The sequence below is a fragment of the Rhinolophus sinicus genome, chromosome 16 (assembly GCF_057876585.1).
Source record: "Rhinolophus sinicus isolate RSI-liver-muscle chromosome 16, RSI-T2T, whole genome shotgun sequence".
NCBI lineage: Eukaryota > Metazoa > Chordata > Mammalia > Chiroptera > Rhinolophidae > Rhinolophus > Rhinolophus sinicus.
Window position 1 is genome coordinate 4,611,235 of NC_142516.1, and position 270,899 is coordinate 4,882,133.

Genomic DNA, 270,899 nt, shown 5'->3' on the forward strand with positions numbered 1-270,899 from the left:
AGCATGACAGCTCAGGACACCTGGGACTGGTGGGGTCAGTTCACGCCCTGGCTGCCCTGGCTTTTGCCCACCCACAGCCTGGAGCCAGGGAGGCTGAGCGTGGCTCAGGGCAGGCTCCATACTGCCTGAGGCACTCGGTGTGGCGGGGACACTCTCTCTGGGCCTGCACCCCATTTGTTAAAAGAGGTTGCTGGGCTGGATGATTCTAGAACCCGCAGGTTTGATGGTTGGTTGCTGTTTGTACTGGGAGAGGGGCTGCGAGGTGATGGCTACAGCAGCGAGTGGGGTGGGACTGAGGGAGGCATTCGTGCTGGTTTCCCATCGTTGCTGTAACAAGTTGCCACAAGCTTCGTGGCTTAAAACACCACCAATGTATTATCTTACCCGATAGTCTACACCAGGGCCAGTTCCTTCTGGAGGCTCCCGGGGAGAATTCATCCCCTTGCCTTTCTCGGCTTCTCGAGGTGCCTGTTTCTTGGGTCGTGGCCCCTTCTTCCATCTTCAAAGCCAGCAGCGCAGACCGAGTCCTCCCATCGCAACACTCTCCCCGCTCTTCCTCCCCCTCTTCCACATTTGAGGACCCTTGTGATTACATTGGCCCACCTGGATAATCCAGGCTCTCCCTATTTTAAGGTCAGCTGATTAGCACCCTTAATCCCATCTGCTACCTTTATTCCGCGACACCACCTAATGTAACGGTCACAGGTTCTGGGGATTAGGAAACGGGCATCTCTGAGGGGCCGTTATTCTGTTTATCACAGCACTGTCATCTGTCATCATTTCCTCCCCTTGGGTGCTGGGAGCTGCCATCATCATCTGTGATTTACCTGCAGCTCTAGAAGCCTTACCCCCCCGCCCCCAACTCCCACGGGGTGCGGCAGAGGAGGGTTCAAGGCCACAGATGCCCAGGTAGGGGGCCTGGCTCACAGCCCCACCTGCACCGCCTGGGCTTCACGCCTGCCCTCCCTCCCCATCTCAGACTTCAGGCCTCACACGGGTTTGGCGCTTGGCCCTGGGGCTGTGCTAAAGACCACTCTTTGACCTTGAGACAGGCAGGCTAAGAGCATGAGTGAGACCCAAGGTTTCCAGGTAGGATTTGGCCTCAGTCCTTTCTGCCTCTCTCCTCCTTCCCTGGGGGTGAGACAGACCATGGAGGAGGTGGGACATGAGGGGCCCAGGAAACAGCAGCAGCTGGGAAAGGATCCCCCACCTAAATCCCCATGGTTGGGAGAGGAGGTGGGAAGTCAGCAGTAGTCCCCCCATGACACAGGTAGGTACCCAGCTCTGGGTGCCACTTCCCACTGATACCTACCCATCCAAGCCCTGAAGCATCCTGCCCAGTCCCCGGGTACCAAGGGGGGACGACTGGTTTTTTTCTGGGGTGAGGTGGGTCAGGAGTCGTCTGAGTAGCTCATTCTTTCTTTCGCAATCCTTCTGTGTGCCAGGCCCCCGGCTGGGGACATGTGACCCTGCTGGGGATGTGGACCTCACAGGGCAGCACCTTATCCTTAGCCCAAAGCTGGAGCCCAAGCCACCACGGATGAGAGATTCCCCAGGGCGGGGTGAGGGAGAAGGCAGACACCCACCCTCACCCCTTCTGCTAAGCATTTTGAAACCCAGTTTGGCATCTGCAATGCCCAGAAGCATCCGTGGGAATGTGCAGAATTTATTTTAAAGATACTGGAACCAGCCAACATTCAAAGTTGAAAGTTGGAGCTTTGAATCGTGGTTCTCACTCCTTCGGGCAAAGATAAGGTGCACACCTCCTGTACCCCAAGCCGAGCTGGGCATGCTGGAGGCTCAAGAGAGAAGCCAGGGGCCTTGGGTGGGTGGTTTAGGGACAGGGCACGGCTTGGGTCTTGTCTGCAGGGGCATTGGCCCTGGGGGGACCATGACCATGGAGAATGTGGGGTTTCTGCAGCCAGAGGGGAAGCTAGTCAGGCCTCAGGGCTTGGCCTGTGGGGGGCTCTGTGCCCGGGAGTCGCAACTGCCCTCCATCATCGGCAGTCAGGCCCCTCGGACGTGAGTGTCCCCATGGGGCCAGCTGGGAGAGGAAGCTGTTTTCCTCTCACAAAGGATCCTGTGTGTTGTGGGTTGAAACATGTCCCCCAAAAGATATGTTGAAATCTGAACTCCCAGTAGCTACGAAATGCGACCTTATTCGGAAATAGGGTCTTTACAGATGTGATTAAGACGTAAGCTAAGACGAGGACATACTGAAGTAGGGTGGGCCTCACACTGTAGGACTGCTGTCCTTGTAAGAAGAGGAGACAAACACAGACACGCGGAGAATGCCCTGTGATGATGGAGGCAGAGAGGGGAGCAATGCAGCCGAAGCCAAATAGTGCTAAGGATGGCGCCACCACAGCAGCTGCAAGAGTCAAGGAAGGATCCTACCCAGGGTCTCAGAGGCAGTGTCCTGCTGACACCTTGATTCTGCTCTCCAGGACTGTGAGAAAATACAGTTCTGTTGTTTTAAGCCACTGTGCTGTGGTTCCTCATTATGGCAGCCTGGGAAACGTACCCGCTGTGTGTCAGCAGCAACGTCCAGCTCATCCCTGCCTCCCTTGGATGGACCAAGCAGAGACTGGTGTGGGAAGCTGAGGTGGGGGAATATGGGCTGTGGGCTTTGACAGACAGACTGATTCTCACACCGCGGTGCTGCCTCCTGGCTGGGCAACCTGGCAAGTCACCTCTTCTCTCAGGGCCTCAGTTTTCTCATCTATACAATGGGCACATTGATCACCCCACCCCACACTCTGGGTGCAGCCACTCAGACTGCCCTGCTCATCTGTCATAGGTAAGGCCCCTTTTGCCTCCTGGCCCTCGCCCCTCTCTTCCCTCTGCCTAGAACTCTCTTCCCCTCCTTCCTGGCCCACTCACTAATCTCCTCCCTCTTCCCTTCCCCAAGACCCCTGGCCTGGCACCCCATCACTGGGTGAAGCTCCCTGTATGTCCCTCATTGAAGCTTTCCTCAGGTTTGAATGTCTGCCTGGCCACTTGTCAGTTTCCCAGGGGGCAGGGACCAAGTCAGGGGAGAGCAATGCAGAGTCTGGAGACTGGAGTGAGAGAGGTTCTTGGCCCCCAGGGGAGGTCTCTGTCAGCACCACAGTGGGAGCTGGGCAGAGCAGCCCGTGCAGGGCCTGGGGGATGGAGGATGCCCCCGACGGGGACCTTAGGGAGAAGGGACCAACCAGCCTGGAAAATCTAGGAACCCATTGCCCCCAGACTACCCGACACAATGGCCCATCTGGAGATGAAAAAATCGACCTGCCTTTCCCTCCATCCCCACCCCCATGTTAACAGAGACTCTCCTGCCTGAAAATTCTTGTATCACACAAGGAAAAAACCACACAGGAGAGGGTCCATTTGCATGTCACCTGTATTGTCACATGAAATGCACATCCATAACAGCTGACTTGGAAACGACCTATTAGGTCACACGGAGTCCGGCCCCTGGGGGCCAAAGCGGCACTGATGCCAATGGGCTGTGGGCTTTCCACAGGCGGTGGCACTGGTCAGCGCTGGGAGAGGCCAGCTCACGCCTCAGGCCCTTTGGCTCCTGGGCAGCAGCTCCCAAAACGAGCTTGAGGACACGACGGTTCCTTGGGGATTCATAGCTGTTCCACAAGAAAAGGGTTCTGTGCTCAAATAAGCTTAGGAAACATGGGGTTACACAAGGTTCGACAGGAAGCTTTTCTACAGGACTTGTCAGAGCCTTTACGACAATAACAACCCCTGTGAATGTCCAACATGGGGGCAGAGTATGCAGCATTTCCCAAATTTATTTGACCACAAAACCCTTTTTCTTCCCAAAGCGTCTTGCAAGCTGGTGTCCAGTGGAAAGCGCTGCCCTAAGCGCTCGATGGCCGTTAATGGCACCTGTGTTGGGTGGTAGGTTGGGGGTATTTTGCCAGGCATCATACTGTGGCATAGTGGGCACAACCAAGAACTCAACAGTCATGATGATGAAAGGATAAGACAATATTCAGTCCCTCTCCTGCCACCTTGGTTCTCACCTGCTACCTCCAGAGCAGAAGCTAAGCAGGACTGTCCCCACGCGGGGTCCTGGCCTGCCTGGAGAGAGACTCAGAGTCCAAGCAAAGGAGCAGGGGCCACCCGGCACCACCGCACACGCCGCACATTGGGTGGGCCCACCTGAGGTCACCCGCCTCCGGCCAAGATGGGGAAGAGGACTTGGGGCTGCCCAGGCCACCCCTCCCCCGCCGGCCCTGCCTCCTCCTGCCTCCTCTGTGGGGCCACCCCTGCCAGAGCCGTGGGCGGTGGTTCACCAGGCAGAGATGAGCATCTGGCAAGTGTTGGAGGACATCCAGACGAGCTCCACCAGGCGGAACTGGAAGTAGCCGATAATGAAGCCCGAGATGACGTCCGTGATGTGGTGACGTCCGATCATCACGCGTGACAGGCCCACGCAGAAGGCCCAGAGGACCAGCAGGACACGCAGGGGCACCGCCAGCACCAGGTGGCTGAGGAAGAACTTGGACACCATGGCCGCGCGGCTGGCATGCCCGGCGGGGAAGGCGTACACGTCCATGGTGAGGTAGTCCAGGAGGCTCGGGCTCGTCTCGAACGGGCCCCGCCGCTTGATGAGCTTCTGCACGCCGGCCACCGTCATGATGTCCAGGAGCAGGGCTGTGGCAGGAGAGAGACGCCCCCGGGGCGGTCAGTGCCTCCTCCCTCCCTCCTTCCTTCATCCCAGCCACACAGGCCCCCGCACGCTCCCACCTCAGGGCCTTTGCTTGTGCTGTTGCCTCTACCCAGAATGCCTTTCCCTGGGATAGTCACACACCTCATGCTCTCGCTTCTGGCAGCCGGGTGCCTTCCCAGACCACCTGTTTACAAAAGCCCCATCGCTCTCTATCCCCCTCACTGCTTTATTCTTTACGGCGTTTCTCACGGCCTGACACATCCCGCATGATCTGGTGCATTTCTCTCCTCACTCTTCCCCCCACACGGGGTGCTCCATAAAGGCCACGACACGATTTGCTCACGGCTGGGAGGTGTTTGTGACAGAGTGGGTGATCGGGGCTGTCACGGGCCACCGAGGGCACCTCAGAGGATATGAGTTCTGACAAGCGGGATCCCGCGCTAGTGATTTCCCTCAAAGGCCCTCACCGAAGCTCCAGCCAGCCCTAAGAACAGGGTGTTACCATCCTCATGTTTTCTAAGTTGAGGTGAGACTCGCGTGACGGGCAATGAACCGTTTGTAAGGGTACAGTCCTGTGGCATCCAGAGCCAGCACATTCACAGTGTACAACCACCACCTCTATCCAGCTCCAAAGCTTGTCATCACCCCGAAAGGAAGCCCTGCACCCGTCAGCACTCACGCCTCGTCCTTCCCCTCCCCCGGCCCTGGCAACCACCAATCTGCTTTCTGTCTCTGGATTTGCCTAGTCTGGACATTTCCTATAAAGAGAGTTGGTCCCCCGCCCCTGCCTGGCACCTGGGAGGGGCCAGCGAAGGGTGGAGGTTGACCATGAAATGACAGTTCTGGCCGTGGGTGCTTTCCTTGAAAATTCGCAGTGGACGTCAAAATTGTTGGCCTGCAACTGCTCTCTCTCAGAAAACAAAACAACAACTGTTGAAAAAAAATGGCAAGTAGATGTCCACTGTAGAAAACTTACAAAAGATTTTGAATCACCTGTAGCCCTGTCACCCAGAGGTAGCCACTGTTCCAGACCCTTCTAGCATCTACAGGGCAGATTTAACACAGGCTGCAACACGCTCCGCACTCCGCACACTGTCCTGTAACCTGCTGTGGAAAGTTGATGCGTCACACATGCTCGGAACCCCACAGCTGGAGTGGAGAAGGCACCGTGGCCTCCACACGGGTCACAATTGCTCCCAAATAACGCTGTCCTCCCTGGTTTGTGCAGCACTGTTCAGCCTTCCTCGTTTCCTGCCTGCCACAGAGCTCTGGGTTTGGGATTTGAACCCCTGGCCTCCCCTGGGCTTGCCCTGCTCATTAGCCACAAGGCTGGCTGATGTCCACCCCCCGGGACATGCCTCGCCAGCGAGGGAGGAGGGGCAGAAGCAGGAAGCAGTGGCGGGATAGGCTGCCTGGCCCAGAGAGGAGGAACCTAAAGGGTGCAGGGACTTGGTTCTACAAATGCCTACCACGAATTTCCATGGCAACTTGTTCCCACGAGCCCAGGCCTCCCAGGCAGTGGAGGCCTGGGAGGGAGCTGCGTGGCCAGCCAGCCTGCACGCTGCAGACTCAGGCGGAGGCCAGGCCCAGGCTGGGAGCCCCATGCAGCCCGTGCGACTTCACAGTTCCAGCAGACGAGAGGGACTATCAGGGCGGCTGCATCTGACCCCTGGGCCTCTGGGCCTAACAGAGCAGCAGAGGCAGGAGACCAGGCTGAGAAGAGTCAGCTGGCCTCCCTGGTCCAGTGAGGCCCTTCCCTCACCTGAGTAACAGGCTCTCTCCACCCGGCTCTCTTTGCCGTGTGCCCCTGGGGGACAATTGGGCAAGCCTGGCTGTGCAGCCGGCCCAATGCATGCTGTGCCTGGATCATTCACTCACTTGACCTTCAGTTGTTGGGCATTGCTCGTTTTTAGGTATGTCAGGCGTGGGCTAGGCCTGGGGTTAGTGAACTGGGCTGACAGGATGCTTTGCTTCTGAGGAAGAGATGGGCAGTGAGTGATGGTTACAGAGAGGCCCCTTGCAGGTGGGACGCGCGGTGGTGTTACCCCTCACCTCACTGCAGCCGTCTGTGTGCAGGCTCGGAAGGAGAAGGAGCAGCAGGCGAGTGCTCGGACCGCAGGCCTGCTCTCCAGCAGAGCCGATGGCCTCCCCCAGGCACCCCCCTTGCTGGCCCCTCCTCCAGCACCACAGCCAGCCCTCAGTGGGACTGGCATTCTGTCACCGTCAGCACATAATCTGGGGCCCAGAAATAGAAGCAAATGGCGCCATCACTCAAGGTTCTGTGATCCAGCTCACATGGCCCAGTCGAGTTCCCTGACCTACATCTCCCCCTCGCCCACCCTCCCCCCACCCAGAGGGAGGTCAGGGGGCCCCCATGGGGAAGGTCTGTCTGGCATGAAGCCCAGGGGCCAGCGTCAGGAGAGTGGCTGAGGCCAGCTGCCTCTGATTTGCCCTCTGACTGGGGCAGGTCACTTCACCTCCCCGGCCCTCTGCTCACAGCACGACTGCACTAGGGTGGTGCCTCTGTACCTGGGCTCCAGAATCAGGGCCAGCTTCAAGGTCATGTTTACAAATTGCATGACCTTGGCACATCCATCCCTCAGAGCACCCCTCCCCTCATGGGCAAAATGGGGATCATCCCAGAGGCTACTCTGAGGGCCCCTCGCAGCAGATACTCCATAAATGGGGTCAGAGCTTGGCTCCCCCATCTCTCCTGCCATTTCAACCTCACAGTCTCAGCCCCTCACTGAGATGGGGTCTGAGATGCCTGCACCCCCAACGCAGGAAGCACGACTATCCCCCAGGCCCTGCTGTCCCGACACCTGACACCTGTCTCTGGGGAGAGAGCAAAGATGGGGCTCCTTGTTGGCTGGTGAGAGGACATTTTGTGGGCAGGGTCTCACTGGCTGGGGCTGAAAAGAGGGGTCCTGGCTCTTGTGGCCTGGGGCTGACCCTGCTTCCAGTCCCCCATTCCGGCTTCTCCGGGAGGTAGAGACCAGCCAGTAGACTGGGTGTCAACTTTCTGAAGGGCCTTTGGCTTCAGACTCAGGGGTCTCAACAACACGTCTCCCTTGACTCAGCTCCTCCGTTTACAGGAATCTCCTCGGGAAATAATTATGGCTGTACACCATGATTCATGGTCAAGGATGCCCACTGCGGCATTCTTCATTAACACTGGAAGACGCGTACCAACCCAGCGCCCTTCAGTAGGAAACGGATGGGACAAACTGGGGCCAAGTCTAGACAATGGAACACGCGAGGCCACTGAGGGATGTAGTGGATGTGTATTTATAGCCACCGAGGCGAGCGAGTGGGAAAACGCCAATCGCCAGACGGGATTCACAACAGGGTGCCATTTCTGTAAAATAAGATGTAAATGTGTTCATACGCAGAGAAAAACGTCTGCAAGGCACCTCACTAAGTGTTACCTGTGCTTCTCGCTGGGTGGGAAGATGGAGGGTGATTTTTATTGTCTTTCTGTAATTCTGCATTTAAAATTTTTTCTTACCACGAATACACGACTTGTATGCATTTTAAAAGTTATACTTACAGAAGACAAACATTGCACGACTCCATTGATAGGAGGTGCCTAGAATAAGTGAATTAATAGAAACAGGAAGTAGATTAGAGGTTATGGCGGGGGGGCTGGGGAGGGGATGGGGAGATCATGTTTAATGGGGACAGAGTTTCAGTTTGGGAAGAGAAAGCTCTGGAGATGGATGGTGGGGATGCTTCATAACCACATGAATGTGCTTAATCCACTGAACTGTACACTTAAAGATGGTTAAGACGGCAAATTTCATGTTATGTGTATTTTAGCACACACATACAAACACAGCTCCTGGGAGGCCCCAGTGAGCAGGGAGGTCCTGAGTGGGGAGGCAGGGACATCTGCCTTTTGGCACAGGGACATCTGCTCCGTTGGTGTGAGCAGTGTGCGTGAGCACATGTGCACACGCCTGGCCTCTCTCCTGACCAGGGCAGCCCCGCCTTCAGCCAGAGCCGCTGCCCCTGGCCTTGGTGTCGACACAGGGTCCTGGTCTGTCTCTATCTCCCCTAGCCTGAGTGATTCTGAGTGAACCCCATAACTTGGCAAGTTTCCTTTTTTTCATCTCAAGAGTCCAAATACTAAAGCAGCTCTGTCTGTCTCTGAAGAGTATGTGGTGCAAGGACATCCAAAGCATGGGCGTGGCCCATCGGGAGACACCTGGATTAAGAAACCGTGGTACATTTACACAACGGAGTATTACGCAGCCGTAAAGAAAGAAATCTTACCATTTGCAACAACATGGATGGACCTAGAGAACATTATGTTAAGTGAAATAAGTCAGACAGAGAAAGACAAATGCCATATGATCTCACTTATATGTGGAATCTAAAGAAAAGAATAAGTGAATGAACTAATCGGAAACAGTTTTGGAGACATAGAGGAAAAACTGAGGGTTGCTAGAGGGGCGGGGGCGTGGGGATAAGGGGGAAGGTGAGGGGTTTAGAAAATAGTCGGTAACCATAAGATGGCCACGGGGTTTTGAAAATTAATTTGGGGAACGTAATCAATAATGTAAAGATTTTGTAGGGTATCCGATGGACACGTGTCCCATTTGGGAGACCACCTCAGGGATGATGTAGATGCCTGATCACTGCACTGTACGCCTGAAGCTGAACAATAATGAATGCCAACTACAATTTTATATATATGTATGTATATATATATTTACAAGAAGCGGAGTACAGCATTAGGAATAAAGACAGTGTGCGATGTCAGAGGGATAGTGGATGAGGGGGAGGGTGGTTCACACAGTGTGAGGGATATAAGTGATAAACGTCTAAGTATTACTTTGTCTTGTGCACTTGAAACTTAAAAAAAAAAAAGCATGGGCATGGAAGCCCAACAGCACGGTTTGCTCACCCAGCTGAGCGCCAGGCTCCGGAGCAGGGACAGTGCAGACCAGGAGCCTCCTGACTGCACACCTCCTGCTTTCACTTCTGCACGAGCTGCAGGGCAGCTACCAGGACGCTGCAGAAGGCCCCTGAGCGGTGAGGGGCCCACCACCAGCTCCCCTGCGGGTGGGAGCGACTGCTCGGCTCGCTGAGCCCCTGAGCTGATGAGAAGTGAAGCTGGGGGAAAGGGCGGCGGCACATTCTGCCTCTGCAGAGCTGGCAGGTGTCATCTCCAGCAGGCGTGCTCCTGACAGTGAAGCTGGGCTCAGACTAAATACCCATCAATTAGGGACAGGTCTCATGGAAGGTTGTCATCTAGGCTGTCCCCAGGAGCAGGGGCTGGTGGGAGAGCCCACAGAACAGATTATATGGAGCCTCTTCCAGCAGGAAGGCGGACTTGGGGGGAGGGGCAGGCTGCGCGACTGAAGAAGCCAGTTCTGGGTTCAGAACCCCTCAAGCAAGAAGGGACACGAGGAATCGAGACCGTGATTCCAAAAGGGAGGTACAGGGGCCAGCAGGTTGAGGTCAAGCTGGGCAAAACACTGCAGCAGGTCATTTGAGAAATAGGCGATGTGTTAGCATGTGAACAGAGAAAAATCCAGAGGCTCGTGATCCAAACTGTAATGGAGGTTATTTCCGGGAAGGGGTTTCGGGGGGCGCCACTTTTTTCATCACCTACTCTTGTAGTGCTTGCATTTTCCTTACTATAAGAGTGTGTAATGAAAAGTTTCTCAACGTCACTAACCATTAGGGGCGTGCGAATCAAAACCACGATCCCATGTTCCCACCCATTAGGATGGTATTATCCAAAAAACAGAAAACAGCAAGTGTAGGCGAGGATGTGGAGAAACTGCAACTCTTGTGCACGGGTGGTGGGAATGGAAAATGGTCCAGCTGCTGTAGAGAACAGTATGGGGGTTCCCCAGAAAATTAAACATAGAATTGTCATTCGATCCACCAATTCTAACTCTGCGTACAGGCCTAAAACAAGGGAAAGCAGGGTCTCCAGAAGCAGTCTGCACCCCCATGTCCACAGCAGTGTCATTCACAATGGCCAAAAGGCAGAAGCAACCCAAGCGTCCACTGACAGATGATGGATAAACAAAATGTGGTCCATCCACACCATGGAATGTTATTCAGCCCTAAAGAGGAAGCAAATCCTGACTCTTGCTATCTCATGGATGGACCTTGAGAACATTATGCTGAGTGAAATAAGCCAGACACAATAGGGCAAATACTGTGTAATCCCACTTATACGAGGTCCCTAGAGTAGACAAATCCATGGAGACAGAAAGTAGAACGGTGGGTGCCGGGGACTGGGGGAGGGGATGGGGAGTGGTTTGGTGGAGACCGAGTTTCAGTTTGGGAAGATGAAAAAGTCCTGGATGGACGGCGGTGGCTGCACAGCAGTGTGAACGTTCTTGGTGTCCCTGAGCTGTGCACCTAAAGATGGTTCAGATGGCAACTTGTATGCTATGTATAGTTTACCACAGTAAAAAATCTGAGAGAAAAAGAATGTATCGTTTTCATCATTAGGAAGATCTCAATAAAGATGATTTCCCAGATCACGGCAGTAAGACACAGAGGCCATTTTCCACCACGGACAGGCCCGTGAGGAAACCAGGATGGGCTTGGAGAACCAGGATGGGCCTGGGTCACCTGCCACCTGGCTACCTTTGGGGTAATCAAGCCAGGTGCTGCAGGACAGGGACAAAGGCGGCAGCAGGACAACTCACAGGTCTAGAGCTTGGAGGGGGCTTGGAGGGGGTCTGGACCTGGGGCTTCTTTGGATAATAGTTATGGTGATGATGATGGTGACAATCACGGCTACACAGCATTGAGTGGCATTCGCGTGTGCCAGGCATTTTATGTGTAAATCTTCAGGGAAGTGTCCTGGCAACCCATTTAACAGACGAAGAAAATGAGGCTCAGAGAGACAAAGTCACTTGCCCGAGTTCCCACAGCAGGGCTGGGACTGGCACCCAGGTCTGGCTGATTCTGGAGCCCAAGCTTTTGCCAGCTGCTAAGACCCCTTCTGGCTTTGAGGTTTCCAGAGTCTGGGCAGCATGCCCTAGGGGAGGTGATGCAGAGGGCAGTGCAGAGAACTTCCTGGCCCAGCCAGGGCTCTTTCCAGGCCACTAGGCTGGAGCTCCCATTTCCCAAGACTCTCAAGGGGAGCCCAGGTCTCACCTGTATAGGTTGAGACCTCCGCACCCAGTAGAGACTTCTCCCAGGAGTCTGCTGGGTGCCCAGGAGTTGGAGTGGGCAGGCAGGGAGGGATAGGGCTCCCTCACCCCTCTGGGCCCTGCCATCCACTGTGCCAAGTGCTTTACCAGCTCCCCTTGAATCCTTACCATGCCCTGAACTTGACCAAGTTCACAGAGAGAGTCAGGGTTGGGCAGGGCCCTGGACAGAGCCCAGTTTGCCCTCAGAGACTGTGCTCTGGGGTTGAAAGGCCCCGAGACCCCACGGAAGACTAAAGGATGACAGAACCCTGAAGCCTGTGCTCAGCAGAGGGTCTGCTTTCCCTTTCTAGGCAGAGGACAGTGTGGTAGCCCCTCTTGGTGGGCTGGACCGGAGACGAGCTGTGGGCTGAGGACTGGCCGTGATTATCTGCTGCAGTGTCCACCCACAAGCTGAGGGGCTGGGTCCACATCCCCACGCAGCAAACTAGGCCCACACACAAGCCTGCCCACTCTGAGCAGCCAGCCTTGAATGGCTGCTTTGCTCCAGGCCCTTATTTCCCCGTGGTCTCGGTAACTGGATACGCCTGCCAAGGTGCTGACAGATGGAAAACCTCCTCCCAGACCCTTTGTCCCCTCACTGCACACACTTCAGGAACAGATGGGGGGATGCCCAACCTGCTGGCCGACGGTGTGTGGGACAGTGAGGGCTTTGCAGTCTGGAGGACTTGGGTTTGAGTCCCCGACCTACCACTTCCAGTTGTGTGGGGTAGGCAAGTCCCTTGACCCCTCTGAGCCTCAGTTATCACATCTGTAAAGTGGGTGTGTTAATATTTACCTTATAAGGTCATGAAAAAGACTTTTAAATCATAAAATATGGGACATTCATAGCATAGTATTTGGTATGTAATGAAGCTCAATAAACGCTGTTTTGAAAAACTTAAAAACGACTGTCATTCATACTCAAGGCAGGCATCTCAAACCCTGCTCTTTGAAGCCAACACCTGTGTGCCCACAGCAGCTGGTTGCTGGAATGCGCCAGAACCTTCTCCTAACAAGCTAGAGTCGGTCCCAGTTCTAATCCTGGCCTGTCCTTCAGCCTCTGTCTCCTCATCTTTAAATGGGGAAGAATAACAGCTTCTCCCCTATGGCGTTGTGGTGAGGATAATACGTGATGGTGTGGCTTATGCAAAACCGGGCACGTAGCAAACACTGAACAGATTACAAATACTGCGTCAGCAGCCCCACCATCAGACGGGGTCCGCAGAGGGGGCTCAAGGACGCTTTCCACCCCAGTCCTCTGACAGCAGGCCACCTAACCCCCAACACGTTTCCTTGAGCCATGCGCCCTGTGAGGCGGCAGTGGGTGCTGGGGAAGCCTTGGTGATGAGAGCAGGGTTCTGCCCCCAGGAGCCCCCAGTGTGGCGCCTAGGCCACCTTACTTGTCCCCTTCCTCCCAAGCCCATGTCAAGGCACCTGGAAAGAGCACAGGTCTGGACATCAGGCAGACCTGGTGCAAATCTCCCGCTCTGAAGCCTTGGCCAGGGTGCTGTTTTTATAGGAGCCTCAGTTTCCTAATCTGTAAAATGGGAACGATAATAGCACTAGTCACGGGGGACTGTTTATTTGGGATAAATAACAAGTAATATGAATAATTTAGTACTGAGAACAAGAAATTGTTCATGGTGCCAGAACCGCCATGTCCTGCACAAAGCCTCTAACTGTTTCCTCCTCCTCACATCCCACCCACAGAGCATCCAGCCCTGGACTCTGAGATGCAACCAGAGGGATACACGTTTTCATCATAACTTCCTCTGGGAAGCAGTTCTCAGGGGTCCAACCCATCCCCCTTTTGAAACTGGGACCCCTCGTCAGTGTTTGCCTAGCCTGAGACCCCCGCCCACATGAACCACACATGGTGGCCATGATGGGAAGGGTGAGAGAATGGACATGGGCCCAGCAGGCAGGATGGGAGCAGAGATTCCCCAGGCACCTTGGGGAACGGGGATGCCTGGGGGGTGGCTGGCCAGGTGCTGGGCATCACCTGCTGGGTGGAGGGGAGGGCCCATCTTTCACATGGCTCCCACGTGGCACCTAACACACGGCAGTGATGAACTGAAAGGACTGGTGGCAAAGACTTTGGAAAAACAAACCAAAGACCAGCTCACCAGGCCCTCTCCTCCAGCGACTCACCTTAGGAAGCAGCAGGTATGAACTTCAGGAGGCCACAAGTGAGTGGGAGCCCCAGACTGGACCCCCTGGGCCCCCAGGCCCTGTGGGAGAATCCTAAGCAGCTTACAGGGTCCCTGAACCAAACAGAGGGGCATGGGGACAGATCACAAGTGCTGACTGCAAGCAACATAGAAACTCAAGGACCTCCGCCTGTGGATGGGAGTTACATCCCGCCAGGACCCCACCGGGACTCCCACCAGATCCCTGACCATCTCTCTTGAGGCCCAAGGCTCCTTCACCCCCCACCCCAAAGCTGCCTCTGGGGAGGTTCCCTTCCTTAGAGGTTCCTGTTGGGCCTCCACATTCTTGAGGATGCACTTTGCAGGGGGCCCTCTCTGCCCAGCCCTGGCTCTCTCTTTCCCAAGGTGGAAGCTTGCCTATTTCTGGGACACCCTTCCTGCCTAACCTCGTTAGATCATTCCAGTTGCTTTCCAAGGGCCCCGCCGGTCCTGGTGGGGTGGGTGGCAGACACCGGCACACTTACCCAGAAGTAGGTTCATGAGCACCTCCTGGCCGGCCAGCGTGCTGCTCTTCACCAGACAGAGGATGGTACCCCCGATCCAGGGGATGCCATGGCCTGTGATGCCAATGAGCTTGACCATGGAGCGGGCGCTGGCCCAAGACGCGGCCCGGCCTGCGCACACCCCCAGCCGCTTGGACATGCAGATGTCAATGGCCAGCAGGGAATTGAAGGCGATACCCTTGAAGGAAGGGTTCAGCTGCATGCAGTCCTCCTCGGGCAGCTGCTGAGACTGGCGCCGCTCGCGGGCCCCGTCGCCGGGGGCTGGGGGCTGCACCGAGGGGCCTGAGGCCTTCCTGCTGGAGCTGCGCGGCTCTGGGGCCCCCTTGGGGGGCTGGTTCAGGGACAGGAACTCGGCTCGGTTGAGGACGTTGTTGCGGTCCCGGGCACGGGCCCTGCTCTGGGAGGCTGGCATGGTGACGCGGACACGGTGCGGGCCGGTGCCAGCCCGGCTGCGGCTGCGAAGGCCTTCTCCCCAAGACAAGAGCTGTCCCCAGAGCTGCCACCGCTCTCTGCGTCCCTGCCTTCTCCGCAGCAGCTGTTAAATATAGAGTGGAGGATTGCACATGGCTGTTTACCTCCGGCTGCCACCGGGCTCCAAGAGACGTCAATGCAGGCGAGGCAGCCAATGGAGCCCACCACTGCGGGGCCAGCGCCAATGGAGCCACGGGGAAGGCGGTCGGGTCCACAGCTGCAGCCGCTGCCTCAAGCCTGGGCTATTTAAATCTTCCAATGGCTCGCTCTCCGTGGCAGTGGGGGATTCTGGGAAATGTAGTCCTCCCGCTGCTCTGGCCTCAGCTGTGCCCTAGGCCGGAGGCCCAAATGTGCGCTCTGGTCTATGCTCTTACCAGCTTCCCTCTGAGTAGTCCAGGCCCCTGTGGGCCAGGCCTGCCTGCCCCACAGGCCTGGGCAGCTTGGACTTGGTCCCGTGGACCGGACAGTGGAGCCCATGCGGAAGGCCTCTCCTGGCTCCAGGTGGAGTGAATGATGTCACTAAAAGCATCACCTTGGGTCGGCTGGGCTAGGCCCAGCCCCTCCTCTCTGTAACAGCATTTCATTAAGCTAGCAGTCTGGCTGGGTTTTTTGGGGTTTTTTTATCAGTCTTGAATTTGGCTTCAGTGCATCACAGTCCAATCAAACGGCAATCTGTAGGATTTGATTTCCATGAGAGGCAGGCACAATTCATTGGTTGGTAACGGATCGGCCCCTTGCAGGTTGCCTCCATTGACCTGAGTTTTGTGAAGGACAGGGGCACTGGAGCAGCTTCAGGCAACCCATAAATAGTTACTGAGCACCTGGCACCGTGCTAGGTGCCTGGCACACTGTAGCAAATGCCAGACTCCATCCTTGTTCCCGGGAAGCTCACAGATCAGTGAGGATTAAATGAATGACACATGTAAGTGATGGCAAGTGTGCAGACATGTTGCAGGAATAGAACCAGGGCTCCCGGGCTGGCGTGGGGTCATAGAGGGCTCCCCCAGGAAGGAAGAGCAGGTGGAGGCCCCGGGCAGGGGAGAGCCTATCCCATGTGAGGTCTGGGAAGCCCAGAGGTCTGGTGCATGGAGCAAAGTGGGCAAAAGAGGCTGCAAACCCAGAGACGGCAAACAGAGGGCCCAGCCAAAGGGGATTCTGGGTTTGAGTCAAGCCTTCCTGCACCCACCTGGGTGGCTGCGGGAACCCAAATTCTCCACAGCCCTTTTAGGGCTCACTGGTTTTGGGCGACCAGAAGAGTCAGGAGTGAATGCCCTGGTCTCACACCTCATGGCAGCCAAGGCCTGTCTGCCCAGCTGGGAAGGAGGCCGGAGGCCGTGACTTCCTTTCCAATCACTGAGCCTGCTTATGAAGCCCAGGCCGGCCCCACAGCCTCCTGGGGGCCAGGCACAGAGCATCCCAAGGACAGGAAGTGGCCTGGGGTGGGGGTGAGTGCTCTCTGGCCACAGGGAACCAGCCCATGGGTTCCAGAGTCAGGCAGATGAGGAATGACCTGGGGCTCTGGCCACCAGCTAGCTGTTGAGACCTTGAGCAAGTCATTTGGCCTCTCTTTGGCTTTTTCCACTTGTATTGTGGGGATAATAGTGTCCACCTTCCAAGGGCTGTTGTAAGGTCTCTGAGAGACGGGTGCCTGCCACACAGTGAGTCTTCAACACTGGGGGTTAGGAATGGATCCTGTTTAACAAATGAGGCACAGTCCTCTTTCCCTTTTGAGTGCCCCCTTTGGAAGGACCAACCCCCAAGGTCCAGACTCACCCCATTCCTGGCTGACATGAAGCCAGACTCCAGGAGCCTTCAGTCAGTGTTTCCTTGTAGACTCCTTGGCATTCCTTTTCCAGAGTGTTCCATTTAGACGCAGCCACGGAGGAGGATGTCCCAGACTACGTCACATCCTGCCCTGTTGGGTGTAGCATGATGACCCGTGCCTGTTTTATTCTGGACTTGGACACATGCACTTGAACATGTACACAGAACACACAGATGGCAGGCAGTACACAGAATACACTGAGCTCTCTATGTGCTTTCTGTTATTGACACCACACAACCAACCTTCCTGTGAAGTCATGATATCATCCCCATTTTACAGATGAGGAAGCTGAGGCTCAGAGGCTGAAGGCTTCCAGCCCCCAAGAGGAGAGGTCTGACACCCAAGAAGTCCCTGGGGTGGGACACGAGGGCCGCTGGACTCAAATCCCTCAGACCACAAGGACCTAGACGTGCTTTCTCAGCTGTCCACCAGGGCACTCACCCCACTCTTCCTGGATGGGGCCCATGACCTGGGCTGACCTCAGGAGGGGCAGAGGAGCCCAGCCAAGACAGGTGCTATTAATACCCACAGGCCTGTGTCAGCATCTTGGCCTCTCTCTGTAAGGTGAGGTGACCCTGTTCACATTCTCAGGCAGCTGAGAAGCAGGTGCCATCCCTTCATGAGCACCTACCACAGGCCATACAGTCCCACTTCTCAAGTCTTAGAATTCATTTGTTCATTGAATCTATACTTTCAATGATCTCTTCCTGCAGTCTAGCTGGGGAGACAGGATACACACTCATGAAATAACTAGCCATTTTACAAAACTGTAATTTTACCAATAGCCTTATTTTTTCTTATTATCAAAATGTTACATGCTTGCTGCAATAAATTCAATAAATACAGATGATATAGATGTAATCCTACTATCTGGAAACTACTTCTGTGAACACGATGTGATCAGATTATAAAGGAATTCTCACTTGTCTTATTTCAATTATTGAAATATTTTACAACAACCAAGTATTACTTTAATAACTATACATATATATATATATATATATATATATATATATATATATAAAACAAACTGTATCTATGTATATGATATACTCATGTGTATGCGTGGTGTATGTGTATACACATGCACACAAATATGCATTTAAAGTATATTATATGCCCTTTAAAAAAATAACCTACCCTTTCCACTTAACAAATATAAACCTGGCAATATTTCCGTGACAATCCATCATTTTGCAATGGCTGTTTGGCATTTTGTCACGTGGATAGGCCATAGTTTATGTACGTAATCCTGTTATTGGACATGTAGATTGTTTCCATTTCATGACTATTTAAAACTATTCTGACATGGCCATCCTCATACATACAGCCCTGTGCACTAAAGCAGACTATAAATAAGTGGTTCAAGGGGCAAGTGCCAAAAAACAGTGTGGTCAGAAGCATCCCCTGAGGTCCGATGGGCCAGCCAGAGCCACCTACCACAGTGCCCAGACCTGGGAGAACACAGCTGGACTGTAGACACTTCTAGCTGACAGGGCAAGTCCAACCACTCTTTTCCCATGTTAGAGACGAGTAACAGCAGGCTAGCGTGGTGACATCACCTGTGAGGCCACACAGCTGGCAAAGGCCAGAGCTGGGCCGTGCGCTGGCTGGTCCCTGTAACTCTGAGCCTGCGGCTGTCTTCCTGGCCATATGTCCCACAGCTTTTTCATTCCCTACCTATTTGTCAGTCATCTGTCACTCACCGACTCATGGAACACTTTTTGAGGCTTGCTGTGCGCCAGGCTCCATGCAGGGACCAGTGGGAAGTGCAAAGCTTACCCAGAGGTGGCGCTATGCCTGCAGACCACCTGTCCTCCCTGGAACCATTGCCCCACCTGGCCCCTGGTCCACATAACCATCCCTTGTAGCATAGTCTATTGCTAGAGAGGGCTGTGGATGGAGTGAAGTGACTTGGCAGGGCCCACAACTGGTAAAAAGCAGACCAGGAGTCAGACTCGGGTCTCGGCCCAAAGCCGTTGACCCTAACCACTTGGCTACACTGCCTCTCTCTTACTTGAGAGCAGAAGAGGTTTTCTGGCAGCTTCGTGGGACCTAGAGCAGTTTGTACATTATAGACACTTGTTAGTTATCACCTTTAAATATCTAAGATAGATTTTCTACTATTACTACTAAATACATCGATCATTCATTTGTACTTAGCAGTGCTCTGTGCCAGACTCAGAGCTAAGTGCATGTCCCTTAACTATCACAGCACTTCACAGACCAGTTTTAAGTCCCCATTGCACAGATGTGAACACTGAGGCTCAGGTGAAAGGATTCCAGAACAGATTCTATCCAGGCAATCCAGTAAGCCAGTGAAGCCCCCTGGGACTCAAATCCTGTCCCAATACCTCTTAGCCTCTTCTGCTCTTTCCATTGTGCTTGAGCTGTACCCTTTCTAACATGCTCTACACTCATTTATTCTGTTTTTATGGCCTGTGTCCTCCTAGCAGAGTGTCATTAGCCCATGGGCAGGGACTGCTCACTTATGTTCACTTATGGGCCCAGGGGCTCAGGCAGTGCCTGGCACACAGTAGGCACTCAATAAATATTTATTGAATGAATGTCTGGCTGATTCTGGACTCTGGGCTCTAATCTACTACAAACTTTGCCATCAAAGACTGATGGCCAAGAGGAGGCTGGTTATTTGGGACAATGACTCCAGAAGGGAAGGGGAAGGGAGTGGGTGAGAAGCTCCACTCTGAGCAGATGGCCTGGGGAGACACACAGCTGGAGGGGACAGGAGGGAGGGACAGCTGCGGGGTCCCCTGCCAGGATGGGGAGGGAGCCCCGTGGAAAGCATTTTCATCACCACCTCCCCACCCCTAGTGCTCCCTCCCCGGATCGCTTTCTCAGTTCGCATTTCTAAGGCCGCTCCTGGGTTATTTCGGTCGGGAAACCTGATCCTTCGCTGGGTTTATTTTAGCACCTTGGAGAACTCCCAGTGCCGCACCCGATCCTGGCCGCACCCAGCCTGTCCACCCGCCTCCGTCCTTCCCCGGTGGCGGGGCTTGTGGGGGCCGCAGAAGCCTCCTGGCGCAGCGACCTCGTCCTCCAACGTTGCCCGCATGCGGGGTCCTCACCCCCCACGATGCTGGGTGGGGTGGGAGCTCGGAGGGGCGGCCAGGTGAGCCGGCCCCATCCGTGCACACTCCAGCGACTGCTGCTTGAACTTGGGGCGCCGCTGGACCTCAGCTCCTCCTCCGGGGGGATGATTGTGCGATTGTGCATTCAAGAGGTTGTCCAGGAGGGGAAGGTGTGCTCAGAACTGCAGCTCTGGAGGCTGCGACCAGGAAGCAGGCCAGAGGGACAGAAAGTGTGCAGAGGGCTAGAGGCCTAGGTCCAAGGCAGGGATCTCCTGTGAGCCAGGCCAGGACAGCAACCCCTCACCCGCCCTACTGCCCTGAGTTGGCCGTGGGACTCTCCATCCCAGACTCCTAACAGACACCCTCCCTCAGTCAGCAAATAACACCGACACACCCATCCACATGCACAGACACAGACATGCAGACTCTCTCTCACACACACTCATGTATCACACCTACTCACACCACAAACGTGCTCACCTACAGTCACCATCACACACACATATCCACACATGCACATGGACACAAACTCACCCTGACCCACAGATACGTGCTCGTACACACCCTCACGGACACACCATGCACACTCACATACACCCACACGCTCATAGACATACCTTCACATAACCAGAACACTCCAACACACCCTATGCACCCACACACACTCCCCAACCCTCACACAACGCACACTGTCACACATAATGTACACACACTCACTCATCCACACCCACACCTCTTATGGTCACTTACCATTACACACCTCATACACACTCCCACATGGACACACATACATACGCCCTCACAGACACACACACACACACTCACGGGCTCTACACTTACTTGGACACACTCTACAGTTACACACAATTGTCACATATGCCCTCACACAGAGATACACAAACTCACACCATCACAATGCATTTACACACACACACATTTACTCACTCTAACCTCAAGTACACTCACTCACACACACCACCACCACCCCACACACATCTGGAACGTGCGTCCTTCCCCTGCGCCTCCTCCAGCTCAATACTGGACACGTGCACTTCAAAACAACTTAGATAGACGCGTCCTGGCTTGGAGCAATCGATACTCATATCCATTTTGAGTACGAATTTGTACCATTTATTATTTATGTTAATTAATACCTCTATTCATCATTCCTGAAGTTATCCCTTGACGTCTCTCTGGCCCACGGGGATGTGAGTGCCATGGGGATCTGTCGTCTGTCCTAGCTCTGGCTGGGTTCCCTACTGTCTTCTGAGCGCTCAGCACAGAACAGGTGTCCAGTCAACACTGGGGAAAAAATGCCGGGAGTTGAGTGACCTTGTCCTCCCACGGACAACACCGTGAGTCCCAAGTTGCCACAGCCAGGAGTTCGCCATCTCTGGGAAGGGCTGGGGCTGTGCATCCTGACCCCTCACCCCCTCTTTCCCATGCACTGGTGATGTCATGGCAGAGGAGTCTGGGGGAGGGGCTCAGGGAGCAGTGTGAGTGTCCCTGTGGTATTGGGCACGTCTCAAACAGATGCCCCTTCCTCTGTTCTGCAGATGCCAGCACTTCACACCCGTGTGGATGTATCCTGGGCCTTCCACAGATGCTGAGACAGCCGTGGGTCTGCCCAGCACCCACAGAGCTCCAGAAAATGCTGAGCAGGAAGAAGGGCTGTGTGGGGAGGCAGGAAGGCTGGGGGTGCCTGTGACCTGGGGAAACAGCCAGAACCTTGGAGGGCCCATCAGGAGCTGGGACAGGGGTGCACGTGTGAGCTTCCAGACCCTCTGTCTTTCAGGGCTGGCTCTGGGGAAGCCGGGCTGACGCTCAGGGTCAGGCAAACAGAACCACAGGTGCTGCCTGCGTCCTTTCCCTGCAGATCCTGCCCTCAAACTAGCCCAAGACAAAGTACCACACGGTGGATGAAGTGAAAGGAGAGGCAGCTCTGGGGCCACCTTAAGGGACAGGGGTCTTCTGTTTTGCAAGCGCCCTCATGGTCTTGCAGTGAGACTTACCAGAGACACGGCTTTCCAGGGTCAGTGCCATCCTGGCTCAGAGGGCTGTCCCAGCTGGCAGGGGTGGTGTGCCTGGAGGAGACGAGCGGCCTTTAGATTTGGCCAGATCTAGGTGGGGATGCAGACTCAGAAAAGCCACTGTCCCCTGACCCTGGGTCTCTCTGTACAACCCACCTCCTACGGTCAAGGTGAAGGATAAAGGAGACAATCCTTGCTCATGCAGCACCTAACACACAGTGGGTACTTTATCATTAACACAAACCCAGGCCAAGCCTAGGGCCATGGGAACTAACGACACTTCCAGCGGGCATCTAGGGGACCCATCCCCAGGAAATCACCTTCAGGTGGATGGCCACTTAGTGAGCAGGTTAGGGCTCTAGCCTTTGTCCTTTTCACGTGAAATGAGAAAGATGTGCAGCTCAGCACATGTTCACAGAGCACTCATGTCCTTGTCACCAGGACAGTGTCCCTGCCATCAAGGGGGCACCCTGGCCAATGAGGTCTGCTGTGTTCCAGGCACGGGGGGTGATGGTGTTGGGAGATGAGATGGCACCCCAAAAGTTAATATCTCACCTATATATAAACTCCATAGCCTAATAATTATCTGATGACAAAGGAGGTATGGATGGCCGTAGTGCATCCCAGGGGGCAGAATGTTTTGTGGAGACCAGGAACGCACGGCTGGGAGAGGCCCCTGTGGCTGAAGAGGCAAGGGAACGCTTCTTCCAGGAAATGGAAATTTGCACGGGGTCCTGCTGTCTGGAGTCCTACCGTCTGGCAGTAAGCAGGGCTACCTTGCCTTGGCCTCCGTTAGCAGGACTAGGAATAAGCTACCTACCAGCTGCCCTAGAAAGGGACAAGCCCTCACTAGGCTGGGTGAGAGCCCATGGCAGTGAATAGGGAGAAGGCAGGGGTGTGGCTGGGTAGGAGGTAGTGGCTACCTTAATCGGGCACTTCCTGTGGCCTGAGCTGGAGCCAGTTTCTGACGGATTACTCGGCCTGCCTGATCATTTCTCAAAAAAGAGAACTCAGCGTGGTCCGAGCCCCTGCTCTTCTGGTCCTTGCCCTCACTGGCATTCACTGGGAGTGGCTGGAACCACCTGCCCTGGGCCCTGCTGCGAGCACCTTTGGAAGTCAGTGATGGGGGAGGATACGGCTCTATGTGGCTGCAGGGTTTTCTGATGTCACAAACCATCTGGCCTTTCCCTGGGGGTGTTGCAAGGTGAGGGTGGGGCTAGTGGCTTGAGGGTGGTTAGAGAGGTTCACAGCTATCACTCCCCCATCCCCACTCCTGCTCCACCCCACTGTCCAGGTTCAAACCCCGTTTGAACCTCTGTACTCAGAACACCAGTCTCACGTGGGACATCTGCCAGGGTGGGGCCTTAGGCAACTCTCCCAGTCTCCCAGCTTTGAATTCCTGCTCTGTGAAACACACAAAATAGGCCTCCTACACAGGGGTGGCCGATGGTGGCTGAAATGAAACTGTACAGCACTTGTCATAATTGGGGCCCAACAGGCCTGACCACCTGTCAGGGTGCCAAGAAGCCCTGTATGGAGGGAGTAACACAGGGACCCTTTCCCCAAACTTCTCAGCCACCCCTGCCTTCCCAGCCCTGGATCCTCCCACAGCCACAGCCCGACCGCGGCCAGGAATATCAGGGCAGTGCGACCCTTCTCCGAGTGCCCTGAGCCCCAGAAAATATACGAGTTCAAAGGGCACAGGGAGTAGCCCACCTGGACCCGACAAGCCGAACTACACTACCCATAGTTCTCCGGGCTTGCCAAAAAGGAAATGTCGTTCATGCAAAGAGAGGCTCAGCTCTCCCAGCAGCTGCAGAGAGGGACAGGGGGGGAGGGGGAGAGGATTACTAGGGGGAGGGCGGGTGGTGTGCAGGGAGCGAGGGTGGAGAGCTGGGCGGGCGGTGAGGAGGAGGCGGCGCCCGCCTCCGCCGCCGCCTGCGGACCTGCATCCCCGCGGGGCCGGCGAACGTGCGGCGGTTCCTGCGTGCGCTGCGCTCCGGCCGGCTGCTGCGGGCGGACGCGGGGCCAGGCCGGCGCAGGGGCTGAGTTTCTGCAAAGTTTGACCTGGTTGCCTTTCCGATGCTGCAGCAGAGCGAGGCAGCGCGGGGCGCGCCAGGTGGCTGCGGCGCGGCGGCGGGGCTGAGCGGCGACAGCACGCTCACAATGATCATAAAATAAAGGAGGCGCGCGGGGTGGGGGCGAGAGAGCCCCGAGCCTCAGCCCTCCGCCCCCGGCCACCCCCAGCAGCCCCGAGCTAGGAGGACGTGGGGGCCGGGGGCGCCCACGCCGGCCCCAGACCCCAGTAGAGCCAAAGGACACTGCCCGGGGAAGGGACTGGGGGCGCCCCGAGGACGTGCCCGCGGAGGGGTCAGGGGCGGCCGGGGCACCCGGATTGGCCCGAGGGGCAGGTGAGTCGTTGGCGCCGCCCGGGTGGGGGCGTGCGCGGCAAAGTTCCCCGGCGGCGGCGAACGCGCCCGATGCGCGGGGACTCGGGGCCGTTCGGGGTTGGCAAGGGGTTGAGGGGGACAGAGGTGCCCGATGCGGTGGGGCTAGGGCACTGCGCCCTCCGAGGGTCAGGGGATCCCTGCCTGGGAAAGGGCACGCGCCCGATCGGACCAGCCTGCGGGGCTGACACTGCGCCCCCAGCGGGTCGGAGGGACCCGGCTGGGGAAGGGGCGCCGGCATCGAAGCGTGGGCGCAGTGCCAGGACCGGCAAGTCCACGAGGCCCACTGCAGTGACAGCCTGTCGCCGCCCCCCCCCCCGCCCCTGGGTCTGAGGGTGTCAGCGAAGATGTCACGGGCGGCGATTATTCGCTGGTGCGCGCGGTCGTTTGGCTGCCACTGACGGGGCGGTCGGGCGGGTGGAGGGGGGCGCCGCCTCCAGGGAGACCGCCCAGAGCTGTGCTATCAGCTCTGCAGCCCGCGCCCCGCGCACACTCGTCGCCGCCCGGCGCGCCCCCCGTGGCAAAGTTCGGCTCAACTTTGACGTGGGCCTTGACGCCCTGTCCCTTCCACCTCCCATCAGGTCCTTGGCGGCCGCGGCGAACTAGGCGGCGGCTCCAGCGCAGCCCCGGGGACCCGTACAGCGGCGGGCGGCGACAGTGACGAGGGGACGCGGCGCGCCCGCGTGGGGCGTCGGCCCGTGCCCGCCAGTGGGCGCCGACGGGGACCCGTGTTGCACCGTACTCCTCCGGGACCCCGCGGGCGGCCCGAGCCGGCTCTCGCCTCCAGGAAGCCGCGGGTCGGCGCTCGATCCGGAGGACGCCCACACGTCCGCCGACCGAACACAAACTGCCCTTCCATTGATTCGGCCCCGTAGGGCGAGCGGCCGGGTGCGTGTGTCCTGAGCGCGTGCGGAAGGCAGGAGGGCAGGAAGTCGGTCTTCTGCAGCAAGGGTGGCGGCGCCGCGTTGGGGACAGAGCCTTCCTTATTTATGTGTCTGCCGGCATTCACCTTCTTCAGCGGAAGACTTCAGGGAGCGTCTCTGATCTGCGTTCCCCGCGTGTGAGGCACGGAAGGGCTGGATGTCTGAACAACATGCTTATCCATTAACATTCAAACTTTTCTTTTTTTAACCCAAAGAATATCGGTGATTTTTGTCCACTGCCAGCAGAAGAGCATACCCAGGGCCCTTGAAATGCAGCAAAATCCTTATTTATAAACAGGCCCGAGGTAGTGACATGCAAAAGCCCCCCTACTCAGTGAATTTTCTATCCTATGGATATCGGTCTTGAGATTTGAGATTGAAGAGCAGCACTGTCTGCACTGGGTCCGGCAGCCTCCATCCCTTCAATGCCCAGTTTTCTCTGGGACTGCTGGCCTTCCCTGGAGATCAGAGAGGTACTGTGTGCCATGGGCTGTATTCAGAGCATCGGGGGCAAAACCAGAGTCTTCCGGGAAGGTATCACGGTGATTGATGTGAAAGCCTCTATCGACCCCATCCCCACCAGCATTGATGAGTCCTCCAGCGTGGTGCTCCGCTACCGGACACCCCACTTCCGTGCCTCCGCCCAGGTGGTCATGCCGCCCATCCCCAAGAAGGAGACCTGGATAATTGGCTGGATCCAGGCATGCAGCCACATGGAGTTCTACAACCAGTATGGGGAGCAGGGCATGTGAGTACTGCTTGGGGTGGGGAGCTTGGAGGGTTAGCGCGGGGCCTCTCCAGGGGCAGAGGGAAGCTTGAGGCACAAATGGAAGTAGCCTCTGAGTTCTCCTTGGCCACATGACCTCCTAGAGCGTTTGCCAATTGATTCAGATTGGGGTCATGGCTCTAGGATCTTGCCTCCTTCTGCCCCTGACCCCTGGCCCCTGGGCTTCCTTTGTCCTTCCCTGCAAGGTGCTGAGAAAGCAGAGGTATATTCCACCAGCTGCCTCTTTGGCAAAGCAAGCATGCTGTCTGGTCACCAGAGAGGCCAAGGCTTGGCCCCCCACGCTCCGGCTTCCTTGACCCCACGTGGCGGATACTTGGGGAAGTAACCTGGGCCTCTGAAGCCTCCGGAATTATTTGCACAGTGCTTTGTGGTTGGGTCTGAACTTGTCTCTCCGGTGTTTTCAGATGCACAGCAGAACCTGGGGAGGGCTTTACTATTCCAAATGGTGTTTTGTTTGAGAGGACAGCTTGTTTTAGAAACCTGGTTTGCTTTGTGGTGTAGTGTTTTTTTTCTCTCTCCGAGGAAAGTGGCTACTTTAATAGACATCAAGTGTCAGTGTCCAGAGGCTCTGGCAGGGCCCACTGACCCCTTCTCTCCAGCGTGGCCTCCAAAATGTTCCCGGGATAATGCAGATCTCGGGGCAGGACACTGGGGCTTCTTTTCTGACATGCTCCCTGATCCCGGAGATGGTCCTCCTGGGTGTGGAAAGAGCAGTGGTAGGCGGAAGGGCAAGTGACTTAACTGGAAGGGCCACCCTATGAGAGGGTGTTGAAGGTGGCCATTTCCCGGGCACAAGGACCTTGCTGAGAGAGCTAGGTAGGCCCTGACCTCCATGACTGGCTCTGGACACTGTCCTGTAGCCTCTCTCTCAACGTCCACTCTCACGGGTCTGCAAGTGAGAACAGAGAGGAGCACCTCCCCAGGAGCTGGAACTTTTCACGGATTTAGGAACATTCTGGGCCACCTGAAATCAGAGGGGGTAAGGAGGGGATGGAGGGTGGGGGACACACCAAATCTTATGGCTTTTCCACTTAATGACTGAAGTTATAGGGAAACAGGAAGGTCACAGTAAAATGTAAAATGGGGGTGTAACCATGATCTCCCCAAAGTGGTGTGTGGGGGGCCCGTCTAGACCCCTAGCTCCTCTGTCAACCTGATTTCCACGCCCAGGCCCCAGGCCTTTAATTCCCCAAAGTGGCTACTAATCCAGGCCAGGGGCTAACTTTCCATTCAAAAGGGAAACGTGAATGGGAGTGATTTGGTGTGGACCTTTCCTGAGAAACCTTAAGGTCGAAACCTTCTCAAACTTTGCAAGGCATCCAGGACAACTGGCAAGAAACTAAGGCTTTCCTAGGGTTTTTGGGTTAAGTCTGTGTTCTTTCCTAGAAGGGACAGGGTAGGCGGAGGGTCCTTTAGAACTTGGGAAAGTATGAGCACCAGGAGGAAAAAAACCATGGAGCATGAAGGGGACTGAATTCCGATGAGATGGACACGGTGGGCAGTGGGGCGGGGACAGGCCCGGCTGGGAGCCTCAGCCTCCCCATCTGTACACAGGGGTTTCAGCCTTCAGGTCCTGGTGCTGATTTAGTGGCTCTGAGTATGTCCAGGCACTACTGCTGGAGGCAGGCCCAAGGCAGGAGACCTGAGATGACCTTTCTGTTTATGTGCCAGTTCTTGGTTCCTGGTTAAAGGAACCCAGGGCACATCTAGACTGCAGTCAAGCAGACCTGGGAGGGAGTCCAGGCTCTGCCACTTTCCAGGGTGTGACCTGAGCTACTCTGATCCTTGGTTTCCTCATCTGCAAAGTGGGGCCAGTCGTAGTCTTTGTGCCATGCCTTATTGCGAGACTTATGGGAGACGACATTTGTCAAGCAGTCGGCACTGCGCCAGGCCCAGGGTACGTTACAATACTTAATGGAAGCAGCTTTCACCTTTAACGTTGTTATTACCGTGATTGTCATTCTCAGACGGGGAGTAAGCGATGGGACGAGTAATGAGTTGAGAATCGAGGCTGAAACTACAGAATTCGGACAGATGTAAATGACTCCTTGAATTGAATTTTCTCCCCAGCCCAGGTCTTCCTCTTTTACACAGGGCCACTCCCTGACTTTAACATTTTTTAAATAGTGCAAGTCATGAATGATTGGTGTTTTCAAGTGGCCGGAGGCCAGTTTCTCTGCTGTCTGTTTCCCTTTGCTCCCTCCCCTTCTTGGGACTCCCCTATGGGCACAGGACCCTCTGTGTCCAGCATCTCCTTCTCCTGGGTCTGTAATCCTAGTTGGGAGGGGACTGGCCCCACAAAAAGGGCAGAGTTTCAGGGTCCCTGTGAGGGGCAGTGTGGCGTGGTCCTTAATGGGTTCAGGCCCTGGGGCAGAATGACTGATCATTGCTGGCTCTGGGGCCTTGGAAAGTCACCCCTTGGGGGTGCGGTTTTGTTATCTGCCCCTGGGGATAAAGACAGAACTCCCCGTAGGCTGTGTGAGGAGTCGGTGACGGGACAGGTGGAGGTGACGATGACTGTGGCAGAAACGCTGAGTTGGAAGCTGCCTGACTTATTATTAATCAACCCAATCGTATTAAGAAGCTGAATTACCGCACAGCACAGTTCCTCGAGACACTTCCTTGAGACGTGTCCTCCAGTTCGTGGTTCCTCCAGTCCGTGGGCAGAGCGCTACATTCAACCAGTGGCCCCCCGGAAGTGAGAAGGGCTTGTTTAGAAAAAGCCTAGAACGTAAGAGAAGATGAACGTAAATGAATGTGATAGAAAAGGCCCTTGCCATCTTCCTCACCCCAAACTCCTTTTGTTCATATTTTTGACCCGTGACATGAAAGTGAGGAGTGACAAGCCAGCGGGACTGACCAGAGACCTGCAGCTGCCCAGGGCTGTCCCCCAGCTTTGCCCGGACCCGAGGCTGCCCCTGCGATTGTAGGCTGTTGAGTAGCATCTCTGGTCTCTACCCACTCGATACCAGGAGCCCCCCAACCTCCTGTTGGGACAACCACAAATGTCTCCAGACATTGCCAAGTGGTCCCTGCGAGGGGTGCCAAGCCACCCCTGGTTGAGAACAGCTGGACTAGCCCCAGACAATTTGAATTATTAAAATGAAACCCACACACTGGGCTTTATGGCTCGGGGAGGGGAAAGCCAGGTGGCAAAGGTAAGGGCTTCTGTTCTTCACAAATAGGTTTGCATTCAAAATATTAATTCCTAATACTAAACCGAAACCCATAATGCCCCAAACGTTATCCCTGCTTGAAATTAATATCTAATCCAGGAGAATTTATTAGAATGACATTCTGGGTTTGAAATATTTTAAGTGGAAAACAACAGCACCCAACTCTTACAGCTATAAAGTGGTGAGTTTCTCTGTGCCAGCTCCAGAGGATCCTATATGGTTTTGGGTCCAACTCACATTGCTTTAAAAGCCACACCCCCCAAACTGTTGGAGACACCTGTCTCCACAACCCCATCCCCCGCAATTCTACAACCACCACCTGTCAGCTGGCTCAGCCTTCTAAGTGACAAGTCACAATTTCTGGCCGGTGTGGGAGATGCTTCACGTCCCTAGTTTGCCCTGCTCTGGAACCCCCAGGGAATCTGGCCCACGGCCAACACCAAGGCCCGGGTCAATTTCTGGCTCAGGTTTCTGCCAAAGGGCAGACTTGGGGGTGAGGGGAGGAGAGCAGCTCGAGAGGAGAGGGTCTGTCTGGGTTGAGTGCCACCTCCCCTGCCCTTGTCCAGCAGGGTGTGGATACCAGCTCTGCCATACACTGGTGCTGTGACCTTGGGCCAGTCGCTTAACCTTCCTGAGCCTCACAGTTCCCATCTATGAAATGGGAGGACAGTCCTTTTCCGCCATAGGGTTGCTGTGAGGATTAAACGAGGTGAGGCAGGATGAGAACCTAGTATGTGCCCAGTGCACCCTAAGACTCAATACGTGGCAGCTATCAGTATCATAACCACTAATAATTCATTATTATACAATGCCCAGAAGAATCAGCATAAAGATTTGCCATATTACAGTTATCGCGGCTGCCGTCTCTTCTCCTGGGTTGGGTTTCACATACCCATGATCAGTGTGAGAGCCTTGGATGGTGAGATTTCAGGGGTCCTTCCAGCCAGAAGATGCGGTGACATCTGCTGTCACAGGATTATTATGAGGCTGGTGAGAAAGAGCTGGGCAGGGGTGGAGGGTCTGAGGCCTCAGGCTGGGGGGGCTGGAGCTGGGGTGATGTGCAGAGCTGCCCGGCTCCTTCTCCACTCTGTCAGTTCCCAAAGACTTCATCTGATGATGAGGAAACAGCCTCTGAGGCCAGAAGCCACTTGCCCAAGGAGGCGTGCTCTGCTCCAGTGGGTCAGGGGACAGGCTGAGAGGAATGGCCCTGGTGACCACGTGGCCTCTTCCTGCAGCCGGGGCCTGAGCCGTGGGCCCCACACAGAACAATTGAAGATGCTGCTTCCTTTCTTTAACCGGAAGGCGGCCTCCCCCATCTGCTGGGTCCTGGCAGAGGCGAGGGCGGCGTGGGTGGGAGGGGGAAGTCCTTGTTTCCAGGCTTTGGGGTGAGAGGAAGTGGTGGGGGACTGTCCGGCCCAAAGAGAACTCCCCCCTGGACCGGCCCTCGCCAAGTGATCGCCCCAACCCTCACCTTCCGCGTGCCAAAAACAAAAGCTGGCTGCTCCCGGAGTCGTGCAAGAAGGCACTGGCAGCCTTAGTGATCAGGGAAGTAAGAGATCCCTTTGTTTTTTGGATCGGATCTGGATAAAATGAAAAAGATCAGTAATGCCCAGCTGGCGTGGCACGGGGGCAGGGAAGGAAGACAGCCTCATAGGCTGTTTGTGGGGGTACAGTTTAGGCAGCTTCTGGAAGGGGAGTCTGGCTGTATCTATGACAGTTTCAAATACACACGCCCTTTGACTCCATCGTTCTACTCGAAACTTTGAGCGTCTGGCCAGGTGCCAGGCAGGTAGTGGGCAGACAGAACAGATGAACTGACGAATGTGTGAATGGACAACGGTCCAGACACCAGCATCGTGCCTAATTTCAGAAAGCCCGGGACCACTCAAGCGTCCAACAGTAGGGGGTGAAATTATGGTCTGTCTGCAGGGCAGAATATGACGAGGGTTCTAATGATTATGTGGGGCGATAGCTGCTTCCACGTGGGAAAATGATCAGATTATAGGTTGCATTAAAGGAAAAAAAGGTAAACTGTGCAGGGTAGAAACCCATTTTGGTTAAAAAGAAAACACCGAAAGTGGGCACATGTACTGTGTATGCGCAGAGGGAAAGGTCTGCAAGAATGTTTACCAGAGTATAGTGTGGTGGGTAACCTCAGGGAGGGCGGGGAGGGCAGGCGCTGACGAGACGGCTTTCGTTTCTCACTTCTTACACTTCTCTACTGCCTGCTTTAAAAACAAAACAAAAACAAAGAAAAAGCACAGTTTTTATAATGAAAAACTAAAATTAAACTGGCACCGTCGATCTTTTTTCCCCTTCACGTTAGGCCCCAGGGGCATGGGCTGTGGCCTGGGTGAAGAGGGGCGAGGTGTGCAGAAGAGGGGGTGAGACCTGGCAAGAGTGGAGTTTGCTATTTGGGGGAACCTAGGAGCAACCCGGGAGGGAGGGAGGGGACACCCTAGCCCCTTCCTGGAAGAGCAGGTGCCTGGTGACCTGTTAGGTGGGAAGGGGCCAGCTGGTGCTGGCGAGGGAGAAATCGGAAACCGAGATCCCAGTCTGGTTGGGAGGGGCCTCAATTTCTGGAAAATCGCAAAACTTTACAGAATTTGAACTTTCTGCACATTGTACAAAACTGTAAAGTGGAGGAGTGGGTGACATAATCCCTCAGTGCCCGTCTGGCGCGCACGAGGGCACACGAGCCCCGGGCGGCCCTGGTCCTCTGGCCTCCAGCCCTTAACCGCGAATGCGCTTCTCAGAGGGCCCCACGGCGCCACTGGAGGGATAGGAAATGAGGTGGACTCGTTTAAGCTTAAGTGTAATTTTAATTTAAAGCAACATATTTATTTCAGTGTATGTTAGAAAATATATACAGGGGGGGCCAAAAAAAGGTATACACATTTTAAGAAAGGAAAAAACCTGTATTAATTGTAATACTCAATATATGCCGATCACAAAAGATGAATACAAGTCACGTGTGACTTCTGCAATTACAAGAGGTGCTCAAAGTGGTTCCCATCAGCGTCCAGACACTTCTGATGACGGCGAACTGCTGCTTGAGCATAGATAACATCTCTTAACACGTGTATACATTTTTTTGGCATGCCCAGCATATATATCTAGTGTATTAACTTGTACTTTCAGAGATGTTTCTTAGGAAAAACTAAATTTAGTTGAGCTTTAAAAAAAGTGCTTAATTTTAAGGAAAAGAGAAAATACAGGACATGTAGATGGGACGAATGTGAAGAAAGAGACCGGAAGTTCCTAGGCCGGGTGGGCTGGGATGGATGGTCTGGTTTCTAGGTCCAGAACTCCAAAGGGCCCTGACTCCAGCACTCACCTGGAGGGGGAGCCCCCGGGGGTGCAAAGGGCCATCCATGCCCAGGAGAGAGCCCTGCCCCAGGCTTGCACCCCGCCGGGCACAGCCCAGGGGTCTGTGCAGCCAGGGAAGGTGTGCTCCCTTCCAGGCACACTGCTGGGCCTCGGGGCACCCCTGGCGTCCTTTGCCCTCCACATCGGGCCAGCTTGGACTATCGGCTGGGCCTGGAGCCACAGGTGACCATCCCCAGCACCCGTGGGTGGCCCCTAGCCTCCAGGAAAGGCTCTCTGTAAGGCCTTCAGACTCACAGTCAGTCAGGGGTGCTACTCAGAGCACGTGTGTGTGTGTTGGGCGTGGGTCTGTTGGAGGCTGATGGATGAGAGCGTGTGTGTGTATACATGTGAATATGTATGCGTATGCGTGTAAATGGGTGAGGGACCATTGGAGGCTGATGGGTAAGAGCGTGCGTGCGTGCGTGCGTGCGTGTGTGTGTGTGGGTCTGCTGGAGGACAGTCGGTCAGAGCTTGCTCAGACTGTGGGTCCTGGCTGGGCGGATTCCTGGTTGTGTGACCGAGGGCCAGGCCTCTACCATCTCCAAGTTCCCTCTGTGAACGTGCCCTCAGCCCTGCCCCAGGGCAGCTGGGAAGCCCTGGGTGGACATCCGTGCGAGGGGGCTCGGCATGGCTGATGTTCTCAGGGAACAAGAGCACACTGCTGCCGATAATGAGCCATGCTGGGAGGGGCAACTGCAGCGGCAGCAGCTCCAGGTGAGAAGGTGCAGAGGCAGCTTTGGGCGAGGGTCCCCTGACTGGACCTAAACTAGTTACTGAGACCCCGCTGTGGGCTGTGGGGCTCCGGCCCTGAAGGGGAAACTGGGCAGGCTGCCCAGCCACTGATCACTGTGCCCAATTCTAGGCCAGGCACCAGGGTAAGGCCTGGAGGTCTGGCCCCTGCCCTCTAGAGAGCGTCAACAAATGATCGTATGATTATTTAATCATCCCGTGCATGTGCCAGGAAACAGCAGGATGAGGACTGACTGGCATTAAGTTCGGCAGGCACCGGCCAGGGGTGGGCTTCCCTGGGGGGCTCAAGCTGAGCCATGAGCAGTACTGACTGGGCCAGGAGGAGGGGACGCTGCTGCTGGCAGGCAGCCCTGAGATGGGGTGGGGGTGGGGTCAGGGCCCGTTAGAGGAGCTGAGTGGCTGCAGCCTGGGGAGGGTGTGTGTCTGTGAGCGCATTCTGCATCCAGCTCTAAGGGCCATGGGAATCATGGCAGGTTTCACAGGGTTGGAGGGCGGAACAGCGCGATCAGATCTGTGGTTTTAAAAGATCACACAGGCTTCTGTGAGAACATGGCAGGAAGCAGAAGTGGAGGCTAGGAGATCAGGACGGGGTGAGGGGTCGTGGCTGGGGTGAAGTCAAGTAGAAGGGGGGATAGTCTCAAGGTGAGAATGAGTCAGGGACGGTGCCGGGTGCCGGGCCCTCTGCCCTAGCTGCTGACCAGGGAGGTGCCTCTGTGTCTCTTTCATGGTTCTGTGGCCAGTGTCAGTGACAGGTGCTCTGCAAACGCTTGTTTGGATGACGAAAGGGGACGGCAGCAGGAAGGGGCACTGAAGGAGGCTGAGGAGTCCCTTTCAGACAGGACGCAGGGGGCCCCGAAAGCATCCTGAGGCCCAGTTTCAAGCGTGGACTTGCCTGCTGCCCTTTGGGTGACCACACCTACGAGGATGTGGCCAGGAGTATGACAAGTGGCCAGTGGAAGAGCTCAGAAGGGCCCCCATGCAGTTCAATGCTCTGCTGCTGCCTCAGGGTTTCCCTCTGCACTGACTGTAGCAGGTCTCGCCCTGCAGACAGCGGAAGGAAGAGCAGACAGAGGGGGAGGACGCGAGGGAGACCAATGCTCTCTGCTTGCTTGTCCGAGGACGGACACGACACAGCCTGGGGGCCGGTGGGACCCTAGTCTGTGAACTCGGGGCGCAAGGACAGGCGTGTTTCCGCTTAGTCCCAAAGTCCCCCATCTCCAGGTGGATCCGACAGTTAAGCACCTGTGTGCAGGCAGTTGCTGGGCGTCTTGCTTACCCCTTTCGGTGGCATCTGTGAATCAGAGCCTGTATTGTCCCCTCCGTGCAAACGAGACAGCTCAGTGTGTGCAGGGCTGCTGGTCTGCCTTGATGTCCAAGGTCACTGCAGAACAAACAGGAAATATTAAAGGAAGAGTAACTGCATGGCAGGCAGTGCTTTCAGCGCACGTAGCGTCTGCAACTGTAAGTGAGGTGGAAAAGGCTTTAGGTCAAACCAGGGCTGGCAAATCCTAGCTGCTGACACCTCCCTCAGAGGGTTACAGAAGTTTCCGTGTATTGCTGTTTACTGTGTACCAGGTAGTATACGTTTTCAACACATTTCATCATCACAAAAACCTTGTAAGGTGGGTAGGGTTATCCGTAACTGATGAGACAATGCAGCTCAGATTTGTGACTTGATCAGAGTCAGTGGCCAGACTGAGACTGGAGCCAGGGCTGGTCGGTCCACAGAGGCAGTGCTCTAACCATGTTCCCTCCTCCCTCCTCAGTGGGGACATGGGGACCACGGGGACCAGAGCCAGACCATGCTGGCCTGTGATGATTTGAAAACAGACGCCCTTGCCCCTGCTTCTGACTAATACCTCACATGAGACACGGCTGTCTGCCAGCTCATGATGGTCACCTGTCTGTGACCAAGCCAGGGCCTGGGCATCTGGAGGCTGGGGGAGGAAAGGAGCCCGCAGCTTGGGGTCAGAGGTGGAGAGGGAGAGAGGGAGAGAGGGAGAGAGGGAGAGAGAGAGAGAGATACAGAGAGAGATCATTCTGGTACAAAGCCCCACTCCCCCAACAAGCCAGCTCTTAGGAAGTGAAAGGGGGCCAAGGAACAACAAAGTTGCTTTTGCAAGTTTGCTTTCTGCCTTTTAAAATAATTTTTGCAAGCAGTGTACCCACCTGAGAGGACAAAGTGAGCGCCTTCCGAAACAGGTGGCTGGCACATGCTTCTGAGGACCTCAGGGCAGGGACCTGGACCCTCTTCTTTGGTTCCTGGGGCCCAACCCCGGTGGGAGCTGACTCAGCAGGCTCCCCACTGCCCACTGCTGCTGTGGGAAGAGCCCTGGGATCTCAGGGGCTGGAGGGTACTTTAGAAACGTGAGGCCATTTGAGCTGCCGCCCAGATGAGCTCAAGGCCCTGGGCAGGAGATGGCCCGCGGGGCAGGAGATGGCCCGCGGGGCAGGAGATGGCCCGCGGGGCAGGACATGGCCCGCGGGGCAGGACATGGCCCGCGGGGCAGGAGATGGCCCACGGGGCAGGAGATGGCCTATGAGGCAGGCGCTACCCTAATTTGGGACCTTTTCAATGAAATAAACAGAAAACACAGGTGAAATAAACAAAAATTAGCGAAATCACGCTTCTAATCATTCCTCCTATAGTGTCCCCAATTTTGCTAACTGCTAACATTAAATGCTACGTTTCCGTGGAGGAACGCATTTCTTTTATTGTGATGAGAGATACATAAAACTTACCATTTTAACCATTTTTAAGTTTAGCAGCAGTAAGTCCATTCACACTGTTGTGTAACCATCCCCACCATCCGTCTCCAGAACATCCTCATCTTCCCCAAGTGAAAATGTCCCCATTAAACACTCACTCCCTGTTCCTCCCCTCCCCAGGCCCCAGCACCCACCCTTCTACTTCCTGTCTCTATGGATTTGTCTGCCCTAGGGACTGTAGATAAGTGGGATCATACCGTGTTTGTCCTTCTTTTCTGGCTTATTTCACTCAGCGTAATGTCCTCACGGTCCATCCATGTTGGAGCAGGGGTCAGGGTGTCCTTTTCAGTGCTGGGTAGTATTCCACCGTGTGGAGCAAGGGACCCACGCCGTTTATCCATTCATACGTCCATAGACATGGGTCATTTCCCCCTTGTGGGCGCTGTGCCTGCTGCTGCATGAACAGGGCCGCATTCTGTGAAATAGGAGACCCTGGACAGCTCCGCTGGTGTGTGCAGGTGTGCAGAGTGCTGAGTGCCAGGCGTCCTGAGCGCTGGCATGACAGGCGCCCAGGTGGAGCCGGCACTGGATGAAGTCAGGCCTGCGTCCCAGGCCCTCCTGCTTGGCCAAGTCACCTGGGGAAAAGGTGCTGATCCCAGCTCCACTTCCTTTACCTGTCCAGGCAGGTGGATGTGATTGCTGATGAGTCTTTAGGGGGTGGGCTCCCTAGACACAGCTGTGTCCCCAGCCACGTGGGAGCAGTGTCTTCAGAGTGACTCGGGACAGGCTGGTGCCCTCCTCTGAGTTATCAGTGTAGCGACAGTAGTGACGACAATGGGCTGCCAGCTCCCAACTACTGGCATGTGCTTTGTGCCCCACTGGGTGCTGACATGGTCACGTCCTCATCTTCCAGTGACCCCGGCAAGAGCGTGTGTGCCAAGTCTGGGGTCGTGGGAGGGCTGGAACCTGCCTGGGCCTCACACCAGTGAGGGGGCAGCTGAGATTCGCAGCAGGGCCGGGGCTCTGGAGTCGGAGCTCTGGACTGCCCAGCTGTCTGCTTCTGGCCCAGGAAGGCTGAGCCGCCTTGGCCGCCAGCCGCTGGAAGTGAAGTTCGCGTTCAGTGCTGCAGCAAAGCGCGGGAGGCATTGCAGAGGTGGCCCCGCAGCTGGGACTGAGTACAGTGCTGTGAGACCGGTGGTTACGTGTTCTTGGTTCTACTGCTCCGAAGACCGGCTAACCAGCGGGGGCAATTCTGGGTGCTTCCTCTTCTAGGCAGCATGAGCAGAAAGAAGGGCAGAGGGGGGGTGTCGGGGAAGAAGGGGCATCTTGGCTCCCCGGGAGCCCCAGGTGCTGGGTGCAGCCTGGCGGAGAGCAGGGAGCCCCGATCCCTGCATGGTAGAGGACACATGAAGCTGAGGGCCACAACCTACGTGGCAGGCTCCGGGGTGCTGGTTCCTACTCCCCAGGCCCCAGTGCGGGGAGAGGCCGGAAGCATCCCCTTTCACAGGTGAGGACACTGACACTCAGAGGAGGCAGGTATTTGCCCCAGGTCACACACTGGGCAACAGGGGGGCCAGGAGTCATTCCCAGATGTGCTGACCCTATGGCCACTGGGCTTGAAGCCTCCTGTCAGCTTCTAAATCGAGAGACAGACACTCATTGCCACCTGGGGGATGCGTGTGGGCCAGAGGGACCGGGCCTACCTGCATTGCCATCCAGGCTCATCCTGACATGCTGTGTGGCCCCAGGCTCTCGGAGCCCATGGCCCCTGCCCTAACCAAGGTCACAGGTGGTTGTCCTGCCAGCTGCTGGGCACAGGGCATGTCAGGCCTCTCCATGACTGTTCACCCCCATCGGGCCCCTCATGTGACATATCCCCTCAAGGGCAGGGGAAGCTAGGGCTTCTGGAAGCCCAGCTGGGATCCAGCCCCGTCTACTGTGGTTTGAGATGCTGCAAGAGAGTGGGATGGGTTTTGAGGGGGGCCTGTCTGGAGGAGCCCTCGTTCATCTGCCATGATGCTGGATGTCTGTTTACTGTCTGGCCCCTGGGAGGTAAGCCCGTGGACAGAGGGGACAAGGAAAAGCCTTGTGGGTGGCTGACGGAGTAAACTGGCCTTCCTGTCCTCAGGTCCAGCTGGGAGCTGCCGGACCTCCAGGAGGGCAAGATCGAGGCCATCAGCGACTCGGACGGAGTGAACTACCCCTGGTACGGCAACACCACGGAGACATGCACCATCGTGGGTCCCACCAAGAGAGACTCCAAGTTCATCATCAGTATGAATGACAACTTCTACCCTAGCGTCACGTGGGCCGTGCCCGTCAGCGAGAGCAATGTGGCCAAGCTGACCAGCATCTACCGGAACCAGAGCTTCACCACGTGGCTGGTGGCCACCAACACCTCCACCAACGACATGATCATTTTGCAGACGCTGCACTGGCGTATGCAGCTCGACATAGAGGTGAACCCAAGCCGGCCCCTGGGCCAGCGCGCACGGCTGCGGGAGCCCATCGCCCAGGACCAGCCCAAGATCCTGAGCAAGAACGAGCCGATCCCGCCCAACGCCCTGGTGAAGCCCAATGCCAACGACGCCCAGGTCCTCATGTGGCGGCCCAAGTACGGGCAGCCGCTGGTGGTGATTCCGCCCAAGCACCGGTAGCAGACAGGACGTCCGTGAGGCCAGACTCAGAAAACGATACCGCTCGAGCAAACCCCACGTGGTGGCCAGTCATTCAGCAAAATACAACCATTCTACCTTCTCCCACGGGCGGTCTCACTGTGCAAATGCCCCCAGGATGGCCGCCCCGGCCCTCTCGGAACCTGCTTCCTTGTAGCGAGGGGGGAGACCCAGCCGGACAGACCAACCCCACACGTGCCCTTCAGTGTCACCTTGGGTCTCCTTTCCTCTCCTTTTTCTCACAATTTCAGTCATTCACTTGCAACAGACTCCCTGACACAACTGCTTTTTTAGTCCCCCTTTTTTTTAAATGCCTCTTTATGAGGTTCAGGGGCGGGAGGAGGAGGAGCTGATATGAGACTGACCCGCGCTGAGGGCCGGGCCTCCCATGGCAGCTCCCCCTCATCCACCCGTCACGCGGCCTTATGTAGACTTGCTTTGCCAAACTTCTGCCTTAAGCTGAATTTAAAGGAAAAAAAAAACACCTGAAACAAAGAAAGCAGGATCTCTTTTCTACTGGACTTTTCATCTCCTGCCAGAGGTGAGGGAGGGGGCTGAGTGAGGGACAAAGAAAGACTAGCTGAGCCCCTCATCCGTCTTCCCTTCCGCCCTCCCTCCTTGGTGTCTTGGGAGAGGGGCAGGGGCACAGATTTAGATCTGAAACCAGCTGCTCCTTCTTTCGTTTTGGCAGAAACGAAACCACAGACAGATGCTGCATGAGGAGCCCATTCTCTCAGCCCCAGGTAGAATGCCCGACCCTCCCCCTACCTGCAAAGAAGGGCTGAGAGCTCTGGCTGGGGGTAGATCTGCCGGGGCTGCTTCTCGCCTCTTCCCAGCAGCCTTAACTTGCCGTGGTGGGTCTAGGAGAGAGGGAGGGTCCTGTGAGTTACAGGTGGAGCTGGGGAATTTAGGCATCAGTCAGCACCCATTCATTTGCCAGCATATCTAAGTGTATGGCTTTTCCATTTCCATCCACACTGGTCCTAAACGCTGGAGGGCCGGTCACCTTGACTCAGTTTTAGTTCAAAGGTAAGAAGAAAGGCACCCCCTTCCCTCCAGGCTCCTTCTCAGGGGACGCCCCTCCCAGGTGCTCTAGGGGCGGGCTGCAGACAGGCCCTGAGCACCAGTGCTGAAGGTCAGGGGAAGCTAGTTGGGGGCACCCAGGGATAGGTGGTCTTTATCTGGGGAGGCAGGTGCAGATACCCCCCTGCTGCCTGTCCTCGAGGAAGTAAACCAGGGCCCAGGACTGGGGGATGAAGTGGACCCCAGGGTTGGAGGCATCAGAGTCACTGGAGGCTGCTCTGGGACAGGGGGCTGTCCTTGCGGGCCACCCTCCCTCGGGTCCTGGGGCCTCTGGAGCCCTGGGACTGGGTTCTGAGAGATGCCAAGCTTTCTTACCAATGTCTGCCTTGAAGGCTGCTCACAGGAGCTGTGGGGACACCCCTCTGAAGCCCCCTTCCTCCTAGCTTGCCAAACCCACAGCTACGACACCTGGGCCCTGCATTCAAACCAATAGTAACCAAGCACAGAAAACAGGTAAGGAGAACAATCCATTTCTGCCGCACATGAGCCACTTGTAGGAGTCCCAGTGACAACATGGGAGGGCAGAGGTCACCTGATCCTTGCTCTGCTCCTTTTATGCACATGATACTGTATTTATTCAAGGGGTGCTTACTGCCCAGGCCATCTCCCAGGCCCTGCTCCTGATGGGAGGCGTGCAGCCATCCTGGAACAACTGGACTGTTAACAGCTTTGTGCCGCCGGCTGCCAGCGTGGTGCTTGGGGATCCCGTCAGGCCCGGGACCTTCCCCTGGGGACTGCGGGTTCCCCTCTGGTGTGTACGGAGGCCACAGCCCTGAGTGGGGGGGATGAAGGGTCCCAGCTCCACCTGTGGGGCAGGGCTGCGGAGGGAATGGGTGACACGTTGGAATGCCTGGACAGGACCTGGCCTCCAGCCTCCTGATGGAGTGGCCCTTCTCTGCACTCAGGTCTTTCTTGCACTAAAAAGGAGACAGGGCCCTGGGCAAGGGGTCAGGAGGCTGGAGTTCTGGTTCTGGGCTGGGCCATAGCTAAGGGACTCTTATTGGGGTAGAGGGTAGGAGCGGGAAAGAGCAGTAGGGGTGGTCCTGAGCGGTTTGGGGGCAGAGTTCCCCAAACTCGTACTTTCTGAGTATGAGCAAGCCCTCCTGGCGGGGGCCAGCACTGTGCCCCCTTTCCAGCTGCCTCCCCCTGGGCCTACAGCATGCCTGGCCCTCAGCTGCCCCTACCCTGGGCCCCTTTCTCTCTGCCCATCAAGCCTTTCTGAAGACCCTGGAGAGGCTGTGGGTCCATCCAAGGACACTGGACTTAGCTTGGGTCTGGTCCCTTGGCCGCCTCTCTCGTCAGGAGCACAGACCCACCCCAGGCTTCTCGCCTGGGTCCCCGATCCCTCTGGTGTCCCCCTCCCCCGGTGTGGACACACCCCTCCAGCAATAAGGACCGTCCGTGGTCATGGAGAGTACTGTGAAAACAAATCAGTGCACTTACCAGGAGGCATAAGACTCTTGAAGAAAATGTAAAATGAACCTTGAAAAACAAAACAAAAATATTCACACAGAGAAATAAATGTAATTTTAAAGTAGGTCTGGCTAGGACCTGGATGTTTCTGAACGGGTGGTTCATTTTGCGGTTGATGGCTCCATATTTCTGGCTGTGGGAGTGAATGTTTTTGGGAGCCAGGGGTTCTGGTGCTAAGGGCCCAGGAAGAACCTGGGAGGAGGCAGGCCGCTCTGCTGATACCTCCTCTGCCGTCCATAGCCCTGGGACCTCTGTCCCCACCCGAAGTGCTCCTGGGTGGTGCCCTGTGTGGAGGAGGGGTGGCAGGCTTGGGGGTGGAACTAAGATGGGGGAGGGGGGAGGGGGGGTTGGCAGCTTCGCTTTTTGGCAACCATATCAACAGGGGTTAGTGTTCAGTTGGGCCCTTACCCACGGACCTGCAAACCTGTATTTGTGAGGAAACAGCTGCTAGGACAATGTCAGTCTAGAAGACGGCTCTATGCCCTGTTCTCGGCCAGAGGCTGAAGAAAGGGGTCAGAGCACTGCTAGTTACTGCTGTCTTCTAATCAGGTGTTCTTATGAAAGGGTGGGAGGTGGGGGAGCCTGGAGGTCCTGGAGTGGGTGTGGGCTCTGAGCGCGGGCCATGGATTCAAGGCAATTTGTGTGAGTTTGGGTGAGACGCTGAGGCCCTCTTACCTTGTATGGAAAACGGGGTTCTCCGAGTAGATACCTCGTAGCTGATGTGGTGAGAACACACTGCTTTCCTTGGTTTCCAGGATTCACCCCCTGAATCCTCATAACAATCCGGCTGTTATCAGAATCCCCATTTCACAGATGAGGAAACTGAGGGAGAGCAGAAGTTGAGAAGCTGCCCAAGGCTGTGCATCTGAGAGGCAGACCCAGGATACGAACCCCGGCCCCAGAGCCCAAACTCTCAGTACTGTGTGCTCTCAACCTCAGCGTGTCCCTGTGGAGCATCCGTTTAATGCCCAGGAAGTATTGGGATTAGAAGGCCCCATGCCTCTGGCTCACTCCATCCTGGGCTCCCTGGGCAGGAAATGCCTTTCTCACCCACCCACACCACCCCCCGGGAGTTTGTAGTTTGTGTGCAGTTTTCCCATTGCCCATAGTGAGCCTGGCTTGTTCCCCCTGAGGAGGGGCTGCCCGGTCAGCTGCAGACCACAGGCTTGTCTGCCAGGGTGGGCGGTGGCTTCTCGGCATTGCCACAGAGCACAAGGGGCCCACATTCACTCTGGGCATCGGGGATTTGGTTTCTTCTCTGGGTTTTCCACATTTCAGTAACCCAACGGCACTCTGCATCCTGTCTCCGGGGTCGGAGACACCACAGAGGAAATTGCGTAATAGGCTCCGCCGGCTGCCTCCACCCAGATGGCTTCTGGGTGGTATGGTTCACTGTCGTGGTTTGGCTCCTGAGCTCTGCCCGTGAGACACCACGGGGTGTGTGTATGTGCACAAGTGTGTTCACAAGGGTGAGCAGAGAACGGGTGCAGGCCTCGCTAATGGCAGGAGGAAGCTGAACTGGATGCTATCGGGCTAAAGCCCAGGTCACCCAGGCATTCGAGGCTTCATGCAGACATGCCGCAGAGCGAGGACACTCAGATGGCAGCCTGCATTTGGGGGTACCATTTGGGAGGGACATGTGCAGGCAGGGTGCTTATGAGTAGAGTGGATTCCAAGTGGCATTTAGTCACAGTGGAAGCCCTCCAGCCTCTGAAGCTGATAGCAGGTTAAATTTAGAAGTCCCAAACTGTGATGAAACAGACAGCAGCCTCGAGCCAGCTGTCACGGGAGCCTGGACCCGGGAGAGCCGGCTGTCCGGCTGGGCCAGCCCACCTGCCTTAAGACGTCTGGGAGACGCAGGAGCACAACCATCCCAACCACAGCCTCTGAAGTTGCTCTGGGTAGAGCCCAACCTCTGCTCTGAACACTCACTGTAGGTTAGGATCTGAGGCAGAAGAAAACCCTATTTGGTCCGAGGAGACACCTTACTCGGACGGGCAGAGAAGCGATGGCTGGTGGCGCTCTCAGGCTTCTGGACATTTCTAACAGCCCAGGTGTTCTCTGTCACCTCTGGCTTGATCTGTCTTTGTCATCGTCTATCCTGCCTGGGTGGCCTCACAGAAACTATTTCCCACCTGGCTGGGGTCCGGGCATTTGATTAAGGCACATACCGTCGGGAGCGGCAAGCCACTGAGCACATGCAGTATTCAAAAATGATCCACCCAAATCGTTAGCACACAACTACTCCTACACAGACACACATCCCAACACTGAGCGCCCGGCACTGCCAAGCCCTTTTCTGTCACCATGGATCACATCGAGTGGTGTTTCCCCTTTTACAGGTGGGGAAACTGGCCCTCAGAAAGGGTGGAGGGACTTGCTAAATGAAAGGTCACTCAGCTGGGAAGCTGCAGAAAGGGGCTGGTTTCAAACAGCTATCTTTTGACCCCCCTCTGTCACTGCTTTTCGGCTACACCACCGGCCCTTCCACACCTCCATCCTCCCAGACTGCCCGTAACCATTGTTTCTTAAGGTGGCGCAGAAGGCCCATAGCAGAGGACGCGTCATCAGCAGCCCCGCTGGCACTGGACAACGGAAATTAAGAACTGTGAGAAAACACATCTGAGCGATCGAGCTCCATCCCAGTGCCTGTGGCCAGGGAGGCAAACCCACGCAGCTGCCATGGATCCTGGCAGCAGTTAGCTCAGCTCCCGGCTGGGCAGGGCCCGTCCCTCGTGTCCCTGCGGACTGAAACGCACAGACAGGATTAGTTCCTCCGTCGGCCTGAACCCAGTTTAAGTGCCACTGCTCTGGTTCATTTTTTTATGGTCCCTTTTTCAATCAGACGGGGAGGATGGTGTGCCGGGTGTTTAAAGCAAGTGAGACACAGTCGGAGGCCCTGTGCTATTCCTGGCTGCTACCTGCCTTGCTGAGTGAGGTCGGGCTCGCCGCCCGACCTCTCATGCTGTGGTTTTCCTAATCTGCAAGCCAGGACACACACACCTAGCCCATCCTCCAGTTGGAGCTGGCAAAGTGTAGCGCTTGTGCTCCGAGTTAAACACGCTTACGGGCTGCCTGAGAATGGCATTGGGCCGGCGTTTTTATTAGAGACCAAAGACTCGTCTCTCTTTAAATAAGGCTAAAAGTCACTGTGACATCCAGACGATAAGACTTGGTTATCTAGGATTCTCAGCATCAAAAAATACACAGAGCTCCAGCCAGCCAGCCAGCCAGCCAGACGAGTGTATTCAGTTTTGTCCACAGCTTTACTGAGATAATAGTTCACATACCCTACAATTCACCCATTTACGGTGTACAAGTCCATGGTTTTTAGCAAATTCACAAAGTTGTGCAGTCATCACCAGTCAATTTGGGGATATTTTCATCATCTCAAAAAAAGGGGAAAACCACCCTCTACCTGTTAGCTATCACCCCCCGCCCCCGCCCCAGCCCTATACAACCGCTAATCTGCCTTCTGTCTCTATAGAGATCCCTATTCTGGACAGTCTGTGAGTGGGATCATATAAGGTGTGGTCTGTATCTGGCTTCCTCCACCTGCAGTGTTTCCCGGGTGCATCCGTGTTGCAGCGAGCATCAGCACTTCCGTGTTGACAAACGGACTTTTAATCATCTGTGCATGACGTCCTCTGCTGGGTGCTGGAGCAGCAGCAGCTCAGAGCACAGTCCCGAGAAGACAAGTGACATGTTACACAGAACTAACATGATGACCTCTGCACAGGGCTGTGAACAGGAATACGATGGGCCCAGCCTGGGTTGGAGGGTCAGGAAGGCTTCCATGAGGAGGCCCTTTAGCGGAGACCTGGAGACTGGGCCGGAGTGTCTTAGTGCATGAGAAAGGGGAGAGGATGGGCGTTCCACAGAGGAAGCAGCACTGACAGGGATGGTCTTGGGTCGGAAAGCCCTGGGTGGCTGAGGAACCGACTGGGGAGACAGCACTTGGATGCAGAGACAAGCCTGGTTAAGGATTTCAAATGTTATTTTACAAGCAACGAGCGAAGGGGGTGCTGGGCTCCATGCCAGCTCTGGGGCTGAGGACAAAACGGAGACACAGCCGGTCCCTCCGTATGGGGCCCTTACCACCTTCTCTGGGAGAGAACACCTATGGATACCTCTCTCAGCCCAGGTTAGCTGTGCTCCAGTGGCAGCGGCTCTCTGGAAGCAGGCGCCCATCACTTGTGAATTACCAAGTGAAGATTCTGTGAAGGAGACAACCAGAGTCCACATGCGGAAGTTCATGCATGTCAGCTGTCCTCCAGGCTTCTCTAGATTGCACTTCCTGTTACTTCTGACCCAACTGGGTGGGGAGGCAGGAGAGGGTCATGGCAAGCTCACCTGGTTTGCATGCCTGCTGCACCCTCCCAGGCTGTGTGACTTGAGCAGGTAACCTTTGCTCTCAGGTCTTAGTGTCTTCAAACACAGAATGGGGATAAAAATGGGTGCTTACCTCTTAGGATTGGGGTGGGCGTTCAAAGGTCAACTGATACAGAACACCTGGAACAGTACCTGGTACATAGTAAGTGCTCAGGAAATCTGGAAATACTGCAAGCCCCTGAGCCTCCATCTCCTCATGTGAGAGGTGGGGCTTTGGTTCTGGTTTCACAGGGAAGGATTCAGTGGCTCAGCAACCCAGTCAGGCACCCAGTAGGTGTTAGCTGCTACTGACCTTGTAAGCAGATGTTAAATGGTTTTCTTTTCCGTCCCAATTTCGGCTGAAATGGGGAAGGTGAAAAACAATACATGTGGTGTCACTTCCTACTCCTGGGCCCCTCACAGGCTGACGGACCCAGGCGCTCTCTGGTCAGCATCTGTCCAATCCCTGCTCAGGGGTGTAAATGAGGCGAGGTGGATGAGGTGGGGAAAAAGGCCGCCTGAGAGAGAGGCGTTTGCAGCCTACGTGTTCCTTTCCCTCTCTCTATAAAAAAAGCCTGCTGGGATTTTCATTGGATTGCATTGACTCTGTACATCAATTTCGAGAGAAATGACACCTTAACAATATCGAGTCTCGACAGTCTCTGACTGATGAATATATATTCCTCCATTTACTTAGGCGTGCTTTAATTTTTAATTTCAATCAGCAACACTCTGTAGTTTTTAGGGTACAGGACTTGCACATCTTTTGTCAGGCTTACACCTAACTGATTTACATATTTGATGCTACTGTAAATGGTATTGTCTTTTAAAATTTCAATTTCTGATTATTCATTGCTAGTATGCAGAAATACATTTTTTTTTGTATATTAAGCATATATCCTGCAACCTTGCTGAAGTCACTTACTAGTTTTATTATTTTTTTTAAATAGACTTCATAGAACTTTCTATATAGATCATCATGTTATCTGTGAACAAAACGTCACTTCTTCCTTTCTAATCTGGGTGCCTTTCCTTTTCTTGCCTTAGTGCGTTGGCTAGATCTTCCTGTACGATGTTGGGCCGAAGTGGTGAGAATGGACATTCTTACCTTGTTCCTGATCTGAAGTGAAAACATTCTTTCAATTTTCTGGAAGAGTTTGTGTATAATTGGTATTATTTCTTCCTTAAATATTTGGTGGAACTCACCAGAGAAGCCATTTGGACCTGGAATTTTCTTTATGAGAAAGTTTTAGGTGATAAATTACTTCAATAGCTATAAGGCTACTGAGGTTATCTATTTCTTCATGAGTTTTGATAGTTTGACTTTTTCAAGGAATTTGTCTATTTCATCTCAGCTGTTGAATTTATTGGCATAAACATATTCATAATATGCCAATTGTCCTTTTAATATCTGAAGAATCTGCAGTGATGTCACCTTTCTCATTCCTGACATTGGTAATGTGTCTTCTTTTCTTCCCTGACCAGCCTGGCTAGAAGTTTATAAATTTAATTGATTTTCTCAAAGAACCAGTTTTTGGTTTATTGATTTCCTTTTTGCCTTGTTTTCTATTTTGTTAATTTCTGCTCGGATCTTTATTTCCTTTCTTCTGCCTATCTTGGGCTTCATTACGTTTCTTTTTCTAGTTTCTTAGACAGCTTTCTTCTTTTTCAAATATAGGCACTTTAGTGCTATACATTTCCCTCCAAGTACAGCTTTAGCACCACAAATCATGATGGGATGTTTTCATTTTTCAGTTAAAAATATTTTCCAATTTCTTTTAAAATATCTTCTTTGAATCATGGGTTACATAGAAATGTGTTATTTAGCTTCCAAATATTTGGGGATTTTCCAGATATCTGTTATTGATTTCTAATTTAATTCCATTGTGGTCAGGGAACATATTTTGTTTGAGACTTGACTCCTTTCAAATTTACTGAGACTTATTTTATGACCCAGAATATGGTCTATCTTGGTATCTGTGTACACTTGAAAAGAACATAATTCTACTCTGTTGGGTGGAGTGTTCTATAAACGTCAATTAGGTCCAAGTTGGTTGCTAGTGTTTTTTAAGTCTTCGATAGCCTTACTATTTTGTTACCACTTCCATTTAATGATTTTTATGGCATGGTTGAATATGTGGAGATAAAATATTTACCACAAGTTTGACTGGATATTTTTCTTCACCAGTAAACATTTATTGCACAAGCTGACACATCATGTATATCTTTTTACATATAATGCTCTGAGAAAGATTTTACCTCTGGGCAACAATCTCATTTGTTTTGGAATATAAATAGCTAACAGAGCAAGCGTCTCAGATCTTGCAACAGACTCATTTTAGCTGCTCAATTATAGCCATATACTAATAAGTGCTAGGGTCATTCTATTCAGTAAAAGAAAAATGGGTCAGGAATGAGGAACTTAACATTCTGCTCTCATTTTAACAAATGATGATGATAATACCAGCTTTATATGCAGCATCTGATTTAATCTTCAACGAATCTAGATGTATTACCATTCCCTCTTTTTATAGATGAAACCAGGGCTCAGAGAGGTTAAGTGACCTGCCTGAAATCACACAGCTAGGATAGGCTTCAAGCCCAGGCATACCCACAGTGGTAACCAATAAACAATGTGTGGGATTGAGTCACTTTCTTCCCCTTTTTGGGTCTCAATTCCCTTCTATATTCAAGGAGGGAATCGGGAAGGATAATCTCTAGTCCTAAAATGTGGGATTCCCGCATGGGCCAGCTGTGCTGTGTGCCAGGGTCACAGAAGGGAACACACATCCTATGGCCAATACGCTCGGTGAGACAAGGGCCAGGTGATAAGTGTGGGGCTGGAACAGCCAGACCCACCACCCATTAGCACAAAGCATGAGGTGCCTGCTATGCTGACGGAGTGGTGGGGGAGCCACATACAGGAAGTAGGACACGTCGATAAATGCTTTTGGATGCTGACACTGGTCCTGCCATCTGTGATGCTGACAACCACACAGCAGAGTCTGAACACCACTTGGCTTGAATGTCTCAATGATGATGTTTATTCGTTTCCAGAATGGCTCAAAATGAAAAAAGAAGACCATATAGAGTCAGGAGCCAGCCAGGTAAGATGGCTGAAGCCTGAGTGGGGAAGAGGATCCAGGCCTGAATGCAGCTCAGAGTAATTGCTAGCACTTGGTCATGGAGGAGCTCGGCTCCCCTGGGCCCCGGGCAAGAGGGTCTATGGGAGGAATTCAGGCTGCACTGTCAAATCACCGTATGCAGAACATGCTAACATAATTATAATAGTTTCATTTCCCTATACTGGGGCAAATCTTGTTCTTTAAAACACAGAGAATGAAACTGATTTAAAAACAAACATCCCAAGACTCGAGAATTCTAAATGCTTCTGAAAATGTTGGCTGAAAATGTTGGCTGGTGACAATCAGCTCGTACAGCCCTTCTGTCAGCTGCAGCCAGTGACTCAAAATTCGGCCTGCCAACCTTCCTGCGCCTCCCTCCCATGCTCTACCCCCCTGCCCCCGCCCCATACCCCCTTGGCCAGCTGGAGAGCTCAGGAATGGTAGGATCAGCAAGGGGGTGGGGCTCAGAGGGGCTCTGGTGGGGGGTGAGCCATGCATGAGACTGTTCTCACCTACAGGGAAAGAAACCTCCAGACTGGAGGATTCCAGGTGATCCTTTCCTTGGGGCTAGCCCTGCGCCCTCCTGGGCCAGGAGGAGTCTGAGGGGGAAACAAAGGCAAGGTATCTTTCAGCCTGAGGCCTTGTCCCTCTTTTGGGGGTCCTAGTCCTGAAGCGAGCGCCGCTGTTCAGCTCTGGGATCGGAAGAAAATACTGTGGGTGTGTACCCAGGGCAGGAGGGCACTGGAGCTCGTCTGCTTGGGCCAGTGGCTACACTTCTGGTTTCGCTGTAAAGCCACAGAAGCCACCTGCGGACGCCCGTGATTATGCCATACTTGCCCTGTGAGCTATGTGGCATCTGCCCCATTTCAGCTTGGGCCAGATGACACTTGCTCTAGTGGGGAAGCGTCAGAGGCTTGTACTCAGGTCTGTGTCCAGCTCGTGCTCCTCGTCTCTCACTGTGCCACTGACAGCTGCTCTGGCCCCAGGCTAGCACACCAACCTGGGCTGATGAGAAGCGGAGGGCCACTGCAATGATGGCTGGTGGGGGCTCTGGTCAGCTCAGGCACAGGGCACTAGAGCCAGTCCCCAGGCCTGGCTCTGACAGTGGCCTTGCTGTGGCCCTGGTGTGATCAGCTGGTTCCACACCCTTGAACTGTCGGTAATAGCCCTTCTCCCACATCTTGTCATCTGCTGCTGGGGTCTGGCTTTTGAGGAGTGCTACTTTCTTTCTGGGAAGTCATTCTGGGGTAGCATTTATCCCAGTTCCTTGCTGTCCTGGTGCTGTCAGGCTGAGGACAGACAAGGCTGACATGGTCCCTGCCCTGAAGGAGCTGACTGTTTAGGGGACGGGGGACAGACTAGATAAACCAACCAACCAACTAAATACATGAATAATTTATGCCTCAAACTAGCAGTGCAGTAGGCTAGGAGAACACAAACGTGGGAGCTGCTGGGTCTGAGCAGGACTGGCAGCCTGGGACGGCGTTGGTGGAAGTGGAATTATTGAAACTGAGACCTGTGGGGTGAGCAGCTCCGGCATGCAGCACTGCAGCCGAGGCCGAGGATGGCAGGGTCTGAGCTGGGTAGGAGAATGGGCCATCTGAGGCACAGAGCCGTGCAGCGGGGAGTGAGGCAAGAAGGACCAACGTGGGACCTGCAGGCCACAGTAAGGAGTCCCAGGTGGAAGGCCAAGCCTGGCGTGGCTTTGAAAACCAGCCTCGGGAGGGTGAGGAAGCAGCCTCCTAACCCTTCTGCTTCCTCACAGCCCACGACTCCTGCTACCCAGGGGAGGTCAGGCAGGAATGGTGCTGAAGGGATGCCATGAGAGGCGAGGTGAGCTCGACCACCCCCATATACTGCTATGCGCTCCCGTCTGCCGCCCCCTCCCACACACACTTTCCTCGCAGCTGGCGATCTAGGGCTGAAAACAATGCGGAGAATCTCCGGCCAGGGCTGTGGAATGGACAGGATGCTATTTATAAGCAGACGGGCTGAACAATGGAGCAACTGCCGCTTCAGTCACTGGGTCCGTGGTTGACCTGTGGGATTCTGGAAAACCTCAAAGCCAGACCCCAGAAGAGACAGCGCAGGAAGGAGAGGATTCGATAGCTGAGGGCGTGCAGCCAGCTGCTTCCTCCAGGACCTGATCACCTTCATCAGAAAGCAGAACAAGCCCCCATCTGTGCACGGTGCGTGCCAACGGGCTAGAGAGACTCAGCCTCTACCTCCTCCCTCCCTGGGGTCATGGTTTAGACAGACAATGACCACGTACCAGGGTGGAACCAGCGGATGGGGTCAAATAACTACACAATAGGCAGAACGTCTGCTGCGGTCGTTCTCATTTTCACAGGGCAGACAGGACAGGAGCGTGATAAGGGGTTCTGCAGTGTCGCTGGCACAAGTGGCAGGTATTTCTTTGAAAATGAATGACTACCTTGGGGAATGGTGGGCGGCCCGGGCCTAGCAGAGGGCAGGTGTGTAACACAGGAAGGGCAGAGGCACAGCCTGGGTTTCTGGTGGCTCCGCCGCCACCTGGCTTGAGACAGCTTCCTCTCTCGGCCTCACGTTCTCATCTGGAAGACGTGGCTTATAGTATCTAGCTCATAGGTTAAACGTGAAAATGTCCATGCAGCACTTAGGGCAGACAGCACCTGGCACAGTGGAAGCATGCACTGAATTATCACTACTATTATAATCCTATACACTTGACCCTTGACCAACATGCGGGGGGGGGGGGGTCGGGCGCAGACTACCCCTGTATAACTGAATACATGATTCCCAACTGAGGACCCAAAATACAGTGCACCCTTACACGGGTTTGACCTGTGGGCATGGGCTGACCACACGAGAGGACCACGTGTTAGAAGCAGCCTCCAGGAAGTAAGCTAAGCTCTCGTCCAGCAACACCAATGATGGGCAGTTCCCAGGATGAGTTCCAGGGAGACAGGTTCCAAGGTTAAGAAGACTTGGTAATAGCAGACCATGTCACTTTATTGATTTACAAACCAAATGTGAATATTAAAGGCTCAAGAGAGTCCTGTAATAAAAAGAGCTATTACATTTGTTCTGTCCATTCTTTTCCCCAACTTAGGTGACCGTGGGGCCCTTTTTGTTTTGGCTTAGTATGAACTTCTCACAGAAAACATTTTAGAGACAGGTGTTTGGAGGGTAAAATAATGTTGAAGTCCAATTGCCTTTGTCCACACGTGAGTGATGAACAGACAATCAGGGGGAAGAGAGCAGGAGGGACAGCCACGCTGCCCCTGCTTCCCACCAGCAAGCGACACCTAAAGGGATGGAGAGTGTAAGAGCCAGCAAATGCTTCGAAGCTGGTCAGGTGCTCATGAGACACTGCACGGGAACCCAGGAGTTGATGCAACTGGAGAGAAAAAGAAAAGACTGGAGCCAAGCTCAGGAGAGCCAAGTAAACCCCTACAGGAAACTGCTCCTCCTATAGCACTTTGACACAAAGTACTCGGTGACCGGAGGGCAGGAGTGAGCCTCACCGGAAGACAAGGTGAGGTCAAGGAAGTACTTCCTCCCACCTGTTAGGGTACTGGGGAGACTTCACAGAGGGGTGCAGAAGCTGACCGGGAAGGAGGTGACAGCCTATCTGTGCTTTCGTATATTTTTTTTGATCAGGTGCCCAAAGAGTAGCTGAAATTTAAACTCGGTGTCTGTCATTGACAATTTCAGAAAGATCCCTAACCTTGGATTAGTGGCAAAACAAACATGTCACGGGAGGAGACAGGCTCTCTTTCAGATGCTCGGGGGTGGGGTGGGGGTGGGGGTGGGGGGGGCGGGGGTAGGGCGAGACAGTTATAGTTATTGTGGGTAAATGGTTTCTCAAAATGTGGTCCACGGACCACCTGCAACGCGTGTCAAACACATGCGAGGGGCCCAAACGCGCTCTGCCGAGTCAGAATCTCACAACTGAGCACTGCTGCGTTCGAGCTCCGCTGAGTGAGGGCCGACTCACTGTGGCCCTGTGTTTGACAAGGGGCCGCACAGCCCTGTGGAAGGTGCCCCGAAGGACTGTCTAGCCCGGACGTAGGGCAAGGTCTGTAAGGTGAGAAGAGTCTCCGTTTACTGAGAACCTACTTTGTGCCCAATTTTCTACGTACATCAGTCACATCATTTAATTCTCACAACCAGCCGACATGATCGGCATTCAAATTTCCATTTGATCACTGAGTGAAAAGCCCTCCTGACATGAAGAGGCCACGTGCCTGGTTCCGGCCTCAGACCTGGTAAGGCTCAGGGTCACAGTCAGGGGCAGCCCACACAGTCCACACCCTTTCCGGAGTGCCTGACCTAAAAACTTCTCTGGAGGCTGCCAGAGGGCGGGACAGTGAGGGGATCCCTGCTCAGCTATGTCAGCCTGAAAGGGGACTTGTACACACGCCCGTTTTGTCACGTGGGTTCTTCCTTTCCCCGAGAAACGCAACTCATGGCCTCCATCCCATGCTGCCATAGGAAGCACCGATTATGAACACACAACATTTACATCTGGGAAAGCCAACCAAAACACGACTCATTAAACCACCTTCCCCCCTTTCCTTCCTGCCTTTCCTGAGTTACACAAGCAGAAATAAATGAAGCCGACTCTCTGAGAGCTGGGTGGGGCGGCCTCCTGGGCCCACTGAGCAGCTGTGGTCCCTTCCTCTCACTGGACACCATCGCCACTCTCCCCCAGCCCTCTGCCTGCCCCTACCAGGAAAGGCCCACGCCCAGCTATCTCCTCCTGGGGCAGGCTGGAGCCACCCTGCATTCCCCACCCGGCATCCTGGGAGCTTGGGTTTCAGGGGACGCACACTGGTGCACTCTGAGATGACCCCCACCACCTACCAGTGTAATCGACCCCAAAAAAGGAACTCAGAGGGGCTCAGGCATCAGCAGTGAATGGTTATCTGGCCGAGCACAGCTGATATGGCCTTATGCAGAGATGTCACATGCCACCTCCATGGAGGATTAACAGAGAATTTGAGGTCAAGGGTTTAGGCCAAACCAGCTTCTATTTATAAAAAAGCCGCCGGGGAAACAGACGGGCAGGAGACTGGCTCAGTCTGGGTGCTGGTCGACAGGATGACACGCCAAGGCAGAAGTCACCTCGTCACATTACTCTCTTTAAAGCGAGGCCTCTGTCATAAGCTTTTCCCCTCCAAATTTGAGTTCCTCTGTCTCAAGATGGCCCCGGTGTACAAACTAAGGAGCTCGCATGTGGGAGGAACGAGTCCCAGGCCTACCTGTGTGGGTGTCTTGGGAACTGTCCGTGCCCCACGGCTGAGGGGGCCTCATGTGAAAACAGGTGAGGACAGGCTTTTCAGTTCCACAAGGATCAAAACAGGCACACATTAAACCATCGAAGCCCAAGCTTTTGGAGAGGCAGATGCCCTACTGAATGGAAGTCTGGCAGAGCCCCCCCTCCTGTCTCACAAACCACAGAGTAGACAAGTTCCCAGGGAAGCGCACGCATCTAATTCTGGTTTGGGGCTCCCGACCCCAGCAGAGCTGCGTTACCAGCCTCCTCTCCTGATGAGTGCAAGAAGCCACTGAGCTCAGTGCCGCAGGGCACCCAGGCCGTTTCAGTCCAACCGAGTCAGAACCCACAAGACCGGGGCTTTGTGAGTGTAGGGCACCGGCAGAGCGGGGACCAGTGGACCCGGCTGTGACACAGGGGGACCGGGACGAGGTCCACCCTCCCCAACAAGCCAACAGAACCAGCAAGGCCACCTGGCTGTAACGTGACAAATTAAATCACCTGGGGAACTTTTATTAAAACATTTCAAAACACAACTTCCCAATATGTAAACCTCTAAACAACTGTCCCTTTGCGACCCTCCCTGCGCATGACCCAAGCTGAAGCACGGGCAGGGTCCGGGCAAGAAAGATGAACAAATTCTTACACCTACTTCGGATGTGAGGCAGCCCTTGTTCGCCAGCGACTGTCACGCCACAGGCCCAAGAAACAAAGCACGCCCAGACCCGAAACGCGGCACCACTGGCACGTCAGCAAGACTCACGTCCTGCTCTCCAGGCCGTCCCCACACACACACTCCGTCGTGGTACTGGCAGAAGCAACATCTTCTCAACTCCTGGGTCTCCCCAAGGGTTATCTGCACTGTGGTTAATGGACAGCGGGCCAGGCCTGGTTACCAATGTCACTGTCACCTACTGGAGAGAAAGGCTGTCTTGCCCATCAACTGCCCACGTCCTCTGCAGCGCAGGAGAAATTAGCTGTGGGACACACAGTGCCTGAGAGCCCAGTGAGAAGAGTTCACGGGTCTGTTCCAGAGGCAGCACACCTGTTACCACCCTCATGGTCTGTTTTCCAGGTTTACCTCACAGCTCCCTGCACCGTAAGGCGCCGCCTCTCCTGGACGCCACGGTGCCTGCGCGCCCAAGTGTCTTCCCTTCCCACCAGCACAAAAGCTGGCACTTCGAGGGTCCCGACAGCCAACAGCAAAAAGGACACGAAAAGGAGGCACCAAGTTACGGCCTCAAAAAGGTGACTGGCCAGCACTTACTCTCTTCCCTCTGTGGGGAGCCCTAGTCCAAGAAGACGGGGAGAAGCTCCCGCCCACTGCCCTGGTTCAGCGACACCTATGCTGCTTACTTTCGGGACAGCCAGTGGAAGGCTGTACACAGAATTGAGGAAACCGCTCTCCTTAGCTCAAAAAACCCACGTACATTTTGCATGGAAACAAACCAAACAGTTTAATAGCGGGGGTGGGGGATGGGGCAGGGACAACCAACATGAAGTTATAAAACAGAAAGCGTCTCTAGAGCTCTGGTTTCTGCTGTTTCTTTCTGGGGGTGTCTCAACGAGAACGACCACTTTAAAGGACCGCTTCAATGTTTCTCAGTGAAGAGGAGCTGAGAAGCCGGTTGGTCACAGGAACTGAAAGGGACACGGACACCCACTCAGCTTCTCCAGCCACCAAAGCCCTGGACAGACCTGCAAGGAAGTGCGGGGAGAGGGAGATCAGCTCCTGCTCTGACCGAGGAAGGGCTTCGGGGCTCACACAACTGCCTGTGTTCAAAGTCCACACTGTGTTTTTATTGTCATGCAATTCTACACAAAAGCATAGAGTGAGGGTCACAGAAGAAGACTGATTAATGGGCCCGGAACACAGGGCTTGGCATGAAGCTTCTGAGACACCAACAGGGACGGAGGCAAGGAGGGAGGGAGAGAGGGAAGGAGGGAGGAAGGGAGGGAGGGAGAGAAGGAAGGAAGGAAGGAAATAAGGGAGGGAGGGAGGAAAAGGAGAAAGGGAGGGAAGGAGGGAAATGAGGAAGGGAGGGAGGGAGGGAGGGAGGGAGGGAGGGAGGGAGGGAGGGAGGGAGGGAGGGAGGGAGGAAGAGCAGCTCTCATGTGATGCCTCCCGGTCTCTGCTCACCGGAAGGCCCACCCTCTCTCGTGCATGGCCCCAGAGAGAGTCAGGCCTGGCACCTCTGGCCACATTCCTGCCGAGGTCGGCAAGTCCACAAAACCCCAAACTGGCCGCCAACCCCCATGCTTCCAGCACAAGCTTTTTACAGGAAAATGTACAACTAAAGCAAGAATTAGTAGGCTGATATTTTCACATACCACACACTCTTCTATCCTTATTTAATGACTCAAAACTGGACACAGATACTTACGAGTTAGATGATCCAAAGCTGAATCCTGGAAAAGAGAAGGGTGGTGTTAAAACACACACCTGAAGGACACAGGTGGACGGGTTCCAGGCCCAGCCCTCCCTCCCTCCATCCCCACCGACGGTGCGGGCTGAGGGTCTCTGGCACAGGCCTTGTCACTTAGCTACATGGCGACACACAGATCCATTTCGCTAGGAAAATGTTTTTTCTAGTTTCCCACCCACTTGCTTCCTCTTGCTTGAGGCCAGAGAAGCAGCACCCTTGGGTCTCAGGCTGTGCTGCTCACCATTGGCCCTTTGGGCAAACTGGCCCCTTGGGGTGTCTGAATCTTCATTTGTGAAACAGTAACGATGCCTAACTTCTCTGCCTCACAAGTGTGTTGCAAAGATAAAAAGAGAACATCCACACTCCACTGTCTGAAGGAGAGTGTTAAACAAATGAAATGCATTTTCTGAAGTCTCTCCATCTTAGTTTTTGAGTCTGCTGGCTTGGATTTTTAAACCAAGATCTAGTAAGATGATTCTTGTTTGGGGTTCTCCAATCTTGAGAGAAAATCAAGTCAGTCATTTCTTTATCTGGTAACAAAAGCCAGAATGTCACAAGTCTAATTAAAACCTAAAAAGAACATTTTGTCTTTCAAGCACTTTCAGCCTCTAAAATACTAAAGTGAACAGCCAGGTAAACAGTACTCATTTCCTTGGTGTATGTGTGTGTGTGGGGGGGGGGCGGCAGGGGGAGGGAGAAGACGTTTGCGGAGGAAAAGGCAGGAGGGACCCCCGTCTGGCTGCCTACCTCCAGTGCCTGATCCAAAGCCAGAGAACCCTCCGCTCTGGGTCCCGAAACCGGAAGTCTGTTGGGACAGAGATCCAAATGTCGGAGCGTTCTGACCTGCGAGGGTGCCAAACGAGGTGGTACTGCTGCTGCTCCCAAACCTGAGTGCCAGTGAGAAACCGGGCGGTGGTTAGTGGGGCCGCGTGTCACCCTGTTGCCCAAAAGCCGCAGTCCAGCCTCCTCAGGCTTAGGAGGCACAACATACATGAATCGAGGTGATGTGCTTGGCTTAAACCAGCAGCCTCTCGGAAAGAAGAGGCCAGAGCCCAGAGCAAACCTTCATCTCTACTTTGGGAGGAACAACAGGACAACAGGAAACGCGGCTTGTCCTGTGTGTGACATTTTCTAGAAATTCCCACTGTCTAGAAATTCCAGGTCCCTGGGAAATTAAGTAGCGCTACATTTTTTGCTCATTCTGTCTCCCGTAATTCTTCCATTTTATTCCATCATTTCAGCATTTCTCATTATCGAAAACCCCTGCCCATGTATCTATCTGCAGCTCCTGTCTGGGTCTCGGTCCTGTCTACTCTGCACGCTGTGAGGCGTCTTCTACACGCACAGGCCAGCACGGGCCTGCTCTCACTGTCCTGTTTCTGGACTGGCCCTGACGCTCCTGCTCTAGTCCCACTCCCGCCTCGGGCCTCTCACAAACAACAGCGGGAACCCCTCAGATGTCTGCGGGGTCAGAGACGAGGGACCCGAACAAAGGGGACAGTGACAGGCTCCTTTGCAGATTTCCTGTTGGAGCCAGTCCTCGTCAGCCCTGCACACCAAACTGGGCCTACGCAGCCAGTGAGGAGACCTATGACAGAGCCCCTCCAACGCAGAACATGGTACTTGGCTGCTAGTAAAGAAAAGAGCTGGTGTCAAAGAAAGAAAAGAAATAAAACCTCAAGATTCCCAGGCACCCAAAACACCTCTCAGCGACCCTGTAGCACTCTGTGCTGGGTGGTCACTGGAGAGGTTGGTGTCCTTCGAAACCTGCCAAGGACACTGGTGTCAGTCAGTCCCAACTCTCCCTTAACTTTAACTCTTGGGGTGTCCTGGGGGAACTTAAAAGACCCAGTAGTCTACGGGAGATCCAAGAAGCAAGACACCAACTTGCTCACTTTCCTTGAAACTTGCCAACGTTCCCACACCAGGTTCTTTCCTGGTGGGAGTGGGTATGAATAAGAACGTAAGTATTTTCAAGATAGAGATGGTACATCACCTCATCGAGACTCATTCTAGTACCCTGACGATTCCCCAACACAAAGTCCCCAACACAAAGCCCCCTCCCCGCCCCGCCCCCCAACCCCAGATCTTTAGCTTTCCCGGTCCTGAGCCACGGCCGAGGGCGAGATCTATCAGATGTTCATTTCAGACCCCAATCCCTCCCTGGGACGAAGCACTTTGTATTCATGACCACATGGATTTTACTGGGACTTTGTGGTGTGGGGAAAGCTACTTTCTCCTTGGGGTTTTGGCTACCAGACTGATTCTGTGGGGCCCTCAGAAGCAAATGCCTAATAGGATATTTTCAAGTGAAGATGTACACAAGGCCATAGGAGCAGCTTCGAATGGCGCGTGACGCTCATAAAGACTTAAATGTGTAGGGGGCTCGTGAGTGCCCGGCACGGACGCCAGCCAGGGGGCTGCGGCTGAACACCCACTGTGGGGCTCTGGAGTGGAGCAGGCGACACGGGGGTTGTGTGCTCATGGATGATGGTTGAACGCACACCAATCCCAAAACGAAAGGATCTGGGGAGAACTATTCTATTCACTCCGAACTTCCTAACAGCGGTTATCACACTAGGGAGGATCACGGCTACAAAGCAGCCATGGCAGGACTACTTTTCTCCCTTTACCAATCAGTTAGCTCCACCAGAACAGGGGGCTGCCACCCAGTACTCTACAAGCAGGGGACGGCCACACAGCTGGTGTCCACTCATGTACACCGAGGAGTGTGGTTCGGAAGGAACGAGCTTTCCTTCCCCAGGGAGAAGAGGAATCCTCTGGAGCAGCTTGTTGGCTGAGTTCAATGGAGGGGCCTTCAGCTCAGTCAAGAGGACAGAAAATGCAAGCACTTCCTTTTCAAAACAAGAGCTGTGTGCCCCAGTGCTCCTGGCTGGCCTGAGCTTGTGGGTGCCCCAGGTCCCGTCCCCAGGGGGCTTACCCGAATCCTCCTGCGCTGGCAGCCGCAGTGCCCTCTCCGAACACTTTGCCTCCCGTCGAGCCCAGAGGGCTTGTAAAGGCTGGGGCTGAACCGAATGCTGGCACCCCTCCAAACCCAGGGGATCCCCCAAAAGTAGGAGGGCTGCCAAACACTGGAGCAGCACCGAAGCCACCTGAGCAAAACAGAGGCAAACAAACAAGGAGAAAGAAAGAAGGAGACAGGAAAAGAAGACAATGAGCAGTGAGAAACCAAATCAAAAGAGGGAGGGAAAAAGGGAAAATATGTTAGCAATCCAGATACAAAGAATTAAGGGCAACACTTGTTCTATCAGCAAGACAATAATTAAAACCAAACCAAAGTGACCCAAACCACCAAACCACCTCCCCCCACTACTAGCAAAGAGGTCTGGGGTCCCCTCAGGAGAGCGCCTTGGAAGTCTAAGAACCCAGCAGGCCCCATGTTTGCCTGAGAGATCCCCAGCGCCTCCCAGAGGTAAGATGGACTTGTTAGCTCCAAGTCTTATCAAATCAGATCGCCACCAAGAACCAACGTGGTGCATTTCAGGTCCCTTCTCAGCCCCTCTGCTCTGTTTTGAGATTTCTCATTGTAAAACATTCTCAAAAACTCCAATCCCAGCTGTCAAAGATGACAGACAGATTTGATTACTCATCACCACATGGGCAAGGCAGCTAGCTGCATGGAAACCCACATGACAACACCAGAAGCTCCAAGTCCCCTCGCAGGGAGAGTCTGACTGGGTTACAGCAGAGATGGAGCCGCACGGTGCTGGCGCTCAGCCACAGGCTTTTTATTTATTTAAAGCTAATGGCTCGCACATCTTTCACCAAGTCTTTCGTTCTCTCTCTTTGGCCAGAAGAATTTTTTAAAAAAATGCTTTCTCGGGGGGTGGGGCAGTGGCGGGAAAAACAAAAAAGCTTTCTGCAGTCAGGAACTACTACTCCTCAATTAAAAAAAGCACACCGAATTTCTTCCCTGGAAGAAGGCTGCTGTGTAAATGTGATAAAATAACCAATCAGCTGTGAGGAGAGCCATCAGAGTCCGAGACTCCCTCTGCAGGCTCCCTGCCCTGCTGCTCACGTGAACATGGGGCAGCCATCCTACAGAAAAGGGTCAGGTGTGCCCCAGGCAGCCTCCTCTGATTGGCTGAGACGCCCATCAGGCGGGAAGTCAAACCTCCTTCCCCGACTGTCCCGTCTGTTCCTGAGAAGGGTTCCCAAACCCTGAGATACTGTTTAAATCATTCTAGGCTATCAGCGGAGACCTTTAGTGTCTATTGAACGGAAAGGAACAAAACAGTACAAGAAATGTGCTCTAAGGGGGAGTATTTCTTAAAATGAGTATTGGCCTAGGAGCTACACTCTAAAGGGAACGAAGGTGGCCTGGCGCACGCAAGCAAGGAGGTGATCAGCCTCAAGGGGCAGGGACGTGCTTCTCGCCCCTTTCAGAAAGTGAATCTCGTGGAGAGGGATCAATCAGGCCTTCTCATTAGACGCATAATCCCACCTCAAGCTCCTGACACCTGAACCAGGAAAGAGCTGTCAGTTGAATTCTTTAGTGAACTATTATTTCATGATTCAATCATTTGCTTATTCACCATTCGTAGTGGTTGCACAATTGAGAAGATACTTTCTGCTGAGGCTCATGTTTGGGTTAACATTCTGTATTTTAAAACCTTGAGTGAAATTCCAAGCCATGATAATGGAGACTGTTGGGTTACAAATATAACAGACTGGAAAAAAAAGTGCTAAAAACCCTTGCAGATGAATTATTTAAGACTGATCACTGATCTAGTTACGCTTTCTTCCTAGACACACAGGGCTTTATTTAGTGCCTTGTACTCCATATTACTCAAGACTTCTTGGTGGAAAGTGAGTGAAAAACGAGAAGTCACAATGACACAGAAAGTAAACTGGACAGGGGAGGGGAGGAGATTACACACACACACACACACACACACACACACACACACCCAACAAACCTAAGTGAAAAAGACTGGTTGTTCTGGTCTTATTTTTGGAGACAGGCAACTCACACCTGATGTTAAGAGGGGTTTGATTTTGTTAGATGCCATATTTTCATGATTTTCTTCTCCAGAAGCAACAGAAATTTACTAATCATCAATGATAATAAAATCTCTGATTTACTGAGGGCCCTTCTATGCCAACTATGGTGCCATGTGCTGTCCAACAGCTTGCTTTAACCCCCAATAAACCTGGGGTTCCTACATCACAGGTGAGGAAACTGAGGCTTGGAGAAATGTCACTTGTCTACGTTTAGCTAACTGGTAAACGGCAGAGCTGGGATTGGAACAAGGTCTGAGTAACTCAAAAGACTACCTGTCACCTAACCATTATGTGTCACCCTCCCTTCCTCCACTGCCACTAAATCCAGCAACTCCAGCATCAGAGCCGTGGGGTGAACCCAGTGGACTGGGGACGGCAGCAAGGTCATTGTCAGCCTGTCCTCTCCTCAAATCACTTCTAGCAGGATCATTTTCTAATGCCACTGTGCCGACAGAGGATGCATACTTGGAATTTTTCAAAGACCCATCCAAGCCATCCATCTAAAGTCCCTCTGAGAGCAAAAAGCGGTAATCCTGACGCCTTGGGCTTTTGTGCTGCCTCGGCAGGAAGGCTGACTCCTTTATTTCAAGCAGCGTTTCCTTACGGTCTGAGGCACCACTTCCTATAGAAGGAGTTTTGAGAAGTTTGACTCAACTCTGCGGCAGAGAGAAGGTTCCGGAAGCACAGGGACAGGAGGTTTCCCCCTACCCTCACCTCCACCTTTTTGGTGGCTAGTTCATTCACCTTATGCATTTGCCAGGTAGCTTTCTCAGAGTCCTCAATTTAGATGGTTTCATGGGGCAAATAATCAAGTCAGAAAAATATTCTCCAAGGTGGGAAGATACACTTTTTCCCCCCCAACTATGCTGGCATCCTGGTACAGTTAACAACAGAGTTGGCATGAACCAGTCCCGGAATGCCAACCAGCTACCTGCTGCTGTTCTCCCAGCAGTGTAACACTTGCTTAGGTACAAGGTACACTTTCTCTAAGACTGAAAAAGTAAAAGCATCAGATTCTCAAATCCAATGGGATCTGATCCCAAGATAAGGAACAGCATAGGAGAAAAACACGAGTTGAAGAAAACATCAGTTTCCTTAAAAATATATATTAAGTCTTGATGATTAACGAACTAAGATCTTATAGTCTAATAATATTTACCTTGTTGACTAGGAACGAGAGCTTTGTAGCCCTTTCATTTTTAAATCATTCACTGTAGGGAAGGTTGGGGGCAAAATAAAGCGGCAGTGCTCATTTCCAGTCAATTTTAAATTCTAGGAAGAGTATCAAAAACTGGCACCCAAAGAATAACTCCCCCAAGTCCCAGGTCTGAGGGAAGGTGCACAGTGCATGTGGAGACCACGGCAGTTTGGGCGCTAAAAGGGGGAATTCCAGATACTAATTTGGGGCAGTCCTGAGCCAGAGCCACCTGTACGTCTGGTCCGCAGGCAGGATCCTTCCTTTGGCATTCTGGGAATTGCAGTTGCCAACACCAGGGGGAGAAGCCTACTCACACACTAGGAGTTGGCTTTAAAGAACTGCTTCCTCAGCAAACACCCCTGCCCTCTGCCACCATCTTTAAAAACAAATCCTTTCACACAATTTTCCATGCAATGGACAGGAAGGTGACCCTCTGTAGATCTCAGAGACAGAAATAGGATAGAGAGGCAGTGGGCAGAAAGGAAGTACGTTTTTGTGTCCAAACATACACTGTTCTTTAAAAAGTTTAATTATAAATGTAACACATGATTACAAAAAGTCACCCAATTATAAACATATACTTTAAAAGTAATGCTGGGATAAAAAGCAGTGCTGGTAATGGTCTTTGTTCTGGATTACATGGGTATATTCCAACTGTGAAAATTAAGCTGTATACTTATGCTATGTGAATATTCAGATACTGTATATGGACCTGTATATCTAATGTATTTATGTATATTATACTCAATTAAAAGAAAAAAAGTGATTTGGGAAAGAAGGCAACATGATATAGACATAAGCAATTAAGCAGTCTTGCCCACAACAGGTAATGGGCACCTAAGCAATGTTTGACTCAGGATGCTTTCTTATTTATATTAGTTATCACTTTCTCATATGTTCCCTTACTTTGGTTGTTCTGCACTTGACTGCTAAATATTTACAGTGTTTTTTTTCCCTAGGAAGACTCTAAGTTCTCCTAAGGGTTACATTTTACATTCATTCTGTGGTTTTAACACGTCTAGGAGACCTGGAAATGTCAGGAACATAGCAGATGTTCAATAAATACACAAATAAATCGAGGGGAAGTCATTTTATCCACACTCCAATCCTACTCCCTCAAGAACCCTAGAGAGATCTCCTGCCAGATATCTACGCACATGTGAACGCAATGTATAAAAATAAGCATGGCCAGTAAGTGCCTGAGTACCTGTCTTATTCGGAGCGGGAAACCCAAAGCCTTGGGATGCCACACTTCCTCCTCCAGAGCTGAAAGTGCCAGCAGGTTTCTGTTCTCCAAATGACGAGCTGGCAAATCCACCAAATGTCTTGGCCCCACTGTTTCCAAATAGGTTAGAGGTATCTGCAGAGATGAGAGACGGGTGAGGAAGGTCAGAGGCAGAGAAACGTTCATTATTTACTTCTTAGAACAGAGAAGGAAGAAACCTCAGCTGGGTGTTTTGGGAGAAGGGAGTGACAGGGGATTCTGGGATTCAAAGGAGCCGAGCTGAAGAGACACGGACACCTTCTCTAATTTGTGTGGGAGTCTTGACCAGTTTTTAATCATTTTGGTACCCAGGCTCAGGATGTCTTGGCATGACTGCCCCCAAATCAAGGGGCAGGCTGCAACGGAGAGGCTCCTTTGCAGAGATGCACGTGTGCTCCACAGGTATCAGGCCCCCGACCAACAGAGGGCCAACACAGCAGCTTCACATCAGACTGGTTTCTTGTGAGAAATAAGGCTTGTTTTCATCGATCTCTTCACATGATGACCAACTTCAAATTTTGTCAAACTAGAGAAAATGAAGTTAGAGCAAATCCCAACCAAGCACGACGGCTTCCAGCACTCTGCTGTGATGGTCACGTCCAGCCTTGGGTGCTGGTGCTTGGTCTTCTCAGAGAACGGCAGACGAAACAAGGAAGGCCGTGCTGCTCCTACTTCTGGTCTGATGGGATGTTCCAAGAACGTGAAAGAGGCCAGCAAGGCCTCAGGTCAATTTCCTCTAAGGCCCCCCAACCTTTTAGATGCATATCTAGTGGGTCATTCCTTCACATACACACTGAATCCGCTCTAAGAATTAAAAGAAAAAAGGAAACTACTAAACACCAAGATGGGTAAGAAGTATGTTTGCTGAGTTTGTCTCCACCATAAGGCTGGGAAACTATCTGCAAATGGCGCGGACACTCCAAGACAGAGGCAGAAACAGGCGGCTGAAACGATACGCTCTGCGGGGAAACGCAGAACCGACTGCTACCAGGTGAGAAGTGTGCACGTCTGCGAAGGCCAGTCTTCCCTGCGTCAGGGGCTCCCCGTGAAGGTGCTGGAAAGGGAGAGCAGGGGAGGGAGTAACTCCTTTCCGGGTCGAGCTGCCTGACGAGGTGGCCCACCACTAGGTCTGTCCAAGCCAAGGTCTCCCATCTTGCTCTGTGGCCAATCCCACCCCAGTGTGAGATGCAACTCGGAATACTTCCAGTTGCAATGCTTGACTTCCAACCTAGGAAGCGAGCAGCTTTATCCTAGGGACACGACCACCTGACATTTCTAGGTACCCATGACACAGAGCCTCGGACGACAGGGTCACCTGCTCTGTAAAACTGCTGCCGACAGTTTGGGAGCTTGGCTCTGAGTATGTCAGGCGCTGACAGCGGGTGGGAGTGGTTCCCAAGTTCCTTATCATCACGCTCATTTCGGGTACCACATGATGACTTCTCCCCTGGTGAAGGCCTCTTCAACAGTCTGATCTCTCCCTTGATGAGCTGGAGGTTTCACTTGATTTCTTCAATGGCAGTACATCTGACACTGGAGATGAAAACAGGCTCCACACTTATTCCTCTAACGGAAATTCAAGAATGGAGGACGGCAATTTTCTCACTGTGTCACTGCTAATGAAGCAAAACTTCAAACAGCAAACTAAAGGGCACGATTAGGGGCCAGATCCCCTCTTGGAGAATCAAAGCAGAGGTGAAATGATTTGACTGGGAGAGTATTGAGAGACGACTTCCTGAGAGGTCAGAGAACATTTAGAAGTCTCCGGGCTTCTTTACCCCTTTCTCTCTTTAAGAATCCCTTGCCTTGATGGCTGCTGGACTTCTCACAGTGATCACTTCTTTAGGTCTATAAACGTTGACTCACTACGGTGTACCCGAAACTAATGTAATATTGTATGTTCGCTATATTTGGATGAGAATCTTAAAAAAGAAAAAGAACCCCTTGTCTTTAAGGTGCTCACAGCATATTACAGTGGAACAAGCGTGAGTTCTGTGGTCAGACCCGGCTTAGAACACCTCGTAAGTAGAACACTGGGCAAGGCCTTGACCTTCTAAGTCCCAGTTTCCTCACCCATAACACGGGGCTGGCAGATGTGACCATGCAAAGTGCTGTGAAGATAAATGACGTAATACGTGTAGAGCACCTACGGTAGCTCCTCAGGAAACAGAACTTCCACTCTGTTTCTTTAACTCTCCTCCTGCCATATCCCAGTCACATTCCATATCATAAAACACAGAGGATGCAATCCTTTCATTTTGCAAAGATCACGAGAATTCAACAATTCAAGTTGTAACAGCTGTCATCTGCGGTCTCAGAAGGAGCCCAGCATACTGAAAATTGTTAGGATTTATTTAAGTGGCTCTGAAACAAAGTTGCATAAAACGATGTCTGCTTCTGTTTCTATGGCCAACAACGTGTTTCTCGGGTCTCTCCTAATGGCACCAAAATGACACGGTCTCTAGTTCTTGAAAATGTGGTAAATAAGAGAATATTTGGTTGCTGCAACAATATTTCGTTGTGGAGATTCTTCTTCGCTTGTGAATAGCTAGCCAGGAAGAAAACTTGTCTTTGCAGAGGCGTCCGCTGACCTCCACTTTGGGGGGTGACAAGTACAGTGAAACTGGCCTCTGCTGGGCTTCCACCCTGCTGGTTGGCACAGGGATCCTCTTTGGTCATTTATTTGGCAAAAACACTAGCAGCATGTAACACCAGGGTCTGACCAAATTTAAATTACACTTAATATGAATTTAATGTAGTAAATAAAATCACAGAGACCAGGTCCCATGTCATTCCGCAGGTCTGAGGTCCCTAAACAAGAATTCAACACACACTGACAAAGGGATTCTCAAGCAGCTCTGGTCCATCGTCCTTTCCAAGAGATTGTCTTAAAAACCAGTTGCAGAGGGAGCCTCAAGAGCCCAAAAGCCTCTCATCAAACAGTGCTGTCACCTTGCACGGAAAGAGTGTGCTCAGCATGGTTGTGACCAGTGACCAGTGTCCTTGGACAAGACGCCAGGAGGTAGCAGGTTCTTGCAGGCACCAACTCCCAGAGGTGCCAGATTTTAAACGACCCCAAGGCTTACCAGTGGAGCTTGGGTGGAATCTCTGGGGAAGGCAGGAGAAACTTTTATGAAGTGTGGGATACTGGTTACAGAGCGTGCCAACCCCAAGCAAGTATTCCCGGTCTGTCCTCGGTTATCACATAGTTCTGGTAACTTCTCAGCACTGAAGAGGGCTGCTTTGGGACCAGGCAGCCTGGGGCCTGCCACAAAGTAACTGCTACTTGCTCAGTTTGTGCTCGGTCGGATATCTATCTGCAAGAACGTGCGTGATGCCATAAGGACTGAGCACAGGGCTGTCAGATGGCACGCCTGGGAGGAGTTACGTCACACGGCATGGCGACGAAGGTCTCAGGAGGCGATGTGATGGACCACAGCTTGGGAAGCAGACCTGGATCAAACCGCGGCTGCGCCACGCAATGGCTGTTACCACCGAAAGTCCACATCCCTTCTCGGAACCTATGTCCTTATCGGTACAACGAGGACGGGCACATTGAAAAGTATTGTTGTAAGAAGTGATCAACCACATACACTGAGCATCCGGCACAGTAGGTGACCAATAAAGAATTCACTTCTGCTTGATGTCTCATAAAGGAACAGAATACAAGGGTGGCAGATTCTAGACTGGGAGAACTCACAGTGGGCACGTGGGACCTTTAGGTAAAGCTGCACAGAGGAAGAGACTTACATCCCCCCTTAAAGGAAGGGCAGGTTCAGATGGGTGGGGTGGAGGGAGCACTGAACCAGGGAGGGGTGGGGGGCGGTGTTCATGTGTGAAGGACAGACAGCAAGCAGACAGACTGGCCGAAGCAGAGGGAAGGTGTGGGGGGACCTGAGTCAAAGGCAGAAAAGCACTGGGGCCAGCTCACAGAGGGCCCTGAAATTTCCACCGAAGGAGATGGTTTGCACTTTATGCTACAGTCAGGGGGAGGCTACCAAAGGGTTTTGAGTAGGGACAGCGGCAAATTGAAGCCGTGTTTTCAGACGCTCGCTTTGGTATGGATTTCCAGAGGAGACTGGACGTGGAGAGAGGAGTTTGGAGACTACTGTGATGCCCCCGATGACGACGGGGAAACAAGAAGAGGCAGGGGAAAAAGTGCTGAAGGGACAGGAAGAGAAGCAGGAGAGTCAATCCACACGGCGCAGGAAGTGCTGCTGCAAAGCACCAGCGCTGCAATCGCCCGAGGAGCAAGAGGCTGCCCTGGGGACGTGCAGAAAGCTCTTCGTTCTGTGGCGAGGACAATGGCCGCCCCAGATGATGCTAGCTCCTTCCTCTTATCCTGTACTTGGTCGTTGGGGCTATAGGGGCTCCTATAGGGGCAAAACTATGGTTTGCTAGTGGTTTGCTTTCACTAGCAAACCATACACTTCATTTTTAAAAATAAATTAAAGGCTCAGTCTTTCCTGTACCCTTTCACATTCACCTCAACTTCCTTTAAGCATAAAAGGCACCGCTGGGTTACAACTGCCAGCGTGTAGGAGACGAGGACAAGCAGCTGTCTGGTATCAAGGTAGATGTGCTTGTTTTAAACCAGCATGAAAGAATGAGAAAGGATGGCGAGCCCGTAAACAGGCTGGGAGAGGGTGGGGGCTGACCGTAGTGCTGTCCACTTATGCCCATGGAGTCAATAAATACTCCCTGATGTCCCCAAACGGAGCTGGAGACAGGTGCGCCCAGCTGGCTCTCGGGGACCGGTGCAAGCCAGCTCCAAGCCACCAGTGAGAGAAGGCGATTCTTTGACAGGTAGGAGCTGTGGCATTTGAGATGATCAGCCGGGAGGAAGGGAGTTTTTTACAAGGATACAACAGCTGAGTTTTAACAATATGGGCTAGTAACACAGTCTTGCTGATGGTCACCTACCTACGAGATAAACCCACATTTCTAACTGGCACACGGTCCAGTGCCCATTGTGTCAGATGCTCTGCTTGGGACGTTATGTAAGACATAGCTGAATTCTAGGTCTGCCACTTTCTGGTTTTGAGACTTCAAAAACAAATCACCTGCCCACTGGGGCTAATTCCTTACTGGACAGTGCAGAGCGCTGTGCAGGAGCATGTTTTCAAAGGCCGTGTGTGGAGCCCTGCAGCTCTGTGCTGGCAGCTGGAAAAAAGACGGGGAAGCCACCCAAGCGTATCTGGTTCGGATCCCTGCTTCTGGGTACCCCGTTTTTATGTTTTGCCACTCAGGATCCTGCTTACGTGTTCATCTGCAGAAACAGTTTTTGAAAACTACTAGATTCGATTTCTAAGACTCCTTCATTCTAGGATCCTAAACTCCTCCGGGCAGACTGGAAGCTGAAGAACAAAAAGTTCTGATTATATAATTTCACAAGTTAAGCGGAATGCCTCTGGATTGTAATCTTTGTTTTTGTATCACCAGATGGACCGTGACATCAAAATACCAGATCTGTGAATCCAGGAGACTCAGGATAGAGTTTTGCTTTTAACTACATGAGCCTTGATGTTAAGGAAATACCTGTCCTGTCTGGGACATCAGCTCTCCATCTGTTAAGGTCTCGTACAGAATAACAGATGAGAGAAGCCTCTTGCAAAGCATATTCCATGAGAGAAGCTACGATGAAGATGACAGGTCCCAAACTTCCCATCTCAGCCTCCATCAGCACCAAGATACAGTTTTTAAAGAAATAAACAAATTTTCATTTCCAACCATGAAGAGACAAGTCAACAAAGAATTTAAAAAATTAGCTGGAGAAGAAAGTGCCATTAGAAAGACACAGCTTCAGTTGAAAATAAGACAAACAGGTAAGAGATGAGAACTAATGAAGGCTTCAACGTCTGGGTTACATTTCTCTATAGGAGCTGAATTTTAAAGCAAATTCAGAGAGTACTATGCAAACAAAAATGCAGATGCGTCTTCACCAAGCTTCCCCAGCTTGCTCTTCTGTCTCATTCTGCCTGTCTGCTTGCATTGTTTCAATCCTAATTCATTTCAACCCTCTCCCTGCAGCTCGGATGTCCTTTCATGACTCTATAGGACATCTCATTAAAGGAACAAAAATAAACAACAAAATCGAAACAGATCTCACACTGCTTTGGGGCAGTTTAAATGGGCCCTTTAGAACTTTCCTTTCCTTTCTGCACTTGTCACCAAAGCTTTGACAACAGCACGAGGATGACAGTGGTATGGGAGACATTTAAGGGGGCTGGGAAAGCTCGTTCTCGACTTACTTGGGGTGGTTGTAGATCCGAAGCCCCCGCTGGCTGAGCTGAATGGGTTTTTGTTGGCTGCATCCTGGCTGGGTTTCCCGCCAAGGCCACTGAAGAAACCTCCCCCTCTTCCAATGTTTCCAGACCCAAACACGCTACCACTGGAAGACGATGACTGCGAAAAAACAAAAGGGGCAGGAAGCGAGATAGGATGAGAGTTCACTGTAAAATGGCAGGCCACATCCGCGGAAATGCAGCGCTCACAGCTGGTACAAATGGGAAGCAAGCGACCTCTGACCAGTCCTGCGATGGAGGCTCTGACAAGCAAACAGGCTGGACTGGGGAAAGGCACTTCCTACACATCGGAAGTGCTCCAGTGATTCCACAAACAGGACTTCTGTCCGGCTGACACGAGGCCGGGGCAAGAAAACCAAGCCCACAAGAGTTCCCCCAAGTGAAAAAGTTTAAAAACATTTTGAGGTGGTGATGAGTACCACTATTTTGATTCCTCTGGCGTTTGGCTGAAGTCATCAGCAACTGACGACCGGTGATTTACACTGTCTTTTCTCCCAATTTGTGCACTTTTCGTTCATAATGACTTTCCCAGTAGTGCAGAAATAAGCTGAAATTAGCTCCATTGTTGAAATGATGACCACAGCTGAATTCCGTCCAAGTCTGCACATTTATTGCTCAGAATATGTTGCTAACTCAGGGCGCATGCTGACTCAAAGCTGTAGCAGGCACCACACACTATTTCTGTTTAGAAATTGGTTCTTGAAGGAAAACCAGTGCTAGATCTGAGGGACCATTAGTATTAGTTAAGTGTGAGATCTCCTTGGCTGACGACATAGAATAAGATGGGTTTTTAGAAATGGGTCGCTCTGTATAGCAACCTTTCCGGAGCCCCCTTCAAAGGGGGGCAGAGTGGTGCTGAAGTCCCTCTTCTGTAAAATGGGGATAATACACCACCCACCTCAAAACGATGAGTACACGCAATGAGCTGAGAAGCGCAGTGCACTTTCGATCAGTGCCTGAAATGACAGGCTCCCAAAATGGCTGCTGTAAGGTATTTTCGCAACCACCACAAAGGAACAATGACTGAGGACTTTCTGTGCGCTAGGCATGTTTCTAAGCACTTCAACAAGGAATCATTTAATCCCCACCGAGGCCAAACCTACAGCAGGCCACCTCTGAAATACCCGCCTCTGCAGCTGCACAGCCAGCCAGTCCCCTGGTGCCAGCCCCCAACCCTAACTTGCTGCCTGGACTCTACGATGTAACTGACGCTCTGCTTCCACGACCCTCTACCAACAGCGCTGGAATGACTTTAAAATGGCAGCGAGGTGACTTCACTCCTGTTTCAAAGTTCTATAAAAGACCCTACATGATTGGGCCGCTGTCCATCTCTTGACATTATCTTTCATCATGCCCCCCATCTGGTTTTGTCACACTGGTCTCTTGTATCCTGAACACAAGCTAATTTTCCCTGAGGGTGAGATGCTTAATGTGTGTGCGCTCTCACTTTTTCTTTTACCCCTTAAATTTAAAAACAACAACAACAACAGTAACAGTTTACTACAACCATTTAATATGAGTAGAGCTTTTTAAAACTTGGCATCTAATCCAATCATAAAAGCACAGGCTTTGATAACTAGTAACCTGACTCAGAAAGGAAAGAAGCCATGTCGACGAGTGCGTGTAGAAGACACCAGATTTTGTAGCTGACTTCTATGCATCACGCTGAAACACAGGAAGCTGCCAATCTATGGACACTGGTGCCCTACCAAAACACAGCAATTGCAGATGGTTCAATTGAATTTTGAAAAACATAATGTGAAAAAGAATGGCTATCCGTAGAAATGAAACAGAAGTTGGTAACACTTCACTGAAGTGAACTGACTTCTTACATCCTCTTACGTGGGTTAGAGAGAATCCCATTCATTTTAATTGTTATAACAACTGTTTGTAAAACTTTAAATTATGGAACATCTCAAGACATGTACAAAAAGTAGACGGAAGAGTAACACTGGACCCTCCGTATACTCATCACCAAGCTTCAACAACTAACTCGTAGGCAGCTGAGTTTTAGCTACACCCCCATTTTCTTCCCCTCATCCTTTATTGGTATGCAGAAGTCCGAGTCACCTTACCATTTCTTCCATTGATTTTCCAATATGAATCTCTACAACATAAACCATAACCACAGTATCATTATCACTGTCTAAAAAATTAAGAGGAATTCCTTAATATCATTAAGTAAGGAGTTAGTCCAGCCTTATAATATTGCCAAGAAACACCGAAACACAAATCAAACCTGGATCTCATCAAGCCCCCAGACCCACGCACTTCACAGGGAGTAGCAGCACAGAGGAGCAAGGTAATTCGGAAGCTATGCCATGGGGATGCAGTCAGCAACCAGACCATGCGGAACTCTCTAGAACAAATGATCTGCTCCATTCAACAACCGAATTATGAGGAAATACACAAGAGAGACAAGGAAGGGTAATCTTAATAAAGAGACTTAAGAGACCTATCAATCTATCTCAGTGTGAACCTAATTTGATCCTAATTCAAAGAAACAAATGTAGAGACATTTACGAGACTTCTTCAGAAAGGCATGTCCTATTTAACCTAAGTCATCTTCCCTGATTCATTATCCTGTTTTCTTCTTAGTATTTAAAATGATATGAAATGAAACTGTTTTTAAAGACTGACCCCCTCCATCAAATGGAAGCTCTATAAATGCAGACCCTTTGTCTTACTCATCACTGAATTCCTGCAGGAATGAATTAATCTGGACAGTCCTGGCTCTACAATTTACTAGCTAAGTATTGCCCTTTTAACAACTTTAAATCTTCTGACCCATGAGCACGGGATGTCCTTCCATTTATTTAAATCATCTTGAATTTCTTTAAACAATGTTTTTATGGTACTCAGAATACGAGTATGTTTTTGCACTTTTGTTAAATTTATTCCTAAGTATTTTATTGGTTTTGATGCTATTAAAAATGGAATCATTTTCTTAATTTCATTTTCAAATGGTTCACTGCAAATGCATGGAAATAGAATTGATTTTTATATATTGATCTTGTGTCCTACAAACTTGCTGAACCCATTTATTAGTTCTAATAGTTTTTTAGTGGATTCCTTCGGATTTTCATGATCACGTTATCTGCAGATAACAGTCTTACTTCTTCCTTTCCAATCTGGATGCCTTTTATTTCCTTTTCTTGCCTAAGTGACCTGACTGGAATCAAAATACGCTTTTGAGATCATGTTGTTGTACGCACCAGTCATTCTTCTTATTCTCGCTGAGCAGTTTTCCACTGTGTGAGTATGCCAGTGTTTACGATTCTGGGAATGAACATCTGGATAATTTCCAGGTTGGGCTATTATGAACAAAGCTGCTATGAACAGCCTTACAGAAATCTTCCTGTGGCATGTATTTTCATTTCTTTTGGGTAAATACCTAGGACTGGAATTGCTGAACCATAAAATCAGTGTACATTTGACTTATTAAAATATTGCCAAATGGTTTGCCATAGTGACTGAAACCATTTCCCACTCCCACCAGCAATGCATCAAGAGATTTAGTTGCTCGAGATCTTTCCAACATTTGGTTTTGTTAAGTTCTTAAATTTTAATAATTCTAGCGGGTATGAAGCTGTATCTCACTGTGGTTTTCATTTGCATTTCTCTGCTAACACTGCTGAGCAAGTTTTTGTACATCCTCTTTTGTAAGGTATCTGTCCAAGTATTTTGCTTATTTTTAAAACTGGGCTGTCTTTCTACTTCTGATTCGAAGTTCTTTATATATCCCAGAAGAAGCCCTTTGGTTTAATATATTATAAATATTTTCTCCCAGTCTATGCCCTGCCTTTTCATTTTTATAACAGGTCTCTTGATGAGCATTAGTTTGTAATTTTGATAAGGTCCAGTTTTCCAATTTTCTTCTTTCATAGTTAGTGCCTTTTATGTGCTAAGAAATCTTTGTCTACCTAATGGTTTCTAACAGTGGCATTACTGACATTTTGGTCTGGATAATTCTTTGTTTTGCAGGGTTGTAGGATGTTTTAGCAGGATTGCTGGCCTCTGCCAATTAGATGTTAGTTGTATTCCCCACTCACGAGAACCAAACATGTGTCCAGACACTGTGAATGTGAAATTTCCCTGGGGGCAAAATCGATACCCGTTGAGAATCACTGGTCTACTCCCAGATAGGAAAGATTTTTGCTATGGTTGTCATATATTTAATATCTCGTTATAACTACACAATACACTGTTTCCCTGTACGTTGTCTTTTTTCTTTAGTTGCTTAAAATTTTTCTTTTAACATCTGGATTTCAGAAGCTTAACTATGGCGTGTCTAGGTGTGGTTTTCTAGTCTTTATTCTGCTTGGGCTCTGCAGAGTTTCTTGGATTTGTAGATTCGTTTTTCAACAAATTTAGAAAAGATTGGCCACTGTTTATTCTAGTATGTTTTTTTCCCATCCCATTCTGTCTCTTCTCCTCTGGAACTCTGATTACAAATACACTGGACTGCCTGATATTGTTGCACAGGCCACTAATGTTCTAATTTTTTTTTTTTTTGTTCTGACCTTCATTATAGATAATTTCTATTGACATATCTTCAAGTTCACTGTTCTTCTGTAGTATTCACTCTGCTGTTAAACTTGTCTAATCATTTTTTATTTCAGATACTAGATTTAAACTTCAGCTACAGATCAAGGCTATGTGTTTTTGTAAAATATGATTGTGAGTTCCCCTTTTATTTTTGCTTCTTCGCATGTTATGTAATTGTTTTTTGGGAGGGGTATACCAAACTTTGTGTAAGATGAACGAACAGTTGTGTGGTGACTGAAGACCACTAACGTTTTTGTCTAGAGTGAGAGCCCTCTGTTTCACCTGCACCCTAAAGTGAGGAGGTCATTATTCCGATTTCACTACATGCTGAGTTGAATGGGAAGTGAGTCATAGACTTCATTCACCCCAGGTTAGGGCAACACTGTCTTTGCTTAGAGTTAGGTTGTTCGCCTTTTAAGTGTTTAAGCCTAGAGCCAGGAGGTAGTTGGGTTGCAGCATTACCTTTGGATTCAACAGTTCTAGGCAACAGGAGATTGCAAGCCTGTGCAAGTTCTTTCTGCTTTTCAGTCCTGCCTTTATTTCCTTTCTCTTAGCAAAAATTCCCGGGAGGTGGGGGGTGGTTTATACTGAACAAATTACTGTTGTACAATTCCTGTTGTACCTACAAGTCTTTCAGGTCCCGATTTGTTAAAAACAAAATTAAAAACCAAAAAGCACGCCAGCTTTATTGGGACATAATTCATATACCATATAACTCACTGATTTAAAGTATAAAATTCAATGGTTTTTGGTGTATTACATTAAGTTTAAAAAAACTGTGGTATAATGTACATGACATAAAACTTGCCATTTTAACCATTTTAAAGTATACAGTTCAGTGATATTAATATTCAGTGTTGTGCAACCATCACCACTGTCAATTTCCAAAGTTTTTTCATCACCTGAACCAGCCTTCTGTAACCACTCAGCTACAGCGCCCCCATTCCCTCCTGCCCCCCGCCCCTGGTAATCTCTAGTTTTTGGCTCTATGTGAGTTTACCTATTCTTTTTTTGTTTTTAAAATAGATTTTTAGCCTCCTTTATTTTTATTTTTTTATTGTGGTAAAACATACATAAAAATTGCCATTTTAAACTATTTTAAGAGTGCAATTCATTAGTGTTAAGTATATTCAGTGTGTACAACCATCACCACTATCCATTTCTAGAACTTTTCCATCATTCCGAACATTTTATACTCTTTACAATGACTCCATTCATGTAGTCATTTTTAAATGACTACTTTTGAATTAACCTATTCTAAATATTTCATGTAAGTGAAATTTATAATATGTGTCCTTTTATGTGTGGCTTATTTTAATTAGCACCATGTATTCAAGGTCCCCCTGTGTGTAGTATGAATGAGAACTTGCTTTTGAAGGCTGAATAAATACCTCCCCGTCATGTATACACCGTATTTTATCTATCCAGTCATCTGCTGATGGACACTTGGGCTGTTTCCACCTGTGGCTGCTGAATAATGCTGCAATGCATACTGGCAACAAGTGTCTGCTTGAGTCCCTGCTTTTAATTCTGGGTACACTTAGGAGTGGAGTTGCTGGGTCATATGACCATTCTACGGTTAGCTTTTTGAGGGTCCACCAAACTGTTTTCCACAGCAGCTGCATCATTTTACATTCTAACCAGAAATGCATGAGAGTTCCAATTTTTCCACATTCTTGTCAATACTTGTTCTTTGTTTTTTTTAAATGATAGCCATTGTAATAGGTGTGATGTGGTATCTCATTACAGTTTTGATTTTCATTTTCCTAATGTTTAATGCTATTGGTCTTTTCATGTGTTTACTGGTCATTTGTTTTGCTTACCCTCACTGTTTCCAATAGCTTCTAATAGCCAGTAAATGTCCTCAATCTTCAGCAGGACCTCTCTTCTGCCTTTCCAAACCCAGACCTGACATTTGCCCCCAGAAGCTGCTATACCATCGTGCTCACCTATGATGGGCTCCTCTCTCTGGAAAGCAATTCAACGAGGCTTTCTGTCACTCTGACAGTCCTACTGTGACAAATATTTTCCAAAGATGATCAAAGCAAATATAACTAAAACCATATGCTCTTCTACAGCAGGATGTGAAGACTAGCCCTCTCCCCTTGGACCTGGGCAGGTCTCAGTGACCGCCTTGAATAACAGGGTGCAGCATAAATGAGGCCCTGTGACTTGAGGTTAGGTCATAAAAGGTTCTGTGGCTTCTGCCTGGAGCCCTCTCTTGAATATTCCTCCTGGAATGCAGCCACCATGTTGTGAGCAAGCCCAGCCCACACAGAAAGTCACATGGAGATGTTCTAGCCAGAGCTCCAGTGAAGGTCTGAACCAACAGCCAAACCACCCATCAGAGGTAAACAAATATAAATAAGTAAACACTACTGGGTTTGGGGGTCGTTTGTTACACAGCATTAGGGAATTCCAATACCCATAGAATAAGTGTGATTTTCACACTATCTGGTTTTGTGTGTTATAACAAGAGTGACGATATTCTATATCCTAGCCAGAATCTGCCTTGCATCCTTAGATTTTTCTGAGGATACGCCTACTGCCTGAAAATTTATTCCTTTTTACAGCCTATCATGTGCTAGCCACAGTCCTAAGCAGTGGGGATAGAGCACTGAATGGAACAGATTAGGTCCCTGCCATCACAGAAAAATACTGGTTGGAATTTCTGGCCTTTCCAACTGCAAATGTAATTTCTGTGAAGGAAGGCTAATAGGAGACTAAGTAACGGATATGGAGTTTATCACCGTAAGTTTTCCATCTCTTGGCTCGACATTATGCCATTACGCCTGTGCGAGTCACCCGTTAGCTCTCATTTGTTCATTTCCATAGCTGGGTAACATTCTACTCCAGTAACACAAGTCCATTTACCCACTGGAAGGTTGATCAACTTTTGGGTTGTTCATAGTTTCCGGTTACTATGAACACGCTTGTATCCTGGCACACATGTGCATGCGTTTCTCTGAACACACCTAGGAGTGGAATGGCTGGTCTTTACTATTACAGGGTATGCCAAACTATTTTCCAGGATGGTTGTACCAACTCACACCCCCAACTAGGAGTCTATACGAGTTCTGCTGCTCTGCATAGTCACTGGCATCTGCTATTGTTGGGCTTTTAATTTTTGCTGTCTCACAAGTGTGCATCTCTTTGTGGTTTTAATTTGCATTGCTAATTAATCTGAGTATGTTTACAGGTCCTCTGGCCATCCTTTACATATTTTTTTGGTTTTCTTCTCCTTTTTGAAAAAATTGTGGTAAAGTATACATAAAACTTACCATTTTAAGCAGCTAAGTGTATAATTCAGTGGCATTAAGTACATTCAAAATGTTGTGCAACTAACATTATCCTTTTTTGATGAAGTCTTTCACCTGTTTTCCTTCTACTGTGTTTTTTTATTAAGTCCACAAATTTTACGTGTACAGAGCTCAATGAATTTTGACCTTTAGAATGTTCAATGTTCAAGATATCTAACATTGTTAGCACTTTAGAAGGCTCCTTCGTACCCCATTTTTAATGGCCTGAAAGTAACCACAATTCTGATTTCTATCCTAAGGGCTATGTTTTGCCTGTAACTGACTCTTGATGTAAATGCGACCCAACAGTATGTACTTGTGTCTGGCTTCTTTCACTTCACACTATGCCTGTGAGATCCATCCATTCGTATTGTACAGGAGCAGGACATTTCATTTCACTGCTCTGGAGTAATCCTACTATATAAATATACCACCATTACTTCATCCATCCTTCAGCTGATACGCATTTGGGCTGCTTCCTCTTCCCTGTTCTGAATATACTGCTAGGAATATTCTAATCCCTACCTTGTGGGGAACAAAGGCACTCGTTTCTGTTGGTCACACATCCAGAAGATCTGCTGGGCCAGGAGGGATTTTGTATATCCAGTCTTGTATCACCAGATAGTTTTCCAGAGCGGTTATGTGAATTCCCACTCCCTTAGTGTGGGAGCATTTCTATCGCTCTATTTCCTCACCAGCACTGGGTATTAGCGACCCTCTCAATTTTAGCCATTTTGCTGGGGGTGTAGTTGTCTTTTTTCGATTTGTATGGTTTATAGTCTCAATATAATTACACTTTTGGTTACACAGGCTACAATTTTCCTATTTCATGGCTTGTTTTACCCTAAAATTCAGAAAGCTGTAATTTTAGTGAAGTCAATTTTCCCTCCTGCCTGAGGAATATCCTTTAGAATGTCCTTCAGGTCTCCTAGGCATAAATTCTCTCAGGATCTATCTGAAAAAATGTCTTGACTTCACTCTTTAAAGACATTTTTTGCTGGGTTCAGAAATTCTAGGTAGGTAGACTGTCTCTGGCTTTCATCATCACTGCTAAGAAGTCAGCTGTCAGTCCAACTCTTGCTCCTTTGAAGGTAACCTGTCTTTTTATCTCTGAGTGCTTTTAATATTTTATCTTTGCATTTCTGCAGTTTCACTACGACAGGTCTTAGAATCAGTTTCTGCTTATGCATTCTGCTTGGTATCTGTTGGCCTTTTGCACCCATGGCTTACTGTTTCTACTGGTTTGGGAAATTTCTGTCCTTTTCTCTTCTAATATCGCCATGCATTCTTTCTCTTCTCCTTCTGATTAAACGTATGTTGGACTTTCGCTCTTTCTTTTGCATCTTCCATCTTTTTTGCTCTCCATGAGGCATCCCAGATGATTTAATCTGACCTACCTTCTAATTCAAGGGTCAGCCAACTATAGTCCATGGGTCAAATCCAGCCTGCTATCGGATTCTGTAAATAAAGCTTTATGGGAACACAACCACGCCCTCAAAGTCTAAAATATTTACTATCAGGCTCTTTACAGAAAAAGGTTGCTGATACCTGGTCTAGGTATATTACCGTTCTCATCACCTGGGACTAATCTGCTGATTTAAAATTTTAATTATTGTATTTCTCTAGGAGTTCTATTTAGTTCTTTTTCAAAGCTGCGGACACTTCTTTCCTGGTATTTTCAAGTTTGTTGCTATTTCTTTTAAACATGTAAAACCCTGTTTTACAGTCTAGGAAGTCTTTGTAAATATACATCCGATGTTTACCCTGGCTCTTGGTCATAATTCCTTGTTTCCTTTAGTGACTAATTTAGGTGTGAGAATCAATGTCCTTAAAAATTATTTGAGATGAAGGGGACTACAGTCAATAGCGTGGTAAGTCTGCACAGTGACAGGTGGTTTCTAGACTAGGTGTGGTGAGCACATTGTAAGACAAATGCTGAATCACTATGTTGTATACCTGAAACTAATATAATATTGCATGCCAACAATACTTTAATTAAAAAAAATTACTTGAGGCCGAGAGTACAGTGACTTTTCTTCAGAGTGTCTGCTTTTGCCAGACATCTGCAGACACCACCCTGCTAGGACCCTGTCAGGCCACACCCACACGGGGAGAGAGGTGAACCTGGAGCCCCAGCTTATTGTGGGTAGGATCTCTCACTTTGTGCATATCTTGATTAGTGATTTCTGCCCCTTTGCCCTTCGGAGTTATTAAAATAGGAAAGTCTGTGCTCCACTCACTTCTATAGGTTCCCATTTTCCTTTTAATTTGGCTTGACAAAAATACCTTGTTGGCTTAACAGTGCTTTTAAAATGATAGTTTTTATGTATTATCTAGCATTAGCTGTTTTCAGTGGGGAACTTGGCTTGTATCTAGCCCGCCGTCACCAGGACCTGGAAATCAGGTTTCCTTTGTCTCTGTGAAGGAGCACAGACTAGGGCAGAGGCATCTTCAAAGGATAAAGAGGATGAAGAGAATCTCCTACTGAAGATGTGGAAGAAACAAGTAATATGCCTATCGCTACCGCTTTATAAACTGCTGGACAAATGCCAGGTCCACCTGCAGAAAGTCACTTCCATTTCCGCTATGGCAGAGTCCCTTCCTTTGCAACGATTCCTCATGAGGTTACTAGGACCTGAAAGCAGTCCAATTGACCGCTCTGGGCCTTCAGTGTCCTCATCTGTCAAAGGAGGATTATAACAGCACCTACAGAAGTACTGATGATTAATGAGTCAATTTGCATAAAGCACTTACAACCACGCCCCGCACAGATAAGCACTAGCCATCCAAACTCAAATAGCTTAGATGACTAACAGGAGTCCCTGGAAACACACACAGTTACACAGGGCCATATGTGGTTTCTGTTGCAGTCTTCTTTTGGTTTAAATAACCATTTAAAAAAATAACAACCATTCTTAGCTCAAGGACCTTAAAAAAAAAAAAAGAAAGGCTAAGAAGCAGATTTGGCCCACCGGTCGGAGCTTGCCAACCCCTGGCCAAACAGAACAGGCAGAAGATTGATGGGAATCACGTAATTTGCTTTTAAAGTGCTTTCAAAGGATCAAAATTGTTGTGATTCTCTCCTATTAGCGGCCGAGAAGCCTGCATCCCCAGAGGAGCTAAAGAAGGCGGAGTTTGAGAATCACACAAGGCTGTTTGCGGGGGTTGCGTGTATGTACAACACGAACACAATATATGAAGAATGTGGATGGGTCTGATGTACGCGGACATGAAGAAAGGCAAACATATATATTTACCTGGCCAAAGACTGTTCCACCAGTACTGGCTGCTTGACCAAACAAAGAACCAGTATTACTAGACCCAAATCCTGTAAAATAAAAAGAAAACAAAAGTTTTAATTGGATGAGTCTTTTACAACATCACAGTGTTTTGTTTTGTTTTGTGTGTTTTTTTTAATGGCATTCAGCTGTGCTAAAATACCCCACAATAAATCATCCCATGAATAAAATCTGTCTTCCTATGTAGGAAATAGAGAAAATTATGAGTACATAAACATCTTTAATTCATTGCTAACATTTCAAAATAGTAGAAATTCCAAAGTCCCAAGGACTGAATTCTGTCTCCTACGAAACCCCAGGGGGGTGGGGACCAAAACAGATGGTATACTTTCAGAGTGGCTTTCCCCCAGACTTTTAGCTGCCAAGAAGTCTTTCTAATGACAGTAAATTTCATGACTATTTCTACTCCCTGGTTTCCTCTGATCTCAAACACCAGATTCTTTCAGGATAGTTTAACTTCCTTTGACGTGGCATAATGTGGTTGAGGTGCTGGGCTAACAGAGCCTGGGAAAAACCAGGCAGAACTGTGTGTTATATAACAAGAGCCCTGGACAAGGAGTTAGAAGGCAAGGGTCCCGTTTTCATTCCTGCCGTGATCTAGGTAAGGGGAACTCGGGCAAGTCGCGTTCCTCCGCCAGGGCTGGAGCAGACTGCTCAGGTACCTGCCCACAGTTACTGTACGAAAGGTTTCTTCAGGTTTGCAATTATGTTGAAATAATTCAATTATAGCTGCGTATGGGGACTCTCAGGCTTCGACTGCAGAACAAAGGATGCACTAGAGAGTTAAATATCCTACTCTCTTTTAAGACTCACAGGGCCTCTCCCTGCCCAGTCTCCAGACCAAGTTATCACATTTCCCACCACTCAATTGGCCAAACAGCCTCTTCACAGGGCACCAGGTACATCTCAAAACTGTCTTTCACCACCGTGTCCTTGTAGCCAAACTTACAAAAGTTTGTTGGGAGTTTAACAAACGTTTGTTGAAGGAAGGAAAAGATTTCCTTTCTAGTAAATTATGAACCATTTTCAAATAAAGTTGTCACCAAAGGAATGAATTAGCAGTTACTTAGAATTCTGCCCACCAAGAAATCAATAGTTTGTCCCCCCAGGGCCAAACTGCTGAAGAACTGCCTTTCGTAAGATAACCATCAGAAACGAGATTTAGAAAAGATTTTCAGATTGTTTTGTCTATAGCTAACTTACATATAAAAGGAGTTGCTAAAATTGGACATGCCAACAGGAAAATTATATTTTACTCTCAAAAATAGTACAATTTAAAGATTCGTGTTTTTGTGGGTTTTTTTTAATTACAACATAGAAAATAGAAAAACCCAAACTTTTCCAATGTTGGTGTCTGCCCTAGCAAGCAAGATGGTGTCAGAGGAAATGTAACGCACTGGCCAGGCAGTGAACTAGGACGAGGAGCTCTGGTTCTACTACATATTAGCACAAAATGGCATCAGCGCTGTCATCTCAAGGCCTGACGCTTTGGGACATAATGACCTCTGACGTCCCTTCCAAATTAAAAATTTCCTATGTATGAGTCATTCCTTCCTTGCCATGCCTTTCAACTTTGCGTCACCCGCCCATGAAACTGGCACTGTGGTGGCTTGTAGAGTGGACAGCTTGCTGGGAGCGACACGGGAGCTCAGTGACAAGCTGAAGAAACTGCCGGGACCACCAGAGCTTGAAGTTCCCTTCTCGGCTTCATGGAGCCTCATTTGTTTTCCCTTCCTTTCAATTACGAAGGAACACAGGTTTATTGCAAATGTTTCAAATAATACAGAGAACAAAGTAAAAATCTTCCAGAAATTCTTACCTGAAGCTTGACAAAAGCTAAACCCAGAGGATGACGCCGTGGTGGTGGTGGCCGAGTTGCCACCAAACACAGAGCTTCCCTGCCCAAAGCCGGGGCTCTGGCCAAAAGCAGGGGGGTTGCTTTGGCCGAACATGCCCCCGCCTGTGCTGGCAGAAGACTGTCCAAAGGAGAACGAGCAGGGGCTGCTGGTGCTGGAAGGGGCACCAAAGACATTTCCACTGGAAGATGGGGAAGAGGCCCCGGACTGACCAAAAGCAGGGCCGGAGCTGAACCCGGACTGACCGAAGGAAAAGCCGCTCGCAGCAGGGCTGCTTGTCGACTGCCCGAAGGCCGGGGCCTGCCCAAACGTCGTCTGTCCAAAGACCCCTGTGGCGGAGGTGCCAAAAGCTGGACTGCCGAACCCTGAGCTGCTGACCTGCGGCGTGGTGGCGGTGGCCGTGCTAGCTGTGCTGCCCGTCTGCTGCCCAAACAGGCTTGGTGCGGTGCTGGCTGCCACCTGCCCAAACGTGGGGGTGGCCGAAGGGGCAGTGCCCGTGCTGCTGCTGGTGAGCTGGCTGAAAGCTGAGCTAGAACTGGCGGCAGGTGACTGAGGGACGACAGACGAGCCTGAAGTGACAGTCCCAAACACTGCTGTCTCTGTAGCTGGGCTCGGGGCGGCACTGTGGACAGCACTGGAGGTTGTGGGGGGACTCGATGCTTCTGAGGTCACAGGGAATGCACTTGGGGTTGCTGCTGCTGTGCCAGCAGTCTGCCCAGCCACCGAAGGGGTGGGAGGAGGAGACGCCGGTTCTGTCTTGACATCAGGGGCCCCGGTGGCTGCTGGCATGGCCTCTCCAGAGGGTGCCAGGAGACTGGCGCTAGAAGCTGCAGCGCTGGGGCTGCCGCCTGCAGGCTGGACAGGAGCAGGTTCTTTCTTCATGGAGTCAGAAGTCTGCAGAGGAGCCTGGGGAAGCGGGGCCGTGGACACTGAGACCTCACTGTTGCCTGGCTTCTCGGGCAAAGATGACGACGCAGTCTCCTCTGTGCTTTTAGCAGAGGACGCAGGCAGGGTGGGAGCAGAGGTGGCACTCAGGAGGCTACTAAATGACAAGGTGGGGAACGATGTCGCAAGGGGAGTGGCAGTGGTGGCTGGTGGGGGGGCAGACAGGGGCCCTGTACTACCAGCCTGTTGGCTTCCAAATGAAAAGCTCGTCTTGCTACCACTTAGAGAGATGCCACCAAAACCGAGCGCCCCCGAGGAGCCCGCACTGGTGAGTGGCAGGCTGCCAAAGACACCAGTCGTGGAACTGCTGGTGCTGGTGGCTGCTGCTGGTGGTGCTACTGTGGTGGTGGCGGTCACAGAGGAGGTGCCAGGGGGCTCCGTGTGCTTCCCTAACACGGAAGGGCCAGTAAAATTAAACCCCGAGGGCACGAGTGACGTCTTGGTTGGCTGTGCACTAGTGAGGCTTGTGGACGAAGGCTTATTGGCTGGCTTTGTGGAATCATCGGCTTGGCCAACCCGCAGTCCTGAGAAACTTCCTAGAGTCTCGCCAGCCAAAGAATTTGGAAACAGCAGCTCTCCCAACTTGGACGGGGTTTCCAACTTGCTGGAAGGGGTGGAAAGAGCAATTCCAGAAGGTGCCACAGGCCTGCTGCTCGACGGAGCCGACTCTCCTGGAGAAGCAGTGGCAGCTCCACCGGCGTTTGACGGTGTCATTCGTGAGGGAGAGGAGCTTTCAGGAACGGTCTCGTATAAAGGTTTGCCTCCCCCCCCAAAGGAGAATGTGTCCAGCTGGTTTGACTCTTTAGCAGGGGGTGTGGCCCCTAGTAAGAAAAAGAAATGAGGAGATGGGTGGGATTTAGCAGAGTATGACCTATCGCTCCACCGACAATTTCTAAGCCAAAGTCTCTCCTCCCTCGATGCGGTCAGGGTTAGCTTGTTCTAACAGCGGTTTTCCTCAGGGAGGACAGAATGAATGCTTCTCCATAGAAATGTCAGCCCTGTCTGAGTCATCTCACTGAGGTGAAAAGGACAACTACTCTTTTTATGACCGTTAAGTCACAACAAAATACACCCTATCTAGAACACATGAAGTTAACATGCTATCCCAAAAGAGAAACAAAAAGCCCCCTTCCCTGATTTTCCTGCGTGTGCTTTCTTCACTGAGATTGTCGGCACAGTGCTAGCCTATCAACCTCCTGACAGATCAGGAATTGATCCCAAACTGCAAGTTTTCCCTTTAGTTTTTTAATGGGCAAATAGGGTGCCAATCCACAGACAGTCATTTTTACATACAATTAAGGGCTACTTCCTAGCGTCTCCTCAGTAAGTGGTTTTACAGAGGGAGTCTGGCCTCATGGTCAAGCACATGGCTCCAGAGCTGGATGCTCAGCCACTTGCTGGCTGTGTGACTTTGGAAGTTACTTTACCTCTCTGAGCTTCAAATTCCCCATTTGGAAAATAGAAATAACGACAGTACCTACTTAGCTCACTGAGTTTCAAAGATGAAATGAAATATAGGTAAAAGCACTCACAACAAGGCTTGTTCAAACAATGAGTGGTCAATAAATTAGAGTAATTAAAATTTGTTATTTTTAAACTAAAATTAGCCTATTACAAGTGTTTATTGATCTTCCTAATTCCATTGTGTTTTCAGAAGTCGGGCTATCACAAACTCCTGGAACACTGCAAAGCCCCTGCTATCTGTGTGTAATTTCCAGAAAGACCTCTTTGTATCACTGGTGTTGTGCGGAGCTGTTTATGGTTTTGGGCTGTTGTCTATTCTCATAGTAATGAAAATGTTTATAGAACTGCTGTTGTATTACTATTTTACTTTATTTATGATTTTTTGAATGCTTTTGATTGTTCTTCTCCAATCTTTTTATATCACTGAGTTGTTTTTTCTCTAGAAAGTGAGACTGGGGAGGAGGTGGGCTGCCGGGGTGTTCTGCCACATCTAAGGGGGCAGAGGTTAAAAAAAAAAGTTTAAGAAATACTGCTCCAAAGAGAAAGGAATGAAACTGACAACCCTTTAAGTGACACACAGATCAAGTTTAGAAGTCTGCTATGCTTTCAACTCCCTAATCTCCCTCTGGGAGGTTTTAGGAGATCGCTTTTCTACTAAAAAGCTTCTACCACTTGGGTTGGCACACAAAAAACGCTCAAAAAATATTTGTTGAGGGGCGGCTGGATGGTTCAGTTGGTTATAGCGTGAGCTCTCAACAACAAGGTTGCAGGTTTAATTCCCCAATGGGATGGTGGGCTGCGCCCCCTGCAACTAAAGACTGAAAACGGCGACTGGACTTGGAGCTGAGCTGTGCCCTCCACAACTAGATTGAAGGACAACTACTTAGAGCTGATGGGCCCTGGAGAAACACACTGTTCCCCAATATTGCCCAATAAAATTAAAAAAAAAAATTAGTAACTTAAAAAAAAAACGGGGGGGACCGACCCGGTGGCTCAGGTGGTTGGAGCGCCATGCTCCTAACGCCGAGGTCGCTGGTTCAATTCCCACATGGGCCAGTGAGCTGTGCCCTCTACAGCTAAGATTGTGAACAACGGCTCTCCCTGGAGCTGGGCTGCCGTGAACAGCCGAGGTGGTGTGAGCTGCCGTGGGCTACCGTGTGCCGCCATGAGTGGCTGGCAGCCACCGTACACTGCTGTGAGTGGCCAACCAATGACTAGCGACCGACTGCCTCAGCCAGCGGGAGCGCAAGGCTCATAAATACCAGCCTGGGCCAGGGAGCTGTGTCCTACACAACTAGACTGAGAAACAATGGCTTGAACTGGAGTGGCGGGGGGGGGGGGGAATTTGTTGAATGAACAGGTGAAAGATGGTCACTGTGTTATTCACTACAGGGAAAACTGGGAAATAACTTAAATGTCCAATAGGTGGTTAAATCAATTATGGCACATCCAGAAGAAATTATGTCGTTATTAAAAATGACTTTTATATAAGATTTCAATAATACTGGAAAATTCACAAGAGATTGTGCTAAATGAAAGAAAGTGGAGGACAAAACCTCCCAGAAGGAAATATAACAGAATTGCAATGGCAGCAACTGAAGGGTATGATGTGAGACCCTAGGACATATATCACTTCTTACAACAACAGCTTTCTTTCTTTTTAAAATAAAAGAAAAAAAAACTTAATTATTTAAACCGAAAACTAGAAGGCACTTAAAAGAAATCCCTTCCTTGTTCCTAATTATGAAGGTAGATAGAAGTCCTTCCCAACAGCTTCTTAAATCCAGCCTATTTCTAACGCATAATATCAATACTAAATTTACTGTAGGCAAAACAGTAAAACTTTCAGCAAAAAATACTTTCAGCAAAACGCAGTAGCAATAAAATGTCAACACGTCTATACAAAAAGAACCGCACGTGTTTAGGGAAACACAAAAGTAATGCTTTGCAAAGCAGAGACTGTACCTTGTGTGGCAGTGAAATTGGAAGACGGTGTTGGTGTGATTATCCCAAAATTAAAGCCAGTCCTAGGAAGTGGAAGAAGAGAAGTTAAAAAGAGCAAACCTAAGGCACAATTGCCCTTTTAATACCCCATTTTATAATTCACTCACAACTGCTCTTGAGGAACTTATAATCTAGAAGATAAACGCATCTATTTGCGAAGCAACAAAGCCACTCCAAGATTTCTAAGCAGGGAGAGGCCATTTGTGGGGAAGGTAAGAAGGGGGTAGCAGTTGAGGAGGCCTGGGAGGGATGGCTGGGTTTGGGTGGCAGAGGTTTGTGTGGGGACCCAAGGAAAGGGTCCAAGGAAGGCAATGGAAAAGTAGAACCGCACTAGGAATGTGCATGTGGGAATGGTGGCTAGAGCACACGGTCTGCCTAGTGAAGGAGACAAGACAGGCTGGGTTAGATAGCAGAGTATGTCAGGAGAGCACCAGGCTACTAGAGGAGATGATGGAGAGCGTGAAATAGAGGACACTGTCTCTGCAGTTTTGACACAACTTAATTCTGGGTTAGAAAAATGTCAAGAACTTTGCTGACTCCTTTTATCATTATCTCTCTCTTCTGCACATTCTCTTTACACTGTGAGTAAAGACACCATAGCCAAAGAAGAATATGCAGCACAAGTGTGAACCAGAATAGACTATGCACTGTGATAAAAGCTCAAATAGCTAATTTAAAATGATATAGTGTCAAAATATAAGAGACCAAGCATATCAAATGTAATAACTAACGTAAGCATTTAGGTGTTATTTTTTAACCCATCGTTGCCTTTGTTAAACGCACAAAGACCATCTAAAATGATGTTAAATATTTTGTCATATTAAAAAAACACCTTCTTTCTTTGCCTCAACCTTAAAGAAATTTTACCTAATGCAAGTAAGTTATTGACAGAATGACCCAAATCTTTTTAACTTATTTTAAAAATGGGAAGAAGAGTATCAGTTCACAGAAGTAAAGATTAATTATCAGTGTTTGTAAAAGATATGATAACTCCTGGCACTGATCTCCTCTTTAAAATGTGTTCCAAACTATCCTTGGGAAGTATAAACATACTGATTTACAGTATGAAGGAAATAATAATTATAATGTCCTTCCTCAAATTCTATTCCAACACCCTCTTTAACGTGATAGGCCCGAAGGATGCTCAAGAAACATACTAACACCAGAGAAAAGAGACTTTTCTCTTAATATGGAGAACATGGTTCCAGTTAAAAAGCACAAACTGAAAGAGCTCAAGAGGCTTTTCTAATGGACCTGAACACACAGCCCTTCAATGGCAAAACATCTTTGGGCAGGTTTTTATCTCAGCCACATAGTCTAACTCCACCTCTGAAGAAAGAGGACATCTGGGCAGCTTTCACAGGTTCCAACATGAGCAGACTTCCTCCAAGGTGAATTCAGCACCTGCTTTCAGAAGTTCAATATACTGACCTCTCAGTGCAGCAAAGCCCATCCCAATGTCACTGCTAGCCCTCAAATGGTGTCAGAATGAAAATATCTCAATATGAGACTTGATCAGACCACTACCCAAAGAAAATGAGGCTTATCCAACAAATAAATGAATACGTACTAACACATGTATAAACTTGCATTGAAAAGGAGAAATAGATTTAAATTAGGACATGAAGTTACTGCCGCTGTCATCAGATGTATTACTGCAGTGGTAAGGACTCTGGGCTCATGCACATTTAAGAAGCATATAAACACACCTCCTGACTGTAAGAGCTGGGAAGCTACCTATCAGTGGCTAGTGACCTGCCACAAAATTGGAGTTCATTACTGACCCTGATGGAGAAAATGAGAAAGGCTTGTTGAACTGCCCAACAGCAGATGGGGTAGAAGTCACAGCTGTTTCTATCTTGGTTGCCCCTGGCCCTGAAATTGTGGAAAAAAATAAGAACATTACAAAAAACCAGTTAGAAACACCATCCAGTATGTAACTCTTGGAGCATGCCTCCAGGTCTGAGGGCCTCACATGCATCCCAGGACTAGGCGGCAATCCAGGGGAGCGCACGGGCTGCCTCAGTCACGTTCACGGTCTCTGAACGCGCCCTTTGGTTATGTCAATGGTAATTCCAAATCAAGACACGCCACACGCTCCTTTTCAGAGAAGAGATCAAAATAATTCTAGGATAGTTAAAATTTAAAGCTGTAAAAGTAGCTTTATAATTACTGACAAGTAATATATGTTAAAGGAAAAAACTCCAAAGAGAAATAGGTTATATTAACTAAATATCTCTGAGTAGTGACTTCATGGCTATTTCTGTATTTTCTGTATTTCTGTATTTTCTGTAACTACATTTCTATATTTTCATATTTTTTTTTTTGTATTTAACAAATTATAGTCCCCCGCCTGCTTTTTTTAAATTACAGAGGTAATGCATGATTGCTAGAATATAGAGAAGCGTAGAAAGTTAAAAAGTGCAATCTATCACTGTCCCCACATTCAATTTCTCTGTAACTACTTACTAACAGTTTGGGGTATTATCTTCAATCTTTCCCCTATTACTCTACCTTTAAAGGGGGTAGGGGAATGAGAAAGCTACATTTAAAAAAGCCCAAACCAAACCCAACAATAAAAAAGTACCTTCTTTCTGAGTATGGGGTAAATATTAGTACAATTATTTTTTAAATTACTATAATACAATGTGGTGTGTACAAGGATATTCAATGCAGCGCTGCTTAGAATCTTGAAAAATCACAAACAATCTAAATTAGCAGAGTATTGGTAAAACTTAACAGTGTACAACTATACAATGAAGTCCGAGGCCGCCATTAAAATGAGGGAGGGAGAGCTGTTATCAGATCTAGAAAGATGAACAGGATATTTATTGTCAGGGGGGGAGGGAGAAAGAGAGATAGGTTATAAATCAACATATACAGGATATGCCTATTTTTGTTTAAAAAACAACACTGAAGTAACCTCAAGAGATACATATAAAGTTGTAAAGGGTTATCTCTGGAATATGGAATTTATTGAGCAGCTTCCACTTTCTACATTATCTGTCTCGACACCAGACTCTTTCGTGGACCTGTAATAGTTTCACAATCAGAGAAACAATGAAGGTACTCCATTATTAGTTAATAACAGCTACTCTATATAGGATTCAGATATACTTTTTTTTAAAAGAAACTTTTGGCAAATTCTTAAAATAGCATTTCTCAGGGAAATTTTCCTAACCCCAAAAAGGTTCTTTTCTTTTGATTATCCAGCAAGTGAATACAGAAGTAAACACCTAGCAATGAACGAGATATTTCACAATTACTAAAGGATGAACCTCAAAAACTAATTTATAAGTCATGTTAACAGCATAAGACATGCAGAAAATAAAGTCCCTTAGAATTCCTTGACTCTTCACTTTAGGAATGACAAAAATTCTCCAGTGAAGTCCTTGAAAGAAGTTAGGGGGTTGGCCTGGTGGCTCAGGTGGTTGGAGCGCTGTGCTCCTAATGCCGGTTTGATTCCCACATGGGCCAGTGAGCTGCGCCCTCTACAGCTAAGATTGTGAACAACGGCTCTCCCTGGAGCTGGGCTGCGTGAGCAGCTGGAGGTTGCCATAAGCAGCCAAACGTTGGCATGAGCTGCCGTGAGCTGCCGTGGGCTACGGTGTGCTGCCAGGAGCGGCTGGCAACCAGTGTGAGCGGCCGGCAGCCAGCGAGAGCTGCCGTGAGCGGCCGACCGACAACTGGCAACCGATTGCCTCAGCCAGGGGGAGCGCAAGGCTCATAATATCAGGCAGGGAGCTGTGTCCTACACAACTAGATTGAGAAACAACGGTTTGAACCGGAGTGGGGCGGGGGGGCGGAAGGGGAAAAAAAAAAATGGAGTTAGGATAGGGCTCTTTCAAAAAAATTTTTCTAATATTAACCAGAAATGGAAACAAATCTCTTAATCTGAATCCTAAATGACTGAAAAGTCTGACAATTCCACTAAGATCTCCCCTCTAACATACAGCTTTAGATGCTAGCCAAGAAGTGCTATCTACCTCCTTCTCATGTGAGGCTGCCATGGTAACACCTGTGCTTCTGCATTCATCCAAATTCTAGAATACAACTTTGGCTTACACAATAATGGTCTTTGTCTGAGTACAAGGAATATTTAGTGAAGATAAACCCAACAGTCAATCAGAAAGCTTTTGGTTACAGAGAAAGTTAGATGATTGTGTAACTGAGGAGAGATTATGGAAAGCAGGATGCTAATATGCAAAGTTCAGCGTCTCTAACAGAATTAGCTTAAAGACCCACGTGAAAACATCAATCAAAATAAAAGCCAGAGCCCAGAGTGTGGGGAAGACACAGGACTGCAGACAGACCATGATTCCTCTAGCCTAACGTAACACATGCCAAATAAAGTGGGCTATAAAAAAGGAGCCAACAAAAGGGGGTGCTGGGCAAGAGCCCACATTCAAGTGAGGTTACAAATAAAAGCACGCTTCTGCTTCAGGTTGGCCTGGTCAAAGCACTTACAGCGATGGTGAAAATTAATTTCAGTTAATAATTATTCTTGTTGGAAGTATGTGAAGCCATGAAATCTTCTAATATTGACATACCATCTACTCTGAAATCTTAGGTTGCAACAGATCATTTTACTTTTTGTATTTGACTGGTTTTTGAATTGTCATTGTAAATCAAGAGTTTTTCATTTTAGTGGAAGAAATAGAGAGTCCAATGTTCCCATCTACTCCTCTCTAAACAATTACCCAGTGATGCTGGTGAACACAATACCATTGCTTCTTTTTAGGAAAAACATCTAGAGGAAGGTTTTTGCCTATTGCTCTCAAATTTCAGAAGTCTACCGAGCTGCTGAAGGGCTCACTAATTTCCTGGAGATTCTTCATCAACTGAGGCCTTTTGAATGAATATCTCTTTACTTGATTTCCTATGTTGACTGTCTTTGTGATCTAGAACAACACACTATTGTGAAGCGTTTCTTTCACCTTTATTTTCACTAAAACAAAAATGCAAACTGACCCGAAGCTTTATCACTGGATGACAACTGACCGGAGGTTGGTGTGGGCCCAGGCATCTTCAGGGAATTTATTACCGATCCCTGCAACAGAACACAGGTAAAATGTTTATTCCAAAGGAACATGGAAAATGATAACACAGTTTATAATCAGCAAGCATAAACACTCTTATTTAATTTTTTTCAAGTTTCAATTTAAGTCAGTATTTTTAAATGCTTGCCATGTGTAAGATCATATTGGAAAACAGATATAGGAATAATATTCCGGAAGCACCAAGAAAGCAGGGTCATGTCTGTCTAGCTTGCGGCTATTTTTTCAGTACCTAGCACAGTGCTTGGCACATAAAAGGCACAGGACCATTTGGTAGACAAATGAATGAAGAAGTAAATGAATGAAATGGGTTCTGGCTCTCAATAAATTGACGATAAGGTGAAAAAGCAAAACTTCAACTTATCCACCCCGAGTCAATGTTCCTTTACTCTTGTTCATTACGATTTATGCCTCACCCTGTGTCCTCCAAGGTGAACATGGAAACTTCCAGAAGAATGACCAAATGCTAAATACTTAAATGTCGTTTTAAGTCACAGCAAAGTAAGGAATAGGGAGCCATGTTTGAGCATGCCAATAGGCACGTTCTGATGTTCAATCTCAAACATAACTTAATATTACTTTTCTCAGACACAGATGTAAAAGTAACAGAGAAACCAGGTTTTCTTGGGGAAAGCTCCAGATAGCTTGATCTACCTTTCAACCATCTTCTATTATTTTCTTTTAGACTGTTTAACTATTGGCAATATAACCTATTTTTGTAAGAGACAATGTTTATCAGGCAAAAGCCTGAAAGTACACATAACAAACATCACTGAATAGGCAAGCTCTGAGAAGCAAATTGCAGAAGAAAGTAAGAGAACCTATCCTCCAGACACTGATACTAAAGGTACAGCGGAAAAAGCGATGGGCAGGAAGACGTCAGAAGGCCCGGGCCCCAACTCTGGTTCTCCATTTCCTCACTGTGTTCGCTTTCATTAGCACATGAGCCTCGGCCTCTCCATTCGTGAAACATACCAAAACACTTGTTTTATCTATTTATTGCACATGGTTGCTGAATGCATTAACTAAGATAATGTTAAATGAAAGTAAACTGAAAATCCAAATACCCCATAAAAATATAAGGGATTAGAACTACGATCCAAGATTATTAGAAGCAGAATGCCAAATGGCCTATGAAGATAATATCAGGTCCTGATCTACTATTGTCAAGAAGGGCATGAATTGTGGGAAAGGGCTCACAGGTCTGTCAGACTTAGAGTTCATTTAAAAGCAAAGTGAGGACTTAAAACAGGATTGCCTTAGTTACAAAGACAGTCACTGTATGACTGTTAACAAAGCAAAAATCAGGAAGTTACCTGCTTCGCTTGGTTATTAGCAGCCACTGGGGCCAACACTGGATGAGGTGGTTTCGCTGCAGAGTATGACACCGAAGAACTGAAAAACAAAAAGCATTCACGGCATGATGGAGTGCAAATCACCTTCATCCCCGAGCCAACCTTCTAGCCAATAAATAATACCAATATGGGGCAGAATATAGATGTCTTGGGACCCTAACCAAAGTCATTTGACATTTTTCAGATTGAAGAATAAATTCTTTAAATGAAATTTAGGTAACCAACATAAAAGTCACAGCAGTAACCTTAATACAGTGCTACCTCGGTTTTCGAACATAATCCGTTCCGGAAGACCATCTGAGTTCTGAAACGTTTGAAAACCGAGGTATGGTTTCCCCATAGAAAGTAATGCAAAATGGATTAATCCGTTCTGAACCTTCAAATTCAACCCCTAAAACTGCAAATTTAGCATGAATTTTACTATCTAATGATACCATAGATCCATAAAATTTACGGCATTCGTAAACTGAAATGTTCATCAACGGAGGCATTCGAAAACCGAGGTACCACTGTACTTATTTTCTTCCTGCAGTCCTAAAAAAAAAAAGCTGTAACTAGTCAGAAGTAGGTCTTTCTCTTATCTGGAGAGTAAGCCCTCTCCACACACACCCCTGCATCCCACCGCCAGTTCCAGAGCACGTGGGGAATTCCCGATTCTCTTTCCCAGGCTGAGAATACGTTCCACAGGATCTATGGGACGTACAGGATCTGCCACCATGTATGGCTCGAAGGTGTCACTCAAAGAAGAGATCTCGGCTTCTCACAGAACCATCCCCCAAAGCCCAGTGCTCACCAGGCTGGCATACAAGAGACGGAAATGTACCACTGCTCCATTCCCAACCTGCACCTTGGCTCTAGTATGAAAAGTACACCCACTATTTGTAGAAGGAGTTCTCACTATCTTTTGTTAACCCTGAACACAGTATGCAGAAAACTGTCATTTCAATAATTACTTAAGTGTTAATATGTGAGAAAAAAATATCACCTATTTATTGCAATCACAGAAGAAAGCTCCATTCATGGCTCTTGGGAGCCATTTTTTCAATTGATCTGTCCTCAGTCCTGAGCTACTCTGATGGGCTATACAGCAGCAGTAGCTCTAGGATCTGGTTTTATTTTTTAGAACCCTCCCTAAAGTTAGGGGGCTTAATACTCCTCCATCAAAAAAATTAACTTGGAAGAGGAAAGACAAAAATAAGCCTATGCCTCACAGAAAAAAATTAACAACAATCTTACAAGCACCTCCAGATTCTCTGTGGGAATAACAGAGGAACTTTCCCAAACAAACTTTATTAGACTGAGACAAGAAAAAAATGGAGTTATTTTCAATGTAACAAAACCCCCTTTATTTTTCTACTGAAGAAAGAAGCAGTTGTAGATGTGCGTCTCCGAAGAAACACATCCCTGCTCCCCGGAGATGTCCTACCAAGCAGATACACAGGTACAGAGCTCCCCTGCACCTCTGCTGAATCTCCAACAGAGAAAAGGAATGTAAGAGTGAGATCACTGGGACTGAGAAATCCCTGGGCAGACATAGCAGACGTGGGTAGAGAAATGATTTGAGCTCATCAGAAACACAAGGGAAATGAAAATCTTCCACGCTTTCTCAAACAAAAGAAAAGAAAAAAAAAGCAAACTAGAAATAAAAACAAAAGCAGCAAGTTACCCAATTTTGGAACATTTTTTCCACCCAAAATTTAGTTAAGACATGATGGCAAATTAAATCATGAACGAAACAAACTGAGTACAATTATTGTTCTATTTACTTGTGATAATGCTATAAATCTCTTGGGTATCCTAAATTCCCAAACACACAAAATTAGGACTCACAGTACTTACACAGCCCTGCAGAGAAGGGCTGTTCAGTGCAATCAGCTAGCAAACCAACTGACTAAATAGGATCCACCATGATCCAAGAGCAAACAGAAAAGAACAGCATGCTACCAAATAAACATATTCAAAGATTTGTGCAGAATCATGAACCAAATCAAAGGAAATCAACAGCTAAAAATGTTCAGGATGGAAAAGCCAAATTTGGAATTATTGTATTTTGGATGACTGTATTCTCTACCCTCTAGCAATACAGACCTGAAAGAGACCAGAAATTCATTTGACATGCTCTGTTCTACAACTGAAAACAAAAACTCAAAGGACCACAAGAGGAAAACGACACTGTAACAGCGCGTCATGTTGACATATATTTACGGCAGGTGTCTACAAATGACATTTACATTACTGGCAACACTGGAGCAATGTTTTAGAAATGAGTAATGGAGTCATACAGGTCACTAAGAGTAGTAAAATTAGGTTTCCGGAGAAAAACAATTCCAACAGAATTTAAACAAAGAAAGCTGGACTGGCTACAACAATATAGGCGAAAGTAGATTTCAGAGCAATTCATCTTATCAGGGGTAGAGAGGGTCATTTTGTAATGATAACTGGGTCATCTCATCAATAGCATGAAACAATCCTAAACATTTATGCAACTAATTAACAGAACTTCAACATGAAGCAAAATCTGATAAAACTGCAAGGAAAATAAGCAAATCCACTGGAGTTGAAAAATCAACAGCACTCTCCAATAATTGATGGAATAAGGAGAGAGAAAAGCATTAAGAATGTAGAATACTGGAACAACACTATCAACGACCTTCACTCCAACCAACAACAGCACACATGTTCTTCTGAGGTGCACGCAGAGTATTTACTGAGATGATTGATATTCTAAGTCAGGAGGAGCAAACTACAGACCAAGGGCCAGCTGCTGGATTTTTTTGGTATTTTTTTGTAAATAAAGCTGTACTGTAACACAGTGATGCCTGTTCATTTACATGTTGTCTATGGCTGCTTTCAGGCTACAATGGCCGAGTCAGGTAGTTGCGACAGAGACCACATGGTCCATGAGCCTAAAATATTTACTACATTGCTCTTTGAGAAAAACTTTGCTGATCCCAGTTCTGGGCCATAAAACAAGTCTCAATAAATCTAAAGGATTCAAGTCACACAAAGCATGTTCTCTGACCACAGAATTAAAAGAAATAACAAAAAGATATCTAGAAAATGTCCAATTACTTAGAAGCTAAATAACACACTTAAATAACCCAGAGGTATATAAAAATAACCAAAGGATAAATTCGAAAGTATTTTGAACTGAATGAAAATGAAAACGTAATGTACACAAAATCTGTGGGATGTAGCCAAAGCAGTTCTTAGTGGGAAATTTATAGCACCAAATGCCTGGATTAGAAAAGAGTGGTCTCAAATCAATGACCTTAGCTTCCACCTTAAGAAACTAGAAGAGTAAATAAAATCCAAAGCAAACAGAAAAACGAAATAAAGATCAAGTAGAAAAATAAGAGGAAAAAAACCCCAATGAAACAAAAAGCTAGTTCTGAGATCAATAAGTTTGAATTCTACACACACTAAAAGGAAAATATTGGTGACTATTTTTTATGAAAAACTACATGTCAATAATTTCAACAATTCAAATGAAATGAACAAATTTCTTGAAAGACAAAAACTACCAAAGTTCACTCAAGCAGTAGATAAGCTGAAAAGTCCTAGATCTACTAAAGAAATTTAAAATTCCAAGCCCTGATGGCTTCACTGGTGAATTCTACCAAATATTTATGCATGAAATAATTTCAGGAAACTAAAGAGGAGAAACACTTCCCAACCCATTCTAGGAAGCCAGCATTATTCTGACACCAAAAGCGAACAAAGACATTACAAGAAAATCTATAGACCAATATCCCTCATTAAGACAGATGGGAAAATCCTTAACAAAATTTTAACAAATTGAATCCAACCATATATAAAAAGGGCAACATATCATTACCAAAGATGGATTTAAAATTCAAAAACTAAGCAGTGTGACAAAGGTACCAAAGACAACTTAATGGGGGAAAATGTGTTTTCAACAAATGGTGTTGGGACAACTGGATAGCCACAAGTGCAAGAATGAAGTTGGGACTATAGCGTCACGCTATTTACAAAAATTAACCCAAAATGGATCAACGACCTAAATGTAAGAACTAACACTATAAAACTTAGAAGGAAACATAGGTATAAATCTTTTAGGAGCCTTTATGATTAGGCAATGGTTTCTTAAATATGACACCTAAAACACAGGCAATAAAAGACAAAAATAAACTGAATTTCATCAAATTCAAAAACGTTTGTGTTTCAAAGGACACTATCAAGAAAGTAAGAGACCACCCAAAGAATTGGAGAACATATTTGCAAATCATATATCTGATAAGGGACTTGAATCTAGACTAGATAAAGAATCTTACACCTCAACAATTAAGATAAATAACCTAATTAAAAAATGGGCAAAGGATCTAAGTAGACATTTCTCCAAAGAAGATACAGATGGCCAACAAGCACATGAATAGATGTCCAGCATCACTAGCCATTAGGGAAACTCAAAATCAACACCACAACGAGAGACCATTTCACACCCACTAGGATGGCTGGAATCAAAAAGATGGACAATAACAAATGCTGGTGAGGATGTGGAGAAACTGGAACCAACAGGCACTGCTGCTGGGAAAGTAAAATGGCGCAGCCTCTTTGGAAAACAGTTTGAACTATTTTTGGCTCAAAAAGCTAAACAGAATTACCACTTAATCTAATAGCAACTCCACTCCTAAAACTACCCAAAATAATTAAAAGCAGGGACTCAAACAGATACTTATCACCAATGGTCACTGCAGCATTATTCACAATAGCCAAGAGGGGGGGACACCCAAGTGTCCATCGACAGATGACGGGATAAGCAAAGCGGAGTATACACATACAGTGGGACATTGTTCAGCCACAAGAGGAATGGAATTCTAACATGTGCCCCCACATGGATGAATCTTGAAAATTCCAATGAATTAAGCCAGACACCAAAGGACAAATGCTGCACGATTCCACTTATGTGAGGTCCCTCGAGCAGGAACGTTATTAGAGACAGAAAGCAGACTAGGGGCTGGAGCGAAGGCGAAGGGGGCAGTTATTTTTTAACGGATACAGCTGCTGTTTGGGATAATGAAGAATTCTGGAAATAAACAGTGGCAAGGGTTACACAACACTGTAAAAGTCCTTAATGTCACCGAATTGTACATTTAAAAATGGTTAAAATGGTAAATTTTGTCACATGTATATTTTACCACAATAAAAAAAAAAAAGAAAAAGCTTCCTAACTGTTCTCCCTGTTTCTACTAGTCCCCACTCCAGCCCTTTTGATCTATTCTCAACATAAGAACCAGAAGTTTCCTGCTAAAACCACAGGCTGTATATGATTATCTGCATTTATCAAACAAATCTCATCAAGAATTTTACACTAAAAAAGATCAATTTTACTGTATGTAAATTATGCCTCAATTTGAAAAAAATTTGCTGAAGTTAAAAAAAAACAAAACAAAACACAAACCAAATCAGAACCTTCAAATGCTCAGCAAACATCAATGGTCTGTCAGGTCCTGACCCAGGCTTACTAGCTGATACCTGACGTGAGCCCCCAGCCCGCCCTCACAGCATGACCTCATGTCCAGGGCTCGTCATCTGCTCCAGCCACCAGTGGCCACCTGGCTTTCCTGAACCTGCCAGACACGCACCCACTACTGGCCCTGTGCTTGGAGCTCTGTCCTTAAGATATTCCTGAGACCTGCTCTCTGGCCTTTTCGGCTTTATTCAAACGTCAAATGTCAAGAGCTACTGAAAGGCAGAATATTACATAAGACAGGAAAATTCAGTTTAATGGTGAAACAAATATGGTCTGGTTGTTCTGAGATATTTTAGTCATTAACCACGTATAAGAAGCACCTTCCTTGGTCAACCAATTTAAATCTGCAACCCCGGTCCCGACAACAGTCCCTAAACCCCTTCCCTACTTTAATTTTCTCCTCCATCCCTATACCATCTAAAACACTATATATTTTGCTAATTTATTTCACTTATCATTTGTCTCTCTGTGACTAGGGCAGGGTTTTTGTTTTCCGGTCTGTTCTGTAAACTGCTTTACACCCAGCACCTAGAACAGTGTGTGGCATACAGAAAGCGCTCATTAAGTATGTGTTGAAGAAAATGAGTAAATGAACGCCAGAATTCCATACAGGGATGATCTGTTTGGTGTGTTGTGGTAAAAACAAAGGAACCAAAAATCCTCCCTTTCTGCCCCACTCTCCACGCTCCACTTCCTGCGAGGTCTCTGGCCTCAAGGGCCTTCTTCCAACTTCGCCTCAAACAAGCTCTGCCCTTGCCCAGCTTGGGGCTTCTACACGCTCTGCACCCTCCACCCACAACACTCTTCTCTGCACTCTGCCTGGCAACTTCTCGCCCTTGTTCAACTTTCAGCTAAAACACCGTCTCCTCACCAACCCCAGGCTCAATCAGATCGCCTCATCATCTGCTTTCGCAGAACCTTCCTCGAACTTACTACATCGCAACTAAGTAACTGCTTGTGGAATTGGTAGTTTGGCTGGTGTCTTCCTGATAAAATGTATGTGTCATAAAAGCAGTACTTAGTGTGTATTATTTACTATTGTGTCCTTAAAACCTAGGGCAGTATCGAGCTCATAAGACTCTGATGAACCAAGTGACCGAGCACTGGATAGGTGTCTAAATAGCCATGGATTTGCTTCAAATAAACCTTCTTCCTTGAAACAGGATGCTTAGTCCACGAATATAATGGATGGAGCCAATGAACACAAAATATACCAATGGCAGGAATATTAAGCTCATCTTATAATAAATCTTCTGTAAGATGCTACTCAGAAAAAGTTAAATACAAAATTAAGTAACTTCAAATACACATAGAACACTACTGCTTAACAGAATCTGAAAGTGATTTTATAATGAATGTATTTCCCTCTGAAGCTTTCTTATTGGGGTAGGTAGTAAAAACCAATTTCCATTTATCAACATTCCAGGTACCATGCCGGGCATCCGAGTTAAGTAACTGTACCAGAGTCCAATTCTGTGAGGAAAGGAAGAGAACGTTTCCTTCAGATTCCTTTTAACTTTTGTGTCTATTTTTCTTAAGTCAGAGAAAAGGGCGAGCTCTGAATTGCTCCTCTACCAAAGCCCGTCGAAGATCAGCTCAAGGTGAACCGTTCGCGGGAAACAAAGCTTGAGAAAAGGTAGAGTGAACACCAAGAGATGCTTCTCAGACGTGGTTAGTGGCTAAAGTATCTCAGAAAAACCAGACCACATTTCTCTCCCCATTAAGCTGGATTTTCCCCTTAGGTAACGTTTCGCCTTTCAGTGGCTTTCCTTTGCCTTCCCTACACTCGGAATCTGGCTACAATTTCCAAACTCTAATGCATAATTCTTTCCCTTGAGAAGTTCGCAACAACCACAAATGCCATCTTGGTCTAAACAGCATACCAAAGTTTCAAGGTCACTGCAAGATATGAACGTGGGTAGGCTTGTTTATGGCTGTTAGTGAGGCCCTGAGATAACTAAGAAATTCCTGGAACAGGCAGTGCTGATCAATGGACCAACGTGGAAAAAAGAGGCCAGTGGACTAGCAGAGCAGGGCCACTTGATAAAACCCAAACGGGACAGGGCGTATGGGGGAGTGGTGGAGGTGGGGTGGAAGGAGAGCGGGGGAGATGTGGAAAAACACAGGGTCCGCGGCTGCTCTTCTGGCTGCTGGACTAATCACAGGCTCCCTGAATGACAATGGTCCTCACGATCCCTACCTTCAGCCTGGGGACGTGTCCCTTGGCCCTCCCCTGTGCCACAGGGGAGGCTGGCTGGACTAAAGAGATTACAGAGCGAGGGCAGGCGCATTCTATGAGCCGCGCTGCCCAGACCCCGGGGAGGGGCCAGTGCCCTGAATGCTAAGCAGAGATTCAGACTAAAGAAAGGAAGGTCCGGCAGCAATGACCCAGCCCTCAAACGTGGCACAGAAGAGAAGCTGCAAGTCTCCAAACAGCTGCTGCCTTTTGAAAGACTGGGTTTTTGGGTTTTTTTTCCCCCATACAAAAGGCAAAAGAAACTTGAAAGAACAGAAATGCCTGGAGAGAGGAAACTGTCAATCTCAGGACCACCATGAGTTTTCAAAATCAACTGTCTGCATTAGAACTGAAGCATCAACTCTGGAACCCCAAAAATATTAAAAAGAAAAACAAAACTCCAGCCCCACACCGGACTTAACCCTTCCATGTACCACATGTAGACTTACACATGGCAAACATCTTACTGAGTACGCATCAACAACACAGACTTTACAGGTTTACGAGGCAATGAAGGGGACAATCTCCTGGAAACCCAGCTGGGTGTTCAGATTAGCTGTCCAGCCCTCCTACAACCTGAGGCTCTGCTGGGAAGAGTCCCGCGGTAGCAGCGGCAGTGCTGCCCCCTGCAGGCGGTCCACCGCCATTACTGACTAATTCATTGGCTTAAACACAGGCAAAGGAGTAACCTACCCGATGGCTGCAGAGGCGGGTGAAGGGTTATTCAATTCCTGCACATTTACCACTTGAGGGACAGTCTTCAAAGTTGATTCTGTCAAAGTACTTACAGCTGTTTGAATAGAGAACAAAGAGGCATATTAATTTCAGGGAAGGACTGAAAAGTCTAGCCACGTATAAACGAATGACTAGGACACAAACTCAGGCAGAACGCAATCTCACAGGAGGGAACCTACTCTCGGCAGTTCTGCAGCCCTGTGCGCAGTGGAACACCACCCGGCCTCCTCCATTCAGAAAAGATTATGAGGCGAGGTTTCGTGCACTTTAATCAAATGTACAGTTTTGGTGAAAAGGCTTCCCTGGCCAGACGTCGCAGAGCAGAGCTGAGAGCTGCCACAGAGCTGGCGCATCCTGGCAAAGGGCAGAAGAGCTGGAGGATCGGCAGTGCTCAGACTAAGGATTCCTGCCGTCTCTCCACTCATCCACGGAACCATCCTTTCACATGGGCTTATTACTGCCAGACGCTGTGAGGTGCTGGGAACACACAAAAATGTCTAAGACTCTGTATCTTCTCTGAAGGAGCTCGTGGCTTAATGAGACAGGCACACTGAGTAAAATGTGGAAAACGGAGCTTGGCCAGACGGGGGAAGAGGCCGAGGGGCCTGAACTACGGATGGCAGCAGGAACTGATCTGACACCTACTTCCTTCTCCATTTCACATCTCTTCTGTGTGTCTTATGATTTAAAACTGCGCTCCAAGACTTCCTGGTATTTTATAATTAACCAGAAGAAGGCCTGCGCAAAGCTCTTGGGTCTCTTCTCACTACACGTTGGGCAGAACTGGAAGCCACAGCCTAGGGAGAACAGCGGGTCTGTGGCAGCCGTTTCACACCCTCCTTCAGAGAAGCACCCTGAACATCTTGCCTACGGCTGTACGAATTTCATCTTTTACATCCAGAAGTGCCCACACCTTAGAAATTTCTGCTTCCAAAATGGTAACAGAGGTCACACACCACCTGCTGAGAATGACTAATCCTAAATCCCGGCAGATTTCACCTTTGTAAATAATCAAATCCATCAGCTTGATTTGGGCTTGTTGGGCACAATGCTAAGATTCTGCTTGGTCCAAGTGATATTTGCAAAGGAGTCTACGCTTTCAGAAGGTTCAAAGGTACCTTGAAAAGTTACCTTGTTTATGCTCCACCATATCTATTTTAGATGCTTGATAAGGGTTTTAGCATCTGAACTTTTCTTAGAAATCTTTTATCACTGTATAGTGATAATTCTTGTTTGTCTAAATCAAACCATGTCTTTTTAGTCTTAAAAAAGCTGTCTAAGTGGGCATGTGTTCTAAGTAGTGATAAAACTAAAAAATAATTTTATTCAGCTAAAGAAAATATTTGATTTATAGCAGAGTTTGTTGATCTTGGCACTTCTGACACTATGGGGCTGGATAATCCTTTGTTGTGGGGGTTACCTGTGCATAAGATTTTTTTCTGCAGAAAAAAGAAAACGGCCAAGTCATGTTATACAGGTGTGTCAAAAAGTATCTTGGTCATTACGTATTGTGCAGTACATTATTTATTATTCTCCCTAGGAGAGATGAAATTTGAGAGGTGATCATGTCTTTTTAAGGAAACTTACATGATGCTGCTTCTTCTTTTTGTGTCACTGGTATTATAATTGAGAGCGATTTATAACTGAGTAGCACTAACGGAAGGAGGTGCTACGTAACGAAAGTATAAAGTTACACATTTAACTTTTTAATTTTAATTTTTTGCTGTGAAGGTCAAGGTGACATTTCCCATACATGTCATACTTGCTCATGTTCCCTTTTCTGATGGTATGGGGTTCCCACACGTGCGCATACACACAACTATACAGGGGCCATCTGCACGTTAGTGTGAAGGCCTCTGTCCCAAGGTGCAGCGATAATGAGGCAGCTGCTGAGTATGAAGGGTAATTAACCCTTTGATAATTAACCTACTGGGAGGGTTCTTGCCAGACAGAACTACAGTGTTATTGTCTTGTGGTCTTGTAATGCAAACAAAATAGAGATGAACAGAAGTGAGAAGCTAGAGAATCAGGTACCTTTTGTAAATTAAACGACTTTTGTTACTTCAGCCACAAAACTTAATCAGCATTACCTCAGCTCTAAAGTAGCCTTGCAGTTTATAGACTTTGTAAATGTATTGCTTTTCTTTGTTACGTCATTTTTTTCTTTGAAAATTGCTATCATGGAAGATAAAATGTAAATCATTGCTAACTGTAATGCTTTTAATAAGTGACCCATGATATGCAAAAGAAAGAAAAATAAAAACAAATTTTTTTGTAGCATTCCTGGCCTCTACCCACTAAATACCACCAACACTGCCAATTGTTGGGAGCGTGGGCGGGCGGGCAAAAATAGCCTCCTGTTGAGAACCACTGGCTTGTACAAATTGGTAACTCATGATAACGGAAGTTCTTGAGGCCAAATACCTAGAAACCCTACTGTAGAAACTTTTGAACAGTCACAAACCATTGCCACCCATGCACGTGCTCATCAGAGACCGCATTTTGCAGGCCTACGCAGCTGTACGGCAACAGAAAGGCACAGGGTTGGAGTCCGGGTTCTGCTCCTTACTGGTTGGGTCACCTTCACCTCTCTGAACCTGACGTTACTCAAAAACAAAGTGGTCACCCTACTACAGGGTGGCTGAGGAGACACCCTGAGTGTTATTAGGTGATCTAATTGCAAAGATTAATTTGGGACTTAAAGCAGACATCATTCAAAAGGAGGGATTCACAACTTCATTAGAAAGACCCCAGATTTCCTACTTATCAGAATGTGGCAGATCTAACACCTCCCCGAAAAAGACAAAAGTTGCAGACCTGGCCTCTGCTTTCTCAGAACTCTGCCCCAAAAGCAGACAGGGCTGTCACATCAGTCTTCTCTTCTGAAGGGCAGTAAAGAGCCAGGTGTTTCCTGGCACCTGCGATCCTGGCCTCTGACGCAGACAGCTCCTAATCAGCCTCTGCACAGGTGTGGGGCTACAGTTCTTACCTGGCACCTGACTGGCCATCTGTCGTCTCAGGGCTGCAGCAGCGGCCGCCTGGGGAGCTGAGATGGGGTGGGAGGGACCAGGTGCACCATGCTTCACGGTTTTTGTTGCGAACATTGTACTATCAGCCCCTTGAGGAATGATTTTGCTAGCAGACGTAGACACTGAGGGGAAAAAGAAAAATTCAGTGAGAGAGTAGGTCAGATAAGAAGAAAACATGGAAGTTACAATGGTCAATTCTGCATGTTAGGTTGCGGGGAAAACGCTAAGATTATAAATCCTTAAGCATTAACATAGAAGAGCACCTGTAAACTGATAGGCTGGCACCTACAACTTTCAAAGACGCCACGTGCAATTTGCCTGAAATACTTTACATGGTCATTTCCCCTGAATACTGATCAAGAGATGACTTTTATGCCAACATCGATCACTTCCCTGCTCTCCTCTCACAGTCTCTCCATCCCAGTACCTCATGAGCGTTGTTTGGTCTCTGTCAGAAGTCACTTCAATGCAGAGTCCTGGCACTCTGAAGTGAGGGTGTACAGTACAACACAGGTCATTTCAGTGAGCACTGCGGCTAGTGAGTTCTGAGGCAGAATATAGCTAAAGGTAACAAGCTGAAATGAGCTAGGATGTGAAAGGCACACGTGTGGACGATGCTTTGTACTGAGGCAAATGACCTCCTTTTACTCCTGAAAAGACCTGTTTATTGTTTAAAATGACACGAGCTGGACTCAACAGTAAAGTTGTCACAGTGTGAATCTTTAGAGTCTCTTCTTCCTCACGGCTTTCAAGGGGAACACGTCTCCTTTGAATCTGTCTTCTAACTTCTGGAATATTAGCAGCAATGGGCTGGAACCAACACCTTAATGCTGTGATAACATAAAACCTAATTGCTGTTCCTCCATGTGTTAGAAACCTCATAGGGGAAAAAAGAGTTTCCCGTCTCACTGTTTCCTTACCTGAAGTTCCCATCACACCCGGGGGACCAGGCATCAGGTGGGATTTAGCAAAAGGAGCCGCCGCCTGGGGCAGGAGACCGGGTTGGATGGAAGGAGTGCGGACCACGGGGGCGTGCCGAGCGACCTGGACCATCGCGTCGTCGTCTTTACAAGGCGCCCGTGCATCTTCACTCTCCAAGGACTGGGAGATGGATGACGTCGAGCTGACTTCATCCAAGTCTTCATAATATCTCTGAGACAGGAAGGCTGACCGAGACAGGCTGGCTACAAAGCCCACAACAAAACACAAGTCAGACAACTCGAAGCAAGTCCAAAACCTATGCAATTTTCACTGTTGACAGAGAAATAAATATCCAGTTTGTAATGACAATTTAATTATTACTTATTTTAAGTGGATGCAGCTGTTGTCAAATGTGAACAAGGTGGTTGGGGCGGGGGTGGGGGTCCTCTGCTCAAATGGGGCTTTGAAATACCGAGCTGTGCAGGGCAAGGACGTTCTGACGGTCAGACAAAAACAAGTGAAGTGAGAGACAGAACGAACGCTGGTACAAAAGCAGGAGACTGAGCCCTCACCAGTTCTCACAGGCAGAATAATAACATATCAGAACAGACAATCTCCCACAGTGCAATCAACAGTCAGACTGTTGCTGTCACTTCCCAACAATAAATTTCTAAGAACAGGCCTAATGCAAACTGGGAAAAAAGAAGGTCCCCAGTCCTATCTCAAACATTTCCAGAGAAATCTAATGATTCCTTTGCATCATTAGGTTAAAAAAAAAAAAAAAAAATCACTGAAACTAATGTGACCTCCCGTTTTTTCCTTCTATAAACAATGAAGTAATGTTTTATGCCATTTTACTTTCTACCACGAATTTTGGAATGCACATGACTGCCTGTGTATTGGGAAAAAAACCAAAACACAAAAATCCTAGGCCTTTCTCCTCCTCAACTTATTTGAAACAGCACTGCTACTATTTATGACTTGTTTGTCCTATAGACGTATCACTCTGTAAGATTTTGTTTGTCACAATTGTGACACGAGCAAATGCAACTGAAAACCAATGCTACATGCTAGCCTGTGCGGTTCAACTTGGTAACCATTAGCCATCTGCAGCTATTTAAGTTAAAAATAATTAAAAGTCAATAAATGAAAACTTCTAATCCTCAGTTGTATCAGACACGTCAAGGGCCCGACGCCACACATGGCTACTCTACTGAACAGCACAGACACAGAACAGTTCTATCGTCACAGAAAGTCCTACTGGACAGCACTGAGCCAGGGTACTTTGATGCAAGTACATATGCAGCAGGCGCCCTCAAAATTCTGTCCCTAACCACCAGCACCAGCAGTAAAATTGCAGTTGACGCTCCTAAGACCTGACTTGGTGCCAGGCGCTGCACAACGCATCTATCCACATTCTCTCACTTAATCTTCACAATTACCTACACATTAGAAATTGCTATTCTCTGACTTTATGCTCAATGCTTAGAAAGGTTAAGTAACTTGCCCAGGGTCATGAACTTGGTGAGTGGTAGAGCCAGAATTCAAACCTGGCTTGAAAGAGTATGTTCTTAATACTCTGAACCCCATGCCTGACAGAATTCTGCTGCCATGGCCTGTGCTCCCTGGGGCCACACCTAGGGTTACGCTGTTAGATGGTTCTATTAGATGGTAAAGGGATTCTGCAGACATAACTAAGGTTACTAATCCACTGACCTTCAAACAGAGGTTAGCTTGGGTTATCCGGGGGGCCCAGTGTAAAATCTCACGAGCCCTTAAAGGCAGAGAAATGAAGCCGAAGAGGAAGTCAGAGATGTGGCAGAAGGGGACGGCAGAGACTGAAGCCCAAGAACTCAGTGTGCTGTTGTCGGCACGCATACGGGGGGCTGGAGCACACCCCAGAAAAGAAGGCCCTCAGTCCCACAGCGGCGAGGAACTGTACTCTGCCGACACCTCTGCTGTGCTTACTAGTAGAAGTGGGAGCTTCCCCGGGGCCTTCGTGAGAGCTCAGTCAGCCAACACCGTGACTTCAGCCTGGGGGCCCTGAGCACTGGGCCCAGGGGAGCAGCCGTGCGCCTGGGCTTCTGACCCATTCGATTGTGTGATCCTAAGTAAGTGGCATTTGAAGCCACTAAGCTTGTGATCCCTTGTTATAGAATCCATAGAAAGCTAGTAGAAACCTCACAGCCTCTTAGGGCCGCAATGACCTCAACAGTTTCTCTAAAATCCTATTTCCTGAGTGCAACAAAAGATGACTCAGAGTCATCACCATTAAGAACTGAACAGAGAAAGAAACTGACATAACTATGTAACTTTCAAGGTCTGATAGAACCTGGGGGTTCTCTGTTTCCTTCCTTACCTTTCTGATGCCATTCACTGGCTTTGGGGGGAGGGAGATGCACCAATTGGAAGATGCAGTGGACATGCTCACTTGCAGAGGCCAGGGGCCTGGACCGGTTCCTCTCCCAACGGTGCTGCCCCCACAGCTGATAAATACCACCCCCACTGTGATCAAGGATGCAGCTACCTTCCTGACTTTAGAAACAGGGGCCACTGAAACCTAAAGGATCTTATTCTGTTTAAATACTACCGTTTCCCTGGAAATAAGGCCCAGCCGGACAGTCAGCAAAAATGCATCTTTTGGAGAAAACAGTAATATTAAGACCCAATATTCTATTATATTAAATAATATATTATATTATATTTTAATTATGTAGGACCTGGTCTTATTTTACTATAATATAAGACCAGGTCTTATATTAATTTTTGCTCCAAAAGACGCATTAGACATGATTGTCCAGCTAGGTCTTATTTTCGGGGAAATACAGTAGCTCAGGTTAGGAAAGGCAGAAAGCCACAGTAACAGGAAAAAAAAAAAGACAGAGGTTGTGATCATCTCCGTAGATCCAGTAGACCCCACACCTTATGGGGAACTACGGGAAGTGTTCCCTTGCAGATCAAGGCAAGGATGCCCACTCACTGGCCTCTGCTTTGGAGGTCCTACCAGTGAAATAAGGTAAGAAAAATAAAATGCTAAGACTGAAAAGGCAGAAACAAAAGTGTTAGTATCTCTGGAGGATATAACTCTTTCCGTAGAAAGTCGAAGAAATAACTAGACATATTATTTGAATAAATGAGTTTAACCAGGATGGGGATAGTCAACATACAAAGTATCTAATGTATCTCCATACACCACACCTAACATAACACATGCAATTTAAGGGGAAAACCCCCACCAGTGTAAGAGCATCAGAAAAATCGAACTCTTAGGAATAAATCTAACAAAAGGTATGTTTGTCCTCCATGCAGAAAACATTAAAAGAAAGTAAAGACCCAAATAAACATATACCATGTTTAGGAACTGAAAGATCAATATTGTACAAACGTCAATTCTCTCAAGTTGATCTAGAGATTCAATACAATCCCAATCAAAATTGCAACTATTCTCTGAAGGCTGAAGTTAGTAGAATTTAACAAGACAATTCTAATATGAATATGAAAATAGAAAGCACCAAGAAGAGCCAGAATATTCTAGATCATGAGTCGGCACAAACTACAACCATAGGGCAGCTGCCTGTTTTCACAAATAAAGTTTTACTGAAACCTAGAGGTGTCTACCTTTTTATATACTGTCTGTGGCTGTTTTCCCATTCAAAAGGCAGAGTTGAGTACCGTGTTTCCCCGAAAATAAGACCTAGCCAGACCATCAGCCCTAAGGCGCCTTTTGGAGCAAAAATTAATATAAGACCCAGTCTTATTTTAGTGTAATATAATAAAGGTCCATTCCAGACCTTTAAAATCAACCCCTAAAACTGCAAATTTATCATGAATTTCACTATCTAATAATACCACGGATCCATAAAATTTATGGTGTTCATAAACCGAAATGTTTGTCAACGAAAATGTTCAAAAACTGAGGTACCACTATTCTATAAGACCGGGTCTTATATTAATTTTTGCTCCAAAAGACGCATTAGACCTGATGGTCCAGCTCGGTCTTACATTCGAGGAAACACGGTATATGGATAACTGATTTACAACAAAGGAAAGGCATCTTTTCAATAAACAGTGTTAGACAATCAGATATCTAAATACAGCAAAATGACACGTGAGCCATTTATATCATATGCAACAATCAATTCTGGTAGGATAAACAAAGTATGGTACACCATACAATGGAATACTATTCAGCAACAAAAAGGAACGAGCCACTGATACATGTTACGTATGCATCGTGGGTGAGCCTCAAGAACATTACACTACGTGAAAGAAGCCAAACCAAAAGACTACATGATTCAATTCACACACAATTTCTTCAAAAGGCAGATCCACAGAGAAAGAAGACAGATCAATGGATGCTGAAGGCAGAATAGAAACTGACTACAAACAAGCATGAGAAAACTCTTTAAGTGATGAACATATTCTAAAACTGGAATGTGGTGATGGTTATAAAACTCCGTACATTTACCAAAAAACATCAAACTGTACACTTACAAAAGGGGAATTTGATGGTATGTAAATTATACCTCAATAAAGTTGTTAAAAAATAAATTGCAGCTAGATAGATCTCAATCTGAAAGGCAAAACATTAACATTTGTAGACAGTAATAAAAGTGCATACACTTTCTTACCTAGACATAGAGAAGGATTTCTTAGATAGTACAGCAAGTACGAAGTGTAAAAGAAAAGGCCGACAAATCTGGTTTAACATTAAGAACTTCTGTTCACTAAAAGTTATCATTAAGAGGATAAAAAGGCAGCAACAAAGTGACTATGTGCAACCCATCTAACCAAAGAGCTGGTAATCAAGAACTTATAAAAACGTCTACAAATCAGTATCAAATAGATAATGAGCAAAAGATTTAATCAGGCACGTCACAAAAGGTCTGGTTTGGTTACAAGGAAAAAAACGGACAGCAGCAAATTGGGCAAGGGTGTGGGGCAGCTGGAATATTCACAGCTTGATGGTTAAAGTGTAAATCAGTACAACCACTCAGGAAAACTGTAAGGCAGTATCTACTAAAGCTGAGTATATGGACAGAATACGAGCCAACAATTCCACTCAAGACATATAACCCGATAAAAGGGTCAATATGGCCCAAGAGACATGTACAAGAAAGCTCAGAACATTCCATTCTATTGCAGCTAAAAACATGGCCACCATGAGGGAATGGATCAACAAATGCCGTACATTCATATAACACAACACCACATGACAACAAGGCAGAAACTAACAGCTACACCAGTGACACGAATGACTCTTACAGACCTGATGTGAAACAAGGGAAATCGACACACAGGATGAACGAATGGGCTTACACCACATGCAAAGACCCCGGGCACACGCAAATCAAAATTACCATGTTTGGGGAGGCATACTTTAATAGCAAAACTGTCAAGAAAAGCAAAGATAAAGGAGACTAAACAGAATGACAACTTTAATGCAATGCACGATCCTGGATTGAATCCTAGATTTTTTTAAAAAGAGTGGCTGTGCAGGACATAAGGGGGGCAGTTGGTAAATTGTGAGTATAGATTGCATATTAGGTAACAGTATTCAATCAACGTTAAATTTACTAAATGTGAGCACTGTATTATGGTTGTGTAAGAGAACATCCTTGCTCTTAAAAGACACACGCCAAAATGTTTAGGAGTCAAGGGTCCTGTCTGCACCTTACCTTCAAACGGTTCAGCACAACGAATGACAGCAATGTGTGCACGTGTGGGAGTGAGGAGGAAAACAAAGCCGTCTGGCAAACATTACTGGGAAATAAGGGTGAAGGGTAAGTGGGCAATCACTATTATTCTTACAGCCAGGGGTTTGAAATTTTTCAAAATAATGAAAGTTGTAAATGTCAACAGGAAAAACAAACAAAAGCAAAAGCACTCTAGCACAGATGTCAGACAGTGGTGTCTTTGGGGGGCAGGCAGACTGGGGTTGCACAAGAGGAAGGCTGAGCAGGGTGGCAATGGCTAAGTTCTGTTTCTTAACCCCGGGAGAGGTGACACAGACAGGTCTTTTTGTTTTGTGCACTTTTCTGTGTATGTGTTCTACTTCACAATTTTAAAAGTTATAAATCTTTATATGCTATTATTATTCTTTACAGAATATATTCTAATGTTACATGAGTATAATGTGCAGTTATCTGTCAATGTCTGTATTTCCTTCATCAAAAGTTTTATGTGCTCAGAGACCATCTTTCTTTAATTTATCACCGTCTGGAACAAAGTAGGCAGTAATATTTGATGAATGAATGATTAAATTACATACATCTCATTCCTAAGGAATCTATGATAAAGATATATTCAGAGATGTGGTTAAAGATTTGGGAACAAGGGTTTCTGGGTAAAATCTTGGCAATAAAATTAACAGGGTTTGGATAAGCAAATTATGGCCTTTATACAAGAGAATAATGTATAGTCATTATAGGGCATATGTTCAAAGAATATTTAAAAACAGAAGGCATAGGGAGGCTCACAAAATTTTTAAAAATTTCCCCCCGTTTTTTGATTGCAGTAAAATACACATAATGTAAAATCTACTTCGTCTTAACAACTACGTGTGCTCTTCACTGGCATTAAGTACATCAAAAAGGCTATGCAGCCGTCGCCACTATCCACCTCCAGAATTCTTTCCATCTTGCAAAATTGAACCTCTGTACCATTTGACACTAACTCCCCATTTGCCTTCCCCCTCAGCTCCTGGCACCCACCATTCTACTTTCTGTCTCTATGAATCTGACTACTCTGAGGACCTCAGGTAAGTGGACTCACACAGTGCTCGTCCTTCTGTGACTGGCTTGCTTCCTTAGCATTCTGTCCTCCAGGTGTACGCATACTGCCGCGTGTATCAGGATTTCCTTCCCTTTTCAGGATTTCCCCCATTTTACTTATCTATTCATTTGTCGATGGATATTTGGCTTGCTTTTATCTTTCAGCTATTGTGAATAACCCTGCCGTGAACATGTGTACAAAATGTCTGAGCCCCTACTTTCAGTTCTTTGGGGTACATACCCACAGTGTATGCTGGATTATATGCTAATTCTATTTTTAATTTTTTGAGGAACCACCAAACTGTTTTCCCCAGTGCGGCACCAATTTAGATTCCTACTAATAGTGCACAAGAGTTCCAACTTGTTCACATCCCTGTCAACACTTGTTCTTTTCTGTTTTGTAGTAAGGGCTTGGAAGTTGACTCAGGTGGTTGGAGCGCCGTGCTGCTAATGCCGAGGTCGCCAGTTCAATGCCCACATGGGCCAGTGAGCTGCACCCTCTACAGCTAAGATTGTGAACAACGGCTCTCCCTGGAGCTGGGCTCCTGTGAGCAGCCGGAGGTTGGTGAGAGCAGCCGTGGGCTACTGTGTGCTGCCATGGGCTACCATGTGCTGCCATGAGCGGCTGGTGGCCAGCGTGAGCGGCCAGCAGTGGCGAGAGCAGCGGCCAACCAACGACTGGCAACCGACTGCCTCAGCTGGGGGAGAGCAAGGCTCGTAATACCAGCGTGGGCCAGGGAGCTGGGTCCTACACAACTAGACTGAGAAACAACGGCTTGAACCAAGGTGGTGGTGGTGGGGGAGGTGGGAGAAGGGGGGGAAAATCAGGACACAAAATTATAAATATAATTGTCCCAGCCTCATTTTCAAAAAAATCAAATTTACATATGCAAAGAAAAAAGTTAAAGAGCAAGCCGAAATGACATAATTGATGACGTATCTCAGTTGAGGGATAAGAGTAATTTTTATTCTTCTTTATACTTTTCCATATTTTTCCAATTATCTACCAAGAGAATTCTTTAGATAAAGAAAAAGATTACTATAAAATTCACTTGTCTGCAACTATTACTTACCTAATTTAGTTTTATATGATTACAGAAAAATTAATCAAACCATGATACAGTAAGATTAAGTTAAATTTCCTTCTGCAATTTTAATTACCAAAAAGGATCTGTTGTTGGGATAAAAGAAAAAAAAATTCAACTCAAAACAGGATTTTAAAGAAAAAAGGAGATATGGGCACTAAAACAAAGCCCAGTTATACCTGAAGTTGTATATAACATATATTTTAAAAAAGAAAGTTGAGGCAGTTATCTAGATAATAGCAAACACAATTTTTCCCCCCGTCAGTTCTATGGCTTCTTTCAGCAAGTGTTTTCAGCCATCATTCTCTCATCGGTGGGGTCTTCTCTTCCTTCTTAAGAAGCCTTTTTTCAAATACAATCTCACTCAAAACCCCACACAAATCGGTAAAAATAAAGCTTTGAAGCAGAGGTTCCAGTGCCTGGAGCCAGCTCAGCCTCCCCAGGCCCTTGGGAACAACTGCCACATAACCTGAGGTCTGCAGAAAACATTCAAAAGCCGAAACAACTACCTGAGCTGCTTGGTCGAGTGTGTACAAGCAGCTTCCTGCTCCAACGTTCACATGAACGACAGGTTCCAGGGACATTCTCTCTATGCCCCTATTAGGAACCTAAAGGAAAACAGAGCCACACCCCCCCCATTCTACTCCCACACCACATACTATATGGTTTGTGCTAAAAATGCAGGACCTGTTCCCTTTACCTGGCGCAGTGGATCTCACTGGTGGGGTCTTCCTCTTGGCCAAGAAGTTTCTCAGCTGGGCCTGTTTCACAGGGGACAGTTTAGCTGCAAGAAATTCATGAACTCATAAACGCTTAAGACTCGGTCAGCAAATGAAAGAAAACAGAGTTAGAGGACTGGGAAGAATGCATTTACCTGGTACTCTGGGCAAAGGTTTAGTGTGACAGTCTATGGTGGTTTTCAACAAAGCATCGCGCAGGCTTTCGAGGTCACTGTCAAGGCTGAATTAGGATAGTGTTACATACAAACCAACTACGACCGGAGAAATCTTAGGGGCGGGGGATACACTATCCTAAATATAAGTGCAAGAGATGAGAGCATTCTCAGTACAGAAACAGGAAATCTGACCAATTGGTACAATCAACCCAAAAGAGACCGTGATCTCAACATTATATACCACCCCCGCGGCAAACACAACACTGATAGGACTTCAACAGAAAGGGCAATTAAAAGCTACACATTCAGCCAAAAGGCAGAAACATAAAACCACCTTGGGAACTTCAGGGGTCAACTGTCTAACAGCGAGGGTCCGAAAGTTTCCACACTCAAGCAAAGTGACTTTGAGACAAGTCAGTCAACCTAATCCTATCGGTTAATTTTCAACAAAACAACAATCCTGTTACTGTATCTGCCATCACCTGAGCACCTGCTCGTCCCACTGGGCATACCTAGACTTCAGTGAGCTCTCCAACAATCCCATGGGGCAGGTACTGTTATCCCCAGTCTTCAGGGGAAGGAACGATGGACCAGAGAAGGTGAAGAACCTAACCAGGACATCTGAACCACGTTAAGACGACTCCACCTTGCTGTCAAACATTCATTCCCTCACTCATTCCTTCATTCAGCCATATTCATGGAGTTCGAGTGGCTTTGATAGGCTGGCTCTCCTGCACACCTGTAATTGCTGCTCTGGGACGGAACGGCCGAGGGAAGGCTCCATCGGGAAGTATGGTTATAGAGACGGAGCTGCTGGAGGCTGTCCACCAGGTGATTCAACCTCTTCCTCTGCTGGTTGATGATTTCCCGGTTGTTGGCTAGGGTGTTAAACAGCGTCTCTCGCTCTGGCACAAGCAGGCGCCTGTTAACAGCAATGAGAAAAGAATTAAATGTGAGTGGTTTGAGTTAAGGGACCTTCCACAGAAGGAAAAAAAAAAAGGACTACAAGAAATTACTAGAACATAAAAAGGGAACAAAAGCCTACTGAGAACAAAACGTAATGAGGAAAGAGCAATTTAGGATCCTGCGGGCCAGGCCTTAGGTATAATCAGGGAGAACCCCCCGACCTCCCCCCCACACCCCCACCCGTCTCCGGGGTAGGTCAGGGCCGATGGACTCCTAACAGAGGAAAAATTCACGCAGTTATACACTAAGGATATGTGTGCTGTCTGTACGTAAACTATACGGACGAAAAAGCAAAAGCCCAGGGCTTCGCTGAAAGTCCATGGGCATCTCTTCACAGTGCCGTCAGGAAACAATGGAACAGCACAGATTTCACGGCAGGAGGAACCCACCCAAAAGAACTAAAACAAGAAAGGGACGGTTCCCTTTCTTACTCGTGACAAGGTAGTTCAAGAGAAATGTTTAGAAATGCATTTCCATAGGATACAAGGTCATACTTAGAGAAAGACCTAAAGCACAGACGTGCTAGAGAATTGTTTAAAAACCTGAACTCAGCAGAAAGGGGACTTAAAAAAAGCCACTTGCCAAGCAGAGCAGAAAGTACAGGCTGTCAGGTCAAGCCATTGTCTCACATAATTCAGAACGAGGGGCGTGAGCTGTGAAATGTGTGATGGGGTCCAGCTGTCTAAGGGGACAGGTGCTGTAGGCCCCAAGCTGCAGAACCTCCCCAGCCAGGGTCTGAGGGGTCATGCTCACCTCTACCTTCCCCTGCCTACGCCCCAAGTGAGATTCCTCGGGTCGAGCACAAAGCCTTTCTCCACACAGTACAGTACAGTACAGTACAATATAGGGGATTAATTCCGCTCACTGAAGTTGAGGAACACTGTAGCCCCGGCCCTGACCACTCCACGCTGCTGCACTCAGAGGTTCTGAGATCCCACAGCACAGTAAACAAACAAACAGATCACCTCTTGGTTCGTCTCCTTACATGGCTCATCACATTAAGCAAATATAGGGGTTTCAGAAATTGAGCTTTTTGAGGGCTGATCCGTTTTTCACATTTCTTGTGGGCACTTTACTACTCTTACAATGTACTGCATTCTATTCCTTCTGGAAAATATACGGCATAAAACCAAATATCCAGGGATAGAAGACCACGGTAAAAGGTTTTCCTGTACCTTTGTCATCATTCCTCTCATCCTTTTAATTAGCCATACTAATTAGGAATGTTTTCTCAAAAAAAAAATTTGGAATATACAAAACGCAAAGGAAAAAATTCCTCTAAACCCATCTCACAACTCTATCTGACTATGTTGACAGATGGAGTTCCAGCCTCTTTTCTGTTTAAACCTCCACATGGAGATCACCCAGTGTGATTCCGTCTTACTTTTTCCATACTTTATAGATTGTATCTAATCATGATCATTATGTACCTTGTACATTCCACGTAACACAGGAAGTAGATTTAACATGATTTTTTTGAGAAATGCTGGTCAATAGCTACAGTCATCTATATTAACAAAAAGTGACCAGACTTTTTTTAGCCACTCCTCTCCTCTAACTTCTGGATAATCAGGGTCGATCCAATTTCTCACTATCATAAGTTGTGCTGCAACATAAATTCTTTTATGTAAACTGTTGTGAGCATGGTATTATCTCTACAGAACAAATTTCTAAAAGTACAATGACTGGGTCAACGAGAATCAACATCTGTAGCGTTTTTTTAATAAATGCCCCTAAATCATCTTTTAATAAGGCAGCAGCAGTATGTGCTGCACTCCCCCTGCAGTGGGGGAGACCTCGCTCACTTCTGTTTTCTCTTTTGTTCCAGGTGCCGATCCCATTCCAAGTCTAAAACATCATTCACGTCTTGGACAGCAAATTTCACATACTGATGAAGGCGCCGAATTTCCTACAAAAAAAAAAGAAAAGAAAAGGCACATAGCTCATTTCCCAATACCTTGGAAAAAGATGTATGCAGACAGTGAAAATGATTTTGAATTATTTTTCTATTGAGAACCATAATGCACAGACAACATAACAGGCTTTGAGATCATCATTAGTACATTGTAATTAAAATGCAAACCAGAAACCACCTTTTTGAGTGTGACGGAGAGGTGGTGTGAAGAAAATAGAAACAGAATGGGTGTGCCGGCCTGGGGCCTCTAGGGAACAAACGCTCTTGCTTAGTTCTCATTTTTCAGCTCCTCTGAAGTATCTCAACATGGCCTAGGAATTTTCCACTGTACTTCAGTATCCCGCCAGGACATCCATTTAGTTTTTGCTCTCCCAACCATAAAATTAACTGTACTACAGACAAAATTATCCTACAAAATAGGACTGAAAATAATTTTGAATGCATCTATTCATAAGATAGAACACATAAGTCATTTCACCAATTGAGAAAAACTCATTTCTTCTCAAAAATAAAGAATCGTTATCAGCACTAGAAATTGAATTTACCATGATTAAAATTCTCATCTATTAACTTATTTTAGGCCTGCAATAATTTTCTTTAAATTTTGGTCAAGTATTAACCTTCAAGGCTATACCACTTGGCTCTCAAAAATTAAAAATAAAGATGAAGCATTCCATCGAATATGTATACAAATGCAGATTATGTGCTATATACTGGGAAAAGCTCTTTGCATCTGTACAAAGATCTTATTGTGTTTCAATACATTTTCAAAATTATTTTTGGATAAGGGTATATGCCCCAACTGAAAAAGAAAATGTCATTTAAAGAGCGCCAGGCTGATTCCAGAAAGTGGCAATAACCTTAGCATCAAAAATAAACTTCACCTAACATCTAACTACAGCAAGGCCCTTTCTTGGAACACTCAAAATGCAATCATACCTCTAAACATTAGCTGACGCTGTTTCCTCTGAATGCTCTCCCAACTCTGTCAGAAAAAAACGTTTCTTTTACGGCCCATCACAAATACTTCCTTTCTGTGGCCTAGCTGCTTCCCACAGCAACCTATTCTACATTGTACTTTTCTGTCCATCTTTCCCTCTGCCACTTACCCAGCATGTAGGGACTACGCGCTGTAGCGCAGAGGGTAAGGGCACAGGCTCTGAGTCAGACTGCCTGAGCTCTAAGGTCCAGCATCTATTAGTGGTGAGACTTGCGTAGTCCTAGTATCTTTCCTTTGTACGTGGCATGCACTCAGTAAACGCTATTATCTACTTAGCACTGAAAAAGAAAACGATTCTCTTTGAATGGGGGAAAGTGTCTCCCAAAAGCTGTATGCTTTTCTTTTATAATAGTTTGGACACAGAGCAAGAGGTGAAAAGGCCTGCAGGAAGAGAGTGTAACTAGCTGCAGCATGGAGGCCTGTAATTTGATGAGTGGTGGGCAAGCAGCTGGCATCCTCTTGCTAAGGGAGTTAACATCCAATGGGAGGAAGCGGCTAGGAAGACAAGGGCTGCAGGCCACAGCAGGGGCTCCTGAGCTTTCGGGGAGGAAGAACTAGTTCTTTCGATTTTCTACTGCAGGCAGGCTTATCAGGCGTGGGATGGAAATGGTGGACTTTCTGGGCAGGAGACCAGGGTCATCATACTCATAGACCCTCATGTTCTGGGTGAGGAAGGCCAGTGCTGCCACCTGTGCCCCTTTCCTGCTGGGATTCTAGGCAAATGCAAGGAAGTGGGAGATGACCATCCCCTCCCTAAAGCTTGTGATACAACAGCTCCGAAAAAAATCAAAAGATGAAAACAAAAAGCAGATTTAACGAAGACAGAGAATAATGAACAATTAATGAGAAAAGTAACTTTGCTAAATTATGGCTTAGAGCAAAGAACCCAGGCAGGTGGGGGTTTCAATGCTGGTTCCACACCCACCAGCAACATTTCCTCAGGTAAGCGCTTTAGCCTATGAGCCTCAATTTCCTGATCTGTACAATGGGATCAATAACTTATCGTGCAGAACAGTTGGCTGAAGACTAGAAATAACGTGTAAAAAACACTGAGCAGAGTACCCGGTGCTCAGTGATAGTCGCTAGTTTAATAATTATTATTCATGATTTGATTTCTAAATATATCTTTTTCAACAGCATACTTTCCACCAAGCTTAAGGTCTAATTAAGAATTCTATTTTTGTTTAATCCAAAAACATTAAGGGAAAAACTGCCCTTTTCTTTGTCGCAGTGAAGGAAGTCTATGCGAAGTGCGTAAATTATTCACAGGAAATTAACTTCACAAAGGCGGTCACCCAAAGCTCAGACAGTCATCATCAGGAGGGAGGGCGACTGGAGGGTTTGCCGGACAGCACGCTCTGCTGGACTCTCCTACCTGGAGCTGGGCTTCGCTCTTGGGATCCAGCGGTCTCTTATAGAGCAAATGCAGATATCCAGAGTCACGATTTCGCTCATTTTGTTCTCTAGCTTCTTCAACACCAGCAAAGCCCTCAAGCAACGTTGTTTTCAGGGCACTTATATCTCCATGAAGAGACTAGAAAAGGTATGAGGATGTATTGATACAACATATGGTATTTCTAAGAAATAAACCTTTCTGTCTGCACTACGGAAGGTGGTGCTTCTCAAACAGTTAACACGAGGAACATGTGAGTACAGTGAGTAATCTCGCAAAGAAGCATCTCACTGCTTAGAAAGATACCAACGTTCCTTCTTAAAAATTATTTTTCTTCCTCATTGAAAAAACATACATTCTAGTGATCAGAAACTCGGACAACAGGGCAAGTGTTAATAGTCCCTATAATCCTACTACCTGAAGACAATCACTAACTCCCTGGAGAACTTTCCTCTTCCAAGCATGATATTTCAGACCACAGCTCTGGACTCAGACAGTCCGAACTGGGGTCCTGGCGCCAGCACGCAGTGACTGGGTGGCTTTGGGCTCGTTATTTCACCTCTCTAAGCCTCGGTTTCCTGACTTACAAAACAAAAAGAGTAACAGTACTTCCCACACAGGACGGTTGTGAGGATTCAATGAGATGCCACAGGCAAAGTTTTAGCACAGTGACCGGTACACAGTAAGTAGGAGTAACAGTAACACAATAAGTGATACTATTAACAGCTATTTGACATTTTTATACCATATATATGCTCTTAAGTGTTTTGCTTTTCAAAAAACCTAACACTTTACTATACCCTAACAATTTACTACAAAAGTACATTTTCAAATATACCTAAACTAACAACTATAATGATCAACTTTCATGGAGTGCCTTGTGTGTCAATGGGGTAGAAACTATTATTATTCCATTTCCCATGAGAAAACTAAACCACAGAGTAGCCAGACTGACCTGCCCAAGTCACATAATTTATTTCGTGCTGAAGGTAGGATTTGAACTTAGGCGTTCCTACATGAACCACTCATGCACATTCAAACAACACTGGTGCTGCCTGAAGAGAGCAAGTATATACACCCAGCGAGCATTAGGAGAAACATTTTTCAAAGTGCAACTGGACTTCGGAAGACTATCAATAAACACACACCTCTGTGGTCTCTTTAATTTCCAGAAGAAACGTGTGCAAGTCATCGGATTCTGTTCGCAGCATCTTCATCTCCTCAGTCGTGCCCACTTGGAAACAGGCTTTCGAAGTTCGGCCTTTCAGCTCTTCCAGCTCCTTCTGAAAGTGCGCGATCTGTAGAAGCCACAAACGAGGAGACCGCTCAGTCTGAATGGTATGGCAGTAATGTCACTGCTACTGGGCTCACAACGGCACAGACCCTGGGGACACGCCACGGTTCGATGCCAGAACAAGATGGCCACAGAGGGCTCTGCACTCAGAGCCATTCAAGTCTCACTGTCAGAGCTACTTCTGGAAAAAGCCTGCAGGAACCAATTTACCTCCTCCGCAATTCCCACCATCACAGGGTCTGAGTCTTTCCACTGATGTCCTTGCTTTTCTGGAACAGGAGGCTGAAGTGATTTTGCCTGAAATGGAAGGCAAAAAGTTTAAAACTTATGTCAAGTGTTGGCGTCTCGAAGCAGTGGGTTCAATGCCTATCAAAGCAGTGTCACTCTCATAATACAGTCACTGTTCTGTCATTCATTCTTTTGAAGCCGTATTTACTGGGTATCTACTTGGTATAAAGGCATTTTTAGACAGTGGAGACAGGTGAACAAGATGCATGAGGTCCCTACTTTCCTGGAATTTAACTTCTACTGGGACGAGACAGATAATAAAAAGTAAACAAATCAGAGCATTTCAGCTGGTGATACAGAAAAAGTAAACAGGAACACATAAAAAGGATAAAAAGGGCACGACTTTAGATGAGATGGCCCAGACACCCCTCATTGAGCACGGCCTCTGAACTGAGATTTAAATAAAGTAAGGGAGAAAGCTACAGAAAGATCTAAGGGAATCCCTTCCAGGCAATGAGAAGAGCAACTGCAAAGAATCTGAAGCAGGCAAGACCTCGACACCTTCGAAGAAAAGCGATGAAGTAAATGTGGACAAAGAGTGGTCAGGGAGGGAGCTGGGGGCAGGCCGGGGCAGGCCGCGTAAGGCTACACCAAGGAGTCTGGATTTTATTCTGAGTGTGTTGGAAAGCTACCAGCGGAGTTTTAGGAGAGTTTAAACTACTCTTTGATTTATGATTTCAAAAGCTCCCTCTTGCCGCTAAATAGAGCACAGATGACAGTAAGAGGGAGGGAGACTCGTCAGGAGGGACTAGGTAAGAGATAATGGCCTGGACTATGACGTTAGCAGGGGGGACACAGCAGCACCGTTCACGTTTACTTACACCTGGAAACTACTCGAATGCCCATCAAGAGTGGAATGGTATATAAACCAAAAACAACAAAAGAACAAGACAAATGAGAAACACAAACTCATAGACACAGACAATAGTTTAGTGGTTACCAGAGGGTAAGGGGGGTGGGGGGTGAGGGGTGGGAGATGAGGGTAAGGGGGATCAAATATATGGTGATGGAAGGAGAACTGACTGAGTGATGAACACACAATGGGATTTACAGATGATGTAATACAGAATTGTACACCTGAAATCTATGTAATTTTACTAATTGTCACCCCAATAAATTTATTAAAATATGGTATTGGGGGAAAAAAAAAAAGAGTGGAATGAATACTTGTAGTATGATCACCACTAAGAGGTTTATTCATATAAACCTCACAAATACTAGGTAAGCAAAACAGCCAGATACCAGGATACATAAGCGATGCCATTTAGAGAAGGGGCAGACAGGTTAAACTAAACTACGCTGTCAGAAATCATGACAGCGAGTCCCCCTTTGGCAAGGGTGGTGACTAGAAGGGCACATACGCAGGGTAACTCTGGGGTCCCAGTAATGTTCTATTTTTTGGTCTGAGTGTTGGTTACCAAGGTGTGCTCAGCTGGTGACAATTCACTGAGGTGTACATGTACTTTTTTCCTTATGTGTATTATATGTCAATAAGAAGTTAAATAAGTAAACTGAGATGGTAAGGAAAGAGGACGTGGGATAGATTTCCTGATTACTTTGGGATTAAGAGAAAACAATTCGAGGCTACAGTATTTTCACACATAAAGAGAACACAACAAAATGACAGCATAGCCTGGATAAGCTCAGGGACTAGCAGAAAAACAATCAGACTCTGGAGTTGAGATAAATGGCTTTTAGGAGCACATATTACAAATATTCAAAGGTCACACGCGTATATTTCCTATCACAAAGTCCTAAGTACTTTACAAAAGTATAAATTCTAAACCACACAAACCCATTTTACAAACGTGCCTGTTTGGGGCAGCAAATTAATAAGCACAGCATTGTGCACTGAGGTCCAACGTACCTGGGGAGAGCCTGCCTTTGCCACTGGAGGGGTTATCCTGGGCGATTTCTGCCCCCCCAAGGGCACCGGACTCGGACCGCCCGGAGCTGATCGCCCTGCTGGAACCAAAAGTCAGTTAAAACAGACAACACTGACTCCATCACTTCACTTCTCCCATCACAAATGTCCTTTCCTCAAATGAAAAATAAGTTTCTCCTTGTCCCTGGACCCCTTTTATGATCTTTGTTAGCAAGAGTGATGGCCGCAGTTGTGTTAGCCTCTGTTCCAAAATAACTAGAAAACATCCATTTTTAGATGTGATGTGAAACCCATTTAAAAAGCAGATAAAACCAGAGTGACTCTGGTAATAGGTGTTTGGTGGGCGCGCCCAGGAGGCCGGCCACTTGGCCCATCCTTACTCCCCACAGAGACTCCTGGTGTACCTCGAGGAACTGGGGCCAAAGTGTGTGAGGACTCGCAGGGTCTTCAGACCCTCCTTGAAGCCTCTAACACAAGACTCACCGTGTGTGCATTTGAATCACGTAGGGAGCTTTTAAAACCAACCAGCCAAAAACCCACACCCAAGTCTCACCCCCAGAGAGCCTGATAAACTGTTAGGAAAGGGATCCCCCTGAGAGTCCAGTGCAACTGGGACTGAGAGCCAATAATCTAGGACCTCCAAACTTTACAAATGAATAGTAATGGGTGTATGTGGGGTGTGGAGGAGATTGGGGCGGTGAGCAGCAGAAAGGGAGAGAGTAAATGTGCATTAAGATTCAAATTTTCTCTCCCAAACCATTAAAGAGATGTGAAAAGACTAAGCCAAGGCTTCCTAACTTTTTGGGTCTTACACAGTTATCTTTCAGAATCGAATGAAAAGTCCTGCAACGAGGCAGGTGACTTTGGCAAACTCCACAAAGCAGCCCTTTTCTCCTCAGCAACAGATAAGGAGAGACGATTTCAGGAATTTCACAGCTCGATGCTTGCTCAGTATTTACCAAAATAAAATTATCCCTCTAACACCAAATGGCAATCTAAATATGTCTGGCTAGGTATTACCACTGGCATTCATGCCAATAACCAACTTCAAAACTGCGACAGATCTGGCAAACCCCGCCTTAACCAAATGACAAATGAGCCTCACTTCTGTGAGTCAGGCAAAGCGATGCACATCCCCTACATGGTGCCACTGCTCAAAGCGTTTAAGCGGGATCTCATCATGTGGGAACAATCACATCCAAACTGAGGGACAGTCCACAAAACTACCAGCCTGCCCTCTTCGTAAGAGTCAATGTTGCGAAAGACCAAAAAGAGAAGAACTGTGTGAGATGGAGACTAATGAGACAAAATTGGAACATAAGATGATCGCTGATTTGTTCTTGGCTTGGGGGGAGAGGGGGGGCGGAAGCCATAAAAAACATTAGGATAACTGTGGAAATATGAATATGGATGGTGGATTATTGATAAATTTCCTGCATGTGATAGTGTATTGTGTGTCCTTGTTTTTCTGGAGATACACACTGAAGTATGTAGGGGTGAAGTGTTTCATGGTGTCTGCGATTAACTCTCAAATGTTTCAGGAAAAAATGTACATAAAAAGAAGGAGGTAAAGCAAATGGTGTGAAATGTTAGCAAGTGTTAAATTCGGGTGAAAGGCATAGTATTCATTATACAATTTTTGTAACCTTTCTGCAGGTTTGATAGGAAAAAAGGGAGAGGCTAGGTACATTTGCTCATGGAGGTTCATAATGCAACTTGGCTATAAGAAATTCAGCTTGGCTGTAATTATCATCTCCACTTACCATCTTTATTTGTTAATCTGTTACAGAAGGGCTGAGTGTGAAAATTCAAAGGGCCACCAGAGGCAATAAGGGTAATAGCCACTGCAGGCTCTTTTCTTCGCAGCTTAAAGAATTATTCTGTAACTGCCCTTCACACGGGGCCATTGCAAATTCTCCCAACACAAGTACAGAAGCCGTAGCACATAAGTATGAGATGCAGGAAGCAGGAAAAGCTGACCTAGTCCCACTGTGTTAGCTAGGCTTCTCCACAACTGGAAAATGTTCATCTGAGCTCTCAAGTAGTTTGCTGAAGATCATACCTGCAGCTGAGGGAGAGACTGAGGACTTGGATGACGCAGACAGGGGCGTGGGGTGGCTGAGAGGCCCCGAAGCTGGCTTGGAGGCAGAGGAGAACGGCAGCACGGAGGGCAGGCTCTGTGAGCTACCAGCAGCAGCAGAGGCAGCCACGGCAGTAAACCTGAAAACGGCATCAGAACAGCCTGCGGTTAGATGATTCGTGCTGGTCAAGAGCAACGTCATCAAAGGGTAACTTACTATCCACAGTTTAGCGTTCAAGAAACGGAAATGCTTAGCTGTTTCCTATCAAAGGGGAAAATGCAAGAAAACTTCTCATCTTCTGCTTATCTAGGAATGATTAATGAAAATACCAAGTAAGTACTTCATGTGAAAATGAAACTAAGTTTATCACAATATGAAATACTTATTTTTTATTCTATCAAGCCGTGTAAAACAAAAGAGGGTGGGACTCAATTATACTTAGGAGAGTTTAGTACCCTCCTTTCACCAAGGAAATTACTGATAATTCGTTTGGGAGTGATTGCTTCCTCTGAGGAGTGAAAAAAGGAAGAGGAAAGCAGGTCTCCATCTCTGGGATATTTACCGCCTACGGAGAATGTAAGGTAAGCTTCTCCTAAAGAACATACGTCTGTAAACAATCTAAATGTCCAGCATTAGATGACTGGGGAGATAATTTATAACGCAGGCACAAAAAGGAGCACAAGGCAACTATAAAATGAAGTGGCTGTGTGACAATTTAATACTGACAATGACAATGGTGGCAGCGGTGACAACAGCTAGCACCATCTCCATGGCAACAAGAGATAGTACAGATGAATGGGGGGCACACTGGTAGGTTTATACTCAGGGGTTACCTGGGGAAGGGTGACAATATATAAGGGATCACTTCCCTCAAGAAGCTTCCATTCTCGTGGGGAGAACACAACAAGCAGATACAGAAGTAAAAAGTAAGAGATGCGTGAGTTGGAAGGACCCAGATCTGCAGGAAACTGGAATACCACGCGAAGGAGGTGGGACTCCACGAGCAAGGAGAAGCCCCTGGGGACTGTCAGGCTAACGTATTTACAATTTCACGAGACCACTTGGTGGCTGTGTAGAAAACAGCTCAGAGTCAAGGGTGGACAAAAGGCGAAAAAGAACTACAAGAGATTCACTTCCCTTACAGGACTGACACGTGCTCCGTAGCGCTGCATTTTTTAAAAATAAGAACTATCTCCTATATTTGACATCTGCAAAAGCAAAATAAGTAGTTAAATATTAATCTCTAGGCGGTCGGTTGACTCAGTTGGTTAGAGCGCAGTGCTCATAACACCAAGGTCACCGGTTCGACTCCCACATGGGCCAGTGAGAAACAACAGCTTGAGCTTGGAGTTGAACTACAGGTGGGCGGCCGGTTGGCACAGTGGTTAGAGCGCACTGCTCATAACATCAAGGTCGCCGGTTCGATTCCCACATGGGCCAGGGAGCTGTGTCCTCCACAACTAGACTAAAAACAACTACTAGACTTGGAGCTGAGCTGCGCCCTCCACAACTAGATTGAAAAAAAACAACTTGACTTGGAGCTGATAGGTCCTGGAAAAACACAATGTTCCCCAATTAAAAAAAAAAATTAAATATCAACCTCTAATAGTTAAAAAAAAAAAAAATTCTAAGAGACTGTTCTGGACGCTGTCCACTGATGAAACGCAAATCTTTTACGTTACTTGATTTTTTACCATTTGCTAGTATTACTTTGGAAAAAACAGGAAATCTCCTCAAGTATTCCACTCACAGTGGCTCTGTTTTCAGTGAATACACGCCACACTTCTACCCACCCAACGGAAGACTCAATCTTGAAGTGTCACTTACTTTTCGCTAAGGTTGACCTTAACTGTGGAGGCTGAGGGTGGGAAGGAGGGTTTCATTCCGATGTTTGGAGCGGACACATTTGGCATTGGTGTGCTTTCCATGGCAGGTTTAAACCCCGATGATCCAAAGGAGAACGAGGCAGCTGGTGGTGCCATGGGAGAGGCCGCAGGGACAGGGGCTGGGGAGGCTTGAGAGGGAGGAGCAAAAGAGAAGGTGGGTGCACCAGAGAACAGAGCTGCTTTGGAATTGTCAGAGCCACTGGAGTAAGGAGGGGGCTCCCCAGGGACAGAGCCAGAGGATTTCAGGGATGCAGAACTAAAGGAGAACGCGGCGGAGGTTCCAGCGACAGAAGGCAAAGAGAAGGTGGAGGTGGGAGCAGCCAACAATGTAGGTGGAACACAGACGGGCCCTGTGGCGGCCGAAGCATCGAGTTTCTGTGGGGCTTGAGAGGTTGGGGTAGTGGGAGTACTTCCTGCAATGAGAAAAATGGAGAAAAAGGGAGAACTTAACACTTTAACGGCAGAGGTCCACATAACAGTAAGCAAGTGGCTAAGGGTTTGTGGCAGAACGAAGCCAAAAATAATGGTCCTAGTTCAGGAAGGAAAAAGAAAAAAGGAAATGGAGTTGATGTTGCACTTTCCATAGCAAACGTTCCATAGGATGAGATGTATAAAACTTTGAAGGATAAAGGAAATGGGGAAGAACATTACGCAGACTAACAGGACTTCACAGATACACAGATGGATAATAAAAAAAAATACATTTCTCAACGTTGCAATGAAAAATAAGTCATTCTGCAACAACCAGGAAAAAATTTTAATTCAGATTTCTACTTCGTAATAGTCACTAAAAGCAATTTTAGATGAATTAAAGATATATATATATATACATATATATATAAAACACTTATGTATTATATCTCAAAACAAAGGAGACAAAAACAGAGTTAAGTCTCTGAGAGGCTAACAGCTAAATAAATTTAGAAGCGACCAAAAAAAAAAAAAAAAAAAAATCACAAAAGGAAAAGATAAAGATTTGACTATATAAAAAAGTTACATACCTAAAAGGTAAAAGAACTAAAAAAAATATGCAGCAAATGACAATGTTTTATATTTTTTTAAAAACTCGTACAAATCGAGATAAAACAATTTCAAGACTAATAGATATAAGCTGGGAACCTAATTCACACAAAGAAAATATATTCGATCTAAGAGAAGAAATATACATTTATTTGATGCATATTTTTATCCTTTAAATTATCAAAATTTAAATATTCATAATCCGTTTATGTTTGGAAAGGTAAAATGAACCTGAAACCTTTTATCACTAGCAGGTACCTAATTTAGCACAGTCTTTTAGAAGATATTTTAGCATTATGTCTCTAAAATCATAAGAAATGGACCCAGTAATCCCACTTCTAAGAATAAAGCCTATAAAAATGACATAAAAAAGAAAGACATGGTAAATATCCAATCGACTATTAAGCAGTCATTCTTTTAAATGAATCATGAAAATTATATAAGAATCTGGAAAATGCTTACAATTTAAATTATAAACCTGCATACCGATGATATATACAATCTGAATATAACTATGAAGAAATACGTTTATGACAAAACTTTGGAAGAGAAAACCCCAAAAGACAAGTTTAAATTTATTTCTATTTTCCAAACTTTCTATAAACATGTTACTTCTCTAAATTGAATAACTAACTAAATAAGGAAGGAGTATTTTTTACCAATACGTTGATATTAATGGATCTTGGTTCTTCCAACTTGTCTTGAGATAACAGTTTACCTCACTCTGTTCTAAAGCAATGAAATACTTCAGATACAAGTCTGAAAACACTGCTTTACGAATTGTCTCTTTTATGAAAGTATAAGAATGTGAGCAAATCTATTGTTAATACTTCTTTTGCACAATGAATACGGAACCAACAACAGCTAACTTCTTTACAGACACACACACACGTGTTAATCCTCCATTCACATTTGGTAGACCAACGTGAAGAGTACATGCCAGACCCGAAAGAAATCACAAGTGCTTTTCCCACTGAAAACGGAACTGAACATCTGAAAACCAGCACACTGCTATCTCTGACCATTCAACCCAGCATCCTTGGAAACGGAATCATTAATGTCTTCTGAACCCACGACTGGGCTTTAGCTAGAGCTGGCGGGACACTGCCTGCCCCTACATGGCTCTCTTCCATTCATCTGAACATGGCTATTACCTCTGGGCCAAGAGCAAAAGGAGTGAGTGTGTTTCTAGGACAGGCGAACAGTAAACTGGGGCTTAATGGGCGACTAGCAAAGTCCTTCCGGATGGACTGTGCGCAGAAACACGCGTCATCCCACAGGGAACACTGCGTGTTACAGGCAGACCAGGCAAGTGGGTACAGCAGCTTATGGTACTCATGGCCCCTCAAGGAAAAACAACTGAGCACACACACTGTAGACAGATATCCCAGCACAACAACACTGATCCAGGCTAGGCAAGCCACCTGGTTTACGACTTGGGGCCACAGATACCATGTTTCCCTCAAAATAAAACCAGGTCTTATATTAATTTTTGCTCCAAAAGATGCATTAGGGCTTATGTTCAGGCGACGTCTTCCTGAAAAATCATGCTGGGGCTTATTTTCCAGTTGGGTCTTATTATCGGGGAAACATGGTAGGAGCCCACGTAGCTGGCTCACTGATGATGAAGCAGCGAGAAGACACTGAGTACCGTCAGCCTCATCCAAGCCAACTGGTCAACATGCTTTTTCTTAGACAGGGAATTGGTTACATGATAAGCATTTGTAGCCATGCTAGAAAAGAAATTCTTAATAGTTACATATTCCCAGAATTGAAGAAGAGAAATATTAGTGACGTTTGAAAATATGAAACAACCCCCTTTAAAAAGTTTTATATTTTGTTCTCAGAAGAGCTACAGGGCACTGAAAACGCTGACAATACAGGTTAGCATTGACACGTGTGCCTTTCTGCACAGGAGCACATGCACTGACACGCTGCTGGGGCTGCTACTTGGTGAGCGGCCCTTAATGATCTTGGTTTTGTATTTACCAATTTTTCTCCAATAACTATACATTACTTAAGTAATATTTTCAAAGAAGAGAAGCAAACAAATCTGAAGAAAATTAAATACAGGTAAGCAAAAGAAAATTCCCATGTCCTCCCCACCCAGAAATAAGCACTACTTAGATTGTAAAATCCATCTTTCAAGTATTTTTTCTATGCAGATATTTTTCTCATAAATCATACACTATATAGCACTTTTTCATAGCCCACTAACTCTTTCCTTGTCAATATATCTAACATTTTTAATAGTTACGTGGCATTTACTGTAGGAATGCACAATCATTTATTTAACCAATCCCTCATGACTAAACACGCCTTCAGGATTTAGACCATATAACATGGGCTCTTATAATAGGATATTGTTGGCAAATTACCTGAGGGGACCCATCTGGCTGAGCTTCCTTTTTTTTCTAAAGTAAAGATTGGAGAACAAAGCTTGTGGGTAAGGGAAGGCAAGTGTGTGTGTGTGTCTTCAAGGGAAAGGTTAGTCCCTGACTCACTAAGATGGACCCCTGTGCACTATGACATCTTTTCGTCCTTGGGAATGGCCCTGTACAAGCCCATGTAGCCCCTTCCTGTGAAAGTAGGGAGAGACCGTACCTGATGACTTGGGCTGTCGCTCTCCTTCTAATGAGAGTCGTTCTGGTGTTTTGATGAGGGATCTAACCCCGGGATTTTGATTGATCATATAAAACGGACAAAGCACACCATCTGTTGAAAGTAACAGAAGAACTGGAGCAGGAGGAAGAGTCTTCTCATCATCTGTTAGAAAACAAAAGTGAAAAAAGAGCCAGGTCAACTGAAGGGTCTGGGCCGGAAGGGAATGACTGCCCTAAGCAAGAAGGGGCTGCCCAGACTCGTCCCAACAACAGCTCGAGGCAGTTTGCTCTGATCAGATCTGAACAGCTTCTCCGGGCAACCGCTCTCTGAAGAGAGCTTCCACCATGATCATAGAGACCGGCTGCCGCCGTCCTGGCAGGCCCTGCACGGAGGCTCTGGCAGTCCCGCAGCAGCCGGACTCACCCCAAGCTCCCTCGATTTTCATGAGTGTCTCGGTGTTTGGGAGGTAGGTCCAACAATCCCCCTGACCCAGATAGGAGTTTGTCTCTAGCAAGTGGCTGGTTTAAGTAGAAAAATGACAGACTAGACTCTTTGGAAAACACACAGTAGGACACAGAAAGGTGAGTCAAATCGCTTTACATTCACTCACAGTTGAATCGTAAGCATGGATTTTGTCAAATGAGACTTTAAGAGAATCAGAGTAAATGAGCTAACCAGACCAAATCACCTGACCAGGGAAAGGACAAGGAACGTAATGGTGCCTGAAGCACCAAAGAGCAAAGAATGTGTCTTCCGCTCCACCCGCACATTTCAGGGGACGGCGGCTCTGCCCAGCTCCAGCCAGGGAGAAGACACGCTCAGGCCCCGTGTAGAAGCCATGTGCCCGAGGCCTCCATTTTGTAACCCCTGCCTTCAAACCAAGTACTGACATGCAGTACGGTGTGGGCTAGTGTTCCCTCGGGAGGTCCCTGGGGGGAACTGGAATGGGCCACGAAACAAAGCAGTGAAATCCCGGGGTCCTAGATTTCAACCATATTCGAAAGTATACAGAAACACAGACAGACACGGGGTGTGTCTGGCCTTGGTCTCATCAATAAGTGCCCACTCAAGCTAGTGTAGTGCTGTCACAATGTGCTCCACGTCACTCTATAAGTGGAAGTGTGCCACCAGAAGTTAGAAGTGCTCCACAGAGTCGATTCTGCCGTGAACTCATGGAATGGGATTTAAACACTGACCACCAACAGAGAGGACTATGTGCAGAGCGCCGTCGGCCGCACTCACCGATGGCCGCCTCCACCTGGTTAGTGTAATCGATGGCAACTCCCACGGGCAGGGAGTCATCGTTCCTGTCCGTCACAGGCAGTTCAGCGCGGCTAGAATCCTCCAGCAACCAAGATTCCCAATTCACCTGGAAAAAAGAAGCAGCAGAAGAAAACGCCATGTTAGAGCTTTGCGCTGGCTCTTCAGCACTGTTCAAATATTAAGACAACTCACTTGGTTTAGCTTTATGACGTATGTGTGGGCAGACTCTAAAATCTGGGAAGATGGTCTAAAAGTCATGAGTATGCCATCAAGCAAGGGGCTGATTTGAAAAATCTGTTCCTGGTGCGCCTCGTCCCTGCCTTACGAATAAATACTACCCACCGCCCACCAAAATTCGGTAGAATCCCGAACATGGCGGGTAAACCCAGCAGCTGCACGAAACCAGCCAGACTGCTCCCAGAAGTCTGGGACTGGGCCCAGGGCCCCCCGTTGTGTCTCCTGCGGTCTGGGGCAGCGAAGCCTATAAAGCGGGCCGGATGCCTGTGCTCACGGGTCCACAAACACAAGGTGACCTCCATGCTCATCTCACCTATCCGCGAGCTCCCCACACAGGTCCATCCTCCTGCTCCCGGGTTCCGTGAGAAGCCACTAAGTCTTTCCAATAAATGCCCCTTTTGCTTAAGTTTGCTGAGTGGGCTCTGTTCCTTCCAACAAATGATTTCCAATTTTTAAAAATCACTAACATTTTGTCTTACTTTCAGTGTTAACACAAACTGGGCAGCATGAATCAAAGAAGAATAGTGTTCAATGAGTAACAGAGAAAAACAAAAAGCTGTTCAGGAAAGGGGACATGATCACACTCCACGACTTAGCTATGAAGCGAGTAACAATCACATTCATAATAATGTAAACAAAACAACCGCAGACAAAATAAAGAATTAATCACCACAGAACAGAATGGAAACGGTATCAGTTTTGATATTTTTGAAAGACAACAGACAACAGCAGCTAGAGGGGGGAGGGGAAGCTCAAGGCAAGGGTGGGGGTGCTGAGATTACTCCTCATAAAGTGGATGGCCAAGGGTGTACTATACGGTGACACCATCGGAAACAAAGGTAAAAAAATATGAAAGTTACAGAGGTAACCCACAGAAGAAACTAAAATAGTGCTATAATCCTATTGAGAGGAAGAAGGGGGGATTATGTAGGTTATATGTGAGCTAAATCCTCATCTGCCGTAACAGCCAATAAGGTCTAAAACGAATAAGGAATGACTCATGAGAAGTCCAGGACAAGGAGGTGAGAATTAGGACAAAAAAAATGTACAAGTTAAAAATGGTCCCCTCTAGAGAACAAAGCTGGATCAGGATGGGGTGGGGCAGGGATGGTTTTTTAATGTATAAGCCCATCTCTACTACTTTATTTTTCAACCATGTACATAAATTACTTTGATAAAAAGTAAAGATAAAAGTGTACTTTAAGTGTGTGAACACAAAATATTTGTGCTATTAGGAAATCATTAGTGCAGCCAATCCAAGAGCAGCAAATCAGACTGCCGACCTCTGGTCGTGACCACGAAGCGGCCCACCATATGTACTATGAGTGCCACACACGGTGGGCCACCCTGACACCCAGAGAGCGATGGACAAATGCTGAATGGGTGAAGAGGCATGAGTGTGTGTGTATGGGGTACACGAAACAATTTTAAACTCGAGGCGGAGTTTTAAAAAGAAGTTTCCCTTTTAGCACGTCTCCTCTGGTCACTCTGCGACTGCCTCAGCCCACTCCCCGCCCTCAAGGAGGAAGGTGGGTTCTTCTATGCACCAGCATTTCCAGCTTTCTGATGGTTTCTCAAAGTGCAACAGAACGTATTTCTGGTGAGTCACAATTTGGTGTGACCTGCGTGTTTCTCGCCCATGATCAAGGATGGGTTACAGATAATTGAACAGAAGGGGCAGGTTCAAGTAATAGGAAGAAAACAAAGATGGTTAAGATAGAACAAGGCAGGAAAAACCTCCTACACACCAGGTATGCTCCTGCTGGAGGTTGATTACATAGTATGTTTAACCCACAGACCGTGGATGGATCCAGAGAGAACAGACGGGATTTTTATGACACTGAAGAACTGCGAGTTCTGACACCCGCGTATGTCCCGGGCAACACCCAACCATCTGGTCCAAGGCACTTTGTCATTTAAGCTTTGCTCTCATCCAGGAACTCATGAAAAGGGACGTGAGCTCATCTAAATCTTGACCACACAGTTAACTCCCTCCAAAATCTCTATCAGAAAAGTATCACATACAAGTGACAAAGGAGAGGAATTTACCTGATCGCTTTGCCGAGCAAGGATGCTAACTTCTGTTGAGGCTGCAGATGCTGCCAGCACTAAATCCCTTCAAAGAATAAAAGCAGAAGACCATTAAATTCAAACAATAATCTAACTTGACTTGAGTGCACAGTAACTTCTCTGAGGATTTCCTTGAGTGTGAAGGAGGAAGGTAAGGTTTGAGCTATGGCTGAAGAAAGGTGATGTAAAACTCGACTCTTTAACTGGATAAAGTCCTGGAGACTCAGCCAACTGCTTACCAACTTAAGACAAAGGGGATACACAAGAGAATCACGTCAGAATTCCCACTAAACACATCACCCTACAAACAGAATAATCTAGTTAGAGCCACAGAAGCTTTGCTTCAAGTCATCTACGTATCTTTCAAAGGGAGTTGCTCTCACAGGGCAACTTTCAATATTTTCCTTAAATATCATAAGTCATCACTGGGGTTATTAAGAAAAGGGGCTTTTTAAGATTAGCATGTATTTGAGCTAAATAATTCAAGACTGGGGAAATAGGAGTCAGAAAGGCATAATCTAGCATCAGCTTAACATATATTCACGGCACCTCAAGTCTCTACTTTCCTCTCTTACACAAAAAATTTCAAATCGGAACAAAGGGACTCAGGTGTGACCTGACAGTGGGAGCAGAAATCGCTCACCATTCTTCAATGTAACTGAGAAAGTAATGGTGCTGCCTCTCCGTGCAGCTGCCGTAGCAGGGCTCCATGAAGTTCACGAACACCTCTGGGTGCTTTTCTTCTTTTTTCTACAATGAATGGAATGAGAAAAAAATCTCATGTGCGACTCTTCTTTAATCCCACAGTGAACCATTTAAGTTGTATGAGAAATTCACTCAAAAACCTACGTCCAAATATACAGACAAGATCTAAAGGCAGCGTGGAGCACTACAAGGAATAGGAACGCTGCCCACCAACCCAGACAAATTCAAACGGTCTGTTTCTTTCTGGCCACTGGACAAGCATGGACAGATTACTACTCGACCTCTCCCATACTCAGTTTTCTCAGTGTATAATGGACCTACTAAACATATGTCAAAGGCTGTTGTAAGTGTAAAACGAAATAACATATATAAAGCTTCTAGCATAGGACATGGAACATTAGCACTCGATAAATACATGCTAGTGTTAATATTATCCCTGGGAATAGAAAATCATAGTATCTTGAAATAAGGCATTTTCAGTACATTCACGTGTTGCGTAACGACTTTTCAGTAAGTGACAGACCACATATACGACAGTGGTCCCGTAAGATTACAATGGAGCTGAAAATTCCTATCAGCTAATGACATCGTAGCCATCATAACGGTGTGTAGGGCAACACATTACACACTTACATTGTGTTACAACTGCCTACAGTGTTCAGTAGTGACACGCTCTACAAGTTTGTCACCTAGGAGCCATAGGGGAACAGAATTTGTCACCCCAAAATATGTCTATTTGGCATAAGGATTATTTTAAACTGGTTAATTTTAAGAAACACCTTGGAAAACCAAGTAGAATTTAACGTTTATAAAACACATTTACAAGGGAAATCGCCTTTGGTAAGGGTGGCTCCCTGGCTGGACCAGGAAAACGGGATGACCTCATCTCTAGAAACTCTTACCAAGGCAAAGACAACCAGTTATTCTGCATAACGACCTTACCCTCGTTTACTGTGCTCTTCCTGGTCACCTCCCCTAAGTGACTCCCCGCAGCCCCAACATCTTCTGTCTTCCACTGAAGATGGTATTTAAGGTGGTAGCTTCCACCATGTGGGCCAATTCCTCAGTGTACAGGAGGTATATATGTTATTAAACTTTTGTTTGTTTTTCTCCTGTTAATCTGCCTTTTGTTACAGGGATCTCTCAGCCAAGAACCAAGAAGAACAGAGGTAAAATTATTTCTCCTCTCCTCCAGAGCAATAGGCTACACTGTCTACGCTAGGGGTGCTATAGGCTGCTCCATCTAGGTTTGAGTAAGTACACGTTATAATGATGTCACGTGACACATTTCTCAGAACCTATCCCTGAGTTAAGCGGTGCATGACTGAAAACATATTAAAATTCAACTGTATCAGAAACCTATGAGTTAATAAAAACAGAGCTAAACAAATTATCTGCCCAAAGCCAAATTCAGATTTTATCTGACACAGAAAGATGCTTGTAATTTACTACTAAGTAAAACAAGATCTCAAAACAGAACGACTACTGTAACTCACACTTTAGTATATTTAGACATTTATGTATTTTTAAATGTTGTTCTGAACTTTGAAAGTTAATGAGATTTGGAAATGTAAGTCCTGCCTCATTTTTTTAAAATGCTGCCGCAATACACCAAGACTTCGCAAACCTTACTAACGTTTTTGTCTTCACAATGACTCACCCCTCACTTCACCTTGTTCTGTCGAATGGCTGCTCCCCCTCAGAGGCCTTCCTTGACCACAGATCTAAACCCCACCCGTCATCAGCTCCCCCTTCCTTCACCCTGCTCTATCTCCTCCATCACCCTTATCGTTCCTTGATCCTGCACTTATTTTTTTGACTGGCACACGCATTAGAATGTAAGATCCAGAAATGCAAGGATGTTGTATTCTCAGCTTTAAAGCAGTGCCTAGCACACTGTACGCATCTGATGCATATCTGATGAATGATAAGTGAAAGTATTTTAAAAATCAACGTACTTTTTTGCTTGTCTCAAATGTCTTCATCAGGTTCACACCTACCTGATGAGACTCAGTTTACAGCTGAGGCAAAAGCAAGTTTCACGGTATTTTTCACCTTATAATTACAGTACAATGTGCCCTAAATGGACGCCTTAATTTTAACTGCAGAACCAGCTCAAAACGGTCCTGTCCTGTTTCTAACAAGATCCTGAGCTGCTTTTCAGAGACAACAGACCGAAACCATAAGTCCTATAGCCAAACCACGGGTGAGGAGAGAACTTCGATCTCTAATAGCACCTGCAACCAAAGTTCCGCCCCCTCACGGACTCAAAGGAGTGAAACATGACCAGAACTTGACACCAGAACCCTTTCCGATGTGAAGGGTCGTTGTGCTGGAAGAACTCCTAACCCTCAACCTTCGCCTTTGAAAACCCTGATTAAAAGCCATCAGGGAGTTTGGGTTTTAAGCTATAGCTTCCCACTCTCCTTAAAGGGACTCTGCAAATAAAATGGCTTTCATTTCTCCACTGCAAATCTGTACGTTCAGTGTTTGGCTCTCCTGCTCGTCAGGTGGGCAGCCCCTCGTTCCGTTCAGTAGCATAATTGGTGCCCAGGCACTGAAATCGCATCACTATCAGTAAGAAAAGGAAACTGAAGCCTAAGCCTCAAACTTTATGAGACGATTTCTGTAATTCTCAAAGAACAAAGCTGTCCTTTCATATACAAACCGGGAGTAGAGCCATCACCACATCTGGAGACGTTTCCAAGGTCCCATCTGCAGCGGCGTATACTATTGTGAAGACATATGTACCGATCCACAGCACGTCTAGAACTGAAAGACATACATCCCAATAAAGTACCTTATGTCTGGAATAGCCCCTGTATGTTACAAAATTAACATCTTATAGAGTAAAATACCCTACTACTATAGCTTTACCAAAGGTCCAGATTTCATTGATTAGAAGTCCAAATGTATCCAAAAGTGGTATTTTTTTTTTCTAGTGGATTATAATCAGGGAAAATTATGAAGAATTTTAATTAAAAATATCAGGATCCATTTAATGTCATTTACCATGAGACACAGGTGTCTACCAGCTAACTGTTACACTGACTTAATTAGCCAACATTACTAATGAGTATTCACACAGGAAGCACCAACACCTCCTCGAGCAGGTAGGTAGGTACATCACACAATTTAAAATATCTGTAATACACACAGCACCCTGTTAGAGGTTGGCCCAATAAGAGAAACAGAAGTTGTTACCTCTGACAGGATGATCTGACTCATAAAACGGAGGACATGGAATGACTTTTTTTTCCTGCAAAGTCTGAAAAAGATTTGAAAAAAATAAGTGTCAAATGAAACAGCCCCTAAACCAATGAAACCGTCAAATCCAGTTATGGTCCCCCAAAAGCCACCTAGGTCTCACCTTCCCAGCTGGGAGAGACTCAACACAGACCAGACACCTCCTTCGAGGCCGCTACCCTATAGAGACATGCACGTGGATGTGTTCGGATGCAGGTGACGAGGATGCCCAGCAACCCTACTGACAGCAGCAAAACCAGTCCCGATACAGACACCCACCAACGATGGGCGAGGCGGATGAACGATGGCCCCTCCACACAGTGGAACACGGTGCAGACATTCAGAAGAACGACAGGGCTCCGTATTTAATGACTGGGACAAAGGACTCCAATATACTATTAAGTTTTGTGTTTTTTTCAAAGGCAAACAGTAAACCAATAAAATTAAACCAATTGTATTATCTTTTCACAGGCTAATGCCCTAAAAGATTATGTACCAAATTTCACATAATAACGTTTTGCGATAACAAATAAGGAATGAGGCCTTAACCTCACCGCTTTGCACCCCCCCGGAGAACAGTAGACCAAGGAGGAATGCACAACAGCACAGGTCCCGGCATTGCCGGTAAACCCCTCCTTCCCATATAGGCCTGACCAGACATACGTGGATTCTCTGTCAGTTTATACTGAAAAAAATTTGTGAATGTTAACTCAGGACAACCACAGGGGAGGATGACAGAGTGTACACACAACAATACACACATCCATTTTCTTTGTTGCCTGTAGTTAGAGAAGCTAAACCTTTAAGATGGACTCAGCTAGAGGACAAATTACTGCGATTTAACCCAAAGTGACTCTGCATTCCAGTAAAAGCCCTTTCACTAACTCTTGTCCCCCGTAAGCTTGGTTTTTATGGAATGGATTGGGAATATAAAGTTGGGGAATCATGTGTAGAGTATGATCACATTCTATTTAAAAAGCGAAACAGAAATAATGCATCCCCTCACAGACTATGCGTATAAGCAGAAAAGTCTGGAAGGCTCCCACTAAACGGAACAAGAGGGTGTCTCTGGAAGGACTATGGGATGGGTGGGAGGGAAGAGCTCCACTCTTTGCTGCATTCATTTGTGTACTGATGAGCATAAAGTACACTTTAATAGGAAAAACACCAGAGGTACTCCAAAACCACCCCTCAAACAGTGGGTACCTTTAGTAAGAACAGTGCTAGGCAAGACTTACAGGAAGATACTGGACCACAGTTCCATTCTGTTTCCCCACTGCCAGCTGCTTTCCTTTGGGGCTCCAGCACACTGAGCAAAAAAGAGAAGGCTACCAATTAAAAACTGAAGAATGGAGCAAACCAGTGAGATCTGTATCAAAACAGCTACATAATCACCACTTCTCGTTCCTTTATCAGTCCATGGAAGACTGTAGGATCATCCTTACTCAGCAAAGTAAAAAAGAAAAAAAACCATTTTAATGATATAAGCCAATTATGATTAATCACTGGGCCACTGAATCGACCACTACCGTGTTTCCCCGAAAACAAGACCTAGCCGGACCATCAGCTCTAATTAATGTATCTTTTGGAGCAAAAATTAATATATGACCCAGTACTATATTATACTATATTACACCTAGTATTATATTATATTACATAAGACCCGGTCTTATATCATAGTAAAATAAGACTGGGTCTTATATTAATTTTTGCTCCAAAAGACACATTAGAGCTGATGGTCCGGCTAGGTCTTATTTTCAGGGAAACACGGTAAAAACGCCTTTTCAATGGCACATTGCCCATTTGAAAGCTGGAAAGTATGTAAAACTCTAGTCTTTCGATAAGACAAGGGAATAGAAAAAGTTTTCAAACATCAAGAAATCATTCTCTTGCTCCTATTGGACATTTCTAATACTTTTACCCCCAAAAGGTACAAATGACTTTCAGGGTACAACTATTTTAGATCCAGAAACAATTATTCTCAAAAACACAGTTCTAGCCCAGTCGCACCAAAATATTTCTTTCTCCAGAACACCCAAGCACATTCAAATTAAATCATCTATGCCGTTTGGTTTCAAGGACATTAACTATGGAAATAAAGAACACTCTCTCTACTTCTACTAAACAACAATGAATACAGCAAAAAACCCATTTGCTTTTACTTCCAGAAACTAATTTTTAAATAGATTATCATTACTATACATCATAGAGTGAAAGTCATATTACCCACCAGACGTTACTGCTATGGTGGAAGGAAGCGTCGCACACACTTTCACTGTCTCTGTAACCTGCAGCACAGCAATGCTACCATCAGCCAGACAAACGGCCACCATGGCGGGGACAGTGGGGTTCCACTTCATGTCAATCACCATGCCTCCTGCATCTTTCAACAGCTTATGATAGGCAAACGGCCGCTTCTGCTGTTTAGCCTTTTAAAACAAATGCCCAGAAGCTTAATAAATATACAGACACGTAACAGTCAAAGAAAAGTACTGATTATGTAAGTTTTCTCAAATTACAGTTCATTTTTCTCCAGGACCGTGAAAAAAAATTGAGCTCTACGCAACAACCTCTTTGTTCCAGACAATTTCAACAGCTTTGAAAATGGCAATCAGTTCATCTAGCACAGTGGAGGGGCTCCCAAAAGGGGATACACACATGCAAAATACTTGACAAAGAGCAGACACTAGATTAAAATCTGGGCTCTGCTTCTTCATAGCGTTGGGCCCTTGGACAGTTCCTTACACTCTATGGCCTGTTCCTCCATCTATAAAATAAAGACCACATGACCTACTGTGTGAGGCTGAGGTAGGCATAAACAATGAGGCATGTAGAGCACGAGGGCAGCTGGCACACAGGCAGCGGAAACACCTGACACTGCAGACTATTCCCATTACTAAACTGTTGGGAATGGAAGAACCCTGCATTAGGAGTCCAGGATGCAGGGCCTTCTGACATCTATTAACTCAGTGGCCTTGGGTTTGGCTGTTTCACATGTAAGTGAAAAATGGTAATACCGTAAGGCAGGTGGTGCTAACAAATAATTTTTTGAAGTCCTTCTACCTTGAAGATCTATGATTCTACAATTAAGGACTTTTCTTAAACTCATATTTTAATCTAGAAAAGGACTTCAAGAGTCAACTAAGAATTTCTAGGTTGTGATTCAACACCAGGAAATCGCAGGTCCCATACCGACAATACAGTTTACTAGTAGCTTACCTCATTTGAGAATGTGCGGACATCAAAAAAAGCAATAATGGAACCATATTCACTGGACATCATGCACACGGAGAGCGTGAGGTTATCACAGCTCAGAGCCAGGTGATGTATCGGGAATTTCATAGGAACTAGCAAACTCTGAACTTTATCAACTATGAAAACATAAAAAAAGACAAAGCAGAAAATGGAATGTTCTAAGCATAAGTCACAACACTTTTATTCAATCTATGAAACAATTTTTGCATCTACATAAACACAAACACCCCAATACCTAGGTATGCAGGTTAAATGTTAGCTTTCTTACCGCTGTATAACGAAGTATTAAGTATTCCTGGAACTCTTCCTCATATGACCTGGGGAAACTAACTGTGACTGTTGCCCATTGAAAAGTGTCCTTAAATTGTGTTCCCAGACCCAGTTCCATCACAGGTAGAGAGGTTCCCCTGCACTAACAATGAATTCTGAGAACCAGCAAGATGTCTAAGAATTCAACTCAATTCTGACACTATCGACCCAGGGATAACATCAGATCCCACAGGTTAAGAGTTTAGTCCTACAAGAGTACTCCACATGCCCACCCCGTCCGCACACACTTCAGACCCAGACGAAAGCCCAGGGTCTCTGTGCTTCTGACCGACTGGCTACAGAATGGAGGTTTCGACGACTCCCTCCAACTTACCAAACACAAGTCCAGGTTGTTACCTGCACTTCTGACCGACTGGCTATAAATCAGAGGTTCCCACAACCCTCTCTTTGGGTTTAATTTGCTAGAACCGTTCAAAGAACTCAGAGAAATATGTTGACTAGATCAGTGGTTAATTATAAAAGGATGTAACTCAGGCACAGGGCAAGGTATGTGAAAGGGCTGCGGGGCTGCTGTGCCCTCTCCAGACTTTCCCTGCTTCTCCACGTGTTCACCAACCCAGAAACTCTCCCACCCCATCCTCTCGGGTTTTTGATGAAGGCTTCATTACATAGGCACAACTGACTAAATCGTTGGCCATTGGTGACTGATTAAACCTCCATTCCCTCTCCTTTCCCTGGAGGTGCGTGTGTGGTGGTGGTTACTGAAAGTTCCAACCCTCTAATCACACGGTTAGGTTAGTTCCAAAGGCAACCAGCCCTCATCCTCAGGCACTTTACAAAAGTTACCTCATTAAGGTAACAAAAGACACTCCCCCCAACACTTAGGAAATTCCAAGAGCTCTGGGACCTGTAAGCCAGAAATGGAGGAAGACCAAATATGTATTTCTTATAAATCACAATATTGCCAACATGAACCCATATTTTTGCAACAATGCTCCCAATAATACACGTTCCTATTTGTTTAGATGGTAGTGTTGTGCCAACGAAAAGGCCGTGCAACAAAACCCTTCCCTTAGAGAGCCAGGGAACCCAAGGTCAACTGAGCAAAAATGAATACATGGCAGAATGGTACATTCTTCTTCCCTCTGAGGTCAGAGGAACAACTCATTGAAAGAGAAATACGAAGGACCAAAGAGAACAACCAGACAGGCTTCCAGCATCCGACCTAGAACTTACTCTTCTTGGGGGTCAACCTCAGGACTAACAGCAGTTTTAACTGTAGTATTAGAATGATTTCTCGGGAAGGAAACGACGTTAGCACTTCATTATACGCCTCTCTCTACTATGCAACATAAAGCAAGTAACTTACCTATCTTATTGGGATCGTCTCCAGGTTTATTTTGAATAAGAAGATTTTTAGTAGTAAAAACTTGCAACCCACTGGCTCCTCCAGCGAAGACCAGGCCATACTTGTTGGACACGGCAAGCAGACTGGAGCGCTCCTTGGGCAACTCCTCAGGGGAGTCAAAGATCCTCACTTTTTTCAGTGCTCTAAACTGAAAATCCTGTTGTGAGGGATCAAAACAAGATCAGTTCAGGGAAAACAGGAAGTTAAATCATGTGTCATCATATTACAGTAGATCCAATTCCAGTACCACCAAAACACCTATTCCCCCGAGACCAAGGACTGTATGACCCAGTCATTTGTAAGCTGCCTGTGCGTATTATGGTACTTGGCATAGCGCTTATTAATATTTATTCAATGGAATAAATTTCTAAAGATTCTATCATGAAGCCTTCCTTGACTAATTCAACTCACGGTGACCTTGTCCTTTTCTGAATTCCTAGTTTATTGTCTTAACCACCACCCAAGCTGCACTTTATTATTTATAACCTTGTCCTATTTCATAGTATGTATTGTCTCATGACCCAGAGTAGTACTTTAAAAGCTGTTAAATATTCAAAGCATCATCCAACTACACTGTAGGCTCAAACTTCTACTGCAGTACTCAACAAATGTGTGTGTGTGTGTGTGTGTGTAAACAATGACCACAGAAAGATAACCGAATCCCAAGAAATGACCTACCTGCATCAAATGTTAAACACAAAAAGGATATGCATGGTCAATCTCTTGGTGTTCAAGACCTGAAAACATACCTGGATGCCATGAGGACATCCACACACAGGTCCAAAATCCTTAACACAGGCTGTAAGGCCAGGCACGACTTGACCCACCCACCTCTGGAGCCTCACCTCACAACACTGCTTCCCTTCTACAAGTGCCTGCGACATCACCTCTGCCACATCCACTGCCACCCCCCGCCCCCATGTCTATCCAGTTTTCATTTCCTTCCATTTTTATGCTCCTTAGTAACTCAGGGCCTGGGAGCATTCCCCAACCTCCTGTCAATGCCAGACTCGCGTAGTCTTCCATGAATTTATCTATATGCTTCCAAAGACAATTTTCAGCATGCAGAACCTCTTGGTAAAAAAAGAGTTCCGTAAGTTTACCAAATCACTATGTTAAGGTATACTGTAGGTGGTTGAATTTTTTTTCTTCAATTATATACCTGTCCTTAAGTTGAGGTTTGGGTGAAAAGACTGCGAATCCCCTTTTGCTCACATTCCAAAACTGTAAAAGCGAAAAACAGCCATTCTCAGCCTTCACTTTTGTACACTTACGGTGTTTCATACAGGATCCCTAACACACCCCACATACAAATTTCCTTGGATTCGATGTTTAATGCACATTTGCTAAACGATTAACTGAAATACTCTTAATTCCAACTGAGTACGATGATCAAAAATACACACATAGCTTTCCAGGTGAAACCATACTATGGTTTCAAACAGAAGTAGAATAAAATTTTTCGGTCTTTTTTTGTGCCTCTTATCCTGATAATCCCAAATATTCTATTTGGGTCTTGGTCACAAGGGGTGGAGGGCCAGTGAGATGAAAAGGCAGGAGAGTGCTCTCTTTTCTGTTGTAATCAGCAACTTAAAGGGACACTACCATCTTCTAAGCCTGTGGTTCTAAAACCTTTTTTCCTTCAGCCCCAGCATATCTGAGGAATACGGCACATTCTCATTGGGTGGTTCACTCAGGAAGTGATTCTCAAGAAGGAAGAGCGAGTCACTACTCCAAACGCATTTCAGTGATTTGCTGTTCAAATGCCTAACATCTTCCCGCAACTTACTCCCTTTCAGGTGCTTGTAATTTTCACTGGGATCACGTGCCCCTCTCCTTCGTTTCCCGACTGCAAGCAGACTTCCAGTACCGAAACAGCCCTCCTAGTCTAATAAACTAAAGATTTTGTAGGACAGGCGATGAACCCTGGCTCTGCACCAGACAAGCCCGGAGAACCTTACAGAGGTAATACAACGAGAGTGAAGAGAGGGTCTTACAAAACGCCTGCATTACAGCCTCCTTGTCAGACGTGATTCTGGGTAAGTTACCTTCCGAACCTCGACTTGCATCTTGATATTAACTATTTCGTAGGGTTGCTGTGTGATTACCCCAGTGCCTGGCTCACAGTAAACGTTCAATGAACAGCAATTATTATCGCTACTCCGACCACCATGTTAAGTAGCTAGAGAAACTGAGGTGGTGCGCACACGACCACCCAGGGAAGGGGACACTGCACTCGGCGGGGCTAACACGCCGGCGGCACCGCAGAGTGCTCCAGGACGCGTAGGTGAGAACTCTGAACGCCGGGAAAGTTCAAGCGGGAGGCGGGGCAGCCGGCAACCGCGCTTCGCCGTTCAGTGGGGCTCCAAGGCAACGCGAAGGCCCCGGCCGGTATCTGACCTTCATCTCCCGCTCGGGGATCATGGCATCCATCTCGTCTCCCATCGCGTCGGACTCGGCGGGTCGTAGCAGCAGCCGCAGCTGCCCCGCGGCCTTGCCCACACAGCCCAGGCCGCTCCAACGCCAACTTCCTTCCTTCAGCGCTAGCGGCGCGCAGCGAGCCCCGAACTTCCGGCGCGCGTAAGTGGCGTCACGCCTCTCGGTGGGCGTTGCGGTTCGATAAGGCTGAGGGAGTGTATGAAGTCGCGCGCTCTCCAGGCCGCCGCCTCCCATTGGCCGGCTCGGCCCGCGCGCCTGCGTCCTGCAGCGTCCAGGCCCCGCCCCCCGCGTCCGCAACTAGGACGGGTTTGCTTAGCGTTGGGTTGTTTCATCGGACGGCGCGTGCTTGAGCGGTCCACGCTCAGTGTTCCGTTGAGACCCCACAGTAACCTTTGGCTGTAGGTGGTGATTAATAGTTCTTGATTCAGAGAAGTTAGGACTTGATACACGTTTCCAGGGGAAGCTCTTGAGAGCGGCTTTGGAGGGGGTTGTGGAGGAAAAGGGGTTCAGAAAGTGGGTGGGTTGGGGCCTGGCCACCGGCGACTGCTGCGTCTCAGCACGGGCGCTGCAAGGGGAGGTTAAAGGGCACCAGAGATCATCTTTGTTTATTCCTGTCAAGGTAATCATTTCCGAAGCAAGAGCCTGGAAAGCGCAAAACACTTTGCATGTGCTATTTAATCTTCGAGACGTCCTAGTCCCCCAGGAGTTGTTATTGCCACTTAACTGATGTAACTGGAAGCACCGGGAACTTAAGAAAACTACCCAGCGCCCCCGGGGCGGAAAGCGGTGGAGGCTGGCTCGGAATTCAGCTTGTCTGGATGCTAATTGATGACCGTTATGTACACATTTCTGCAGTGGATTTGGGTTTTAAATGCTCTAGGACAGAGGTTCTTAACTTGAAGTAGGGGGTTGTATTCTGCCACTCACTGTTTGGTTTTCAGCAAACTGCGCATCTGCTTCAAGCCTGCTTCTCATTTATAAAACAAGGATGACAAACAACCTGTCTCGCGGGGTTGTTGTGAGAAGCAAATGAAGTTAGTTTAACAGCCTGGTACACAGGACACATTCATTCGATGTTACTATATTAGGTCGCTTTTCTCTGAATTTGCTGAGTCCCAGAACCCCGCCCCCAAATACACCAGTCAAGACGTTGATAGTTTGTCTGTTTTATTCCCAGTATGCAGAGGTGATACCTGGCACCACACACTCTCATACGCACGCGCACACATACTCCATCCACTTGAACTTGCCCCACACACTCCTTCCTTTAGAGTTGCAGGGACAAAGCCACACTTGGCAATCCCCAAGTTAGATTTGGTCTTTCAGAGAGATAGCTGAAGTTCTAAGAAAATGAGCCCTTAGCCAGAGAAGTAAGAGTCCCAGGGCCAATAGCCACAACCTGAAATATATGCAGCCCCCCCCCCCCCTTCCAGAAACCACTCAAGCCCCTCTCCCTCCAGGAGCTGAGTTCCAAGAAATGGCCAAGGAACTTGTGTGGTTTCCCAGGATTCTCCTATCCAATGAACGCTCTGTCCTGCTCTTTCCAGAAGCTGGGGACACACCCACTTGCTCTCCCTTAAGGCTTCCTGTGGACAATAAGCCTGGTTGCTCGTGCCCTCCTCTCTGAGGACCAAGTACGCTGACGATGTCACTTCACCTTGCTCAAAGGTCTCATCGTGCCCTAGAGGAGAGGTAGTGGGAAGGGGTGGGGACAGGCAGTTGCTCAAATGATCTCGGGAGGAAAAAACCAAGGCAGGGAAGGGGGTGGGGTGAGGTTTTACATTTACAGGGTAAACTGTTTTGCTGGGGTTTAAACTTCAACTAGGCCTGTGCATTTGAGCAGCTCCTTAGCCTAAGGACCAACCAGTCACGGCCAAGTAATCTTGCTCCTGAACTGGTTGAGACCAGCAAACTAACCCCACCTGGCCCGTACCCCATCCCCGACCTGCTCCACTCCCTTAAGCTGCTGTCAGGCAGCTCCTTGGGTCTTTGATTATGGGTCACTGAGGAGCCACAGAGAGCCCACAATGGCTCTAACAGTACCCAGACATTTTCACTTAAGGTTTGGCAAATGCTTTTGCAAGGCTCTTGCTCAGTCTGGAGCCCATCTTGGTCTCCCCAGGATTGCAGTGCAGTCACCCCATGGCCCCCCTTTCCTCTCATCTAACTCGTCCTTGTCCGAGTCTGACTTCCTCACTAGACTTTAAATTTCATGTAACTGTCTATTTCGTGACTGGGTTCTTAGCTCTCGGCCCACAGCAGGTGCTTAATAAATATGTTCAACTGATGATTGCATCTAAGTCCTGAGCAGGCAGGGTGAGGGACTCCAGAACACAGGTGCGGTCAAGGCTGAGGTCCCTGCTCAGCCAAGATGGGGCCGAGTGTGACAGCTTCCTGCGTGAGTTCTGAGAAGTGGCTTAGCTCAGAAGCCCTGGGGAAGGCGGAACAGCAGAGGCAGGCCTGGCCCTTCCCCTGACCCTGATGCTAACTCAGAGGCACTGGGAAGGGTGAGTCCTGGCCCAGGCCCCTCCCCAAGTGCTGTCCTAGGAAACAGCCTCGCCCTGCCCCTTCCCTTGTTTTCATCACTGACGGAAGCAGCCCCGAGCAGAGATGATGCATGGGCAGGGCATCTGAACACCTGGGCTTGAGTCCAGACTCTTCCATCTCGACTAACTCCTAACCTTGGGCCAGGCACTTAATCCCTGGGGGCCACCACAGTTTCCTTACCTGTGAAATGTGAGGACTGGCCCAGCTAACCTACAGGGGGATCAGAGCTTTAAGAGTGAGTCCATAATAAGGGACACAGGTGACTCCAATGGAATCCCCACACTCAAGGGTTTTGGGCGATTTGGAAATGGGGAAATGAGTTAGAGACGGGACACAGCACATGTCAGGACAAAGTGTGGGGGGGGCTTAAAGCTTATAATAGATGGTCAATAAATATCTGTTGAATGACTGAGTGAGTGAATGAATGAATGGTCTGAGTAAGGTGGGCAGGTCATGGGGGAAGCAGTCAGTTTTCAAGCAGACTGGGGTCAGAAAGGCAACCTCCTGTGTCTCAGTTCTTGGCTTAACAGTGGTGCTGACTTTCTGCTGTGAACATTTTAGTCATTTTCCTAGCCTGTTGCCCTCAGCATCCTCCTAAAAGGTGGGACTAGACTGAGCTGAACCCCCCTCCCCAAGGCCCCTGGCCTCCCCTCTACCTCTGAAGCCCTCTGCTGCCCCAGCAAGGGACAGGGCTCCCTCTAAGCTGTCTAGAAAGGTGTGGCCAAGGGGTAAGGCCAGAAGATTCCTTCCGGAACCTTCTTGAGGGTCTCCAATTACCAAGCTCCTCTCCTTGTTTCTTTCTGCCCCTCATTAAGGGCGAGAAGAAGTGTGGCCTGAGGGGGGATCACTGGGGCAGTGAGTGGCCACGTCCTGGACAACCTGAGAGCACTGGAACTTCAGAGCGTCTGAGGAAACCCTAGTGAGGCCCTGCAGCCTCGTCCCTACTCCAGGGTCTTCTAAAAGTGGGCTGAGGTCCTCACCAGAGCCAGGCCAGCGAGCCTGGACTTAGCTCAGTGACCTCCAGCAAGGTTGGACAATGCCGGCTCCAAGTGGGGATCACAGGCTTCCAGCCGCCCTGCCCTGGCCCCGGCACTTCCGGTTTTTGGTTTGATGTCAGCCCTTCTGCACAGGGAGTGGGGAAGGAGGGAAGAAGAAAGGGAGGGGCCCCAGAGCCCCTTTAAGGCAGATCATTTGTGCTTTACAAAGAGATCAGATTCTGCAGATGAAAAAATAATCATGCCCAACAACCAGGGGGGAAAAAAAAGACATTGCAATGAGTCCAGAAGTGCAGCAAGATCAGGAGGGAGGGGTGGGGCAGGGAGGGCAGGGACAGGTCCCCGCGGGGTCCTCAGGGCAGGCTGGCAATGTCTCTCTCTGGAGGGGGACCGACTGGCTTGGGACTGCTCTCGGTGGCCTTTCCTTCAAACATCATGACTCTGGTTTAGAGATGGGGAAAAAAAACAAAAAAAACGAAACAAGATTAGGATTCCTCCCCTCACCCGGGGAAAAGTCACCCAGCCCTCACATCTGCAAAGTCCTCAGCAGAATGCCCTTCATCCATTCTCCAGCAGGATCTTCTCAGAAGCCCAAGACGGCAGCTGCATGGAAGGGACTCTTAGTCCCATTTGACAGAGGAGAAAACTTGGTGCAAAGTGGCGACATGACTCCTCAGAGCCACAAGCAGACCAAGCAGGAAGAGAGACTAGATCTCTGACTTCCAGGCCATGGGCCTTCCCCTAACCACGCTGCCTGGAGGAAGAAGAGCTAGGCTGGGCCACGGCTCTGCTCACAACCCCTTTGGAGCTTCAAAACCTCCCACTGCTCAGAGGGTCAAGTCAGGGGTGTAGAGCACAGGGGTTCATGGTGCAGCCTCTGGAGGGAAACAGCCTGGATTGGAGTCCCAGCCCTGCTACTGTCCCAGCTCTTGACTCCAGGAAGACACTTAACCCCACGGATGCTGTGTTTCCATCCGGAAGTGGGGGTGCCAGAAGTGTTGACGTCAGGAGCTGCTCCAAGCCTCAGTGCCCTACTCCATCTAGTCACTCCCTGGGTGGGCTCTTCCAGTCGTCTGGCTTTACGTCCCATCCAAAGGGTGACAGTCCACAAACAGCTTATCTCTGAGATCCAGATTTGCACCTCCAGCTCCCTCCTCCCCTCTTCCCTTGGATGTCTGGAGGGCCCTTCTGCTTGAACACATCAAAAACCGGATTCTTAAATCCCACCTTCTCCACCCGCTCTTCTCCTCCAAGCAAACATTAGTCATTCCCTCAGTTACTCAGACTTTAGAACCATCGGACTCCCTGTTTTCATTTATGCCCCGCATCTGGGCATCTAAGCAATGCTTCCAGCTCTACCTCCAAAATCACTCCCAATTCCAACAGCTCCTGGCCCCCTCCACGGCCACCTCTCCAGACCGACTGGCCTCATCTCTTACCTGTACAGCCTCCCTGCTGCCACTCTCGTCCCTGCTGTAGCCAGAGGGGGCCTTTTAAAAGTCAGTCCCTGGCTCAGAGTACTCCAATGGCATCCCTCCACATTAGTACAAAATGTTAAGTCTGACTGTGGCCTACGAGGCCCCATGTCCCCTGGCCCCTGCCCATCGCTGCTGACAACCTTCACTCACTGTACTTACTGAGAGCCTAGACCCCCTGGCCTCTGTGCTGTTCCTCGAGCATACAAGCACGATTTTACCTCAGGGCCTTTGCACGTGCCATGTCCTCTGCCTGGAATGCTTTTCCCCAGGTCGTCACGTGGCTCACCTCTTCCCATCTCTCTCACTCAGAGCCCTGGTCAACTAACTGTCACCTTCTCAGTGAGACCCTCCCTGCCCACCATCCCATCCGTCTCCGTTCCTCTTGCCCATTGTATTTTTCTTTGTACTAACTACTGCCATTTGGTGTTTTGGATTGGTTTCTTTTGTCTGTCTCCTTCCATTAGAAGGCAAGCTCCACAAGGCCAGCAACGCGTGTCGCCAGCATCTAGAATAATTCCTGGCGTTTGGTGGTACTCAGTAAATATTTGCTGAATTAACAAATGCTAAATCTAAGGAGTCAAGACACAGACGGGTCCCTGACACACAGTAAATGTCCACTCAATCTTCAGTGTCATTTTTATAGCACCGTCACTCCAATTGCTACCACCCGGCCTCTGCAGCGCGATCGGACCTTGACAGTTTTCTGCACACACACCCTGCCCCATCCCACCCACAATGAAAGCTCTGACCAGCCCAAACTGTGGGCTCAGGAGCTGTTTACTCAGCTTCCTGGGGCCTCAGCTTTCCCTGTTGTAAAATCAAACAGGCATATTTGACATTTGTACATTTAAAAAAATTAATTAATCTTATTTTCTAAAAGCCGAGTGAGGTCCTTTTCAGCTCAAATACCATGAGACTCTCCAGGGAATTTCTCTGCAGCTCCTCAGTGGAGAAGTACCTACGTACAGAGTGTGATTTTGGCCACCATGTACTAGGTGTGTGCCATCAGCCAAGTACCAGGCTAGGCTCTTCATTTATGTTATGTCATTAACCCTCAGGACAATGCTTCACGGCAGGTATTTACTATATCTCTGTCTTATGAATAGCGTACGATTCGAACTCTACTACCCTTTAGAGCCAGTTTGTAACTCTACACTATGCTTACAACCCCGTGGGGTAGCAGAGTCACTTTACAAATGAGGGCACTGAGGTGCAGCAGGTTTCAGCAGCAGATTTATCGTCATCACCACCACCATCCTCACAGTTGCCGCTTACTGAGCGCTGATTCCACCAGACTTCTGCTACCCACTCACTTCACCTGCAAGGTACATGTGAACATGACCATTCGACAGATAAGGACACCAGGTTCAGAGAAGTTAGTTAACAACCTTGCCCAGTGGGTCACACAGTGAGTTACCTCCTGGCTGGGGAATGGCTAGGGTGCCTGAGCTAGGGGCCTCTCCACACACAACGCCTTCAGAGGCCCCAGGACAGGCGGGGGGGTACTTACAGCTTGAGCACAGCTGACCGTTTCCCCAGCATCATGTTCACAAAGTCTCGGTAGGAGATGGTGTCGCTGACCCCACCTGTCACCTCCGAAATCATCTTCTTCATCTCCAGGTGGGTCTTGGGGACCCCAAGCTTTTCCATCATCCTCTTTAAAGACATCAGGTCTGCCGGAGGAAAAGCAGATCCTTTAAGTGGAGACAGGAGGCGGGGGCGAGTGGGGAAGCTGGCACAGCTCCCTCAGGCACCCCACGCCCAAAAGAAGCCTGGCAGGACAGCCCCTCCCTGGAGACTGCAGTCAATGGCCTTTCTCCTCTAGGGAGAATGGGCCCACCACACCCTGTTCCCTTTGGAGGCTGTAGAAACTAGCAGTTAGAGACAGGGGCTTCTAGCATCAGACAGCCAGTTTGGAATTCAGCTCTGCTATTTCTGGCTGTGGGACTCGGGGCAAACTACTTAACCTCTCTGAACCCCAGCTTCCATCAATGGTAAAATGGGTTGACGGGATCATTTGGAGGGATGATGCATAAAACGCACGTGGCACAAAGCAGGTGCACAGAAATGGAATGACTACCCGCTGCTTCCTGCGGTTAGGGGAGCCGTGGGCTCGCTGCCCAGCTACCCCGGAAGTCACTGCCCAGTGAGGTGGGGTCAGGGAGTTGGCCTGACCACAGGCACCTAAAGTCACTCTCCAGGTGCCAGGGGGCCACTTCTCCCTATCTGCCACTCCCACCCTGCAGTCCTAGGGCTCCGCGTTGGCCAGAAGGGAGAGGGTGACAAAAATATCTTGCACAGCAGGAAAACCAACAAAAGAACAAAATTCAAGAAAAACAAGGGAGGCACCAAAAATCACTACACCCCGACAAGTCGCTGCCTCTGACCGCCAGGCTCCCAAGATCTGAGGCAATTTCCTTCAGATTGTTCTGTGAACAATGGGACAGCAAAGGATGGCGGGAAAGAGGGTGCCCCAGGGGCTGATTTGAGGGCCAGGCAGTGGTGCGCCAGCTCACCCGAGAGGCACAGCAGGCAGGACTGCTGCCAGACCCCTAGGTGCCAGGATGTCCAGGGCATTTCAAAGAAAGCTGGGCAGCGTTCTGCAGGAAGAAGTGAAAGGTCTCCCACGAGCTGCTGGCCAGACTCTAAATTGGCAAGACCTTTCTGGAAGGCCATTTGGCCAGATGCTTCAGAAGCCTCTGACCCAGATGTCTAATTCCTGAGATTTACTCTAAAGAAATAATCAGTGGTATGGACCAAGACTCTTGTGCAAAGCTGTTCTTCAGAGAATTATCAAAGGCATGAAGGTGTCTGCCGAATAAATTATAGTGTGTCCCCTCAATGGAATACTATGGAGCCATTAATCATATTTCAAAAGAAAAGTTAACCATATTCAAAATACTCACAATGTTATTTTTTTTTTAACTGAGGTTCTAAAATGGTATAAAACAGCATTTGTGATTACAGCAGAGTGGAAAGACATAAATTGAAATACTTATAGCCGTTCTTTCTGGGAGGTGGGGCTGTGGGTAACATATTTTTGTCTTTGTGCTTTGTTGTGCTTTCCAAAAGTTTTTATGAGGAAGATATATTAACTTGATAACCCCCCAAATTTTTTCCTAAAGAATAAAAATATTCAAAAGGGAGAAGAACGAGAGAAGACAGAGGAAGAGTAAAAGGCCGACCGCAGCAGCGATACTGAAGTTCAGGGTGAATGAGGAGGGAGAGCCCGTTTGGAAACCAAAGGCCGGGCCCTGGGCCCTGTGTCTGCCACAAGCAACTTGCCCCAAGCAAGTCGTTTCATCTTTCTGAGCCTCAGTTTCTTTATCTGTAAAATGGGGATAATTAAACTGGCCTTGACCGTGTCATTCCGATAGTGGTGACGGTCAAGATATTGCCTTGAACATAAGTGCCATGGGACAGGCGTTTGTCAACCCCAGTGTCTGGGTGGCAGGACACAAACAGGTTCTGTTGGATGAGGGAATTAATGCCCATGATGCACCTTGTCAACTGCACGATAGTGTCCAGATGGAAGGACAGGCTCAGGGACCAAGGAAACACCGGTCCCCTGGGCTGGGGTGTCGACAGCCTGAGCATCCAGCCCTGGGCAGGGTGGCACCCTCTATCCTGGGGCCCCTGGGGTGGGAGGCTGAGCGGGGAGGGAAACGGTAGGAAGAGGAGTTTGGGGGCAGTGGATCCGGGTTAAGGGCGGGTGGGCTCAAACCCGGTTTGGCTGGCCCGGCCCACCGTGGGGGGCTTCAGTGTGTGCTCGTCACATCATGACACTCCCCAGACAGGTGGGTCTGTGGGGCTCTCTGGACCCTCACAGCGTCTACCCACCAAACACCGTCTTTCCCCAACACACTCAAGGCTCTACTCACCAATCTCGCCTTCATTGTTCAAGTCAAACTCCATGTACTTCTCTGGAAATCACAGAGCAAAACCTGGCATTAGCTTGGAAGCAGGGTCACCCCTGCAGGGTCCCAGTGCCTCCCTTGAGGGCAAGTGGCCAGGTCCTCACGGAGCCCACACCAACTTCTCACCCCGTGGCGGGGTCTTGACTCGAGTCCCATCATCTCAGCTGTTGTCTCCAAAGAAAGAGCTCACCCTGCCTGCACCCCTCTCCCACAGGTGCCATGGAGAAAGGTGCCCCGGGGGCCACTCTGACCCTCAGCCAAGGTAGGGCAACTGGTCCTCCCAGGTCCCCACCAGTGCGGGCTGGCTGCCGGCAAATCAGCTAAAAGGGACTACAATAGGTTCCAGCCCTGGAGATACGGGTTTGGTGTGGTGGGCACAGGAACAGGTGTGTTTTCAGTGTGTCAGGTGCTTCGATGGGCAGCGAGGTGTGGGAACCACCGATTTAAGGAGTCCCTGTGGTTCCAGACCTTTCGGTTCTGGGCACCATGAAGCTGATGCTCTTCCAGGAGAAATGCCCATGGGCCTGCCCTTGACCACAAAGTGGCACATACAGTGTCCAGAAGCACAGACCCTCCCCACAAACCTCACCTACAGACCGAATTAAACCTCTCTGACCCAGGGGTCCGGGGAACCTCCAACAGCAAGAGAGGATAACTCCGAGCACGCTGGAATCTTCTGACACGGGCAGTGTGCAAACAGACCTGTGGCCTTGGGCAGCTCACACCTGCCACAGAGCAGCAGGGCTCTCGAGATCTATTCTGCACAGAGGAGGCAGCAGGAGAAAGCCAAGGTCCTCCCAGTGACCTTCAAGGCCTGCGACCTTCAGCAGCGTCTGCCCTCCGGCCTCTCAGGCTGCTTCTCCCTCCGTCCCCTCTGTTCCACTCCCACTGGCCTTGCTGCTCTGCCTGTTCCCCACATGCTCCGGCTCAGGACTGACCGACCCTCTGCCTGGAAGGTCCCTCCAGGTAGTCTCAGGGCCCCTTCTCATGCTGTCAGGGCCCCCCAGCCTTTCTAGTTGGGCACCACCCACTCAAGCACCTACGACCCCTGACTCTGTCCCTCCTCCCGCAGCCACCTCTGAAGAGTGACTCCTTGGTATCCAGAGAGAAGGGAGGGACGGCGCCTCCTTTGTGCAGCTGTCCTACGGGTGGCTGGGACAGGGCAGGGGGGTGGGGGAGAGATGGTGTGTCTTTGTTCTAGTTCTTTTAATGTAAAAAGTAGCACTGAATAATGGTTACGAGCAGGGGTTTTGGGGTGAGACCAATATGGGTTCGAGACCCCCACTCTGCCATAGATGAGCTGTGTGACCCCAGGCAAATGACCCCACCTCTCTGAGCCTGAATTTCTCCTATACATCAAAGAGGGCATCATCTCCCGCCTGGCTGGATGGAGATGATCTGGACAGCTCACAACGCCGCGCTTGAAGCGCTCCCCACACGAGGTCAACGTTCAACAAACACCTAGCCATCAATGTGCTGCCCAAGGACAGCTAAGCTGTCTGGTCTGAGGAGCACTTGGCAGGTTCTCTGCCTTGGACCAGGGAGGATGCCCACACTGCCAAGATGTGAAGGGGGCAACGCGCCTCGAGGCTATTTGCCGGGTCCTCCAGCCCCGAGGCATCTCCCGGCAGGAAAGGTGGGTCTGTCTGCTCCTTCTGTGCAGGGCTCCTCTCCTTTCGAGCCGCTGGCCGGCAACCAAGCGCCAGGGCCGGGAACAGAGGGACCTTTATGCTGCCCCTCCGCGCGCGGGCTCCCGGGCCCTGTTTTCTTTTCATCCCGTGCTGCTGGATTCAATGGGTAGAAACTCTGCCCCCAGCCCCACTGTGGCGACACAAACGTCCATTCTCCACAGGGGCTCCCGAGACGCTCCACCATGGAGGGGGAGAAGCCAGGGCTGCTACAAAGAGCTGATTGTGTGCCGGGGACCCGGGAGCGAGCAGGCCTGGGCCATGGCGACAGGAGCCAACCTGAGCCCTGCCGGGCAGCTGGGAGAGAGGGGCAGGGGCAGGCCGGGGCCCGCAGGCGAGGGGTGATGGGGCCGGGGCTGGCATGGAGGCAGGTGGAGGGGCCTGGCCCCCTCTGGCCAGGTACCCTGTCTCTTAGCCCATGGGGAAGAGAGGCATTCTGGATGAAACAGGGGTGCAGCTTGGCCCTATGGGGGTGAGGAGCCCTATGTGTGAGAGACTGGGGGCCAACCCCACTCTCCCCGGAGAGGGGGCAGCCAGCCCCAGCGTACCTTTGAAGGCTGTGAGCTTTTCTGGCAGGTTCTCTTCATCACTGTACTTCTGGTCACAGAGAAACTCCTACGGAGGCAAGCAGACAAGTGCTGAGCAAGGGGTCAGCAGGCAGAGCTCGCTAGCACAGAGGCCCATTGCCCCGTGCCTTCTCTCCCACCAGGTGGCTGCACTTGGCCGAACAAGGCAGGAGCCTCCAGTGTTTGTCCTGGCCTCCTGTCAACCCTCAGGGCAGATCTGCAAAATCCATCCTGTGGGCAGGAAGTATGCTTGGCAGCTTGGGGTGGGGCCCGGAGGGTCTGCTCTAGAAGAAACAGCCTCTGAATTATGGGTGCAGGGACCTGGGTCTCCCCCAGGGCATCCCAGCTCTGGGATCTGTGAAGCCATGATTCCCAAAGACAAGCCGCCTGGCTCCAGCATTAACTCCTTAGGTATGCGAGCCTAGCACATTAATTCCTTTCTGTATCTCTGTTGCTTTATGTCCAAAGGAGTGTAATTATCATAGCTGCTTTTGAGGTTTATATGTGGACCCCAGGAGCATGTATGTACGACTCTTGGCACACAGCAAGTGCTCAACAAACAACAGCTGTCGTTTTACTAGTCTCTGCTTTAGCCAGAAAATAACTGTACATTGCTTGGGAGGTCACATATCCCTCTCCCCTGTGTCCTCACCTGTAAAACAGGGCCCACCATCCCCTCAGATGCTGGGAGAGACTCAAATGAGCCGTTTCGGAACCAGATGGGGGAGTGGGGGACACTAACAAGAGCCTCCAGAATGAAGCACTTACCCACGTGATCTCTTTGGGTCTCCTAGTGGGCCCAAGAAGTAGCTATTATCATTACCCCCATTTTACAGATGAGGAAACTGAGGCTCACACAGCCAGAGCTCCATCTCGTTTAGTCTGCATCCTTAACCTCGACTATTAAAAATGGGTAGATAGCAGGCACTCATCTGGCTTTAAAACAAAAAGCTACCACCTTGTAAGCACCTGCTGTGCCGGCACTGGGCCAGGGATCGTACTGGTCTTGTTGCAAATCTTCAAGCAGCCCTAGAACCTGCATACAGGTAAGGGAGCAGAGGGTGTGTTCCCATGCTGGCACTGGACTCTGCAATCCCCTCTCCCCTCTGGACCTCACTTTCCTCATTACTGAGCCAACTGGACACAGGCCTCCCTCCCTCCTCACTCATTCATTCAGCCGTTTTTGAGGGACCACAGTGCACAAGGCTCTGTTCTAGGCAGCAAGGGGATGGGAAGACCAAGGCGAATAAGACGAAGGTCCTCCTCCTAAAACTACAGGAAGTCCGTGTTTAAAGTGATGTTAAATGTTATCAGGTCAGTCACTCAATCTCTTCCTGAACTCCTGATGACCGAGTCTGTACTTACACATCTCCTAGGACAGGGAACTCACTACCTTTCCAGTCTGTGATGTAAACGTCCGAGGGGCTTAAAGTAGACTAGGAAAATGCCTAGAACCTAAATGATGACCAAACACTCTGGGTTTGGCTCTCAGTCCCCGCCTTACCAGCTGTGAAATGGGCACAAGAGTACCCACCTCCTCAACAGGGCCCCCCACTCCGAGCACTTAGCCGCAGGCTCTCCATCAATGCTCAATAAGCAACAGGGCTGAATGAGTACGAATGTGAGGCAGAATATGATTCCTCCCAGGGTTCAATGCCTCCATGTTCCCTCGAGGCCCTTTGACAAAGGAGAAACCCACCCGCAGCGTGGGCCGGGGGACTCTGATTGCCCCCTTGCTTTTGGCAGACACTGTGCTATCCCATTAAATCCTCACTATGATTCCAATTTTACAGGTGACAATGAAGGACCAGAGAGGTTAAATAATACTTGTGAAGTCCCCAGGCCGCTGAGGAAGTGCAGTGTGGGTTTGGAATCTGTGTCTGTCAGCCTCCAGGACCCGGGCCTCCAGCAGCCTGGTGGAGGGCAGCGCCAGGGCCCGTGGGGTCCGGCTGGCTTGGTCACAGCCTGACTCAGGTCCTCATTACAATGCACCATGGATGGCCCTACCTCCACTTAGCTGGAGCTGGAACCTTCTCCTGCTACCCGGGAGGCTGCCCTCCTCCCGGCGGCTCTGGCCAGGACTTCCCCTCCTCTTGGCTCTCTCTCATAGCTCTTTCCACGGCTGCCCCCACCCCAGTCTCTGACCAAGTGGAGGACAATTAACTTCTGTCTGTGACCCTGGGCAAATGAGGCACCTCCCAGGGTCCCAGATCCCACATCTGTCCAACAGAGGGACAAATAGGTCAGTGGTTCTCAGACTTCGGGGTAATGCAGAAAGAAACACTTCCAAAAAAAATTTAAAATAGCGTGAGGTGCTAATATAAGGCGGCCAAGTTTGTATTTTGCCAACTAAAGACTTTAAACAATTACCACTGACTACTGCCATCAGTTCAGAAAAGGGCATTTCATAAAGGTAGGAAGTTCACAATCTCAGAATGTTTAAATGGAATCCAGTTAGCCTACGTTCCCCTCACCTTACCCCTTTAGGAACTGGGACACCTTCGCGGGGAGGCATAGGCACGACCCAACATCCGAAACCTAGGGGTCCTCCCAGCTCCCACATTCTAGTCGACCGGAATCCACACCAGCCCAGAGCCCATGTGTAATGTGCACCGACCACGTCTAGGGATCCGGATAGACTGGGTTCAAGGGCTCGGACATGGGTCTTGGTCTTGGAGACAAACCACACACAGACGAACAAAGAACCACAGGCAGCAACTGAGAGCAAGGACGAGAGCACGGCGTGAGCTGCAGCGTGGTGAACGACAACTCCCATTTGCAGGACCCAACCCCAGGCCAGGCGCTCGGCAGGCACTGCAGGGTCTTTTCACGGATGAAGCCAGTTTCCTCCTCACCACCTAACATGCCACTTTATTTCTGTCCTCCCCCACCCACCCCCACTAGAGTGGGCACCTCAGCCACTCTGGCCTCCTTTCCATGCCTCCCCCATGCCAGACTTGCTGCCACCTGGGACTTTGCTCTAGCTGAGCCCCCGCCTGGAGCGCTCATCCCCACATACCTGTGTGGCTCTCTCCTCACCTCCTTCAAGCCTTTGCCCACCCATCACCTTCTCAATGAGGCCAGCCCCATCGACCTTACCTTCCTGTGCATCTCCTTTTACTCCATGGGATGAATCATCTCCTAACACAATCTACAATTGCTTATTAACAGTACTGTTCATCGTCTGTCTCTCCCTGCGAGAATGTGGGTTCCACATAGTAGGTGCTCAATAAATATCTGCAGGATGGGTGACTGAATTGAGAGGATAAATAATGTGCTCAAAGCAGTACAGGTAGCGAGTGGCCGAGCTGGGAAGCCGCTTGGTTCCCTCCCTGCTCAGACCTGAGAAGTGACCCGAGGAAGTGGGTGTTGGAAGGATGCTGGGAGGAGGCAGGCCCTCGGCCAGGGTTCTAGGAGCACGTGTTTACTGTCTCGTGCTCCACGGGTGCCTAGCACTCAGCAATGCCCAGCATCTAGTAGGTGCTCAATAAACATCAGCTGAATGAATAGAGAAGCCTGCCATTTAGCCAGAATGACTTTCTCTACTCTCATGCCTGAAATGGTAAAGACACTTTGCAAAAGCATGTGCATGTATGTGACGGGGCGGGGGAGGGGGACTCAGAGACTGGAATCACGTTTTTCCTTAGAGCCAAAAATGACAAATGCTTGAGCCACAGAGTGACCAGGGCTGGGAGAAGCAGCTGACCTGTTCATGTGTGGGTAGGCAGCCCTTGCTGACCCTGGGCTTAGGGCAGCTGTGTGGACCATGCCTTTGGCAGGGGCCAAGGGAGGCAGGCGGGCAGGCAGCAGGAACAGTAGTGCCATTGGCTGTGCTGCCAGCTCCCACCCCACCTACGAGCTTTGGATTCTTGGTTCCTACTCATGCACAGCCCACAGCTTCCTCCCTTCAGGTGTCTGTCCCCCATATCCTTGCCCAGCCTCGGGACCCAGCTATGCCCAGTGGGTTGGTACCCTGTCTGTCCAGACTCCAGGACCCCTGGGTCCCCAGGCGGAGGAGACAGAGATAGAATCCAGTCCAGATGTTTGGAAGAAAAGCAAAATGCAGAAACAAAAAGAGGTCAAGTTGGAGCCAGAATGCCTGGGTTTGAACCACTTAGTAACTGTGTGAAAATTCCTTCATTTGTCTGTGTCTCGGTTTTCTCATCTGTAGGAAGGATACAAATATCTCATAGGCTTGTCCTGAGAATTATAGTATGTAAGTATATGTACAGTGCTTAACACTGTGCCTGGCACCTAGTAAATTCTAAATAAATGTTAGCTGTTTATTACTGTTGTCTCCTAACATTTACATCCATACAATCTATTTTAACCCCTACAGCTCATCATCCAGACCACCACGGACTATTAAACAGATCAGAAGCAAACCTCCTTCCCCAGCTTAGGCCGGTTATGATTTCTCTTTCCCCTCTCTGGCTATCCCTATTTCACAGATGGGACAACTGCAACCCAGAGCAGTTGCTCAACTTGCTCAATATCATAAAGTTTTAACAATTCAAGGTCTATCTCCCTTTACCAGCCCAGCTCCCTCTCTGCCCTGAACAAGGTAGCCCGGCTACCAGTTTCTGGGCAAAGAAAGTCAATACTGGGAGTTACCTTTCCTCTTGGGCAGCTGTAGAAGGAGGTTATTCCAGAGGCCAGGGAACCACTCTATAGCCCTCTAGGGGGATGGGGTGTGTTTGGATGGTTTACTCTGCCCCCATCCCCCTCTTCCACTCCAGCCCACTGTCCCTGACAGCTGCAGAAACTGCTGTCAGGGCCTCCAGGTATGCGGGGCTCTGAGAGTGACCACTGATACTCAGAGGAGCAAGTGCAGAGGCCTCAGTGGCCTGGTCAGTCCCTGGCAACGAGCCAGGACATGCAAGCAGGCAGGAGCCTGGGCTCGAAAACAGGAAGTCGGGGGCTGAGCAGCCACTCCTCAAGCCAGAGTGTCCACAGGCAAGGCCCAGGATGGTGACAGACCTGTTAAAACATCTACCCAGTCACAGAACCCGGAAGGGACTCCTCAGAGCACCCAGCTGTCCTCTTTGTTCACTAGCTGGAGAAACTGAGGCTTCAGAAAGGAAAGGGCTTATGGAAAGCCACAGTGGTCAGAAGCCTCACATAAGCTCCCTGAACGTAGGGCGTGTGGGGCAGAGGGGTGGGGGAGGGAGGTCAAGTCAGGTTGCCTGGGCTCAAACCCCAGATCCAGCACTTACCAGCTCCACAGCCCTGGGCAACTTGCTTTACCACTCTGGGCCTCAGTTTCCTCATCTGTGAAATGGGATCACAACGATGGTCATAATGATGATCCCATTTGGGTTGGTGTAAGGATTAAATGAGCTAACTGCACGGAAACTCACTAAGTATTAGCTACTATCGTGATGCATTTGGATCACCCAAACTCAAGCCACACCAAGAGACAACGGTGAGCAGGGGAAAGGCAAAGAGACCCACTCACAACTCTCTGTCCTACTTTGTGCCACAAAGTCCTCCTGGCGAGCCTTGACGCTCGGGTCATCCCTCCTCAAGGGCAAGCTCTGCTTTGTCCTTGGACACCTGGCTGATCTGGTAGTGACAGGCCATCCACACGGGACAGAGTATTCCCATTTAGCCCAGGGGGACAGTGCCTGTGGCCATACCTGTGCACTGCCTCTCCTCTCGGTCCCCTCCAACCTCTGAGGGACACCAGAATCTTCCCCCACCCCCAGAAGTCCCATCCAAGTGCTCCTGTCCAGGAGGGGCTATTTCCAAAACAAGCAGAGGTCGGCAGCCTCTTCCGTGTCTGGCCTCCGGGTCCCTGCCACCCTCCTGATTCCCACTGTCCCCAACCCCCTACCCCAGACTTAACTCTCTTTCTGGGCTGATACCTCTAGCACCTGCTCCCGGATGCTTGCTCCTGGCTCTCCAGGCTTGCCTTTATGTATTAGCTGCAGCAGGATTTTGGGGCGGGCAGAGATCACCATCTTGGAGGCCATCCAAGGGGCTGGTGGCTGAAACCCTGGGCGAAAACCCCAAGGACAGGTGGCACCATCCCAGGCCGTGAGGCCTCTGACGCAGCCCACAGGTTCCTAAAGGGCCCCGGCCAGACCACAAATGCCCGGCTTGGTGCCTGGCATGTAGCAGGCGTCTGTAACGTGCACCCACAGGGACAGCAGGCTCACATTCCCCGTGGCAGCTCTAGGGCCTCATCCGGACGCTGTGTCCTCGCCAATAGATGGGGCAGCTGAAGAAAAACACCCCGTCAACTACACAAATGAAGCAGACCCTGCAGAAATTCCATCTCCAGCTTCCTGTGACATGGCCACACTGAGGTCATGGCTGGGTGGACCTGTGGGGACACTGAATCCTCGGAGGCTCACGTGGCTGCTTATCAGCATCTCCCTTATAATATATTAAGCAAGAGCAAGAGAGACGGGTGCCCGGCCATGCCAGCTGGGCACATTCACCTGAGCAAGGACAGGGTGGCACTGCCAGCACACAGGAAGAGACACACCTGCGTAGTGCCTGGGTCAGGTCTCAGAGGTCCCCCATTGCTGAGGGAGGGACCAACCGCAAACATATACCCCCCTGAGCAGAGACACACAGCCTGCTGTGCCCAGCTCTTCCCAGACTGATGGCACGTGGATTCTGACATAACCATGAGGCACCTAAACGCTACAGGGAATGCTGAGTGCCCTTCATTTGACCCAGGAGGGCTGGGAGGGTTGAAACAGTAGCCAAAGATCCTTATCCACATAAGCAAGAGAGGCCTGTGTCACAGCTAGGCCATAGCCACCGGGTGGACAGGGGCCAGGGCAGGCAGGCCACGGGCATTGTCTGGAGTCAGACTGCTGGCTCTGCCACTTCCTGGCTGGGCGACCTCGGGCAGGTGACTTTACCTGTTTCCTCATCCCTAAAATGGGAGGCCTAGTAATCCTCGTACCGTGGGGTGTTTACACATTGTCACTGTGCATCTATCTAATTGAATGTTCCTTTGACAGGAGTCAGTGAGGTGATGCACGTGAAGGGCACGCCTCACCTTATCTTGTTAAAGAGCCTGGCCTCTGACTGGCTCAAGCTGGGGCTCTCACCATCCTCCCGTCTCCCCCTGCTCAGTCCCCAGGGTAAGGGCACTCTGAGGGATGCCCGCCTAGACCCTCCACTTCTCTCTGTCCCTGTGGGAAGCTGGAGAGAATATGTCCTGTTGCCATATAAGGCTGGGTCTGGCTCGCCTGGGGTCACCTGCCATGCCATCAGGGTGCGGGGAATGTCAGCTATGTGGGGGGAGTGGGAGGTACGCACCCATCCTGCCCGCTCCAGTAGTGCAGAGAATGTACACACACACACCACAGGGCACGGAGGTGGGGGTGGCACCCCCAGGGGAGACCCAATCAAGCTCAGAGGCTGAGAGAATAGTCTGGGTTCAAGTGTGGCTGTTTAAACCCAGGCAATCGACTCAACCTCTCTGAGTCTCGTTTTCTATAAAATGGGAATAGATACTCACAGGGTTAGAGTGAGTACTCAACGAGATAATTCCCAAAGCATGCCTGGCACATTGCCCGGCACATGCCAAGTGCTCAGAAAAAGACAGCAAAAACTAGAGTGAAACCAAAAAAGAGCATTTCCACACAGCTACACCAGGACCTCTAGGTCTACCCAAGCCTCCTATTTTCACTCCTGAATCCCTTATAATAACAACAGCTCAGACTGAGCTACCCTGGGGCCCTCTGGAAATTGGCCCCACTGGGGTTGGGGGAGAAAGGCCCAAAGGGAACTAGGGTGTTGGCCCTAGAAGCCCCCAGAACTGCCAGCCAGGCTGGGCTCGGCCCCAGGCAGCAAGCACAGAGGTATCCAAGCACATGCAGTGAACGTGAAGGCCCATCCTTCAGGGCTTCAGGCTTCCATGGGGCTATTGGGCAGCTGCTCGGTACAGTCCCCCAGAAGCCCCACTCCAGTGGGGCAGTGAAGCTGCACCCCAAAGAAAGGCCAATCTGGGTTGCCGACATGGTTCCCTCTAGAATCTGCACAGGGAACTTCCACTGTGACCATGGCCATGGATGAAATAGACAGACCCTCCAACAGAGCAACTCCCTCCGAGTCTGCAAAAAGCTCTGTCTGCTCATCTCCACTGACTATTATAGGGACTCGGAGTAGAACACGAGCTGCTGCTCCCATTTAAGAGAGGGGAAGACTAAGGCTCTGCCAGATGAAGGCATCTGACCCAGCCTGCAGGGGTGACAGCAAATCTCAGAACTTGCCCCTGGGTTTCTACAACCTGAACCTTTAAACCCCAAACAAAACAATGATAACAATCACGACAGCAGCCAGCTCTCCCATGTGCTTTCCACAGATTGTCTAGCTACAAAATCACAACAACCTGGCTACTACTATCTGAAGTGGCGGCCCAAGGTCATGGAGCCAGCAACACTGTGCCCCTCTCTTCCTCATCCTCGTGACTCTAAACCACGGTGGGGCCACCTTGACCTGCTGTGGTGGGAAGCAGCTCAAGTTTCCAGTTTGATCCTGGAGCCTCTTTCCTCCAGGGGCCGAAAGCCCAGGCCCCCGCTGCCTGACAGCAGCCTGGCTCACATGGTGGGTCTTAGAATAGCAGGGAAGGGAAAAGACACTGGACCGCAAGCTCTACCACTGGCTTCTGGGTGGCTTTGGCCAGCTGCTTGCCCTCTCTGGGTGTTGGGGTCCCAAGGTAGTAGGATACAGCGCCTTCTTGCTCACCTTCTCCAGTCATAGTGCATGCTGTCCAGTTCAGCCCCTGAGAGCCACAGGCCCTCCCCTTTCTGAGCCAAGACAGTCTACCTCCCAAAACAACGCTATCTGTCCCCCCTCCAAGGGCGGGGTTGGCACAGAGTCCCACACACTCAACTCCTCTGGTCTGTCCAACTCCAGTCACCTCTCCTCCATCCCCAGCTGTCTCTGGCTCAGAAGCCTGCTGGCTGTGGGTGGATTCAGCCAGCTTGGAACCCGCCTGGCTGAGTGGCCCAGGGGGCTGTATGAGGTCAGGGTTCCAGGCTTCTGTCCAGAGGGCAAGCACAGCCCAGACCGGCAGGCTGCAGAGTGAACTAGGAGGGAGCCCAGCATCCTGGACCCCTGACATCCCAGCCAGACATCCAGGCTCCCTTCAGTTGTGCTCAAGATGGCACCAAGAGTCAGGGTAAGGATGACAGTGAAGGACCCTGGGGTCCCTAGAGGCCTCCATGAGATTCCTATAGCCAGTGGAATAAAACCAGACAGGCTGCCTACTTCTAGACAATCCAAGGAAATCAATGAGGGAATCAAGACTGCAAGTCCCCGGTGGAAATACTGCAACCATGCCACAGTGCTGCTGACCCCCACCAGCTTCCCATTTTGGGACTCTGAGCTGGGCTGGGCCCCTGGGTGCCCGGAGAGAAGCAGCAGGGGGAATGCCCAGCCTCATTTCAGTGGGCATGTCTCCACAACCAGTTAGGGAACCTGGGAGACATCCCTCTCAGGAAATAATTCTAGTACCGTCCCCAGAGGTCTTCCCCTGTGCCAGGTGCTGGCCCAAGCACATTACGTGCCTTCCCTCACTGAGCCCTCAGGGGAACCCTGGCTCTGCGATGAGAGGTCCTTGGTGAAGACCACAGAGCTGGTATGTGATGCAGACCAGATCAGAGCCCGCGTCATGCAGAATTCCAAAGCCCCTGGCTATGCTGCCTTTGAGCTCTGGCCAATCCAGGTAGGCCCTGACATGACACTTTTCCTTATCTTCTCGACTCTCTGTGGACATTACACAAATATTTATGGAGCTCCCACTGCGTGCCTGGCAACAGCCTGAAGGCTTTCTTTATAGAAATCCACCAGCATCAGCAAGAAAAGCATCAAGGCTCTAAGGGAGCCTTCCTAAAAGTTGGAGCCAAGAGTTGTGAGGGTGGGGGTTGGGACAGGCAGGCGACCAATACTTTCTCTTATGGAGGGAGTACTGGGCTGAGAGTCTGGAGCCCGGGGTGCTAACAGCAGCCCTGTGCGCACTTGCTGGGCCATCTCGGGACAGCCAGCTCCTCTCCTCTCTGAGCCTCCCTTCCCACCCCAGGCTGTGAAACCGGGATTGCTCCTAGACATCGGGGGTACCTTCCAGCACCAAATCCCTGTGGTTGGTCCCAGGCGGGCTTCCGGGGAGCCCTCGGGTGGCTGGCATCAGAGCTCCTCTGCCGGCCCTACCTCCCCAGTCTAAGAGTAACAACTTGCAATCCGAGACGCCGGGACCAGAGCAGGGCGGAGGAGGTGGAGGGGGACCTACCTGGAGTCGGAGGCACAGAGGCAGGGGCGGAGGGAGGACCTTGGGGGAAGCCCGGGGGAAGAAAGGGGGTTGATTCTGCGGCAGGCACAGCCTCGCAGACGGAGGTGGAACCCACCGGGCATTGGGAGTTTTGGGGGCGAGCGTCGCACAGCTCCGGCGCCTCGCAAGCTGCCCCAGCGGCGCGCGCTTACCCGGTTGATCTCCGCCAGCCTCCTTTCCTGCCGGGCTTTGAGCAAGCCGAACGCTTTCCCTCCTGGAAGAGACAAAGAGACGGCCCGGGAAGCCGGGGTCTCACCGGGCCGCGCGCTCCTGGGCCCGCGCCTGCTTCCCGCGCGTGGGAGACCCCGCGGTCCGCCGGGTGCGCACAGGTGGCCGGCGGGGGACACCGCGCGCAGGCTGGGGGGAGCTGGACCGCGGACTGGGGGCGGGGCAGAGGGGGGCAGTGGCGCCTACCTTGAAACCTGTTGCTGAGCGCGACCGACATGGTGAGCACCCGGCTCCCGCCGTCTCGGGGCTTCGCGGCAGCGGCGAGGAACGTGGAGGAGGGACCGGCACCCGTCCGAGCTCCGGTGGCGTGTGGCGGCGGAACCGAGGGGCGGAGGAAAGGCGCGGGCAGCCGGACACACCCCTCCCTTCCCTCCGGCCCGCCTCCCCTCCCCTCCCCTGTGCCCGGCCGCCGGCATCAAAGCGGCTATTATGCGGGACGCCCAGCCTGCCGCCGGCCCCTCTGCTGGAGGACGCGGAAAATGCACAGCGCGGGGGGGCTGCCTCTGGGCACCTCCCTCTCGGCTCCTGCCGGGACCACGACAAGTCCCTTTCCCGCTCCCGGGCCGCGGTTTCCCCATAAATAAAACTGGGACGATCTTAGTACACTCTCTTGGCGTGTGTAAGGAGCAAGTACGGGAGGGACAGGCAGGGAGTAAGCACACCACCCACAGAGGCCGTTATGCCACTATTCAACGTGCACACAGCGCGCACTTTTGGGGAGCAGGGGGCCGTGCATTCCCAGCCTTCACTTGTAACTCTTGAAAGAAAAATACAGCAAACGTTTAGTTTTTGCTGAGAACATGCGAAATGACAAAGTGCCAGTGGGACATCAGAAACACTTTCAATTAGAACGAGTTAGTGCTTTGTTAATAAAACCTATTTCTCGAGCAGTCACTGTGCACCAGGCACTGGGCCAGATCAGTAGGGGATACATTTGTTAAGTCATTTAAGTCTCAAAACTCTGAAACAGGACTAGGCACTCCTATTTTACAGAACAGCAAAGTCAGGAAGTGGAAGTCTGGTGTACAAGTCCACCTGGATGACACACCAAGCCTCCAACTCCATGAAGAGTGGCGCTCAGGGTGCAGAAACCCCGGACTCATAACAGGGTGATGGTGCAGTCTCTTGTCCAAATCAGGGCATTTCTGACAGTGAAAGGTGGCACCCCTAATAATTATGCTGGGGACACAGATGGGGACTGTCCTGGGCAAACAGTACAATTGGTCACCAGCAATGCTGGCCCCTCCCTCCCACCCCCACACAGCACGTCCCTGTGGATTGGATCCAGGCATGCTTCTTCCCCATTCACCCCTAGGGTTTGGATTTGGCCAAGCTGTGTGACCTTGGGCAAGGCACTTGACCTGCCTGAGCCTCCATCTCCTGATTTGCAGAATGGAGGAAACAAGTGCCTCTCCCCAAGCAAGGGCTGTTATAACTCCTATTACTTTCAAGAGGTTCAAGCGGGTAGTAAAACCTTAGCGGGGAGGGCTCAGGAGTTATAACCCTTGGTTGACAGGAGATGTTCCACGTGGAGGCTGGAGACGAGAGCGGACTTACATCCGAGCCCTTGTAACACCCTACCTGATTCAGACTCAGACGGCCTACTGCCCTGGCCAGTTGGGCTGGCTGGGCCCACTCAGCCATTCTACAGGGCAAGGGCCACCCCACCTTCCGCTGCTCAGCTGCTGGGCTGCATTGCTAGCCAGATGTTCAACAGCTGCCACATTCCACTGAGCGCAGCCCCACCTCTGGGGCCAGCAGGCATGAGTCACAAGATGTCAGGCCTGAAGTACGTCACTGGAATGGAGAAGAGGCCTGTTCTCCACCCGTCAGGGATGCTACACTGGGCTTGAGCAGAAAGTTTGAATGCCTAGAGCCAGCACCAGAACAGCTGGATGCTTCTGTCAGCAGAGGCCTGGGCCAGCAGACCCTGTCCCAGAGGTCTTCAAAGAACCCTCATCTCCTCGGCACCACCTAACACCAGACACCAATCCTCAAACTCACCGTAAAGCAACAGCCTCCTGTTTCAGCCTCCCTGCTCCCTGCCCTCCCTCTCAGTGACCAAGTCACTCTCCAGGTCACTGATGTCCACCACGTCCACCCCCCTGCCCCTGCCTCGCTTCTCAGGTTCCCTGCGAAGGAGCACGCATCTTCTCTGAATGCCCTCCCCCCGCAGGTTTGGAGAGGGCACAGCCCAGCTTTCAGTACACGGCCTTGGACGCAGGGACCCTCATTCTGAACAGGAGTGGGGAGGGCCTGGCCGGCCCTGGGTCAGGCTTTCCTAGGAAGGTGGAATCAGGACAGTTTCCAGCTTGTTTCTGCCCAGGATTTGACCTGATGACATATAAACCTGGGGGGCCGTGGTAGTGGGAGCAGTAGGGGCGCCCTCTTCCATCAAACGCAGGAAAAGCAGAGAGCTGCTCTGCACGGAGAACAGAATGCAGCAAACGAGGCAAGAACCGTGGAGAGGCAGGAGGGAGGGGAGAAGAAAGCCACCCACACTGCCCAGCAGCCTTGGGACTCCCCAGCCCAGAGCTGCCTCCAAGGCTTGGCAGCTCTTCCCACACCAGGATTCCAGGAGACCCATGTCCTCTGACCTCAAACCCCTTTTTCTGCTTAAACCAATGCGGGAGGGGTTCAGGCCTCGTGCCCAAGACCCCTGACTGACTGCTCCATAATCCAGCCCACATGCAACCTGGGTTCCCGGAGTGACCGTGCTGGCCAAGGACCCCTCTCCCGCAAATCCTGGGCTGTTACCCACCCTCCTGCCTGGAATGTTCCCTTCTGTCTCCCCACCCTTTGGGACCTGACCCAAAGCCCTACTCCTCCTTACCAGTGTCCCTCCCTGAACCTTTCTGTGCTTCTGGACACTTGCTTTTGAGTTCATTTCCTGCCTCGGTGTCTTCAGACTGAACCAGAGGTCAGCTGAGGACCTCTCCATACCCCACCCTTCCAACTCCTCAGCCCCTAGACTTTGCCTGATGAGCCTCCTGGAGCAGAGGTGAGGGCAAGTGCCTATGGAGGCAAGACCCCAGCAAAATCCCCCCAGTAGGAAGACCCTGGCCAAGCCGGTGGGCTCAGCGTTTGTCACCTTCCTGCTACTGCACGTTCTTCCACTCACTCCGTGGGCTCTGGGTGTGTCACACACCCAGGGTGTACCATGTGTGCACCCATAGCCAGGGCCCCTGCTGCCAACCAGCACAGGAGGACCAAAGGCACACCACCCAGCTGGTAAAGACCCTTTATTTCCACATTAAACAGAACTGGTCCATGCTGCCGCCTGGCCCCGCGACCCCCAGGAGCAGGAAGAGCTGTGGGAAGGACCTGGGCCCCCTGAGGCACCCATCCTCCCTGTGCCAAGGCCCTGCTGTCTATTGGAAAAGGGCCCCGGGAGAGGGGAGGAGTGCCAGGAGGAAATGCCAGGGAATCCTGGACAGAGGCCAGTAGGGGGCCTGGCCACAGGGGGAGTCCCCAGCAGGACAGACTAAAAAAGCAGTCAGGCCTCCACGCCCAGCAGGGGCCTCCCTCACGGCAGGTGGGGCCCCAGAGCCACAGGCCCAGTTCGGGAAGTGCCAGTCAAAGGCCATTTCGGTCAGTGAGGTCACAAAGGGGAGCTCCCTGCAACCTGAGTCCCCCTGACCCAGGCCCCTCAGGCCCTTGAGGCCCAGCTCTTTGGACAGGCCACAGGCTGAAAGAGGCACAAGGACCCTGAGAACAAAGTATCTATGAAGCCGATGGCCCCCCTGCAGGGATGGGCCACCCCCTAGCCAAAGTCACTCTGGATCTCTGTGGATGGCCCCCCTCAGCCTCCCAGGTACCAACCATGCCTGGGCCCCTGCTTTCAGGGGCAACAGTGGGCATTTTATGCCACAAGGCATTTAACACAACTCCCCAGCCACAAGAGGGTAGATGGCCCACAGCTGGCGCTCCATCAAAAGCTGGGAGTTGGCTGTTATGTGTGTACGTGCAAAGATGGACTTGTGCACATGTGTGCACCACACACGGGCACGTGTCCACAACATGTACGTGTGCATGTGTCTACGTGTTATTGGGCCTGTGCTGTGAGTGTTTATGTGTCCTTGGGGGGACTGTACACGTGGCTTCCCAGGCAGGCCGTGAATGCACACTCACTCCTGTGGAATGGAGGGGTATGGGCACGGACTCACGTGGGGGAGGGTACGCAGCAGCAGCTCTGGGCGCAGCTGTGGGGGAGTGCACGTGCCCTGGGCTGGGGGCACAGCAGGGGCCTGGGCAGCCCTCACTGCCAGCTGGCACAGCTCGGAGGCAGACTCCGCAGAATGGCCTCCAAGTTCTGCTTGTCGGCGCGGATCTCAGCGAGGTCACTCTCGAAGCTCTGGATCTGCAGCTCCTGCTGCTCAGACTCCTGCTCCAACAGCCTCAGTTTCCCCTGCAGGGCCCCGGGTGGGCCTAGCCGCAGCCTCAGGCGCTGCAGTGCCCGCTGGGTCTCGTTCAGGGCCCGGCGTGGGGCTCGGTGGGTGTCCAGCGAGCCTGCAGAGGGGCAGAGAGCCTCCATGTGAGCCAGCTCCCTGCAGGCCCCAGGAGCCTGCTCAGCCCAAACCTTCCAGGGTTCTGACTACCCATGATCCACTAGGAAAGTGAGGGACCAAGAGGGCAGTGCAGTGAGGTGGGTAAGGGTCTGGTCTGGGTATCGCATCGAGCTCATGTGCAGACTCTGGAACTTTCCCCGTGGGTGGCAATGGGCAACTGTTCATTTCTGTTGTTGGTGTGCCTACTGTTGTTTAAAAAGGCAGCCTGGGTGAGCCCTGAGCCCATTTCCTCGGCTATAAAGCAGTGGTTGTGCGAGGTCCCCATGATGCTGACTGGCTCCCAACGCCACGTTGATGGACCAAGAGCACGCATTTAGAGACTGTCTGTGCCAGATGTGGGAGGACGCATGGGTGACACAGGGTCTCTGGCTTCAGAATGAGGGGCGGGGAGGCAGGTGGGGCAGAGAGGGCTGCAGGCCTGGGAGCAGGCAGTAGGAAGCTAGCCCAGGCCCTGCACAGATTGGCTCTATTTTGGGGGGTTAAGGACTTCCCGGAGCCTCCCAAGTGTTGAACAAAGGCGTGGGGCCAGGTGCTCACATTTGAACGAGGTGGGGTGGTGGTGGGGACGGAATTCAAGGCTGCCTCCCTCACCTGGCTCTTGTCACGAAGGGTGTGACATTGAACAGGAAGACAGGGCTCAGCCAGGTAGGAGTGGTGGGGATGAGGATCTAAGTCCCAAATGGTTTCTATTCCCACACACTGGGCCCCAGAGCTCCCCACGGCCCAGAACGAAGCCTGGGTTGGATGGCAGGCAGCTGCAGGAGCTGAGCCGGGGGCAGGAAGAGGCAGAGGGGGGCTGAGCTGTTGCCTGGGCACGTCCTGCTCCCAGAAACGACCTGGAGAGACCCCACTGTCCACAGGAAAAGTCCAAACAGCCTGGCCTTTGAGGAGATTCAGAATCGGGTTACAGCCTCCATTCTAACGCCTGTCTGGGGCTCCCAGGGGGGGAGGCAGGGTCCAGGTGTCTGCCGTTCACTCCTGCATCCCCAGGTCAAGCACCGTGACAGCACGAATGAATGAATGACAATGACAACAGCCAGAGCAGTTTACCCTCGCAGGGCATTTGTTCCGTGCCGGGCACGGTGCCCAGTGCCGAGTCCCTGGCATCAGGTATGGACTAGCAGCTGTGCGTGGCACACTGCATCAGTTAGGCTCTCCTGGGAGCCACAGTGTTCCCACCAACGGGCTGTGGGACCCTGCGCACATCGTTTAAACGCTCTGTGCCTCAGTTTCCTTGCCTGCAAAATGTCACAAAAATAAGTGTCCTTGTCTCCAAAAGTGAGAATGAGAATTTTACAAGGTCATGTGTGTGAGCAGCTTAGCGTGGGCCTGGCCTCCAGCCAAAACACAGACCATGGGGGTCCTCCCCCCTCTTACTGATAATGGTAATTGAAAATGCGTGCTGTTACATGATGGACCTTAAAGACATTACTTTAAATGAAATCAGCCAGCCACAAAAGGACAAATACTGTAAGATTCTACTTATGTGAGCTCCCTAGAGTAGTCAAATTCAGAGACAAGAGGAAGGACGGTGGGTGCCGGGGGCTGGAGGTGGGGGGAATGGGGAGTTAGTGTTTAATGGGGACAGAGTTTCAGTGTGGGAAGATGGAAAAAGTTCTGGAGATGGAAGGTGGGGATGGTTCCATAACCACATGAATGTACTTAATCCACTGAACTGTACATTTAAAAATGGTTAAGATGGCAAATTTTGTTGTGTGTATTTTACCACAATTTTCTTAAAAATGCATGTTGTTCATTTCAGCCCAACAGCTCTGATACCATCCCCTGCCGCCCCTCCCCCACTCTGAGGCCTCCATGCCTTGCTGGGTGCTGTCCCTGTCATCGGAAATGTCTCCTTGCTAAAGCTCATCTCAAATTCTACCTCCTCCATAAGACCCCCTATTTCCTGACTCTCACTGCATACCAGTAACGCAGAGCAGCAAGCACTTCCTAAATTATCCCACTGTTACTCCCATTTCACAGCTGGGGGAACTGATGTTCAGAGAAGTAGAATGACTTTCCCAAGGTCTCACAGCCAACGAAGGGAGAGAGGCAGCCTGGATCCTAGTCTATCTGATTCCAAACCAGCACCTACCTTATCCCTGATGCTCTCTCCTCTGAAACCCTCAACTCCTGAGGGCTGCCCCACTCCTCTGGTACCTACAGGTGCTCTGTATGTGGTGAGTTTTCCATGTCCCCCTCCCCCACCAGCCTAGTGGCCACTTGAGGCACAAACTGAACTCGCTTCTGGGCACCCTGCCTCCCATGGGGGCCTGGGGCAATTATAAATGACCAGAAGTCTGGGGATGGGGGAAGCCGTGGAGATGAGGTGGAGGAGGAAATCTCCCCCAAAGCCTGGGCCTCACAGGAAGACCCCAGAGGTGCCCCAGGGACCCAGGGGTCAGGGCCCAGCCTCGGGCTCTCCTCACCCAGCCTGGCGAGCAGCTCCGACAAGGCTTTGATGTCCTTCTCCAGGGAGGTACGTGATTCCTGGATGTGCCGCTCCATCTCGCCCAGCCTGGCACCCACCTTCGGGAGGGAGAAGGGAGGAGGGAAAAAGGAGGAGAGAAGAAAGAGGAAGAGCTTGCGTGGCTCCCGGCTGGCCATGGGGCCAGAGGAAATGGGTGAAGGCCTTGGCACACGTACCTGCTCAGCTTCCTCCAGCGCCTGTCTGTGCGCACCTGAGGCTAGCACCTGCTGGCTGGCCTGTCGGAGCGTGGCCTGCGTCTGGCTGGAGAGCCGGCTAGCACGGCGGTGCTCCTGCTTCCCCTCCCTCAGCAAGGCCTTGGCGAGCTATGGGGGGGCGGCAGTGCAGGAGAAGAGGGTGAACAGAGTACATCCTTTTAGAGGTAAAAAGCACTATGGCAACCGTGCCAACAGGGGCAACAGTCAGCGAGAGCTGGGGAGGCACTCCCTGGTTATGTGGACTCACGCCTGGTTATGTGATTTAGGTTACTGAACCAGCTGGGCCTCAGGTTCCTCACCTGCCCCATAAGGACAGCAGTGACACCTATTTTCTGAGGAATCAATAGGGTCACCCATGTGAAGCTCCAGAGCTCAGAGCCTGGGACCCACTGAGCCCTTAGTAAGGCTGGGGTATTCAGCACTGCATCCAGGAAAGGGGGCGGGCCTGCAGGGGCAGCTCTTACATGACAGTTCTCCCACAGGCCCAGAAGGCAGGGATGCCATTGTTGCCACATCTGTATCCCTGACCTTGGCACTGTCCTTAGCCAGTAGCTCAGCTTCTTTGCCCTTCTTCTTGGCGCTGGAGGAGACAGACGCCGCATTTCCCAGCATCCTCTCTGCCTGCTTGGTCTTCTTTTTCGAGTCCTCGAGGAGCCTGCCCCGGATGACGGCTGCCTTCCTCCTCAGCCCAGTCTGGTCCTTGGGCCGAGGAAACTGCAGCTTCATTCCTGCAAAGCCGGCCCAGGCTGCATCAGGGGGGTCTGGCTCACGGCTGGAGAGCCTGCCAGAGGCCTGACCAGCCCCCGACCCTCAGACAACACGTGTGGAGGTTGGAGACGCACGACATCTGTGTGTAACCTACTCGGGCTTATCCAGGGGTGGGGGGCTGAGGGGACAAACAAGTGAGACATACTGCCCAGTAAATATAAAGATTCATATTATATCACGATACTTATTAAAGTCACAAAATTACATGGTGGTTAACGCCTGGGCCCATGGTGGGGATGGGGAACCACAGCCCATGACACAGCAAAATCCACGCAGCTCTTTGTCTTTACGTATTACCTATCTCTCAAAAGGCTTTGAGCACCTTATAGAGACAGGTAAATCAACAATTGGACCATTAAAATGAGAAACCGAGGACTACCTGTAATGGGGTGGGATGGGGGGTGCAGAATGAGGGGGAGTGAGAAGTGCCAGAAAATTAGGACAATGACATTGCGGGTACTGAATTCCCTATTTACCTCTGAGCTTCCTAGCAGCCAAGACAAAAAGGGAAATATAATTCACGTAGGTTTTATTATCTAATAAGACAGTAGACAACGCCAAATTTTAAAAAGAATCAAGCCTTCTAATCTTTACAAGCATAATATGACATAATTGCTCTATGAAAAGAATCCAGAAATTAGATCTACTTTGCTTCTTGTACACAAAACTGATGTTCCTTACAGTGTACTCTGTGGAGTCTATTCCTACAGGGTGTTAATAAATGTCAGGGAGAAGTGCCAATTAAGTTTCAATAAAGTGAACCAGGTTTCTTTATTGCAGGACTTCTCAGGGCCTTTAATATTCTAAGGTGTGCACTGTAAGGCCTGAAAGGGTGCTATAGCACAAGGCATTTCCTAAACTTATTTGAACACAAACCCTCCCTTGGCAGAGCAGATCGTAGGCTACAGGCCCAGTGCACAACCTGGGAAAGGCTGTTCAACATTTCAGTCAGTGAATTTTCCTTTCATCCTGAATGCCAACTGAGCACAGGCCAACTGGTGCTAAGAGAGGGTACCTCGGAAAACGGGTGGGAACGGGTAAAAGGACATGGGATTAGAGGTTTGAGGTGCATCCTCCTGTGGATTACAGAGCAGTGCCAAGGAAGCAAATTTCCATTGAGTAAGAAAGTTCTTCATGCAAGAAATTTCTTATTCTCAGAACCATTCAACAATGAGAAGGTGATCCCTTGTGACGTAGTGAGTACAGCATCACCGGAGGCAAGCAAGCTGAGGGCAGATGAGTCCCCTGCCTGGCACCATTCATTCACCTTATAATTCTCATATTCTAAAGTCCTAATAGTCCATCATTACATATCATTGAATTTACATTTTTCTACATGCGAATCAGACAAGCACATACGGCCACGCCTTTCCCATTGGAAGTCCCTGACCAGTGGGTGCCCAGGACTTCAGACTGCAGAGGAACCTAGAGAACAGGAGGCACTGCCCAGCTCACGCTCCGCCCAGAGGGTCTGGGCCCACAGCTGGAGCCACATCTCTTATGGGCAGCAGATGGGGTCGCACAGGGTGACTGTAGATCCAAGATGACAGCAGAGGTCTGACTTCTGGTCTCAGACCCCGAGAAGCATCAGGAGCTCAGGGTGAGCTCCTGCATTAACCAGCTCATCAGAACAGAGCCAGAAATAAAGGGCAAGGGGGCTTCTCTCTGGAGCAAGCAGGACATCACATAATGCAAGGGGACACCGACGTAGAGAATCATGAAACTGGCTGGTTTCTACTCAGGTCAGCTCTGACCCAGAGACAGATATCAACTCCTTTCCTCAGTCTATCTGTCTATAAAATGGGAGCACTTAGCCTCATTTTCCTAAAGCTCGAAAGAGACCTGGACTGGCATCAACCCACACCCCCTTCTAAGGAGAAACTCTGCATCCATCCTGTAGCCCCGACTGAACACTGGACCATGGCAGCCATATTTGTACCAGGTACCGGAACCCCCAGCCAGAGTGGACTGAGTAGACAGCCCATGGCATCAGAGTCTCTGCACGTGGTCTGGTAATGGATGGCCACGTGGGCAAGTACCCGGTGAGTGGTACGTGATATGGGGAGAGACAAGCAGCCACGGGAGAGGTTCTGATGGAAGGAGCTGTCCAAGTGGCTTATGCCCACGTGACTGGACTTCTGTCGTCTGCAGCCAAGCCTGCCCAGCTGAGGCAAGTCCAGGTGGCTGTCATGGGCATTGAGTCTAGGGCTCAGCAGGGCACACGTACCTTCCAGGTCAGCCAACAGGGCCCTGGCTCCCATGACGGTCACTGTGGCAGCCTGGACGGACGAGGAAGCCTGGGTCAGAGCGGCTCTGGCCTCCTGGTGCAGCTGGAGAGAGAAGACAGAGGCTGGGCAGGTGGCCCCCTGGTGTGCTGCCCGCTTCTGGGCTGCAAAGGCCAAACTGTGTGGTTTAGCACTATGAGCACAGTAGGTGCTTGCTAAATATTGGGTGAGTGAACTAATGAATGAAAGAAAGAATGAATAAGCCCCATCCCCATTGTAAGTAATGCAGAAGACTGGTGGGCGTGGGCCTGGGTGCTGCTGGTGCGTCTTCTGTCTGTCTGTCCACCTCGCCTCCGCTCACACTTCTGCTTCCCAGGACAGCAGGAGCTCCTGACCTGGCTGACTGAGGTGCTCTGGAAGTTTGGGGGAGGCACCTCTGGTCTTTGCTCCTCCCTCCCCTGCAGCCCAGACCCCAGATCACCCCTGAGGCAGCCCCAACCTCCTCCAGGTACCTGCCTCCAAGCACAAGAGCCCACCTGTGTGAGGGGCTGTGTCTTGTGCAGCATGGCCTGGGCAGTGGCCTGGAGGGCCCGGGCAGTCTCGGTGACCATGCGCTCTTTGGATGTGACCGTCTTCTCCACGGCCTGCACCTTCAGGCCCAGGTCCCTGGCCCAGGACTTCTGAGGCTGCAGGGAGATGGAGGGCTCAGGCAGGGCAAGGCAGGAAGGTCTGTGGGGCAGATCCTCTGCTGGGTGAGGGGTCCCAGGGGCACGGATGGCGGGGAGATGGGCAGGTGAACACAGGGAAGCAGAGGGGTGAGGGTGAAAGACAGCAGGCTGGGGACCCCGTCTTGAGGCTCGGGTCCCAGCCCCACCAACTCTGGACACGCGGCCTCGTACAAGTCAGCCGAGCTCCCTGATCGGCATTTCCGTCCCAAAGCCCCCAGTCCCTACGCTGGAACCTTGGGGCTGGGTGTACTTCCCAACTCAGAATCCCCGGGCTTGAGAGCAGCAGTGCTGTGCAGGCACTGTACACTACCTAACGCCCTCTGCAGCATCTGGGAAACCAGCCCGCAGGGCCAAACACGGTACTGCTTGCATTATTGCCCTTCACACGCGGAGGGGAAGCAAAGATCCCAATAAGCAGCCTGGGACCCACAAGTGCCACCCACGGTTTGTCCCAAATGCACTTGTATAAGCTTAGTCTTTTTGTAACGTTCAGTTCTCGAGTTTTGGGATTTCAGGATTACTGAGAAGACATGATGAAGCTGATTTATCCAGAGGTGATGAGTGCAGGGTGGCAGGTACAGAGGGGACGAGGCTGACACGGCCCGAGGGCCACCCTGCACATAACTCACGAATCCCCTCCCAGCCCTAGAATAACCCAGGTGATCTCCACCTGCAAATAACAGCCGCAGGAGAGAAAGACCTTGACAAAGGTCACGGCTGGAGCAGCGGAGCTGGGATTGAGCCCAAGTCCGTCTGGTGCCGTTGCTAATGCCACTGTGAAGTAGAAGAGGCCCCGCCTTTATATTATTATTGTAATCAGCAACAAAGATCGGCTGTGCGCCAACTGTGCCAGGCAGGCGCTCCGCCCGGCCCTGGAAGCGGATTATCTCATTTGAATCGACTGCTATAGAGTTAAAAATAAGTCACGGCTTCTGCCTCTGCCTGGCCGGCTCTGGTTTCCCAGCAGCCACATTCTCCCCTGTCCCTGCCCCATGCTGACCTGGGCTGCAGGGGCAGCCAGTGAGGTCAGGTGTAGAGCTGTGTCTGCACCAACTTGCTGCACGAAGGCCCACACACTCTGAGCTTCGGGAAGCACTTCTGCCACCGCCATGCCCAGCGCCTTCTGGGCTGCCTGGACCTCCTGGTACCTGAGAGGAGACAGAGGCAGGATGGCCCAAGAGCAGGGCACAGGGCCTTCCTTCCCCATCACTGTCCCATGCCCAGCCCCAGCCCCCAGGCCCTGATCTGTGACGGCCTCTCCCAACTTCCCAGGCAGAGCCTCCCTCCGCAGGGTCGGCACCCAGCAGCTGGCCTCGGAAACGGGCTGCTAGTCTGCCACTTTCAAATGAATGGGAAAGGCAGTAAAGGGACCACATTCTTGTTTCTTCATTCACTCAATTCAATCGTGCTTTTCTGAAGGGCTCACACTTGGTTTCCACTTGAGAACCATACGTTTTGCAAATGTTTGGCTCCTCTGGATGAATTGTGAAGGGGAAAATGCCTGGTGTTAGGGAAGGGCAGCAGCCCAGGCTGGATCTTAGCTCAGCTGTGCCCTTGGGTGACCTTCGGCATGAGGCTCTCCAGGCAAATGCAGACTCCTGGGCTGTATGATTGCTCTGGGGCCCTTTAGCCCTGAGGTTCTATAATCAACCAACTAGAATAGCTTTCTTGTCCTGCCAGCTATCCATACCCACCCCACCCAGCTCCCCCCACCATGGGCACTGCTGGGGTGGAGACCCCCACCTGGCTCCCTCCCCTCTCAGAGAGCCAGCACCACCCCTCCTGTCCCTGGAGGTGGGTCATGTGACCTCAGCCCAGCCATGCTGACTGGTTCAGGGCCGGCCACCCGATCTGGGCTGGATCAATCAGATTCTCTCATCTAGGAAGTCCACTTGGGGCTCAGCGAGATCTTGGTGGGTCTCCACTAACACTTTGACCAACAGGGATTTAAAGGGGCCACCCACAGCAGAGAAGCAGAGGCGAAGAAGGAAGCTGGTGCCCGAGAGGAGCTGCCCTCTGCCCTGGGACCTGGGGTGGGGCTGGGGGATATGCAGGCGGAGAGAGCAATGCGCTGCTCCGGCCCTCCTTGTTCAAGTTCTGGTCCCTTCTCTCAAGGCGGAGCTGCAGCCCTAGGCATGAGTGGGTCCCTAAAACTCACCACCAAGCAGGCCTAAGACCCCAGACTTCCTGACCCACCACAGACCATTAGGGGAAGGAAGCCAGGTTTGGGACCAGCAGGCTCTGGCCAGGCCCTGTCCGCTCCAGGAGGCCAACCTAAGCTCCTATCCACACCTGGGAGCACTCACCTGTCCTCCAGCTCCCGCTGGGCCTCCAGGGCCGCTCTGCCCTCCACCAGACTCCAGAGAAGTGTATAACTGGTGTTGGAGGCCAGCAGCGCCCTCCAAGCAGTGGCCTTGGTCTTGGCGGCAGTGTCCTTGTGGCTGTATGGAAACCCAACGAACATGGCCAAGAGCTCACAAGGAAGGGGGCCTGGGCCCCAACACACCTGCCCCCGACACGTGGGCCATTTCTGCCTGATGCACAGTAAAGACTGATGGGAAGGGGACCCACACCCCTCTTCCTGTTATGTACAGTTTATGTCCTGGCAGGATGAGTAATAGAGCCTTTTATCAGACATAAAATCTCAGTTTGGACAATTAGTTATATGGTCATCCTCACAAAGAGAGCATAGAAGAGAGTGGTTAAGACAGCCTGGGCTTGAACCCTGGCCTCTATCACTTCCAAGCTGTGTATCCTTAAGCAAGTCACTTAACCTCTCTGTTTTTTCATCTGTAAAATGGGTCTAAGGTCCCAAGAGTACAACTAATGGGGAAAACGGCTGCAGAGACTATGTTTTTAGGATCTTCAGCTGCTTCTTAAAGGTAGTGGATGAAATGACCCAAGTGTCCATCCGTGGATGATTAGATAAGCAACATGTGGCATATCCATACAGCGGAATATTATTTGGTTGTAAAAAGGAATGAAGTACATGCCACCCATGGACGGACCTTGAAATCATTACGCTAAGTGGAAGAAGCCAGATGCAAAAGGCCACATATTGTGTGACTCCGTTTATGTGAAATGCCCCAAATAGGTAAATCCACAGACAGAAAGTAGGTTAGTGGTTGCCGGGGGCTGGGGAGGTTGAAGAGAAATGGGGAGTGACGCCTAATGGGTATAAGGTTTGTTGTGCACGACAGAAGTGTCCTAAAACCGATGTGGGGAGGGTTGCACAACTCTGAATACACTGAAAACCACTGAATTGTACACTGTAAATGGGGGAGTTGGATGGCATGTGAATTTTATCTCATAAAGCTGTTATGTTTTTAAAAGGCCAGATGCTCTCAGATGCCTTTAGTTGGCCAAGGTGCCTTGGTGTACCCCCGCCCCCCTCCACGCCCAGTGTCTCTGAGGTGCGCATGCTGTCTTTACACACTTCTCCTTCCCACAGGGGCGACATCCCCCCTCACAGCCCCCACTAGGCAGCTCTTGTCCTCATCTGATTCCAACTCCTGGGGGTGGGGACACCGGTGGGGCTGACCCTGACCCTGGAACCCCCCAGGAGAAGGGCTGGGCTCCCTTCATGATGGTGTGGGCAGGACCTCAGCATGTCCCCAGGGCCTGGGGACTCACCTCCTGGCAAGGACACGGGCCTCGGTGGCCAGGTGGCTCCAGTTGGTGAGCTGGCCGGGCACTTCCTGAGGAATGCCCTTTAGAGAAGAAGAAAAGAGGAGAAAACTGATGGCCCATTCCTGACGGGCAAGGGGCCACATCTGGCTAAGTCCCTGGGCAGGACCAGACAGGGTCAGTTACTTTAGAAATGCTCAACACTGGCTGCACAGTCAGTCTCCGGGGGGCAGAGCCCCAGAGTGTCATTCCAACTCTTGCGGGTGGGGACACTGGTGGGGCTGACCCTGACTCTGAACAGCAATGACTTGCTGAGTGTTCACTGTTTACTTGGAATGTTCCTTGCAAACTTATCTCACTGAACCAGCAGAGAAGGCATTGTAGGTCCCCCATTTTGGCAGATGAAGAAACTGAGCCTCCCCAAAGGGGAAAGCCATGCCCAAGATCAGCCAATGGCCCTGAGCCCAGGCTCACTGGGGGGAGGGGACTCCCTGGGGTACCAGAGAAGCCAGGACGGTGGCTGCATGCAGAATCTCCTCTTCTGAGGACTCCAGCACCGCCTTTAGGTCTGCCAGCTGGACGCAGGTCTTCTCGGCTCTGGTCTGGGCACAGCGGGCACTCCTGATCAGCACGTGCAGCTGCTCCCGGGCGGCTTTCACAGAGCCCTCAAGGCCTGTCACCTGCGCCAGGAAGGCCTCCCGGAACCCTGAAGAAAGCCGGCAGTCCAGGGGGTCACAGAGTGATTGAGATTTCACACTAAAGTCTTTACCCTCAGGGGACCCCATCTGTGCCCTCCACTCTTCCTGAGCACAGCTTAACTCTAGCACCAGGGATGAGCACCACCAGCCAGTTCCAAAGGAAGAGCCTGCCCATTATACAGATGCAAAAGCTGAGGCCCAGAGAAGGCAAATCATGACCCAACGTCCCACACACAGGAAGTCAGCCACAGACAGAGGACTGGCAGGAACCCAGGCCTTCTAGAGCCACACAAGCAATTCCTGAATCGGAAACAGCAGTAAAGCTGCCTCCAGTCAACTCTGTAATTTGCCGTATGAGTCAATATGGGCATTTTAACATTCAGCATCCAAGAGCTCCCTATTTCGATACTTAGTCTTGCTAAGAAGTGCTCAGCTCACCTCTATCTGGCTTATAAACATTAAAATTTCACAAAATAACCAATTTGCTTTCAATGTTCCCTAAATGTCAGTGTCTCAGGGCCATATTCCATCTGGCTTTGGTAACAGTCTTTTTTCTTGTTCACTCATTTATTTTCTATGCTGGGGATATAGCCGTGAGCAAAATGACCAACAGTCAAGACAGCAGGAGCTTTACTGGTTCAGCACCTGGGACAGAGCTTCAATGATCATTTGTTGAGTGAATGAATGAATGAACCCAGCGGGGTCCTCACTGAGCTGATAGTCTGGTTGGGGCAGCAGGTGTGGGGACTGCTGCTCTGGTTAGAGATTGCTATTGATGAAGTTATGAAGTACAACTGGGTGACAGACATTCCCCCCCACGGGGTGTCATGGGAGGAACCCACCTCCGTCAGGGAGGTCAGACAGGCTCTCCCAGCAAGGGGGTTCCCCTGGGGCTGTGCCAGGAGCCCTCAAAGGATCCTGAAGCCAGACTGAAGGGCTCCCAAGGGGGTATCTACTCAGCCATCTCTCCCATTGCCTCCTGGTCTCCCACTGTGCTCACCTGCTATACCTGGCAGCACGTGGTGGCCCTGGTAGATGTCTCCCCTTGGGTCCTCTCCCTGCAGAATGTCCATTGGTCCCCAGGGCCTGCCACAGTCAGACCCCTGCAGCCATCCCTCCATCAAGGTCAGCCTGGCCTTCAGCTTGGCAGCCTAGAGGGGACAGGGAAGGAAAGGTGTGTGAGGCTGGGGGCCTGGAAAGTACTGCCTGGACACATCCCGCTGGCTTCTGCCTGGCCTGCCTCCCGAGTGTCCCCTTCTCCAAATGCTACCCTGGGCCTCGAAGTTAAGGATACAACAGACCTCTGAGAACCGGCCCTGCACACCCCATCCCTGGAGCTGTGCCTTCCCTTCTCCCACACACACACTTGCAGGCATTCATCTGACCACACCTGTATCCTACTGAGGGAGGGGAAAGGAAGCCCAGGAGAATTTCTGTCTGTCCTGCTGTATTCCCAGGACTTGGCAGAGAGGTGCGCTGTGGGTACCTGCTGGCTGAGTGAGAACGCTATGCAACATCTCCTAGCACCGTTGTTTTCATCATCTGAACCATCACTGCATTTACAGAGCGCCTTCTGGGAGCCAGCGGGGAGCGACCGCTAGCCACGCAGCAGCTCCCGTTCACCCGTAACTCCCCTAAGAGGCAGGGCTCCCAGGCCCCGAGTCCTCTCCTGGATTCTAAAGTCCAAAATGCTCTGAAAAGCCACAAGGCCTGCCGGTCCTCACGTGATGGCAAAATCAGGTTCCGCAAACCCTGAACCGATGTGGAAGCCAAACTGCTCTGAATGAGGCTACTTGTGGTCTTTCTCGACCACTCACTCTGTTGCTGTGAACAGTCATCTGGTTCCCTGCAGCTGTATCAACGGGTTTGACTACCGGGCTGGCCCAGGTGCAGCAGGGGGCGGACCTAACATTCAGCTTATCTTTCCACAGCGCCATCATTCCAAAAGCTGACCTCATCGGTTTCAGGTGAGCGGTTGCAGGCCTGAAGTAGCTCCCTTTTGGAGGTGGAGACACTGAAGTTTACCAAGGCTGTCACCTGCCTGGGAACATGACAACTAATAGGGCTGCGGGGAGGAGAACCCCACACCACACCACCACCCTGCCTGAAATTCTACGTGTGCCCCACAGCGGGCATCACCCTTCTCCTGACCCTCCTCGCAAAGGGCTATCTGTGGTCTCATCCCCATTGAACTTGAGACAGTGTGACCTCAGTCTGGGAGGTCAGTGAGGAAACAAGACAAGAACTCCTGCCGACTGAGGTGTGGGGGAAGGGCAGAGGGGAGGCTTGACATGGCTGGCACGGGCCAGGAGGCTGGGTGTGCGCAGAGTGAAGGCAGCCAGTGGCCCTGGAAGGCCCGAGAACTACGGGTGAGCGGGGAGTTCCTGGTGACCAGAACCGTGCTCGCGCTCACTAGGGGCATGGAATGAACAGGATGTGGCACGGGCCTGGATGGGGCGGGCTCACCTCTTCCTTCACCAGGGTGTAGCAGGTCGGGCACTCCTGGCATTGTGTACCGCCGGCCGTGAGGAAGAAGTTGTCCTGGCAGCGGTCACACTTGTAGCCCACGAAGCCAGGCCTGCACACACACGTGCTGTTCTCGTGGCATTGGGCTGAGGAGGCCCCCAGTGGGGAGCACCTGCAGGCTGCGGGGGCCGCAGCAGATGGCGCCGGTTACCCTGATGGCCACCCAACACCAGAAGCCCCAGGCCCCACCGTGCAGCTCACACCCAGCTGCTCCCGACCCCCCGGGCAGCTCAAATACATCCCCAGGTCCTTCCCAGGAGAACAATGTAGGTCAGAGGTGATAAATGAGAAGCTGACTTATTCTAGTGTTCCCTGGGACCTAGGGAGCTGCCATGCAGTCTACCTGCACAAATGAGGAAACTGAGGCCCAGAGAGGCGACACATAGCCCCAGGCTCAAAGGAATTTAGCAGTGGCATCTGGGACTAGATTCTGAGCACCCCGTGTCGCCCTCTGCTCTCTCATTCCACATCTGCATGGCTGCTGTAAGACCTGCCAGTGACTGACCTTTCTCTCTCCTGCTGCGTGGTCATCTTCCCCGTTGGTCCTCTTTGCCCAGAAACCTCAGGCCCCACCCTCCAGGTGGTCCAAAAGGGACCTGGCTTCCTTACCCCGGCAGCCCTTGATGGAGAAGCCGAAGAAACCCAGCTGGCATCTGTCGCAGGCCTGGCCCTCGACTCCTGAGCGGCAAGGGCATTGCCCAGTCTTGGGGTGACACTGGTTCTCTTGGGAGCCCAGCGGGTGGCACTTACAGCTGTGATAAGGGAAGGAAACAGGTCTGAGTAAACTCTGGCCGCTCCCAGTCCAGCCTGTGCTAGGAGATCACGCCCTCTGCTGACAACGCCCCATCTGCATGTCGGGAGATGTCAGAAAGCTTCCCCCAAGCTGTGCCATGGGAAGTAGTCTCACAAAATGCTCCCCACAGAAAAGAAAAGGCTACGGGGACATATACATCTTGGAGGCTAGAACCCTTTGTGGGAACAGTAACGATGCAATTAGCATATTCAAGGGTCTGAGAAGTCACATAAGGAAGAAGCCTGTTTGCTTCGCTGGGCATTTCCCCGGAGTCCACTGTTCCCCAAAGACACTGTGTAAGGTGCTGCTATGGCCAAAAAGGTCACTGAGTGACAGTGTCACTAAGAAAGGAATCAGAGACAAACCGGCCCCCTATCACCCGGACATCCCCTAGGGCTCTCTTGGCCTGGATCCTGGGCTGGCAGGGCTGTGAGTCTGACCCCCAAGGGACCGTCCCTTTGTCCCCCTTCGGTGCAGGGCACAATGTACCTGGCAATAGGCCTGGGACGCACGTTCCAAGCCAGGCCCCTCTCTGGAGGCTCCCTGTTGCTTTCTTCCATCGGGTGAGACCCAGGGAAGGGCACCCGCAGCTCACCCCACCCACCTCTGGCAGCCCTTTCCCGGCTGGAGGTCGTAGAAGCCTGGGCTGCAGCGGCCACAGTCCCGTCCGGTCACGTGAGGCAGGCAGGAGCACTGGCCAGTCACTGGGTCGCAGGGTGTCTGCTCACGGACGGAGCCCCCTGGGTTGCAGCTGCAGGCTGTGGGCAGGAGCAGGAAAGGGGGTTGGGGAACCACGCAGAGCATCTGTTCAAGCTTTGGAGGTCCAGGAGAGGCAGAGAAAACGGGAGCCCACGGAGATGACTGAGTCAACCCGGGCTCCCAAACTGTTTCTGGGAAAAGGCTCTAGGCCCAGGCTCAAATCTCAGCCCATTTGCTATATCCTTGGCGGGACAGCCCAGATGCCCTTCTGAGCCAGCCGAGCCTGAACGTCTGAGAGGAGGCCAGAGACTCAGTCGGGGGTCACAGGCAGACAGACCCCTGTACCCACTGTTTTGGATCACTCAGCCCTGCTCCCCTGGGGCGCATAAAACACAGTGCTGACAGGTGCTATGTGGAGAAAGGGCTCAGGAGCCAGTTTGGGGCAAATGCCGAGCCCCTCCCTGCAGCACGTCCAGAAGCCTCCATGGGCTGATGTACACCACAGCCCTCTGAGAAGGAGACATTGGGCCGAGCGCTAACCCAGGCAGTAGAGATGGGTAGAAGAACCGCTCAGCCAGGAGGCACAGCCTGACTCGAAGCCCAGGGGCAGGAGGAACATGGTAAGTGCCACAGGCCTTCCAGGACAGTCTTATGTGCTAACTGTGGAGCGTGAGCTCAGTGCTAAGTTATCAAGGCAGAAAAGAAAAAAATCACAGGACCAGATCCCAAGGCTGGAGGAGCCCTGGAGAAGAGAAAACCGTACACTTTCTGAACAAGAAACAGAGAAGGTGAGGAACCTGCCTCAGGGTGCACTGCCTTGCAGAGCAGCAGGCTGGTCTGGTGGAGAAGGGGCCCAGCATCGCCACCCCATGGGCCCAGGCAGTGGGTACTCACGCATGCACCTGTCTGCGGGCCGAGGGGCCAGGGCGCTCCCGTAGAAGCCTTCCTTACAGTGGTCACAGCGAGCGCCTGTCGTGTTGTACAGGCAACGCAGGCAGTGGCCAGACAGGGGGTCACAGTTGCCCACGGCATTGGGGTCCACGTTCCCAGAGCACTGGCACTGCTGGCAGGGCTGCGGGTCCCCAGAGAGCCCCAGTGGGTCCCCAAAAAAGCCATCATCACAGATCTCACAGCGCCGCCCTAGGGAAAGGAGAAGGCTGTGTGTGGAGGGGCAAGCACGAGGAATGCAGGCCTGCTGGGTCCCCACGGGGTGAGGGCGGGCATGCACCAAAGCAAGCATCCCTAGAGTCCCCTTGTGAAGCACAGCAGGGGCTCTGCGGCCAGGCAGACCAGGAGCAGGGCCCAGCTCGGCCATGAGCTGGCTGTGTGGTCTTGGGCAAGCCACTGTGCCTCTAAACCTGGGCCCCTCATCTGCAAAGTGGGGCGATAACGGCAGCGACCTCACGGGACTGTTGAGAATATGGGTGAGATAATTTGTGCTTTGCTCCCCCAGTTCTTGGGATCCCTGCTCTGGGGCCTCCGCCCAGCCCTGCTGCTGCTGGCTGTCAGGGACGTGCTGTCAGAGCTGTCCCCAGCAAAGCAGAAATTCGACAGGACCAATGTAATGGGCTGTCCTGATGCAGCCACAGGTACCAAACTTAGACTCAGATGTCTGGGATCCTTGGAAACACTGTGTCAAGTGAAACAAGCCAGCCATCAAAGGATAAAAACTGTACGATTTCACATAAATGATTTACCTGGAATAGTCAAGTTCAGAGAGACAGGAAGTAGAACGGTGGGTGCCAGGGGCCGAGGGGAAGGTGGAGTGGGGAGTTGGTGTTTCATGGGGACAGAGTTTATTTGGGAAGATGACAACATTCTGGAAACGGACGGTGGAGATGGTAACACAACGTGAATGTACTTAATACCAACGAACTGTGCGCTCAGAAACGGTTAAAATGGCAAATTTTGTTACATACGTAGTCATGATTATAAAAATTATAATGGAATATACCAAAGAAACATTGAATTGTACACTTTACATGGGTGAATCGTAGGGTACATGACTAATATCTCAATAAAGCTGTTTAAAAAAATATCAGATGTCTAGGATGGGCCTGAGTCCTGGAGTGAGAATGAGGAAGAGGGAAAAGACGGGGGATGGGGACGATTTCTGCTTCACACGTTACCTGGTGACATTGTTTAAAAGCCGAAAGTGTAATCCGAAGTTTTCTGCCATAATGTATCAGCCAGAGAACTTGTCAGCAAAACAGATTCCTGAGCTCCGGTCCAAGACACTAAGGCTCTGTGGGACCAGGGCCCCGTCACGGGGATTTTCAAAATCTCACCTGAAGATGTTCAATGGCCCCAATTCTGCCAGGAGCCTCCAGCAGCCCGGGGCCCTGGCTATGGAGCGATGGGACTCAGTGTCCCTAGAGGTCAGGCCTGCCACCCCTAAGCTAGGCCCTCCCTTACCTGCCACACTCCAAAGCCAGGACTCCACTCCTGGAGCCCAGGTAGAAGCAGGATCCCAGGGCACGAGCCACCCACCTCTTTGGCCCAGGGGGCAGTGTGTACACACCACCTCCCTGCTCTCTGGGATGGTGGTGCAGGCTGACTGTCCAGGGCACGGACAGGGCTGGCAGTCATCAGCTCGGCCTGCGAAGGGGTTGCCATAGAAGCCTGGCAAGCAGCGCTCACAGGATGGGCCCTCGGTGTGGTGGCCACACAAGCAGATCCCTGAGGAGAAGACAGCACCCGGTTACCCCTGCCTGAGCCCAGAAGGCTCCAGAGACAGCAGGCAGGCTCCTGGTGGTGGGGGTCATGGAGCACGTCCCCGGCAGACTGGGTGGGAATCCTTCCAAGGTGGACATGCGGGGGTGAAGAGTCTACCCTAGGTTCACGGCCACCGTGTGAACCTGGGCAACCATCTAACACCCCACGCCTGGGTGTCCTCACCTGCTAAATGCATAACAACCTCAAATGGGCTCTGACCCCACGGGGTTTCCGTCAGGATTCAATAAGACCAAGCAACCAAAGTGCGGCGCACAGCCCCTGGCATATATAAGTATAACTTCACCATTCTTATTTTCTTTTCCAAACCTATAACCAAACCCACAGACGACACAGCTAGCGTTTGCCCTCACACTTTTCCTTGTCCCCTTCCTTCAGGTGCTGTTAATTGCAGGGGCCAGAGGGAGAGTGACACAGACCCAGATTCTGGCCCTGACATGAGGCTCCCCTTTATGGGGTCTGGGATAGGGATCCCAAAGGCTCCCTATCCACTGGTTGCTAGTGATGGTGGATCCTGCAAACCCCCTTCTCCAGCCCCACAGCACCTGGAGTCTGCTCAGAGCCAGGGGTGCTGAGGAAGGGAAGCCCCACGGCCAGGGACTGGGTGAGGAGCCTGGGTGAGAAGGGGTTACGCATGACCACCACTTCCAGGAGCTGGGGCTGAGAGCAGGGGGAAAGAGAGGGAACCCAGGTGGGGGTGTGGGGGCAGGGACACAAGCAGAGCAGGGCTGGCATCCAAGAGGAACAGTCACGCCTGCCCTGCTTTCCATTAGTCCCTGCCTCAGCCCAGCACCCACACGGTCGTTACTCTTCCTTCCACCCAGTGTGGGCAGCAGTGGCCGCCCTGCCCATTTGACAGATGAGGACTTGCTAAGCAGGAAGTCGTGGCACAGCCAGGGGCTCTGAGGGATGACAAACTGGTCCCATCTCATGAGCCAACTCTGCTTCCTCAGTGGGGTCTGCCTGGAGCACTGCGTGGCAGGGTTATGAGGCCCTATCTGGGCTTGATTAGTGATGCCTGCCATGGGCACAAACATGGGAAGGCCCCTCATGATACGTGGGCTTTCCCTCCCTGGCTAGTCCGCTGATTCCCAGGCAGCTGTCCTTTGTCAGCTCCAGTGTGGAACCTGAGAAAAGCGGAGCAGGCGGTTCCCTCCTCAGAGACCCCACCTGCTCCAGACGGCAGCAGGATGTTGATCCTTCCACTTCCTGTGTAAGAGGCCCAAGTTGTGGTGTGGAGAGAGGTCAGTGTCCAGTCCCCTCTGGCACCTCCTGCCCAGTGACCTCGGCTGAGGTTGCTCTGGGTTTCCTTTATTGCAAGCGGAGATGAACAGCTGGTAGTGAACTTGTGGGAGGAGCAGCTCTGCCATCTACTGACCGTGCGGCCTCCCTGCACCTAGGTCCCTCTCCTGGAAGATGGGACAGTAATGGTCCTGGCATTCCCAGGGATGTTTGCAGGATTCAATCATGAAGTGCACAGAAAGGCGGCCAGGATGTGGAGGCACTCGATGACACCATCTAGTTAGTGTTGTTTTTAGTGACACTCACACACGCACACAGCTGGCCCTCTTTGGGTCAATACCCCTCTCACTGTTCTGGGTGTAGCCAGGTGGCCTGAGGAGGGGGTGCTAGGAAACTCACCTGTGTTGGGGTCACAGGTGCCATGCTGATTACAGGTGCAGGGGACACAGTTGGCATAGGGACCTCCCAGGGGTGTCTCCCTCTTGTATCCTGGAGCACAGGACTCACAGAACTGGCCCGCATATCCCTTGGGACATGAGCAAGTCTCCACCCAGGAGGCGGGGGGGGACAGCCCCCGCTGCGCCGATGTGAGCCGGACCTCAGTCAAGAACACTTGGCCTGAGAGCGAGAAGAGAGAGAGAAAGAGAGTTAGAGGCACACGTTTCTCCCCCAAACCCTCCTAGTCACACAGGCAACCAGCAAAGGGTTATTGACCCACATATATAAAGGCTGCTCGTGGGTCAATTATTTTAAAAAAACAGTCAAAGGGCAAAGAAAAATGAGGCAATTTTCAGGACAAGAAAGGATATGGCTGGGGATTTTATGGCGAGACATTCACTCTCACGGGTTATTAAAGATGCATAAATTTAAACGACGACGATGCCATTCACAACCCTCAGATGGGTAAGCATTGTAAAGATCAATGTCTGAAGGACAGGCTGTGGGGAGCTCACGCATGTGGATGTACAAATATAACTGAGGAGATTCTGCTTCTAGAAATAGAATAGCTCCTGTCAGACCAACCTTCCCACAGAAACCCTGGGAAACAGTAAACAACGATCTGTAAACACTGGGGGACCTCCACAGCAGGTAGGGCGTGGGAGGCGCCTGTCATGGGAATGTGACTGGTACAGCCTTTCTGAAGGAAAATCGGGCAGCACGTATCAAAATTTAAAACATGTCGGTGCCTTGTAGACAGCTCTTAACTGAAGGTTGAGTGAATGACAGAAGGAAGTGCTAGAAGCTGCTGGAAAGAGTGAAAATGCAATTCCTGTCAGGAGCCTGAGCTAGGGGGCCTTGGAGGGATCTGGGGAGCGGGGAGGTTTTGGGGGAGCATAGGGACGAAGGCAATTAAACCACAGCTCCAAAGAGGAAGAGAAGCTGGAACCAGGCTGGGTTACACCCCCAAGCCTTGGACTTAAGGAGGTCTCGGAAAGCCGGCCGTCTAAGCCAGAGGTTCTCTAAAGCAGCAAATCACCCCCTGGAAGCAAACCTGTGGGCGTTTGGGTTGTCACCACAATGGGGCCCCTTGTGGATCCCACCGCCAGCAATGGTGACTGCCGGTGGTTCTCGGCTAGTTCACTGGCCACGCACCTGGTGCTCAGAGCTGCCCATTCTCAGGCCCCTCACCTGTCCAGCCCCTGCCTCTGTCCTTAGCATCCACCTGCTGCCTTACTGGTTATGTAACTTGGGCAAGTGTCCCGACCTCTCTGGGCCTCAGAGTCCTTCACAGTACAATGGGGACAATAACTGTCTGCTGAGGACTCAACGGAGGAGCCCGGCCCAGCTGCTCTGGGGGTTCCCCTTAGCATTACTGACCGGAAGGGCTTGGGCTGGTCCGGATGCACAGAGCGGTCAGATTGGCGAGCAGCCGCTGGAAGTGGAAGGGGGGCAGTGGAGGGTCCACGTCCTCAGAGGTCTCCTGCAGCCTGGCAGGGGCAGGGGGTCAAACCAGAACCTGAGGCTGGGGGCAGGTGGGGCCACGAAGCCTCCAGCAGGGGTGGGGACGGCCAGAGCCCCTAGACCACAGGGAATCTGAGTATGCCTGGACCTCAGGGACCACCTAACCACCCGGCCTCACTTCTCAGGACACAGCAGGACACTTACTGGAACTCAAGCTGTGCCTCCCCCGGCTGCCCGGCGTCCTGGGGGCCAGACAGGCTGGAGTGCCGCAGAGTCAGGGCCAGGCCTGCCCCTTCTAGCCTCAGCTGCACGGGGCATGGGGAGCTCCCGGCAGGAACCCAGAAGGTCAGTGTGAGGGGCTGCCCGTAGCTGAACCGCTGGTCTCCCAGGAACTTCTCTGAAGACGAGAAGAAGGCTGTGACAGTCTCCATTTAATTAACTTGATATTAAATGTCTGTACTGATTTTATTGGCAACCAAACATTCAAACAAGACGAAAAGCACAGCGAGTAGGAAACCAAAAGCTGCTGCACAGCAGATGCTGAGGGCAGCCCCCCAATACCCGTCAGCCCAGGCTGCAGCCAGGGCTTCAGCACGTGCGACCCCTGCAGTCACAATGGGCCTCACATCTGCTCTAATGCCCTGTGTCACTGTCTTGACATTCTTAATGCTTTTACCTTTGAACATGGGTTTTGTAGGTGAGGTCTGATGGGACAATATATGGGAGCAGAGGGGACACACACCACCCGCAGGGTGGTGGCACCTGGCTGCCGCCTCAGGCAGCACACATATGGAGTCACAGGCGTGGGAGTTTACTGAGGCTCAAAGAGGACAAGGTAAGGGTCCACACGGGTGACGAAGCAGGGGCGCAGATGGCCCCACAGGCCGCGCTTTCCACTGGGGTCAGAATATGCTTCCAGCAGAAAAGCAGCAACGGCGTACTGAGAAACACAAAGCACCACGGCACCCTGTGATAGCCTTTCTTATTCGCGTTATTTCTCTGCACGAGGCCATCGCTTGTGCTGGAAATCACGGCAGAGAACAAGGGGATGCCCCACTGTTCCTTTTGCCCTCAGTCCCTCTGGACTCATGAGTAACTGGGGGTCGTGTGTGTTGCTAGAACGTGGGGTAACAGGAAGTGAATAAAAATGTAAGTTCATCCACGGCCTTTCCCAACGCGGTGTGCCCTGCCCCCAACATAGAGCCCAGCAAACACTTGCGTGAATGACTCCTTTCTCTGAAATGTGTTGATGAAGCAGCTGTGGAACAGTGTTCCGTTTGTGGGCCACTGAGCTTGGAGTTTCTACCCCACGAGGCCCCAAGGATCCACGTCCTTTGTTTCCTGGCTGCAGGGCCCTTGGGTGCTACATCCACACAGCTCCTCTTGGAGAGGGAGGGGAAGGGCAGGACTGGGTCGGGGAACCAGTGGATCCCGAATCTGGCCACAGAGGAGCTCAGAATGGATGCCAGAATTCTGGTTTTGGGTCTGATCATTTCCAGGAGACCAGCGTTGCCCTAATAGATGGGGCTGTGGTTCAGAATGATCTAGAACTTCTTGCTACTGGAGGAATCCCATGGCTCTGGGCATGGGGTACAGTGGCCTGGTGGGGTGAGGGGCTGATGGGACGTGCACAAGGGTTGTCTAGGGTGGGACCATGGCCTGAAGGAGCCCTGGGTGGCAAGGCCATGCCGAGGAAGCAGGGGGGCTCCAGCAGACACTGTGGGGCAGGTGGTTGGCAGAAGTACGTTCCCAAAAGTGTCCACGTCTTAACCCCTGGCACCTGTGAATGTTATGTCACATGGCAGGGGCCATTTAAGGTTGCAGGTGGACAGCAGGTTGTTAATTGGCTGACCTTAGAGATTAATAGGGATTATCTAGCTGGGCCCAAAGTGGTCACAAGGGTCCTTAAAAGATGGAAGAAGGCAGAAGAGTTGGTGTCAGGGTGATGCAATACAAGAAAGACTGGACCAGCTCTGAAGACGGAGGAAGGGGCCAAGAGCCAAGGACTGCGGTGGCCTCTAGAAGCTGGGAAAAGCAAGGATGGATTCTCCCCTGGAGCGTCTGGGGAACGCACCTCTGTCGATACCTTGATTTTAGCCCATTTCAGACTTCCAATCTCCAGAACACTAAGAGGATAGACTTGTTGTTCTCAGCCACTAAGTTGGTGGTGATTTGTCAGAGCAGCGACAGGAAACACACAGGGCAGTCCTGCCTGCCTGTGCTGGGGGTACTACCTGGTGCTGTGAGCTCCTCTTCATCTTCTGGGTTCAGGAGAAGCCCCCTTGGGCTCCATCGTGTGGGATGCTCTGAGCCCCCCACGCTGCCGACCCGCCAGCCATCGTCAACTCCTGGACAGCAAACACACACACAGGCCCCTGTGATGCCCTGCAGGGTGGTCTCCATTTCACGCCGTTCCCCTCGTCCAGAGGACAGCCCCCCAAGGCCTGAGCACAACCTCACGTGTTCTAGAGACAGGCCACGTGAGGCTGAGAGCCGGCTAGTGCCAGCAAATGCTTGGTGCCCACAGCCGGGCAGCTCAGATCCCCATGTCCGAGCCAGGGTGGGGGTCTTATGGTGGGAGGCAGCCCCAGGAGAAGCTAGAAAGCTCAGGGACCTGGCTTTCTTTGGGGCCTGGGCAGACCTGTGGGCCTGCACTGCCCCTCAGTGGGTTTTGGGCACAGCATGAGGACACAGCCTTGAGACCCCAATGTGGGGCATTGGGACATCAGGGCCATTTCTAACAACACTGGACTTCAAAGAACGTCCTCATCTATGACCGCACTGCCCCTGACCTTGGAGGGCATGTGCCATTAGCCCCACTGCACTCAGGGAGGCCACCTGGTTAGGAAGCGGTCAACCCAGGATAGGAACCCAGGCTTCTGATCCCCAGTCCCAGTTCAGTCCACACTCGCTCTAGGGAACGGCAGTGCACCAAGCATAGTCTAGAATAGAGCAAGTGGCCTCAAGGGGACAGCTGAGGGAAGGGGTGGAGGCCAAAAACCTGGGGCACCCAAGGGTGCAGAGGGAGGAATGAAGAAAGGAAAAGAGGTCAGAAAGGGGAGAGCCAGAGCTCCTTGGTGCCAGGCTAGGTTCTCCCCCTCAGTGGCTCTGTGACCCTGGGTAAGTTACTTAACCTCTGAAGCTGATTCCTTACCTATAGATTGGGGGCAGTGAAGTACTTATGATGCCAGGAGCAGTTCTCAAAGTCAGTCTCAGTACTCTGGGCGATCCTTGAGACTCTTTGAGGTCAAACTGTCTTCTTAACAGTAAGTAACACTAAGCTGTTATTCACATTTTTCATTCTATCTCTCTCACAAGCATACGGTGAAGTTTTCCAGAAGCTACAAGATGTGTGATAGCACACCAGACTAAATGGCAGAAGCCGTGGTGAGAATCAGCTGCCTTCTATAAAGCCAGGCCTTCAGGAGATGTGCAAACATGGAAAATGAGGAGCAGGCTTCTCATAATTTTTTTTTTTTTTTTTTTTGCCTTTTAGAAACAGTTGTTTTTCACAGGTGTATACTATGTTTCATTACAAGTTTACTATAATTGTTTTTAAATGAATTAATATAGATATTTTCAAATTACTGTTTTACTTTCTAATACATAGAAATTAATCCATGTAAATTAATACATAGAAAATAACCATATAAACAACCCACATAAACAGAAGTGCTTTGAAGGTCTCAATAATTTTCAAGAACATAAAGGAATCCAGAGACCAAAACGTTTGAGAACTGCTGACTGAGGATGATTGTGAAATAACATGAGATGAATCCAGGGCCTGGCTCAGAGTGAGAACAGATCATGACACTGTTCTTAGGATCTATAAAATGAGCCCCGACTGACACTAACATTCATTCTAGACTCCTGGGCTAAGTGAACACATTGCTTTCCCATTCCAAGCCCCTCTCGGTCCTGCTTTCTGCGCGGCGCCCAGCAGAGGGCGCACTGTCCCCGCGTCTGGCCAGAGCCTGAGATTCCATCCCTGGCTGACACTAAGCTCCTCCGTGGGGGAGATGTGGGGTGGCCGGACCCTGTGGGGCACAGCCGGGGTCCGCACAGGCTGGGATTTATTGCAGAGTTCAGCGTTCCACCGCTATCCTGCTCCGAAGATGCACCTCTGCCACCTGAAGTTGGGACCCAGGGTACCATGGCACCCCTGGATCCTGTACCCGGAGAAAAGGCTGGCACAGTGGTTAAGAGCAGAACTCAGGAGCTGACAAACCGTGGTGCCAATAACTCAGTTATGTGACCTACCTTTTCTGGGCTTCAGCTGACTCTATAAAATGGGAATGAAAGCATTAACTTGCTGGGGACACCAAGAGCTTCCCTGCATGAAAAGAGCACAGTGCCTGGCATACAGAAAGTGCTCAATAAATGGAGACCAGGGGACTGAGCCTGAACCCTCAGCACTAGGATACTCCAAGGGAGGCCAATCTTGATCTTGAGTAACCAGAAATTCCCCTCAGGACCCAAAGGCTGTTGCATACCCAGCTCCCAACCCTGCCCACAAGTGTAAAGGCTGCTGGAAGCTGAGGAAAAGGCAGGGCCGGGGAGGGAGCCAAGGGTGCAGACAGGTACTGAGAGCACTGAAGGGCACAGAGGGACACATCCTGCAGGGCGGGCCGTGTGAGCCTGTGGGAGATGACTCAGCTGGGGCCTGAGGCCGCCCCTCCTCCTCACCCCCACCCACACCACCATCGCAGGATCTCCCAAAGCAGGACGGCCTGCCCCACCGGGCTGGGGGCAGACCCCACGGAGGTGACTGCGAGGGCTCTTCTTACCCTGGCGGAAGTCCGAGCGGATATGGTGCACCCGGAACTGGGCAGCGGCTGCACACACCTTGGAGTGGCCGTAGCAGAAGCAGCTGGTGCAGCCAGCTGAGCTGTGGGGCTGCAGGTTAAAAGTCCCCGGGCGACATCTGAAAAAGAGGCAGGACAGGCCCACAGGCCAAATGAACAGGGGAGCCCAGCTGGACTAATGTGAATCCAGAATCACTGGGGAAACTTAAAAAAAAAAAAAAAAAAAATGTACAGGGGAGTTGCAAAGCTAGTACAGAGTCCCATAGCCTCTTCACCCAGCTTTCCTTATTAACACCTGATGTTACCACAGTACATTGATCAAAACCAAGAAATTCACCTTGGTTAACGTTACTAAACTCCACACTTCACCAGGATTTCACACACCCCCACCCCCTTCTCACTAATGTGTTTTCTGCTCCAGCGTTCCAACCAGGACACAGCATTGCATTTAGTTGTGTCCTTAATCTCCCCCAATCCCCCCACCCCCCTGCCCCGCACTCCCGTTCAAGCCATTGTTTCTCAGTCTAGGTGTGTAGGACACAGCTCCCTGGCCCCTGCTGGTATGATGAGCCTTGTGCTCCCCCCCCCCCCCCCCCGGCTGAGGCAGTCGGTTGCCGGTCCTCGGTAGGCACTCATAGCAGCTCATGCTCATGGCAGCTCTAGCCGGCTGCCAGCCACTCATGGTAGCACACAGCAGCCCACGCTCGCTGCCAGCCACTGGCCGCTCCTGGCAGCACACAGCCCACGGCAGCTCACGCCGACCTCCCACGGCAGCTCATGGCAGCCCAGCTCCAGGGAGAGCTGTTGTTTACAATCTTAGCTATGGAGGGCGCAGCTCACTGGCCTATGTGGGAATTGAACCTGAGACCTCAGCATTAGGAGCACGGTGTTCCAACCACCTGAGCCACAGGGCCGGCACCCTAACCTTGACATTTTTGAAGAGTACTGGTCAGGTGTATTTTGTAGAATGTCCCTCAATTTGGGTTTGTCTGACGTTTTTCTCATGACGAGACTGGGGCTATGGGTTTTGGGAAGAAATAGAGGTGAAGTGTCCTTTTCGTTATAACACAACAGGGTAAATGATACCCATGTGACATCACTTAACCTTCACCACCTGCCAGGGTTTCCCACTGCAGAACTGCCATATTCTAATCATCAGAAGCAAGTCACTAAATGCAGCGTGCTAATTTCATCAGCGGCTCCTGCCTGTAGCCACTGTTACTGGTATTTAATAGTGATTTTCTATTTCCCTCATTCCTTCTACATTTATAATTTGGAATGCTTCTGCAAGGAAGATTTGTCCCTTCATCTCCATGTATTTATTTATTCACTCATCTATTTATATCAGTGTGGACTCGTGGATATTTATTTTATTCTTTGGGTTATAATCCAATACTATCGTTATTTATTTTGTTGTTCAAGTTGTTCCAGCTCTGGGAGCTCTTTTAGGTTGGCTCTTGTGTCCTCTTGACATAGGCCCCCATCCTGATTTGAAGGTTTTTGTTTTGGGTTTTTTTTTTAAGTCTGTTTTTGTTTTTAAGCACTTCCTGCTTTCTGGCACTAAAGACACTCCAGGCTCATCCTGCATTTTCCCCACCCCAGCCCTAGAATCAGCCATTTCTCCAAAGAGCCCTGGGGAGGCATTTAACAAATACAGATTCCTGGTTTGCACCCCGGGGGGCTCCATTTGAGCCTCCCAGATAGAAGAATCGAGTTCATAAGAAAATGCTGATAACCCAATGCCTAGCAGGCGCCAATAAACACATCTCATCAGACCCTCCCATTTCATAAATGGGCAGACTGAGGCTTGGAGGGAGGACCAGCTCAAGGTACGAGGCAGTGGGGCCAAGCCATGGGAGAACCAGGTGGGATGTGGTTCCCAGACTCCACTCTGCCTCTTCACTTGAGGAGTTTCAGGGGAAGGAACACAGAGCAGGGAATCCACCTCCCATCCCAGGGCCCACAGGCCACATGTGGACAAGGAGTGGGGGTGGCCTGGGGCTGGCCATGGTGAGAGTCAAGGCCAGGGCCAGCCATGCAGCTTTGACACCAGCTTCTTCCTGAACCAATACAGGCCCAGCAGAAACTGCCAAGAGTAGACAGTCTACAGTATAATGCTGTGTCGGGTACTTCACACACAGGGCCCATGGCCAGAGAATCAGAGTCCCAGGCAGACCCTACCCTGGCTGCAAAGGGTTTCGCAGGTCAGGGACAAAGCCAGGAAAAAGAGACGGTGCATGCCCAAGGAGGTAAACCTACAATGACCTGCTAGCCCCACTGCTGGGCTAGGGAGGCCCCCAAACATATGAAGGAGGAAGATTAAGGACTGTATGGCTTTGGGAAAGTCCTTCTGCCTCGTTGAGCTTTAGCTGTTCCATTTGTACCATGATAGGATGGCAAGGATGTCACATAGGTTTGAATGTCAGCTCAACTGCTAGGAGCAGGACATAGAGAAGGATTTGGAGGTTACAACAGGGCTCATGATAAACACTGCTGAGCTCTGGTGGCAGCCAGCCTCGGCTCATAGCGAGGCCACCCACACATGCCTCGAGGCCCAGCACAGGAAACAGCCAACCACATATAGCTCTGTGGCTCCTACCAGGTAGCTGCAGGCTGGTAACAGGCAAGGCTCAAATTAGCCTACGCGGGAGCCCCTCCCAAAAGATACCAGAAACAACACACCCAGAGACCAGCTTCAGACCACACTAGAGCTCTACCTGGTTAGCCCCACAAGCAGAACACCCAAAGTGGGGGTCTCAACAGGCATAAAAGCTTGCAGGGATAAAGCCTCCTCTGAGGGGTCAGCCCACACACAGCAGCTCATGCACTGTGGGTGCAGCCAATCCCCACAGTTAGTCAGCCTAGGAGTCAACCGCACCCACTAATGCGCCAAAAGCAATCAAGGCTCAACTACAACAGGAGAACACACACAACACACTCAAAGGACACTCCTGGAACACACGCACAGGAGATCAGGGAGACTGTGCCATTGGACCACACAGGACACATACTACATAAGGGCACCCGGCAAAGACTGAAGGACATAGGAGATCTACCTAATACATAGAAGCAAGCACAGAGCAGCAGCCAAAATGAGGAAACAAAGAATCATGTCCCAAATAAAAGAACAGGAGAAACCGCCAGAAATAATACTAAATGAAATGGAGGCAACCAACCTACCAGAGACAGAGTTTAAAACATTGACTATAAGAATGCTTAAGGAACTTAGTGAGAATTTCAACAAAGAGATAGCAAGCCTAAAGAAGGACACAGAAACCATAAAAAAGAACCAGTCAGAAATCAAGAATACAATACCTGAAATGAAGAACACACTAGAAGAAATCAACAGCAGATTAGATGAAGCAGAGGATCAAATCAGCAACTTAGAAGACAAGGTAGCAAAAAATACCCAATTGAAACAACAACAACAAAAAGAATGAAAAACAATGAAGATAGTTTAAGGGACCTGTGGTATACCATCAAGCGTAACAACATTCGCATCATAGGGGTACTAGAAGGAGAAAAGAGAAAGTAAGAGATTGAGAACTTATTTGAATAAATAATGACTGAAAGCTTTCCTAACCTGGCAAAGGAAATAGACACAAAAGCCCAGGAAGCACAGAGAGTCCCAAACAAGATTAACCCAAACAGGCCCACACCAAGACACATTATAATTAAAATGGCAATGGTTAAAGACAAAGAGAGAATCCTAAAAGCAGCAAGAGAAAGATAACTTACAAGGGAGCTCCCATAAGACTGTCAGCTGATTTCTCAACAGAAAATTGCAGGCCAGAAGGGACTGACAGAAAATATTCAAAGTGATGAAAAACAAGGGCCAACAACCAAGACTACTCTACCCAGCAAGGCTATCATTTAAAACTGAAGGAGAGATAAAGAGCTTCCCAGACAAGAAAAAGATAAAAAACATTCATTACTACCAAACCAGTATTACAAAAAAATGTTAAAAGGACTTCTTTAAGCAGAAGAAAGGAGAAAACAAACCAATGAAGATAAAAAATGTGAATAATAAAATGGCAATATCTATGTACCTATCAATAATGACTTTAAATGTAAATGGATTAAATGCTCCAATCAAAAGACATAGGGTAGCTGAATGGATAAGAAGACAAGAACCATGACTATGCTGTCTAAAAGAAACCCACTTCAGATCGAATGACACAGACTGAAAGTAAAGGGATGGAAAAAGATACGCATATTTTACGCAAATGGAAAAGAGAAAAAAGAGGGTAGTAACACTTATATCAGACAGAATAGACTTTAAAATGAAGACTATAATAAGAGACAAAGAAGGACATTAATATGTCCAACAAGAGGACATAACCGTAGTAAACATCTATGCACCCAACATAGGAGCACCTAACTATACAAAAATAAATATTGACCAACATGAAGGCTGAGATAGACAGTAACACAATCATAGTAGAGGACTTTAACACCCCACTGACACCAAGGGACAGAACTTCCAGAGAAAAAATCAACACAGAAACAGCAGTCTTAAATGACACACTAGACCAGATAGATTTAATTGATATCTTTAGAGCATTTTACTCCAAAGCAGCAGTATATACATTCTTTTCAAGTGTACATGGAACATTTTCCAAGATAGACCACATGTTAGGCCATAAAACAAGTCTCAATAAATTTAAGAAGACTAAAATCATAGCAAGCGTCTTCTCTGACCACAGTGGTATGAAACTATAACTCAATTATAAGAAAAAAAACTAAAACATACACAAACACATGCAGACTAAATAACAGGCTACTAAATAATGAATGGGTCAACAATGAGATCAAGGAAGAAATCAAAAGATACCTTGATTTCATTTAGTGAAATCACAATGAAAATGAAAACATAATGAACCCAAATCTATGGGACACAGTGAAAGCAGTCCTAAGAGGGAAATTCATAGCAATGCAGATACATCTAAAGAAACAAGAAAAATCTCAAATCAACAGTCTATCTTTACACCTAAGGGAACTGGAAAAAGAACAGCAAACAAAGCCCAAAGTGAGTACAAGGAAGGGATTAATAAAGATCAGAGCAGAAATAAATGAAATAGAGACTAAAAAACAAATAAAAAATACTGAAGATCAATGAAACCAAGAGCATTTTTTGAAAAGATTAACAAAATTGACAAACCTTTAACCAGACTCATCAAGAAAAAAAGAGAGGACCCAAATAAATAAAATCAGAGATGAAAGAGGAGAAGTGATAACCAATACTACAGAAACACAAAACATTTTAAGAAAATACTATAAACAACTATATGCCAACAAATTGGACAATATGGAAGAAATGGATAAATTCCTAACAGTATACAATCCTCCAAGGCTGAATCAAGAAGAAAAAGAGGGCTGGCCCGGTGGCTCAGGCGGTTAGATCTCCATGCTCCTAACTCCGAAGGCTGCTGGTTCGATTCCCACATGGACCAGTGGGCTCTCAACCACAAGGTTGCTGGTTCAACTCCTCGAGTCCTGTAAGGGATGGTGGGCAGCGCCCCCTACAACTAAGATTGAACATGGTACCTTGAGCTGAGCTGCCTCCCCCTGCAACTAATGCAACTGAGATTGAACACGGCATCTTGAGCTGAGCTGCCTCCCAGATGGCTCAGTTGGTTGGAGCGCGTCCTCTCAACCACAAGGTTGCTGACTCCTCAACTCCCGCAAGGGATGGTGGGGCTGTGCCCCCTGCAACTAGAAACGGCAACTGGACCTGGGGCTGAGCTGCGCCCTCCACAACTAAGACTGAAAGGACAACAACTTGAAGCCGAACAGCACCCTCCACAACTAAGACTGAAAGGACAACAACTTGACTTGGAAAAAGGGCCTGGAAGTACACACTGTTCCCCAATAAAGTCCTGTTCCCCTTCCCCAGTAAAATCTTTAAAAAAAAGAAAGAAGAAAGAAGAAGAAAAGGAAAATCTGAAGAGACCAATTACTACCAACAAAACTAAATCATAAAGCTCCCAACAAACAGAAGTCCTGGAACAGAGGGCTTCACAGGTAAATTTTACCAAACATTCAAAAAAGAATTAACACCTATTCTCCTCAAACTATTCCAAAAAATTCAGAAAAAGGGAAGGCTCCCAAGCTTATTTTATGAGGCCATTACCCTGATTCCAAAACCAGACGAAAACATTACAAAAAAAGAAAACTATAGGCCGATATCCCTAATAAACATAGATGCAAAAATCCTCAACCAAATAGCAGCAAACCAAATTCAGCAATATATTGAAAAGATCATACACCACAATCCTGGTGGGATTCACTCCTGCTATGCAATGTTGGTTCAACATCCATAAATCAATCAATGTGATACACCACATAAACAAAATGAAAAATAAAAATCATATGGTTATATCAATAAATGCAGAAAAAGCATTTGACAAAATCCAGCATCCATTTATGATAAAAACTCTCAGCAAAGGGGGAATAGAGGAAGCATATCTCAACATAATAAAGGCCACGACAAACTCACAGCAAACATCATCTTCAATGGGGAAAAGCTAAAAGCATTCCCCTTAAGCTCAGGAACAAGACAAGAATGCCTACTTTCACCATTTTTATTCAACTTTGGACTGGAAGTTCTAGCCACAGCAATCAGACAAAAACAGAAATAAAAGGCATCCAAATGGGAGAGGAAAAAGTAAAATTGTCATTATTTGCAGATGACATGATACTACATACAGCAGGGGTGTCCACACTTTTTTCAACGTTTTTCACCAAGGGCCATATGCGGTAAAATACACTAACAGCCGGGCCACTCACTCGAGGTGAAGTACGTATTGCCTCACCTGGTTTATTTAAGTAAACTAAATATATTTTTGGAATTTGCTGCGGGCCAATTAACAATGGATTGTGGGCTGCAGTTTGGACACCCCTGACATACAGTGAACCCCAAAGATTCCACCAAAAAACTATTAGAACTGATAAATGAATTTAGTAAAGTCACAGGATATAAAAGTAATATTCAGAAATCAGTTGTATTTTTATACACCAATAACAAACTATTAGAAAGAGAAATTAAGAAAACAATCCCATTTACAATTGCATAAAAAAAATACTTAGGAATAAATTTAAGTAAGGAGGTAAAAGACCTGTACTCAGAAAATTATAAGACATTGAAGAGAGAAATTGAAGAAGATACAAATAAATGGAAACATATACCATACTCATGGATAGGAAAAATTAATAGAGTTAAAAGGCTCATACTACCCAAAGCAATATATAGATTCAATGCAATCCCTATCAAAATCCCAATGGCATTTTTCACAGAACTAAAACAAATAATCCTAAACTTTATATGGAACCATAAGAGACCCCGAATAGCCATGGCAATCCTGAGAAATAAGGATGAAGCTGGAGAGATCACACTACCCGACATCAAATCGTACTAAAAGGCTATCCTAATCAAAATAGCATGATACTGGCATAAAAACAGATGCATAGATCAATGGAACGGAACAGAGAGCCCAGAAATAAATCCATACCTATATGGCCAACAAATCTGACAAAGGAAGCAAGAATTTACACTGGGGTAAAGACAGTCTATTTAATAAATGATGCTGGGAACACTGGACAGATACAGGCAAAAAAATAAAACTGGACCACCTTCTTATGCCATATACAAGAATAAACTCAAACTGTATTAAAGACTTAAATGTAAGACCCAAAACCATAAAACTCCTAGAAGACAATACAGGAAGTAGACTCTCAGACATTACCCCAGGTAATATTTTTACTGATATATCTCCTCAGGCAAGGGAAACAGAAGAAAAAATAAACAAATAAGACTACATGAAACTGAAAGTTTTTTCACAGCAAAGGAAACCATCAATAAAACAAAAAGACATCCTACTGAACGGGAGAAGATATTTGCCAATGATACATCTGATAAGGGGTTAATATCCAAAATTTATTAAAAACAAAAAATACTCATACAACTCAACACCAAAAAAAGCCCCAAACAACCCAATTAGAAAATGGGCAGAGGGCCTGAATAGATTTCTCCAAAGAGGACATACAGATGGCCAATAGACACATGAAAAGATGCTCATTGTCACTCATCATCAGAGAAACACAAACAAAAACCACAATGAGATATCACCTCACACCTGTCAGAATGGCCATCATCAACAAACAACAAGTACTGATGAGGGTGTGGAGAAAAGGGGAACCCTTGTGCACTCTTGGCGGGATTGCAAACGGGTGCAGCCACTATGGAAAACAGTATGGTGGTTCCTCAAAAAATTAATAATAGAACTACCGTATTGTATGACCCAGCAATTCCACTCCTGGGTATTAATTCCAGGAAATCCAAAACACTAATTCAAAAAAACACCAGCAGTGCCAAAAAAGTGTATCCAAGTGGACACTGTGGTCAACGTTGCTGAAGCAGTAGTTCGCCATCATCAGAAGTGTGTGGACGCGATGATGTGGACGCTGAGAAGTATGCGGAATACAGCGTGACTTGTATTCACCTTTTGTTATCAGTACATACACTATTACAATTTTAATACAATTTTCCTTTTGTAAAATGTGTATATATTTTTTGGCACCTTCTGTATATGCACCTCTGTTTACTGCAGCATTATCACAACGGCCAAGATATGGAAACCGAAATGCCCATCAATCGACAATTGGATAAAATGTACAACGGAGTATTATTCTGCCATAAAAAAGAATGAAATCTTACCCTTTGCAACAACAGGGATGGGCCTAGAGGATATGATGCTAAGTGAAATAAGTCAGACTGAGAAAGAAGTACCATATGATCTCACTTGTATGTGGAATCTAAAGAACAGAATAAACGAGCAAACAAAACAGAAATAGACTCACACATACAGAGAAAAAACTGATGGTTGCCAGACGGGAGGGGGCTGGGGGATGGGTGAGAAAGTGAAGGGATTAGAAAGTACAAATTGGTCGTCACAAAATAGTCACAGGGATGTGAAATACAGCGTGGGGAATATAATCCATAATGTTGTAAAGACTATATAGGGTGCCAGATGGGTACTGGACTTATGGGGGGAGCGAACCACTTCATAGATTATATAAATGCCTAACCACCACTCTGTACACCTGAAACTGATATAAACTAATATTGAATGTCAACTACAATTATGCATACATATGCATATATACATATATATAGTTACGGGATGTATAGCACCGCATAGGGAATACAGCCAACGGTATTGTAATAGCTAAGTACGGTGTCAGATGGGTAGTAGACTCGGTAAGGTTATCATTTCGTGCTGAGTTTAAATGTCTAATCATGTTGTTTTGTACAGCTGAAACTAACAATAAAATTAAATTAAATTAAATTTTAAAAAAAGATTGCTGTGCTCATTCATAATGTCCGCCCCGGTGTGAGACGAGAGGGCTGTGGGAAGAACACCACGTATTTGCTATCCCTGGATTAGAGGATCTCTCCTATCCTTGCCAGCTCTTTCTTTTCAGGATTCTAAGCTAGAAAAAAACATGTCTTTTCAAGGCTTATGAACCATCAGTGATGGTGGGTGAGTGAAAATATAAACAGTGTCATACAACCTTTAGATAACTTCCCGGATGGCAGACCCATAGCCCTACAGGAAGGGTGCCAGGTGGTGAAGTGCCTAAGTCTATGAGTCCATGCCCCCTGCTCCTCCCACCACCACAAGCCCTGAGGTCACTTCCAGTAGGGTTATCATCACACCGCCACACCTACCTGTCACACAGGCTGCCTTCCACATTCTCTTTGCAGGGGCAGCGCCCACTGTAGGGGTCACAGGTACCCAGGCTGCCAGCAGGATTGCAGGTGCAGGGTCTGCCAAAGAGACAGGACAAGGGGAAAAGTGTCCAATGAGCAACTCCAGAGTGGAACTAGCTCGTCCTCCTTGGAAGGAATTCTCTATCTGTCCCCATTCCTGAGAGAACCAGGAGGCAGGCTGACTCAAAAGCCTGCCTCCCCCCACCTTGCCAAGGAAGTGACCCATCCACTCACCTGAATTGCAATCCATCTGCCTACCCACGCACTCATCCAACCATGCATCCATCCATCCATTCACCCATCCACTCCTCACCCATCTGTGCAAACTTCCATCCACCTATCCATTTATTCACTCATCCATAGAGCCACTCATCCACCTATTCACTCACCCATCATCTTTCTACCCTTCCTTTCTTCCTTTCTTCCACCCATCTTTCTTTCCATCCATCCATCCATCCATCCATCCATCCATCCATCCATCCATCCATCCATCCTTCCTTTCATCCATCCGTTCATCTATCCACACAGGACCATCTGACAAAACATGGTTCCTTCCCTCATAGAGTCTACAGTCCAGTGAGGACGGGCAGGCAAACAGGTAGATGCTATGCTTTAGTAGGTGCTATACTCTAATAGATGTACAAGAGGCGGTGGCAGCGCCAAGGAAGTGCTTGGGGTGGGGACGAGGAGCCAAGTAGAAGGGAAGACGTCCTGGAGTGGTACCTTGGCTGAGAACTGAAGAACGAGTTAGGAGTTTGCTAGACACAGGCCAGGGACAGGCGGTGGGGTAGGGAAGGCGGGAATGCTCCGGGGTGGGAGGAATGGCACGTGCGAGGACCCAGAGGCCAGAGAAACCCTGGGGAAGCATCCAGGTCACCGCCTAACGGCCAGGTTTGTGGCCAGAACCACTGAGTACTTTGTGTGGGATCTGAGACTCCCCACACACCCCCAATGCATTTCCACCGCCTTCAAATATATGAGACTTGAACTAAGGCCAAGTTCATTTAAAAGTGCTTCTGAATTTATAATGGCTTCTGTTGTTGTTTTTTGGTCATTGTGTATTTTCTCAATCAAATGATGATAAGTGGGTTACTATCTTGTCTTCTGAGGTTCAGACCCCAGCAGCCCCCTGCCTGTCTCTCTTCCCTTGGATGCCCACCAGTGCTGTAGACTCAGCTTCCTCCCCACCACGCTCCCCTCACTGTGACCGGCCTCCCTCTGTCCAGGTGCCCAGAACCTGGGGGTCAGGTGCCCTCTCCATGGCCAAACCTAGTATAAGCCACCACGTCACCCAGTTGTTCCTGCTGCAGCCTCTGCCCCGGCGTCCAACCTCATCGCACTCCTGCTTCACGTTTACCCACAGCTCCTCCCGGGGCCTGCGAGGCTTCACTGCACCCTCTTGCTGTGCACGCCCTCCTGCCCTGCACGGCCTCCTGCCCTGCACCCCCTGCGCACTGCCCTGCACGCCCTGCGCACTGCCCTGCACGCCCTCCTGCCCTGCACGGCCTCCTGCCCTGCACCCCCTGCGCACTGGCCCTGCCTCGGAGCCTTTGCATGTGCTGTTTCCCACGGCCTGGAGCACGCGCCTCTCCCCCTGTTCCCTTAGCCCTCACTATCAGCCTCACACTAGAACTCAGTGCCTCTTCCAGGAAGCCTGTCCTCGGCCCCCAAGGCCGACTGCACTTCCACAGGATTGGCTCATACTCATCTGTCTGCCTCTCCAGGGACTGGGTGTCTCTAGTCCTTGCTCCCTGCTCAGGATCGGGGTGTGGTAGCTGCAGAATAAGAAAATGCTGACTAAAAGAAGAAAAAAGGGATGAAGGAATGGCGGGATGGAAGGAGGGAGGGAAGAACAGCTAATATCCAGTCCCTCTTGCTTCCCATCATTCAGATTCAGTCCAAATCCACCGCTATGAGCCCCTGCGGGCCGTCCACACCCATCCCCCGCCACCCTCACCTGCAGCCTCCCTCGCTGAGCGAGTGGAACCCGGGCAGGCAGCGGTCACACTTCCAGCCCGTCACAGTGGTCTTGCAGCGGCAGGTGCCCGAGCCATCGCACTGGAGGTGCAGGGAGCCTGGGGGAGGAAGGGCACGGGCAGCAGAGGCTGGAATGGGGAACGGGGGAGGGGCTGGGGCAGCAGGGCCCACTCACCTGCTGGGTGGCAGTCGCAGGGCTGGCAGGGCATCCACACGTTCCAGCGATAGAAGTTCTCCTGGCAGTGCTGGCAGTACGGCCCGGCTGTGTGGTCGCGGCAATGGAGGCAGCGCCCACCGTGGCCTGTGCTGCGGAAGAGCTCCCGGTCAAACGTGCACTGCTCAGAGTGGCCACTGCAGTTGCAAGCTGTGGGCAGGAGGCAGGGGCTGTGTGTCAGTGACCATGGCATGTGGTAGGAGAGGAGTCCATGCCAGTCAGCCTCCTTGTGCTGAATGAGCAAGCAGCTCGAGGGAAGTCAAGGATGGAGTTCAGGCCCAGTTTGATCAAGGATATGGAGCCCAAACAATTGATCTTAAGAGCAGAGGGATTTACTGACAATTGTCACCGCAATAAATTTAATTTAAAAAAAAAAGAGCAGAGGGGGCTCCATTAATAAATACACCAAAACACAGGCCCCCCCAGGTAAGCCGGGGTGCACAGTCACTCAATCATGGATCACACACTGGCCACCTTCCCCAGTGCAGCCCACTCCGGGATCTCCTGTGGGTCCTCTAAGCCATAATTGTGTGAATCTGGGGGTGCCCAGTGATCACGAGGTCACTCAGATGCATGGGAAATACAAGTCACCCTTCATTCACCCATTCATTCATTTTTAAAAACCTATATACTGAGGCTGGCTCTGTCTTGACTCTGGGGACGAGCCCAGTGGGGGGGGTCTGAACCCAGTTCCCACGTGTTGCCCACTGTTTGATGGAGGCCAGATGGAAGTTCTGGAGGTGGGGGGCTGTGATGGGAGAGTCAGGGCGGCGCTGGGAGCGGAAAGGGGGAGATCCTACGGGCGGGGGAGTGGGACGAGTCTTCCTGGGGGAAGTCAAGTTACAGGTGCATCTGAGGGGTAAGCAGGGAGGAGCTGGACGGTGAAGGAAGGCAGGAGAGAGAGGGGAGAGTCCCAGGCAGGAGGTGAGAGCAGAGGACAAACTGTGCAAGACCAGAGAAGACCCACCCAGTGTGCGCAGGGGGTGGGCATGGCATGTGACGGACAGGCAAGAGGGTGAGGACATTGTGCAGTGTGACAGGGCAAGGGGGGCTGTGCAGGGGCAGCTGTGAGGTCAAGAGGTCAGCAGAGCTTGATCCACTGCCGGGCAACGGACTTCACCTTGGAGCAAGGGGGCTAAGGAGGGTTAAGCAAGGGGTGGACGTAGTCAGGTTTGCACTTTAGAAAGCACCTAGGGCTGCAGGTAAAGGAGGGCAGGAGGCTGGGAGAGCAGGGAAGAGGGGGCTTCAGTGCCCAGAGGAGGGGTGAGGGGGGCCAGGCTGTGCAGCAGGAGACAGTCAGATGGGCCGGAGGGATGAGACGAGGCTGAATTCAGGGCTCTGGGGCTGCTGGGAATGGGAGTGGCAAGGAGTCAGGCATGAAGCCCCAGTTTCCAGGCTGGTGACGAGGAGGCCAGAGATGTGACCACAGGGATGAGGACGTGGCAGGAGAAGCAGTCTGGCCTTTGTGTCTCCTCCATGGGGACAGCCCCAGGCTCAGATGGGTGAGCCACGCAGCACAGCTCCCTGGGCCCTGGGAGGACTCGCTGGTGGAGGCGGGCCAGCGAGGGCAGCAGGAATCCATCAGGGCCACGGCAGCCCTTGGCAGCTCCTGTAGATACCACCCTGTCCCACGGAACAGCCCGTCCCCTCCCCGCCGCAGCTCTAGCTGCCAGTGGCCCTAGCCCAAGAGGACAGGGGGCCCCGAGGCCAAGCTGTCAGGAGCTCCTTCCTGCACATGAAGACACTCCCGCAAGCAGCAGCACAGCCGGCCGGAACCCGGTGACGCCAGCTACACACGGAGAGGCTGCAACAAGCCGAATGAGTATCTGGGGAGGCAGGGCTTGGGGCGAGTGGAAAGCTGGGGCGGACGGGAACACCAGGCTGGGAGGAAGGCGGGGGGGGGGGGAGTCCTCCCACCCACGGTGCGCAGCCCCACGTCCCTGGAGAAGGTATAATGGCACCATCCTCTCTAGCGTGTGGTCAAAGCCACATCACATGGGGGTTGGGACATGAAAGGGCTGCCTGGGGACCTGCGGGAGAAGCTGGGTGGGCAGGCCAGCACCCCCTAGGACCTGGAGTGGCCTGGCTTTCATTAGCAGCTGTGGTTGGCGCAGTTGAAACAAAGGAACAAGTTAGGGGACCTTCCCAGCCCTCCCACCAAGGACACCTCTACTGTGGGGAACTTGGTTTGGGGGAGCTGTTTGTGAGGGGAAGGACCGAGGATGAAACGCCTCCTTCCAGCCCCCCTTGAGTTCCTCCTCACCCCTGCAGAGGCACAGGGGCTCAGAGTCCACGCTGCCACCAGGCCCACCCAGGAGCAGCCCCCACTGCCAGGTCCCAGGGAGTTTGTTTCCTGGCCTACATGCCAGCCTCGGTCCCCAAAGTCCCAGGACACTCACGCAGACACTCATTGGCGGCCTCCGCTGTGCCCCGGGCCCACGGGCGGTCCTGGAAGAAGGGCAGGCAGCGTTCGCAGTCTGTGCCCGTGGTGTTGTGTTGGCATCGGCAGACCAGCTGGCCCGTCTCATTGGGGCCACACTCGCTGGCGTGCCCGTTGCATTTGCACCTGGGAAAAGAACATGGCGGATGGGGGTCTGGAAACTGGGTGGGCACCGGCAGAGGAGGGGTTAGTCAGTCACCAGGAAGCCCCTGCTCTGGGTGAGCCTGATGCTGTGGCTCAATTATGGAGCTCTATTGAACACCTACTATGTGCCCGGGCAGCAGTAACAGAACCAACCACACTAGGCTGTTCTGGGCTCTAGCCCCACTCAACAGATGGAGGAACTGAGGCACAGAGAGGTTGCCCCAGGGTACCAGTTAGTAATGGCAAAGTTCACGAGGCTATCGCTGCAGGATGGCCCCCGCCCCAGGGGTCGAGAAGGACCCCGGAAGAAGTCCTCTCAGTCTCCCAGCTCACAGGGCAGTGGGTGGGAGGCACCTCATGCCCTTCTCCTTTCCTGTGTCTAAAGGGATGGAAGCATTGCTCCTTACAGAGCACAGCCCCCAACTCATGTCATGTCCCCTCATCTGTGCCTTGGAGGGCAGCCCTGGCCCATGTCCCACCTCCCACAGGGTCAGGAGACAGGTGGAATCGGGCAGGAACAAAGAGGTGCCCTGGGGGCCATGCTCAGCTGAGCCCCACCCTGTGGGGTCATCACCGCTGTCCCAAGCGGCCAAACTGAGTCACTGAGAGGATGCCACAGCTTCCAGCTCCCAGCCTTCCTTTGTGCCGGCCCCCTACCCAATTAGCTCACATCTCACTGGAGTCCCACTGCTGTGGCAGGAGGGACTGTAATTATCCCCCATTTCACAGATGAGCAAACTGAGGTGCAGGCCATAAAGTAATGGATGCTAAGTGGCAGAGCTAGAATCTGAGTCCTGTTCTCTCCTATTCCATGCAGACCCTGAGCTCCAGGATAGTTCTCTAGGGCCACTTGGTGGCTCCCCAGAAGCTGTGTCCCACGCTCTGCCCTAAGTGGGCAGTGAAGAATCGTTGACCACTGCCAGCACCCACAGTGCTTTCTGTACTTGGGGGACACAGGGCTTTGGAAGGGCACAGGATACTACTTCCTCGCTAGGCCTCCATGGGAGCCCAGGGTAAGCAGGTAACACCCCAACATTTCTGGCAGGGGTAAGGCAGACACCAGGCAGTCTTGGGACAAGGGACCACCTGCATCCCTGAGCGGGTGCTGCAAACACCTCCCTTCCCTATGAAGCCCTGTGACCCCAAGAGAAGGCGTGAAATTCCTATAGGCCATTGTGGGACACAGGCTGCTGGGCCACCTGCCCCCAGCCAGCTGCTGACCCGAGGGTGGCCCAGCTCTGGCAGCTGGGGTCCAGATGTTCTCTGGCCTGAAGCCCCCTGTCAGCAGGCGTTGGAACAGCCATCTATCACCCTGTGAGAGCCCCTCCTCCTGGGTGGTGTGACCTGAATCAAGTGTCGAGGTGGCAGGGTGAGGGGGGAGCAGAGGGGCCTCATAGACACACTCCATTTCCCCTTCACCCCCAAGCCTCAGCCTTCTCTGGATGGTGCAGACACACTGAGTGCAGGCAGTGTCACTTCCATGTCACTTCCCAGACTTTTCCATCTCTCCGAACGCAACCCAAGCGTCCCCGAATTACGAAGCCCCTTGCTTCCTACCCCCAAATTCCATCACTCCCATGTCAAGCCGACTTCCTGTTCTAAATTGCTTTCAGCCCCACACACTGCTCCCCACCCTACCACCACCTCCCATGGCTGCCACCTAACATTCCAGCTGCTTCTCTCTCCTCTTATCCTTCCCCACGCGGATGTCAGAGGGTTGAGCCATTTAAAAAACCCAACCCTATTACTACCCCGGCCAAATCTTTCACAGTTCGCCACTGATTGAGCGATAAAAATAAACTGGATCCAGGGCCCTGACAACCTTCTAGCCGCCCCCACGCCAGCGCCACGCCCTCCATTCCAGCCCCAGGGCCTTATCCTGGATCCTCAGTCCCAGGATTCGTACCTGCTGGAATGCTGACCCCTCCAGCCTTGGCAGGTCCCCGTGTACGGAGCGGTCTCCCTGGGCTCCACACACCCTGCCCTCCCACCCTTCTCATTCCGGGCCATGCCGCCATGTGTACTAGAGACTGAACTGATTACTGCCCGCCACCCCCACGAGCCTGGGGCAGGGACACATCTGTCTTCCTCTCTCCTTTCCAAGAAAGAACCTGATGAGAGTCTGTCTATGTTGAAGACATCGTTTGTGCCTCCCCTGGTTCCACAGTGTGCCTTACACACACCCAGTACCGGGCGGCCACGCGTGAGACAGGCTGGGATGGCGACGGCCCCCGATTCCTGGGGAGAGGAGACGCTTAAACAAACGACAGCATGCGCTGACCCAAGCTAGAGAATGTGGAGCCAGGACCAGTGTCCAGACGGCACAGCCTAACAACCCACATGAGAAAGGGGACCGAGCGTGGCACCTGCTCCTTTGGTGGCCCTTCCAGGTCATTGGCACTGGCGCTTTGGAGTGGCCTGAGCTGTTCGTTCTGCACCAAGATGCTGCAAAGCCTTATTTAAAATGTTTCAGTCCCCATGAAGCCCTACCAGGCCCCAGTTTACTAGGAGATCTGGAAAGGAACGGGATTGCTGGGCTTCACCGTTGATAAAATCAGGAATGCTGAGAAAAGGACAGCTTTGAAAACTTTGAGCCCTGTACCTGCGCATGGTCACCACTGGCCAGCTTTACATGCACAACACATGCAAGGCCAGTCTGGCTGTCGTTTAAACACACTAGGTGTGGTGCATTCCGCCAACGGTGCGGGGAAAAGCAGCGGGAGTCGGGCTGGGAGGAGGGAAGCAGCCAGACAGGCAGCGAACGCAGGGACTGTGGGACCAGCATCCTGCTGCCTCTCTCTCCCTGGGGCACCACAAGTGCCTCCTTCACCCTCCACCCATGTGGGGTGACACCCACATGGCAGCCCTGGGTCCTGGTGCCTGCCGCCCTGCCTTCCACCTACCTGCCACCCACAGAGAAGTCAGAGACGGCGTAGTAGTAGGACTGCAGCACCCTGGGGTCTTTGAAGATGTCATCCCCAAACGTGTTGAGCCGGTCTAGGGAGATGAGCAGCTCGGTGCTGGTGACCCACTCCTGGGGGTGTGGAACAGAGGGAAGGGCAAGCGATGCCATCAGCAGGTCCCTGGGTATTTATTCCCACCGCACTCTGCCGAAGGCCCAGCTGGCTGCCCTGGGGGTTGCCTGGGACACAGGGACAGGCCAAGCTCAGATCAATTCCAAGGACACTGCAGAAATCAGGAGCCTGTGCTTTGGGGTCACCCCAACCTGGGTGCCAGGCCACTCACTAGCTGTGCAACTCTGGGGCAGCTGCTCAATGTCCTGGAGCTTCCACCTCCCCATCTGTGAAATGGGACAAGGCACAGTGCCAAGCCCACGTGGCTGCCTGCAGGAGGGCTGGTGTCAGCAGCAGGGCATGGGGTTCTGGCACATGCTCAGTCAGCGGTGACCCTGTTGTGTAGCCCACCTGACTCCTCCCAGCGGCTCCTACACCCCCTTCCAGAGGTCAGCTCCAGGAGGGCAGTCCCAGCGCCCTTCTCCCTCTCAGCTGGTCAGGTCCTAGGTGTATAGGCTTCTCACGTGCTAAAGATCAGGCTCCCACAGACAAGCCACCTGTCCCAGGTGAAGCCTGTCCTACCAGAACATACGCCCGAGAGCAGGGACGTGGGGGTCCCTTGTTCCCGCTGCATCCCCAGCCCCTGGGCTCTGCCCACACGCAGCAGGCCCTGGATTAAGTCCTTGCTGAGAGCTGAATGAGCGCCTCCCCCTGGAAGAGCGGGTGGAGAGATGGAAGAACCCACGTGAAGGCTGACATTTTCATCTGCTTGCTGTTATAATCAGAGGTCGTTCTGGCTGAATTTTAATTAGCATTCTAATTCAGCCCAGGCGCTCCTGGTTTAGCAATGAGGCCCATCAGGACAGAGGATGAACTCCTGCCAAAGTCTGTCTCCTTGCCCCAGCATGACTCAGGCCAGCGGGCCTCTGCTGCTCACCCCCAACCTCCACCCCCTGCTCAGCAAACTCCTGAGCCCGCTGCCTGGGACCCAGGGCCTCAGCAGAGGATGCTTCAGCTGGTGGAGGGCGAGGGGTCCGGCCCCAGAAAACTTCAGTGAGGACCTCAGCACTCGGCTGAGTTTGTAGGTCTCCATCACTCCCCGAATCACTTCTCAAATGTCAGTGTGCGATCTGAAATCTGGTGAAACTCCCGCTTCTGATTCAGAGGTCTGGAGTGGGGCCTGAGACTCTGCATTGCTCACCAGGGCCTGCGTAATGCTGACGTTGCTGGTCCCTGGAGCAGCAGAGAAGGAGTGACAGCCCACAGTGGGAAACCCAGCAGTGCGCAGCTGAAGGCCCTAAATAAGTCTTTGCTTTCTCCAAACAAGTGCCACCTAGAGAACGCAAACCAGTTGATGTTCGAGCTGGAAGGTGCAGGAGGTGACACCATGTGGTTGGGGCTCAGGTCCTCACAAAAACCTCATGAGTAGGTACTGTTCTTAACCCCATTCCGCAGGTGAGGAGACTGAGGCTCTGAGAGGGTACGTGTTCTGCTCCAAGTTGCACAGTTGGTGCACAGCAAAGCTGGGATTTGGGTCTGTCTGACCCCAGGGTCCCAGCTTTCTCCACTAGGCAGCCTACCTCCCTACTTCTACCCCGATGCTCTCATCACACCAGGGGGCCTAGAGGGCAACGACCTGCCCGAGGTTCCAACCGGCATGACCCTCCTCTGGGTTCCTACATCTGCTTTGCAGCCTATGACTTACTCCATCAGTCTGCAAAGACAATAGCAACAGAAACAGGTGTCCAAATCTCCCGGAGACACCAGGACGGTCAGTGGGAGAGAGCAGGGGGATTTGTTCCCTTAGCCCAAATTGTGTGGGGCTCACCCTGATGCCTGACAGGTCATTTTAGGGCAAACCAGAGCCCCCAGCCTTTTGCCACTTGTAATGACCCTGGCCTGACTTTGGACAGACCTCAGGGTCCAGAATGAAGCGCGACAGGGAAGCGGGAGGTGGAGCTTGGGCTCCGAGCAGCAGGAGTCTACTCCAGCCGTCCCTCCAGGATGAAGCCACTCAGCTCTCCTGCTTGCTTCCGACCTGGCCGGGTCGGCCTCTCCCTGAAGTCCGTTGCCCCTCGGGACAGAGGGATCCGGGACCTGGCAGCTGCACAGACACATACTTTGTTACCTCCCACCCCAAAAGGCGCCATGTCCTCAGAGAAAGCCCCACTCCAGGTGTGCCCAGAAGGGACAGGAGAGAAAGAAGGGCCCGGTGACCTTGGTGACCTTGCTTTCTTTGTCCTTCTCTGACCTTGACTTCTGCCTGGGCAGCATTTCTGAGAAAGTTGTTTCTCATCAGGGACAACGTCCAGGACGTCTGAGGCAACAAGTCAGGGGAAACCACACTGCCAGGGTCTCCGCTGAAGCCTCTATACCAGGTGACGGTGGCACAGGCAGGGCAGGGCCCAGCCCTTCTGCTGGGCTTTAAATGACCTTGGCCGATCCTTTCTAATCTGTGGAGCTTGGAGCCCTCAGGAGGAGAAACTGTCATTTTAAACAGAATCATAGTCATCACATGTGAACGAGTTTAATGGGACAAGCAGGGCCCGCACCTGGAGCTGTGACTTTGTGCCAGGAAGGACTAACCTTGCCCAAAGAGAGGTCTGGCTCTGGCCCCTGCTCCTGAGGTCATCTCTAAGCCATGAGAACGTCCTGCTCGGTGAGTGTCTTTGTTCATCTGGGGTCTGAGCCACCCAGATAGTCTATGCTCACATGTGATTGATGGGGGTCCGTGGGCCACATGCTATCAGCTTGACCCCTGGAAGGACTGGAGACCAAGGTCAGCCAGCAGGACGTGTCTACGCAGCTGACCCCCAATATACACCCTGGATGCCAAGGTGCAGGTGAGTTTCCCTGGTGGGCAACAGTCTGTGTGTGTTGTCACACATGGGTGCTGGGAGAAATAAGTCCTGCCCCCGACTCCCCTGGGAGAGGACAGCTGGAAACTCCACGGCCCCTGCTTTTTGCTGGTCCCATCTGTATCCTTTCCCAGTAACAAACTGTCAGTGAACACAGCAGCTTTTCTGAGTGCTGTGAGTTAGTCCTTCAAGGAAAATCACTGAACCTGAGGGTGGTCTCGGGGACCCTGGGCCAGGGACTCCATGTCTTCTTGTGCTGGGCACCCTGGGTGGGCCTCAGTGTCTCCTCTGGAAACAAACAGGGTTCTAGCCCTGGCCCCCTCCTGGTCCCAGACAGGCAAAGGAAATGCTGTGAACATGTGAGGGCAGGAGATGGCAGTTCTTCTCGGCAGAGGCCTGTCTGAATGCAGGGGGGTGGACGAGAGGGCCAGCCAGGACCCAGACGCATCAACCAAGCCACCACGCCTGGAGACTCTTATCTTCAAAGCATGAACGAGCCAAGTGCTGTGCTGGCCACTTAACAATTGACTGTCCAGCGTGGCAGCCACATGTGGCTATTTAAATTAAAATTCATTAAACAGAAACAAAATTGAAAATTCAGTTCCTCAGTCGTGCTAGTTACATTTCAAGTGTCCTATAGACGATTTCTATCACTGCAGAAAGTTCTGCTGGATTTTGTTGCCTTACAGCATAGAACCCAGGACTCTGATTTCAAAACTCATGTTTTTTCCCCGTTTTCCATTTTTTCCTCGTCAAAGACCCTGGACACCCCCACCACACACACACACACACACACACACACACACACACACACACACACACACGCAGGCAGCGTTTTCAGTTCACAGAAGGAAGAAGTGAGGCCCGCAGCAGGGGGGTTCCAGAAGAAGCAACAGCCATGAGTCAGGACACTTGGGTTCTAGTTTGCGCCCTTCCACCAACACATGGCGGACCCCCTGGAAAATCCCTTCCCCACTCCAGGCCTCCGTTTCCCCACCCACATAAGGAAGGGGTCAGGTGAGGTGGTGATTGTCGCACGGCTCCTGGGAGCCACATGGCTGTGACACAGGAAGAAAGGGAAGGGACACTTGTGTTTGACTGAGCAGCCCCTCTTCCACCTATTTCATTATCAGAAGTCCACAAAAGGTTTAGACCCAACAAAGGCTTCTGTTGTTTAAAATCTGAAAACCATGGGATCTCCTAGGGGCCCATGTCCTGTCAGTTTACATTTTCCTGTGGTCCCCTGGACCTGGTGTCCCACCGGCAGCCCAGCCCCCCGACCCCCTTTCCCGCTCCTCTCTGACCTGCAGCGCAGGACTCCCCTCAAAGTTGTAGGCGCTGGGACGGCCCTCCAGGGTGGAGAAGGCCACGTTGCCCCCGCTCAGCGGGGAGATGTCGCTGAACTCAGACGTGCAAAAGGCCACACGCTCATCCTGGCCAGGGCGCAAGAACAGGCCCTCGGGCCTGCCGTAGGTCTTCTGGCAGGAGGCACTGTAGTACTGATATGGCTCCCATGGGCCACCAGCTCGGCTGCGCTTGTAGATAGCAAAGCTCTCAGGGCGACTGGTGTGGAACTTCAGCCGCACGTAGGTGATCTCGTAAGCTTTCCCTGCAGCAGGAAGACATGGGACCATTTTACAGCAGGGAAGGGACAGTCAGAATCCTGGTCCAGGGAGAGCCGAACAGCAGCGCTGCATAAACTATCTTGGATGGATTGTTAGAGGGTCTGGAGTGCAGTGCAGGGAGTGACACGATCCACTAGTGATGCCTGTCAGGGGCACCAGCTAGGTGCAGAGGTCGTCTGCACGCTTCCCAGGTATTTGCCAGCCCTTATCTAGGCCAATTTGTTCCCTGCAGAGGAGTCTGCATTGTAGCACACCTGGTCGGCAGCCATCTCTTTTTGCTCAAATTTGGATCTTCTGATCCAAATCTCCAGCAATGGGATGTTGCCTGCAGAAGAAGCCTGCGCTACCGTTAGAAAGTTATCTCTTTGACTACATACCAACAAAGCCAATCCTTTCACTTGTGCCTTTGGCCTCATTCCCTCCCAGTGACTTCAAACCCTTGGCGTCTGGAGACAGCCCTGTTCCAAGCCCCTAATCCTAACACCATCCTCCCTGGGCCCCTCCATTCCTCCCACTTCCGCCTAATATCTCTTCTGATCCAAATTTCTCAAGAGAAGTCTATCTGCTGACCCAACAGCCTCATCCCCCAAATGAACCCTCAGTCTTTTATAATTCAGTATCTTTAGACTACTTAACAGACATTACTCTTGCAAAGCCACCTCAAAACATCCCTCGTGGCACAGCCAGGGGACCCCGCCTTGCCTATTCCTGGGCCACTGCTGATTCCTGTTACCTTGGAAGCCCCCTCCCCCAGGCGTATCACACAATAGAATATTACTTGGCAACGAAAAGGAATGAAGTACAGCTGCTCTTCGACTTATGACGGGGTTCCATCCAGATAAACTCATCCAGATAAACTCATTCAGGTAAACTGAAAATATTGTTAAGTCAAAAGTGCATTTACTACAGCTAACCTACCGATCATCACGCCTTCGCTGGGCCGACCTTAACACACCCAGGGCACTTACATTCGCCTACAGTTTCATCTCAGAAGTCATTGCCTTCCTTCTCCTCTTCTTCTCACCAGAAGCAGGAGACACAGATGGGCATTTTGTAGACATGATGCGAAACCACAAGCACAACATCCAACGACGCTGGCAACAGTCACAATAGTCAGTCACTCACCCGTGTGATTGCGTGCCCAGCTGGGAGCCCCGGCTCACTGCCCTGCCCGGCATCACGAGAGGGTATCGTACTGCCTACCAACAGCCCAGAAAAGGGCAAAATCCAGTACGGTTTCTACTGAATGTGTATTGCTTTTGTACCATTGTAAAGTCGAAAAGTCATAAGTCGAACCATCGAAAGTCAGGGTCTATGTGTACCAATACGTGCTACGACGTGCGTGAACCTTGAAAATACGATAAACGAAAGAAACGAATCACAAAAGATTACATACTGTACGATTCCTTACATTAAATGTCCTGAATAGGCAAATCCAGAGAGACAAAAACTAGACTGGCGGCTGCCAAGTGCTGGGGGGTGGAGCGGACTGGGGGGTGACTGGGGGGTGTGGAGAAACTGGAACCCTGTGCATTGTTGGCGGGAATGTCAAATGGTGCATTTGCTCTGAAACTGTTTGGTGATTCCTCAAAAAAATAAAAACAGAATTCCCACACAATACAGCGATTCCACTTCTGGGTATGCAACCAAGAGAACTGAACGCAGAATCTTGAAGAGATATTTGCATAACCGTGTTCACAGCAGCAGCATTCGTAACAGCCAAACGGCGGGAGCAACCCAGGTATCCACTCATGGATGAGGGAAGAGCAAAATGTGGTCCAGCCACACCATGGAATACTATTCAGCTTTAAAAAGAAGGAAATTCTGACACCTGCTATGACATGGATGAACCCTGAGAACATTATGCTGAGTGAAATAAGTGTAAACATACTAATAATGTCACTGAACTGTACACCCAAATGTGGTTAAGATGGCAAATTTCACGTTACGTGTATTTTACCTCAATAAAAGAAAAATTTGGAAGAAATATATACATTATCTATTAGCTTTTGGGGAATGCAGTTTGGAGACATAGATGAAGAGCCATAATAATATTCCTGGCCTTTGGTACAAGAATCCCATTTCTGGGAATTCAAACATGGAAAGCAACCTAAATGCATGAAAAAGTTCATCGAAGTGTTTTTTATAATATGAAAAAATTGAAACCATCAGAGTTCAATGAATTATAGGACACAAATTCATGGATGATTGAAGCCATTGAAACAGCTGACAATGAGTTTGTAATACAGGGGAAAAACTTAAGTCAAATGTTGAATGAAAAAAAGATACAAGCTCTAACATTCCAAATCATCAGATTATATTTTAAATTCCCTAAAGAATGGGCAGGAAAGGAACACATCAAACAAATAAGCGTGACTGTCCTCGGGGCAGAGGACTTTGAGAGACTTTTCTTCCCTTTTTAATTGTTCTGCGTTTCCCCAATTTTCTCTCGTGAAGCTTGGTCTAATTTAAAAATTGGAGAAAACACATTTTTAAAAACAATTTTTTTTAAAAAAGCAAACGCCTTTCGATGTTCTGTTTTGAGATGTTTTTCAAATTTCCATTGCAGCACAGCTTGGCACTGTAACCCCCAAGTCCCTCAAAAGAAAGCACGTGTGGCTGACAAGTCAGTGTCCAGGGGCAGCCTGGTGGCTGCTTCTGTTCCGAGCAGGCTTCAAGCCTCGAAACCAGGCAGGGTCTTACCCCATGTGTACTCACGAAATGACGGAGGCCAGACTCCTCCGTAAACATCTAACAGCCAGACGCCTCACGGGAGGGGAGCTTGGAGCCACTTAAAACGTAGCTGGCAGCTAGAAGCGCAATGGGAAAAGGGCAGTCACTGGGATTTCACGCAAACAAACCACATCACATGCTGCTTTTCCTCTTCCTTGCCAAGCCAGGAGGTGAGAGAAGGTATAGGAACATCACAGAGACATCAGCAGCAGGAACTTTTTGTTACAATCATTAGAAGAGTCTAGAAAGCAACTTAACCCCCACTTTGTAAAGAAATGGTTTCTGCCAGAGAACCCAAAGGCTGCGGAAGGAACCCTCCCAAAGACCTAAACAGCAACAGGAATGAAATGTGCAGCCTCAACCCAGAGCTTCGTGAGCCCCAGAGGCCGATGAGGCTTCAGGGTGCTGTTGAGACAGGTGTGTGCCTGGCAGGAAAACTGGGCCAAAACGTCACCCCCAACTGTTCACAGGGGGTGACGCTACTTGGGAGCACACAGCCGCCCAATATGCTGTTCCCTCTGCCTGGAATGCTATTCCCTCTGCTCCTCACCTGGCTGGTTCCCATGCATCCCTGCTCATCCCACTGGTTTAGAGGACTGACCACACGCCCCAGCATCAGCCCAACGTGGAGCGTCCCTCTCCTGCCTTTCCTGGCTAATGAAAGCCTTGGAGCCATGGGCTTGGGTGCCTCGCTGGGCTCCCCCAGCCACCCTGAGCTTCCTAATCCTGTTCTGTAAAGACCTGCCCATCTCTCCCACTAGTCTGTGACCCCCTTGGATCAGGGGCTGTGAATCCTTAGAGCTGAGCATGGCTTTTGGTACATAGTAGGTGCTCACTAAATGCTCGCCCAGTGAGCGAGTAAAGACAAAGCATGATTTGTACTTTCAAGGAGTCTATAATCCAGTGAGCGAGTTGAGACAGATAGGCCTGAAAACACAGCTGACACTGTCACAATGTGTCTGCAAGTCCTGACCCCGGAATGAGTCTGTTTAACAACAGCCAGCACTTAGTGAGCACCTACTATGTGCCAGGCACCTTGCTAAGTGCTTTACACACACTGTATTGCAACATCCCCAAACAGTACCATCGCTGTGCACGTTTTACTAATGAGGGGCCTGCCCCACATCATGCACAAAACAGCTGAGTCTCTACTTGACTGCAGGCCTGTCTCGCCCCAAAGTCACTGCTCCGAACCAGGCTCCTCTCCGTTCAGGGCTCTGTGGGGCCCCAAAAGGAGCTGCCCAGGAAGGGGTGCTGGTGCCCATGAAGACTGCAGAGGCCGCTCAAGCCATGTCCTCTCCTACCAGCTGGGACACAAAGCCCATCAGGAATGACATGAGGACACTCATAAAGCCAGGCCGGCCCACATCCGGAACTGGCCAAGCAGAAGGAGCCCTGAACGGAGAGGCTTATTCTGGGAAAATGGAAACAAAACAAAGCCCTTTAATTGGAGCCATCTGGGGAGCAGTGGCCTGGGAGTGGGACTGGAGGGGGCAGGGTGGGAAGCCGAGCTGGGAACGCGTGGGTGAGGCTGCACTGCCCACTGTGGGCATCAGAACCAGGTGGGGAGAGCTGTTCCCAGCCTACAGGGAGATCACAGCAGGGCCCTCAGCTCCACCATCTGGCCGTCCACTGCTCCTGTCTCCCTCTCCCACCCTAGCACTTGGCAGTCTGGGGCACAATGAACCCCTGTTAGGAGCTGGGGAACCCCCATGACCATGAGCCAGGCTGAATCGGGACTGGGCGCTTCACAGCTCTCATCTTTTGGCCAAGAGTCTCAACCCCACATATCGATCAAGACTGTCAAGCCTATTGTCCAACCTGGAGAGAGTGAACAGGTTTCAGCTGACGGATGGCTGCCTAGGGCTTTGTGTTAAGAAGGATTCTGAGCTCCAGAACTGAGACATGACTGAAACGTACAAACTACACATTTGCAAAGAGACGATGCAGGGCATTCAAGACCATTCCAATAAATCAGAGAACCGAGGAACGGAAGGGCTGGGTGGGAATAAAGAGGAGGGCAAACACAAAGAACATTCCAGAGAATGATCTGGTGAGCTGCTCAATAATGAAGTCAAAGGACAGAGAAAGAATTGCCGTTGACTCCTGAGTTCTTGCTTCAGTGCATGGAGAGACGAGGGGAATAGGAGGATGCCTTTACTTTTTAGTTTTAAAAACACATAACAAAATTTGCCCTCTCAGCCATTTGTAAGTGTACAGTTCACTGGTATTAAGGGCATTCTCACTGCTGTGCAACCATCACCACCATCCACCCCCAGGATGCTTTTCATCTTCCCCAAATGAAACTACCAATTCCGCAACTCCCCCTTCCGTCTCCCTGCTCCCAGCCCCCGGCACCCACCATTCTACTTCCTGTCTCTATGAATTACTCTGTACGGACCTCAGATAAGTGGACTCGTGCAGCATTTGTCCTTCTGTGTCTGACTTATTTCACTCAGCATACCGCTTTTTCAAGGTTCATCTGTGTTGCTGAATGTGTCAGAATCCCCTTCCTTTTAAGGCTGAATCATCTGTTGTGTGCATGTCACATTTTGCTTCTTCATTCATCAGCACACACTGGGTTGCTTCCACTCTCTGGCGACTGCGAACAATGCAGCTATGAATATGGGTACCTTTACCCTTGGACACTAAGTGTGAAGCACTGTGTGGCATCCAAGCACTGACACTCAGGAGTTTGCTCGAATTACCCAGTCAAGGGCTCGGGGGACACTGGGTGAGACGTGCAGGTGCAGTCCCAAACGCTGACCACGATCCCAATAGGCAAAGCCAGGGCACAAGATGGGGAGAGGGGTAGTGGGGGGCAGGGCTGGCATGGACATGAGGGGGAGCAGGGGAAGGGAGGTGGGTGAAGTGGCTGGAGGCCAGGGTGAGCAGGAGCCGGGCAGAGCCAGGAGGAAGGCTGGGGTCCCGTGAATGCCACAGCTTAGGCGTTTGGATGTACCTGGAAGGCTGGGAGCCATTCATTCATGCGTTCATTCACTTACTCCGGTTTTCCCAGGGAAACACGATGCAGAGGTGATGTGCTGGGGTTCACATCCCAGCCCCACCACTTACCAGCTCTGTGGCCTTGGCCAAAATACCTAACCTCCCCTCAATAAACTGGGTGACTTGAACACAGTGACTCAGTTTCCCCATTGGCACAAAGGGCAGAACGAAAACAGGGCTTACTGAGTAAATGCCTGCAAAGCACTCAGGCTAGTCCCAGGCATGCAGCACACACAACTAACTGTTAGCTGTTACTCCCTTCATCGGCTCCACCACCATTTACAGAGCACCACTGCCCAGGGGGCCCTGTGCTGGGGGCCAGCTGTGAAAACAGGCACTCCCTCTGCAGCTTGGAGTGTGATCCACACAAACAAACCACAACCTCAACGCAGCACGATCCAGACTGTGCCGGGGAAAGGCGAGGGGCTGCAAGAACGCAGAGGCAGGCCCTCTGCCCAATCCTGGGCGCTGGGGCCTTCCTGGAGGAGGTCACCGCTAAGCTGAGTGGCGCAGACGGCGCTTGTCCACGACTGCATCCCCAGGGCTTGATGCAGGGACAGGCGCACAGTAGGCACTCCACTGTTTTGTTTACGAATGAGATCTGGGTGATCCAGAAGAAAGCAGGAGAAGAAAGTACGCAGGGCAGATGCACCCGCGTATGCAAAGACCAGCAGGAAAGACGGACATCATGGCACCTTCGCATCCATGCTGAAGGAGCAGCTGGCGGCAGCTAGAGTGGGAGGTGGGGCAGGGGCCCCCCCGAGGATGTCTGCACCCCTCCTGGGCTTTGGGACTTACCTTTCCTGCAACTCCTGGCTCAGTCCTGGGAGGCCAAACCAGCCGGGCCCACAGGTCATGGGGGGGCTGCTTCTGTGGGTGGGGGCTAACCCTGCCGTTGCCTTGACCCCCTGATCTGCCTGGGCCCCAGTATTCCAGCCAGAACCCCCAGGGAGCAGGAAGGAGGACTTGCCCCCCCACCCCCGCCCGCACTGGCCCCAGCCAATGCAAACACAGCCGCCCACTTGACAGGAAGACACAATGGGGCCACAGCTCAGGAGACCCAGCTGGCTTGGGGCTCCTCAGGGGCCCGGCAGGGTCCTCCTGCAGTCCAGGCCCCGCCCGAGCTGGGGCGTCTCCTCGTCCCCTCAGCTCCATCCATCTGGGCTGTGTGGGTCCGAGGACACAGCGAGTGGCCTCTCAGCTCCCCCGTGTTGTCCCCGATCTGGAATGTCCTTCATTCTTATGTCAACTCCCACTACACTTCAGATCTCAGCGAGGCCCCTTTACCCTGTGTGTGTTCCCAGAGCATAAATCCCCAGTCATTCCTGGGTGGGCCCAGTCCGTCTTCTGGAGGGCCATACCCCGCAGGCTTGGGAGACAACTGATGAATGCATGGAGAAGCCAGCCTGCAGGAGGGCAGCGGAGGCTGGCTGGAGGGTGGGCAGTTCTTCCTGCAACTCCCCCCTCACTCAGGGGCTCACAACTCATCTGCTCGGAGACTCGAGGGTCTTTCAGTCATTCCAGGAGATTCTCAGGAATCCAAGAAAGTGCATGAAGAGATGCCCCTGCCGCAGCCAAACGCAAGGCTCGGACCCTCCTCCCCTGGACCAGTTTCATTGCCAGGGGCAGTGCAGTTGGGGGAGGGCCTCAAGGTCTGCCACTTATTGGCTGTGTGACCCCAGACAACTGACTTCATCCTCAGAACCTCAGTTTCTCTGTTTATAAAAGAAATCATGTTGGGTTGGGGGGGTTACGACTCAACAGGGTTCTTAGCATGTGGCGACAGTCCCCAGAATCATTTGTTTCCCCTGATGACCATCCACCTTCCCCCACACCCTCCACCCGCCATCAGGTCTCAGCCCACCTCTTCCCTGGGCTTCAGCACAGGGCTGGGAGCTGCCAGACGCTGATGCAGCCTTTCATCCCAGACAGGAAGGCTCAGCTTAGCAACTGGGAGATTTGGACCAGATGTCTATGAGCTCGCAGGGGGCTGGGAAAGCAGCGACCTCCATCCTGGGGCAGACTGGCTGCCTCTCCCTCCCCTGCCCCTCAGCCCACTCCCCAAAGGAGACCCCAGGCCAGCAGCCACCCACTCTCCCTTCCCACGAGCAGAGCTGTCAAGGACATGGGGATGGAGCCAGCGGAGGTGGCCTGAGGACCAGAAGGAGAGGCTCCACGGCCCACCTCATCTGATGACAGGCCCCCCTCCACTGGGCACACTGACAACCCCAGACCTCTTCTTCCCCCCGTGTTACGCAACCCATGACTTAGCGCGAAGCCAACCAAAGTCCAATGAAACCAAACAAAGGCCAACTCTGGCACTGCTGTGGGTCTCCGGTATCCCTCATACGTAAACAGGGTCAGGATATTTTTTGGGAGCCAGCTTGGCCAGCATTTCTCAATCCCTTTGTAAAGGCCACCCCCAAGGGAAACCTCAGCTCTGAGCTGCGCTCAACAGAGTGACGTTGGTCACACACAAGGACTGTCACAGCTCCCATGAGCACGTGGCCCACCTAAGCTATGGAACCTGCACAGCTGCCCAGGAGGGGGCAACTCTTATCCCATTTTACAGAGAGGAACGGAGGTCTGGAGAGGTGATGGCATTTGCCCACTGAGTGGCTGTGCTGGCCTGAGTCCAAAGCCCTGTTTTGTGATTTGTATCCTATTCTGTCTTCCAGAGCAGGCAAAAGAGCCCTGAGCTGGGCCCAGATGCACAAGGCAGAAGACATGACACCATTCATTCGTTCTTTTCTCCGTTCACTGTACAAGTATATACACTTCTGGAGCCCCTCCTCTGTGCCCACTGCTGCAGGCATAGTGGGGAGAACACTGGTTGGTACAGAGTGTACGAAGTGTGTGTGTGTGTGTGTGTGTGTGAATGTGAGTATATGCAAGTGTGCGTATGTGTAAAGGTGAATGTGTATAAGTGTGTGAGAATGAGAATGTGTTTGTGTGAATAAGTGTGAGTGTGTGTGAAAGTGTGTATAAATGCGAGAGTGTATGTGTGAATGTGTTTACGAGAATGTGTGTGTCCGGGTGAGCACGTGTGAGAGAATGTGAGTGTGTGAATGTGAGTGAGTGTGTGGAAGGTCTTGGCTCCACACTCAGCACGGGATCTCTGAGCCTCAGGTTCCCTGGTCACCGAAGGATGGAAACCGCCCCGCTGCTAAGCATTCTAGAGTTCAACGAGGCCACACAGTTGAACCAGGGCTGGGCACACAGCCAGTGCTGGGTAAGTGGGGACTGCCCCCAAATCCAGACGCTTGCCTGCCCCTCCCACCTTGTGGTGCTTGGGCTGAGCCCCTTGCCTGCCCCTGGATTCCACCGACACATGTAACACATCAGCCAAACCCGCACCCTCTGTCACAGAACAGCACGTCTCCTCCACAACCCCCACCCTGTCCCAGATTCCTTCCCCTGTGGCCTTGGGGTTCTGCCAGCCCCATCCAGCCAGCTCCCCCAGCCCTTCCTCCCCCAGTGGTTTCCTGTTGCCCGCCTGGGTAGAGACTGCGCCCCATCTAGAAGTCCCACCTCTTGGTCCTGAAGGGCCAAGAAAAGGTGACAAGGCCCAAGGAACTGAGTTTCTTGGGGCAGCAACCAGCACCGGCACGCCCTGCTGAGGGGGTCCAGGGTCCCCCCACCCACCTCACTTGAATGTCATTTCCCCGCCCTCCCCAAGGCACTGTTCCCCAGGGCTAGGAAGAGCCCATTCTAGTGACCAGTAGAGGTCATGTCAAGGACTTCATGCTCTGACCTTGGATATACTGTACACAGATGTGCATATCCAGACTGCCATTTGGCAGCTGTGTGCCTCTAGGCAAAACACTTAACCCCTCTGAGCCTCAATTTTCTCATCTGAAAACTGGTGATACAGTCCCACAATCCCTTCTCCAAACTGCTTGGCTCCAGATGTGTTTTGCAATTCTGAACTTTTCCGAGTTTACAGAGATGAAGCAGTCCTTACACCTTGGATTGCGTTAACACCCCCGCTGGGTCTGGGGCCATAGGCTGTAGTCAAAAGAGATTTCAGCAGCAAAATATATGAATAATCACTTGAAGTAGAATAAACAAAGTCTATAAATAGCCTCAGGTCAGATTTAGCAGCCAACATGAGTTATAAAACACTTTGAGTTTTCAAAGCTTTGGGAGATTTTGGACCCACAGATAATGGAGTGTAGATGGGTGGAAACATCCCTCCCTGAAAGGACTGCAGAGGTTGCAACAGATCAGATGCCTCGTTCACTGCCAGGCACATCCAGGGGCTCCTGGCTTGGGCTGGACGTGGAGAGGGGCGGGGGCACTCCCCTTGGCAACCGGGGAGCCAAAGGCTGGGTCCCGACTCTGGATTCTGATGCCCAAGAATCTAAGGCTCCTGCACCTTGGCATGGAGTCGGGTAGAGGGGGCACAGGCAGAGCAGAGAGGCCGTGCCATTCAGTCCAGCCACCCAACAGCAGCACGAAGCATGGCTCCCGCTCTGAAGGATAAACCTCCGGGTGATAAATGCCTTGGCTCCTCCTACCCCAAGAACACACCCAGGGGCCCGCACACAGCCTCAGGGATTCACTGAGCCCGCAGAAGTGGACCAGATGGCTCCTGCCCTAAATGGCTGACTAGTTCACCCCCTGGTGGGTCACCTCCCATCTTTCCCCACAACAGCTCTGGGTCTAGGATGGCCAGCCATTGCAGGACATTGTCCTTGCACCCAGATCAACTGCTTTGTGAAGGGCTCCCAGAGACTTCCCACCCCTCCCAACCCCGGGGGTGCTCATCAGTCTAACCTTCCAGCTACTGGGGGGCACAGGTTCCATTCCTGAGCTCCCCAAATCTGGGTCCTACAGTCAACCCTCCTGCTTCTGGCCCCCGGTGGGGAGAGGTGAGGGGATGGTGGTGGTGGTGCCTCGAGCCCACGCTTACCCAGGCGGAGGGTGATGTTGACCGAGGTGGGGTACTGCACACCGAAGGCCATGGACGGGCTCTGCCACCAGGTGCTGTCGTCCTGGCTGTGGAAGTCGGTGAGGTAGGAGGCGTTGTGGTGGCGCTGGGGGTCCGCGGCGTCGCAGCGCTGGCACTGTGCCCCGGCGCCCCCCGACGGGCCCACGTGCGGGCAGAAGTCCTCGGGGGGACGGCCGCACGTGTGCGACGCCTCCGCCAGCCGGCCGAACGCCGCGTTCTCGAACATCGGCAGACAGCGCTGCGCGCGCCCCGCGCCGTCGTAACACGCACCCATGCCCGCGCGGGCCTCCCGCGGCGCCAGGAGCGCCAGACCCAGCAGGAGGGCGGCCGCCGCCATGGTCAAGGGCACCGACGCCCTGCGCTCCCGGCCGTGCGCGTCCGACTGCCCCGCCAGGCTCGGCTCTGGTGGGCGCGGACCGCGCGGGGCGCCAGGACCCGCCTACCCCGGAGGGCGGGACCCACGGCGGGGCTGGGAGGGCCGCTGGGAAGGACCCACGGCGGGCAGCATCCCCACCTCCCGACCGCTCCGTCCCTTGGTGCTTACCCCACCTGGCGGACGCGCCCGGGAGTGCCGGCTTTGGAGCTGCCTGAGCGGCCTTATCCTGGTTCTGCTGGGGGTCCCTAGCCTGTGAGCCTCATCGTCCTGTCTGTAAAACGGGACTCGTCACGATGCAGCTTCATTACCGCTGTTGTGAAGTTTCAATGGCTGCTCGTTAAGGGGAAAGTGCTTTTCGACTCCTGAGATAAAAGCGGACAGGGTCTTTACCCTGGTCTTTCATTGCACACCTCTTCTAGCAGGGAGGTCACTCAAGGCAGGTTCGTGGGATGGTCCCTCACATTTCCATGTCTCCATTAACTCTGAAAAGTGCTTCTGCTGCTGGCTTCTCTCTACTCTCAAAGCAAAGAGATTCTAACCGGATATTTGTGACCGAAGGTACCTGGTCTCATTACAAATATCATCTCAGACAGGCCTTCCCTGCCTTCCTCTACAGTGGTTGCCCCTTTTGACTCTCCAGTCATTAAAGTTAGTAAATCAAAGGAGAAAAGCCATATGCTCTTATCAAAAGATGCTAGAGAGAACACTAGATAAAATTTAGCAGCGCTACCCAGAAAAACTCTAAGGAAAATAGAAATAAACATGCTAAGAATTATTTTTCAGCGGCAGCCTTTGCAGCTAAGGTCCTGGATGGGAACTAGGTCCCACCAGTTAAATGTCCTCACTTGAGATTTGGATAGTGGAAGTGGGCAGGGGCCATCTTCTGCCCTTCTGGTGACACGCGAGGTCACAAGAGAAGGTTTCTGCAGCAGCATGCTTCCCATTCTCAAGCTCTGTGGGGGTTGGGAGCCATTGCGGGATGGTGGCAGTAGCTGTAGCATCTCGACTCTTATTTCTGGCCCCTGGCTGCAGTTACAGTGTGAGGTCTCAGAGCCTCTGGTGTTTGCAGCTTCCCAGGTGGTCAGTTCTGCAGTGTCCTGGTTGTCAGCCCCTCCAGTCCTTCCAGCCATCCCCCAGCACCAATTCCCTACATTGCGCCCCTCCTGTGGGAAAGACCTCAGCACTTGCCCAGTGCTTGGCTCAGAGCCCAGCATGGAGAGAGTGGGCAAGAAACTGCAATCTCTGTAAGGAAGACAAGTCCTGTCCTCATGAGCCCTCGGTCTGATTGGAGAGGGAGGAAGCAGCCCGATGTCATTCCAAGGCTGTTCTGGCCTGTTTTATAAGACTGGGTGGCCATGTGTTTACAATCATTTGTTCCTCGGCAAACGTGCGGTGGCCCACTGTGTACCCTGCACTGTGTGGGGGCACAGAGGTGCGTCAGACAACCCTGCCCACCCAGTGAGGGAGAGAGGCCATACACATGTCGATGAACAGGCTGGTAGGATGTAACAGAAGGCAGTGCATGGAGGGTTGGGGTGCAGGGAGGGTGGGGTGCCTGGAGTTGGAGGGTACTTTCCAGAAGAGATGGCAAGTAAGCTGAGCTGTAAAGGAAGAGTAGGGGAGAGGGCATCTCAGATAGGAGACAGCACATGCAAAGGCCCAGACGTGTGAATGGGTAGGGCAGGTCTGTTGCATGTTTGCAGCTCTGGGTGGGGTCCTGGGGGTGTGCTGGAGCGGGGTGCAGATGCCAAGTGATGTGGGGTGCTGTGCACTGTGGTAATGAAATAGTGCTTCGTCCTGTAACGGGTCAGTGGGAGCTGAGAGTTGAGTTCATGGCGGGGCAGGGACCTCTTGTGCTTCGCCCCAGTGTCCCCAAGGCCTGCACTGAATGCGGCTCAGAGAATGTTTGGTACATGAGCAGGAACCACACGGCTGATCCTATAGGGGCTGGGCCAGAGATGATGCCTCCTTCAAGAGGTACCAGCTGGGTGCATGGACCTTGCCCAGCACCTGGCAGCAGCCATCGAGGGGACCAGGCTGCCACTCCTGGCGACTTCAGTCGGGGCCTGCAGGAGGTCTCCTTCCAGGCTTCCCTGGGCCTGCTGCCTTTCCAGTTTCGTCTCCCTGCGCTCCACATCCTGCTGTTCATGTTCACCCACAATCTACCACCAGGTGGCGATATTGTCCACATTACGGGACTGGCTTCTCTCGCCCCCTGGTGGCCAAGGACACCTTGGCCAGTCCTGCAAAGCCGTGTACCTGGGACCAGAAGTCATTGGGTCCAGGGCACTGGTTATACAAAGGGGAAACTGAGGCCCAGAGAGAGGACGTGGTTTGCTGAGGACACATTCACAGTGGGACGATACCAGGTCTCATCCCTGCGATCAGCTCCTCCCAGGATGGGTGTCAAGGAGGGTTTGGGGTCCACAGATGCCAGGAAGCAAAGTGTGGTCCCCAGGCATGGAGTGTCTATCCACCCAAAAAGTGTCAGGATAACTCCCCAAATCTGCGTGACAATAAACACTTCTGGTACTGTAGGAAAGAGACTTGGAATGACCCAGGAGAACTGGAAGTCACCATTTGGGACACGGGGCAACAATATGCACGCTGCCAGCTCTCCATCAAGAGAAGGCTGAGTGTCACCTCCCAACAGGACCCACCACAACCCCAGCCAAGGCATCTTTGCCCTATAGCCAGGGGCCCCTCTCCACACACAGTACCTGAAACCCAGGTCTTTGCCGGGCCACAGAAGCCACAGGTCACATGACCTCAGTTTCCCTGCAGCCTTGAACGTTGAGACCCAGCCCCACAACCTGCCCCTCGTCTTAACCTAGTGTCCCTGTGGTGGCAGGTGTCCCGGGAAGGATCTCGAGCAGCAGAGCTCATCTCATGTCAGTTTCTTTCAGGAAGCTGGATGGAGGTGGAATCCAAGGGGGCCAGCATGGAGGTGGTGTGGGAGGAGGGTCTGTATATGGCTGGTGGGGGATGTGCCTGTGCCAGGGACCTCGGGAGTCTCTGCGAGGCCTGGCCTCCTGCTTGGGACTGCAAGCAAAGGTGGCACACTCCCCTCCCTACAGTCCCCCTACCAAGGGTTAAAACCTTCTAGGAGAAGAAAGGAGGGAGAAAAACCCTGTTCTGATTTGCTTAATGAACATTAATTAAGAAGACAGAAGATAGCGGAATCCTTCTAGACAGAGATGAAAGGCCTGTTAATTAAATCTGGGTAGATGGGGCCAGGACCCTGCTGATCCCACCTGACAGCTCCACAGCCTCCTTGGATGGAGCCCCGGGTTGGGGGCAGCAGCACAGGGGAAAGCAGCCCCCGCCCCAGGCTTGGGGCTCTGCCCTGGAGGCCTGGGAAGGAGCTTCGCCCAGACTCACTGTGGCACCTGGGTGCGCCCTGGCCCTCTGGAGAATCTCGTTTTCCCCATCTGGACAATAAGAGCCACACTCTGTCTGGCTCCAAGGCACTGTAAGTCTGCATGCCTGGGCCTCAGTCTTCCCTGCTGTCCAGTGGGGAGACTCCACCTGCTCAGCAGACAGGCAGACAGGCAGGAAGTCAGAACTGGGGGTCTGTGTATGGGGAACCGTGGAAGAGAATTTAGTGACTGGCTACACCCAGCCCCCTAGGACCCTGCACTGTGATCACCCTCTGGGGTGCTGTCTTGCTCTTCTGAGCAAGGACAACGTGGCCATCACACAGGCTTCCTGGGGGCCAGGCATGGACTGAGTATACCACCTGCACAGGAAAGTGCCAACAGGGAAACTGAGGCTCAGCCAGAGGCAGCCCCTTGCCCAAGACCACCCTGCTAGTCAGCAACAGAGCTTGGATTCAAACCCCAGTGGGCCCGGTCCCAGAGCCTATGCTCCTTTCTACTTTACTCTTTCCTTCCTTCCTCCTTCCTTGCTTTCCTTCCTTACTCTCTTTTTTCCTTCCTTCCTTTCTTCCTTCCTCCCTTCCTTCCTTCCTTTAGGGAGCACGTGCTCTGGGCCTGCCCTGTGCTGGGCACCGGGGTAGCCATGGTGCAGGCAGTGGGTAGCCCACAACCTCATGGGGCTTCCCAGAGAACGAGGGAGACAGACACTGACCCAGGAAACAAACCAATGAATCAGGTAGTGACAGACCACTGGTAAGAACCACAAAGGAAATAGATGAGGGGCTGAGATGAACTCCGAGAGAGGGTGAGTTTAGTTTGGGCAATCAGGGGAGGCTTCTCAGAGAAGGTGACAGCTCAGTGGAGACCTGTAAGAGGATGGGAGGCGAGACAGAGAGGCAGGGCTCCTGCTGGTGGGAGCTGACACAGGGCCCCTCAGCTGTCACCCTCACAGAGTGTCTTCTCCCTGAAGTTAACAAGTTCAGACAGGCTGAGGGACATGGCTGGCCTCGGGGCATGGCACCATTCAACCAGCAACTATCTCCACCCCATTGCTGTGTGGGACCCAGAATGAGTCAGCCTGGGGAGCCCTTCAAATCGAGGGGACCCAGTTAGATAAAGAATGGCCCATTTTGGGTGGTGCGGGGGCCAGAGGCTGGGCTTTGAGGGAGGTAACAGTGGCTGTCCATCCATCATTCATCCACTGGACAGAACTTTACTGAGTCCATATAACAAGCCCTGAGCCTGCACAGGGGACAGAGTGATGAATGATGGTGACATTTGCCCTGATTTTGGGGGCCCCGATGATAAACTGGTAGAAGTGATCAGAATAAACACTGGGGTGCTGAGAGTAAAGAGGTGGTGTTCCAGCCCTAGACCCAGCCTCTGGCCCCTGCTAGGTCCAGCTCCCACTTTCTCCAGACACCCAGGGTCCAGGGCAGCAACCAAGGAACCATCCCCTAAGGAAATGCCCGTGGCTAGGTCCCTGCTATGCCCAGACATCACCCACACACAGCCCAATTGCACCCACATGCTGCCCAGCCAGGGAGACCAGGGCTATGGAACCCACCCTGTGGGTAGAATAAATATCCCAGCTGCCCCTCAGTGGGTTTTCTTGCCTGTCTGCCCCCACCTCAGCATCGGGGCCCCTTGAGAGTAGGCAGGGAAGGGTCTGATTCATCCCCTGAACAGGCAGCAGAGTGGGGGTTCACAGAATGCCTAATAAAAGACAATGAATGAATGAATAAATAAAAAATGAGTGAATCTGAATGACTGATTGTGAATGAATGATGGATGGATGAATGCACGCATGCTTAAAGTGAGGGCCTCTCCTTCCAGGCTTCTCAAACAGCCTCTGCCCCCAGTTCTGGGCCAAACCCTCCCAGCTGGAGGTACAACCTGATCACCCCCCTCCCATGTCTCTGACCACACCTGCCACCCTGTCCCCTTGGCCACTTGGATCTGGCCATACCGGCCTCCTTCTCAAACACATCCAGCACTTCTCACCTCAGGGCTTTTGCACATGCTGTTCCTTATGCCTGGAGCTGTTCCTGCAGATTTCGGCAACCTGCCCTGCCCCAGGCGCCCTGGTGGACAAGCTGTCCTGGGCCCTCCCCCTGGCCTTCCCTTGTGCTTCCTGCCCCTGCCCCCAGCGTTGTTTTCCTCCCTAACCTTTGTCACACTTGACTTCTCATGTTTGTACTTGTTTATCTGTCTGTGGTGTGTCTCCCCCATCGGACTGTGAACTCCCTGAGGGTGGGGGCTGGGTGGGCCACATTTACGCCTAGGCTGCCCACTCTTCCTCACTGGTGGCATGAATAAATAGAGATGCACTACCCAGGGGGTGCCAAGCAGCGGAGCAGGGCACAGAGTCCTCCAGCAGAGTGACCAGCCCAACACAGACACTGCTCCTCACCGGTGGAGCCACTGCAGGAAAGCTGTCTTCAACAGTAATTTTCTTTCTGGCTTTTCTGCTGAGGATGAGGAAACAACGATTCTAAGTCATCCCCGGAGCCCAGCAAGGGAGGAAAAGGCACGGAAAAGTGACAATTGCACTCCAGCTGCCGTAGGGATTCTTAATCTGAGTGCCGAGAGCACTGCTGGGACCATGTGGGGTCCCGCAAGCCTCAGTTGGAGCCCTGTCTGTCCCCAGGGCCTAGCATGACCCTGCAGGGGCTTCTAGGACCTCAACTCCTAAGACCCCACAACTCCTGCCTCACCAGCCAGCCTCCTCCAAACCCTCATGCATGCCAGGCCCCCTCCTACCCCAGGACCTTTGTACCTGCCAGTCCCTCTGCCTGAAAATGCTCTTCTGCTTCTTCTTAGCAGGCTGACTCCTGCTCCTCCTCTAGGCCTCAGGCTTCAGGATAATGTCACTTCTTCAGGAAGCCCTCCCTGATGCCCCGCCCCCTGACTTGATGGCACCACTAACGCTTGTTATTAGTTCCACGTTCCTCTTTCCCACTAGACTGTCAGTCCCAGAGGACAAGGATCTTCCTGTGGCTTCCTGCTCTGACATACACCCAGGCAGGGTATGTACTAGGTGTCCCATAAATAGTACGGAGTGAATGAATAAGTGAACAAGTGACTATATGAAAGCAGCTGGGAGGGAGGAAGGGAGGGAGAAATCTGGCAGCTAGCCCAAGCTCCAGTCAGGGCTCTTCTCCCGGGGTTCTGGCTCTTTAAAGGGGGGTGAAGGCCAGGGGCAGGCAAGGAGCTGGCGAGCCCAAGAAGGAGGTGACGTACAAGTGCAAGAGCGCCCGCCCTTCACCCCTTCACGTGGCTCTAGTTGGAAAACGTGAACTTTACAAATGTCAGGGAAAGGCGGGATTCTCAGCCTGGGACCCTGTGGAGCCGATTAGCATTCCGGTTCCTGCGCTAATGGGGCTCTGCTTAGGAAATTTATGCCGCCTGCTGGGGCCCATGCAAGGCCGAGGAGAAAGCGCCTAGAAAATAAAACGGTAAGGTTGCCAAATCTATGCCTCCCCCAGGAGGGCGTGGGGCTGCAGTGGGGGCCCCAGAGGACAGGGATGTGAGTAGAGCAACCCCCACAGGTGGTGGTAGCAGTGGGGCTGCCAGGAGGTTAGGGGTGGGGCTAGAGGAAGCCCCTTTGCTGCCTTCTTGGAGGGCTGACTCGTCATCCTCCCCTCACTGGGACAGGCCTATCCCTACCACCTGACTATAAAATCATCCAGATTTCTACTCAAGACAATCCTGGTGGGGAGGGGGCATTAGCCCCACGCTGCAGATGGGGAAACTGAGGCTCAGGGAAGCAAAGTAACGCCTAAGTGACCTGGCTAGGTTCGGGCAGGATTTGAACTCAGTTCTCTCTGATGCTGTTGGCAGCCTCCTTGCCCTGGTCTCCCCAGCCTCCCCCAATTTCCACATTTAGGAGGGTCCACAGCATCGGGTCTGCTTAGAACTCCCTCTGCAAGCGTTTAGGGAGCTCTTCATGGGCTGCGATGCATTTACACAATGCTGTTCTCTCCGCTGAAACACCTTTCCCCATCACAGCCAGAGACCAGCCTGTTCCACGGTTTACTGCCTGTCCCCACGCCCAGCAGGGAAATTTGTCTCTACAATGGAGACAGTCGGGGCTGTGTCACAGGGATGTGTTGGAGCTGTCAGGCCTCCATTTGGATCTGCGTGTGGGGTGTGTGTGGTGTGCGGTGTGTGTGTGTGCCTGTGGTATACCAGGGTGCCAAAAAATTGTATACAAGTGGACACTTTGGTCAACGTACCTCAAGCAGCAGTTCACCGTAATCAGAAGTGTCTGGACGCTGATGGGAACCACTTTGAGCACCTCTTGTAATTGCAGAAGTCAAACGTGACTTGTATTCATCTTTTGTGATCGGTATATATTGAGTATTACAATTAATACAGTTTTTTTCCTTTTTTCCTTTCTTAAAATGTGTATACATTTTCTGGCACCCTCTGAATGTGCATGGAGGTGCATGTGAGTAGAGTGTGTGGTATGTGTGTGTGGTGTATGTGTGTGATGTGTATATATGTGTTCACATGTGTATTGGTGTGCATAAGTGGTGTGTATACAGTACGTGCGTGTGTGCATGTGTGTGCTGTATGTGTGTATGGTGTGTCTGTGTGTGGTATGCATGTGTGTATTCGTATGCGTGCTGTGTGTGTGTGTGTGTAACTGGTGTGTGTGCGTGGTACGTGTATGTGTGTGCTGTGTGTGTGTAAGTGGTGTGTGTGGCAGAACCTGGTATAGAACTCTCCTGAAGGCTGAGAGGTGTGGGTACAGGAGGGTGGGCCTGGCAGCAGGCAGCCTTGGGGGAGCTGGGGGACCAGCCCTGGGCTGATGGGAAGGGAGGCCCATCCAGGCCCTGGAGCTCCAAGCAGCTGCAGGCTTCTCCTAGGCACCATGGCCTGGCCTGGCCTGGATGGGGGCCTGCAGGGTTCAGAGCCCACTCTGAATGGGGAGCAGTGGGGGTGGGGGACTCGAAGCCAGAAGCTGGTCTCTCAGGCAGAGTCCCAAGGGGCACAGGGAGGGGTACTGTGGGCCCTAAATCATGGGGTACAGGAGTCTGCATGAAGTGGGGCCACAGAATGGCTATGGAGGGCAGCCTGGAAGTGGGTTCCCAGGGCTCTCCAGCTGTGTCCTCCCACAGGCTAGGGTCCTGTGCTTCAACAGGGGCAGGGGCCAGGGTCAGTCCTGGGGGTCAGGGATGAGCCCAGGCCCCAGCCACTGAGCCCTTATGTCCCCCCAGAACAGAGCCTCACTTAAGACAGAGATGCGTCTGCCAGTTCCCCCAGCCCCTTGCACAGTAAGTGCCCCGTCAGCGCTTATATGTGCAGAGTGGATGCCCAGCCTATGGCCCAAGCTGGATGCAGACCCTCCCGCACATTTGAAGCTACCATAGGTTAAAGGCTGCTACCCCTATTCTCAGATGAGGACATGGGGCGTGGGGATGGTGACTTACCCAGGCTCCCAGGCCTCACAGGTGCGTGCCTGTCCACTTGGCGTGGGGTTCCCTTGGGAGAGCCGGGCAGAAGCACATGTCACAAGTCCACGGTGCTCTCCACTTTCAGAAGAGCAGGGACACCTGGGCCTCCGGGGTTCTTGCAAGCGAGCAGCAGAGATGTACAGGCTCAGGTCCCGAGTAGGGACGCCATGGCTTGGTGGCAGGCAGAGGGCAGGCAGGGCAGCTTGCCAGTGGAGGCCCCTAAATAATGGAGAGTGACCAGCTCGTCTGCTCCCTGTCCCAGCTGGGGGACAGTCTCCGGCTTCATAACGTGTGATCGATGGGCCTAATATGGGACTGGAGACGGGGGGCTGGCAGCCCCAGCCTGGCCTGCCGGCTGCCATTTGCCCATATATTTATTTATTTATGCATTCTCCTCCATGGCTAAAGCCCAAAGACAATAAAAGAAATTGAATTGCATATCAGATGGGACATCAGAGGGAGATACGGCCATAAATCGCACCGTATTTATTCCATAAATATCAGCGCGTCCCGAATAGCCAGTGCCTGTTATGAAGTTATAATCAGGAATCTGGTCCCACGATGCTTGCTGCCGGCCCCTCCCCCATTGGACAAACAGGCTGGGTCCCCAAAATAAATATCTGCCTCCTCAAGCCACCTGCCCCAATGGAGGCAGGCATCTGCTCACCCAGGCTGTCTCTAATCGAAGTAAGGGGCGGGATCCACGGAAAGGGCGGGAGGTGGCTGGCATTACACGGTGCCCGGGTCTGGATGCAGTGAGTCGAGGGAGGGAAGTTTCTCCGGGACCTCTGCCCCCTTGCCCACCTGCCACTAGCACCTGCTTGGAGCCACCATTGTCATTATCATCTATCTATCTATCTATCTATCTATCTATCTATCTATCTATCTATCTATCTATCTTTCGATCAGTTTTTTTCCCCAAGATATAATTTATATTCAGTGAAATACACAAATAAGTATATAGTTTGATGAATTGTTACATGTATAATATATGCACATGTGACAACACTACCAAGATTAAGGCAAAGAACATTGTCACCCCAGAAAGTTCCCTTATGCTCCCTTTCTTGTCATTACCACATCTCCAAAGGAAGCTGCCCTTCTGTCACTGCAGATCCCTTTGCAGGTTCTAGAACTTCAGAAAAATGCAATGATATCATATGTAACTTTTGTGCCTGTTGTCTTGTTTGTTAGACATTAAATATTACTTTATATGAGACCCAACCATGTCACTGCGTGTATTGGGAGGTTCCTTCTTTTTTGTGGCTGTGTGGTTTTCCATTGTGTGAATACATCACAAGATGTTCACCCAATCTCTTGTGGCTGGACATCTAGACTGTTTCTAATTTGGGGTGATTGTAAATAAAGTTGCTGTGAACATTCTCGTGCGTGTCTTTTTGTGAATATAAGCACTCATTTCTCTCGGGTGTATGACTGGGAATGAAACTGTTGGGTCATAGGGTAGATGTATGTTTAACTTTATCAGAAACTTCCTGGCATGTCTTCAAAATGACCACGCCATTTTACACGTCCACAACATTGTAGGAGAGTTCTAGTCGCTCCAGGTGCATGATAACACTTGGCATCGTCTGTCCTTAGTTTTAGCCATTTTGGAGGCTGTGTACTGAGATCTCTCTGTGGTTTTAATTTGTATTTCCACCACCAACTCTTACCTAAATGACTGCGTTGGCCGCCCCCCTGCCCTCCCTGGGCTGGCCCCTGCCCCCTGCACCCAGCAGTGAGAGGCACCTTGTTGTTGGATCAAGACCTTCCTCTGCCTGAAACCCTCCAACAGTACCTGGCTCGCTGAGAGTACAAGCTGAGGTCCTGATGGGCCCCGCTGTCGTCGGGCCTCCCCCCACTGCTCTTCCCCAGCTCTCTGCCCCCTGGGTGTCCTCCCCTCCTCCAGTCACTGCTCAGATGTCATCTTTTCAGGGCCACCTGCTCCAACCCCACTGCTCACCTGTTTCCCTGCTTCATTTTTCTCCCCAGCACTTTCACCACGTGGTCATCTGTCCCCCCACCCCTGACGCCAGCACTCCCCAGGCAAGACCTGTGTTTTGTTCAGTCACTTTTTAGGCCCCAGAACAGTGCCTGGCACAGAACAGAGGCTCAATCAATATTGGTTGAACAATCAAAATGAGTCAGTGGAGGGTCACACGGCATTGTGACAGAGCCGCTTTTTAAAATGGAGGCGAATTCACATAAACGTAACCATTTTAAAGCGTACTCTTCATGGCATTTAATGTATTCGCACTGTGCAGCCACCATTCCTGTCTTGTTCCAACGGCAGCCGTTTCGACATGGCCTCATCGGCCTCTGATGTGACCTTAAAACTTGCCCCTCCTTTTTTTTTTTTTTTTTAACAACGAAATGTTTCTGAGCTTCTTTCCAGCTCCCAATCCTGAGTCTGGCTGTGTCCTTGAGCTTCTCTCCTACAGTTTTACAGACCGCCAAAATGTCCCACCTTGAAGGCTGGCTGCTGGGGGCTCCCATCTTAGCTGAGTGCCTAGCACACACTCTCCATGTGGCCCTCCCAGGGGCCAACGGAGAGACTGGGGGAAAGGAAAGCGGCTGGCTGTCTCCTCCTCCCCACTGCTGGCCCTGTGCCTGAGCCCACAGGTGCCTAGAGGTGGGACAGTGCTGGGCAAACCTCTGCTGTCACACCCCTGCCGGTCTCACTCATGCCCCTGCTCTCCCTCTTCAACCCGCAACAATCTTTTCTCTCCCTTGGCTAATACTGGGGGAGGGGAGGACGACCCAATTTATTTGGCAACAAATAAAGAGCTGCCATGATTAAGAGGAGGGGAGATAGTTTAAAGGAGGAAAAATACCTTGGGTAATGCCATCTCCTGCGTCTTTATATTCTGAAACGGATCGTTCTGGACGCGGGCAGAAGGCCTGATTTAATATCCTCATGGAAAATACTGCACCTGATCCAATTACCACGGGAATTTTGATACAGTCAGCAGTCAAGATGAAAGATTCAGAAGCACTCACCCGCGGGAGTAAACACAGAGACCGAATTACCCGGACTCCTTTGGGGGGAGTTAAGTGGTTCAGGTCGCTGCGAGGGCACCTCCGGCCAGGCTGGGGGGCCCCACAGGCTGGTTTGCCATAGTCAGCCGGTGAGGCCACACTTCTCTGTCCCTCGAGCAGCCTCAGTCAGAGCCAGTGGAAGGCCCTGGGGTTGGAGCCCTGGGGTTGGTAGGCCAGGGGATCCCCGCAGAGAGGTGTCCAGCCTGGCCCTGGAGGTCCTCCTTAATGCCCGGTCCCTCCGCCACCCCACCTTTGCTGAACCCTGTCCAGGCTGCCTCCTAAACTGCTGTCCAAGCACCAACCTGCCGGCCACCAGGCTGGCCCAGCCCCTGGTCCCTTTGCCTGGACATATGGGCAGCCCCTCTCTGGCCTCCCTGGCTCATTCTGCTGCCCTCCCGTGACAGATGGTTATAAACACCAGTCTAACCAGACAACTCTTCCGTGCTCAGAACTCTCAGTCACCTCCAGTTGTTCTTTGGAGAAAGTTCAAAGTCAAGATACACTTCCCCATGCTGCCCACCTCAGGCCCCGCACCCACCCAGCCTGCCCAGGTCTCCCTGCTGGGTGCACTCGGAGGCCCCGCCCTTCGCCTGCAAAACATTGGCCATGACTATAATTAAAAAGCCCCCCAAATACTGTCCGTTCAAAGTCCATCTCCCCTACTGGATTTGACTATACAGATGTCAGAAGGGCCAGAAGCTACTGAGTATGTCCCATGCTGGCCATGTGGCCTTGGGAGAAGTTCTAGACGTCCTGAGCTTTAACTGACTCATCTGCACAATGGGACAATACTGTCTACTTCTCAGAGGTGGTGGAGGATCCAGCGAGATGCTGAAGGAGAAAGGAGGTTCCACAGTCGGACTCTTCGGGGCCAAGTCCCAGCTCTGCCATTTCACCAGCTCTCCGTCTCAGTTTTCTCATCTGTGAAATGGATCGTTACCAGATTATACATGTTAATATCTACATCGCTGGTGTGTAACCATAGCACAGCTTGTTCGGTCACCTTGAACACTTCCTGAATGTAGCTGGAGCTAGGCACGTCCTTCCTCCAATGGTGACACCGACGCCAACTAAAGGCCTCGGGGTGTCCCCTGCAATCAGAGACCTCGATCCAAGATCAAGGCCTGGATCAAAGATCCAAATGTTGCCCCCTGAAGCCAGACATCAGCCCATTAACCACAAACCTGTACCTACAGCCAGTGCCACCTCCAGAGCTCACCTCTTGGGAAGGGACATGGCAGGTAGGCTACGGGGGAGGGTACGTTTTGAATGGGGAGAGGAATGTATCCTTGTGAGTGAATCCATGTTCCCTGCGGGGGGGCTTTTGTGCCCAGAAAAGATTACTCAGACGATGACTTTGATTTTAAATATTAACACTGGCGTCACGAATGTTATACATTCAGAAATGCCATTCTTTCTGAAGCTTTTAAGTTCACTTTACATAGCTTACTATCCTGTTTCTATGTATATGTTTACAAATTTAGCACAGCTGAACAATCCCCCTTAGGGGCCGTTTTATTACTGTTTGGTGCCATTTCCATAACTAGTTAATCAAGCTCCTTTAAACATTTTAAACTGCATAAATAAATTCAATATATTCAGTTTTCTTTTTAAGTCTGACTGAGAAACAGGCCTCTCTGTAGATTCGAGCACATTATTTGTACATCTACCACACTGAATTGATGAACGTGGTGAATTCCAGCACTGTTTACGAACTTCCTAAAAGTGCAACTTACAGGTCTAAATCAAGTACTCAATTTCATATATTAGATTCAAGTCACAGAGCTGGACTACTCCTTTAATCAGCCAAATTCTCTGAACTTTACAAATACCGAAACTACCCAACCTGCACACACTTAAGACAGAGATATTAATATTATTGTTTTGATTCTTTTAAACGTGCCTATCCTTAATTCTAAGCCTTCTTGGGGCTGAAAGACGCTAACCCAGCACAGAAATGATTTTGCCAGGCCCAGAGATTTGGGGATTACTTTCTCAGCCGGCTGAATGGCTCAAGGACTAGCGAGGCCCAGCTGAGGTGCCCACACTCCTGCCCACCACCTCATGGGGCCACAGCCCTATAGCACTGGACTCCCAGGGGTCTCCGGGCAGCCCCTCATTCTCCCCTCTGTTCCACTGGCCTGACTCCACCAGGCTCCCTCTGCCCCGCCCCCGCCCCTCTGCCACTCTCCAGTTGATTGGATTCAGCCAATTGGTTTACTGAGTCATTCTCTCCTGAGCTCTTCATTTGCCTCTTCTCAGTTAGGGCTGCCACCATGGAGGGTACTTAATGACAGGTGATTGGAGTCTGTGTGTCCCAGGGCTTTTGTCGCAGTTCTGAGGTCGCCACAAGGACACGGGGGGTAGAAGCATGGCCACTGCCAGGGAAAGTCTCGGGGGTGGGTGGCCGAGAGGACCATGGCCTGTCAGAGGGCCTCAGGGTGACACCGACGCTCCAGTCTCCCACGTTTGCCAGGGGCAGGCCCTGCACCGGCTGTGGGGCAGCTTGAAGGCCAGTGGGAAAACCTTGGGCCTCGAACCCCACGGGCCTGGAAGAGGATCCCACCACCTTGCCCTCCCTGCTGAGTGCTGTTGGGCAGTTGCTCACTGAGCCTCACCTGTTGAAACAACAGCAAACAGGGTCTTAATGCTCCATCCTGGGCAGCGTGGCTGCAAGCACTGAGCAGGCCTGGTGCCCAGTGGCATCTGTCCGAATGTCAGTCCCCTTCCCTGTGGCAGCTCCCTTCTGAGCTCCACCCACAGGAGGCTGGGGCTGGGGCAGACATACACCTGGCACTCATGCCAGCACCTTGCTTTTACTGGGCACTCTCTAGATGCCAGGCTCATGGGAGGAGCTGTCCACAAAGTGTTTACATTCTCTTATTTGATTGTCTCAACAACCCCATGAAGTCAGTAGCTAGTGTCCAGTCAGTACTGGGACTCAGAGAGGTTAAGCAACTTGCCCAAAGTCACACAGCTTAGAAACAGTGGAACCAGACCAGTCTGACTCCTTAGCTCCCTCATCTTGGACCCTGTGCTGTCCTTCCCAAAGGACCCTTGGGCTCCAAATTTGGAACTGGTCCTGATAAAGCAGCAGGCAGCAGGAGGAGGCAGCTGTGACTGAGCTTTTTCCACAGTGGAGAGGATTCCGTTCCATCGTGTCGTCACTCCCCCCTCAATTATCTCACCACTGGGAAGCTGAGAGAATCAAATCTGCTGTGAAGGCAGCATCTCTCAGTTGAAAGCCACAGCCTGAAACCTGACAGCCCCACGCAGGGGTGCCCGCCGGTCCCCTGGCCACAGCTTGGGCCTCTCCTGGCAGGACCCAGTGGAAGGAGGGGGCTGTGAGGCTGCTGGGAGTGGGTGGTGTCTCCCCTCCAGCATCTCCTTTCTTTCTGCCAGCCAGCGGTGGGCAGGAAAGGTTGTCTTGGTAACTTGGGCTGAGTTGATGTTAGTCATTCTTACTAGGATTTTTTCCCTGGGGTGAAAGGTGCAGTGAGGAGGGGAGGGGAGGGGAGAGGAAAGGCAGACAGCCCCTCCTTCCATGCCTTAATAAGAACCAACGGCAGCTCTGAGGATGCTTTTCTGCAGGAAACCTCAACTGCAGGTCTGAGAAGTGGCCGGCAGATGGGGAAGACAGGCTTGGGCTCAGACAAGGGGCTCCCTGAAGCCTGGACCCCATGGGGTGTCCTTGGGTCCCAAACGTCCTCCTGGCCTCGGGCAGAGTCTTGGAAGGACCCAGCATAGGTCTGAGGCTCCGAGAGAGGAGGGGTGAGGCTCTTAAGAGGAGGACACAGTGGCCCAGTGGTTAGCTCAGCGCTCGCCGGCCTGAATCCCCTCTGCTACAGACTGAGAGGCCTTTTCCTCATCAGTGCTGGGAAGTAACGGAGACCTCCTGAGGAGCTGAAAGCGATGTTGCTGGGAGGGAGGCCCTAAGCTCTAATTTGTGGCCCCATCCAAATGGGCCGGTGTCACCATTATCATGGATGCGGTGGGGTGGCTTTACCCCAGCCTAACAGATGTTCACCCAAAAACTATGAAAGGCGTGAGGCAGACCAGCCTCCTTTTTCTCTTTCTCCTTTTCTTTTTATAACCAGTTTCCAAAATTGCCAAGTCATCTCCCTCGGACTTGGAAGGAGCTAGAGAACAGAGGCTCACCATGCCCTGCTCTCGGGCGACAGTCGTTCCTGCCTTGATCCATTATTCATTCAAGGCGTCCCTCTTTACAGACATGGTCACACCAGCCCAGGGAGGTGATGTGACTTGCTCTCGGCTGCCCAGCCACTTGGATCTTCTCTGGCAGACGTGAGTGGCCCAGGGTGAGCTCTAGGTTACCCCTGCCCATGGCTTTTTCCTTTGAGAGCCCATCAGCTCTGCCCACTGTGCAGGGAGACTGTCAAGCTCCCCTGTAATGGGGTGGCTTCACAGGAAAACATCTACACTCTCTAACCCAGAGCCCCACGTGGCCCAGGCCACATCTCCAGGAAGTCACCACGTCAGAGGCCAAACTGAGCTCATAACTGACCACCCTCCAAGGCACCAACTCATGACCTAAGAATCGAGGGGGTTTGTGTTATAAGCATAGAGCTAAGGCTGAGAACTTTTCTGATGGGAAGGGCTGGGTGGGGTGGGGCCTGGAAGGGGTTACAGACATTTTCTAAAGCTGCTTCCTCTTTACCACTGTGCAGGAGACCCAGGAATTCTCCCCCACCCCCGCCACTACCTTAGGGGCAATGCTTCATTCCTCAATATAATGACTGACAAGATTGCTATATATTCCATATTAATCAGAAGAGTATCATTAGGCCCCAAGCTAATGTCCTTCATGCTAACTGAATGCTATAGAGAATGTTATGTCCATTTTACAGATGAGATAAGTGAGGCTCAGAGAGTTAGTCACTTGCTATCTTAGGTGGTCGCCCAGGAGCTGACCCAAGTAAAGGATTTCACGGCATGTAATTTTATCATAGAAGAGCTCCCGGGAGAAGCCGAAGCAGCGGTGGAAGCAAGACAGACAAGGGATAGAGACCCACAAGGGCACGGTTTCAGGTGTCCCCAGGCTCTGCCTCATCCCGTGAGGAGCTCTGGAGCATACACTGTACCCTCAGCATTTGTCCCATCCTAAGACTGGGCTGGGTTTTTGTATCCGTCCTCCTGTCAATGGCTGGAAAGTCCAAGAAGCTGGCAGAGGGACAACAGCACCAGTAAAGAGGACCCAAGGGGACCTGGCCAGGACACCAAAGTCTCTGCCACACTTGCTCTAAGTCACACACCTGGCAAGTGGCAGAGCCAGGACTCAGGCCCAGCCCTGTGCACACCAGGCACCAGGGCTCTCAACCATGGCCCCACACGCTGGGAGCTGGTGCCTTCTTCAGCTCGCTCCCTCTGCTGGGACACCCAGAGGCACCTTCCAGGTGTCAAGTGACGCAGGCACGTATCGCAAGCTTTTATTGTGCCACATGTGTCTCATGCTCTAATACATGGTCTCACCATAGAAAATATAGCACAACGTCTCGTGTATTATTAACTCAACGGGACTCTTGGCGGGACGAGTGGGGGCAGCATGAAGAAGCTAGAGAATCCCTGTGCACGGAGGAGCAGCGAGTCACTTCTGCACGAGGGCCCCTCTCCTCGCATGGCAAAGCAAGCAAGCAAATAGACAAACCAGTGAGTTGACTTAAAGAAAACAATTCTGTAAATCTGACAGTGGCACATGGATCTGTGGGGAGACTGGGTTTGGGAAAGGCTGACCCGGACGAAACCTTTGATCTAGGTCATAGGAAGGAAGAGAAACAGAGGCACAGGGAGGGGAGGGGAGCCCAGGACCTGCTCCTGGGAGAATCATTCCACCCCGTATGGAGCATCAGCTCCACACAAGTCAACTGCACCCAGAGGCTCACCCACTGCATCCTCTTGATGCTCTAGGAGGTGAGATCCATCGGACCCACTTCTGGGGCTCTCCCTTCCCAGCCCTCTCAAAGTGAGACATGGACGTGTGACTTGCTCTGCCCAGTGCAACATGATGGAGAGGGGTGTGGGCCAATTCTAGGTCAGAGCATTTAAAAGTGGGTGCAGGACCCTCCATGTGGTAGAGCTTCTGTTAGCTTGGCTTCCGGGGCCCATGTGGGATGGACGAGTGAGGGACAACCCTTGTGCTTTGAAGCCCCTGCGATCCTGGGCTTGTTCCCAGCCTGTCACACTGATCGGGCATTTCACAGAAACAAACAGGCTCAGAGGCACGAGGCCACTTGCCCAAGATCACATCACTTGGAAGTGGGACAGCGGGGACTCAAATCCAATCTCTTCACCACCACCCCACACCAGCTCCCTTCTATCCCTGGGGACAATCGATGTTTTCAAAAGACCAACCTGTCATCATGTCCAGTCCAGCCATACCCTAGACCTCTCCTCTCACATCTGTCTGCTCAGCCTAGACCTCTGGGCCTTGGGGCAGCTGCCCTGAGCTCACCAAGGGCTCCCCCTTCCCCTCCTGCTCCTTGCAGATCTGTTCTCCACACACCATGTGCACTGGCCTCCCCCGCGCCCCACCCCCCCACCCCCCGCGACCTGTACCTCTTCTCCATTTGAGGCCACTTGCTCCAGACACAGAACTTCTTTCAGTCACTCAAAATATCAAATTCCTACTGCAGGCTTCGCACAGGCTATTCCCACCGCCTGGAACACTTTTCCCTGTGAGCTCCCTCCCACGCCTCCTTCGGGCCTCATCTCAGACGTCCACAAGGCCTCTGCAGGGCTAAGCAGTAAGTGTGGGGGCAGAGGGAGCCCAGGAGCTCCGGAGCCCAGAGTCGGGGCCCAGGAACAGTGTGTATGCGTGTGCACATGTGAATACGTGTGTGTATGTGAGTTCCACCTTCCTGCACACCCTTCCCCAGATGCTCAAGTCTCTGCCCAGGCCCCTGGTCCTCCTGCATCAAGCCACGCTAGACTTGCTTGTTCACTGTCCCCCTGCCCTACAGGGACATAGCTCCATGCAGGCAGGGCATTTGCCTTGTTACTGTGTGTCCTTGGAGTCTAGCCTAGTGCCTGGCACAAAGGAGGCATTTAGTAAATAGTCACTGAATGAATGAATGAATGAATGAATGAATGAATGAATGAATGAATGCTTTGCATTGCTTGACAACACAAGTGGCCATGAGTCAATGAAGATACATTGGAATTTCTCTGCCCGTCCCAGCCAGGACACAGACCAAGCTGCCCCTGGGGTCCACACCCGGGCCAAGACCCCCCCCATCCCATGAATGAGCCACTGTCCCTCAGAGGACAGCACCTCTGCGAATTGTCCTTCCTGCTGCACCTGCTGCCCTGTGCTCAGGGCCTGGGCTCTCCAAGGTCCACGAGCCGAATCCCTGGCCCCTTCCGGGAGTCAAGCCTGGAGCCCTTGAGCATGTGCCCACAGAGAGACCCCCTTCCAGTCCCTCCTGTGAGCTGTGTGACTTCGGACAAGTCACTTGACAACATGATGGAAACTTCACCCTTCTCTCCTGTAAAATGGGTATAAAATAGTATCCAACTCCAAGGGCTATCAGGAGGCTTCGGGGATGCACTGAAGCCCCTCCCCCCCGCGATGCCCAGTCACGCCGCCAGACTCCAGGCCTGATGGAGGGACTGTCATTTAAACAGCTGGACCTGAGGGCTAGGATCAGGAGGGGGTGTGTTTAGAAGACTGCGGGAAGGGGGAACAAACACAGCGGTAGGCAGTTACGCTCTTGAAGAAAGGTCACCCCAATGCTGCTCTGTGCTCACTGCCATGGACCTGATGCTCTGGTGCCTCAGTTTACCCCCTGAGTGCCTACAGAACTAGGTTGATCCCTTTCCCCGCGGCACAACTGTTCAGACCTTGGGGGTTTAGACCTGGGCGAACTGTACAGCAGGCTGGGCCATGGTCGTGGGACCACCGACTCTACCTGCACACACTTCCTCCTACAGGGACGCTTCCCAGCCAGAGGGCAGACCCGCTTTGCCCTCCTCTCACTGGCAGGTGAGGGCTGCCCACAGCCTGGGAGCCGCCAGGGCTGGTAGAGATCTCAGGAAGGCAGGTCTGGCATCTGCACAAATGGGGAGTGGGCGGTGGACCTGGCAGCCCCTCTGGATGAGCCCCCAGCAGGCTGTGTGGCCTGGGCAGCCAGAGGCACTGGCCGAGGACCGGCCCATCTGCTGAAATTTCAAAGGCAAATGTTCTGAGAAATAATGGGACTTAATAAGCCAGGCTGATTGATATTTCATTGAAGGGGAAGAAGATGGGTAGAGGGAGATGGTCACGCACAGAGAGATATAGGCAGAAACACACAGAGAAAGAGGGAAGGAGAGAGACAGACACACACAGATAAACATGTAACACAGACAGAGAGAGATACAATAGAGAGAATGAGGGACACACACACACACACACACACACACACACACACACACAGAAACAGAGACACAGAAACAGAGAGAGACGGGGACACCCAGAGAATGGGGCCATGGGGAGAGGGACAGAAGGGGCCAGGACAAGAGCTGTGGGAGTTAGCCTCTTTAGGAAGCTTGGGTGAAGCTGCTGACTGCTGGGCCCGCTGTCACCCTCAGACACAGGGTCTTGTCCTTGGTCCTTAGGCCCTCAGGTAGGGGAGTGTGTGGTCACTGCCTCCCCCACCCCCTCCCACGCCAATCCCAGCACACAGGACACAGAATGTCTTGGATGCACAAATTTTTTTTATTATTTTTAATTGGGGAAGGGGAAGAGGACTTTTTTATTGGGGAACAGTGTGTACTTCCAGGACTTTTTTCCAAGTCAAGTTGTTGTCCTTTCAATCTTAGTTGTGGAGGGCGCAGCTCAACTCCAGATCCAGTTGCTGTTTCTAATTGCAGGGGGCACAGCCCACCATCCCTTGCAGGAGTCGAACCAGCAACCCTGTGGTTGAGAGGACGCACTCCAACCAACTGAGCCATCCGGGAGCTCAGCGGCAGTTCAGCTCAAGGTGCTGTGTTCCATCTTAGTTGCAGGGGGCACTGCCCACCATCCCTTGCAGGACTCAAGGAATTGAACTGGCAACCTTGTGGCTGAGAACCCATTGGATGCACAAATTTTGATAATTTTCATGAAGTCCAATTTGTCTATTGTTTCTTTTGTTGCCTACGCCTTTAGTGTTATATCCAAGAAATCACTGCCAAGTCCAATGCCCTGAAGGTTTGGCCCTAGGTTTTCTTCTAAGAGTTTTCTAGTTTTAGGTCTTCGATACTTTTTGAGTTGACTTTTGTCTATGGTGTTAAGTAAAAGTTCAACTTCACGTTTTTGCATGTGGCTATCCAGTTTTCTCAGCTCCATTTGTTGTAAAGACTGTGCTTTCCTCATTTAATGGTCTTGGCACCTTTGTCAAAATAATTTGATCATATATGTGAGGGTTTATTTCTGGGCTCTCGATTCTAGTCCAGGGGTCTATGTAGCTGCCCTTATACCACACTGTTTTGATGACGATAACTTTGTAGTGAGTTTTGAAATCACAAAATGTGAGTCCTCCAACTTTGTTCTTTTTTCCAAGATTGTTTTGGCTATTTGGAGGTCCTTTGAGATTCCATAAGAATTTTAGGATGGATTTTTTCTATTTTTGAAAAAAAACGTTGTTGGGACTATGCTAGTAATTGCATTGAATCTGTAGATTGCTTTCAGTGGCATTGATCTTACTATTAAGTCTTCCCATCCATGAACATGGGATGCCTTTCCACTTATTTATTTATTTTTAATTCCTTTCAGCAATGTTTTGTAGTTTTCAGTGTGCAAGTCCATTACCTCCTTGGTCAAGTTAATTCCTAAATATTTTATTCATTTTTTATACTATTGTAAATGGAATTGTTTTCTTAACTTTTTTTTCCAGACTGTTCATTATTAGTGTATAGAAACACAACTGATTTTATTCATTTTGTATCCTACTAGTTTTTGTTTGTTTGTTTGTTTTAATTTTTATTGGGGCATATTGGGGAACAGTGTGTTTCTCCAGGGCCCATCAGCTCCCAGTTGTCTTTCAATCTAGTTGTGGAGGGCGCAGCTCAGCTCCAAGTTCAGTTGCCATTTTCAATCTTAGCTGCAGGGGGCACCGCCCACCATCCCATGTGGGAATTAATCCAGCAACCTTGTTGAGAGCTCGTGCTCTAACTAGCTAAGCCATCCAGCTGCCCATGTATCCTACTAGTGTGCTGAATTTGTTTATTATTCCTAACTGTTGTGGTGGAATTTTTAGGGTTTTCATGTCACCTGTGAACAGAGATCCTTTTACTTCTTCCTTTCCAATTTGGATGCCTCCTAATTCTTTTTCTTGCCTCACTTCTCTGGCTAGCACTTCCAACACTACGTTAAGCACAAGTGGTGAAAGCAGACAAACTGTGGCTTTTGCCTGCCGTGGTTTTTCAGGACCTGGGGTGATTCTGATGGGCAGCTTGTGGCATAAACTGGCTTGCTCTGGCCAGTGTTTCCCTACCTTGTCTCATTTCATTCTCCGGACAGTCTTTTGAGAATGTTTGTGTATCCACTTTAGAGAGAGAACAGATGCCCAGAGAGGTGGGGTTCTCCAGGTGATGAGGATGTGGCAGCAGAGGTAGGAAAGCTAGGCAGGGACATCAGTCTCCTCATGCACTGTTTACAGCTGGCACCTGTTCTGATTGGTGGAACAAAGGCACACAGGTGGGTGACTATTTTAAAGGTCACCTCTCCTGGCCCAGGTCTGCCTGATTCCAAAGCTCTTTCTACTCCCTCTCCAGGCCAATATTGTAGCCCAGGGGTTGCAAACTATGGCCCTCAGGCCAAACCCAGCTCCAGCCTGCTTTTGTTCAGCCTATGAGCTAAGAACAGTGTTCACATTTTTAAAAGGTTTTAAAAAGAAATCAAAGACAAACATGCAAAGCCTAAGACATTCACTGTTGGTCCCTTTCCAGGAAGCGTTTAGCCCAGTGGAGTGACTCTAATGGTGGAGCCCTCCAGCCTGATGTTTGGGGCACTATCTCCAAGCGGTGCCTTGTCAGGGCCCAGGCACTGGCCCAGGGACAAAAGCCAGGCTCCCCACTGTCCCTGCCTGGGTCCCTAGTGCAAGACATCAGCTCTTGGCAGCTCGGCCCTCCCTTGTCCCAGGAGGAGGTGAAAAATGTGACACCTCAAAGTGAGACATTAAAGTTTAACGGGGTGATGCATATTTAATGAGACTTAACAAAGAATCCTTAAAGATGTCCCAGACAGCCCCCTAGGGGCAGGGGCAGTCTGCCACGAAAGCCACCCTGCCCACTGCAGCCGGCCTTCCCTGTCTGCCTGAGGTGGCATCCCAGGGATGACTTGGCATTGCAGGCTCGTGCCAGCGCCTAGAGTGGGCCTGTGGTCTGCAAAGGAGCCGCCGTTCATGCTTAACATTATGAGGCTGTGTGAGGAGCCCGTGAGCAGACACAACTCAGGCTGCCTGGATCTGCTCCAAGAAGCCCCCCTGACCCCACCCCCGCACCGTGGGACAGACATGGGACGGCCACAGACTCCTGAATCTGGAGGGCCCCCGCCTGCACGCCGGGAGTTCTGCCGAACTCTCATGAGTCACAGAACTCATTTTGCTGCTCCCCTGCCAACAACACGACGTTGGGGTCACAGCCGACTCTCAGAGCCACCTGGATGTGTCTGGGGGGCCCCAGGGGCTTCTCGCAGGGGCACAGCCGTCCAAACTGATGCCCTGCTTGGGCCACGGGCAGAGGACGCTCCTGTCAACCACACTGCAGGCCCAGGACAGCAACCTGGAATCCTCAAGCGGAGTTCTTGAGACTGTCCGAGCCCTGCCTGTTGTCACCGGGGTCTCAGACATGAAGCGCGACCTATACCTGACTCCCACACCTGGGCCTCTACCTGCCTCCTTGATGCCCCCCCTGGTGTGTTTCTAGGGCTCGCGCAGCCCATTGTGGCCGGTACGGGAGCTTCAGATCTGCCCCCAAGCCTGGTCCTCTCCTGGGTGTCACTACTGAGGTGAATAGCACCCCATCATCAAAATGCCTGCACCAGACACCAGCGGGGAGCGGGGGGGTCACCCTGATCTCCACCTCTCCTTCACCTGATTCCAGCACTGTCTCTCTTTCCAGAAGTCCTGACGACTCTGTCCTCCCCTCCCCCATGGCTGCACCTTGCCTTCACCCTGCCCCCATCACAGGGCCCTGGCTCCCTCCCGACCTATGCCACCTTTTCACAGGTCCTTGCCGCTTCCTCAGGGGACTCTTCCTGAAGGAGTCCGGCCTCGCCTCACCTGGTATCTCTCTCCCTCAGGTTACACATCACAGAGGTCACTCAACAGCTCTTGGGTGACCTCCCACACACAGAGACAAGGCTGGCTGACCCTCTGGTACTCTGGTACGGGCGGGGGGTGCTAGCTCAGCTCCCCACACCACCCTGAACTGGGGTTGAGGCGGAGACATAAGATGGCACCCCCACTCTGTGCCGCGTACCCAACTTCTATTTATTGAGCACCTGCTTGCAGCCCAGCTCCTGTCCCCTATGCCCCAACGCAGCACTGCACAGCCCCAAGTGTCCCAAGGTCCACCACAGAAGGGCCCCTTCTTTGGCGCAGACATGCCAGCCCCCACTTCCTCCAGTCACCTCCCCAGCCGACATCCGGGGCCCCCGCTCAGCTATTCACAGACGCAAGCAGAGTCGCTGGCCAGGCTGGCGGGGAGCCCAGGCCCACTTGGAATCTGAGGAGCTCAACTCATCGTCTTAGAATCCACTCCGTGCGGAAGTTTGGGTGTTGTGCCTACAGAGCATCTATTCCAGCCAGGCCTAATGATGTGCTCGCAATCTCAGGTTCCGGGGAGCCACTTTGGGGGCCTGAAGGCAGGAGGGGCCGAGGGAGGACACTGGGAAGCCAGCAGGGGCGCCCGGGCCCTTCAGCCCCGTCCCCCGCCAACCCAGAACAGCTCAGATGTTAGACTGTGCAGTTCTGTGCATGATTGCATTTAAACAGAGCATTGCAGCTAAAACCGAATCCAGAGACCTCGTTTGACAGATGGGGAAAGTGTGGTTGGGGGCGGGTGCTCTTCCTGGTTCCAGGCTAGTGGGGACCCTGCAGCAGGGACCAGAGTCAGCAGGAGAAAAGGAGGGGATCTTGGGGACATCTGGAGGGTGTGTCACATCCCTGGGTTCTGCTCAGGGAGAAGCAGGTGTCCTGGCAGCCTCTTGAAGTCTCCAGCCCACTTCACGTTCCCATCGCCTGTCAGACACCCCACACCCACCCTCCAAGACGGCACAAAGGAACCAGCCATCCTTACACTTGGGCAGCATTTCCAAATTCCTTTGCCATTTGTTATCTCTCTTTTTTGGAAAGAAAATTTTTTCCCAAACATCCTGGAAGGCCCATGATTTCATGATTCTAAGATTCTGAACTGGTCTTAAGACTCAGTGGCTGGAAGATTCTAGGAGTTGGAGATTCTCATTCTGTGTCTGGGGGACGGGCAGGTCCAAGGGCCCAGCCACGTGGGCAGCGGAACCCATCCTAGCCTGAGGCCGCCTGCTCTTTCTGCTCTGGCCCGTTCCTTCCAGCCAGTCATGTGAACTCAAGGACAGTTCCAGGCTAAGATCCCAGCGCTGGCTTCTGGGGACAGGAATTCAAGGACCCTCAGTTCCACCCTCCCCAGCAAGGGTGCTGGGAAGCCTGTCGATGAGGGGCCACCTGTTTGAGGCAGGGTCACTATGTGTTGATGTCAGAGCACACGACCATAGCTCTCTCCTCTCTTTCTTCTTGGGGTCCTAGGGTCCCCCTATTCCCATAAAGGCCAATCTGGGTGGTAGGAACCACACGTAGCCCTGGTCCTCACACCCTTTCCCTTGGAATGTGAGGTGATAACTGACTCTGCCTTTCCTGCCAGAGACTTGGGGTGGGCACTTGGGTGTCAGACGAACAGCCTCTCAGCCCACTTTGGTCTGGGCAGCTTAGACCTCAGGTGCTCAGGGCTAGACAGAACTCTCCCGGAATCTTCTGGAATTGGATGCACAGTCAACTCCCACTTCACCTCCCATTCACCATCACTGTCTCTGGAACCAGTCTCCTTTGGGAGCCTCGAGGAGTGGGGAGAGCAGGATCTGGGGCAGGATCCCTGGATTCCTGGCCAAATCATATTCACCAGAGCCCCAACCTCACCCCCTTTCTATATCTCCTGGGTCCCACCCCAAACACCTGCCCAGGGTCCCGTAGTCATCTTTGGGGGCTGGCTGGAGGGTGTGTCACATCCCTGGGTTCTTGCTCAGGGAAGGTGGCAATGTCAGCTGTCATTTCCATCCAGCTACTTTGTGAGGTCTCTCAGCTCTGACGCTGATCATTTATGGGGGCAGAGTGACAGGTGGGGGGAGAGCACTACCAGCAAATCTGGGCCGAAAGTAAGCACCTGCTTCGTAATCAGGCCCCATGGGGTGGGTCTGAACCAGGATGGCTTTGGAGCCTTGCAATCAAAGACTTAACACTGAGCTGGGTGGGGAGTTCTAACACTCAAGGGCTCACTCAGATCCGGTCCAGGCCCTCAGGGTTTATCTGAGGGTCTATGGGGAGAGTGGGGTCAGGGTACCAGATGGGAAATGAGGACTTCTGTGCAAAATCAGTGAGGAGTGTGGTGGTGGTGACGGTGGTGGTGGTGGTGACGGTGGTGGTGGTGGTGACGGTGGTGGTGGTGGTGACGGTGGTGGTGACGGTGACGGTGGTGGTGGCGGTGGTGGTGGCGGTGATGGTGGTGGTGGTGGTGGTGGTGGTGATGGTGATGGTGGTGGTGGTGATGGTGACAGTGATGGTGGTGATGGTGGCGGTGGCGGTGGTGGTGGTGGCGGCGGTGGTGGTGGTGGTGGTGACGGTGGTGCTGGTGACGGTGGTGGTGGTGGTGATGGTGGTGGTGGTGACGGTGGTGGTGGTGGTGACGGTGGTGGTGGTGGTGGTGGTAATGGTGGTGGTGGTGGTGGTGGTAGTGATGGTGATGGTGGTGGTTGTAGTGATGGTGATGGTGGTGATGATAATAACAATAGTAGCCAATGTTTATTGAGTCCTGCTATGTGCCAAGCCCTGTGTTAAGAAGTTGATATACCTTATTGCATTGCATTTTCATGGCCACCAAGGAAGTTTGCCTTCTTGTGTTACTATCATCTCAATTACAGATGAAGAAACTGACACTCAGAGAGGCGAAGCCACTTGCTCAAAGTCAGTTAGTAAGTGGCAAGACCATGACAGGAACCCACATCTGCCTACCTACACTACATTGTGTTAACCCCTCATGTCTGGCCCCTGTTATGGGGACACCACGTGGCAGCCACAGAGGAATCTGGCATACGCCATGTCCCCTTCCTTCCTAATCTACCTTCCCTGGGCCTCTTCACACACCTGCCTGATCATCAGCATCTGAGTCTGTGTAAGCCCTTTGCAAAGTGACTTCACAGCCTTTGCCTTCTGGAAGCTCTGAAATGATTCTGAGAGGTAGATCTGATTAGCAGATGGGGAAATAGGCCAGAGAGGGGAACGTGATTTGACAGAGGTCATGGAACATAGTTGAGGTGGCTGGCCAAGAACTCAGAGTGCCTGACTCTCACCCTCCTTGAGGCCGTCCAACTGGTCATGGTGGTCACCCAAATGGGGAGCAGCACAAGGTGGTGATGTGGGCACTTCCTGGCTGTGCGCCATAGGCAAGCATCTCAACCTCTCTGTGCCTCATCAGGACTCAGCACAGGCCCTGCCATAAGAAAATTTCAGTCCATGGGAGTATAGGAGAGGGCCCATGGTGGACGTGAGTTGTGGCAGCCCAGAACCTTAGACAGTATTGATCCAAGCAGGAGGCCACCCCTGCCACTCCCTGCTCAGGATGGACTGTCCCTCGGCCTGGAGGAGAGGGTCCAGTTCATCCCATTGGGTTGGAGTCCAGGTGGAGACAAGCCAAAGCCCCCCTCCTACCAGTCTCAGATGGGGACCCTTCCTCAGCCTCATATCATCCAGGCTGAGCCTGGGGGTCCCATAGGGACCTGGCACCACCGGGCTTTGCCTGGCTGAGGGGGGGGGGGCTCTCTCTCTCTCTCTCTCTCTCACACACACACACACACACACACAAACACGCACTGCTGTCACCATGGTGGCAAAGCCTCTTGGCAGAGGGGACATCCAGACTGGGCTGCAGCCCCCTCCACAGCACCCAAGCTGTTGATAATGGGGGAAGTTGAAAAAAACAAAACCAGATGCTTCTTTGAACATTTCTGGCATTCATAAGGCTAGGAGTTTCATCCCAAACACAGCTAACTTCCGCTCCCCTGCTGCCTGTCTCCTGCCCTAAGCCTCCCCACCCTCCAGGCCTGGCATCACAATGACAGGAGGGCCTGTGCCTCCCTGGGGGTCTCAGGCAGCCAGCCTAAGCCTGCAGCCCCACCTCCAGCCCCTCTGCCCTCTCTCCTCACGGTGCTCCATCTCCAGCCATTGAGTTCTCGTCTGGCTTTAGCCTCCCCCGAGAGCCACATTCCTGGCCATTGGACCTGGCCCTGTGCCTGGGCCCACGCCTGATGGCCCTGTCACCTGCCCCCTCCTCTGCTCCTGAGAGGCCATGGCCTTTGCTGGCCTCCTGAGGCCTTCTGCAGAGGAAATGAGGCCCCAGCTGTGCTCTGGAGAAAGGTGACTCATGACAGGGCCGCTGCCTCCCCTCCCCCAGGCTCAGCAGAGCCTCAGGGGAGGGGCTGGGCCTCGGAAGGGCTTCACGGCCTGAATGTTGGCTTGAAGCTAAGTTGTGCCACCTGCCAACTAGCAAAGGGGCACAGACCGGGCTCCAGGCCTTTCCTTAATACCTGCCCCAGGGTCTAGTCAGGGAAGGAATTGGGAGGGGGACGCTGCTGAGGGCACTGTGGGCCTCAGTTTCCCATCTGGACATGGAGGGGTTTAAGCTGGAGGGCTTCTAATGGACTGATATTGCAGGATTCTCGAACAGGCCCCTCCCCCCGCTCCATCTCCATCACTGAGGGAAAATAAAAAATAACACCCACCCCAGCTAATCCTTTCCCGGCTTATACCACGCAGCTCAGCTCTCTCGCTGGCTCCTCTGGGGGATGATGGAAATGTGAATTTAAATAGAGTTATGTCAAAAGAACATTACCCAGCACGGTCCCAGCAGGGAGAAGCCCTGCCGAGACACAGAGGCAGGCTGTGGTTGGCACTCACGAGGAAGGCCAGCACCTTCAGACAATTACAATCAGGACGGTGTAATTAGCCTTCTTGCCATCTTGCCCCTTGCATGAATCTCCTTAATAGCTAGCTGTCTTCTTTTGGGGAGCTGAGGCCAGCCACCGGGGACTGGCTGGGTGTGGATAAACTCCTGGTGGCACCATGGTGCTATCCACAACTAACAGGGACTCCAAACCAGCTTTCTAGGTGGCTCACGTCACCCTCCTGGGTGGGGACGGCCACCAACCTGGGACAGGATTAGCACAGCTGCCCGCTCTGAGTAGAGGGCTCAGCCATGGGGCTCCAGGCAGAACAAAGCTGGTGCCAGGAGCTAGACGCCCCTAGCTCCCCCTGCCCAGCTCTGAGCTGACCCTTCGGCCCCCACACTCCTTGCTCTCTCCCATTACCTGGGTGCCCTGGACAGAAGGGACAGTCTGCCTCTTCACGGCCAGGCACAGAGCAGAGACTTAAGGCAGGGCCATCCTTCCCCTGCCCCAGGACAGGGGATTTATAATACGTAACTCACAAGGTCAGCCATGACAAGTTGGCAGTGCTGCCAGTGTGAGCTTGTGTTACAAGGGTGCTCCTTGGGGGCTCCCAACACCCCCAAGCTCAGTCCAACGGAGCATGGCAGGTCCCCAAGGGGAGAGCCAAAAGCTGGGGGCCCAGTGATGGTGTGCCCAGGTTTATGCCCACCATCCTTCCTGACAGTGCAGGGCCTGATGTGAATGAATGGAGCCTGCTTTGGGGTACAGTGCTAGGAGCTGCTTTTATCTCTAAAACGTGGTAGTGATGGTGATGAGGATGGTGATGGTGATGAGGATGGTGATGGTGATGAAGGTGATGATGGTGATAGTGATGGTAGTGATGGTGATGATGATGGTGATGTGGTGATGGTGATGGTGATGGTGATGGTGGTGGTGATGGTGATGAGGATGGTGATGGTGATGATGGTGGTGGTGATGAGGATGGTGATGGTGACGATGGTGATGGTGATGATGATAATGATCTGATGGTAGTGACGGTGATGACGATGGTGGTGATGGTGATGGTGGTGATGATGGTGATCTGACAGTATTGATGATGATGGTGGGGATGATGATTGTGACGAGGAGGAAAAGCACGAGGATAGCAGCTATGTAGGGGCTCCCGGGACGAGCCAGGTGCTTCTAGATGTTGACATGGTGCATGGCAGGCCCCAGCCCTTATTCAGAGTTCTGTGGTTGCTACTGGAGGCTTCAGGGCAGGCTCTCAAGCCCCCAGGAGCAGGTGGCTCAAGTTTTGCGCCTGCAGGTCCTACCCACAGGCCCTCTGAGCAGGCTCCTGGCCATGGTCCTTCCCTCGGGCCCCAGGATGCAGTGGCTGCCAAGGGGACCCGGCCCTGGGAGCCACATCCCTGTGGCTGCTGAACTCACCACGGCGTCTCAGGTCTGACACAGGGAGAAGGCCCCTTCCTCTTGCTGAGCTGAACTCAACCACTCCCCACCCCTCAGACACACAGTCTTTTCCTGGGAATTGCTGCTGGCTTGACTGTTCTGGGTGAGCCCTCCCCAGTCCTTGTTTTCTAGCCACGTACTAATGCCTCTGGGGCCCCACCATCCCATCTGGTAACTTGGAGTGAATTAGAAAAAGGTGCCTCTTTCAGCCCCCGCCACTTTTGCAGTGCCCTTGTGCTAGGTGCCCTTGTGCAGGTCACAACCTGGACAACTGTTCTAGGTGACCCTGCCTCATTTCTCTACCTGAACTCCTAAAGCAAAAAGTCCTCTTGCATTAATTGTGTAGGCAGCTGGGTATCCCAGGTGTACCAGTTCTGTCAGGCTGCAAACAAATCCACTCTGGTTCCTAGTTTGGGCTCAGTGGGGACACCTTAGGTGCTTGTTATCCATAAAATCTTTAAGACATTCCTAGGAAATAAGCTCAACATCCTGGAACACAGAGAGGTTGAGTGACTGCTCCAAGGCCACACAGTGAGGAGCCAGGATTCAAGCCCAGCCTCAAAGTGACCTGGAAGTAGAAACCCAAAGGGAGGCTTCCTCCCCTCCATCCTCCCAGTCCTTGACCCTAAGTCCTTCCAACGTCACCCCCCACAGCCCTGTTATTCCCTCGTGTTGGCATGTGTTCCTCAGCATGAAATAGCAGCAAAGGGGCTGCAGCATCACTGGGGCCCACGGCACCATCCACACTCTCAGTGTGGGACACGCAGCCCTATCCAGGGACAAGCGCTTCTGGGAGGGTTTCCTGAGCCATGGGTGAGGAGCTAGGGCCTCCCAGCAAGCAGCCATGTGAATGCACCATCTTGGGAGTGGATCCTCCAGGCCTGCTGTCATGCAGGGTCTCAGCTCCCGCTCCCCACATAAGAATGCAGGACACTGTGAGGCCAAAAAGGAACACCCACGGAGCCATAGATAGGGGAGTCATACCACTGTATTCTCGCTGGCGGCTGGGTTGGAGACACAGGAAGCAGGCTCCACACGATGCACAATCCGCCGTCTGCTTCTCTGCCAACCAACCAACCAGCGCAGCCACGGCAGTTATATCAGTGGCTAATGGCTCACTGGTAACAGCTGATGGCCACCCAGGCACAGTGGATGTCCATCTGATTACAGCTGATGGCCATCTAATAACCGAACCAGCACCTTTCCACGTGAGGCCGAGAGCCTGGAAACTGTTCTCTGGGACTCTGTCCCCACACCTAGTCAAGCCTTCAGATGACACAGACCTAGCCGACATCTTAACTGCCACCTCCTGAAGGACCCTGAGTAAGACCCACCCAGCTAAGCTGCTCCTGAAGTCCTGACCCTCATAAACTGAAATAATAAATGTTTGCTGTTTCCAGCTGCCAAGCTTTGGGGTAATTTGTAATGCAGCAATCGATAACCAACACAGCAAGTATTTTTGTTCCAAAACTGAGCTCCGAGGCATGGCTTCAGCAAAGGTTCTCTGGCTGGAGCACCTGTCTCAGCAGGAAAGCACTTGTCGGGGAAGGTACACAAGAGGGGCTGGCCCCAGAGAGAGCCACCGGGCTTTGGTCGCAGACTGAGGGGTTCAGGTGTGCATGACCCCCGCCTTCCTGCCCCAGCAGCAGGGCGCCGCCTTCTTGGCATGGAGCCTGCCCTTGAAGACTCCAGAGTGGAAAGCCTGTTTCACAAGGAGCTGCTCTGAAACTAGAAGTGGATCCAGGCAGGTCCGGGCTCTTGTTCGTTCGTTCGTTCGTTCGTTCGTTCGTTCGTTCGTTCGTTCGTTCATTCATTCATTCATTCATTCATTCATAAATCATAACCAAGCCCCAACTGTGTGCCAGGAACAACCACAGTCCCTCCATTAAGACCCACTTCCCCACTGTTTCGGGAGAAGGCTGCCTCCCTGGGAGCCTCAGACCCCCTCTGCGGGACCTGGGATCCTGGGCTGGAGGCGAGGCGCGGACTCAGGCAGGCGGGGGCCCAGCAGAGAGAGACCAAGGCTGGACGCTTCCCAACAATGCTCGGCTCAACACAGTGTGGGAAAGAAGGGGAGAGACTCCAAACCAAGGCCAGCAGTGAGCAATGGGGATGAAGAGTCTTAAAGACGGTCCTGCCCTTCGACCCCATAATTCCCTTTCTGGGAATCCACCCTCAGGAGGTAATTAGCAAGGTTGTTGGCCGTGCACTGTTTACAACAACTAGACAGTAGAAAGAAATGTCCAAAACTCAGAGAGGCTTACGAACACCGTGTCCCCCCCCCCCACTCTGGAGTCCGACGACCTGGATATCAACCTGTGTCCCTGCCCCCGCTTCCTCTTCTGTAAATGGGGGCATGATAGGACTTCGCTGTGGGTCCCTGTAAGGATTAGATGAGTTAGCATCTGTGGCACGCTGATCTCAGGTCCTGGGACATGGATCACCGCCTGTGCATATTAGCTAATTAAATAGGCTTAACTTTAAAAGCACATTTTTGAATTTTTAAGAACATGGGGAAATTCTCCCGATCAGGTTATGAAATGGGATGGATCGTATAACCTCACTGGGTGCCAGGAACAGCTGTCCCCGCTTCAGCCTGAGGCCCTTCTCTGGATGGAGGGCAAGACTCGGTCTCTGGGGCACAGAAGCTGTGTCACCTCCATCGGCGCACGTACCACGGTCAGCGTCTTGCACACAGTAGCAGCAGGTGCCACGAAAACATAGGTTATGGTAGAATTTGCTGCCTGATTGTGAGAAGGGATGGGCGATACCCAGAAAGCCTACATATGCCGCTCCTTATTGCTTTATGTCCCCCGGAAGCAGAGAACTAAACAGAGGTGGTTTATTTGGAGGTGATCCTAGGAAGCAATTCAAGGGAGTGCGTGTGGGTGAGACAGGGAGGGAAGGCAGCCAACACTGGGTGTGCTGTGTATCAGGTACAGCTGTGGGCACCTGGGGCACAAGCCCCCAGGGGAACCCTGGGAAAGAGGAGGACCAGGCCCTCACCAAAAGGTAGGGTACAAGGGTATTTATCCACCGCTCTTCTAACTCCCATCGTGTTTGGCCAAGGGCTGCCCTTGGTTGGGGGGTACAGTTGCAGTTCTTAGCATGTTCTGGAACAGCGAGTGCTGAGTGCCCCCGTGGGCAGAGATCCAATGGGGCCTGCTGCCCTGGTACGTGGTAAATGTTGAATAAATGTTGCTGATATTTTCCCATCTCAACCCCAAGGGCCTGCGCACAAAAACATGGCCAAGAGCCTCTCCTGTCCACGCCTTCCATCAGTGCGTACAGTTAAATTCCCGAGATGATGCTGCTCCGGCAGCCCTGTACTTACAATAGTCTCCAGCAACTGCTTAAAAAGAAAAAGACTGGAAGGAAGTACCCCAAAGTGGTAACCAGGATTGTCTCTGGACACCGTGACAAGAGGTGATTTTTATACTTGGGGGGAAAAGCTCATGAAATTGAAGGGAAAAATACAGAGGGGAGCAGGTTGCAGCAGGGGTGACCATGAGGAACCCAGAGTTGGGAAAACGCTTAGGGAAGCATCCCTGTTCTGATTCACATGAATTACGCATCAGTAACACCATTTCGTGTTTGCTGAGCACTTCTTGGTGTGAGATCCTTGGTGTAAACCTCACGTGCACCATCTCCTGTCCTCCTTCCCGCTGCCCCGGGACGGAGGTCTTTGCCTCTCCTTGTGTATCAGTCAGCTCTGGCTGCAGTAATGCTGTGTGATAACCACTCCCAACACTCTGCCTTACTACGACAGCATTTACTTTTCTAGCTTGTGGCTCTGCTGGGTTCAGGCCTGTGCCACATGTCTTCCAACCTTCTGGCACCAGTCAGGACACACAGGGAGGCCTCTCCTAAGGGCTCGGAATGCTGCTCTGTGCTGCAGCCCACATTCTAGCTGCCAAATCAATCACACGGCCAAGTCCAATGTCACTGGCGCAGGAGACACAGTAGAGTCACCAGGTAAAAGGTCTGCTTCTCTAACAGGGAGGGAGGAAGCAGGAGCAATAATTCCATCTACCCCAGAGCCCACCACCCACCTGTGACTTCACGTCTCAGGGCTCAGAGTTGATGACCTCAGCCGGCCCTGTCCCCAGAACTCCAGACTCAGGTATTCAGTGTCCACTGAACGCCCTTCAGGGAGGTCCAACAGGCCTCTCAAATTCAATGTGGCCATAACAGAACCCCCATTACAGCCCCCGTCATTCCTCTCTCAGGTTTCCCATCTAGGCAAGTGGCACCTCCACCCACCTGTGTCTTGGGCCTCAGACCCCGGCATCACCTTCTGTCTCTCTCTTTACCTCCCTCCCCACATCCACTCCATCAGCCAAGCCTATTGGCTCAACCTCCTAAACTTGTCGCGTATCTGTCTACTTCTTTCTGTAGCCACTGCTAACACCCCAGTCTGAGCTGTCTCCATCTCTCATCAATATAGCTACAAGGAACCTCCTCACTGGTCCCTACCTTCCCCCAGACCCTCTAGGAGCCCATCCGCAACATGGCAGCCAAAATGAAATTGTACACATGTCAATCGGCTCACATCGCAGCCCTACCTACAATCCTCTGATAGTTAACTGGTGGAAAACCCAAACTCGTTCCCTGCCCTGCATTATCCATTCCTCCTTCCCTCTGCGACCTCATCTCTGCACCCGGTCCACTGTGCTCCAACCACAAGGCCTGTTGTTAGGTCTTAACACGTTGCAATCCTGTTCCTACCTCAGGGCCTTAGCACCTCTGTCCGCTCTGCCTGGAGAGCTCTCCCTCAGAGCTGCCCATGGCAGGCTCCTCTCTGTCCTTCAAACACTATCTCTTCACCAGCCACCCCACCACTCTGTATGACAGCCCCCTCTTGTATTTTCTTAGAACACATATCACCATTTGAAAGTATCTTACTTCTTCAGTAGAATTAAGCTCCACATAGTAGGTGCTCAATAAATGTTTGTTGAAAGAACTCTCCAGTGTTTTAGATGTGGAAGGTGAGGGAAGAGGGAAGAGTGTGTACCCTCCCTGGGAGCCCAGCTGATGTAGGTCGGTCTCCAAAGGGGGATAGATTCTGAGGGAATCAAAGCTCTTGAGCACCAGGCTCTGAGGGGGGTGGGGAGGTGATCAAACCCCCTCTGAGGTTGGAGGTTGTCTTACCCCAATGAGCAGTACAGGTGGACAGAGCCTGTCTGCCTGCCGAGTGTTCTATCCACCTCACCTGCCATTCCAGGTGAGACCTGGAGCGTCAGATAGAGGGCACCTGGAACCCCACACTCCAAGGCCATGGGCTCCAGGAAGGCAGGAAGACAGAACCCAGCATAAAGGAAGGGCCAGACCCTCAGTGAATAGGCAGAGTGGGAAAAAACCCACTTGCAGGGAAAGGAAGATGATGAGAGGGTGCCAAGGAAATGTTTCCCCTACAAATGCATGGCTCAGGCTTGTTCTCATGAAGGTTTGGGCTTTGGATTTACTTAACCTCTCACGCAGCCAGTGGGACTATCAGACGGTATAACCACATTGGGAAGCAATTGGGCTCTTTTTTATAAGGGCACCAGCCCTTCGTTCCTTGATGTTGGTGGGTGCTGGGTGATGAAAGCTGGAAAGGTGGAGAGGAGTGGACTGGGAGCTAGAATGGTGATTGACGTGCCCTTCCACACACCGACACACTTCTGAGGTTTGACCAAGATGCCAGCTTCCTTGGAGGCACAGATGACAGCCGAGCTGTCCTCCTGCCATAGCTTTACAACAGACCCTCTGGTAAGTGTGATAGAAGGGAGGACACCTGCCATGAGCAGAGCTGTGCCAGGAGACAGGTTGCCCAGCCCACCCTGAGAGCCCAGATGGACTGGGGCATGGCAGGGTGGGGGGCAGGCCTGCAGTGAATGTTTGTGGAACGAATGAGTGATTGAGTGACAGGGGGTCCTGGGAGACACACTAGAACCACCATTATACACCATGGCACTCAAAGGAACACTGGGAGGAAACCAGGTGGGAGATATGGGGCACCTGCACCCCATACACCGATAGCAGGGTGTCAAATGGTACAGTCACGTTGGAAAGCAGTTTGGTTGCTTCTCATAGAGTTAAACTTACTCCCAGCCTATCACCCATCAATACCAGTCCTGTGTGCACAGGCTGTGCATACAAATGTTCACACCAACACTGTTCTTACAACCTCAAATGGAAACAACCCAACTGTCCAACAGGAAAACGGTTAAACAAACTGGGGCAGAGCCATAAATGAAATACTATTGCCAAGAAAGAGGAATAAATGACTGATACTCACAACAACGCAGATGAATCTCACCAGCCCAGTGTTGAGTGAAAGCAGTCAGACCCAAAAGGGCACATACCATATAATTTTATTAGATAAAGTTTAAGAAAGGGCAAAATGAAGCTATGTTGATAGAAATCAGAGCCATGGTTACTGATAAGGGGCTGTGTACGAGTGGGAAGGGACACCAGGGAACTTTCCAGGGTGATGGAAATGACTGACCTGGTGGTCAAAACTCAACAAGCTCTACCCTTAAGATCTGTGCATTTCATTTATATGTAAGTTAGACTTTAATTATTTTTAAAGTTAAAAAAGAAACATAGACATGACAGAAGGGACTCTTGTTTTTAATAATATGGTAGACTAGACACCAACAACAAAAAAACCTACACAAATTAAATATGCTGTAACAAACATCTTTTTAAATGACAGCTAAACTTAAAAAAAATAATAATAAAGAAAAAAAAGAAAAGAAGGAACTCAACAGGGGCCAGAAACAAAAGGGGACAGAGAAGAGATGGGCAGACTAGGAAAAATTCCATCTGCAGGGGAAAAGAAAGATGACAAGGAAACACTTTCCACTGTAAATCAACAACCAAAGCCCTGTTCTCCTGAATATTTGGGGTTTGAATTTATTCCATGTGCAAGATGAGAACTGAACTTAGAGTGGCCCTGGGTTCAGAGTGTCTGTCGCCAGGTACCTGGTGGAAACGAAAGCATCTCCTGCTGGGAAGGACAAATGCTCAGCCCAGAACACACCGGATTCCGCAAAGCTCTGATAAAGACAGACACACAATCCAAAATAACAAAACGCATGGAGGAGAATCCAAGATGGCAGAGTAGATAAGCGCTATGCTTGCCTCATCCTGTGAACACATCAAAATTACAACTAAATTATGGAACAATCAACCTGAAGAACCACCTGAAGTCTAGCTGAACAGAAGTTTTATAACTAAAGATATAAAGAAGCCACGTCGAGACTGGTAGAAGGAGTGGAGACGCGAAACGGGCTGACCCCAATTCTCCGTGTGGCCGATCACAATTGGGAGGGCTATCTTGGCCACAGAGGTTCCTCCCAGAGGAGTGAGGGACCCCATCCCGAAACCGGAATCCCCAGCCCGGATTACTGATGCTGAGAAGAGGAGCCCCCGCAACATCTGGCTATGAAAAACAGAGGGGATTCAAACCATCTGAATGGAAGGGAAGGCTGCAGGAAACCCAGACGGCCTCTTAAAGGACCCGCACAGACTCGCTCATGAGCACTCACTCTGGGCTCCAGCAGATGGACAGTGACTCGAGGGGCCTCGGAGACATACGGTTGGCAGGCTGAGGTGTGTGGCTTCTGGCGAAGGTTGGAAGATAGTAGCCGTTTTCTCTGTGTGGGGTCCTACTCCCTTGCAGCCGGCAGAAGGACACTATCTTTCCTGTGTTGAGCCCGCCCCCACAGGCCAAATCTGAATCTGATTGGCCTGGTGAGCTCCGCTGCTCCATCCTGGTAACTCACTGAGACCCTGCCCCACCGGACTCCATAGGGCACTTTATCAGGCTCAATCTTACAGGAGCCAGCAGGTGGCAGCAGGCCTCAGTGTGTCCTAGCTTTTTACAGAGCTACCCCAGACCTGGTACTGGTGGCAGCCATCTTTGGTTCATAGCGCGGCCTGTCCCATGAGCCTCCAGGTCCAGCACAGGCAGCGACCAACCACGGATCACTTTGTAGCTCCTACCAGACTCCCTGGCTGGTCACAGGCAGTGGCTGAACTGGGCCTGCACTGGAGCCCCTCCCAAGAGGCCCAGAACCAATGTTGAACAACTATGGTGTACACCTGAAACTGATATAGTGTTGTATGTTAGCTATACTTTGTAATAAAAATCCTTGAAAAATAAGAAATTAACGTAAAATTAAAAACATTTTAAAAAATTTAAAAACATGTAAGGAAACAAGCCACCGTGGGTGAGAGTTGGCAGAAATAATGATGAATGGGATTAGCACCCCAGAGACGTCAGACGGCATGTACAGTGTCTCATAGTACACATACTACAAAAAATAAAACTAAGGCACGCCATTTTTCAGTTTGGCCACGTGTAGTTTGGGATGCAGCCACTGGTTGCATCCAAACTTACGAGATCTTTGTTTTCTACACGCAGTCCCTTTCCTTCACAACAAACACTTGTAACCCAAGTGTTCGCTGAGGAGTGGTCCCCAAATTCTGCAGCTGTAGGTTCTGGAGAAGTGGGTTCTGGAATCAGACCGCAGAGCTCAAATTTAAGCTGTCGTGTTTGAGACATATCACCTTGAGCTAGGTAGTTGACCTTCACGTACTTGAGTTGTTTCTTTATCTGTGAAATGGGATAATAGCATCTGTCTCTTAGGTTCTCCTGAGGATTTCAATGACAAAATCCAAGTTACCTGCAGGGCGCCTGGCACGTGGTAGCATTTAGTGAAATGACTGCTAAATGGCTCAACCTCATGTCACCTGCTGGTCACATTTCCTGCTTGGGCTGACTGCTGGACCTATAGGCTCCTCCCCTCCTGAACCAGACCCTTCACTGCCTGCGCTGACCTTATGTGGGGCCCACTCCTTGCATCTCCCCAAAGCATTGTGCACACAGGCTGTTGAACAGACTCTTGTCAATGACCAGGGCTAACAGATCGGATCCTCCTGCATACAGCACTGAAAACCACTCTACAAGTGCACATGCCCCCTGCCTCCCAGCCCCGAGGTTCCCAGCCCTCCCCTTCCCTCAGGTTTTCATGCCTGCCTC

The 270,899-nt window shown here is 50.5% G+C and overlaps 5 protein-coding genes and 2 long non-coding RNA genes across 22 annotated transcripts; 2 read left to right on the plus strand and 5 right to left on the minus strand.

Moving 5' to 3' along the window:
* Positions 1-3,364: 3,364 nt before the first annotated feature.
* PLPP7 (phospholipid phosphatase 7 (inactive)) lies at positions 3,365-15,270 on the minus strand. Its single transcript, XM_019728867.3, has 2 exons — positions 14,510-15,270; positions 3,365-4,653 (listed from the first exon to the last, which is right to left on the minus strand). Exons 1-2 carry the CDS (start codon positions 14,958-14,960, stop codon positions 4,289-4,291), a joined length of 816 nt encoding a protein of 271 aa, XP_019584426.1. The 5' UTR covers positions 14,961-15,270; the 3' UTR covers positions 3,365-4,288.
* Positions 15,271-20,378: 5,108 nt separating this feature from the next.
* Positions 20,379-36,616, minus strand: LOC141571201 (uncharacterized). Of its 4 annotated transcripts, none has more exons than XR_016019463.1 (6): positions 36,382-36,616; positions 34,692-34,796; positions 31,427-31,521; positions 28,714-28,844; positions 21,946-22,017; positions 20,379-21,235 (listed from the first exon to the last, which is right to left on the minus strand). It is a non-coding gene; the product is annotated as an uncharacterized LOC141571201 (long non-coding RNA). The 4 variants fall into 4 exon arrangements; XR_012495985.2 differs by having other exon boundaries at positions 31,427-31,524; XR_012495984.2 differs by lacking the exon at positions 36,382-36,616 and having other exon boundaries at positions 34,692-34,921.
* On the plus strand, positions 23,826-41,419 carry FAM78A (family with sequence similarity 78 member A). Of its 5 annotated transcripts, XR_012495982.2 has the most exons (4): positions 23,827-24,374; positions 24,992-26,081; positions 38,253-39,340; positions 39,491-41,419. XR_012495982.2 is itself a non-coding variant. In XM_074331203.2 (3 exons), exons 2-3 carry the CDS (start codon positions 25,759-25,761, stop codon positions 38,779-38,781), a joined length of 852 nt encoding a protein of 283 aa, XP_074187304.2. In that variant the 5' UTR covers positions 23,826-24,374; positions 24,992-25,758; the 3' UTR covers positions 38,782-41,419. The 5 variants fall into 5 exon arrangements, 4 of the variants coding, with proteins under 4 accessions (XP_074187304.2, XP_074187307.2, XP_088649614.1 ...); XM_074331203.2 differs by having other exon boundaries at positions 23,826-24,374; positions 38,253-41,419; XM_074331206.2 differs by lacking the exon at positions 24,992-26,081 and having other exon boundaries at positions 24,148-24,374; positions 38,253-41,419.
* Positions 41,420-55,542: 14,123 nt separating this feature from the next.
* On the minus strand, positions 55,543-147,545 carry NUP214 (nucleoporin 214). Of its 4 annotated transcripts, none has more exons than XM_074331195.2 (36): positions 146,511-147,545; positions 144,072-144,267; positions 142,397-142,548; positions 141,408-141,606; positions 140,416-140,486; positions 139,136-139,199; positions 138,600-138,703; positions 135,870-135,976; positions 135,206-135,272; positions 132,899-133,025; positions 131,657-131,818; positions 127,974-128,445; positions 126,128-126,285; positions 124,048-124,142; positions 122,103-122,189; positions 121,747-121,896; positions 120,581-120,739; positions 118,096-118,199; positions 116,064-116,246; positions 115,304-115,389; positions 115,130-115,213; positions 106,571-106,834; positions 105,611-105,772; positions 102,580-102,676; positions 94,118-94,196; positions 92,746-92,794; positions 89,529-89,619; positions 87,706-87,767; positions 83,295-85,097; positions 81,434-81,504; positions 70,276-70,429; positions 63,968-64,120; positions 59,479-59,650; positions 57,285-57,424; positions 56,496-56,520; positions 55,543-55,809 (listed from the first exon to the last, which is right to left on the minus strand). In XM_074331195.2, exons 1-36 carry the CDS (start codon positions 146,781-146,783, stop codon positions 55,776-55,778), a joined length of 6,456 nt encoding a protein of 2,151 aa, XP_074187296.2. In that variant the 5' UTR covers positions 146,784-147,545; the 3' UTR covers positions 55,543-55,775. The 4 variants fall into 4 exon arrangements, with proteins under 4 accessions (XP_074187296.2, XP_074187294.2, XP_074187295.2 ...); XM_074331193.2 differs by having other exon boundaries at positions 92,716-92,794; XM_074331194.2 differs by having other exon boundaries at positions 124,048-124,145.
* Positions 145,822-147,703, plus strand: LOC148754939 (uncharacterized). The gene is made up of 2 exons (XR_016019462.1): positions 145,822-146,075; positions 146,202-147,703. It is a non-coding gene; the product is annotated as an uncharacterized LOC148754939 (long non-coding RNA).
* On the minus strand, positions 147,700-168,624 carry AIF1L (allograft inflammatory factor 1 like). 5 transcript variants are annotated; one of them, XM_074331202.2, is made up of 6 exons: positions 168,449-168,624; positions 168,187-168,248; positions 157,723-157,789; positions 155,451-155,492; positions 153,080-153,263; positions 147,700-150,532 (listed from the first exon to the last, which is right to left on the minus strand). In XM_074331202.2, the coding sequence occupies exons 1-6, from the start codon at positions 168,477-168,479 to the stop codon at positions 150,445-150,447; spliced, it is 474 nt and encodes a 157-aa protein (XP_074187303.2). In that variant the 5' UTR covers positions 168,480-168,624; the 3' UTR covers positions 147,700-150,444. The 5 variants fall into 5 exon arrangements, with proteins under 5 accessions (XP_074187303.2, XP_074187299.2, XP_088649617.1 ...); XM_074331198.2 differs by having other exon boundaries at positions 153,080-153,242; positions 168,449-168,621; XM_088793491.1 differs by lacking the exons at positions 168,187-168,248; positions 168,449-168,624 and adding an exon at positions 163,608-163,942.
* Positions 168,625-171,489: 2,865 nt separating this feature from the next.
* On the minus strand, positions 171,490-231,468 carry LAMC3 (laminin subunit gamma 3). Of its 2 annotated transcripts, none has more exons than XM_074331196.2 (28): positions 230,960-231,468; positions 219,985-220,289; positions 215,712-215,842; positions 212,624-212,790; positions 210,186-210,374; positions 209,991-210,108; positions 207,992-208,090; positions 198,244-198,380; positions 195,691-195,804; positions 193,661-193,853; positions 193,373-193,482; positions 191,954-192,172; positions 190,070-190,258; positions 188,474-188,719; positions 187,485-187,638; positions 186,697-186,839; positions 186,028-186,206; positions 184,562-184,712; positions 183,364-183,569; positions 182,870-182,946; positions 181,543-181,677; positions 180,237-180,384; positions 179,045-179,194; positions 178,511-178,613; positions 176,044-176,243; positions 175,477-175,623; positions 175,260-175,359; positions 171,490-172,771 (listed from the first exon to the last, which is right to left on the minus strand). In XM_074331196.2, exons 1-28 carry the CDS (start codon positions 231,333-231,335, stop codon positions 172,521-172,523), a joined length of 4,737 nt encoding a protein of 1,578 aa, XP_074187297.2. In that variant the 5' UTR covers positions 231,336-231,468; the 3' UTR covers positions 171,490-172,520. The 2 variants fall into 2 exon arrangements, with proteins under 2 accessions (XP_074187297.2, XP_019584423.3); XM_019728864.3 differs by having other exon boundaries at positions 184,571-184,712; positions 230,960-231,466.
* Between the last annotated feature and the right edge of the window lie 39,431 nt (positions 231,469-270,899).

What these genes read in the sequence shown, in the direction of transcription:
- PLPP7 (XM_019728867.3), bottom strand. Translation starts at nt 14,960, where the DNA reads ATGCCAGCCTCCCAGAGCAGGGCCCGTGCCCGGGACCGCAACAACGTC. An exon ending in GCTCATGAACCTACTTCTGG is followed by an intron (nt 4,654 to 14,509) that starts GTAAGTGTGCCG and finishes CTCCTGCCACAG; the next exon opens with CCCTGCTCCTGGACATCATG.
- FAM78A (XM_074331203.2), top strand. Translation starts at nt 25,759, where the DNA reads ATGCCCAGTTTTCTCTGGGACTGCTGGCCTTCCCTGGAGATCAGAGAG. An exon ending in CAGTATGGGGAGCAGGGCAT is followed by an intron (nt 26,082 to 38,252) that starts GTGAGTACTGCT and finishes TCCTGTCCTCAG; the next exon opens with GTCCAGCTGGGAGCTGCCGG.
- NUP214 (XM_074331192.2), bottom strand. Translation starts at nt 146,783, where the DNA reads ATGGGAGGCGGCGGCCTGGAGAGCGCGCGACTTCATACACTCCCTCAG. An exon ending in CTGTGGTCCAGTATCTTCCT is followed by an intron (nt 139,200 to 140,415) that starts GTAAGTCTTGCC and finishes AATCTTTTTCAG; the next exon opens with ACTTTGCAGGAAAAAAAAGT. An exon ending in TGGTGATGGCTCTACTCCCG is followed by an intron (nt 135,977 to 138,599) that starts GTTTGTATATGA and finishes CATTCATTGTAG; the next exon opens with AAAAAAGAAGAAAAGCACCC.
- AIF1L (XM_088793491.1), bottom strand. Translation starts at nt 163,715, where the DNA reads ATGGCCTCCAAGATGGTGATCTCTGCCCGCCCCAAAATCCTGCTGCAG. An exon ending in GAACAATGAAGGCGAGATTG is followed by an intron (nt 153,264 to 155,450) that starts GTGAGTAGAGCC and finishes CTCCACTTAAAG; the next exon opens with GATCTGCTTTTCCTCCGGCA. An exon ending in CGGTCAGCTGTGCTCAAGCT is followed by an intron (nt 150,533 to 153,079) that starts GTAAGTACCCCC and finishes TCTCTAAACCAG; the next exon opens with AGTCATGATGTTTGAAGGAA.
- LAMC3 (XM_074331196.2), bottom strand. Translation starts at nt 231,335, where the DNA reads ATGGCGGCGGCCGCCCTCCTGCTGGGTCTGGCGCTCCTGGCGCCGCGG. An exon ending in CACCTGTGACCCCAACACAG is followed by an intron (nt 190,259 to 191,953) that starts GTGAGTTTCCTA and finishes TCTTCTCCTCAG; the next exon opens with GGATCTGCTTGTGTGGCCAC. An exon ending in GCCCGCAGACAGGTGCATGC is followed by an intron (nt 187,639 to 188,473) that starts GTGAGTACCCAC and finishes TCCTGCCCACAG; the next exon opens with CCTGCAGCTGCAACCCAGGG.